The 280,978-nt window shown below is 41.0% G+C and overlaps 26 protein-coding genes, 1 long non-coding RNA gene and 1 other non-coding gene across 37 annotated transcripts in view; 12 read left to right on the top strand and 16 right to left on the bottom strand.

The window, feature by feature from the left end:
- lsamp (limbic system associated membrane protein) overlaps positions 1-3,415 on the top strand; it is a 485,855-nt gene extending 482,440 nt beyond the window's left edge. For both annotated transcript variants that reach the window (XM_086143485.1, XM_086143486.1), the window contains one exon: positions 2,138-3,415. In XM_086143485.1, coding sequence (XP_085999611.1) covers positions 2,138-2,235 — 98 coding nt within the window. In that variant the 3' untranslated portion in view covers positions 2,236-3,415. The remainder of the gene's footprint in view (positions 1-2,137) is intronic.
- An 18,482-nt stretch (positions 3,416-21,897) lies between these two features.
- Positions 21,898-34,379, bottom strand: gap43 (growth associated protein 43). The gene is made up of 3 exons (XM_086143484.1): positions 33,914-34,379; positions 26,845-27,496; positions 21,898-23,248 (listed from the first exon to the last, which is right to left on the bottom strand). Exons 1-3 carry the CDS (start codon positions 33,941-33,943, stop codon positions 23,169-23,171), a joined length of 762 nt encoding a protein of 253 aa, XP_085999610.1. The 5' UTR covers positions 33,944-34,379; the 3' UTR covers positions 21,898-23,168.
- A 5,953-nt stretch (positions 34,380-40,332) lies between these two features.
- mpzl3 (myelin protein zero-like 3) lies at positions 40,333-52,358 on the bottom strand. Its single transcript, XM_086143481.1, has 6 exons — positions 52,100-52,358; positions 49,375-49,541; positions 44,181-44,394; positions 42,994-43,150; positions 41,685-41,754; positions 40,333-41,449 (listed from the first exon to the last, which is right to left on the bottom strand). The coding sequence occupies exons 1-6, from the start codon at positions 52,167-52,169 to the stop codon at positions 41,363-41,365; spliced, it is 765 nt and encodes a 254-aa protein (XP_085999607.1). The 5' UTR covers positions 52,170-52,358; the 3' UTR covers positions 40,333-41,362.
- A 4,015-nt stretch (positions 52,359-56,373) lies between these two features.
- On the bottom strand, positions 56,374-74,835 carry LOC147235392 (myelin protein zero-like protein 2). Its single transcript, XM_086143483.1, has 5 exons — positions 74,336-74,835; positions 60,803-60,972; positions 60,320-60,530; positions 58,954-59,128; positions 56,374-57,553 (listed from the first exon to the last, which is right to left on the bottom strand). Exons 1-5 carry the CDS (start codon positions 74,388-74,390, stop codon positions 57,394-57,396), a joined length of 771 nt encoding a protein of 256 aa, XP_085999609.1. The 5' UTR covers positions 74,391-74,835; the 3' UTR covers positions 56,374-57,393.
- Positions 74,836-77,458: 2,623 nt separating this feature from the next.
- Positions 77,459-80,010, top strand: LOC147235391 (T-cell surface glycoprotein CD3 epsilon chain-like). Its single transcript, XM_086178668.1, has 5 exons — positions 77,459-77,716; positions 78,114-78,296; positions 78,399-78,539; positions 78,700-78,758; positions 79,376-80,010. Exons 1-5 carry the CDS (start codon positions 77,653-77,655, stop codon positions 79,427-79,429), a joined length of 501 nt encoding a protein of 166 aa, XP_086034794.1. The 5' UTR covers positions 77,459-77,652; the 3' UTR covers positions 79,430-80,010.
- Positions 80,011-82,637: 2,627 nt separating this feature from the next.
- LOC147235390 (uncharacterized) lies at positions 82,638-86,756 on the bottom strand. Its single transcript, XM_086178656.1, has 6 exons — positions 86,745-86,756; positions 86,338-86,421; positions 85,888-86,058; positions 85,492-85,635; positions 83,947-84,011; positions 82,638-83,827 (listed from the first exon to the last, which is right to left on the bottom strand). Exons 2-6 carry the CDS (start codon positions 86,393-86,395, stop codon positions 83,783-83,785), a joined length of 483 nt encoding a protein of 160 aa, XP_086034782.1. The 5' UTR covers positions 86,396-86,421; positions 86,745-86,756; the 3' UTR covers positions 82,638-83,782.
- A 2,516-nt stretch (positions 86,757-89,272) lies between these two features.
- tmem25 (transmembrane protein 25) lies at positions 89,273-97,329 on the bottom strand. The gene is made up of 9 exons (XM_086178643.1): positions 97,035-97,329; positions 95,615-95,737; positions 94,370-94,714; positions 93,978-94,268; positions 93,743-93,874; positions 93,609-93,642; positions 93,017-93,126; positions 90,117-90,197; positions 89,273-89,990 (listed from the first exon to the last, which is right to left on the bottom strand). The coding sequence occupies exons 2-9, from the start codon at positions 95,691-95,693 to the stop codon at positions 89,917-89,919; spliced, it is 1,146 nt and encodes a 381-aa protein (XP_086034769.1). The 5' UTR covers positions 95,694-95,737; positions 97,035-97,329; the 3' UTR covers positions 89,273-89,916.
- Positions 97,330-106,131: 8,802 nt separating this feature from the next.
- Positions 106,132-134,139, bottom strand: sik3 (SIK family kinase 3). Of its 3 annotated transcripts, XM_086143479.1 has the most exons (26): positions 133,777-134,139; positions 121,654-121,770; positions 120,721-120,784; positions 120,326-120,487; positions 120,050-120,174; positions 119,757-119,880; positions 118,849-118,967; positions 118,434-118,544; positions 118,191-118,325; positions 117,779-117,856; positions 116,857-116,966; positions 115,497-115,653; positions 115,182-115,331; positions 115,007-115,080; positions 113,934-114,068; positions 112,666-112,807; positions 111,149-111,268; positions 110,774-110,832; positions 110,527-110,636; positions 110,076-110,242; positions 109,822-109,949; positions 108,291-109,054; positions 108,040-108,194; positions 107,277-107,406; positions 107,058-107,184; positions 106,132-106,547 (listed from the first exon to the last, which is right to left on the bottom strand). In XM_086143479.1, exons 1-25 carry the CDS (start codon positions 134,065-134,067, stop codon positions 107,063-107,065), a joined length of 3,849 nt encoding a protein of 1,282 aa, XP_085999605.1. In that variant the 5' UTR covers positions 134,068-134,139; the 3' UTR covers positions 106,132-106,547; positions 107,058-107,062. The 3 variants fall into 3 exon arrangements, with proteins under 3 accessions (XP_085999605.1, XP_085999606.1, XP_085999604.1); XM_086143480.1 differs by lacking the exon at positions 113,934-114,068; XM_086143478.1 differs by lacking the exon at positions 106,132-106,547 and having other exon boundaries at positions 106,600-107,184.
- Positions 134,140-138,132: 3,993 nt separating this feature from the next.
- On the top strand, positions 138,133-148,800 carry sidt2 (SID1 transmembrane family, member 2). Of its 2 annotated transcripts, XM_086143468.1 has the most exons (26): positions 138,133-138,611; positions 138,701-138,822; positions 140,352-140,516; positions 140,638-140,683; positions 140,907-141,008; positions 141,414-141,497; positions 141,596-141,761; positions 142,504-142,597; positions 142,773-142,828; positions 143,063-143,089; positions 143,992-144,030; positions 144,167-144,241; positions 144,664-144,779; positions 144,862-144,935; positions 145,093-145,159; positions 145,255-145,328; positions 145,411-145,534; positions 146,078-146,195; positions 146,478-146,614; positions 146,695-146,803; positions 146,891-146,967; positions 147,413-147,459; positions 147,541-147,646; positions 147,750-147,860; positions 147,953-148,066; positions 148,136-148,800. In XM_086143468.1, exons 1-26 carry the CDS (start codon positions 138,363-138,365, stop codon positions 148,196-148,198), a joined length of 2,562 nt encoding a protein of 853 aa, XP_085999594.1. In that variant the 5' UTR covers positions 138,133-138,362; the 3' UTR covers positions 148,199-148,800. The 2 variants fall into 2 exon arrangements, with proteins under 2 accessions (XP_085999594.1, XP_085999595.1); XM_086143469.1 differs by lacking the exons at positions 147,413-147,459; positions 147,953-148,066; positions 148,136-148,800.
- Positions 148,801-149,092: 292 nt separating this feature from the next.
- On the bottom strand, positions 149,093-163,891 carry cep164 (centrosomal protein 164). 3 transcript variants are annotated; one of them, XM_086143475.1, is made up of 27 exons: positions 163,761-163,891; positions 163,244-163,327; positions 162,656-162,767; positions 161,152-161,389; positions 159,656-159,820; positions 159,431-159,547; positions 159,274-159,354; positions 158,508-158,612; positions 156,234-156,287; positions 156,037-156,149; positions 155,149-155,682; positions 154,699-154,830; positions 154,350-154,545; positions 153,688-153,777; positions 153,479-153,601; positions 153,243-153,386; positions 153,080-153,163; positions 152,930-152,998; positions 152,593-152,852; positions 152,331-152,480; positions 151,903-152,083; positions 151,691-151,798; positions 151,023-151,125; positions 150,463-150,837; positions 150,310-150,382; positions 150,092-150,211; positions 149,093-149,987 (listed from the first exon to the last, which is right to left on the bottom strand). In XM_086143475.1, exons 2-27 carry the CDS (start codon positions 163,320-163,322, stop codon positions 149,891-149,893), a joined length of 3,903 nt encoding a protein of 1,300 aa, XP_085999601.1. In that variant the 5' UTR covers positions 163,323-163,327; positions 163,761-163,891; the 3' UTR covers positions 149,093-149,890. The 3 variants fall into 3 exon arrangements, with proteins under 3 accessions (XP_085999601.1, XP_085999603.1, XP_085999602.1); XM_086143477.1 differs by having other exon boundaries at positions 153,703-153,777; XM_086143476.1 differs by having other exon boundaries at positions 161,158-161,389.
- A 7,633-nt stretch (positions 163,892-171,524) lies between these two features.
- LOC147235385 (apolipoprotein A-I-like) lies at positions 171,525-173,709 on the top strand. Its single transcript, XM_086143474.1, has 4 exons — positions 171,525-171,603; positions 172,220-172,265; positions 172,421-172,556; positions 172,714-173,709. The coding sequence occupies exons 2-4, from the start codon at positions 172,229-172,231 to the stop codon at positions 173,315-173,317; spliced, it is 777 nt and encodes a 258-aa protein (XP_085999600.1). The 5' UTR covers positions 171,525-171,603; positions 172,220-172,228; the 3' UTR covers positions 173,318-173,709.
- Positions 173,710-175,265: 1,556 nt separating this feature from the next.
- LOC147235384 (T-box transcription factor TBX1) lies at positions 175,266-176,949 on the top strand. Its single transcript, XM_086178012.1, has 7 exons — positions 175,266-175,272; positions 175,463-175,583; positions 175,704-175,805; positions 175,931-176,102; positions 176,235-176,390; positions 176,477-176,544; positions 176,829-176,949. Exons 1-7 carry the CDS (start codon positions 175,266-175,268, stop codon positions 176,947-176,949), a joined length of 747 nt encoding a protein of 248 aa, XP_086034138.1.
- Positions 176,950-178,432: 1,483 nt separating this feature from the next.
- bace1 (beta-secretase 1) lies at positions 178,433-189,668 on the top strand. The gene is made up of 9 exons (XM_086143467.1): positions 178,433-179,290; positions 183,250-183,338; positions 183,439-183,655; positions 184,432-184,569; positions 184,668-184,802; positions 184,893-184,994; positions 186,000-186,149; positions 187,434-187,605; positions 188,131-189,668. Exons 1-9 carry the CDS (start codon positions 178,973-178,975, stop codon positions 188,367-188,369), a joined length of 1,560 nt encoding a protein of 519 aa, XP_085999593.1. The 5' UTR covers positions 178,433-178,972; the 3' UTR covers positions 188,370-189,668.
- Positions 186,580-186,652, top strand: trnak-uuu (transfer RNA lysine (anticodon UUU)). Its single transcript has one exon. It is a non-coding gene; the product is annotated as a tRNA-Lys (tRNA).
- Positions 189,669-190,673: 1,005 nt separating the features above from the next.
- Positions 190,674-206,733, top strand: pcsk7 (proprotein convertase subtilisin/kexin type 7). The gene is made up of 17 exons (XM_086143470.1): positions 190,674-190,792; positions 193,179-193,483; positions 194,131-194,373; positions 195,447-195,581; positions 195,997-196,162; positions 196,293-196,383; positions 196,580-196,634; positions 197,262-197,400; positions 197,500-197,600; positions 199,519-199,686; positions 201,745-201,849; positions 201,938-202,040; positions 203,852-204,008; positions 204,105-204,196; positions 204,305-204,416; positions 204,547-204,664; positions 205,738-206,733. Exons 2-17 carry the CDS (start codon positions 193,238-193,240, stop codon positions 206,023-206,025), a joined length of 2,319 nt encoding a protein of 772 aa, XP_085999596.1. The 5' UTR covers positions 190,674-190,792; positions 193,179-193,237; the 3' UTR covers positions 206,026-206,733.
- Positions 206,734-207,197: 464 nt separating this feature from the next.
- Positions 207,198-212,879, bottom strand: tagln (transgelin). 2 transcript variants are annotated; one of them, XM_086143471.1, is made up of 6 exons: positions 212,735-212,854; positions 209,486-209,528; positions 208,613-208,801; positions 208,241-208,412; positions 208,069-208,171; positions 207,198-207,965 (listed from the first exon to the last, which is right to left on the bottom strand). In XM_086143471.1, exons 2-6 carry the CDS (start codon positions 209,495-209,497, stop codon positions 207,827-207,829), a joined length of 615 nt encoding a protein of 204 aa, XP_085999597.1. In that variant the 5' UTR covers positions 209,498-209,528; positions 212,735-212,854; the 3' UTR covers positions 207,198-207,826. The 2 variants fall into 2 exon arrangements, with proteins under 2 accessions (XP_085999597.1, XP_085999598.1); XM_086143472.1 differs by lacking the exon at positions 209,486-209,528 and having other exon boundaries at positions 212,735-212,879.
- Positions 212,880-214,899: 2,020 nt separating this feature from the next.
- On the bottom strand, positions 214,900-217,820 carry cbln18 (cerebellin 18). The gene is made up of 7 exons (XM_086143463.1): positions 217,591-217,820; positions 216,625-216,721; positions 216,292-216,471; positions 216,051-216,209; positions 215,712-215,800; positions 215,543-215,623; positions 214,900-215,470 (listed from the first exon to the last, which is right to left on the bottom strand). Exons 2-7 carry the CDS (start codon positions 216,719-216,721, stop codon positions 215,345-215,347), a joined length of 732 nt encoding a protein of 243 aa, XP_085999589.1. The 5' UTR covers positions 217,591-217,820; the 3' UTR covers positions 214,900-215,344.
- Positions 217,821-219,650: 1,830 nt separating this feature from the next.
- Positions 219,651-221,142, bottom strand: LOC147235378 (complement C1q-like protein 4). Its single transcript, XM_086143464.1, has 4 exons — positions 221,019-221,142; positions 220,826-220,930; positions 220,607-220,747; positions 219,651-220,527 (listed from the first exon to the last, which is right to left on the bottom strand). Exons 1-4 carry the CDS (start codon positions 221,023-221,025, stop codon positions 220,094-220,096), a joined length of 687 nt encoding a protein of 228 aa, XP_085999590.1. The 5' UTR covers positions 221,026-221,142; the 3' UTR covers positions 219,651-220,093.
- A 620-nt stretch (positions 221,143-221,762) lies between these two features.
- Positions 221,763-223,610, bottom strand: LOC147235377 (complement C1q-like protein 4). Its single transcript, XM_086143466.1, has 4 exons — positions 223,584-223,610; positions 223,114-223,218; positions 222,900-223,040; positions 221,763-222,813 (listed from the first exon to the last, which is right to left on the bottom strand). Exons 1-4 carry the CDS (start codon positions 223,588-223,590, stop codon positions 222,383-222,385), a joined length of 684 nt encoding a protein of 227 aa, XP_085999592.1. The 5' UTR covers positions 223,591-223,610; the 3' UTR covers positions 221,763-222,382.
- A 3,492-nt stretch (positions 223,611-227,102) lies between these two features.
- Positions 227,103-228,409, bottom strand: LOC147235376 (caprin-2-like). Its single transcript, XM_086178000.1, has 4 exons — positions 228,400-228,409; positions 228,130-228,237; positions 227,903-228,043; positions 227,103-227,816 (listed from the first exon to the last, which is right to left on the bottom strand). Exons 1-4 carry the CDS (start codon positions 228,407-228,409, stop codon positions 227,383-227,385), a joined length of 693 nt encoding a protein of 230 aa, XP_086034126.1. The 3' UTR covers positions 227,103-227,382.
- Positions 228,410-229,438: 1,029 nt separating this feature from the next.
- On the bottom strand, positions 229,439-232,907 carry ftr86 (finTRIM family, member 86). The gene is made up of 11 exons (XM_086143460.1): positions 232,347-232,907; positions 232,145-232,240; positions 231,821-232,054; positions 231,545-231,707; positions 231,391-231,468; positions 231,215-231,262; positions 231,025-231,072; positions 230,587-230,616; positions 230,396-230,464; positions 230,102-230,304; positions 229,439-229,922 (listed from the first exon to the last, which is right to left on the bottom strand). The coding sequence occupies exons 1-11, from the start codon at positions 232,839-232,841 to the stop codon at positions 229,590-229,592; spliced, it is 1,797 nt and encodes a 598-aa protein (XP_085999586.1). The 5' UTR covers positions 232,842-232,907; the 3' UTR covers positions 229,439-229,589.
- Positions 232,908-234,419: 1,512 nt separating this feature from the next.
- On the top strand, positions 234,420-237,200 carry nudt8 (nudix hydrolase 8; the record flags this gene model as incomplete). Its single annotated transcript, XM_086143462.1, has 5 exons — positions 234,420-234,550; positions 234,657-234,938; positions 235,022-235,154; positions 235,388-235,465; positions 236,317-237,200. Coding segments are annotated over 5 exons (810 nt in total), but the record flags the coding sequence as incomplete, so codon positions are not given.
- A 147-nt stretch (positions 237,201-237,347) lies between these two features.
- On the bottom strand, positions 237,348-243,616 carry mfrp (membrane frizzled-related protein). The gene is made up of 13 exons (XM_086143461.1): positions 243,499-243,616; positions 243,270-243,378; positions 242,855-242,992; positions 242,571-242,735; positions 242,277-242,496; positions 240,908-241,038; positions 240,176-240,301; positions 240,012-240,088; positions 239,790-239,938; positions 239,323-239,453; positions 238,690-238,824; positions 238,358-238,485; positions 237,348-238,283 (listed from the first exon to the last, which is right to left on the bottom strand). The coding sequence occupies exons 1-13, from the start codon at positions 243,550-243,552 to the stop codon at positions 238,059-238,061; spliced, it is 1,788 nt and encodes a 595-aa protein (XP_085999587.1). The 5' UTR covers positions 243,553-243,616; the 3' UTR covers positions 237,348-238,058.
- LOC147235373 (uncharacterized) lies at positions 238,397-241,934 on the top strand. The gene is made up of 4 exons (XR_015104560.1): positions 238,397-238,887; positions 239,772-240,053; positions 240,162-240,324; positions 240,882-241,934. It is a non-coding gene; the product is annotated as an uncharacterized LOC147235373 (long non-coding RNA).
- A 780-nt stretch (positions 243,617-244,396) lies between the features above and the next one.
- LOC147235371 (complement C2) lies at positions 244,397-250,997 on the top strand. The gene is made up of 19 exons (XM_086143457.1): positions 244,397-244,613; positions 244,691-244,803; positions 244,949-245,096; positions 245,208-245,393; positions 246,264-246,437; positions 246,542-246,640; positions 246,782-246,918; positions 247,011-247,152; positions 247,246-247,380; positions 247,495-247,599; positions 247,730-247,870; positions 248,173-248,258; positions 248,333-248,444; positions 248,591-248,738; positions 248,828-248,901; positions 249,293-249,384; positions 249,469-249,601; positions 249,680-249,729; positions 250,526-250,997. The coding sequence occupies exons 1-19, from the start codon at positions 244,562-244,564 to the stop codon at positions 250,706-250,708; spliced, it is 2,310 nt and encodes a 769-aa protein (XP_085999583.1). The 5' UTR covers positions 244,397-244,561; the 3' UTR covers positions 250,709-250,997.
- pnkp (polynucleotide kinase 3'-phosphatase) lies at positions 250,390-258,012 on the bottom strand. The gene is made up of 18 exons (XM_086143459.1): positions 257,984-258,012; positions 257,754-257,899; positions 256,990-257,036; positions 256,465-256,743; positions 256,063-256,335; positions 255,562-255,641; positions 255,404-255,461; positions 255,207-255,314; positions 254,972-255,043; positions 254,784-254,832; positions 254,524-254,594; positions 253,916-254,008; positions 253,399-253,495; positions 253,258-253,319; positions 253,032-253,141; positions 251,659-251,746; positions 251,476-251,543; positions 250,390-251,314 (listed from the first exon to the last, which is right to left on the bottom strand). The coding sequence occupies exons 2-18, from the start codon at positions 257,872-257,874 to the stop codon at positions 251,194-251,196; spliced, it is 1,797 nt and encodes a 598-aa protein (XP_085999585.1). The 5' UTR covers positions 257,875-257,899; positions 257,984-258,012; the 3' UTR covers positions 250,390-251,193.
- Positions 258,013-258,122: 110 nt separating this feature from the next.
- LOC147235369 (TRPM8 channel-associated factor homolog) lies at positions 258,123-265,949 on the top strand. 2 transcript variants are annotated; one of them, XM_086178621.1, is made up of 12 exons: positions 258,123-258,249; positions 258,877-259,583; positions 259,832-260,048; positions 260,256-260,547; positions 261,202-261,503; positions 261,641-261,815; positions 261,942-262,036; positions 262,494-262,704; positions 262,809-263,045; positions 263,530-263,753; positions 263,936-264,049; positions 264,759-265,949. In XM_086178621.1, the coding sequence occupies exons 2-12, from the start codon at positions 258,943-258,945 to the stop codon at positions 264,999-265,001; spliced, it is 2,751 nt and encodes a 916-aa protein (XP_086034747.1). In that variant the 5' UTR covers positions 258,123-258,249; positions 258,877-258,942; the 3' UTR covers positions 265,002-265,949. The 2 variants fall into 2 exon arrangements, with proteins under 2 accessions (XP_086034747.1, XP_086034756.1); XM_086178630.1 differs by lacking the exon at positions 258,123-258,249 and having other exon boundaries at positions 258,833-259,583.
- A 1,786-nt stretch (positions 265,950-267,735) lies between these two features.
- LOC147235368 (endonuclease domain-containing 1 protein) lies at positions 267,736-279,408 on the bottom strand. Of its 2 annotated transcripts, XM_086178602.1 has the most exons (7): positions 278,984-279,408; positions 278,049-278,167; positions 271,964-272,074; positions 271,771-271,871; positions 271,567-271,681; positions 269,786-269,942; positions 267,736-269,247 (listed from the first exon to the last, which is right to left on the bottom strand). In XM_086178602.1, exons 3-7 carry the CDS (start codon positions 272,048-272,050, stop codon positions 268,856-268,858), a joined length of 852 nt encoding a protein of 283 aa, XP_086034728.1. In that variant the 5' UTR covers positions 272,051-272,074; positions 278,049-278,167; positions 278,984-279,408; the 3' UTR covers positions 267,736-268,855. The 2 variants fall into 2 exon arrangements, with proteins under 2 accessions (XP_086034728.1, XP_086034735.1); XM_086178609.1 differs by lacking the exon at positions 278,984-279,408 and having other exon boundaries at positions 278,049-278,185.
- Positions 279,409-280,978: the final 1,570 nt, after the last annotated feature.

Here is a 280,978-nt window from a genome sequence, read left to right as displayed (position 1 = left end):
CACCTCTGATTGAATATAAGGTCAAGTGTCAAATCTAATTACTTCACACCTGACAACACATCCTGGGAAAGCGTTCAGCAGGCGGGTTAAACCAAAGCCGTGTTCCACGGAAACCGACCTCAGAATCAACGTGTGTTTCAAGGTGAGCCTCAGTGACCGTGAAGCGGTAATTGTATTAACCCGGTTTAGCTGCAGACCGCTCCTCATTCTGGTAATTTTCAAAGTCAGGGGCTTTTTTTTTTTTTTTTCAATTTTTTTTAGGGTCTGTATGACAAGAACAGGGCAGTGCGGAGGAGGTTTGAGAACTAAAAATCCTCCTGTGCAGTTATTGTCTGTCATTTTAATAAGGGCGCAGGCGTTTCTGCATGAGATTAACTTTACTGAGCCTCTTGAAAAATGCAGCCTCTCAAGGGAGAGTGACATTTCGCAGTATGAGAAAGCTAACTTTTATGTTTTTTTTTTCAGACAAATCCTCTCTCAACTCCAATACATAATGAAATCTCATCAGCCGTCAATCAAAAATATAGTAATAATAAAATTACATCGCTTTCCGGATCGCAATTTCATGTAGTGTGTTAGGTAATAATAAAAAAAGACAGCACTTTTCAGGCAAATTTTTCCACAAGTTTAAGCTGTTTCCTAAAATCACTCAATCTTGTCTCCTCCATCGATCTCACAAATCTTTATAATCACCATGGATACAAGCATTTTTTAAACATTCATTCATTCATCTTCTATTACACATATCCGTCAGTCAGGATGAACCTCTTGCACGTTTTTGGGTTGTGTGAAGAAACCATGGAACGAGGAGTAAACACACGCAGACACGGGGGGAAGAACATACAAATATCACTCGAAAAGGCCTATAGTGGGCATCGAACTGGCAACCTACTTGCTGTGAGGCAGTGGTTGGATTCAAACCAACCTTTTATTCGTAGTATATTATTCGAGGATTAATTCCGAAAAAAATCCACTTACTTTATTTTTTGCTTCCATCAGTGAAATGCTATTTCATCAAATGACCACAAGATGACAGCAAATCCATTTTTCTCTTGCATTTTTTTTTAATGATTTCTGGCTCTTTCAGGGAGCAACCTTTCAAAATGAAGTTCCCAGACTCACTTGGGAGATGTGGGATCTACACACAGAATTTTGAACTTTATGAACATACCCATTTTTCATTGTGATTTTTTTGAATCCATACTTTTAAGTCATGTTGACATATTTGTAAGTGGCGTTTTTTTGCCTCTCAACATGGCATTCCCTCTAGAGCAGGGTTGTCAAACTCATCTAGGTCCGGGGGCCACATACGGCCTAATCTGATGTCAAGGGGGCCGGACCAGTAAAATCATTACCTAAAAGTAACATTAAGTCCAAATTTTTCCTTTGTTTTAGTGTATAGGAGGTAAACAGGTAAATTATAAAAATCTTTATCTGTAATGAATTTTTCCTCTAAAGGATACATGACAAATTACTATTAAAAATGAATATTAAAAAAGAATTGACAAAATTAAAACCCGTAAAAATGTTGGTGAGTTAAAAGAGAAAATGTTTGCCACGAGAACTTAATAGAAAATTGATTTGTAGCATGTATAAGAAAAGGTTCCAAGTTTGCTAGACTAATGGTGGCTATTCTGGTTATTAAATCAATCTTTTTAATTTTCCCCATTTTATTTGCTATTGTTTTTGTGTTTTTTATAGAAATAAGGAAAGAAAAGATCGTTTAACAATGTCACTAGACATTTTTTTTCATCCCAAAAATTATATATTGTTTTCAAATTTTGAAGCAAAAAACACATTGCAAAGTTACTTTTTCATTTTTTCCTCACCTGTTTCTTTTTTAACCCGCTGTATAAACCCCCCAGATGCATGTGAGAAAAAAACGCGCGGGCCGTACTAACACAAAGATTTGATTTCAGGCAGGGGGCCACAAAATATTGTCCCCGAGGGCCGCGAGTCTGACACCCCTGCTCTAGAGGAACTGAGGGAATTAAATCGACATTAAATGGACATCATGCATGCCGTTGTCAATTAGTTAGTCAATCTTAAACCCCTCTCTCTCTCTCTCTCTCTCTCTCTCTCTCTCTCTCTCTTTCTCTCTCTATTTCTTTCTCTCTCCCTTTCTTCCGCCCTACAGGACCTGGGACTGGGCGGGACATCAATGGCTCTGCCTCTGTATCTCAGTCACTGTGGCTCCTGCTGGCCTGCTTTGCCTGCCTTTTCTTCAAATGTTAATACCACTGTTCTCCTCCTCCTCCCCAAAGCACCCCTTCCTACCCCTCCTAGCCGTCCCTCCTCCCCCCCACCCGCCCCTCTGTCCGACTCACCGACATCCTTATTGCTACCTTATGACCAACTCTACCACCCCCAGACTGTTTGCATCATGATACGAAAACCTTACGTGCTCCCGAGCACTGCTTACCGATGTTACGAGTTGTGGGTTATGAATAAATTGTTATAGAAACGACGACAACGACGATGATGACGACGACGACGACGAAAAAAAAATGAAACGAAGGACATAAAAAGCAAACAGTGCTCTTTTAAAAGAATTGTGTTGCTCTTTTTAATATGTATGCACTTCTTTGTTTCTGCTATATCTTGTTTTCGGGGTCTGAATGGGGTTGGGGATTTGTTGTATTTTGTCTTCATGGGAATGAAAGCAGAGGCTCACAGTGACGCCAACAATCATTTGTCTGTAGGAGGTATAAAAATACATCTCTTCTTACTTCTGTACTTGCTTTATATTGACTTAAAGATCTAGATTTAACCAACTGTTAACCCGTGCATTAATAAGTAGCAAGCGAACACTCTGCCAAATATTGTGAAACTGTATGGAATTGAGCGGAACATGCAGGAATCAAAGGGAACTTATTGCAGCTGCCGTTCTTTAATGAGACTAGGCTTTCAAGAAAAAAAAGAAAAAAAAACATCCGCGACGCCGGCGTACCGTGTTCTCCCTCCGATCCAAGGCGTCCGTTTAGATGCAGCCGTCACTTCAGTTCTTGCTACGAAAAGCCCCAAAATCCTAAAATGATCGGTGTCGAGTGAAACAGAACGCAAACCGGGAGACGGGCGGCGACGTCCTCATCCAGTGGCTTTTTCGGACACCGGCCTTGATTCTGTTCCTTGGTTTTGTTTATTTTGCAGAAGTCCCCGCCCTCACATAGACTAGTAGGTAATGTGTACTGTACATAATAACATTTTGTATTTCTCTATAAGGCAACTTGTTCTACTGCTTTAACAACACTGGGAACACGGAAACAGCGTGCGGCTTGTTCCACGACCACCCGAGCGCACGGCTCCATGTCCGACTGCGTGACATTCAGCTACATACTGTGTTTGCTTTTAGTTGATGAGTTCTAGAGTCCTTCTTCTTTACTGCTGGAGTTTGGATAAAGATTTATGACACCAATGAATGACTTACTTTACTTTCTCTCTCTCTCTCTCTCTCTCTTTCAAAGAAGTGTGCGTGTTTTAATATGAAATTATAAAGAACATTCATGATATATATGGTATTGAGGTTATTTTTTTTTTCAGTTTTTACCTCATTAATTTTAGTTGTGTGAGTGCCTGTGTGTGTGTGTGTGTGTGTGCGTGTGTGTGTATATATATATATTCATATATATATTTACTTGAATCCAATGTCCTTACATATGAAAGGCAGATTTTATGCGTTCATGTTTCCAAATAAGGTGACAATTTATTGAAGATGGATAACGTTGCTCTGTCGTTTGAACCGAAGCCTTTGGACATTTTTCTTTTAAAAGGTCGACGCAAACAGAAATAATGGTGTGGAACAGTTGTTCGTCAGTGAGACGATAAAAACAGCATGTCACGCAAGTCATAGGGAAGGGAGCCAATCAGAATGCGGCAAAATAGAATAGGGAATGCCTATTCCCCTCAAATCGTACTATGTAAGCCATGGACCTTTTTTTCACAAAAAAAAAATCAAAATGGCTCTGTAAGCACTTAATTTTTCTTTAGGGATAAAATAACGGTTAAAAAAAAAAAAGGGTTTGTTCTTTGTTAGACAGCAACAGGACCTTCAACCCACCGTGATTCAGCCAGAGTAGCTCAGATATCGTCGCCATTGAGTCGAGGGTGTTGAAGTGACTTTTTTTTTGTTAGCATAGGAACTCCAGCGGCCCGCTGAGAGCACTGGACGTGAAGTACTGTAAAAACACCGAAAGGATGTCCGCCTATGTTCTCACCACCCTAAGGGCAGCGGTATCTGTCTCATTTTAGTGGTCTGGTAAAAAGTAGAGGCAGGTTCACGTGGACTGAAAAGCCAGACCCCTATAGTGAAGTATTTCCACAGAAAAGAAAAAAAAACTGCTATTGCATAACAATATGTGATTTTAGATTGTGCGGTGAAACACATGATAAGAGAATTTTCTCTTTTTTTTTTTTTTTTTGATTGATTGTTTGATTGTTTTTCCAGCTTTAGTGTTTATTGGCAGTTAAGTTTACTCCTGACATTTTTTTTTTCCAACTTCATTGGTACAACGCCAGACTCTGAAGACGTTTTTAGCCTCAAGGATGCTCGACTGCAGCAAGTTTTCCTCCCGACTTGCTTCAAGCGGGGGGGGGGGGGGGGGGGGGGGGCGAGATCTGAAGGCTTTGGTGGATGCGATAAGTTTGCGTGAGAGTGCTCCGTGCTGCATGTCTAGTCCAGGGAGTCGGTCCATCTCACCCAGTGTCATATTGTAAACCTCAGGGCAGAGCGAGGCCGGCCTTGAGCACTCTCAGACAAACTTAAATGTGTTTTTTGTCATGTTTCTTTTTTGTTTTTTTTTTTTTAGCTGGAAAAAAATCTTGGTCAACTATCTACATATGGGGCTTAGATTTTTTTTTTTTTTTAATTGGGATAACGGCACGTTAGAGCAAATACAGGATGGATTTTTTTTTTTTTTTTTTAATTTGAAGGACAGCTGCAGTAAATTGACATTGCCGAAACAACATGGACATCCAAGTAAGTCTATGCTGGTCAAAGCCGGCCCCAGAACGCCAACCAATGTACTGGAATCACTGATAAAAGCCATGGAGCTCTGTCTTATCCATAATACAGAAAAGGAATGAGGAACATCATCTTTCCATTTCTCATAGAGACCAGCAGCCAGCCTATAGACAAAGCAACAACCCCCTGCTGACAGACCTGGATATCTACTGAAGACTGTAGATACAGCTACCAAGTTTACTATTGAGCGTCGTCTCAAAGATCACCACCGCTTCACTGTATAAAAATGGCTTATGTGTGCACATGTGTAGTCATCCAATTTTCTTTATTATTATTATTATTATTATTATTATTATTATTATTATTAACCTACCCAAAAAGTACATGTGGCATGAGGTACGTGAGAAGTTGGCCAGAGCGCTAACTTTTGACTTTCTGTTGACGTTCGGTTAGATTGGTAAACCCTCCATGAGTTTTTTCGATTATTTTGACTTTCCCTTCTGCCATGTGTGTATATACAGTAAGATGTTTCTACAGTAGAATGTTGTCAAATCAGCAGAACCATGCAATTGTGTTACTACAACATTTAAAATTGAAAGAATAAATGTAATAACTACAGCATCAGAACTGGTTTTCTTTCATCATGGGGAAATTAAGCTTCAATCAGACATTACGACTGGGCAATGTTTCGTTCCTTTAATTCTAATTTACTTTACTTCGTTACGGCATAAGGTAATTGCATTCATTTTCTGAAACAATGGTATGTTATAAAAGGTATATGTGAAAATGTTCATAATACAAAGAAAAAAAACAACTGAATTCAATGTTCTGTATTTGAATGTGACAAGCGATGTCGGCGCAAGTAGCCTCTTTTTGGAGAACGCTTAAAACACACGGAATCTCAGTGGTACTGCTGTGTTTATCACCATGTAACATGCTAATAAAATAATGTATGTATTGTTACACCTCCTCTGGATGATACTTTTGTCCTCAAAACAAGTTTTTTCCACCGAAAGACGTGTTTCTCTTCCTGGTCTGAAATTAACTTAGGACTGTCACATTCACACAGCGCAGACTGTTATATTGCACTATTGAACTAGCTGTGCAATACAGTCGCTCCACAAGATGTCAGGGCACAGCAGAGCATCTCTGCGAACGGCTTATTTTTAGGGAGCGGTATGCAAATAGCAAGCAGGGTGGCACATTATTGTAATTACTGGCTTCCAGATTTGAAGATAAATAGCAGGTGTCACCGGTCAGAGGCAAGGTGAACTCGCACAAACAATTGGACTGTGTAGTGGAAATGAGGAATGGGCACAAATTTTGTCTAACAGACGATCGAATGTCAATGACGCCATTGTAATCGAGAGGCTGATTAAAAGCGCTGTGTTTATATACTTTCCATCGGTTTTCCTATAAACACAGATGATTTATGGTGGTACAAAAAAAGTGTACGCTTAGTCGTAAAAATAACATCAATGGAGAGAAAATCTAATGGCAGACCGGAGTCGGACTTTCTCCTTAGAATGCTTGCAGGTGGATACCCAGTATAAGAGGAAGAATATGTGAAGGTGCACATCTAGCTGCATTTCAGAATAATTATCCTCATTCCTGGATTGTGTGTTCAGCAAAACCACCTCATTAGCGTGAAGGCCACGCTACATCTGCAAAACTCTGATGTGGTATTTAAATTAACCGCGCACTATTAATTATTCCATCTTTTTTTTCACTGAGCCTTCTATCTCGGCAAAAGTCACACAGGTCCCATTTGATGGCCTGATATTTGTAATGTGTCATATAAGGCAGCCAACCATTTCATTGGGGCCTTTTATACAATCAGATGCTCAATTCTGGTTTCTGGTGATTTCTGAAGCACACAGTTCACACATTACATATCTTTTTCATATTCAAATGTGCACCAGAGGAGCAGGAAGTCCAAACAACCCCAAGTTTTTCTTTTTCACCTTCAACCAAATGTTGTAGTTTTTAGGCTAGTGAATGAAAGGTGGAATTAAAAAAGTATACATTTAACAAAACGTCTTTGGAAGTAAAACATGCCTGTACATATGTTTGTACATCCATGCTGACATAATAACACAAACATATTCATAAAGGGGGATAGGTAGGTAGGTACAGTATGTGGACCGGTAGGTATTTATGTGAGTGAGTGAGTGAGTGAGTGAGTGAGTGAGTATTAATGTTTGGGTTTTATTGTGTGTGTGTGTGTGTGTGTGTGTGTGTGTGTGTGTGTGTGTGTGTGTGTGTGTGTGTGTGAAGAATAAAGAAATGTTTGTTTGTCTGAATTTTAGTGCTTATGAATGCATTATTCTGTGTCTGTCTGCCTGTGTGCCTGGCTATCTGTATGTATGTATGTATGAATTTTATTGGTATGAATGTATGTAGGATTTGAAGACATGTATATAAGAATTAATGCACACATTTATGTTGGCATGAATTAATATTACATTTCATATATATGTTTGGTAGGTTGTATGTTTTATAATTGTATGTATTCATGAAAGTATGTTGCAGTATATATTTTTTGCATATATTTATCTAGAAAAATATATGAATATAAATGTCACTGTATGTGTGTATGTATATAATTATGTATGTATAATTGATTTTTTAATTTATGTATATGTATGTGTGATTGAGAAAACATTTTAAATCAAAAATTATTATTATGCATGTATGAATGTTTTATATGTGCTGTGTTTATGTTTGTTTGGATGATGAATGGATTTATTTATGAATGTATCTATGTTGGTAAGTATGTATGAAAGTTTGCGTGTGTATGTTTGTGTAATATATCAATATGTGTGCATGAATGCTAAGGTAGGTATGTATGACTGTTAGTCACACATATATTGATGTTTGTATGGAATAAGACCAGTGACGTGCAGTGAGGTTCATGGCTGGTGAGACACACACGTCATTAGTCAGATTTACAAACAGATGAACCCTACGGAGTAGCTTATTCACCATTTTATTGACAGTAGTTAAAGTGTTTGTTTAAAATATCATATCAGCATTCTTTACATATACAAACTGTAGCATAGAAAAAAACACCTAAAAAAAAAACGTCATTATCTCTTACTTTTACTTATAAATGAAGTCCATGTGGCGCTGAGTGGTTTTCCTTTACCTTAGCATTGTGGATACTGATGTTGAGTCTTTGCTGTTCATTCAAAGCCAAATCTATCTTGGACATCCCACATGTTTTTAGCGCAATTTGACTTTGAATGTGAGTGGCCGACCGCTCATGTTTGATTGTCAGAATTTGAGAAAAGAATGCAGGAAAAGCAGAAAAGGCGCTCTCTTACTGGACATCCGCACAGCCAGCCTTTTCGTATGTACCACTCCGTTTGAAAAGACCGAGTCTTCCATCTCCTAGTCTGAAGCAAATTTGTTAGCACCGGAGTCGGTCTTCCCTTACTTATTATCTCCTGCTTCGACTGAAAGTCCAGTTTAGAAAATTCTTTCAGTTTAGCTATGTAATCCTCCATCTTGGAAATAAAGCCAAGCAAGAGGAAAAAATACCTGGATGGCTGCTTGCTATTGCAAATTCTATTATTCTTCAGACGAGTAGTGAAAAGGATCCCTGGTATCACCAGTGCCCCCTACCATGAGGCACTGTCACTGCGTGCCTCACTTAGTGTGTCTTCACTGCTGCTTTACGATCGCTCGGCATGAGAAACACGTTACAGTTGTTGACAAAAAAAAAATCATCACATCAGCTTAAGTATTGAAATTTAGTTCATATATTAGTGCTTGAAGTGTTTGACAATTTTAATAGTGACATCCACAGAGACAGCAATACGGTCTTAGCCGCATAGCATGGCAGCGCAGTGATTAAGCAATCCATGGTGTGTTCCGCTGGCTGCCCCATCACCGCACGGCTCTTCTTCATATTAAAAGGCTAAATGTGATGTTGAAAAAACATGTTTTTTTTCAGCAATTTTGAAAAAAAACAACTAAAAATGGTGAAGTAAGGTGTAAAATAACTTGTAGTTTAACTCTATAGTGCAAATCACTGAATAAATTGAACCATTCAACTTATTCTTTCATTTTCCTTTTTTTCTTCCCATGAAAACCGTCCTCCCCTGCCTCTACTGACTGCACGTCACTGAATAAGACATATATACACGTATATGTAAATGTGTGAATTAAAAAGTAAACATAAAAACTATTCATGTATAACTGAATAAATGTTACTATATATATGCATGTATAAATTTATGTATGGACAGATATATATACACATATGTAATTGTATGCACACATGTGCACACATATATTCATATACATCTATATATGTAAATTTATGTGTGTATAGATATATACATATACATATAGGTATATATATTTATATATACAACTGTCGATACATATGTATACAGACAAAATGTATATGTATCTACACTCGTAAGTACATTTATGCACACGTGAACAAATATAAAAATATTGCTATATAAGCTAGATACATATGTACATAAAAATATATGTATAAATGTTTATATACATATGTGTAAATATATAGATATAAATAAGTTTACATTAATATGACTAATTGTACACATATATATATACACATACTAGAGATACGTATATATACATATAAATGTATATGTGATTATATGTACACATGTGCAGTCATGTACACACATATATACATTTAGATAAATATATATACATGTATATACATATACATGTATACATGTATAAATGTTTATGCATATGAATATGTGTGCACATGCGTGTATAGCGTGTGTATCCATATATGTATATGTGTGTGTATATTTGTATATATATAAAAAAAATACTATATATGTATATATATATATGTGTGTGTGTGTGTGTATTTTTTTTTAAATATATGTTAACCTAAATTTTATGATGCATATATTAAATTAGATGTGTGTGTGTGTGTGTGTGTGTGTGTGTGTATATATATAAATATATATATTTCAATAAAGAGTGTGGGTGTTTTCTGAATTCAGTAGTATAATAAGTAATATATATACATATACATATATATATATATATATTTCTATATATACTGCTCAAAAAAATAAATGGAACACTTAAAAAAACACATCCTAGATCTAAATGAATGAAATATTCTTGTGAAATACTTTGCTCTTTACACAGTTGAATGTGCTGACAACAAAATCACACAAAAATGATCAATGGAAATCAAATGTATTAACCCATGGAGGTCTGGATTAGGAATCACACTCAAAATTAAAGTGTAAAAACAAACTCCAGGCTGATCCAACTTTGATGTAATGTCCTTAAAACAAGTCAAAATGAATCTGTGTTGCTTCCTGAGTGGACACTATGATTTCACACAAGTGTGATTGACTTGGAGTTACATTGTGTTGTTCAAGTGTTCCCTTTATTTTTTTGAGCAGTATATATAAGCACATATAAAAGTTTGTACAAATATGCACACATATGCACAAATATGTCTACTTAAAATCATACATATACAAATATGTAAATATGTGTGCATATGTGTGCAAATATGTACAAACGTATCATATGTGTCAATATGAAATATACATATATATTCAGATTGTATGCAAATAACAGAGGTGTGTATATAAATGTATATATGCAGATATATATACATATAAACATACATTGTATATATTGATATATATAAATATATATGTATTACCAAAAAATATATAGATATATAAGTATACATATAAACGTATATGTATTTATAAGTTCATATGTGTGCATATGTATATATTATCATATGTATACATAAACACATAAACACACATTTACATAAAGTCTGTGTGTATAGACTTGTCTTCATATGTAAATATACCTTTACATATATATGTATAGGTGTATCCACATATGTATATCAATGTAAACATATAAACATCAATATATACATATGAATATACATACATACATATTAGAATGTGTTTATATAAAAAACATTTATACATATAAACATATATATACATATATGCATTTATACATGCATATGTAAACCTATACAGTGATTATGTGTATATATATACATGTATACACATATGTGTATATATATGTATTGGTGTACATGTATATTTGTATATATATATGAATATATAGTATGTGTTTATATATATATGTATATATATATACATATATATATGTTTGTGTGAATGTTTGTGTGTGTATGTATATACACACAAATGGGTATATACCTATTTCCATATATACAAATATTTGTACCTATACATATATACATATATACCAAAATTGACATTTCACAATTCAAGTATTGATGCAAATGTATACACATGTTTATATATACTAATATATACAAATATATATGTATATATTTATATATTATTAATATGTATATGCACACATGCATATGTTTATGTCTATGTGTTTATATATTTACATATATATATATATATATATATATATATATATATATATATATAAGGGTGAGGGTGTTTTTGTGGTCAGTATGTGTAGAATTAACATATATGTATCTATACATATGAGTATAGATACACATATGTACACATATGCACACATATGTCTATATATACATTATATGTATATATATGTTTAAAAAATATGTGAATATTTACGCACATGTGTGCATATATTTGCATATATACATATATAGGTATACAAATATATAAATATATGAATATATAAATACATGTTGAATATAAATGCACATACAGTGTATGTGTATATACATGTATATATACAGGTATATATGTATCGATATGTGGGCATATGTAAACATATGTTAACCTATATCATATGTTTATATACACATATAAACATATAGAAATATGTGTATCATATATACATTTATGTGTTTATATATATATATACACTTATATATATGTATGTATTTTATGTATATATATATTTACTTAAAGAGTTTGTTTTTTTCTATTCAGTATGTTTAAAAATGGGAATTATGAATGTTTTTTCTTTAAATGTGAGGGTGTGAAATATCTTATCAAAAAGGGGTGTGGGTGTTTTTTATATTCAGTATGTTTTGAAGTGATATATATACATAAATACTTAGACTTAAACATGTATGTATAAGTTTAAATATTTATACATACATATGAATATATGTATATGTATATTTACATATATACAAAAATTTTTATCTGTGAATATATACATATATTTTTACATATATGTATACATGCATGTATATATATTCACATGTTTTAATTAGAGTACATATTTTTATATATAAATACGTATATTAACACATATATACAATTATGAAAGCGTATCCTTTTATACATAGATATTCGTATTTATTCATGTGTGCATATGTGAGTGCACGTGTGTGTATATATATATATATATATGTGAATACACATATATATATGTATGTTTAGTATGTATATATAGATGTTTTTTTCTTTAAATTTAAGGGTGTGAAAACTCTTATCAAATATATATGTGCACTAAGGAGTGTGGGTGTTTTGTTATATTCAGTATATTTCAAAGTACTATATATACATATATATCTATATATATATAAGTATATGCACATATAAATTCACATAATAACACATAGGTTATATAATTGAATAAAAATGTGAATTTGTGTACACAAATATACAATTATGAATACTTATAAGTGTACATGTATCTTCAAGTGAGAATGTAGAAGTGAAAAAATTAGGCACTTTGTGTACATATGTGTATATATACATATGTATATCTATATACATATATATATATTTACATATGTACACATGTGTATATATACGCATATTTATTTGTACATATTTATTTTATACACACATGTCTTTACATACATGGAGATAGGTATTTTTATACAGTTTATACAGAGTTTATACATTTGATATTTTTTGAAGTAATCTATATATAAATTTGTCAATATATATATATAAGTTTAAACACATGCAACTAAATATCTACATAATTACATATATGTACAAATATTCAAATATGTTTGCTCATGTGTGCAATTAAGTGCATATTTGTCGATATACATATATGTAAAAATCTATCCATCTTGTATGCCCAGACAGTGTATATGTTTATATGTATATGAACAGATATATATACATATGTATACATATACTTATATGTACAGATACATATATACAAACAAAAACATGCATGCATACATACAAAAAATAAATACACATATGTATATATATACATACATACAAAAAAATACAAACATACATACACACATACACACATACACATATACATACGTACATACCTAAATAGATATATACTTATATAAACATATATGTCCATAAAACATACATACATACATACACACATACATACATACATATATAAACACATACGTACATACATACATACATACATACATAAGTACATATACATACATACATAAGAACATACATATAAATGATACATACATACATACATGAATACATACGTACAAAACACATACATACATACATAAACAAACACATACATACATACATACATACTAACATACATACATACATAAATACATACATGGATACATACATACATAAACATATGCGTACATACAATCATACATACATACATAATTTCACATATACATGCATGCATGTATATATACATACATATTTACATACACATATACATATATACACACATACATACATACACATTTATACGCACATACATATATACATACATACACACATACATACATACATCTGTACAAAAAACATACGTACATATTTTCACATATACATGAATACATACATAATTACATAAATACATACATGCAAACACAAATATTTACTCATGTATGTACAGACATACATAAATACATCCAAACATACAAACATACAAACTTACATGCATACATCTATATATACATTTATACATATATACACATTTATATACATACATACATACAAACACACATACATACATACATATATTCGTACAAAAAACATACGTACGTACATTTGATCACATATACATACATAATTACATACATACATACATACATACACAAATATTTGCATACATATATACAAACATACATAAATACATCCGAACATACAAATATACATACATACATACAAACGTACAAACATACATGCATACATACATACATATATACATACATACACATTTATGTACATACATACATACATACACATTTGCATACATACATATTTTCACATATACATACATACAAACACACATATTTGCATACATATATACAAACATACATAAATAGATACAAAAATACAAACATACAAACATACAAACATACACATATACATAGATACATACATACATACATGCATACAAACATACAAACGTACATACATACATACATACATGCATACGAACATACATACATTCATACATACATAAACACATAGGAGCATACAATCATACATACATACTTTCACACATATGTACATACACGTATACATACATATATACATACATGTATACATACAAACATACATACAAAAATTCATACATACATACCTTCACACATACATACATATGTACGTACATATATGCATACATACACATATACATACCTACATACACACATACATACATACAAAAACATACGTACATATTTTAACATACATACATACATACACACATATTTGCATACATATATACAAACATACATAAATACATACAAAAATACAAACATGCAACCATACATACACATATACATACATACATACATACATGCATGCATACAAACATACAAACGTACATACATACATACACACATACATACATACATACAAACATACAATCATTCATACATACATAAACACGTACGAACATACAATCATACATACATACATACATACTTTCACACATATATACATACATATATACATACGCCTATAAATACCTATATACCTACAAACATACATACAAAAATACACACATACAAACCTTCACACATACATACATACATGTATGCATACATACATACATACATATATACATACTTACAGAAAATATACGTACATATTTTCACATATACATGTATACATACATACATAAAATACATACATACATACATATGTGTGTATGTATGTTTGTATGCATGTATGTAGGTATGTATTTATGTATCTGTGAAGGTATGTAAGTATGTATTTTTGTATGTATGTTTGTATGTATATATGTATATATGTATGTAGACAATTATGTTTGTATATATTTTTGTATGTTTTTCAATATGTATGCAAATATGTGTGTATGTATGTATGTATCTATGTATGTATGTTTGTAATTATGTATGTATGTATGTATATGTGAAAATATGTAAGTATATTTTTATTTATGTATATATATATAGGCATATGAGTATGTATGTATGTATGTATATATGTATATTTGTATATATATATGTGTGTATGTATGTCTATATGTATGCAGGTATATTAGTGTGTATGTGTGTATATATGTATGTATGTATATATGTATGTATGTATGTTTGGATGAATGTATGTGGGTATGTTTGTATGTATGTTTTATATGTATGTAAATATGTATGAATGTTTGTATGTACATATGTGTTTATGTATGTATGTTTGTATGTATGTATATAGGTATGTATATATATGTGTATATATGTATGTATGTATGTATGTAATTATGTATGTATGTATATGTGAAAATATGTACATATGTTTTTTGTATGATTTTATATATGTATGTATATGTGTATGTATATGTGTATGTATGTATGTATTTATTTGTGTATGTATGTATGTATTTATGTATATATATGCGTGTATGTGTGTCTATATGTATGTAGGTATATTAGTGTGTATATGTGTATATATGTATGTATGTATATATTTATGTATGTATGTTTGAATGAATGTATTTGGGTATGTTTGTATGTATGTTTTGTTATGTATGCAAATATGTATGAATGTTTGTATGTACATATGTGTTTAAGTATGTATGTATGTATATATGTATGTATGTATATATGTGAAAATATATACATATATTTTTGCACGTATATATATATGTATGCATATGTGTATGTATGTATGTATGAATGTCTGTATGCATTTATGTATGTATGTATGTTTGAATTTATGTATGTAATATTTATATATGTATGTACATATGTGTATGTATGTGTGTATGTATGTATGTGTATATGTTTTTAATGTTTTTATGTATGTATGTATGTATGTATGTGTGTATATATGTTTGTATATATGTATGTATTTGTGAAGGTATGTAAGGATGTATTTTGTATGTACGTTTGTTTGTATATATTTATTTAAAAATGTATATATGTATACTTGTATGCATGTGTGAAAGTATGTATGTATGTAAGTATGTATTTATGTATGTATGTTCGTATGTACGTATGTGTTTATGTATGTATGTATGTATGTATGTATGTATATGTGAAAATATGCATGTATGTTTTTTGTGTGTATGTATGTTTGCATGTATATATGTGTCTATGTATGAATGTGTGTATTTATGTATATATGTATGAATGTATGTATGTATAACAGTGTATATGTATGTATGGATATATGTATGTATGCATGTAAGTATGTATGTATATATGTTTGTATATATGTATTCATTATGTTTGTATTTATTCATTTTATGTATGTATGTATGTATGTATGTATGTGTGTGTGTATGTATGTGTGTTTTTGTATATATGTAAATATGTATGTAGGTTTGTATGTATATTTGTGTGTATGTTTGTATGTATGTTTGTATGTATGTATGTGTGTATGTATGAATGTGTGTATGTATGTATGTATGTATGTTTGAATTTATGTATGTAATTTTTATGTATGTAAATATGTATGAATGTTTGTATGTACATATGTTTATGCATGTGTATGTATGTATATATATGTGTATGTATGTATGTATATATGTATGTTTGTACATATATTTGAAAATATGTACATATGTTTTTGCATGTATGTATATGTGTATGTATGTATGTATGTTAGTATGTATGTATGTATGTATTTATATACGTATGTATTTTTGTTTGTAAGTATGTATGTATGTAGGTATGTATATATGTATTTATGTATGTAGGTTTGTATGTATGTATGTATGTATGTATGTATGTAAGAAATCATGTATGTATTTTTGTAAATGTGAAAAAATGTATGTATATTTTTGTACGGATGTATGAATGTATGTATGTAGATATGTATGTTTGTATGGATGTGTGAAGGTATGTAGGCATGTATTTTTGGATTTATCTTTAAATATATATATGTATATATATAAGTATCTGTGTGTATGTATGTATGTTTGTATGTATGTTTGTATGTATGTATGTGTGTATGTATGAACGTGTATATATGTATATATGTATGTATGTATGTATATCAGTATGTATAATTATATGTATGTATTTATGTATGTATGTATGTATGTATTTATGTATGTATGTATGTATATATGCTTGTATGTATGTATTCATGTATGTTTGTATTTATTTATGTTTTTTTGATGTATGTATGTATGTTTGAATGAAAGTTTGTGTGTATGTATGTGTGTTCTTGTATATGTGAATAAAATGTATGTATTTTTGTATGTACGTATGTATTTATGTATGTATGTATGTATATATGTTTGTGTTTATGTATGTATGTATGTATGTATGTAATTATGAATATATGTATGTATGTATGTTTGAATGAATGTATTTGTGTATGTATGTGTTTTTTTGTATATGTGTATATATGTATGTATGTTTGTATGCATGTACGTATATTCATATGTATATACGTATATTTGTATGTATGTTTGTATGTACGTATGTGTTTATGTATGTATGTATGTATGTATGTGTATGTGAAAATATGCACATATGTTTTTTGTATGTATGTATTTTTCTATGTATGTATGTGTGTATCTATGAATGTGTGTATGTATATATATTTATGTATTTATGTATTTATTTATGTTTTTTGTATGTATGTATGTATGTTTGGATGAATGTATATGTGTATGTATTTATGTTTTTTGTATATATGTATATGTGTATGTATGTTTGTATGTACATATGTGTTCATGTATGTATGTATGTATGTATGTATGTATGTATGTATATATGTAAGTATGTAATATTTTTCTATGTATGTTTATATGTTTTTGTGTATGTATGTATGTATTTATGTATGTATGTAAGTACGTATGTAATTTGTATGTAAATACGTATGTTTGTATGATTGTATGTATGTATTTATATATATTTGTATATATGAATGCAAATATATGGGTATGTATGTAGGTATGTATGTACGTATTTATGTATTTATGTAATTATGTATGTATTTTTGTATATTTGTAAATATACGTAAAATATGTACATATGTTATTTATACTTATGTATGTATGTAATTATGTATGTTTATATGTAAATATGAAAATATGCCAATATGTTTTTTGTATGTATGTATGTTTCTATGTATGTATGTGTGTATCTATGTATGTTTGTATGTATATAGTTATTCATGTATGTATGTATTTATTTATGTTTTTTGTATATATGTATGTATGTATGTTTGAATGAATGTATATGTGTATGTATGTATGTTTTTTGTATATATGTAAATATGTATGTATGTTTGTATGTACGTATGTGTTTATGTGTGTATGTATATATGTATGTATGTAAGTATTTTTTCTATTAATGTTTGTATGTACGTATGTGTTTATGTATATATGTATATATGTATGTTTATATGTGTGTATGTAGGCATGTATGTATTTATGTATGTATGTATATACGTATGTATTTTTGTTTGTAAGTATGTATGTATGTAGGTATGTATATATGTATTTATGTATGTAGGTTTGTATGTTTGTATGTATGTATTTATATATATTTTTATATATGTATACAAATATGTGGGTATGTATGTATGTATGTACGTATGTATGTATGTATGTATGTATGTATGTATGTATGTAAGAAATTGTGTATGTATTTTTGTATATGTAGCAAAATGTATGTATATTTTTGTACGGATGTATGAATGTATGTATGTAGATATGTATGTTTGTATGGATGTGTGAAGGTATGTAGGCATGTATTTTTGGATTTATCTTTAAATATATATATGTATATATATAAGTATCTGTGTGTATATATGTATGTTTGTATGTATGTTTGTATGTATGTATGTGTGTATGTATGAACGTGTATATATGTATATATGTATGTATGTATGTATATCAGTATGTATAATTATATGTATGTATTTATGTATGTATGTATGTATGTATTTATGTATGTATGTATGTATGTATATATGCTTGTATGTATGTATTCATGTATGTTTGTATTTATTTATGTTTTTTTGATGTATGTATGTATGTTTGAATGAAAGTTTGTGTGTATGTATGTGTGTTTTTTGTATATGTGAATAAAATGTATGTATTTTTCTATGTACGTATGTATTTATGTATGTATGTATGTATATATGTTTGTGTTTATGTATGTATGTATGTATGTATGTAATTATGAATATATGTATGTATGTATGTTTGAATGAATGTATTTGTGTATGTATGTGTTTTTTTGTATATGTGTATATATGTATGTATGTTTGTATGCATGTATGTATGTATATGTGAAAATATGCACATATGTTTTTTGTATATATGTTTGTTTGTATGTATGTATGTATATATGTATGTATGTATGTATGTATGAATGTGTGTATATATGTATATATGTATGTATGTATGTATGTATGTATATCAGTATGTGTATGTATATAAGTGTATAAGTGTATGTATGTATGTATACATCTATGTGTGTATGTATGTATGTATTTATAAATGTATGTATGTTTTTTATATGTATATAAATATGTATGTGTGTTTTATATGTACGTATGTGTTCATATATGTATGTATGTTTGTATGTGTGTATGTATGTATTTATATATATTTGTATATATGTATGCATATATGTGTGCATGTATATACGTACGTATGTATGTATGTATGTAATTATGTATGTATTTATGTATATGTGAAAATATGTACGTATTTCTATTTACGTGTATATATATATGTGTGTGTGTGTATATATAGAGGTATATATACACATATTTACGGATATGAACACCTATTTATGGACATACAGTGTATATATGTATATTTGTATATATATTTATATGTATTATATAAATATATATAGTTAATGAGTTATATATGTATATACGTTTGTTTATTCAATACTCTGTTGAAAGTCTTTAAATTAAATGTATATATACATTGAAGATTGTGGGTGTTTTTATATTCAGTATGTTTAGACGTAATACATATGCACATAAAGCTATACATATAGGTATAAATACATGTAAATTCACATATGCACACATAGGTCTAGATATATACATAAGTTTACAAATATGTAAATATATGTGCACCTGTGTGGATTTCCATACAAAAATGTATATATACATAGAGATATCCATATTGTATCTATATATATATATATATATATATATATATATATACATTGTATATGGAAATATATAAATGTATTTACGCATCTACACACATACCTATATGTATGTAAATACACATATGTATACATATATACACCTATAGAGATGTATATGTATTTACAAGTGTGCATAAGTTTACAAATGTTTATATATACATATGTATATTATATACATTCATATATGTGTTGCCATTTATACAAAAATATGTATATATGCACATATGTGCATATTTATACAAATATGTATAGATAAGTATAATATGTATGAATGTATATGTACATTCATATACAGTGTGCGTATATTTGTACACATATATGTACACATATATGGTTACATATATGTGTACAAATATATGTTTACAAATATATATACAATTATGCGTACATATATATATAAACATATACATGTATATGTATATACATATACATGTATATGCATATATTTGTACACATTAGTTCATATTATTTGTATATAAAAATATATGCGTACATACACATATGTGTATGCAAGTGCATGACATATATTTTACAAAGACACATACATGGGTGCTTGAATTTCATATTGAAGCACCCATACATTTATACACAAACACACGCACACACACATACATGCAAAAGATACTTACATAAGGAAAAGATACCTACTTAATGCAAACATACAAGTTTCTTAAGTTTTACATTCACTATTTTACATTTACACAATTTCACATACATACACACATACACACACAATCGGTGAAATTGTAAACATATGTGTGTGTGTTTGTGTGTGTGTGTGTGTGTCTGTGTGTGTCTTTTCATACATTAAAGTTATCAGCAATCAACACTTGAGATAAAGACAATTTTACATTTTGATAGAAATTCAATTAGTCACTTCCTCTGAACAAAACTATCATATTTCTAAAAACCACTAGATGGCGCCTGTTACTTCATTTTCATTCGTTGTGTTCTCAATCAAATCTCGCCATTTAGTCCCCCGGTAAACAACTTATTTAAGAAAGTGGTCCACAAATAACACGTTTTTAATTCATGTTTTGCTTTCCTCCTCTTTTTCTCACAATAAATGTAAAAAATATGTATCTAGTAATGCTTGAAATATTCAGTCACAAGAGTGTTATGATTACAAAGACCACAAGGTGGCAATCGAGACTTAAATATGATTGCCGGGCCGCTCAGTCACGTCTCATAATTAATATCCGGTCCTGTGGTTATAATATAGTTATAACATATAACTATATTGTAGTTATATGAATAGTTAGTAATATGAATATAATTCATTTAGCATTTGTCACCCAATGTCCAAAACATAATAGTGAAAAAAATAACATGTCAGGCGGGGGGGGGTCAACATATATCCTATTTAGAATCACCCCTGTGGTGTAATGGTGCTTGAATCAAACTCAACAATATATGGTGGTAATTGGCACATTTGCTTTATTTTGAAAACAGACATTGAAACCATTTGTATTTTTCATTTTTTTCTCACAAGTTTGAACTCCTCGATAGGTTGAAACTGGACATTGCACTCACTGGAACATAGGAAAAGTTTTTTTGTTTTTTTGTTTTTTGTATTTGCTCGTTTGTTGGACTTTTCTTTTTATGTTTTTATTTATTTTTCCATAACATCTGTGCAAGAGTATTATTCCAATTCATATAAACTGTCATAACAACACCAAAGACATCAAAAAGAAGCCGCCACACCTGGTAAGATTTTGTGACTGCGAAAAAGTTCCTTTCGGGGGGAGAGTTCCCATCATGCATCTGGTTCGATGGTTCATGCTACTGTTCTCATGTTTGTTTGGAAGAACATAAATCGTTATGTTATAGCCAGTTACATAAATACTATAGCAGATTTCTACAGTTCATTATATTATCATGTAATTAAAATGGCAACAGGTCCTTTACTGTAAATGTGAGTTAACAGACAGTTTGTTAAAGGGGTGTAAACCAAGCTTGAAAGACTCAAGCAGAATAGAGAGAGAGAGTAATTATCTGGTCGTAGGATAAAACAGTCCAACTGGAAGTGTTACACATTTAATTATACATTCTATTCATGTTACATGACATTATTACCTATTTACTATGTTCTCATTACACCTTTCGCGTGCTGAAAACTTGAGTTGCATTTTTAAAAACCAGTGTTTATCCTGTTTGTTTTTGTTTGTTTCGTTTTTTGCTTTTTGTGTTTTTTTTTTTTCTTTTTGTATTTTCTGGGTAGGAGGGGGGTTATGTGCGTGCGTTGGCAGAAATACAGACTTAAGTTTTGCAAAATGTGTTTTGAAGGAAGTGCATTGCAATGCAAATGAAGAGTAAATGCAATTACAATGCATTTTAAATGTGTAAGTATCCAGTTGGGAGCTTTCCTGCTTTTAATGATTCACTTACATTAAAAGGTAAAGATGGTCCAAATCAAATCCACATCTTCAAGGTGACAATCATTTTTCAGAATCTTCATCTGCGACGACAACCCCATCATCCACGCCACTTTGTCGTCATATTAGCTTGAGCCAAAAAACTCCACACTGGAAACTCCCCCAACATGAGAAAATCATTGCCACACAAAAAATGACAAACAAATAAAAACGGACTGCCCTCACATTGGGAAGGCAAAGAGCAACCTTTCTAGATTTTTGTGTTATTCTTCATACTCTTAATTCTGCTTTCTTAAGGTTAGACTTTGCCCTAGTCGTCCTTGGACTCGGTGGCCTCCACCGCTGCATCGGCCGGGGCGTCCTCCTCTTCTTTAGACTCCTCTGCAGCATCTGGTTGGTAGGAGGAAAAGGAAGGGTTGACATGAGATAATAAGAAGCATCAGTATGAGGGCAAAACAAGGACGGAACAAGGTTTGCAGTCTATAAAAGGCAGCGAGAAGGGGGGGAAAATTTGCAAGTTGGTGAGGAATTCACATTCCAAGCCTGTATTTACTGAGGGTCAGATAATTTGACAGATATGCAATGTCTTTTGTTGCAATTTTCAATGTCAAAAAAAACAAAACAACTACAGAGCATTACTGAGAGATCACATAACATATTCTGGAACAACACAAAGTACACTGAAGGCACGATGGAGCTCCATTTTGCTCCCAGCACATCCTCTTTACTAAACCTCAGCAGGCGAAAGCAAATGATGTCGGAAACATCGTATTGACTGTGTGAATAATAAACGAAGACCGCGCTCCTAATGGGCCCGTGAAACATTTGAACTGACATCACAACACCAAACAGCACCACTTCAACCTGTCACATCTAATGCTGCGTGATGGCTAGCGTGCTGAAAAATTATGTGAAAAAAAAATATATTAAAAAAAAAAAAACACAAAACATCCAGCAGTGGTCTCCAAAGAAATTAACACCCCCGGACAATTATCAGTTGTGCAACGTGGAAACAATGCAATCCTAGTTAGTACTTATGTCCTACATTTCTTCTAAATCCTCTCTCCTTTGTACTCATTTTACCAACAGATATTGGCCTCTGATAAAATAAATATTAAATGAATCGGCACGGTGCATGTGAAAAAAAAAAATTGCTGCAAGCTATTGCATTAGTATTTCAGAGGCTTTGTGTCATAATTCCCGATTTAAATATGTACTCCTCAGGCACGCCTGGTGATGTCATCCACCAGGGTGAGCTCATGCTCTTTTAAAAGTGGGAGGAGTCATCGCCGAATGACATCATTGCACTGGAGACTGGGGGTGATGGAGTGCAGTTGTGTGTATCTCCCTAAAGGTTTTAAGAAAGCGGGAATCTGATAGAAGGGTGGGGGGGATTGGTGCAAGGATATCTGCATGTGCTTGGAATGATGTGTGACTTGTATCTGACACAAGACGGCGTGAGTCATCGCAGGGCTTACAGGTAGTAAAAGTAGGTGAAAACCTCGAGAATGTCTTCTACGCTCATTGTGTGATGCAGATGCACCTCCATTCACAAAAGAAAAAACAATTTCTAATTTCTTTGTATTCATACACCGGCAGTCACTTTGTTGTCGGCAACCACTGAGATGCAGCTTTCGCCTTGTTGAACCAGCGATCGAGAGTAAAATTTAAAAAAAATAAATTAAAAAAAACAGATTGTCTCCATTAATTTACATTTTTGAATGTTTTTTAAGAAAATCTGAATACTAAAAATCTGAATTTCTGTAGCCCCCAAAGTGTCATTTGTAATCTGTAATTTTGTTTTGAATGCAGCTCATTACCTGAATTGATCCAAGGGCTTCCTTTTAAAAAGGATGGATGGATGGATGGATGGATGGATGGATGGATGGATGGATAGATGGATAGATGGATAGATGGATAGATGGATAGATAGATGGATAGATAGATAGATAGATAGATAGATAGATAGATAGATAGATAGATAGATAGATAGATAGATAGATCTTTAAGACTCTTTCCTTGGCCCACTAAACTTTAATACATAATATAAATTTTCACCTGTATGCAGATGATATTAGTCCCTGCTTTGCACTTTTATTGTATCAGCTTCAATTCATGACTTTCATTTATGTCCTGAAACTAAACGTCATCAACACAGGTCTTTAGCCCTTTGCTTCCACCTGCCGTAGAAAAAGTTAAAGAGAAAATGTGCTGTGAGTCTCGCCGCACATGAGTTATTCTTTGTTCCTCAGACTCGGATAATATTTTCTGGGGAAAGTAGGTTGGATTAGTGCGACAGCGCCGTTCTCATGTCAGTTATAGCCCGTGGAAAGATTACAGGATGCCATTTGATGCAAACCGTGAAATTCTTTTAACTCTTAATCTGACTGCGAGAAGATGCTCTCGGGTTACACTCTAAGTCCTACACCGAACAATGTTTTTGTTGTTTTCCTTTTTTTTATATATTTTACTAACCACCTCTTTTTAAATATATTTTATAATTAACCTATGGAAGTTTAATTTAGGTGTGAAAAGGCTATCAGTCTTTATATTTATAAATCAATATTTATCTTTATTTTATGATATTTCTAATTATTAGTATTATTCTATTGGACCTATATTGATAGAGATTGTGGATCATACAGAGGATAAACCATAATTTATTAAATCCCATCAGACAACCTGTTGCCTTGTAACCGCAATTGTTGATGTGTTTTTATTCTCTCGGTCGCTTGCTTCGGGTAGATTGTGACCAGCGGTTGTTCACCCGGCGCCGCTTGTTTGTGGCGGACGGCCGCTGTGCGCATCGTGACCAGCAGGGATCATTAATCATTCATTTAAACCAGAACACCTGTTATCCCTGCTCTCTTCAATGCAGGCCAACTATCCCATCGAGGTGGTAACTATGACAACACAGAGACAGTGCTGCCTAGGTGACCTACTTTCAGTGTGGTTCTGCAGTCAACGTGTGTGTGTGTGTGTGTGCGTGCGTGTGTGTGTGTGTGTGTGTGTGCTCCCACCTCACACCTTCCCACTAACTCCACACAGAGCATGCTCCATTAACTACCTGTCTGACCCAGTCTTAGCGTCCTTGGACCAGATATATCAGTTCATGCGAATTTTATAATCCTGGAAATTGAAAGAATTAGTTGTGTCACCTTCGGAATTGATTTAATTTAATCTAATTTAATTTACCATAATTTGATTTAATTTAATCACTTGACAGATTTCATGTTGGCTTCTTCACCATCATTTGTGTTTGGGCCTAATTAATTTTAATTATGGTGAACACGGTCCTCATCAGGGTGGCGCAGTGGTTAGCGTTTCGGCCTCATAGAACGAAAGACCCCGGTTTGATTCTGACAAGGGGTCCTTTCTGTGTGGAGATTTGCATGTTGCCTGCATGGGTTTCCCCAGGGTTTTCCAGTTTCCTCCCACGGTCCAAAAGCCTGTAGCAGGTTAATTGGTAAAATTGCTTCGAATGAGTGAGTGAATGGTTGTCTGTCCGTATATGGCGCCGTGCGATGGGGTGGCGACCAATTCAGGGTGTATCTCGCCCGACGACAGCAAGGATAGGCTCCAGCATCCCCCCGCAACCATGAGTGCAGGATAAGCGTCAAACGATGGATGGGTGGATGCAGACGCCGGGATACGAACAGCCTTATTTGGTCCTGAGCTACGTCTCTAAGTTCAGAATGGTGGACTCCTGCCAAAGATCTTTATATTCCTATGATATGACAATCACTTACTTCCTGCTGTGCTTGCCAAGCACACAATGGGACGGCTGACCTATTCGACTTCATTTATTTTGGAAGCGATTGATTCTTATTTAATGAAAGCGTCTCGAATTCTGTTTTTATTGCTTTTGAACTCAGTGCTCTCACAAATATTTACGCGGGGTTTTCATTCTTGGAGTCTCCAGAACTCGCTCGCAGATTGCAATTCACGATTATCAATTGCAAGCTTCTCGCGAACGTTGTGCATACCTTGTTTATCTTTTGTTTGGTTTGGCTCCTCCTTCTCAACTGTCGGGCTAACAGCAGCAGGCACATCGGCTTGTCTGGCCTCCTCCTTTTTCCCTTCACTCTTGTCTTCCTCCTTTTTCTCCTCGGCCGTGGCCACGGTGGGACTCTTGTCTGCCACAGCCGGGGCCTCCGCCTCTTTGGGCTTCTCTTCAGCTTTCTCCTCCACCTTTGGCTCCTCTTTCGGGGGCTCAGAGGGCGCTGTGGCCGCTGTGGGAGAGGCCGCAGCGGGTGCTGCTACGGGGGATTTGGCCGCGCCCACGGGGGAACCGGCGGCGGCGGCCACTGGAGAGTTAGCCGGCTTTTCCGCCGCTGGGCTTTTGGTTTGGCTCGTTTCGTCCTCCTTTTGGCCCTCCTCTGCTGCGGCTTCCTCCTCTTTCACGGGCGCCTCCTCTCCCTCAGCTTTCTTTACCTCCTCGCCCTCTTCTTGCCCCTCTTCTGCCGCCGCCGGACTGTCCCCGTCCTTCTCCTCCTCTCCATCTTTCATCTTTTTCCGAGTTATGTGTCCACGGAAGCTGGCCTGTATTTTGGTGGCAGCCTTGTGGGCCTTGTCCTCGGGTTTGTTGGTGGTGCCATCCTGCTCAATCTTCTGGTCCGCCTCCTCATTCTTCTCCACCTAGTAGCCAGAAGACACAAGTGTGTTAGCATCTGCTTCACACCCCTTGATATGAAGAACTGGTAGCCACAATGGAACTGTTCTATTGTAGTGCTTAACTGTATCAAAAATGTTCCTCTACTGTGGTTTCACCCAAGATCTCATGCTGTGATTCTTTCTTAGAGCCTACGATCGTAAAGAAGATAGAAGTACGGTGTGTGATGAGCTGAAAGGTCAGATATGAGAAAAGAGACAAGTGGTCTGTGCTAGGAAAGGGAGACAGTCGGCTAAAACGTGTTTATTGCTGCAGAAACGTCTGCTTGGGTAAACTGGGTTAAGGTCTCGGGTTGAAAGAGGTGCAGGTAGGTATGAGGAAAAGGATTAGGAAAAGGAGAGAACACAAATCATCATTGAAAAGGGGTCCGTTGTATTACCTTCGGCAACTGGATCCAAAGCTGTCCATCAAATAGTGGGCTGTGCTATGAGTCATATAAATCTAATGAAAAGAAATCAAATCAAATAAAAGAATGAATGGAGAACACTGAAAAGTGCAAACAAAATGATTCAGTACATTCAAAATGAATAGGCAAAGTAATCAAGGTAAAAAACATCGCCACACATTAAACGTGCACCTGAAATAAATGTGATATAAGCAACGTGGAGAAAAAACAGAAAATTTGTCAAAGGGCATGCAGGCAGTGCAGCGGCAGCAGCGGTTAGCTCCGATGATAAAGAAATAAGAAAGCCGCAGAATCTGAACGCCGGTTGCAACCCCCTCAGGTATCAAGGCGTGGCGGGGGAGCGACCGGTTTGACAGTAAAATTAATGTATGGAATTTTATCAGTGCGAGAGAGGCGAGGATTTAGTGCCAATGTGGGCCGTTTAATAAAAAAAAAAAAAAACTGAAAAATCAGATACCCCTGTGTCTACTGGCTCATCATCGTAAACTGAATGCATTAGCTGCACATTATATTACTCTACGGTTATTGTTTGCCTTTTGTCAAAAATGAAAATGATAAAACCTCAACATAAAGCCCCCTGTACCTGATGAATTGTCATGGCAACCCCCCCCCCCGAAACACTCCACCCCAAAAAAAAAGAGGTAATCACAGATCTTTATGAAGGATCGTGGAGAGTACAGTAGCCTTCCACGGCTCCATCCCCGGCTGCTAGGGAACACGCCGGCTGCAAGAAGCTCTTCAGCATTCACCGCGATACCCCTCCCAACCATCAAAGGTTACCTTGACAACCAGAGTGCTAACTCATCACAGCCCTGTCTACTGGTTGGTGCTATGAAAGACTATGTGTCGCCCTGATTGGCAGTGCACCTGACCCCTTGAGGGGTGGGAGGAGGGGGCGGTAGCCAATAGGAACTCGTAAATCAAGCGAAGCAATCAGCATGGTTAAGGAGGGGTTGTATATGGCGTAGCAGAAGGGTGTGGTTGGGAGCCATGGGCCAGAGCGGGGGTCACATGGGTGATGAATTTGTCCGCGTATCAATTCTATGTCACAGAGCACACCGACTTGCAAATCTAGATGCGGCTGAATTGGAATCGAATCGGTCCGGATCGGTTTCAACCCAATCACCTGCCGCTATGAGGTGTTGAGGTGCCGCATCTGCACGACGTGACTGAGGAGCGGGAGGCTCTAAACCAACATGTCATTCTCAGGGTCAGTGTGTCAGTCCAATATTGTGGCAATGAAGCCAAGGTGCAGCTGCGTTGCTTGTACTCACCTACTCCGCATTGATTCGCATGCTATCCCCCATGGACTGGGGGGGGGGTCGGGGTGTGATCGGGGTTGTGGGGCTTCAGGGTGTAAATCCTGCCCCGGGCTTTCCAGCTTTTATGTAATATATACCCTTCTCTCAAGCAATTTGGTGCCAGGTGGTTTTGAAAAAAAAAAAAAAAAGAAATAAAATGCATGGATGCGTTGACTGCCTGCAGAGATATGTGACTTCACACCGCACATCCTAATATTGGGATCTGTCCGCTCAGTTTCAGCTAAAGATGTTTGCTTGTAAGAAATTTTTTTAAAATGACACATGGAATTTAACCTTAGCCGTCTAACAAATCCCCTCCCCCCCACCGTCAGGCCACTACGCTCTTAAATACATGCAGCGTCTCCTGTGACTTACCAGGATTTTTATTGTCTGATCTCATCGGTGCTTACAATCATCCAAAAATTGGCCCGTGCACTTGACTCTAAATAGAATTACTTACTGGCTGCACACAATGAGTCAGACAGCAATGGATGGCAGAGTCTGGGAATACGGGGGTATGACATCATGATTAGAGTGAAAGGGATGTCATTTACTTTAGAGATTAGTGTGTGTGTGTGTGTGTGTGTGTGTGTGTGTGTGTGTGTGAGAGTGCAAATGTAATAAAATACTAACAGAGTGCCAAGTGATCTCATATCAGCGGGTAAAAGAAGGAGCAGAAATCCCCATCACAGTTTGACCGCAATTGTAGCATCATCATTTGCATTATTGACATTCTTTGTGTCCACGCCTTTGAAAAATGCTTCATTTTCTATTACCTTTTCACCCGAGGATTCATTTTATATCACGATAAAACATATTGTTGCATGAAGTAAATTGCATTGGCTCAAAATGACTGGCTGGGCAGCTTTGATACATTGATAGATTTGGTGACAAATTTGCCACAAATCCTTCAAGGAACATGTTTAATGAATCCCTGGTCACGCAAAACCTCTTTGCAGGCATTATTCCACCCGGTAGCTGCACAGCACACATTTTCATTCATAAATACAGCGACGCTCCCCAAAGGTGCAGCAGCAAAGCACATCCACGCTCACTTTGCAGGCATCACATCCATCTATTAAACACTCCCTCCATTCAAATGAATGGAGGGACTGTATTTGCATTTGCCAGTTCATGAAATTGCATTCTTGCAGCGTTTTCTCTTTGAAAGACTCCTCTTTCACATTTGCCAATAAATAAACGACGTCAACCAATAAACCCCATAAAATTGCCGTGTGAATGGATTTTGTGAATGTGAAGCAATTTTGCCTTAATCCCCGCCAAATGCAATGGAGGGAGGGGCGAAATAACACACATCTGACATCAGCTTTCATCACAACATCATTCACCGTGCTGGCGATAAATCCTAGATGGACGACAGCGTCATTGATCCGTTTATTAAAACACGGGAGCGCCTGTGAACGAACCTCTCGGTCAAACCTGTCTGTTGAGTTCATAAACCAAAGCGAAAATATATCTGGGCCTCATTATCTGACAGCTGGATGTGTGTATTACAGCCGCTGCCTGAGCCCACTCCCTGTCTGACTCAGTCCTTGGGTGGGCACTGGCGGCCTTGAGAGAACCACACCCCAGAGTCAATGGCTGTACCGATAGATCCATAACCATACACTCCCTCTCCCTCTCTCACACACACACACGATTCCACACACACCATCCCCCCCCATTGGTGACACAGAGAAGCAATCTGCCACCTTCTTACTGCCTCGTTGCCAGTGTCATTATGGACTTGTTTCAGGATGGGGGGCGGGTAGAGGGGTGGAGGGGGGGGGGGGGGGGCTCCTCAGAAGTGGTGGGATTAATGCCAGTTGGTTTAACGCATAAGGAGATATATAATTTATTTTTCAAATTCCAAACCCATCCAGCTCGCAGCCCCTGGGATGGAAAACCAGATCCAGGACTGCGTGTGTGTGTGTGTTAAATATTAAAGGTGATATCTCCATTTTGCAGGGACACGCGGATGAAATCCAACAGGTGCAGCTTCTTGATCCGATCGTTTTAGAGGTCAATTCAATTTCCAATTACATATGATCCGACCACGCCGTGGCAGCAGCAACATATCACAATGCTGATTTAAATTCAAATTCAGGAGTGTTACACTCCCCAACTCGTCTTCCACTCTGTTTCACGGAGCAACCTGCTACCCACTCCTTCCCTCTCTCTCCCTCGCTCACACACACACACACACATATATACACACACACAGCAGGGCACCACACCCTTTTAGCCGGCTATCTCCTGCGGATGAGGAGAGGGAGGCTCAGGTGGTGACTACCACACTACCACAGCACCCCTCGACACACACACTCGCCATCTCCCTCTTTACGACAACGATTAAATGATGCACGTTTTGTCTTTCTTTTTTGGGCGGCTTGGAAAGACCGTCCAGTATAGGCCGGTAATAAGCCTGTAATAAGACAGTTATAAGCCAGTAATAAGCGTCTGTGCGCCGTGGAGCAGCCCTTTAATTCAATGACACTGAAACAAAGGCTCCGCAATCGCCACTGATCTCATAGGAGGCAGAGCATGGAGTATGGGGGGGGCATTGAGGGAAGGGGTTGGGGGGGCGTGGAATTTATTTGTAAAAGTAGTGGGAGAGTTAAGACGTGACTGGCAGACACGGTCCCAGCGTGGGGATGATCCGTGGGGCTGTGGAGTGGGGGAGCTGGGAGGGGGGAGTTGTCGGGGCGGAGCTGGAGGAGAGCAGATATGGGTGGGATTTGATTTGGAAGTTCTTTATGAAGAAAAATGGGCACCTTTAGTTTGAATGCTGTGAATTCTAATGCAAATATGAACGGAAGAGCATCTTCTTGCTTTTTTTTTCTAATTTCTTCCACAAAAGCCCTCGGACAAAGGGGATGTCCGGAAAAAAAAGCGGTGACCGCTCCACGGAGAAGGAACCCGGCAGAGGGATTTTTTTTTTTTAAATCAGAAAATCGTGCTCCCCACCACACCTCATCCATCCATCCATCCATCCACTTGATCCGCCCCAGAAAGGCTGCAGGGGAGCGGCGGCTCCCGAGCGCGAAGCCCCGGTGCCTCACCCACATGGCCGCAGTGTGCAGCACGCCGGCATCTCCTCCTTCGTGCATCCCCCCCTACCCCCACTCCCACTCCCACTCCCACTCCCATTCCCCCTCCACCCAATTTGATTCTTTTCGCCTTCGCGCCGACGCACCTCCTCCGACCATCACCCCCCCCCCCTCCCCCCTCATGGTTTTCTTCCACCACCCCGGCCATTTGTGCTTCCCCATCATGCCTCCGGCCATAAGTTACGACCCTTTTCTCCAACCTTCACCCCCCACCCACCCCTCACACACACACACACACACCGCCCCCAATCGCTCTCTTTCCATCCCCTCACGTCCGTAATGGTGCATCACCACGTCCATGTGCACCACCGGCGATCCCCACCCTTCCCTTCTCCCGCCTCTCTCTGCAGCCCCGCTCTTCTCGCGTGGCTTCCAGGTGGCAGAACCCGGTACCCCCCCCACCACCACCACACACACACACACACACCCAACCACCTCCACCCCCCCTTCTTTTCCTTCACCTCCGCGGCTTATGTGACTCATCCCCCCCACACACACACCCCACTCCCACCCCATCTCTTCCTGTGACATCCGTGCAGAACAATCGAGTGGCATTCGGCGTCCGTGGGGTTACAATCCCCACCAACCTGATCAGTGTGGGGGGGGAAAGAGGGGGGGTCGCTGATCGCGCATCGAAACACCGCGATAGCTGCAGGGATACAAAAGCGCGATTCAGGAGAGGAGTGCCACTTCCTCTGCCCACCCTCCCATCCTTCCCTCCATCCCTCCATCCCTCCCTTTACCCCCCCCTTTTTTTTTTTACTATCCAGACCCACCCGCTTCCATGCACACCCCCACACCCCTTTTTTTTAAATAAAATCTCTGCAACTATGAGCAACCGTGGGTTATCACAAAACTACCTCCATCACCCTTTCACACCCTTTAAAACGAGTGCACACTCCAACCCCCCCCTCCATTGACAGCATCCACTTAGAAGACTGGAGGGTTGTGATAATCTATTTAGAGTCATTTATTCCCATTGTATCCCCTCGAGGCCGCTGACATGATGGTGCCGCTCAGTCAGTCCCTACCCCACCCTTTTTTTCTTCTTCTCCTCCTCCTCCTCACTGTAGAAATGTAGTTTTCTGTGTCACCGATTTCAGTTACATCAGTGACACACGCACACATTTTAGACGAGGTGTCAGTCGACCGCACTCCTAACTTTACCCTAATTGCCGGGGCGATCAAGTGGTTTTGAATAATTCTCCACTTTTTTTTTTTCTTTCATCGATCAATAGGAGGTGGATGCCCAACCGCCCCGGATTTAGTCACCCTCTCCTCCTCCTCGTCCCCCCCAAGGTTCAGTAACAGTGTGAAGTGTGAGGTCTGAGAAGCATTGTGGCAACATCCATTCATGCAGGATAATCACATTAACTAGGCGTGTCTGGGCCCTCCGAAGACAAGCCGGGGCCCCGAGTCAAAGTAAATAACCCCGGCATTTGATTTTCTCTCTAATCTCTCCTCGAAACCCTCTAATCTCTCTAGGAGAAGAAGAAGGAGGGGGAAAAAAAAGAAAGAATCCCCCCAACAAGCAATAAAAGTTGAGAGCAAATCAGAGCAGTTTACCGGTTTGGTTCTTCTTATGCAGCACAGCATAGTTGTAGTCGTAGTATCCTCCCTTTTTCTTCTCTGCTTCTTTCTTTCCCTTTTACTCCCTTCTTCTTCTTCTTCTCTCTCTCCCACTCTCTCACTCACTCACCTCCTTGCACACACACACACTCTCCCTCTCTCTCTCACTCTCTCTCTCTCTCTCTCACTCTCTGGCTGTATCAACAGCTAAGCTGCCCGGTGCATTTACTCATCCCAGTTTGCACACACACGCTCTTCTCTCGGTCTGCCCGGCTGCACCTCTCTCCCTCTTTTCCCTCCCTCTCTCGCTCTCTCTCTCTTACTCTCTCCCTGACAATGACTACAAGCCCATCCTTTAAACCCCTCCCTTCCTCTTGCCTCCCTCCATCCTTTTCTCCTCCCCTCCTCCCTCCTTCATAGTGATGCCCCCACCCTCTCTCTCTCTTTCTCTCTCCCTCCCCACTTATTTTAGACCAGCACTCCTCTCTTCCACATCTTCTCACCCTCCTCCTACTCTTGTCTCTTCCAGCTTGGCTCAAGTCGCGGCCCCACCCTAAAAGACTCCCCTTTAATGACTGAGGCCAACTACAGGCCCATTTATTTATGCTGACAGATATGTTCATGACTGTTTTGGGTTTTAACCCCCACCAGAAGCAGTAGCCAAGTATTATTTCCCCACCCTCACACACACACACACACACACAAGGGTGTATTCAAAAGAAAGAAGCTCACGAATGGATGTCGCCTCTTCATCTTGCCTCTCAGACTGTGTGTTATACACCCAGATCTGTGTTAAGAGCCTGTGAGCTCTGCATCCAAATCGCCACGGTGGTGCCAAAAGCATGTTTTCTGGCACGGCCAGAAGCGGCGCCTGCCAGGAGGTATGTGTGAAAGGGAGTGGGGGGGGGGGGGGGGTATGCATGCATGCATGCATACACACACACGAATACACACACATACATACACGGCACTCTTAGGACACATCATCCCCCCAACAACCCCCCCCCAGTACCCAGCACTCTCTGTTCTCATGGAAACACCAGCAGATAGACTAGAGGAGCAGAGGAGGAGGAGGAGTATATTGAGAGAGAGAGGGAGAGAGATATGGAGGGATGAAGGTAGGAGAAAGAAAAAAAAAAAAGGGCCGGGTGTGGCAGACTGTCTGGCTTTCTCCCTCCCCCAATTTTTTTCTTGCTCTGTGCCCACATTTGCTCACAGTCTGGTTTAATGAGTGCATTATGCCCACAACGGTAATAGCTACAGTACTGAGAAACAAGGCAGCCGCACACTCATGCAAACACCCACACTCTGTATTTGTCTTCTATAACACACAAACACACACACACATATCATGGTGTCAGAAGACTCCCCACCCCCGCTTCGAGTCTGGGGAGCACCAGCAGATGCTACAGACACAATGAAGATGGCAGGAGAGATGGAGAAGAAAAAAGAGAGAAGTGGAGAGGAGAGAGGGATGAGAAGAAAAACTCCTTCTATTACAGGATTATTGCACATCCAGCTCGCCCAGGAGAAACGGTGAACCTGCACCGCTGAGCCACAGCCTTCCCGGTGGCTGCTGATGCCACACGGCGGAAATCCAACACTCTGGTTTGGCCGCACTACATCATCACCGCGTGTCGTAAAAGCAGACCGTATGACACAGACTCCGTAATGCCTCGGCTCTGCTGAGTTTGCATGATCTTCCTCTGCCTCGCTTTAAAACCATGCACATTCATACAGTCCCGCAGCCAGTTCGCAATCCCCCTAATGGGACACTCCAGGGAAATAACTAGCTGGTAAGTGCCTTGCTTGAGGGAACTGACGGGAGTTTTTCTTAGCCCAGATCATATTTCTCACACGTTCGTGCCAACAAGGATTTTCACATTCAGAAGTGACGCACATTCAAAATATGTTTAACACATATTTTCTAAATTGAAAAAAATTAAGTGAGGCAGCTGCGAGATTTCAGCTTTTTGCAGATCTAATTTCCTTAACTAGCAAAGTCACAAAAAAAAAAAAACATTTATGCTATTTTTGTGAACTGCTACTTCTGTCATACATGTTGGTGAATGAAGTTAAGGGTAAATGATCATACCTAATATCAATATCATAATATCATAACTTGCTTCTCATATATATTTTTTTACTTTAATGGTTTTGACCACTGATTCCATTAATGCGGGTTTCAAGCTGAACATGTATTTTTACATCTGCACAAAATGTAAATTTAATATTTTTCATCTAATAGTTGAATAGAGACAGTTATTTGACACTATAATAAGTGGTAGTTTAATTTATTTTAAATGACATTGCATTTGTTTACTTTTGTACTGTTAATTTGGCCCTTCGAGGGCCACCATCATGCTCGGTAAACATTATCCTAGCAACCTTGATTTAGAGAATTCAGAATTCTGCAAATGTAGCATTATTGGGGTGTTTATCTATTGAAAATTTGTCACATCAAGACAGGAAAAAAAATGATGAAAATTGCAAGGGGCTGCCCACTGTGCATATTTCAGCACCACAAATAGGCGAACAGCTCCGAAACACTGTTCACTCGGGGATAAACACGTCAAGATCACGATTTCGTCATTCACTGCACACGGACGAAAACACTTTCAGGCATCAGTGTCTCAACATCAAGTGGCAAATCACTCCAAACCTCAAGTAGAATTTTGAGCACCGCAATTAATTTGGAGGAACATAAACAGGCAAAGGGAAAACAAATGGAATATAATGAGCTTTCTTTTACAAATGATCAGGGTCGTCCTCAATCATTCGAATCCCCAAGAGCCAAATCTAGTTGAGGCCGAGCTGCTGGAAGAAGCAGTGTGTGGGATGATCTTTGGAAACGGTCCATCTGATGCATTTGCAGCAAGTTGTTCCGTAGCTGAATGCAAACTGACCAAACCTGAAGCGTCTGTTCGATAGCCTATCGTCTAACTTTGCAAAACCATGGCCAAATTCCACTTTTTGCTCAAGGCTGCTATTTCTCAATGGCATTTTACAGTTATCTATACATGGTTTATTGTTGAACTGTAGTTTTCAACAGAAAAAAATAGGACGCAAGTGCAAATTCCACCCTGAAGACTTCATCGCATCACCGAGATAAATCTTTTTCTGACTGAGTGTGAGCTGTGTTATGTGTCCTACTTTTCTTTTTTTTTTTCTTTAAACCAAGTAATTCAAAAAAATCTGTGGCTGCTTTATGAATTCCATGTCAAATTAACACACTGGAACCGCACCTTCCTTATGGTGGTAAAGAACGCTCCGGGGACCAAGGTGTGGTGCAAACTACATTTACATGTTGCACTCTGCCGCTCAGGGGACTCATATTGTACCTTGTGTATCTCAGCAGTCACAAAATGACCGGGAAGTCTGTTTCTCTGCTAAATATGAAACCACACATGTTTTTTCAGACACCGCCATGCACCGAATGCTGGTTTTGCGCCATCATGCATCGCCAATACAGAATCTGTCCTTTCAGACGGGCACCGCGGCCCCTCATTTGCAGCATAAAAGGTCACTGTATGTGTGAAAGTCAATGAGATTCACACGCAGTCGGCTGAGCACCAGTGACAGGGGGACGTGCAATTAAAAGTCAAAAGCACTGCAGTCCGTTATTTATTACAATAAATGTTTTCAGTACAAAATATCAATAGTATCTGAAATTGCTGAAGAATTAAAAAAAAAACTGCTTACTTGATCATTTTAAAATCTTCCTAGTAACACTACTGATACAGTAATGACTGCCTCGGGAAAGCAATTAAAAAGCCTGATGTATATATAACATCTAAGCGGTAAAATGTAAAGTAAACGTGTATTATTTTTTTCATTCCTTCATTATCTATACTGCGTATTTTTCAGACAGGGTTCGGAGCGCAGCCTGTGAGCCTATCTCCGCTGTGATTGGGCGAGAGGCAGGGTTCACCCTAAACCGGTCACCAATCCATTACAGGGCCACATATGGAGACATACAGCGCGAAAAGACAGGAGGCAGAGCTAGAGGTCGCAGAGATGAAGATGCTAAGGTTCTCTTTAGAAGTGGGCAGGATGGATAGGATCAGGAATGAGTCTATCAGAGGAACAGCACGTTAGATGTTTTGGAGAGAAGGTCAGAGAAGCCAGACTGAGATGGTTCAGTCATGTACAAAGGAGGGATAGTGAATATATTGGTAGATGGATGCTGGAATTGGAGGTGCCAGGCAGGAGGTCACAAGGAAGACCAAAGAGAAGATTTATGGACGTAGTGAGAGAGGATATGAATGTAGTTGGTGTGAGAGAGGAGAATACAGAGAGTAGGGTTAGATGGAGAAAGTTGATTCGCTGTGGCGACCCCTGAAGAGAAGACCCGAACAAACATTCACTCTCTCATTCACACGTCTGGGCAATTTAGGGTCTCCAATGAATTTCATGTGTGTTTTTTGGCTGTGGGAGGAAACCAGAGAAGACACGCAGATACTGTGGCGACTCCCCAGAGACGGGGTCCCCTGTTTGAATCTAACCAGAGACCTCCTTGGGATGAGGCAAAAGCGCCTTTGTATAGTTTAAAACAGTGAATTGGCCCAGTTTTCCCTGATGGAAACACTTTTTGTGCATATGGAAACATAAAAGTTCCACAGGGAACACTTTAGTGAGGATGGGAAGACTCAGTGAATGCATCGCGGGGTCCGAGGCTTAATACATAAAAATAAATAAGAACCTAGACTTCATAACGTGCCTTCATCCGACCCGAAAACCCGAAGCAATTAAAAAACTGCAGGTGAATCACGGATTAATTAAGGCAGCACTCGCCGATGCATCTCAGTGTGATGCAAACACATATTAAAGAGCCGCCATCGTGCCTCTCCCTCACCCCCCTGCATCACAGCTGAACAAGCACAGCGACACAGTGGTAGTTTTTTGTAAGCACCATAAACCTCTGGTGAAGAAAAGTACTTATATGATTGACACTGAGTATTAGAAAAAAAAAAGGGGAAATCAAATGTAAACTGTCAGTAGTTTGTAAGTGGAGACTGGTGGTGCAGTGGTAAGAGTTTCGACAACAGCACTGTAAGAGTCCTCAGGTGTAGTACAATTCTCAGTTGTTATGTAACACAAAGTACATCTAAAACGCTCTTTCTCCTTTCTTATGGCAGTTTTGAGGGACATTTTAGGTTTTCCCTTTGCCTAACAAGGTAAAAACACCCCTGGGACTAATTACGCATATATTTGACTTCGTAATACGGCATTAAAAAGAAAAATAAACATAAAAACACAAGCATTTTTAAAACAAGATAAAGGATGGAAATTCATGCAAACAAGCAAAATGCCGACATAAGGACACCTGTATGAATACTTCCACTGTAAATAGAACAGGCCAGGGAGCAGCCTCTGCCAGGGTTCACAGTATTAGCAAAGGCAATTTTTTGCAATAAAAATGTGGAAATATAACCTGTTCCTGGACAGTGTGTGTGTGTGTGTGTGTGTGTGTGTGTGTGTGTGTGAGGGGGGGGGATGCAGGTAAGATTGCCCCAATTGCCTTTGCAAAATAGAAAAAGCTTCTTTGCCAGTGACTCAACAACTAAGAGGTGTTTCTTAAGGAGAGTCATCCCAACCCTGCCCCATGCTTAGATAGCTTTTTAGTGCAAACAAAATAATATCAAATTCCATGTTAAATGGAGTATTATCAAAAAGGCCTAAATAATCATAAGAAGTACAGTTGTTTTTCTAATACACAATTGGCATTATTTCTTAATCTGACTTGAAAGGGATTTGCATGAATTACTTTTTGCACTATCTTTGCACACATACAGACACACAGGTATACATAAAAAATAAGCTCAGTTATAGCCGGCAGTTTTGGCTTCCTTCACATGCCGCCATTTAAGAGTTTTTGCGTACCGCATTTAATATTCAATCAAACGCTTTCCCCGGTGCCAAGGTTTGCTACCGCCGATGCATAAAGCGGAGACACATGTTGGTAAACTGGGCAATTTTACAGGACGTCTCTCCGGAGGAATGAATCCTCCTTGCTGCCTGGCCCGCAGACATAATTTAAGATGATAAAACACATTTTATTACAGCATCTGCCTTAATGATACTGAGTAACTCTACATTGGGAGGATAAATCCCTAAGTGCGATAGTTTGCTGCGGCAAATTGCATTGTATCCTCGGGACTCAAAAATATGAATAAGCTTTTCCCAAACATACATCCAGAAAATTGAGGCCAGGCATTTCACAGAATATTTTCTTCAATCATTTTTTTCTAATACTTTTTTTTCTCCTCTATCTAGCATGAGTAAGCTGTTGCCATGGCACTTCAGACGAAGCAGGAATGATAATTGTTCCAAGGTAGCAGAGAGTGAATTATTAAAACCTAAAGGGTGAGAAAGATCTGAATGACAAATGAAAAAAGAAATGAGACACAATAAGGACTTATTGCTTTCTGTTTAATTGGTGGGCTTTTATTAGGGCCTTTTTATCACACTCGAATTCCACGACTGAGTAGATAGAACAGATGCCGCTGTGTTGTGTGAGTGAAGCTCAAAGACACATTCTTAGTTTTCTTTTTTAAAGGAATATTCAAGAGCATTCATGAATAGTGGAAGACTCATTCATGAATAGTTCAGCAGACCTAACAACAAGAAGGCACAAGTGGAAATGGCGGTCACATGCTATCAGCTTTACCAACAAACCGCCTGCATGCGCTTACTTAAGATGCACATATTCATCAACACAATACTTTGCTATTTACTCTCTACAAGGAACCCAGTACCAAGCACATGCCACAAAAGCAAAAAGAACTTCATTTTGGAATCAACCAAAGTTTTCAGAGCGTCTAAAATCATATGAAATGATGATGAATCGCAGCATTGTTTGGACTCGCGTACAATACAGTATATGTATATATACATATACGCCAACACCCACACACAGTTGTGTGTACACACAGAGAAAAAATCTGAATGATCAGAAGTGAACTTCATGGCGAAACCTTTTATTTTCTCTCTGAATACAACAGAAATGTTCAACTGCAGCTCAAAATAAAAAAAAAAAAGCAATAAATTAGGCAAAATGTAGCTCCTTCACAACAACGCATTGAAACGTGACATAAATATACATGTAGTGCTCGTGCATAAGTACAGCGGCAGCACCAGCTCTGGACCTGTCCAGACAGAGGAAACGAACATCTCACTCACACCGAGCCATGGATCGCTCTTTAATAAAAGGCTTCAAACAAAAGGGGGGACACTTTGTAAAGCCCGAAAAAAAAATTAAGGGCCGAGCGACTTTGGTGTTGTGAAGTGGTCGTCACACAGAGCGAATTCGATTCACCGATGTGAGCGGCTGACCGTGACCGAGGGAATATGAATCCAACTTTGGGTTCCCCTTCTGTACCTCTGATTTCACAAGGACCGGCAGGCTTGAAAGCTGCAGTTACACATTCTGGTCACCAGATTTCTCTAGCACTGAGACTCGGCGTAGAGGTAGTCGTCGGGCCCTGGCGGATTCTTCTTCAGGTGGTAATACTCGTCGTCCTCTTCCGAGTCCTGGAAAGAGAGTGGGGGAAGGGGGTCAGAAAGCAAGACGGCGGGATGAGACAACGCAAAGACGCTTTTTCACGAGTACGTCGGGCCAATCAATATTTCATACATTCCTCGGTCCTGTCGTCAGACATAGAGGACATGTAAAATTAAACATATGAAATATAGCTGGCAGACATGCCTCATTAGGATTTTATGAGCTGTGAGACTTGGTGGCATAATGAAACATTATGTATTTTACCATCAAATACAGGTCACAGCATGTAGCCCTCTTTGCTCGGTCGTCCGGTGGCTCCATGCCATACTCCTCCCTGATGGATGCAGACCAGACATCACTAGTGAGTAATAACACCCAGCATCGTCGTCACCTGTAAAAACAACCTGCCTGAACATGCTTTTAGGCGCTCCCTTATTTGGGCAGTTAATTCACGTAAGATCCAGTAATAATCCGTCTGGCCTGGCTTGGAGTGATGTGATTCCAACCCCCCACCAGAGTGTCAGTTTTGGTGTGGTGGTTGCCCGTTTATTTAAAACCTGCGATGGCTCCCAGAGGAGGCGAGCCTAAACACTGCGGCTGCATTAATTATATAAGAACTGGACCAGGAGACTCTCAAGGGAAAAAAAAGGGACGTTTTCTGTCTTCTGGCCAACTTGTTAGCGTTTGGCCCCGATAAAGAGCTGATCGTCTGGAACTTTCTCAAGTGCAATTCTTACACAACCAGTTTAAACGAGGAAAATATCAGTTAACGTTGCCCAATAAACAGATCTTGATGTAATTCTGGTGCCCTGCAGACAAATACCTGAATTTATTAAAGAACTAATTTAAAGTTTTTTGTTTTTTTTATCCCATATAGTGACTTTTTTCCATTATTATTATTCATTCATTTATTTTTATATAAAAAAAGATTATTGTTTGTCAATAATCAGGGTTGTTACTTTTGACAATTTCTTGCTAATTCTTTATTTTGATATTTTGACAGAACTATTTTTTCCTTTTACATTTTTCTTAAGGACTTAACAGAAATGAAACTTAAGTTGAGCATATAAGCATAACATACAAAATTTGAAAAAAAAAAAATCTGAACGTTAGCAACACATTTGAAAAAAAATCTCCTAAAAGTGTCCATATTATATTAAAAAAAAAAAAAAAACAGTTTATAATTAGGAGGTATCAAAAATGTAGGGAAGTTATTAGAAAATATTTTTAGATAGATTATCAGTAAAAGGGCTCTTGGTTACACTACCTTAGATTGCGTTGGCTTTATATTGCTGTAGGGATTTCATTCATGAAAAAACACAAACCTGATTCAGAGGCAAAGACAGAGAGACTGATTCACTTGAATCCGTCCAAGACATCAGTTGATCATGATGACCTTAAACAGCGATCTGCACGTTTAACAACAAGCAGTCTCACTAAAATCAAAACCCTTGACTCAAAGCCTCTCTTAACCTTCATAAAATTAGGAATCGAGATGCACGGCGACAACTTCAGGCCTCCGTATTACTCCTCGGAGACTCACTAAATGGATTGGTTGAACAAATCTTCTCACCCCTCGTTGACCTCTATGGGTGATCTTAGGGCTTTGGATTGGCTACGCTCTTTCTTTGGACAGAGCATCCTTCCAATCAGGATGAGGGTGATGACGGCCGAGGGGAGGAGGATGAAGGCGAGGAGGACTGCCACATCCGAGAAGCGAACGCTGGGCGCTGTGGGGATGCAAGTGAGGTAACAAGACACTCATTGACGGGCAGTTAATGACCGCATATGATGGCATCATACCTTGTCGCACTAGACTGCTAATTATTCCAAAAGCATTTACTGTACAGGTCATAGGGTGCACTGGTTCCGTCACACCACACGCATCAATATTCACTCACATACAGGAACCAATGATTACTGTTTAAATAAAAACATTGGATTTAGTTTTCCCTAAAAAATAAGAAAACACGATGCAGCAGCAGTGAAATCAGCTTGTCTATCGTGGTTTCGGTCTAATTATTTCATCTTTACTTCTGTTAGGACAAACAGGTGGATTACGTAGGTTGATAAAAGCAAGATCATGGATTCTGATAAGTATCTACCCTTAGAAGCCAATTTTTCATTAAGTGAAATCAATTCGATAAAAGCATGTTTTATGCAGGAAGAAGCAGGGGCCATTTTAACAATTAAGATTATCATCAATGTGAATATTAGATCTGGATGTTGATTGCCGATGGAAGGCTGAAATGTAGTCATCAATAAATAGATGTGAGAAACCAGGAAAAAAAAGGTTGTTTTCGAGACCATCCCTTGGCTGCTCTCATAGCATTCACATGCTATGCCTTTGAATTATGAACATAAAAAAAAAAGACAGGGATGACACTCTTGTGAATCAGCTGATCCTTTCTGATCTCCAAATCTGACACGGAATCGGTCTGTGTGTGTATTGTTTTTTTCTTTTGCCGCTTATTGTTTTTTTGCATTGTGAATGACTTATTGCAACTGTCATTCAAGAAGACGGCGAGATGACACTGTTGTATCTCAAGTGGTGACAGACCGCTGGGAAACAGCGAGTGCACCAATCAGCCAATACCAATAATGGAGCTAATGGAGCAGGATATTGAACAAAATGCATTTTGGATGAAAGGTCACATAACATATTTTTTAAACTGTGTATTTTGGGTTTATTGATAGCTGCTGCATTTAAGTGAACCTGATACTGTGATGCGGTTGTTGTGGATATGAGCACCAGCTTACCCTTTGGTGTCACAGTCAGCACTGTGTGTGAATTCGGGGACCCATGGACATCGGGGGGATTTCGAACAGAGCAGGTGAAGGTTCCGTTGTCCTTCAGCGTGGCATTGATGAGGGAGATGGACACGTCCCCCTTGGCTGGCACTCCCTGCCACTTAATGCGACCGGAGAATTGACCCTCGAGCGGGGGGAACGCATATGAGGAGAAGTGGAAGAACTGAAGATGGAGAGGAAGAAGCGTTGTTTTGTTTCGCTAAATATCATTTCTTTATTGGGTGAAAGAGATGCACATGGAAGTCCATTGTAGACGGGGCGTTCACAAATTTTGGCTCGCCCCTACCATCAGGAAAAGTGGTGGCAGAGAGTCAGGATGCACAAATCTGCCAGAGGAAGTTTAGGCAGTCATACAAACAAAGGTAGCCACATGATGAGACGATACAGCAATTAACAGCGGATCGCATATGAAAGCATTCACGCTCTCAATCAGGCTTACAGATCATTTAGAATTTTGAAACGGAATCCTCCGAGAACCAACACAGGTGGTGGGAGAACATGCAAACTCCGGGACTTTCTCGCTGCGAGGCAACTGTGTTCAGGTTTTTCAACAATGTGACTGCATATTGCTATGCTTTCTCACACTTACCAATTCTAACCTACCAAAAAAATTGGGTATAGCCATGACAGCAGCATCCACTGTCCGCAGAACATTTGACTACTTGTGTAAGATCAACGATCAACAGGATAAAAGTGTCTCCCATAAATATGTCAAATGTCTAAAGTGCAGTCCAAGTAAAGAATAATATGATTCCCATGGCTTGACCTACAGCAGTGGCCTTACCAGGCGTTTACCACTGTTATTTCTTTTGGGAATATTTAAGCTATTAACGTATCGTTTCAGCTGTTACCATGTAACCGACAGTGCTATGATTATTGAGAGATCATTTGTGCCTGTCCCTCCCAACCCTCGTCCCGTCTTCTGATTCCGTCACTCTTGACTTTGTCTTTCTCACTCGATTTCTAGCCAATGGGTCGAGACAGAAGGCCTCCCATATTGAGCTAGGATCTTCCTGAGGTTTCTGCTCTGGTAAAAAGTAGTTGTTTTCTCACCGCTGTCGCTGAACGCTTGCATATGCTGTAATGTTGGGTTTCTGGGAATCATTTTAAAGAGTGTGGTCAAGATCTGCTCAACACAGAAAGTGTCAGGAGACAACTCGAATGTGACTCGGCTTTATATTGATAAAATTGGACTTGAGGATAATATTGTCATAGCAGACTGGTCAAAGCAGGGCTAAAACTTTGAGAGAATAGAATAACAAAAATCCAGGATTTCACTGAAAGAATAAAATTACAATGAACTGCATCTCGGACAGAGCAACTCGCGTAAGATGAGAAACTTGAAAACATCAAGATGGTCTCGGATAAGACTGGATCCCCGGGGCAATCATCTGTACTCTCAGACCAGACTCAATAGGAGTTACTGATGTCTTCAATGTGCATCTTGGTCCCAATAACTCATGTGGCTGCGTCACATTTAAAAAAAAACAATAAACAGAGCTAAACCAAAACTGAATAATTAAATAAAAAAAGATAAAGGCACAAAGCATCAATAGTGTGCACTGGACGTAAGGGCGGAGTCCAGGAACTTATTGTTCCACGTCAAAACCATTCGTGATACACAAATATCATCAGCGTAAATCAATGCCTTTGCAGGATGTCACAATGTGACCACAGTATATGAAAAAAAAACAGGTTTTCAAATGCATTCAGTGAGAATATATTAGGGCAGAGGGCAGGATGAGGGCCGGATTGATGCAGGGAAAACATCGGCAGTCCGGAAGTGACAAACCTCAGACTTAATGCTGAACAAAAACAAAAGACAGGAGCATGTTACAGATGATTACTCTGCAAGGTAACCCTGAAGTACAGGGAAACAATTCCCAGAAGCCAGGCAATAACAATGGGATATGAAGGGAAAAAAAAAAAAAAAAAAACTAATGAGGATAGAGGATCGTTAAAACAACTTACAGCACAACTGACATTGAGGTAAATAGCAGCAGCAAGTAGCGAAGCGGCTTGCTGATTGGATGGGAGGCAGGGAGCAGAGAGTAACCGGCATGGGTTACTGAATAAGAAGGCACGAGTGATCACAAAGAAATGGAGAGCGGGAAGCTGAACAATGACAGGAAATGCAGCAGAATGTGGACGACAGGAAGAGGCTATCATGGTAAAATAGCAAAACTAGACTGACCCTGAACACAATAGGGTTAAGGATAATAGCAAATGGTCCCCCGAAAAAGATCACAGCGTCACCTAAAGGAGACGTGGTTAGCTTCCTGACAGCCAATTAAAAAAGCAAAAATTTAACTTGAACTCGGGACGTTGTAAATGAATGTCGCTTCCAAAGTATATACCTAGAAGAACAGAACAACTCGGAGGGTATTGGGCCACCATGACATATGTAAAGAAAAACCCTTGGCAAGGTGTGGTAAGGTAATAAAGTTCTCCTAACAGCTAAGTAATTAAATAAAGTTTCTTTTATATAGGATCTGCAGACACCTGGGTTAGCACAATGCTTTACATAACTCATATACATGTGGGTGTACAATACTGTTTGCAAATTCATGAAAAATAGAATAATATATTTGAATAATCGGGTCAGCAGTAAAACTGTTTCCAGAATAACACTTTGTTCTTGCCATGAGTTATTATTTTACTGCCTCTAGGTTCACACATAAGCGACAATGTCAATAAGACTAACTGCACAGCCTTCCTTTAAACGCAAGCAGAAGAATAAATGCAAACACAGACCTGTCTGAGCAATAATTGACAGTGATAAAGTGTTATGATTTTACAACCACGTGCCTATGAGCTGCATTTTTGGGAGACTGATTGCAGGCTCGGTGGCGATAAATATCATCCCTCCGTGCACTGTTTTTCATCCGCGGCTGATCATTTGAGGACTTGGCAGGGCTGAGCCTGCGTGACAGCAGCTCGACTAACAAAGATTAAACTCAGTGGTGCTTTAAAACTCCTGAGATATACAGTGTGGCACCACTGCCAAAACCCAGGAACGGCCACAGACACTCAAACTGGTTATTGCGAATAAGCTCAACTTGGAGTCCAAATACGTTTTGACATCATCATAATAGTGCCTTTTAACATTATTCAGCAGAAATCAAGAGCCAAGCCTCGGTATTGAGTCGCTGCTATTGATTGAATAGCAGCCTCTGTTCTTTAATCTCCAAAATGAACTCGCGTCCAGGCTGAGGTAACAACGGAAGCCTCCGAAGCACTGCAGCAATTCAGATCAACGCTTTAGCTAGGAAAATTATATTTCTGCTTTCCCTGCGTGATGTATGACCGGAAACATGCGGGTCATCAATAAACCAGCTGAAACTGCTAATGAATCTGGAAGAAGAGTAAAAACAGGGCTTGGAAATACAAATTAAAACTCCCTGTGGGCTTTCATGTAGTAAGACAGGAATGTATGCACAGGTTTGTCCTCAGATAGCAACAAGACACACCTTTTTACTGATACCTTTGAGGATTGCGAAATAAATAAAGCTGATTGTAACGCACATGCGTGCACACATTATCATCCCGTCCATGTTGCAATAATATTCCTCAGGTCCTTTTTTCCCCCCTTGTCTTTCTACGCACTTCGTAGCTCGACATCTACATCTAAATGACTAAACCGACAGCACTCCATATCAGGGAACCACAAAACATTAGCCTTCACTTAACTCTGAGTGCTCCTATAGGAAATTATGACGTATAAGGTTGCACCACCGCACTATGGATTCCGGAGGTCCAAATACAATTACGTGCAACCACATTTGATGGCTATTTTCGAGTCCAAATGGAACTCCTTGATTTATGTGGTGGGTTCTTAGTGGACTTGCCCCTGAAAACAAACCCTGATGGTTCGGGGTTGGAGGACTGAGTGCAGTTACGGTTTGAACTGACACATCCGAGGGCATTTGAAACGAGACCGCAGTGTTGCCACAGAGGAAAGGGGATGCTCTTTCTAGGGTTTCTGGGGGAAGCTTCTGATTTAAGTCTAAAGTATGACCATCGAGAGTTAAGGGTGAATGCAGTGCAAATCTTATCAAACTTACTTAGTAACAATGCAAATAAAGCAACCAGATGTTGAATTGCATCATGTTTGTACTGTGGGCACAATGAAAGTTACCAACCTGTTAACAAATATGGCCGGTGTGGTGTATATGCAGTTACGTAGAAAGAATTCAATGATGATAATATTTCTCGGACCAGGAGTTGCCACATCCGTCGGTTGAAAATATTTGAGACGGTATCATAAATTTAATCAATCTTCAAAGTGGTTCTGTGGTCCGCTGGCTGTCTTAATTCCTGTGATGTTCAGTTTATTATCATAAAGAAAATACCTGTCAGGGACTCTATCTGAGAGGCTGATATTTCCCACTCTGCTGCTAAAAAAACAAAACAAAAAACAAAAAAAAGACAACAACTGATGACCAGCTTCGCTATTCCAAATATCTGTCAAAGAAATAATGATTTATCCTAATCTTCTACAAAGAGTAACACAAAGGGGGAACAATTTCACACAGGAACCTATGTTCTTGTAATTCACGTGTCCACATTTTACATTGATCTCTCCAACACAGGTTTCTCCTGCAAAAGTATACAACTCTGCCGGGCTCTTCTAAAATTCAGATATAAAAGCGTGACCATAACTCAGTATCAGAGTCAGTGCACAGACGACCAGTGTAGGTTTAGTCCTGATTGATTTTATCCTCTAGCGGGTCCACTATGGAGCTTTTAGGGACCTGATATAAAACCTAAGGAGATGGGTCCCTCACTGTTCAAGCACCCATCATTCACCAGAATGATGGGCAAGTAGTATCACTATGCTTCTGCAAATTTCTTTAAAATGTTTTTAAAGGGGCCTCAACATAATTCTTTGTGTAGATCTAATGATAAATTCTATTGTGTGTTTTTGAAGTCTGATTATATTTTAATAATTGCTGTGCAATACGGCCATATATATATATATATATATATATATATATATATATATATATATATACATGGCTTACTTTTTTACTTTGATCACAAGCTAATCGAAAGGATCACAATTCATATACCGTTTGGAACAAACATTTCTGAGCCTCAAATGTCCAAACACCAAGATTCGTATTACTCTATTCTTACTCACAGTTTGAGGCGGCCCTCCTGTCTGTGGCCTGTAAGACCAGTCGACTAACATCTTGCTGGTTGGCCTGCTCTTGGAAGTAAAGGTGCAGGACATTGTAATTGTATCCCCATTCGAAGCATGGAGCTCAGCCGGGGAAGTAACCGTGATAGGGGAGACGAGGAAGGGGCCTGGGGATGGAGGGGAGAAATAAACAATTAGATCATGAACAGGTTCACGTGGTTGATATCCAGAAGCAGAGACTGGTATATGGGGGGGTGGGGGGGGGGGGGGTGGATGTCTTCAACACATCAAGCTCATCTTGGTAAAAATGAGACCAGAGATGGGACTATCTAGTTCTACATGAGATGTCTGGTCTCCACAACTGTTGTTCCAGACTCTTTCCTGGTTGGATTATGAGGTTTGCAGATGATATTGTGAAAGTTTGGAGAAGTAGAGGTATGCCTTGAAAAGGAAAGGAATGGAGGTTACCTGCAGCAAGACAGGATGTTTGTGAATGAGAGGGACCAAAGTATAACGTTGAAGCTGCATGGAGTAGAAATAGAGAGGGTGGAGGATTTTAAGTGCTTGGGGTCAACAGTCAATAGCAACGGAAAGTGTGGAGAAGAGGTGAAGAAACATGAGCACACAGCTTGGACCATCTGAGAAAAGAGACCTCAAGCAAAAGACGGGAAGCAGAACTGGAAATAGCAGAGATGAAGATGTTAAGGTTCTATTTGGGACATGAGGAAAATGGATTGGATCAGCAACCAGTCCATCAAAGGGACAGCGTGTTAGCTATTTTGGAGATAAGGTCAGACTGAGATGATCTGGACATGTACAGAGGAAGGATAGTGAGGATCCAGAACATAAGGATGCTGAGGTTGGAACTGCCAGGCAGAAGGCCAGAGAGGAAATTTATGGATGTAAGGAAGGAGGACATGACATTAGTCGTTGTGAGAGGAGAGAATTATTAGATGGAGACTGTGGTGACCCCTGAAGGGAGCAGCTGAAAGGAAAAGAAGACATTTTTCTATTTTTTTTTTCAATTTTCACCCCACAGAAAAAAATGTGTTTGCTGCAATGCCTGACATAACTGGAATTTATTTGCAAAAACTGCCTCATACAGGGATTCATTTATTTACTTGACAATTTTAGCGGTACCGCATTCAACCAAGTCTGAGCTGAGAAAATGTTTACTGCCAAAATAACAAAAACTCTCAGAGGAATTCATGCTCTTTTTATCTTTAATCCTGCAAGGTTGGATAGAGAGAAATCAGTCACTCCATCCGTTGTGAATGATGTCACGTGAGCAGGATTCAGATGTTTCATTACAAGGGGGTGGACGAGCAACACGTCCTCTTCTCAACATCAGGAGTGCTTTGAGCGTGAAACTAGCATGACCTTTGGTGGGGTGTTCAGGTGTGGGTAAACCAAGTAAAACCTTGGGAAGTAGCTAAACAAGTGATGAGAAAGATGTAAAACTCCATCAGACCTTGACCTGATTTGGCAAACTGCTAGATATAAATATGATGAAATCAGTTTGGTTTTTCTACAAAAAAAAGAGGGGTGTGTTACAACCCTCTAAAATGTGTGGACGTGACAGACGCTCTACATTTAGCAGTAAGCAGTGGGATAGGAAACGAAGTGGTGATATTGACACCGCTTTGCATAGTGGGTAGAGTGTGTAGGTACGCGCATGTGTGTTTGGCTATATAATAGAGGAAAGACTTGAAGGAAGACGACCAATTCTGATGGTCATCACTGCAGCTGATCTGCAGCTGTTAACATGACATAGGGTGGGTTTCTTAAAACGGCAACCAAGAACCAGACTTTTATTTTTTTGTCTCCATCAATGAGAGGCCTAGTCAAAACACACTGCTGACCCCAGGGGGTTCTGAGATGTGCTTATACTGGAACCAGTAAAAAGAAGCTGGTTCATTTCTATGCATGCACACAGTTGAGCTGTGACTCAGCGGAAGGTTGGCAGTTCAATTCCTGGTTCATCCTATCTGCGTGCCGAAGTGTGCTGCGGATGGCCCTGTTAGCGCCCTGTATTGGTTTGTGAATGCAATCCAGTGTCAAGCACTTTGAAATTGCAAGGTACTGAAAGCCCTGCATATGTATGCTGACACCATTTTTAAGAATCTCTAAGTGTTTATTTTTCATCTTCATGAACTTAGACCTGTTTTACCATTAAGCAAAAGCTCCCATCCACAAAAGGATTCAGACTTACGCAACGTGTTGAAATAATATGCCCATTATTTGTTTTGTTTTCTTTGCTATGAAAACTGGCCTTACTGTGGACAAAAAAATAAGAAACCCATTGTGCAGGGAAACACGTTTCAAGACTGCAGATATAAGACCAAATACTTTGAATCTTGAATATTTCACTTATTATATGGTCAGTCATTTAATCACAGGTGTTTTTCTGATCTGTACAGCCCAGCTGTTTTCTTATGTGTAGTTAACAAATGTTTGGTGGTGGTGGTGGGGGGGCTATTTTGTGTTTTTCTTGTAAAAACAATGACATTGTTAATGTTAATAATTAGGTTTGATTTACAGAGTTTGTTCACGGTTTGGGGTGTTAACAGGCGACTTCAATGTGATTACATTCGAGTAATCGGAATTTCAAAGTTATTGTACGACAAGTGGGTAATGATCATAAAAGTTTGTCCGGAGAGGCAAAAGTGAGGTTAAAGTGAAGCGAAAGCCGAAATGTGATTAGTAAAGCGGCCTGTTTACTCACCGAGACAGCCGAGCAGGTACAGCGAGAGGGAGGCATTCAGGGCGCCGCGTCTCCGGTCCGGTCCCCGCATTTCACACCCGAAGTGACTTAAAAAAAAAAAAAAAAAGATTTCCAAAGAAAAACAGCAACAATGAACGGAGGGAATTATAAAGAGGACTAGTTCAAATCGCGTCCGTGGAAATGTCCTCCATTGTCTATTTCGCAATGATTTTTGCGTCCCTCCGTCACGCTCACCGGATACCTGACCTGACAAACGAGTGGATCAGGAAGTGGAGCCGCCGGGTCAACCGGCGTAGAAGTACTAAGTTGTCAGCCGAGAGTAGTACACACCGAAAAATATGGGTTCACCAACCAGTTAGAATATGAAATCAACGATAATAACATGTTTTACCAGTTAGTTAGTCCGCTGGTTAGCTAGTTGGTTAGTCAGTGTGCGAGTTGATTTATCAGTTAGCTAGTTAGCCAGGTGCGTCACTAGAGGCCGCTAAAGCAACAAGCCCGGATGCTAAAATTGGTGTAACTACACTCAAAGTTCTTTAAAAATAATAACGCCACCAAATACGATTCACATGAGACCAAAGCCGTTTACATAATATACCTGATTAAAAAAAAAAAAAAAAAAAAAAAACATGAATTGATCGATTAACAAAAGAAAGGTGAGTGCAGTGAAAACACTGTAAATGTGATTTATGGCGATGGAGATCATTGAAGTGGTCACAGGGTGAATGGCAGATTGTCATTTTTCAGTTGAATTTTTTTATTGTGCATCATTTACATGAAATGTGCTCATTTGAGGATATTTTAACAGCAAAGGATGGAATATCAATTTGAAATGCTCAAAATTGTAGGAATAAAACCAGGTTTTCGTTTCACAAATGAGCAACTAACTAAGGACATTGTGATTGGATACTCGGAGACTTCCAGAATAGAAGCGGCATTGTTGTTTTTAGAGAGTGCTTTTATTTTAACTCAAATAACAAGTCGAAGTATCTCCCGTGAGACCCAGATCCCACACAACTCCGCTCGATGGGGACTTTGGGCCCCAACTTATCTCCCCAGCTGCGGATGCTCTGGGACTTGCTATTTCCAGCTGTGTCCTGCAGTAGCCCCTTCCCCTCTCATTGCTTCACTGCAGCAATCATCTCTAATGGCAGTGTTTGTTTGTCTAACGTTAAAGTCATTCTTTATCTTCCCCACTACGGATCAAGAGTACGTTTGAAGTTGTTGTTTTTGTTTGAGTTTTTTTTTGTCTTTTATAATGCCTATATACATTTGGCTTGGATTCTCAGCGGGGTTTTGCCAGCAGTGTTTCTTGTCTAACCTCATGGTCTCGTTCCATCAAGAAAACAAGTGAGAAATGAGTTAAAAACAATAAAAATCACATTAAGTATGATGAGTGCTTCAGACCTGTGTTATTTTCTCAGGAAAAGAAAAAAACTCATACAAAACAACTTATTGTTTTTTACACTGTTTCCTGTGATTTTAGAAGTCTTCTGGAAGAAAAAAATAATTCTTGAATTAAATCAGCATTTTTGACCAACCAGTGAGAAGTTAATGAGGTTGAAAAAAACAGCTATGTATTGTACTCCCTGATTAATATCTAAAAGTCAAAATACCCGGTGGTTCCACAACAATGGAGTGGGGTTTCAATTAACAAAATGAAAATTAACAAATTCTAAATTTATTTCAGGACCCATTAAAATGATTATTGGAGAGGATTATTTATTGAAAAAAATGGATGTTTTACTAAAACAAGACTGGAATTTCTGTGCTCTCTCACCTGCAGTCATTTATTTGCAGGCACTGTAGATGTTTGAAGATGTAGTGTCCTGCTCTGTGCGTCCATGCACAGGCAATGTATTGTATCTTTTAATACAATCACGTTAGTTATCACACAGGGTTACATTGTGTTATTATATACTGTAACCTGCTTGTGCCTCTTATCCTGGCACATTCACACACTCAGCGCTCAATTGTGTTACACACACACAGATACACACACATCTGCGTATACAGAGGTAGCCTGTCTGGTGACTGCAGCTCGGTCTCAGTTTCAGGTGAAATCTTCGAGTCGCGGTGAAAGACCTTTGTTTTCTGGCGACTCGGGTCAACAAGAGACCCGATCTTCTGTTGTCAACACCGGTGGGGACTAATAAAGGTGATTTAAATCATCAGGGGCCAGAGCGGTGTAATGTAACCATTCTCCTTGAGCCAAAAAAAAATAAAACTCCTCGGGTCTTTTCTTCAGGTTATACATACCCTGCTTTTGTGGAGGTGTATCGCTGATGAATGTTGCCTCTTTTACCCTCCAGGACACTCTTTAAGTCTAAATACAGAGAGATGTTTCTCAGGGCTGCACTACAGGCAGTCATGACAGCATGCAAAGACTATAATCCCTTACCTTCTCAACGCCTGGATTAATGGATGCAGACTCTCGGTGGATGTGTTCATGTGAGAACTGTAGCTGTCAGCGAAACATTATTCTCATTCCCGTAATTTTTATGTGTTTGTGTGTGTGAGAGCAAGTCTGTGTGATGGAATTCACAACTGTGCCAGGTACGACGTAGTCTAAGGCGTGGGATGCAGAGTGCAGTGAAAGATTAAGACAGAGCACGAAAGAGAGAGGCATTAAAATACGAGGGGAGGATTTCCACCCATCTGCTTAGCTTATTGTTTAAAGAAATGCGTTGTATGATTTGTATGCTCAACATGATAAAGCCCACAATGCCTGTTAAATGAGTCACCCTCGAGGAATGGCTGACACACAGATTTCCGAGTTTCTTTAAGTAGCTGGGTCACAATAGCGTGTACTTTTGGAGAAACAAAGAAAAATATTCAACCAGTCCTTTCAATATCCAGATGAAGAGGGAGGGCCGTGTTATAGCGACAGCTGATATTTTTCCTGTATTCCAGTTGAATATTAAAATTGTTTGGTAACAGACGGAGTGTGTGCTACAGATGTTATCTCCGTCTATTGGGCGCGCCATCAGCTGGTATCACTACCACTGGAGTGCCGCAGGGTCAAACTCTATGGACCGGTATGCGTGACGCACGATTATTTCTGACAGTCTGGTTTGGGAGCTCTCTCGATTTGAGTTTGGTTCCAGCCTCGCCTCCCAGAGGGCCTGTGCTGGGATGTCCTTGTGAAAGACATTGGACGATTCTCCGTACAAAGGACACCGTGTATCACTGTGCATATTAATTAACTGTTTCACTGATAAACACAAAGATATCATCACATTTAGTCATGTACTATGCTCATAATTACCCATAACTCATATGCCGTGCTCATTTTTCACTTAAACTATATGATTAGCATATAAACAGCCGGTTAATTTTCTTGATATAATCTGAGCTCTGATAAAACAGCATCCCTGCTTTTCTCTTCTTTACATTATATGAGGATATCTGGATATTTTTGACAGCTGACAACTGCCCTTAAGCATCTCGACTCTAGCAAGACATAGAATGTCACTTGCCGTTTCGAACTGCTAATACCACCACGAGGGGTTTCGTGTGCCCTTGTAATCTCTATTAAACCGAGTCCCGAAAATGTTAATTTCCATTAGAAAGACGTATTTATAGAACAATGTCTGAGCTCCACAGAAGTAATTAAGGGAAGCTTTAGTGATACAAACAAGATTATCTGGAGGCGCCTCTTTTTGTGTCATCTGTTTAACTGTAGTGGCCTTTTCTCCGGAGCAAAACAGTTATTTAGCTTGAATAAACACACTTGTTCCCTCTCGTCCGATCCACTCCTCTATTTTTGTTCCTCAATCCTCTCCTGCCCCTCAACCACCTCTCCTGTCTCCCTAGATTTGTCAGTCAGTAACTAAAGCTGCGCCCACGAGGGCAGACTTTGATCCGTGAGTACAAATAAATCAACTAAAGAAGTGCATGCACACACACACAGACTCACAGACATACACGCTAAAAGATATAGAGTAATGTATTCATAGTCATGAACAGTCATTCAAGCACCAGGCACACAACATCTGCAGTCAAACCTTGCAGGCTGGATGTATCACTACATTTAGTAACTCTGCAACAATTAACAAAGGCTCATAGATAAACAAGGAATGTGCGTGGAAGCTCCAGCCATATGCGTGCGAGAATGGCGGTGAAATAAAGATAATGATGCATAATAAATGGTGGATACAAAGATCCCCCATCTTACATAATAGATGAGTGGTATCGAACCATGCCGCGTCACCTGCCCGGATTCCCAATTGCTCCGGCGTCAAGTTAATGTGCAACACAACAAGACCTACAAGTTTGTTTGTTTTTTAAGAAAATCATATTCTTTAATAAAAAGTTCTATTACAAACATATCCAGTGGCACTTTAAAAAAGGGGGAAAATAAACAGAATACAATACTTCTGGTGTCTTCTAAAAACTGAAAATCGACAAATCTATAAACATTGCTCAATACGATATAAAAAGTAAAAATTCTGGTACTACAGTGTTAGTTGGGGCGACACGTTCACAGAAGCACAGAGAGAGAGAACAGGCTTGAGAGGACATTTTGATATTCAAAAGTGGGGAAGGGGGTTTCAGATCTGACTCTGCACTCCTACGGTCACCTCGCTTGCTGAGGTTGAATTTGAACTCCAAAAACTCACTGGCAACGGTGCATTTATTCCTTTTTTCCCCTGAGTAATCTAATTTGACATAAGGCCCTCTTCACAGTTGGACGGTAGAACCGCTTTCAGAGACTGACAGACAGTTATTAAATTGCTCATAACCAACCGAAATGCAGGACTTTCAATCTCCCTAATGACTCGCCGTGAGAGACGTGGCGACCGGTTCTGCTGACATTGCCTCGGCCGGAGAACGATTTTGTAGAACGCAACCATCTCGTCACACGGCGATCGTCCCATCGGCTCAGATCACCCGTGAAGCCAGCTCTCAAAGACGTCTGTCGGCTCTCGCGTCTTGGAAACATTCGGTATTTCTTGCACCTGAACTGATGGATTTTGAATTCAGAAAGAAACCCGGGCCGTTCTTTCCCTTCCTAATGCTACAAGTTTCAGTCTCCCTTACTGGGCTGTTTCTCAAACACCCTTTATTCAGTGTCATCGACGTCAGCTAAAGCATAGCTCTGGTCTTTCTGCCCAAATCTTTTCTTTTCTGTTAACCCTCTGTGTTCCCGTAACATTCTTGAAGCAGCAGCTCTTCCTTCCCGTTTGCTCAGTAGCACTGCAAGGGTTTGTGATGATCACCGGAGGATCCCCGAGAGAGCTTTCTTGCTGATCTCCAATCACTTTTTTTTCCCGTTTACCGACCCGACGTCTTCAGTCAGAGTCATCATCGTCGCCGTCGTCATCTGAGCTCGGGCCCTCCTCTTCCGAAGAGCTCGAATCTTTGGTGCTGGCTTCTGAGATCATGCCGTCTGAACTGTCAATCTCAAATGATGTGTCTGCTAAGTACAGGTGGACGGCCTTTGATGGATGACTGGGACACACAACACACACACACACACACACACACACCACACACAACACGCACAGACGAGACAGGAAGACAGGCACCAGGGGAGAGGTAAGGGCAACATAGGACACACGCATACAGTGAAATGCGTTCACGCGCGTAACATTCATGAATTATCGATGATTATCGTGTGTGTGTGAAAAGTACCTCACGCACAATGTGGAAAAGGACAAAGACACGCAGATGAAACAAACACAGCAGCCGGCGCAAAGAGCTCTGTTCGGTCGCTGTTCAGCCTTCCAAATCTGGTAAAGTAAAATTCTTTCCGTCCTCCAGTGAGGAAGAATGATGGGAATTTTCAAATTGTCTGAAGATATTAAATGAGACAGCAGCGAGTTGTTTACATTTCCAACAAGGGGCTTGGTTTCCTTTCGGCAGAACAGTGTCCGCTAGTTAAGGTGACCGTTGCAGAGAGATCTGAAAACCCAAGAGAAAAGTCCCCAAGAGAATATGACCCAGTTGTTCAAAACAGACACATGTTACAGAAATGTATACATACATTATATAAATTTAAACATTATTCATCAATGTATTTAAAAGATCAAGTGCTGGTTTAGAAGTAAAGATTAAATCTGTCTGTTTTCAACAAGTGCTTTTTTTTTCCAGGTCTCACAATCAAGCGACTAACCCCCAAAGTAAAATACAGTGAAAAAAAAACACATCAGCAGTGAAACACAAAAACATCAGCATCCTGCAAAACCAGAGGAGCGGCGGTCAGGTGGACGGCACTCTGTACGCTCCCTCTGCCAGTCAGAATGAGACGATAAGAGCTCTTTGTGGGGTTTTGTATTTCCCATGACGTAATTATTAAAAACAAACCTTGAATCAAAGCTATGAAACCCCTCCTTCATTGTTGCCACTGTTTTCCATTGTTTGATAAAATAATATATAAAACAGTGGCCTGTACTTTACTATGTCTTACAGTTTTGAAACATATCAATAGGGAAGTAAACAACAGGAATATGCCATTGTTTTATGTTAACATCATCAAAACATGAACTCTAAACAGGAAACTTGTTTTGGAAGCTCATTCGACCGAACAGGGAAAAAGATGAGCTGATAAAACGATTCTTGAAAAAATGAAAGGCACATTGTGATATGAAAGCGAGGCACGTCGTCTGGACGTTCGGGTTAACAGCTGCCCCGTCGACCGGTTCCGCGTTCGGTGTGAAATGCTTTACGAGAAGGAAGAAAGAAATGAAATGTCCAGCGAGGAAAAGAATCCCAGGCCCCCCCAAAAAAAGGGGAGCACCACATGCCCCTCCCCTTTCCCCCGAGTCAGATGAAAAGCCAGAGAAGCGTGACCTTCTTGTTTTCCTCTCTCTATCCCCCCGCTTCTTCTTTTCTCTGTTTTTTGGCCTTACCACGCGGTGGGATCTTTCCTCTCTTTGCGAGGAACCTGCTCCTCCCCCTCCTCCTCCTTCCTCTGCCTCCTATTCCTGCACCTCCTGCAGGACAAAATGATGACAAGAAGGAGGACCACACCCGCTATGCCACCTCCGATGGCCAGCGCCAGGAGGAGGAGCTCAGAGAAGGAGGCTGCAGGGAGACACGAATGGAGAAATTAAATAGGCCATCATTGTTTCAGGCTACTTTCTTGGATCCGCTTCCTGTTTAATGTGATTGACACAATGAGGCTTTAAATATGTAAACAGCGGGATCCATCAGTGTGATCCTTTGTCTTGTATGACCTCGAATTATCGTCAACTATAAATATAAAACCAGTGATTTGTTTACTTTGTGAAATATTTCAACTCCTCAACTTAAAAAGAAAAGTACATCATAGCCTATATTAATTCTATGATAGCTGCATGGTAGCGCAGTGTCAAGCGCCTCTGTGTGGAGTTCGCATGTTATCCCTTGCAGGTTTTTCCCCTGGGTTCTCAAAAAGAAGATGCAGGAGGTTTGAGTGAATGATTATATGTCCTTTTCTGCAACGTGAACAAGAGAGTGAATAGTTGTATGGCTCGATATGATGTGTGAATGAGCGAGTGAATAATAGTTTGTCTCTATATGCGTACGTGCAGAGACAGCTGGGATAAGCTCCTGCGCCTCCACGTCCCGAGTGTAGGATTCTATGATGTGGATTTATTGTTAATACTAATGAGATTTTAATTCACTAAAACACAGGGAAGGAAGATGAGAGTAAATCGTCTACGGCCATATCAAAAAGAGGTCAGATCTAGTTTGTTAGTTCCCAAAAGCCTCCTGGACTTTAAAAAGGAAAACGGCTTTTGCAATTTACCGCAAATAAAAACTGAAGCAAGGAGCAGGAATGTCCACCGTAGTATCTCAGCTGAATACATGCGGAGATCGGGAGAACCATGGCTGATCTTGTCTTCGGATGCACCGTCTCTGCTATTTTTTTGGTGATCTATAGAAACTTCATCTGACCTTCCCTTTGTACGGTGGTGAGTACAGACAGGGAGCTTTTTGGACTTGCAACCAACTAAGTATAAATCCGATTGCCCGGCTCCAACCCGAGGTCTTAAGCCAAGGCTGGGATTGCCTTTCAGGCTGAGAACCGGGGAAACACTGGGCTTCTCTGTTGCGGCCGCCACTCTCTGGCGCAACTTCCCAGAGGTGATCAAAGGGAGCTCAGGATCCTCCATTAAATCCCTGGTAAACCCTTTGGGTGGTTCTCTACAAATTATGTACTACAGTACGCTTACTCTGTACGACGCAGTAACTGTGCCGTCTTTGGTTATCTGACGCCTTCAAAAGCCTGACCTGTAGTGACGACCCGGAGCCGAATCTCTCCGACGCTGCCGTGGACATCGGGCGGGTTCTTGACTTGGCAGATGTATGTCCCGTTGTAGGTGAACTTGACTTGCCGTAGTGTTATGGAAGCGTCGCTGGCCATGATGTCGCCGGCCCAGAGGACTCGGTTCCTGAAGATGCCTTCTAAGGGCATATATGGGCGCTGCTGGTAGTGGAAAACCTACAGGCATCATTAGAAATGTGTTTGATAAGAGCAGCATAGAGTTGTGAAGTTAGATTGGAAGTTTTTTCTGTTTTTCTTTTCCCCAGTCTCAAGATGTACGTGTGCGCACACACACACATACACACCACACACACAGACTGTTTCAGTTGCTCCATAGGGAGCCTGATTACTCACCAGCCCCTTTCTCACTTGGCTGAGGGGGTGGATGCTCCCTGACACCGAGGGAAGTTCAATCTCACTGCTTTACCGACACACAAGCGGCCACTCACCGATTCCTCCCGGCCCGGTTTGAGGGGCCTGAAGCTCCACAAGATGACGATGGTGTTGGGGTTGATGCTGGCGGAGCTACGGAAGCTACATTTCAGACGAACGTCAGTCCCGTTGACCGCCTCCACGTCCCCAGACGTGTATACACGCATCCCGCTGACCTGCAGCATGCCTGCAGCGAACAAACAGCAGAACCGACTTTCTAACTCCACAATGCACAGAGCAAAATCAATATATACATAGACAAATGTTTTTATGAAAAAAAAAAAAAGCGCGAACGCGGTGCAACAGACAGTCTGTGAATTCAATCCCTCAGCAAACGTCTGCCTGGCGAGTGCACAGAGTGTACCCATTGACCCTCCTCCTGCCTACACAGAGCTGCAGCAAGAAAAGGAAAGAAAAAATCACTAACTCCATGTTGTCACAGTAACCATACTATATAGGAAATACACGGGTGCGGCGTTTCAACCACATCCGAGGCGGGTGTGGTGACACGCGGTGACACGTGTCACCGCGTTGATCGATTTTCAGATCGGCAGGAGAAGATCTGTGTCATACTTATAAATTATCGCCACGTTGTATATTACATAGATGTGGACTTTATCAATCTTTAGAGTGTGTGGTTGACTCAGCCTATTAGATGGGAAATTAATGTGCTGCACGCAGGCAGGGGTGGCGGAGCGGAGGAGAGCGGCATTGGCACACTACTTGGTTCTTGCACGTTGTGATAGATAGGGGGTCCGAGGAATGGACTCAGCACTAATACGCTAACTCGCTCTCCTTCTCGCAAAACACACATACACGGTTGTGAGAAGACACATGGTTTATGATCTGTTTCTGTCGAGGTGCCGGGCGAAAAAAAAAACAACCTGCAAACAATGCATCAATCTCTTTCTGCCTTATTTCGATAAAGCTGTAGTGAGCGCATGCGTGACTCCGTGGAAGTTCCTCTGCAGGCAGTCTGGTCTAAATCATCTGAGCTATTCTTAGGGGGGAGAGGAGGCACAATACACCTAACAATGTGATGAGCCATGCCCAGCCTTGTTAAAGCAGACACTTTACAACCTAGAAGAGCCACAGCCGAAACATGTCCCGTTGACAGCGGATTGAGGACGCTGTAAAAAGCTTGACAGCGGTTCCTTTTTTTCCCGTTCCATTTTTTTTTTTTAATCATTGGCTGTATAAATGATCATTTTTAAATGACTGGATGGTTCGGTGAACTCCAGAAGCACGCGCGGAATCAGATCTGACAATCTGAGTCACAAATGAGCAAGAAAGGGCGTCCCGATCGGGACCAGTTTTCCTGCAGCGGGAACAACATCTTGGGCATTTCAGTCTTCAGTCTGACAGAAGGGCTGCTCGTGACTTAGTGACCCCCCCCTCCGCCCCTCGAGAACGGGCTCCAGCACCAGTTTTGCTTTATATATTGCATTGTTCGTTCTTCCCCTCAACTGGCATCGCCGGGCTTTATTATTCTTGTTAAAGTCCAAACAAAATCTAGGAGCCTGCAGCTCTCACCATGATGACTTTTTATGACCTTAACAAATAGTGCGGCAATAAAGGCAAGTGTGCAATTTTCTTCGAAAGGAAATGTATACTGAAGTACTAGAGGAAGGTGTTTCGATGGCAAATTGAGTAGGTTATTTATCCCTCATTATAATAATGGCGAGCATTAAAGTAGGAGGTCTGGGAGAAAATGCCAGCATGAAGCCGAACCCATGGGGCACCGTGTTCAACCGGGTTTTCCTGTAGGTTAAGATGAGAGAGCCAGGCAACCACACACTTAACACACATGGAAAAAGCATTAAAATGCCAGGGATCTCTCTCATCACCATGACCTGATTGGGCTTTCACAACCTAATGTGTTTTAAATGAGCTCGATGAAACCTGGAGGTGGATGGTGCAAGGCGGCGATGCCGGCAGGGTGAACGGGAAAAACGCGTCTATCTTCCTGGACTCAAGATGCAAAACCGCAGCATCAGGGTGTTATTTAAACTATCGGGTGGATGGGTTTCGAAATAAAAGTGGAATTTTTAGTCATTGCCGTTGAAAAAGATGCTTTTATATTCCATGACGTTTCACCTTCTGACTAATTTTTCTCATTCAGGTTTCCTTTTAAGGATCTGTAATGCAAGAAACCGAAGATTATAGTGATAAGAGAAAAAAAAAGTATTTGGAGCAAAAACTAAAAGAGCCGAATGATTCCAACAGGTAGCCCTGGGGCTTTGCAATCCAAAAAAAAATCACACGTTTATACTTAATATTCCAATTCGACATAAGGTACAGTCACATCGTGCATACTATATGTAGGTTATTTTCAAAAAGTCAAAGATCATCATTCATCTGCCCCGCCTTCACCCGTCAACCGTTACACTAATCACGGCAATCACGACCAGTTATCTCAGGCGGGGTTGCTTTATAAATGAGGCTTAGCAGCTATGGAGGAGCACAAACTTCTGATGTGGCACTGGGGGTTGCAAAAAAGTCTTATTTTTCCATTAAACAAAAGATGGCGACCGCTGGCTCTCTGCTTACATTATGTCTTCTCTTCCCCGAATATTGCTGCTTTTCATTGCTACGTCTGGTAAATAATGGACACAAGAAGGTCTGTGGTTCTATTCCCACCGCATTTCTCTGCGTGGAGTCTCCGGGTTCTCCAAGTGCCTGGTTGGGGGGTCCATGTGTTCTCCAGCTCCTTCCTTTCACACCAAAGAAGTGCAAAGGATTATTAAATAACTGCAGTAAATCCCCCTATTTTGTGCCCTTTGATTGACACGTGCCTGGTCCCACCTCTTTCAAATGCCAGCCCAGATGGTGTTTTTTTGAATAAATGTTTCATAAATTTTTCGTATATATATATATGTATATATACATATATACATATATATATATATATATATATATATATGTATATATAAATTACGTCTTGTTGTTTTCATGCAATTTAAATTGAATTTTTAGATCCTATGCCGTTTAAGGTTTGATTTGAATTCAACCACATGTGCATGAATAAGAAATTGAGACTCAACTGAATTAAACTAATTCAATTTAAATATCAATAATATTAATTGGAAAATGAATGAATTAAGAGAGTTTTCCCAAACCAAACTGGAGGAATAAAAATCTATTTCTTGTGGTCTCCTGGCCTCCTGCACGGTGGGGTTTGCCACGACTAAAGATTTTTCATGTCAGTGATAACGCCACTTAGCTCGCCAAGCAAATGGGACTGATAACACTTGCGACAGATTTAATTGTTTTTTTTCTGCATCTTCCTATTGTTTAATGCAAACGGAAGGATTTAATCAGATGCGTTTCCTCAGTAACGATGCTATGCATTTCACCTTACATTCTGAGTCTTTGCATCAGTGAATGAGTACATTGAATACTTGAAAGATGATGGACTTCCCAATTTACTTTCTTCCACTCAGTGATCTCATGAAGAATTAAGGTTAATTGAATAAAGGAAAATTGCTTCGGATGTTCTGCATACAGTCCCGCCATTACTGTAGTCATTTTTCCTAAAAGTACATGATCACTAAAGAATTGGTCATTAGCAGGCACTTTCCTGTGCACGATGCTTCCCGTTACTTAAGAGAAAGCAAGAAGGGGGGTGTAGGAGGGGGCAGAAAGAAAATTAGCTGAAATGAGAGGAAGGTCCTAAACGATGCACAAGCAGCTGGTTGGATGCAGAGACCGGCTGACAACATGATGAAGAACCTTTTTTTTTCAACATAAATACAGCTCGTGAGCCAGAGTTTAGATAAAGCTGTTTATTTACTTGTTTCTGTCGGGCCAGTTATTTTATTCCTGCATATCTCTGGGCCCGGTCCGGGTCTTTAACTTGTTTAAGTCTGAACATCCTGCCTGGGCCTACGCGGACCACACCCGGCTGCCAGAGTCACGGAGGGCTTTCAGACTTTATTAAGATGGAGTTATGTGCCCTACATACGAGGTTAAAAGTGCAGACAAATTAAATTGGTTTTGCAGACACTTGTCGAGTGATGTCATAAAACACTATTCTTGGATCTAATTGAATTGCGACAGGGTTTTGGCACAAAGTCTTTTCACAGCTTCCTCCCACACCCTTTAAGTCAGACAGACACGGACCGGACCTTCAAGTCACGCCAACATATAGTAATGAAATCGACGTGCACTTTCCTCCACCTGCCGATGCCGCGTCGGCCCGCCTGAGGCCCAAACGCTTTCATCTGCTTTAAAATAATCAAAACTCTGGGCCAACTGGAAAGGGCGATCGGTTTCGCTTGGTTTGGCGGCGGGCCGACAATTGTATAAAGGCCCCTCCGAAGAGGCAGTGAAAACATCAGGCGGTGTTTGACCTGCCCGTGTAATATATCACCCTGGGTGTAAAAAAAAAAAAAAAGTTTTCAAGTTCCACACGTGCTTTACAATTTCTCTAGAATCGCTTTGCTCAAGCTCAAAGTATGTGTTATGCAAAGATGAGTTCTGGGAGAAAGCTTTATTTCCTCTATGGCAGAAAAAATATTTGCACATATTTGGGGCCTGCCTTATTGATATCTTCATCTTTTGCACTGAGTAGACCTGTGTAAAGTTTTGCACTGTTCCTTTATTCCATCCATTTGGATTTTTTTTTTCAAATGCCTCGCAAAACAACCGGACACACAAGGTAGATTTTTTTTTTTTTCTTTCTTTCTGTGAGCACTTTTCGAAGCAATGTGGGTGTGTGTTTCACACACTGGCGAGGCATGCTTGGTATATGGAGCTCTTGTCATAACTGCCCGGCAAACACATTAATCGTCTTGGGTGTTTTCTTCGACTATTTTCAAAACACTCCAGAGTGGCCAACGTAACGCAATATAAGTTTGATCGGCAAACCGGCGAATGCAGTATCGCCGGCTGAGATTTAAACAAAAGTAATTGAATATTTGATTACCAATGTGATCGGTTTGTCCTGATGTTCTGAGAGACTTAAGAAGACCAGAAACACAGCCGGGTAAATCCAAGCGTCCGCTAGACGGTGTGTTTGTGCCTTCCCTCGTTCCATTATATCCCCAATCAGGACGGGAACGCCGGCGGGAAACCCGAATCTCTGCTGCGTCGGTTTTGGAGGAAACACTTAGGACGGGACTGAACACACAAACAACTCCGAGGACTACAAAGAGCTTCTTCTCTCCTTTGTGAGAGGTTTCACGGGTACGGGCTACATTTTTTTTTTTTACTCCTCCTCCTCCTATCTCTTTAGACAAGGGCTTTCTTTCATAAGACGGTCGCAGGCTGGGAATGGTCGGTTCAGGTGACTGCGTGTTCGCAGGAACAGTGTTTAGCGCTGACTGATGTACGGACATGAGATGTTTAAACGACGCAATACTGTGTTCTCGAATACACCTCAGAGTTCAGACTGAAAGAAATCAAGATTCGTTTCTATCTACACTTCATCGGGGTGCTGACAGGGAAGAAAGTGATGTTTTTCCTGATGTTTTTGGACCCTAGGTCCAACAGGAAGAACCCTAGGGTCCAACAGGAAGACAGTGTTGCAGCTTCCTCCTAAACAACCATGGTGAACTTTGACCAACTTTAATAAAATACATAAAATACCAGTTGTTAGAATGTCTAAAAGAAATGAAAAAACAAAGCAGACCAAATGGATGACACAGAATTCCACTGAACACGCTCTCTTGTGTGAATGTGAACGTCTGTGAATCAAATAAGTAGAAATGGACATATAATCTCCTTTCAGAAGATCAAAACACATACTTATAATATATAACATTGTCATTGTATTGGGTTACATATATAAACTAACCTGGTAACTCGCTTAGTGCAATACTTGTGAAATTTATATAATTTAAGATGTTTCCTCCAACTATTCTGTTACAGTAATAGAAACAATGGTTGAACGTATGCCAGGATCCCTCCTGACGTGTCAAAGCATCACAGTAAAATAAACACTGCGATGTGTTTCTATAGATTTATATAAATGAAACAGATTGCAGAGTGATCAGGGTAGAACATGGATAACAGCTGGATTTTTCCAACAAAATATTCTGTGACTTGGTTAATTTTGCTGGCAAGATTCCATTTCAAGGGTTAAAAACTTCATTTTTTTGGTAAAAGGGAAAGAGAATATCTATAATTTGTCTATGCCTCTTACCCGGCCCAAAGGGTCTCACAGAACAAGAGCCAATCCCTGCTGACGTTGGACCAGCGGTGGGGTTTAAGCTGGACAAATCACAGCGCCACAAAACAACCACACCTTCTCCAAACACAACAAAAACGATCGACAATTAGGTGCTCTGTGTGTTTTTCGACTGGTTGGAGAACCTGGTAAGAACCCACCCAAGAAAACATGCAAAGGCCTCACAGAACAGTGAGGAAATACGTCCATATTTCTTTAGAATGGGAAAATGAGAAGCAAAACAAAATTAAAAATTAAAAATTAAAAAACAGTGTCTCGCCACATCTCAGATATCAAGGAAATACTTGCAGAACCCCAAGCAAACAGCCTTGGACGAGTGAGTCGGGGAGGAGCTTGCACGGGCTGACCAACCACAGGCGCGTAGAGCCACCCTGCTCACTCGAGAGGAAAAACCGAATCATATCGAACAGATATGAAGGATTTAAATATATAATACTGTAACAACTGTAAGTCACTGATTGATGGACTCTTTACCATGGCTGCCTTATCATGAAAGCACAGGGAGGATAATCACGGCTGTGTATTCTTGTGAATACAAGAGATGCATCCTAATGTTGTGTAAATCCATATTAGCATAATCCTTTCTGGTGTTCCTCTTTCTCTGCTGCTGAAGAAGGAAGTTTTTTAAAAAAATCACTTAAAATGGTAATTTTTTTTATTTTTTTTTGGCCTGCGAAATCTCCCAGATGTAATAAGCGCGAGGTGTTGGAGTTGCGATAGCTCTCTACAGGGCTTAAATCCTTATAAAGATACCTAAAATACAACCAAATGGAAGGAGAATAAAAAAAAAAATGTAGGGGCTCATAATAATAGATTTTTCATTTAAGGATAAACCATTTCCCTTAACAGAGAAAAGCATCAATCTTTTGTTTTTCGCATTACACCGCTAATTCTTTTTTCTGCAGACATCCACTGTCCGGACAACCTCTAAAAACCACTCATGCCAATTTAAGATAATGAATAAGACTGTGCTTTTCCTTTTAAACCCAAAAATAAAACTTCAAATACCAGGAATTGGCCTTAATAAGATACTTTTATTTGGATGTCAAACCCTATATACTGATTTTCTACCCATTAATATGGTTTAATGCCTTTAAAAAAGCACAAGAATAAAATCCATTTGACGATCTGCAGTCTATAATTTCAGCTAATATCATTGACTTTGGCACTAAATAAGAGCAGTGATGCCCTACACACCATCATTACCCCTCAGAAACTGAATAAAACGATTTGGCTGTTGATTAATAGAAAAAAAAAAAAATACAATTAATGGTATTTCAAGGGTGATTAAAAATTTAAAGGCATTGCTTCATTCAATTGTCAATGTGAGATGCTAAATTTGAATAGTTCCATGTTCTGGTGTCATCCTAATACACGTGCACAATATACAACATACAATATACAATACACATTATGCATACAAGTGCATAATATACTGTATTAAACATTTTTTTCGCTAGCGATAGAAGTAGGGGGTGAAAACTATCAAAATGTTTGTTTTGTTTCTAAGAATATAGAGATTGTTTCTTGAGAGACATTAAGTCCCAAACAAAACTGAATATCGCATGAAGATTGTACGGATCAAATTTTAATCTGAGATTAGGTTTAATCTGAGTGTGAGACCCCTCCCACAAAGCTCGAGGTAGAATTCAGACGGATTTCTGAAGATATGGTGTGTGCTGTCTTTGACCCGTGGCTCCCCTTCCCTGCTGCTTTCAGGCCATCGTGATTCCTCAGGCATCCAGAAGGAAACATGCAGTCGGAGAAAGAGGATAAGAGTTTAATCCATCAAACCTCTTCCACTCCCACTTCCCAGCTGACTCAACATATTCTCCCCAGGATTACAAGCTCCTCGGGGTGGAGGGGAGGGGGGGGTCGGCTGATAATGCTTCGATTCCCACTCACCCTCCGCTCACGGGTCTCCGATGGACCGACCGTCCAACCTCCCGAAGAGCTTTGGTGTTACGAGGCTAGAGGAGCCATCTGTTAGCAGGCTCGGCGCTGACCCTAAGTGGTTCTAATCCCACCTTGTACTCACTTCTTCCCCCAAGAAAGAAAGTAAACCAGCGAACAATAATACAATAATTCAGAAACTCCCCGGGGGAGAGGGCTGGGACCTCTGCTCTGGTTTCACCTTCAAGAACAGAACAGTTTATGAATCAAGACTCAGCATGAAGAAAGAATAAGACTACTACTGTGACTTGCAATGATAACAACAATAACAATAATAAGAATAAGAATAAGAATAAAAATAAGAACAACTTTATTCATCCCGAAGGAAATTGTTGTGCCAGAGTTTCAAGTAAAACATAACAATAATAGATAATGGTGGGAAGGAGGGAGAATAAGAAATCCGAATAAAAATATTAAGTGTCAAAGTCAAGGCTATAAAGTGTTTTAAGGTCTTAATAATAATAATAATAATTATTATTATTATTATTGTCATTATTATCATTATTATTATTATTAAGACCTTAAAACCACTATAATAATAATAATAATAATTATTATTATTATTATTATTATTATTATTATTATAATGATGATAAGAATAAGAATAAGAATAAGAATAAGAATAAGAATACGAATACGAATACGAATAAGAATAAGAATAAGAATAAGAATAAGAATAAGAATAAGAATAAAAATAAGAACAACTTTATTCATCCCGAAGGAAATTGTTGTGCCAGAGTTTCAAGTAAAACATAACAATAATAGATAATAGTAGGAAGGAGGGAGAATAAGGAATACAAATAAAAATATAAAGTGTCAAGGTCAAGGCTATAAAGTATTTTACGGTCTTGATAATAATAATAATAATAATAATAATAATAATAATAATAATAATAATAATAATAATAATAATAATAATAATAATGAAAGACCATCACCACCACCACTACTATCAATAATGATGATAAAAATAATTATCAATATAATAATAATATATTTATTATATTCAATTATGATAATAATAAGTATTATTATTATTTTCATTATTACTATTATTGTTGTTGCTATTGTTGCTGCTGTTGCTGTTGCCATGGGGCAAATGAGAGAGTGGATGGTCTGTATTTATTAGTGGCCTTGCATTTGACTGGCGTTTGACTGGCAGTCCAGGGTGAACCCGCCAGCGGCAGCTGGGAGAGGCTCAGCTGATTCCTCTGACGTTTCTAAAGACATAGAACACATTGCTGAAGATCTGTCGGCGCATTGGAAGATCTCTTTGTTTACTGTCGCCCTAAACAGTCCAAGGAAAGAGTAATCAGAAGCTTCTTCTCCCAAATATGGCAGTATTTGCATTTGGCTCTGTGACTTTTAAATGTGGGCGGCCAAACAACACACGCAAATGCTTCCTATTGTCAAGTACAAGTCTTTCAAATCCCAGGTAACACCTTGGTGTAACGCTCAAACACTTCACGGATCACATTCATTGAAATCCCGACACGGGCGATCCTATCCGACTTGACCAAACCCGACATGTCACAGGATCAAGAACACGGCGTTTGCAATCCGGTGAATTACGTATGTCCGACGATCGGGGCCAGAACAGTGTGAGCTCAATGGAATTGCTGGAAGTGCTGGAATGTCGCCCTTGCCATTTGTTCAAAGGAGTACACGTCAAACCTGTAAGTCAGGACAGGCCGGCACACGTGAACGGTTCATCCGGAAGAAGAGAAAAAGTTAATGGAAGAAGTTAATGGAAAAAAAACAACAACTCCAGATCACTTTTCAAGAATGAAGACAAGTGAGACGAAAGCCCCCCGTCTGGCGCTTCGCTTGAGTCAATTTCCGTTTCCCCGCTAAGTGCGCTCGCTGCCGGTTTTAAATCCCGGCTATCAGGCGCGGAGAGCGAGGCGTGTTTACACATTAAGTGGAACAGCGATACAAGCTGTACTGGGTTTGCTTAGGTGAGCGAGTGAAGAAAAGTAAATCTGGAAACCGGCTGTGGTGATTTTTTCCAGGAACTGTGACGCTGTTTCTTGGAATAATCCCGAAAGTCTTACACGCTTCCCCCTAGTTTTGATTTTTAACGTGTGAGATCCCTTTTTATTTAAATTTCGAGGAGCCTGTTTATCTAAAAGCAGGCAAATAGCCAAGAAACACAGGACCCCCCCGAGGGGTATCAGTTTATGTCGAGACTGAGTCTCACACACAGAAAACCAAGAAATCTTCTCCCAGGCAGAGAATAAAATCTGTTTTAAGTCTGATATTAACAAAATCGGTTAGCAAGACAACAGAAGACTTTTGCTGCCGCTTTGTCGCCAGATTATTTCTCTTGTCGTCACAAAACTTCTCAGGAAAATCAACTTGTGCAGCAACAGAAATCCCAAAGGCTCTGTGCAGATTCAGTCCTCATTTCCGTTGTTTATCTTGTTTTTTTTTTAGCGCAATGCCAGCGGAGGCGCGCCGTAACCTCCGCGATTCCATAGAGCCTCGCCATCGGACTTTCTTTCTGCAAACACATTTGCTTTATTAAACACAACAAGGTGTTTCCATGCTTTTTCACTGACGTTTCCTATTCGCCTCGCTAATGCTGAGCTCACACCTGAAGATTTTCACCGTCGCAGACAAAAAACTGAGTCGGAAGGAAATTTTCAGGAGTCACAGCGCACTCGCATCATCTCGATTGTTAAGTACAAGGTCGTAATCTGAGCTGTTTTAAATTAGTCTTTTCTTAATCTCTTCCTAGTCTGCGACAATATCAAACGCGTTTGATATCATCGCAAGTATTTCAGTCTTTATGGTGACATAACACAATCAACAACCGATAGATGAGCTACAACAACACAAGAAACAGGAAACCTGGTCGACAAAGAATATGCCAGAGCAGTGTTGGCGGCAGAGACGGTATGGATGAACAGGAACGGTGAAGAACGTCCTGATTAGTATTTATTAATCTTTTTACTTATGTGTCTTGATCAACAACAACTTCGACACATTAGGAGGAGCTGGAAATCGAACCAAGAATGTTCATCCAGAGAGACGAGATGAAGCTTTCGGCAGAACGGCCGGCTTGTATTATGTAGTGGAACATGACATTTCAGTCCCACCTATAATCCACATCTATTGAAATAGATGTAGATTATAGACATAGATTACATCTAAATCTATTGTAATATATGTATAGATGTAGATTATAGGCAGATCATTCTCTTTAATGTTTTCTTGTTTTTATAGACGTTCCTGCTTTCTTATGTCATACAAATGACACATTTCAATGACCATGTAAGAACCTTTTTTTTTTTTTCTTTAAAGAGGGTATCAAGCTTTGAAGTGAATGGGGGGATATTCTTGTACGTTTATAAGTAACGATAACGGTTACAAAACCGTTATCAGGGCTCTTTTACTCACTCTCTCCTTAGACGTAGTGGGCGGCAGAAACCCCGTAGCTTTGTGATAAAACTAATTGAAAGACAATTCATTTCACCATTCATTTCCACAGGACAGACCTAACCGAAATTTCCACCGAAATGTCAACTCTCCGACATATCACGACCCAGTGGAGAAGGAAAACGATCGAGTGAAATAGAAGAAGCTCTGCAAATACTCGTTTAACACATTGCATGGTGAGGAAAAAAATTGCTGAAAAAATCTAATTGTAGTCTTGCAGAAAGCTTGTCTTTAAATGTGAGCAAGGGTGATATGATAGTTTTCAAAGAGCCTTAAGGCCGATCAATTTTGGAAGAGGGAGGTTTTAAGGTTTCAGAGCAGGTTAGAACATTCGGAAAAAGGCATCAGGGGTAACCAGTCATAAACGTATCAGCCAAAATGACAGGAAAAGGTGTAGAAGACGGAGACCAGTCAAGGTGTCTGGTTTGGAGACAGGAAGCAGAGCTGGAAGATGCAGAGATGAAGATGTGGTGGTTCTCTTTGGAGAAATGAGGTTGGACGGATCGGGAATGAGTCCATCAGAGGGACGGCACGTGTTAGATGAGGGCCAAAACAGAAGAAATTTGGGGAGTGAAAGATAATGTGGAGTTGGTTGGCGTAACAGCAGAGGGTTAGACGGAGGAAGATGATTGGCTGTGGCGACAGCCCAAAGAAGATGAAAGGTTTCAACTGTCAAAAACAACATGCTCGGTGGTGAACAAACACGGAGACCCTTCATCTAATCGTGAAGTACGCTGTTGAAATTCAGGTGATGTTCTCTAAAAATAACCCCTTTAACTAAACGTGTTCGTGCACAAGTCCGCTGCGTGTTTACCTGAAAAAGGAAAGACGCCGAAAGGTAATTTCGTACCGAACTGTGAGCGCGCAGCTTGTTTCTTCATGAGCTGCTGTTTGGCCCCTAAACCCTCCTCCCCCTTCCCCCCCGTCCCCCGAGGGCGAGGAACACAACCGCTGTAAAAATTAAAAACAAACGTCGGGAGGAGAGGCGATCCGAGCCCGGGTCGGTTCTGACGTGCCTTCTCCCCTCCACCCAGCTCCTATTCGATTATCCTTTCTATCTACTCCGACCCGTCTTTGGGAAGCGGCTGATGTGAGGCCGCGCGCTCCTTGTAAACAAGCAGTTTGCCTCTCCAGAGAATCCCCGCATCGCTGCTTTGCCAGTGGATAGACACGTACGATCAATATAATCCTTTTAACTTGGATGGACGCGGATTACTTCAAGGTTAAAACAGCCTGAATGAATTGCCGCCGCCGCCGCTGATGATGATGACGATGATGATAACAATCCCACTGGTCCACCTCTGGGTGAGTGGGATTTGAAAACAATGGAGATGTGGCCCGACTGGTTGTTTATTTTCATAGTCGTGTTTTAAGTTGTTGAGATCCTGAACGCCAGGAAGTTGGTGGATTTGTGCACATCCACTCTCTCTCTCTCGCTCTCTGAGAGCCTGATGTGAATGGATGTGGAGGAAATGAGTGATATCGCGCGAAACCCAAACACAATGGGATGGGATGCTGAAAAAGTCATTCAGTTGCCGGAAGTGTATGGAGCCCCCCCAACACCACCAACACCGCCACCGCCGCCGCCACCGCCACCCGCCCTGGGCTTTCACAGGAAAGTCCACCCTTCGCCACTGATCCAAGTTCGCCACTTCCCCTATGACGCATGGCATATATTTAAAAGTGTGCCCCCCTGAGGGGGTTGTGGGGGGCCCCAATCAAACATTTTGGTTTGAAAGTGTGTGTGTGTGTGTGTGTGTGTGTGTGTGTGTGTGTGTGTGTGTGTGTGTGTCCAGATCAGTTTGACGCACAAAAATACACATTTCCTTTGTTACTGGGTAATAACACAGGGATATCAATGTGTCATATGGATTATTACTTATTATAGTTTTATTTTTTTTTTAATGTAGAGTAATATTGCATTAAACTGACTGTGGTTACGAATCGCAGGGGGTGGGGGTCTCACCTGAAGCCAGAAGTCCGCAGAGGACGGCGAGGATACGGAGCCCCTTTGCGCACATCGGTGCCGCCACCGGGGAACCGGAGGAGTCAATCAACCGAAGAGAGAGGCGCCGGTTCCCGGTAAAAGAATTTGAAAAAAATCAAAAAAAAAAAATGAAAAAATTAACAAAAAACAAAAACACCAATCTAACCCCCACCGGTGGAATCGGGACTCTTCTGCGGTATTTAAAAAATAAATAAAATAAACAAAACCTGAAGTTTACCGGCTGCGCCCACACCTCCGCGTCAATCCAAAAAGGCGAGCCGTGACACGCCGCCGTCCCAATACATAGGATTCCAGCTCCCCCCCTCCATCCCTCCACCCCCCCATCACTTTTTCGGGCGGAGTAACGAAGCCTCTTTCTCCCCCCAAACCCACCCCTCCTCTCCACCCTCCCCCTTTCCACGCGAGTTTGAAACCCCCTCCGATTCCCACGGAACCTGTTCTGCCGAAACGTTAAAAAAAAAAAAGGAAAATTTTAAAAAGGCGTTATTTGCACGGGGGTTGTGCCAACGACTCGCCCGCCGTTGTGCAAGAAACAAAAAAAAAATGGAAATAATAAGATGTTGTGATGCAACCTTGCGGCGCACGGTGCATCACGATGCTGTGAGTCGAATACCTTGAGTTATGTATAATATATCACATGACTGAGGGATATATTTCTAAAAAAAAAAAAAAAAAAAAAAGAGACAGAGAAAGACTTATCCCCTTTTCAATTCCACTTTAAATCCACGTTATTTCGTTTTTCCAAAGTTTGAGTCATTTTTTTTTTCATCTGCCTTTTTTAAAAATCATAAACTAATTCCATGCATCCGTAAAAAGGTTATTTTTATTGTGGATCCTGCGAGGGACCCGGGACTTCTTCCTCATTTGCACCACAAGGGGGCAGAGCTGCACTTGTGTCTCTGAACTTCTTCACCCACCCACCCACACACCCCCTAGTAAACACACAAAAAGAAGCTGAAAGTTGAATTTGTGTTTGTTTGTTGTTTTATATCTTCAACCTTCAACATATAGGATAAGAACTGCAGTTTGCAGTACAGTGGTGCCGCTCCGTTGACATGGATGTGCAAAGCACCTTATCATGTCAATGATATTCATCACCTCGGCTCTTTTGTATTATTTGCTGTATATTTGTTCGGAGTTTTGTTATATTCTTCAAAACAAATTTCGTCCCATTCTCTCAGAGAGGAACGACAATAAAAAAAATCCTTGAATCCTTGAAGAAGAAGGGAATTGATATCATCCGTCATTCCAGGTCTCGTTAACATGTCTGATACCAGAAATAACTGGTGTTAAACACAGCAGGTTGTACTAAAATATCCGGGTACCTGCAAGAATGTTAAATTCCACAGAGCAAAAACAACGTGCAGTAGGTTAACTGGAGACCTTGAGTTTCCCAGACGTGCAAACGTGAGCAAATGGTTGTTTGTCTCTGTACAAATCAGGAATAAGAGCGTGAATGAGAGGGTGAGTGATACGTTTCTATATGGCGTGCAAAGGAATGTCTCTATATTACTTGTGCATGAGAGGGTGAACTATTGTATGTCTCCATATGACGTGCAAATGATAGTGAATATTTCAATGTCTATAGAAAATATGAATGGTTTGTCTATAAATGATGCACGAATGAGAGAGTGAATGGTTGCACGTCTCTCGGTGGCCCTGTGATGGACTGGCGCCCTGTCTAGGTTGAAGCGATAAAAGTCGTGATTAAAAGTCGATGAGGTTTGGTAAAAAAAAATGTAAAAAAATCACATAAGTCAGCAGTTTGTTAACATGAAAAATACACCTCATTTTATTATGATTTATACATCTAGCTGACGCCGTAATAACACTATGATATGTGAATTTATTTCTGTACGACGACAATTTTGGTTTATTAATCCGGCAACTTTGAGGGCACTGGGGTGAGTTTATTTGATTGTAAACTTTTGTCGGAATAAGAGATTCCACAACCGTCGTCTTAACCCACGAAGACTTTCATAATGATTTTAGGAAATAAATAAAATACAGATCATTTGCGTTTTCCGTAAGAGTGCTACTATTGTGACACCGGCAATTGACAATGTTATGTAATTATTCTTAATAACATATTTTCTTGGGCAGCAAAAGCAGCACTAGATGGACTGTATTTAAATTATTCATCAGCAACGCTTGAATTAACTCCCAAATGTATATTTGTAAATACTTTATAAAGTACTTAGTAACGATCCAGCAAGATCCATCTGTAAAAATCTATAACATCAACCAGATTAAATTTATTGAGTCTATAAAGCATTTGACATTAAACGTCTATTAAGAGGTTATCATTTCATTTATGAACTGGAAATAATTTAGTGATCGATGACTAGTTGATAAAGTATAAAATTTCTTAACATCAATCAAGGTGTAAATCTGTAGGCACCACATTTTGATTGTTATTTATTCAAAATAGATTGACATGTCACACTTAACTTTGTGATTATAGAATAAACTAGATAAATACATGTCTCAAGGTTAGGATGATGCAACAATTAATGAAACATTTCTTACAAAGGGTTATAATAAAATACCGCCAAATTTTGATAGTGGTTGTTATGGTGAGATAATGTATATAATGGTTGATATTTGACACTCGCGACATTGTCAAACCCCAGAAATTGCCGTAAACCTACACAATGTAAAAGTAGTAGTCACAGGTTATTACCAGGTTATTACCAGGCAGTGAAATATGATTGTACATCATGCAGGAAATGACTTAAGTATTCAAAATGTGAAGTATCACATTGGATTTGGTTGTACGCAAACACCGAGTGCCGTGTCTCATCTGAATGTGTTGTTAATCGTTTAATTCACCGGAATAAGACAACCGGTCCTCATGCATGTCCGAAGTGTACTAACTATCCGCCAGAATCAAATCCGACCATTATTCTGCGTTTTCCAGTGCAACAGTAACTCGAACTAGAGTTAATGAACCACCCCGTTCGATGTGACTGTCTTGTGGTTTCACCGAAACCTTCTTAAAAAAAAAAAAATTGCTTCCGTCGCGGGCGCGCATGCGCGTGTGTGTGCGCGTGCATGTATGTGTGTGCACATAGAAAGAGCGATTTGGTTCAAGAGCGAGAACTGCCATGTTCAGTCTATTTACCCCGCTGAACTAAAAGCCTCGAAGTTGCGCGTATTTCTCCGTCACCTTCACTAAACTGGCTCTCCAGATCTTGAAAGTTGTGACGGAGAATATTCTAGGATAACTAGAATAGTCCTTCTTCGTAAAAAACAAAACAAAAAAAAAGCTCAGCATGGAGGTTAAGCCTTTACTTGTTGGCCTCTTTCTGCTCATCGGTATCGTGAAAGCTCATCAAGGTAAGTACGCACAGTTTACATTGCACTTCGTACAATTCCGATCTTTTCGATATTCAAGAAACATGCCTAAAAATCAACGGAGGCGGAGGGTTCAGGGGCATCTCCGAAAAGGAAAATTCTTTTACGCTCATGTGTGTGGTCCAAATATGTCATTTGTTTTTTTTGTTTTATTTTGACCCAAAGGCCATCGTATTCGCTCGCAAGACCAATACAGTTCATCGTTCGATTGATAATTTCCGTTTTCCGACACAAATTCGTGCAGCCGCGATGAGACCCAGGAAGCAGCTTTCCGTGACAGATCACCCCAAATGTCTTCCCCAAAATGGAGGTGGTGGTGGGGGTTGGGGTGCATCATAAATGATCATGGATCTGTGTCTGTGTGTGTGTGTGTGTGTAGTTACGTTCTGGAAGGACAGATTCACCCTGACCTGTAAACATAATGGGAAATGGTTCCATAATGCAAAACCTGTCGGAGATAACCACACTGAAACTTACGAAGCTGAATATAACAGCCAGACCAGAGGCCTTTACCACTGTGTTTACGATACAACCAAGGAATATTTCTTTGTAGAAGCTAAGGGTGAGTAAAATCCTCCTTGTATTCAGCACATACACACACACACACACACACACACACACACACAAAACTTACTTGCTCCCTCTGCTGGTCCGTGTCCCCCAGTCTGCAAAAACTGCTTTGAGCTGGACGCGTCGCTGTTTGCAATGGTCATCATTTTGGACGTCTCGGGGACGGTGTTGATGATGATACTGATCTACAGGTGCACCAAGAGGAAAGTCGCGGAAGGACACCAGTCTTTCAAAGGTAACTGAGGAAACAAAGAAATGAATACATCGTCAATGCTCGACAGCCCTTGGAGCGGCTGTTGTCGGCGGTGCCTCGGAGTGTGTCGAATTTATTAAGATTATAAATTTTCCCGTTTGCAAGTTGTTTGGGGTAACCCGTATTTGTCATTGCCTTGCAGCCCCTGTGAATCCCGGCGGGTCGGCTCAAAAGGCCTCAACCTCGTCGCCTCATTACGAGGTAACAGAAACACCCCAACTTTTTCTCGAGCAAAAGCACTGTCGCTTCTGGTATAATTCCCTTAAATCCGCTCTAATGTGAAATCTCGAGTTTTTTTTTCTCCTCCCTGAGAATGTAAAAAATATACAGGCATGGTTTGGTCAAAGCTCCCATCCAGCCAAATAAGTCTCACAGAAATACCGTAAAGCCCTTCTAAAGTGGCTCTGATTAGCAGTATTGGCAGTAGAAGTAGTAATGTTACATTAAGGCTGTTTAAACTTATAGGACTTGTATATAGATACATTTCCTTCATTCATTCAAGCCCAAATAATGCTGCACACCCCACAGCGATTTGCTATCATTTTTATAGGCGCATGCAACAGAAATATACACACCCCAGTGGGTCAAATGGAGACAAAATGGCATTTTGTTGTACTCAAAATAATATCGCTCTGCCGCTGCAGTTAGTTTTTGGATTTTTTTTTTAAATTATTTATAAATCAGGACAGTTTTGAAGTAAATGACAAACAGACAGTTGTATAGTTGCTTTTTTTTTTCAGTTTGTTTTTTCTCCCCGTCTGTCTGAGGCTGCCGTCCGACCCCGTACCCTAACAACAATCCACCTTCTGTTTCCACAGGCACTGAAAACTCACAAGCAGGATCCTTACGCTGTCCTCAGCAAGAACAGATAGAATGGACTTTGCTGGATCATAAAAATATACATATATATATATATACACATGTGTATATACGCTTCATTGAAAAAGATGAACAATCACAGAAGACCGACAAGAACATGGGCAGCGCACAAACACACACACACACACACACACACACAGAACCCCCCCCCCCGAAAAAAACAGTCACATTGTGGTAAATGGGATGTGTTTATACCCTGGTATTAACATGCTACAAATTAACCAACCCAATGCCTAAAAACATTAGTAAAACATTAGTAAACAAAGTATTTTTATTCTACTCTAATTTCAAATGGTGCTTTTGAGCATTGCGATCTTGTAACAACATTTTGAATGCCTGCTCATCCCTTTTCCCTGCAACAATCCTTTTTTTTTCCATGTAACATGGATTCTGCATATTGTGAAGTCGTTCCATTAACTTAAAGTGATCCCCATTTCATCGGTCGTCAACGAGGCAACAGATACTTATCTGACATTGTGTTGTATTAATATAATTTTCTTTCCGTCAAAACAGCAGCTTCTGTTTCCACTAGTATTGATTTTGTCATTGATAAATAAACCGCAGCTGCCGAGCCTCCCATGACTTTTTTGTTGTTTTTTTTTTTTTGTTTTTTTTTTTTCACAGCCCGAAGCAGCACAGTTAGCCGAGAGAGCTTCTCGGAGCTCACAACTGTAAACCGCCTACACATGCAGGTTCAAAATGTCTTCACCCTGCCTCCAGAGCAGGTGACTGCTTTTCACCGCCAGTAAGAACATTGTCTCGTCTTCGGAAAAAACAACATTTGGCTCGTTTCGGTCGTTTGCGGTTCATAGAGAGTGTTGTTATCGAGGGTATTTCTTTTTCACTCGAACACCATCGCATGACACTTCTTTTCCACGCAGACGATCGACGGACGATGAATCTGTGGCTGAGTCTGGGCCTTTAAGAGGAAACACTCAATGCTGTATCTTCGTATTGATCTGCCTTGTCTGCGCGGCGGGGAAAGGGTGGAGGCGCATCGTGGTCTACAACCTGACTTTCTCGTGTCTAACTGCTCCAAAACGTGGGCCTTTATCTGCTTGATGCATCTTTGTGGGAAAGTGTGAGTGGTTGTGTGTTTGCCTGAGCCCCAACCGTCTCCTCCTTTTCTTCACCTCCGTCACAAGACAGATCTTCGCAGCGGTTTTCGAAAGAATGGTAGCTGTTCGTTGGGAGCGATCAAATTTTACAACTTTTTAGATCACTTCCGGGATGTTGAGACTTTCCCCACAAATCACCCCCTGGTCCTCCCAGGACCTCCAAGGCGGCTTTTTCAGCAAACCCTGTCTTGGTTATATCTATCTCTCTTTTCTCTCCATCCATTTTTACACTACATGTAAATATGTATCTTACAAACGCAGGGTGTCGCATAATAGTTTTGACTAGATTTGAAAAAAAAACATCAAACAAAAAAAACAAAAAGTGATAATGGCAGTTATATATAGATAGGGCACACAGCCAGAACAAGAGCGCACATCCGTTAGTAATGATATGATGATGAACACGTAAAAAAAAATGATTTAGGTACAAAAATAAAGCGTATCCATCACAGTAAAGACCACTGATGAAGAAAAAATTGCTACAGCACAAGGTAAACATAGTGCGAAATACACCTGGCGTATTTGTATACATATTTTGACATAAATATTGTCTAACAAGAAAAAAATCAACATGTTTAATTGACTCAAGATATGTTTTAATGTTAAGACTGAGCTCTTATGCGGGAGAGACATTATGCTATGAATTGATAGCTATAGAGAGAATTAGTAGGTTTGCAAAAAAGAATTCAATAAAAATTACATCCATTTTATTTTTGGTCTATAACTACAATATGAAATTATTCAACATCTTTTGAATGATGAGGGACATTCTGAGTGGAAAAATCTGTTTGATGGAAATATGAAGAACCTGTGCAGTCATATGAAACCATGACAACTGTTTTTGCGCAACTGAAAGCTTTTTCTCACAAGAAGTCTTTCACCCTTTTGCATGACCTCATTTCCCAAAAGACGAGAGGTGGATTCGCCGGTCACAAGAAATGACAATTAATGAATCATTTGAGCAACCAGAAACATGAACAACAATCTCCAGCACGAAAGTGATAAAGTGAAAATCAGTTTCCAGTGAAGCGGTTAAACTTCAAAAAATTCAGAATAATGTTTTGATCAAATGTGCCATGTAACTAACAGATAAATTAACCCCGGTCAGCTCAACTTTTCAAATTCAATGGACTCATCTCTTACAACAGGGGCGTGCAAACTTTTTGGTTCAAGGGCCACATTGACTTTTGACATTTGACAGACGGGCCGGGTCACCACAGGATATGATAAAATAAAAAAAAAAAGCATTCGTTAACAGTACACATCAGAATTGTCTGACATTTGGTTTGAAAATAAAACCAGCTTGGTATTGAAGGCTCAGATGTTTACTCGCATTTCATGCACAAACCAGTTTTTCCCTCACAGCTTCACGCCCAGCTCATTCATGTGTGTCAGTATGTCCACAGTAAGGCTAAATCACAAAGCCAATCTGTGTCATTCAGCTCAGGAAAAATCTCAAGTAGCTCCAAAAATGAAATAATCTGTTTGAGCTCCCACATTTATTGATCCAATCATTCAATCATTCACATCACGAATGAATTCTGTACCAATCTTTGGCAGGCCGGATTAAAAAGACCAACAGGCCGGACGTGGCCCGCGGGCCGTAGTTTCCCCACCCCTGTCTTACAAGAAATATTTCAAATGTTGGTGAAATGGTCAAATTACCCTTCATGTGACCTGGGCCGTCTTATCCATATTTGACATGAGACGAGCACCACGGGTTGCTTTCAAGGAAAGGACTCCATGGCACTGATGTTGCTTGTAATTTTCATTCATTCATTCAGTCATTCATTCATTCATTGTCTATGCCGCCTATCTTGATGGCAGGTAAACATTTGAACGGGAACTATTGCAAAGAATCATTGACAAGATGAGACACAAACAAGTGTTGGGTTGACAGATGACCAGGTGCAGATTAAGAGTGAATTTCGACCCCGTGGCCAAAATGGTTGAATGTCATTCATTCATTCTTTATATCCTGCACTCGGGGGTCACAGGGGTGCTGAAAGCTATCCCAGCTGTGATCGGGCAAGAGGTGAGGTGCATCGGAGACTGGTCGATAGCAATCACAGGGCCACATATAGAGACAAACAACCATTTACTTTGTCATGCACATGTATATGGAGAATTATCAAAAACATTTACCGTCATATAGAGACACACAAGCATTCACTCATCTGTGCAATTTAAGGTCTCCTGTGAACTTCATGCATTTTTTGTGTCTGAGGGAAGAAACACCAGAACATGCGGAAAACATGCAAACTCTACAAAGAAAGGCCAACCTTATCAGCGTCAAACCGGGAACCTTCTTGCGGTGATGTAGAAGCGCTAATGGCTGCGACACCATTTAATATCTACTTTACATGAATCTGAATTTCTACATTGGTGGGGCAGGGATATGAAAGAAAACAGGCTACCCCATACCCAAAAGTCAGTCAAAATACATATACAAAAAAAAGAAACATTGTGTGAGTTTCTTCAAACCTTTTGTCAAAATCACAATAAAATAAAGAGCCTTTTTATAAATTACTAAACTGTATCTATCCAGCTATCTAAAGGAGGAGGATGATGTGTCTCTTTGCATTTTGACTCCAGTGAGGGCGGACGTCACATCGCATTCGTCTGGACATGCTTTGACAGCAATCGATTAGGTGTCATCACCGAGCTGACGAGATGAGTCACTTTTGACAAACATGCGTGGCCGGGGTTGTTTTAACCGCAGTGATGAGAAGTTGTGGTTTCACAAATGGAAATGGGATGCCAACAAGTAAAGTTCTTGACTTACGCTTTGGCTTGATGAAACTTAAAAGAAAACTACATAAGCCCATTTATAATTGGTACAAAATAATGTTTTAGGCGGGCAACTGTATCTCAACAGCATTTACAGCTCAATTGGTCCCAGGAAAATATGTAGAAGATTCATCTGACAATAAATATTTACATGAGAAAAAAAAAGTACCGTTTGACTCCATCTGTAAAAGCCGATAGCTATTCCCAACGAATATTCAGTTATATCGTAAAGCAAAAGTTGGCGAGCTACACTGAGACCGCTGTCCTCCAGAGAAAAATGATGAGTTGGTCCAAGAACCGATTAAATGCTGCGCTGGTATTTCTACGACCTTTTTCAAACCCCCAGGGACAAAAAGGTGACTGTCTTCAGGCAGATTTAGAGGGATTTTTTTACTGCCTGAATGATCACGTCGCCATCAGCCCACCGCCCTTCGGTCCTCAGGAAAGCTCGTCATATTCTTTATTGCGGTTGTTTTTCATAAGCTGGAAAAGGAGCAAGGTGGAAAAAGGAGAGAGACAAGGGGATAGAGTTTGTCATTTAACTCCAGAATGTTTAATTGTCTTGCAGTAATAGAAATCTATCATTTCATAATGTAGCCTACCTCCTGGTACCCGCCGTCTGTATCCCTGGCTTTAACTCTCGGGGCATTGTGTGGTGCGCTGGAGCCTGCGGATTATTTTGAGATAAAAATCATGACAGAGAAAGACAACTAGAGAAATGACAGTAGAACATACAAGGCAGAAAAAAAAATTATATACTATCCCTAACTAATAATGCAATAATAAAACTACAAAAATGATTATTACGTGTTTTGGTAGGCCGAGCGGTTGCGATTGAGGATGGAGGATTTCTGTTATCAGGCCCCAAATATCATTAATTCTCTATCTATATGGCTACATACAGGATCGTGGGGGATATTTGTATTATTTCCTAAAATTACCGCTAAGTCTTTACACTTCTTTGTTGCATTACTTTAATTGGTCTGGGTTTCAGCACGATTGATTTATTACTTTATTTGTATCTACCAGAAAAAAATGGGATACACTTTCATACAGAACAAACAAATAAATAAATGAATATGAGGCTCTGAAGTGCGCAATTAACCAGTAATTAATCAAACAAAACGCATTAATGAATTGGATTATAGCAACGGGTGAATAATTTAAAGGCTTGAAATATTGGGAAATTGATTGTTAATTGCTTAAAAACATTTTTTTCAACACTGATAAATACGTTTTAGCATTAACTGGCACCACCTTAAAATCCTGATTACATATAATTTGATTTGTTTCCATTCTATTCCACCTGACGCCAGCTGTTGTCACTTTTAGTAATATATATGTGTGATATATATTTTATAAATGTATATGTATGTGCATGAGTTTTTTTTGGTTTGTGAACTGCATCGTCACTTCTATTGTTTTATGTGAACTGTTTCTTTGGATCTGTATTTTGTAAATATGTATTCAAATTCAAACACTTTCATTGTTGTTCCACAAAGGGCAACAAAAGTGGGAGAAAACAGTTCCATTGGGAGATAACAATTCCAGTGTTGTCGCAAAAACAAAAATAAAAAGGCAGAACATATCAATAGCAATAAGACATAGCATATGAGACAAAAATATCGGTCAACAGCTAAAAGAATACAAAAACATAGATAAATAAAAAAAAATCTAGTTGGCATTTGCAGTGGAGTCGCTTAGGGTTTATTGCACAGTATTGTATTTAATGATCAAGTCTTACGGGTTGTGCGGAATTCAATGCAACGACAGCTCTGGCATAAAAAATTGTTTTTCAATTAGTTTGTTTTTGCTTTGATAGTCCTAAAAATGTGTTTATGTCTGGGTACTGTCCTTGAGTGTTTAGTAAGCGACTTGAATCAAATCTATTATTATTATTATTTTTATTATTATTATTATCATCATTATTATTATTATTGTTATTTTAAAGCACCTTAATAGAAATTCACGTATTTCTCTGACATCAGTTATTTTACTTTGATCGAGTTACACAAAACCTATCAAATATCCATAACTCTGTCCTTTATAGTGTGTTTTTACCCAATGTGGAGGTGTATTTTGGTAGGTACGATAGCTAAGCGGGCAGGTAGGTAGCAAGGAGGGGAGGTAGGTAGGAGGGCATTTACTTTTTCTCTGAGGGGCAACGGGACCAATCGGACCATGAGACGCGATGAGATAAACAGCCACTCCGATTGCAACGGTGGCCACCACATCTCCCAAGGCCAGTCCTGTCACCCAAATTTCATCCAGATCCACACAGTTTTCACAGGCTGGGGAAACACATACACACACACACACGCACACACACACGCACACACACACACACACACACACACACACACACACACACACACGCACACACACACACACACACACACACACACACACACACACACACACACACACACACACACACACACACACACATACACATACAAATACACACACACACACACACACACACACGTCAATATAGGAATCATATAGGAAAAGTAATGCTTTTGATTGGTTGCACAACTTACTCCGAAATTTAACATGGATCAAAGTGTTTTTTGAGTCTTCACATGGGTACGTTCCAGAGTTCTCATCTATGTAACTCAACGAAAGTTCTCTTGTTGTGGCTCTTTCCACACAGCTGATATTAAACCCCCCGTCAACAGGAATCACTATCACTTCAGTGTCTTCTGTTCTTGCTGTGGAGGGAATTGAAAAAGAATGCAAGTTACAGTTTTTACTGACCTGCTTTCTACGAGCATATATATCTGTGTACACGAGGTCCAAACACACAGATAATCAATACAGCTGAATGATTTGCAAAGAAGGAAAATCACCATATTTCCTTCAAGCTAAAGTGAAATTCAATTTGCTTCTCTTCAAAGTAATTAAATGGGGATGGACTTTTTGGCCCTGACCCTTACTTACATAAGATAAACACTTTTTTTTTTCCAAAACACAAAGTCACAGCATCTTACCAGTAGGCATCCAAAGCAGCAGCAGCAGAAGGGAAGGCAGAAGTATCAGGACTTTCATCGTGCTTTCAGTCCCTGTGGCTCGTGCTGATGAAAGATGGCGACTTTGGTGTCACTGAAAGAGCAAGGAGCGAACCGTTTTCTACTTGCAAGGCAACCATTTTATTTTCTACTTTTTCTTAATGGAACTCAGAGGCTGTAGATCTCATTGTGGCTGCTCGTGCAATATAATAGTACCAGTATATAAGCATTAAATAAGTATTAAATGTAATTAATAAACTTTTTCTAATCGCCATCTTTTTACATTTTTTTTTTTCTAAATTGGCCTTAGTCAAAATACAGCAGAATGATTTTAAAATCGAAAAACACAAAAATAGATGTAAATAAATGACCTTGAAAAGAATACTGACCTGGAACAACAGTTCAGCGTCCTGGCTGCCGTTGTATGCTTCATATATCACTATGTGTCTGTGTTTCTGTGTGTGTGCGTTTTTGTGTGTCAGCAGGAAGTGAATGTCATTGGTTTGTTTTCTCTGGCAGCAGAAGGCTGTAAAGGAACACGGCAAAACAAATTTCATGAACATTTTGCGACACGCATTTACTGAAGTACAAATCCTCTCCCTGTTCAGAAGGCTTCATACTTCAATTCTATTATATTTTACTGTACGTTAGATATTTGAGAATTTCCATTCAGCATGTAAAGATCCATTATCAACAACTACTACAAGAGTTGACTACTGAAGACCCAAAAGTAGCAGATATTAGTAAAAGAGAGGAAGTCTTGTATGTATTGTAAGAGGAAGTCTGGAGTAGTAGAGAAGTACGTTAGACAGGTGCAGGACATGTATGCTAGCTGTGAGACAGCAGTTCAAGGTGGAGGTGGGACCCCATCACGGATCAGCTCTGAGCCCCTTTTTGTTTGCAGTGGTGATGGACAGGCTGACAGATGAGGTTAGACAGGAATCTCGATGGACCATGATGTTTGCAGATGACATTGTGATATTTAGTGAGAGCAGAGAACAGCTTGAGGAAAATTTAGAGAAGTGGAGGTATGCACTAGAAAGGAGAGGAATGAAGGTTAGTTGCAGCAAGACAGAGTATATGTGTGTGAATAAGAGGAACTCAGGTGGAACAGTGAGGCTACAGGGAGAGGAGATCAAGAAGTTTGAGGATTTCAGGTACTTGGGATCAGTGCAGTCCAGAGCAACGGAGAGTGTGGAAAACCGGGGTAGAGACGGGGTCAAGCGGGCTGGAATGGGTGGAGACAAGTGTCAGGGGTACTATGGGATAGAAGGCAATCAGCCAGAATGAAAGGAGAGGTGTACAAGACAGTGGTGTGACCAGCGATGCTGTATGGCCTTGCAACAGTTACAATGCCGAAAAGACTGGAGGCAGAGCTAGAGGTCGAAGATATGAAGACGCTAAGGTTCTCTTTGGGAGTGACCAGGATGGATAGGATCAGGAATTAGTCTATCAGAGGAACAGCACATGTTCGATGGTTTGAAGAGAAGATCAGAGAAGCCAGACTGAGGTGGTTGGGTCATATACAGAGGAGGGATAGTGAATATATTGGTATACGGATGCTGGAATTGGAGCTGCCAGGCAGGAGGTCAAGAGGAAGACCAAAGAGAAGACTTATGGACGCAGTGCGAGAATATGAAGGTAGTTGGTGTGAGAGAGGAAGATACAGACAATAGGGAAGAAGAAGATCTTATTACTTATGGTGAAACTGGTGGACTCGTGGCTTCAATAAAACACAGTTTTTACTTTCATTATAACATATAACATAATACATAAACTAGACAACTGACCCTTGATTACAAAGCCGGAAAATGTTTATCCCCAGCAACAGTTCATAATTACTAAACACTGCCAGATCAGCAGAAATGAAACCAAAAATGTGTGAGTCCAAGCCAAATCTTAAAGCGATCAATTTACAGGTTGACAGTTGTTGTTACAGTACTTATTTGTGTTATACTGCTAACTGTTACCACTTCCTGTATAGCTCACTAAAATTGGCTAGGAAAAAAATTCTCTAGTAAATGATAGATTATCTTCTGGTGTACCACCTTTTATTTCATTTTACATTAGTCAGAACAGATTCGACACTCTCCAAAGGCTATGAAAAGTCACATGACCAACCTGAACAGGAAAATATTGAGTAAGTCGCTTTGTATTTATTTGAAATTAATGATTCTGTGACACAAATTACTATACTGTTTTGTCTCTTTGGGAAATGTGAAAGCGGCTCCGTCTGGTAAACTCACACACATACAATCATGAACACAACCATGTATGTTCATATGAATATTTTAATTCCTTTTGTCTTGTAAATGTTACTCCAACTGTGTGTGACAGCCTGCATTCCCTCTTTAGCGAAACTCAGAAGCAGCAGAGACATGAAGGATCGCTCCCACAACACAAGACTGTTTCCTGTCAGATGAGAAGCCACAATTCATGACCTGAAGCACCTGGTGTGCAGCTTCCCCAACACACACACACACACACACACACACACACACACACACACACACACACACACACACAGAGAGAGAGAGAGAGAGAGAGAGAGAGAGAGAGAGAGAGAGAGAGAGAGAGAGAGAGAGAGAGAGAGAGAGAGAGAGAGAGAGAGAGAGAGAGAGAGAGAGAGAGAGAGAGAGAAAGAGATAGTGCACCCACAAGATAAAATATTCAGTTAATGCACTTAGTATTTTGTTATTCTTGGTGATAGAATTTATATGTACATAGACGAACGAGTGATGCAACAGTTCATTCACCATTATTCAGACAGAAAACCAACCTCTCTCTTGCACTGTGAGAAAAACACACATCACCGCTGGAGACTGACGCAGTGTCTCAACCAATGTGGGACCTTAGAGCACCCTCTAGTGGGTACCAATAATTCCACTGCAGATAAAGGCATTTAGTTTATCCATTTTCAATATCATCTTTATTATATGTCTTCTTTATACACATATACATATGCATACAAATATACAGTACATTGAATGTTACATGTCCATATACAAATACATACTCTATACTTGTGTGCCTTTTTATTTGAGTACTATCAGTCAAAATTTAGAATTTCATACACAATTACACTATCTCTGGTGTTAGCTTCAAACAATGGATGCATTCCAGCAATGTGACAGGGAGGAAGACAATTTGAGCATGTGCTTAAGGGGAAGAGGGAGGGGGGAGTCTTGTCAAGACATACAGAGTTCGAGTTCCTATTTGCTTTGTGCTGACAACATGTCATTGCCGTGAATACCAGAGCACTAATTTGAGAGAAAAACAGTCTCCCCCTTGTTGTTTAGTTTCTTGATTTGCTTTTTGTTCACATACATTTATGCAACAGTTGCAGAAACCTGGTGATCCTGCACGTAGCCTGGGGTTTCCCGGCTTAGCTTACATGACATTTCATAGTCAGCCTGAACCAGCTCCAGGGTTACTAATGATCATTTGAATATCTGACTGGCAGTTGGTCTGGAAGTCTGTTTTGCAGCTGCACTTTTAGAAGTAAGTATGTCTGCATGCATAGTGTGTGTATGTGTGTGTTGTGTGTTACTTCAAGGTCATTCAGAGCCAGATCTCCTCACTGCTTGTGCTATTGACCTTATAGATGTAGCCAACCATCGGATATCTGGCAAAACCTGAAAAGAAATTCAGGAGGAGAGAGAACATTAAGTACATCAGTCCGTCCTCTCTGCGGTTTCTTAAGCACTAAACTAAAACTATCAGTAATGAGAAAAGCTACAGCACTGGAGTGTTTCCCTAACCTCTGGCGGCGTAGGCTAAAGACAGATCTTCATCCTCCTCCTCATCTTTCTTCTTCTCTCCCACACTGTTCTGCTGGACGGCTTCTCGGGCAGCCAAAAATGATGCAGGAGAAATTGGAGGGTACACCACAATGTAAACAATAATGCAGCAATGCTTTTCAAGGAACAAGTCCTAGCAATAATATGTTTATATTTACTTAATGGTGTTCTATTGGTATTTAGAGAAATCAATGGAGTTTCTACGACATCTTCTTAATCCTTCATCAGATGTAATTTCCGTTGACCTTTATATTTCTACTATGAATTTTTTGTTTTTATCTACAATGAATCATATAAACTTTATGATAATGATATCCCAAAGCCATAAGGTCAACACTCTAAACTAGTTCAGCAGCTCTTATTTTGTGTCAGTTGAGTTTGTGGGCTATTAATTATAATTTAAAAAAAAAAGAAATGGCAAACCAGTAATTGAAAGCGGTTGTCCAATCTATGGAATTATATATATGTATATAGCAGGGCAAAATGATTTATTTAGCCACCAATTCTGCAAGTTTTCCCACGTAAAAAGATGATAGAGGCCTGTCATTTTCATCATAGGTACAATTCAACTATGAGACAGAATGCAAAAAAAAATCCAGAAAATCACATTTTCTGAATTTTAAAGAATTTATTTGCAGATTGTGGTGAAAGACACGTATTTGGCCAGCAACAAAAGTTCGTCACAATACTTTGTTGTATACCCTTTGCTGGCAATGACAGAGGTCAAATGTTTTCTGTAAGTCTTCACAAGGTTTTCACACACAATTGCTGGTATTTTGGCCCACTCCTCCATGCAGATCTCCTCTTGAGCAGTGACGTTTTGGGGCTGTCGCTGGGCAACACAAAGTTTCAACTCCCTCCAAAGATTTTCTATGGGGTTGAAATCTGGAGACTGGCAAAGCCACTCCAGGACCTTGAAATGCTTCTTACGAAGCCACTCCTTCGTTGCCCTGGCGGTGTGTTTGGGATCATTGTGATGCTTAAAGGCCCAGCTGAGATTCATTTTTGATGCCTTTGCAGATGGAAGGAGGTTTTCATTCAGAATCTCACGATTCATGGCCCCATTCATTCTTTCCTTTACACGGATCAATCGTCCTGGTCCCTTTGCAGAAAAACAGCCCGAAAGCATGATGTTTCCACACCCATGTTTCAAGGTAGATATGGTGTTATTTGGATACAATGCAGCATCCCTTCTCCTCCAAACACAAGAAGTTGAGTTTTTACCAAAAACTTCTATTTTGTGTTCATCTGACCGCAGGACATTCTCCTAATTGTCTTCGGGGTTATCCAAATGCTCTCTAGAAAAGTTCAGATGGGCCTGGACATGTACTGGCTTCAGCAGGGGAACACGTCTGGCACTGCAGGATTTGAGTCCCTGGCGGCGTAGTGTGTTACTGATGGTAGCCTTTGCTACTTCGTTCCCAGCTCTCTGCAGGTCATTCACTAGGTCCCCCTGTGTGGTTCTGGGATTTTTGCTCACCATTCTTGTGATCTTTTGACCTCCAGGGAGTGTGATCTTGCGTGGAGCCCCAGATCGAAGGAGATTATCAGTGGTCTTGTATGTCTTCCATTTTCTAATATTTGCTCCCACAGTTGATTTCTTCACACCAAGCTGCTTACCTATTGCAGATTCAGTCTTCCCAGCCTGGTGCAGGTCTACAATTTTGTTTCTGGTGTCCTTTGACAGCTCTTTGGTCTTGGCCATAGTGGAGTATGGAATGTGACTGTTTGAGGTTGTGGACAAGTGTCTTTTATTCTGATAACCAGTTCAAACAGGTGCCATTAATACAGGTAATGTATGTAGGACTAAGGCGCCCCTTACAAAAGAAGTTACACGTCAGACATCTTGCTTGTTTGTAGGTAACCAAATACTTATTTTCCTCCATAATTTTCAAATAAATTCTTTAAAAATCAGATCATGTGATTTTCTGTTGTTTTTTTTTTCACATTCTGTCTCATAGTTGCAGTGTACCTATGATTCTCTCACCTTTTTAAGTGGGAGAACTTGAACAATTGGTGGCTGACTAAATACTTTTTTGCCCCACTGTGTGCATACTGTAAATATATATGTATATATATATATATATATCAAATTTCATAAGGTTTGCTATTCCTTTTTTTTCAAAATTAATAAATGACCCACAAACTCAACTGAAACAAAGAACTTTCTTGAACTGTTTACAGTGTTTACAGTGTCGTCAGAAAGGTATTGGGGTATCCCTATCATAAATTTCCATCGTTATACAGTTCACAGTAGATAAGAACAAAGGATTTATGCAAGAAATATAGGTTCGAAGAAATTAGATCAAATAGAGGATTGAAGAACAGCTGAAATGAGTCGAGGCTCAAATTGTTACATCTAGTATAATATAAATAGGTTTATATTATATCAGAATGCCTTTTTGAATTAAAATCACAGCCGGAATAGTGAATTAATTACTTCCTGTATTTGTAAAAAACAAAAAATTACAGGTACCATGGAGGACAGAGAGGAAGTTTCAATAGTTGCAGTAGTTTAAATCCCAACAGTTAATGAACTTGCATCTTCGCAGAATCATCTCTACGACAAGCTGCAAACCCAATTTGCTGACGAAAACCACAATAGGATTCAATTCCGCAAATGTATGGTGCGTGGGGACATTTCTCCCTATGTGATACCACACATAGTAGAACAGACTAGTAGAAAATTTGTGTGTGCGAAAATTATTTAATTGGGGGTTTTGCATTTTGGTACATTTACTTAAAAGATAGCCATAGTGAAATTGTGAATATTTATTGAGCCGAGCCGAGAATCATATCAAAGGCATGTTCGTCCCGTCCCCCAAGGTGAAAGTGTTTGCCCTCTTATAAATGTGTTTTACCTTTTTTCAAAGTGCTTAGGTCATTGAGCTGCATGTTGGAAGGCAGAGACATGTTTTCCCTGGGGATGTAAGTCTTATCAGCTTTCTCCACCTTAAGATTTGCTGAGTCACTGCAGACGACAAGAGACATCAGAGGTGCATGAGACATGTTATGGTCTTTTAGAGGAACTCAATGCACTAAGAGAGGAACAAAATATACATTGACTCAGTAACGAGATGACATGATAAGTGCATGTTTTGAAATACGAAATAATGAATCTTAAGGACACTGATCACATGAGATTTTGATAGGAAATAAACAGATGAGTTCAAATGAAAAGAGGTGGCATAATATGATTTAATGAGACAAAATTATGATTTTGTATCATGAGATGAGGAATGTGATGAGATACAAAGTCTCTATGTGTGATGATGATGATCAGTAAGGTATGTGAATGAGCCAGAATTGCTACAATATACAACCAGAATTAACCAAAATTCAGCTTGAAACAAGTAGCTTAAGACTAAAACTTTTGATTTAGTATTGAATCTGGTATTTTTCTATCCCGGTTTATTTATTGTCTTACTGGTGAGGAGATTAAATGTGATTTACCTTTTCTTTGTCATCAAGATCTCCACTGGTTCGTCTGCAAGACAAAAGATCAAGATTCATGTTTTATTTGTATGCTACATTTATTAGCAGTTTGCCAGCTGCCAGATACACACACTAACCACTTCTATTCTCACCAATGGTCTTGTTCTTGTTTTGTTGCATGAGGCAGAGAACAATGAGACTGAGAATGAGGAGGGCCACGAAAGCCATCGCTCCTCCGGTCACGATCCCCAGCATCGGCACCTCCACACGAGACTGTAGGAATTCTGGAGGAAAGATTGATTGATTTTCCTAAGCGTCCATGATTGATAATGTTCTTAATTTATTTCTTCATTAATCCCCTCAACCCTCCACCCCTTTTGCACTAACCTGCCAATTTGAGGTTGCTATGCGCTGTCCCAACACTATTGCTGGCGTTCACGGCAACGTCCCCTGAAATGGTGCTCAGTGTGACCCTCAGCGTGTGATTGGTCAGCCAGGGATAAATTCGGGAATCTAGAATGAGGAAGTCTGAGGTGTTGGCTAACAGCTGGCCAGACTGGTCCACAAAGCTTATGGTGGCAGGTGGATTCGACCGGACCAAAGCAAAGAGGATCAGAGAAAGGTCAGGGTCTGAGGTTTCACTTAAGTGGGCGCTGACCCTGACGATCTCCGGCTTGACTACAAGACAGCGGGGAAGAACAACGTCACACTTTGTCGACTGTCTAGATTTAACTTTCCATGTAAATCTATAAATTGTACCAAATAAACTGAAAACTCACACTGTACATTGAGCATCATTGTGGCGTTATAGCTCTCTCCTGAGCCGGGATATGACGCAACACACACCAGTTCTTTGTCCCATTTCCTTGCCCGAAGAGCGATGGTACTATTGCGAATTGCCCCTGGCGTCCTGAAGTTGGAGTCTTCCTGCGGTATCATTACCAAGCGCCCACGTTCTGGCGACAGCCTCCTCTGCTGCTCCCCATTCAGGTACCAGGTCAGTGATGGCGGTGCATGAGAATCCCAGCCATCTGACTGACACTTGAACCTGTGAGTCACGTTCTCCTGCAGTGTCACGGCTGCCTGGTGCCATCCATCAATCTTGGGGGTGGGTCCGACTGCACCTACGTGTGCATCATTAAGTTTGCTACTCCAGAAAATGTGGGGTTCTAACTAAATATTATATGTTTTTTAATGTTGTTAATGTAGAAGTTGCACCCTATTTAGAGGACATTCTTCCATTACAGCCATGAGTTTGAGCCTTTTTTTTATTTTGTGATCTGATAATGGAGAAGACTACAATGGAAGAAGACTCCTTGACAAAACTTTAAAACCTAAATTTAAAACCCCGGAAAATGTTTTTTTATGGCAAAATCTCACACTAATGGTCACTAATATTCCAAAAATGCACACCATTAATGCTGCGTTCTCTGCAAGACTATCCCAGCAAAATAATACAAACAAAAATACTTCCACATTATTTAGCCAGATTTGAAACTTTGAGATATTTTTTTTTTTCACTAACAGTTATATAGGTTTTTAAATTGTAAACAGATCCCTAATAAAGATGTAGCTTGTGAAGCAAAAATTGTGTTTCCTGATTTTGTAACGTTTCAAAGCTTCATTCAGGTTCTTGTTTTCATACTTAATATATTTAGAAGCTAATTCTAATAAAACTGCTGATTTGGGAAAAAAAACAACAAAATTAGATGTTGTTAAGCTAAAAGGGAAGGTAACTGGAGGTCAGCCAAAGGAAACAAAACACATTATGCCTGAATAATACACTATAATCGACATGAAACACATTTATTTTTAGATTTTTGCCTGGGTTCCTCAAATATGTAGCTGGCTATGGTTTACAGGATACTAAAAAAAATTACATTTTTTACTAGAGTAACTAGTGTGCTAACATCTACTGTATGTTATTTCTCAGTATAATTACAAGGGACAGAGCAACAATCAATCAACAATCAATCAAAAGGATGGGCAATATTGTGTATTTCTGTAGAGCGAGTTGACAGTACCAGTCCAGGATAACGCCAGTGTGTGGAGAAACACAACAGCAGAGCCGGACGCCCACTTTCTCCGACTCACACCGTCCATTCTGGCTCGACAGAGCTCCGCACCTTACGCACACATACATCTACCTGCTCAGACAGGATAAACAGAAAAATGAAAATGAAAAATTAATCATAGCAAAATTTGAAAAACATGAACATTATGTGTGGACTAATTTTAGTCTGTTTTGGTTTTGATGAAAATACCTAGTTAATAGAAGCTAATAAAATGTTTTAAAAGTTATAATATTGATATTATCGTAGACATCGACTAACAGTAACAGTATAGTGAATGACTGACTATAATTAATGGGTAGTAATTCCCTGATATTTTGTCAGTGCTTCCTTCTCTTTAACAGGTTAAGGTAAAGCTTCAACATTATAATGCAACTCTAACACTATTTGCCTTTTCCAAATGTCAACATATTGACTTGACATGTCGGTAAGTCACAAGTTGGCCCCGTTCTGTTCAGAGTCTCATGAGAGAACCCTAAAGCCCAATTTTTTGCTTTTGCAAAAAGCATTGAAAACCTATCTTCATAAAATAAGTTGCTAATTTCGTAGCTAATTCACCATCCAAGTACTATATTATGGGTTGGTGTAATGTTATGTCTTTGTGGTCAGCAAAAGCATCCCAACAAACAGGGCATGTTTTTCTCCCCAAGTAATCTCTATTCACTTCATTGTCTGTCTGAACTATAGGTCTTTTTATCTGAAAGATGTCAGCAAGGCCAACGGGAACCATGAGTAGTTCCTGCTTCTCGCTGCTTAAAAAATGCTTAGGTTAGTGTTCTTTGTTTAGTTATTTTTATTGTTGTTGTTGTTGTTGTGTTGTGGTGGTGATGGTGAACAATTATATCCCCATTGAAGCCACAGGGTAACGCTGTGCTTCAGGCCTGAATATTCCAAACGTGTGTTTTGAAAGCTTCGCGATACAGTAAAATCGCACAGATAAAAATGCTATTTGCAAACTGATGATTGCAGCTCCATTATAAAACATTCAAAGCAAGGTTTGGCTTGAAGGGGTATGAGGTGAGAGAGGGAAACAGTAATGTCACTTGTTTACTTGCTATGAGGGGCCATTTGATCTGTGAGTATGTGCAGTACGAACACAGAAACTGAGAGGTAAACAGACAGAGAAAAACAAGGAAATTCCATTAATTCTACTAACATGCAAACATGGTAGAGGGCGTCAGAGCAACTGGGCCGCAGGCTGAGGATGCTTGGTTTTGCATTGACAATAAAGGCAATTTGAGAGGAAGCAAAGGGCTACAGAGCAGATTCAGACACACATGCTGCGATTGTAACGATGCATTTCTGCATGTCAGCACAGATGTGTGCACTTCACAACTGAAGCAAAGCCCTTAATAACACACACAGTTATTACCTCAGCCCTTTCTGAAGACAGTGATGTGATTCAGCCTGCTGGAACTCCATGGCTGCAGAGGAGGAAAGGAAGGATGATAACACCAGAGAGATGAGAGGCAGCTCTCCCTGACTCAGTTGCTTTCCCATTTGCGTACACACACACACGCACTCACACACACACACATGCACGTACGCACGCACACACACACACACACAAACAGCTCTGCAGGGTATGGCAGCTACAGTCGCTGCATTCACTTGCTGGCAGGCTGGCAGGGACGGCTGACGCAGGCAGTCACGCTGTCGCCACTTCGAGGAGGAGAGAGTGGGAGGGAGGAGAGGAAAAGCAAGTGAGAAAAGGAGCTAGCAGCACAGGAGATGGAGAGGGAGAGAGTGGGATGGGTGCAAGGAGAAAAGGAGAGGATGCATTCAGGTGAGTGGGGTTGAAAACAGCAAAGAGCTGATGTTGTAGAGAGGAGGGGGCAAACATCAATCTTCAATTGAGGTTTTGACCACAGGATTGTGGTGGAGGAGAGATTGTTGAAAGGGGATTACCAGATCCTTCTCTCCCATCTGTCATGCCTGTCCATCAATGGACTTGTGCAAGTACCCTGCAATGCCCAGACAGAAAAAGCACTACACAGCTCCCACGGTCTGAGCTCAATTATTTCCGACTGAGAAGTCTTTGCAGCACAGCCGTGCAGACCGGAGCAGCAGCACACAGAGCACTGAAGCCAAGAGGAAGAGAAATTGAAACTAATTCGGAGCAGGATGCGGGGTGAACACAGATTTTGACTTGTTTTCAAAGTGTTGTCAAAAAAACATTGTTAAGATGTTGACAGATTTTTTTTTTTCCAGGTATCTCACAGGTGTAGTTTAAGATAAATCAATCCTGTCTTCGCCTCAATTTCTAGTTAAATGCCATGCACTTATGGGAAATAAATTGTCAATCTGGAACGCTGAAATTATACCATTATCTGAATGTATATTCAGTGAATTCAGACAAGCAATGCTTCACGGCAACCATAAATTTGGAGTGCAAACTACCAAACAACACCAAGCATGGCACACAAACATACCAACAAAATAGAAACACTTCAACCCACTGTTAGCAATTGTGTGACAATTGTGAGCATGTTTGCACCTGTACATCACCCATGAGTATTTTTAACATATATTTTAGTGTGTTAGTACACAGAAGCATCCCTTCATTTATTCATTATTCATATCACTTACCCAGTAGTTAGTGTTGTGGTGAGAGGTGAATCCATTGGACTGAATTCACTGGATTAAGTCACTGATGGGTTGCAAGAGAAAAAATGGAGTCTAAATCATAAAAAGTAGAATTTTGTACAGCCATGCAAGAGTTGGATTGTCCTCGCCGGTGAGTCAGCCGAAGCAGGCGGAGAGAACTGAAAAAACTTGAAAGTCTTACAGAGGCATGGAGAGGCCGATGAAGAAAAAATACTCTTCCCCCAAAGGCAATGCCAAGAACCGTTGTCAGAGAGATCTTTTAGCTACCAGATTTGTATGTGAGGATGCCTTGCTAAAAGTGAGGCTGGAGCCGGATGTCAAACAAAACACTGCAGCAGTGGAGGTTAAGAGGGAGCAAATCCTCACATCAAGTTTCATGTGGAGCAGGAGAAACATTCAACGACCACCTCACTTGTGAGACAGGAGAAGTTGAATACCAGAGAGAGATGAAGAAAAAAAAATTAACTAATGAGGGTAAAGAACAACAAGGTGAATTAATTGAAGAAACCTACTCTTTCGGACAGAAGAAAGATCGCAGTGTGAGTGAACAAGGACAATCTAGAGAATTAAACTGGATTCGGTATTTTGGATTAAAACAAAAAATAAATAAATGAGGACAGGAGAGAATTGATCTAGCTATAAAAGGGCAAGCAGCTAAAAAATTTAGTAACAGACAAAATGAAGACAATACTGATATATTACGACAAACAAAGAAAGTTTATAGCTTCATGTTTTATCTTTTCTGGAACTGAAAAACGTCGTTCAGACACCGGCGCAGCTGCCGCGATGAAAAGATGCTAATGAAGGTGGAATCAGATGTCAAACAACACAGCTTTGCACAGGAGACTTTGAAGGAGGAGACGCTTCAGCTCAAGCCTATTTCGGAGCAGCGCAACTGCTTCAAAGCCAAGAAAGAATAGAGCAGACAACTTCTTAAATCTCTTCCGAGCAATGTGACGCTAGCTGCTCTTGTTGAGGAAAATCAGGCACTCAGACGGGGGAGACATGCAGTGGGGGAGGGGAGGGCAAAAGTCAAAGATCTGGAACAGGAGATGAGCAGTCGGGTAAAATAAAGACAAAATGCTCATTCTGTTAAAAATGTCTTGGCTTCCTGAAGTGTGGTTGTGGAAAAGACTCAAGGGGCGACTAGTTACTGCATCAAACTACTTGTCTGGTCTTGTCTTGTTAGAGCTCGACGTTGAATGGGACTATTCATAATCACACCCTATAAAATGCGCTGACATGTTTCACTGGAATTTTGGGGTTTCACAAACCTTGGGCTTGACCTGTTCAAAAAAACCACTGCGTTCCTTGCATGTACTTTCACAGGGCGACTGGTTACTTTACTTCAAAGTGCCTTGCTTCATTGTACAAAAAAAAAGTCAGACCCAATTTTGTGTTTTTCTTTGAAGTCTTGGGAGATGAATTCTTCATCATGGAATTTCACGGTAACCACAGGATTGCCACACTAGTCCGTGATGATTACAGATGATGAATGCAGCTATGCAGCTGTAGGATCTCGAACAAGTCGTGAAAGTTTCCAAAACTGGTGTCTTCTTCTTCTTCTTCTTCTTCTTCTTCTTCTTCTTCTTCGATGGGGATTTGTGTTTGGTGGCACTCAGGCAGTGTTGGGCTGTTAGGGCTGGCAAGGCCTTCTCTGCTGGCCTAGAAAATATCTGAATCACAGACTGATTTTAATTATATTTTGTCCATGAATACTTGTTGAATCATTCCAAATGGTCTGCCCACTTCCATTCATCACTTTTTCCCTGGCTGTGCTGCTTCCAGTCATGTATTTTCATATTAAAGCATTTAACCAATCACATTTCAGCCATTATTTGTTGCCAGGCAGGGTCAAAGTCAAAGAAATATGCCTGAAGGCATATAGAATCAGATTCACAGGTGCTCTAGCAAAAAATAAGAAGCGGTTACTTCAATCAATCAGGCCTTCTAGAAGGGTAGTTACATCAGTGTGTCACACACCCTTTGATTGGATAGTCAGGGAGTGCACTAGCAAGAGCGAGCAGGCTACATCTGTAGCGAGCTGCACAAACATAAATATATTTATGTTGATATAATAGCTTATTAGTCGACCCATGATGGCTGAAGGAAGGGAAGAAATTGATGTGGTTGCAGATTTACTGTCAAAGCCATTTTCAAGGCAGATTTTTCAAGAAAGGCTCGACATTGTTAAGAAAGGTCGGGCAATTCTGAAGCTAGCAGGCCTGTTACAGCGAGGAGAAGGATTTGATTGTCACTTTCAGTCCTCTAACTATGAGCGATGCCCCTGGCTCACAGGCTCCAAGGAACATTGCAAATTGTATTGCTCGGAGTGCTTTTTATTTGCCACTGATTGACATGGTGTTTGGTGCCACACTGGGTTTGTAAATTTGACTTGCCTAACCAAGGCAGCAACAAGACACCAGAGCACTGCCAGACATTTAAAACCAACGGTGCTGTCCAAAACTTTTGGGGAAACCAGAGTGGATCTACAGCCGAGTGAGCAAGTGCACAATGAGTAATGCAGCTCAGCTCACACTGGTCTTGCGTTATGCAATGGGCACAGGCATCAAGAAGCGATTTATCAAATTTGAAGATGATACCAGGGGGAAACGAGCCGATGACATTGCAGGTCTTATTATCAAATTTTGGGCGGAAACTGGATGTCTGGGAAAAGTTGTGGCGCAGTGTTTTGACAGTGCAATGGCCATGTCTTCTGGATTAAATGGAGTGCAAGGTAAAGTTAAGGGGAGTGCAGCTGTTCACATTTGTGTGTTTGGCGCTGACCATCCCTGTGTCCACTGCTTCTGTCGAGCGAACATTTTCAGCCCTGAAGCGAATTAAAACTTATGCAAGAAATAAGACAAGAAGGCAAGAATATACCGATAGAAAAGGACTTTTTGATGGAGCTGAAGCGCACGCATAATCTATACGACAGAGTATTTGAACTCTTTTAGAGGAAAGAAAGTACGATGGATTTGGTGTACAAATAATTTTACAAAATAATATTGCAATTTTATGAGGGTATTATTGTTGCTTGTTTATGTGTGTCAGACTTGTAGCTGCAGTAGAAGGAGTCTTGTGCACTCCATGTTTGTTTCTTCAGTGACAGCATCTATTGTGGCATAAGTTATCTCTGTGATGTAACAGCTTCTTCTATTGCATTTCTGCATAAAAATATGCTTTTTACAGTCATAAAACAGTTATTTTGGGGTGGATAATTGATATATGTAGCACTACTGAAGATCTAGGCATGAAATGTTCAGCCCTCCACCGCATTCAGGGTGAAGATTCATCTGAAGATGAATTGAGAAATCGTTGTGGGGATGGGACATCACAAAAGGTTATCTGAGAAAGTGTCTTCATCCATATATTTCCATTTTTCATCTTAATTAACGGTTAGAAAAGTGATGAATAATGGCACAAAATGGCCATGTTTGAGCTTTTCAGTTTGACCATGAGTTATGCTCACAATTGAGGTGTGTTACGTTCCGTTAACATGTGTTTCCGATCACGGAGTAGCATTTATTAACCTGAATTTAGGGAATGTGATCATTTTAAGATTAAGGTATGCTCACACCATGTGTGCCCAAAGTAACCCCCACACCACCAACACACCCATCTTGTGTTTCTCACCCAGAGGCATTACAGCTGAAGAGCCATCCTGGCTGAAGAACCTGTTCAGAGTGATTTTTGCAGATGTTAGAATTTGTTACAACCTGCAGAATTTGTAATGCAACAAACAAATGACTTGATTATGTTACAAAGGTAATTCCTCATAGTCTGTCTTATCTAATGAAGAGACATTTTCAATTTCAAGAGGTTCCAAGGATATGACCATTTCTGCGGATAAATGATCTCTAAAATTTCGAATACTAAATGCTGTCATATCTGTGAAGAGAGGGCAAAATGAAGGGAAAGATTTAGGGAAGGGAAATTTTTTGCAAGTACTGTTAACTGTACAAACTCACATCCTATTTGGAACATGATGAAGTGTGTTTGTAATGGAAAAATCCCATTACATATGGTGAACATGGTGGATACAAAGTTGAAATCTTCTGAAAAAAATAATTTCTGACAAAATTGATAAAATATATTACTCTGAAAGAGATGGAATTTAATACAGCGATATAACGGCTCAGGAGTTGTAAAGGTGCATTTACGTTTTCGCGCTGCTTCTTACCTATTAGCAGAAACGTACTCTAACTAGCTTAATTCCTACTTTTAAATGTATTCTCTTGTATCTATTAATTTAAGTTTGGGAGTTAAAAGGATGGTTATGTTACTTTTGGAATAAACTTGTGTTGTTTGCACATGAATGTGCTTTTTACATTTGTTAATCACTATATCAATGTCAGTTTGGCAATGATCATCGTTGGTTAGCCTGTTAGCTAAGTATTAGCATTCCTTGTCTACTTGCTTTTGATGAGCCAAGTCTACCTTTCCTCATTTAAATATAAAACATAACCACAATAAACAACTTTTTAAGACTATAGTGTCTGAACAGCAAAAAAGCAGATTTTTGACGAGACAGTCTTCGAGGTACAGGTAAACATTTGAGGTCATTACCACAGGAATTCTGGGAGTGGTTGTATTTCCTTTCTGTGGCCACTTCCCATCCCCTTTAACTATTTGTGGCATTTCTGAAACGATTGCTCAAAATTATTTTATTCAATAAATATCATGGGAGATAGTGGATGCTACCAATTTTAAATTGTTTCATTTATTGTTTAAGATCAAATATTGAACACTTATTGAATTACTGCAATGGTGTAAGAGACTGTGTAATCCAAAATATTCATGTTTCGTGAGCTCTCAATAAGAAAACTAATGGCTAATTGTAAGGCGGAAAAAAGAAAGTTGCAAAAATTATTTACTTTTTCTAAAAATCCCTTTGCCAGTAGGATTGTGATATGGTACCAGTGCATTCACTTAACAATAAGGGTCTGTACCAGTTATGACTACATGACAAGTAAGTTAAAAATTAATGAAGCCACCAGGGACAGACAAGTTATGAGCGTTTAAATTATTTCTTTATTTATATATATATTTATTTATTCATCTCAGTTTGGTTGATATTCTTTTTAATCATTGTTGCACTTTAGAATTTTTGTAGTCAGAACAGAAATGAACATACCAAAAAGGCGAAAAAAAAAAAAAAGCTGATAAGGAGGGGAGGGATTAAGAGATCAAGAGCAGAGCTGGCTTACTGAGAGGGGAGGCTGGGATGGAGAGAGAGGGGACAAGGAAGCGCAGGAGGGGGAGAAAAAAAATAACAGAACAGAGTGAGAAGGGTCAATCAATCAGGCAGTGAAGCAGCTCTCCTCCCTACTTTGCCTGAAAAATATGCAGTGCTTTCCATTCACTGATGTCCCTTCCTGTATGCCCTTTAAAAAAAAAAAGTCTCATATCCTACTTTCCAAACTGACATGCAGCATCCTCCATTCCAGTAATTTCCCATCGTCGACCAAGCTTCTCCTTACAGATCGGTTCAGGCTCAGACGGACCTGAAAGCGGGCTGCGAATGAGAACTCGGAAGCTATACAAATGGAATGGAGGCAAAGGAGGAAAGAAAATAGATATGAAATCAAATTTAATTTTATAAGTCAATCAGACTTCAAGCGCTTAACCCTTTCTGCACATCAGAGGTTTTCAGAGTTGATGTGGGAAATCAAGAAGTAGCATGGCGCAAATGGAAAGCACAGGTGCTGCATGACAATGACAGCTCTGTTAGAGACCAGGTCAGCAGTCAATTTACACACAGACCCGGGACTCTATTTTCACCAGGCTTTGGCTGGTCTGAAAGATTGAATATTAGGGAGTATTTTATAGGGAATGACAAATGCAGAACAAATTCTAACCAAAAAAATGGAGGAAAAGTAAAATCGGGGCGTTTAGAATTCCTGTATGTTTTTAATCCTCTGCTGTGGTCCCCAGTGTGTTGTGGCCTCCATCTGGCAGAGATTTATTCAGTTTTCACTCGGCATTTTTGAGCTGGGCGCACGTATCGGCCGGCCTAAGGAGCATGAAAACAATGGCTGTGGAAGTCCAACAACCAGTCATCCTTTGAAATGTTTCCCTTTTCCGGTTTGGAGGGGATTCAAGGTGCATCCAACTTCAGGATCCATTAAACTTTCGTGAAATGCTGCTATCCCCTCCTCTGATTGTCCCTTTAGAGGCTCAGGGGGACCAAAGAAAGGTGGAAGGCTGCTGTTGTGACAAGGGTAAGTTGAGAGGAGGGGCCATGTCCGCAATGTGTCATCCATTCCCAAGACTGTGATAAAAGTTGGTGGAGGATCACAGCAAATAGGCAGGGCAGCGAGAGAAAGAAGTAGGTTATGTCCACCTCCACACTTGTGATGCTGTGGATGATATGTCAGCTATTTTACAAATTATTCCCTTTTTTTAACCCAAGTATTGAGTTTTTGTAGCACCCAAACTGACCCAGACAAATCCCGAAGCCTAACCCTGTATAGCCTGCCACAACTACCCCAAGAACAAAAACAGGCCCAACATCAACGAGAATGACAGTTACACCATCAACAAATGAGCCGATACTTTGAAAATGCAACATAAAATAATTACTCTCCTCTTATTCAAGTCTCTCAATACAATAATATTAAAACAAATGAGAACAATCTTTACGACATAGAAAGAGCCCTGTTTCTCTTCTCTCTATCCCATTTTGGCTGGAAATCTCAAGATTCAGAAAACAAAAAGCAAATGTTTTAAAGACATCCAAAATTAAAAATGATAAACAATATAAAAAAAAAGCCTCCTCGATGACATCTAAAACAACCAATAAAACATTAAAAAAAGAAAAAAAGATTTGATACAGAATCTGCAAAAGCTTTCTATACATGGCATCACTGTACAAGGAAAGGAGCGAATGTCTGGTAAAACTACCCACAATGCAATACACTGTCATTGACTTGGGAGAGAAGGTTGGAGAGATAGGAGGAACACAAGGCAGGGAACGACAGAGCAGTAGGTGTTGGGGAAGGTGGCTTCAAAAAGCAGTCTGATAGCATGAGGAGAGGCAAGGAGGGGTCAGAAACAGAGAGGGAGGATATCTTGAACGAAAGTGCAGAATTACTCATGTAATAAAAAAAAAGTATTCCTTGCAACAAAGAACAGTTTTTACTTTAATAATAATAATAATAATAATAATAGTCATATTCATTATAATAAAATCTATTTTACAGAAAACAGTAATAACAATAAGAGTAACAATATTGACCATAATGCCAACATGGGACATTAAAAATGATTTAAAAAATAAAATAAAAAGAAAATGAGTGCCAGAACAGCAGAACCGAGGAGAAAGAAAAAAAAAGAAAAAAACACAAAGAAAAAAAAAATTACACAGAGCTGGTTTGTCTTGTGCGATGACACAGAGCTCCATCTTTGGAGAGAGCAGCTTGGTTGCCCAGCTGGAGCCTGACCCACACCAGCCGCCGCTGCTGAGATTACAGCCCACTCCGGAATGATCTGCCGCGAGCCAGCAGGAGGGGTCGAGAGCGGGAGTGGACTAAACATCACAGACCCCTTTCCCCCACTGCTCATCCGTTCATCTCACTCGTCCATTCTTTATCTCTCTCGCTCGCTCTCTCTCTCACTCTTTCTTTCTCTCTCTCTCTCTCACACACACACACAGGCAGACACATGCATGCGCACACACACACACACACACACGCACACGCACACGCACACGCACGCACACCTCGAGTGAATACTTTGGATTTGTGGCACCAATGTGCGTGTTTCTTTGTATTGTTGGACTTCATGTTCTCAAGTATGACTGGATCGATCTGTTGGCCATGAGGCACGTAATGAAGAAACTTAGCAGAGCAAGAAGGGTAAGAGGGAAGGTTTAGTTTGGTGCAGCATGTTGGTGTAGGGTGGGCCAGGTTTACAGGGGAGATGGTGGCCCGAGTCAGAAGAGGGAGGGGGTCCGGAAGCGCAACCACAATCTATCCACGACGGGAGGTGAAAAGAAGAGGCAGTCTGCAGGAACAAACACTGGATGTCTGTGCAGAAAATGCTGGCACTGTGACCTTTGAACCACGAGGCCCCTCCACTCCTGTGTCTACACACACCCAAAATCCCCTTTCTCTTAATGCAGACTGCCCTTAACCAGACAGATGGAAACATACAGATGGACATAATGTGCCCCCGCTTGGGCACACAACGGTGGTTTGGCGTGATGCTGCTCAACTTAAGTCAACACAATTCAGGATGCTTGATATGGACCGCTGTACACAGGATACACCACTTCCTGCAGGACAAAACATGGGGGGATGGAAAATAAGACAGGTATACTTCTTTAATTTTTGCTTCTTTTTTTTTTACTGCTATTTCACAATAATTTTTTCCATTGTAAAGCAAACTGTCTCGTTTCCTAATTTGAGATAAAATTAATCAACAATTACGGTTTTTGACAGCTCTTTACATTCTGTAGAGATACAAATCTTCACTATACTGGGGCAATCCGAAAATATTGCAAAATTGAATGTATAATTCGGTAAGACAAGACTATGGGGAATAGTAGCATTATGAACACATTCCCAACTATTTGATTTAGTTCGGAACTACTGTCATGATTGCATCTGGATGACATCACACTCATTGATACAAAATCAAAGATAGCCTAAATTCAACGAAGGGTCATCAATTGCACAACAAATTCAGAAACCTCAGTAGGGGAGACCGCAACCAAACAGAAATGAAAAAAAATTGCTTGAGGCTCAAATACAAACTGTCCAAAATTAGTTTACAGAATAATAACCTGTGCTAGACCCCAGCCTGTTCCATGCTGTACTGGAGGTCAGGGGGTTTGTAGCTGAGGAGCATGTCAGTGGTGCAGGAGGAAGGGTAGCAGGCGGCAGCATGGATCTCGCCTTCAACATCACAAGCTGATTGAGAAAGACATGACAGGTATGGATTTTAGGAAAGGAAAAAAAAAAACCTTCACATAATATTTTAGATAATCATGTCACCTACTGACCTGACTCTTCTCGCTGATGCAGCTGCTGGCTTCCTGTCAGTGATGTCTGGCTGAGGATATCTGACATGCGAGCAGAGCTTAGTGCCTTCCCAGCTAACAGGCTCATCCCAGACATGGGCTCTGTCTGATCCTGGAAAGACAATTAACCAATTTACTCTCAGAAAATAAAGTGATACTTGCATCAAGCATTTCTTTTGAGTAAAGAACTCTATCTGCAAGACTGGGGGTGCTTACAGTGGATCTGTGTCCCAAAGAAAAAACAAGAATTCACTCAGAAGTTATTTTGATCAAGCATTTCATTTCAACTTTCCTTCAAGTCTTGTTCTTGTGAATGACATCCATCCAGTGGGATGGACAACATTGCTGAACTTAATTCCTTCCACCCCCATACTAGCTTATCAGTCACTTATGACTTAAAGGTACCACTTTAAGTATAGTGCAACTGCCTGACTCCTGGTCAGGCAGGAGTCTAGGTTTCTTTCATCATTGAGGGTCCAGCATGTAAAGGAAATGCTTCATTCTTTTAAACCTACTTCATGTTGGCATATCCATGGAACAGAATATATTTCAGATCTTCAAAAATCAGTTATGTCAAAAATGCAGGCAGGGGCTGGCAAGTTACATAAAATAAGCTGGCAGCAAAAGAAAACAACTTTTCCTGCCTAGGGTTGCAGGTTTTATACTTACAATCCAATTGTATAAAAGACCAATGGCATTCATTATTTGGAAAATTTCTAACGACAGGGTGTGTAGTTTGTCTCACATAGGCATCATCACAGGTCTGGATAGTGTGGTGGCGCTGTAGCTGTCCACGGGACCTGTAAGTGTCACCCTGTGGACCTCTTGAATAGCCCACACCGTTAAGATCAGGCATCTCCATGGCCTGCCCTGGGGGTCTGCACTCCACATGTTCAGAGTCTAGAAGATAATATTTTAGAAATACATGAACAGATGTTACTTCTATTGTAAGTTTATACAGGTACTACAACTGATGCCGAAGTCACCTGGCATTACCTCGAGTTGTCGGAGGACTCCTTATGTAACCGTGCCTGTGTGTAGGGGAGCTATATGGCGAGGTTCCTCCCCGCGGGGGTCCAAGGAGCTCATGAGCTTCCCCAGCTTTGGCCAGTAGGCCCTCGTGTGAGTGAAAACCAGCAGGCATCTCATCCTCCTCCATGCTCTCTGAGTGGGGCAGGCTGGGACAAGGCGCCTGTGGTGAGTGTTGTTGCGGCTGGACCTCTTGAGGTCGGATCTGGAGGATGTGGTGGTAGTGTTGGCCTGCTGAGGCACCTTGTGGCGCTGGTGGATCTAAGCTTTCACCTTGGCTTCGCTGGCGCAGAAGCAGCATTTCACCATACTCTTGGGGTGAACCACTGGGTTGTGCGGGTGGGGCAGCGCATGCCCTGGGGCTCTGCCTTTTTAGCAATGCAGCTAGGTCCTGGGGTGGCAGTCTTGGATCAGCGTGTCCTGTTAAAGAGTGGCGGGGGGACAGGAGGCCTTGCAAAGTCGGGGTTACATGTTGTTGCGGGGGGCGATAGTCCAATGGAGTGGGAGACAGCAGAGCCTGTTGTAGTGTAGATGGGGTGCCATAGCTGCCGGCCCCAACTGCCCCGCTTTGGTAACCATCAAGGCCAGGTACTTTGAGTGAGGCTCCTTGGAGGTAGGGGCTGTAGGAGCCAACCACACCTGAAGTGCCCCGAGAGGCTGAATCGCGAGAGAAAAGGTGGGGATTGAACTGGGCCTGGTCGTAGCCCGATGTAAATCGGCCAAGGCTTCGACTGGAAAGGAAGGAAGGAATGCAACTTTTTAGCAACTTGTTTTTAAGCATGAACATCATCTGTCCTGTTTACTGACTTTTCTTCCCCTATGTTCCAACAAACTATTACAAACTTAAGTGATATCACTTGACAAGGGGTTACCAAACACTCTGGGTCCTGTCCTAATGGAAGTATTCACTGAGAGCTGTCAGGAAAATCTCAAACAGCAAATTGTTAATTTTAAGACGATGTGAAAATTTGGAAAGTTTCTCTCAGTGAAGACAGACCTGTTACATGAAGTCAATTATGCGAGGGGATACAGCACCAACATGACTGATCTCCTAAGGGTCTCAACATGTAATTCCATGACGTATGCTCCCAGTCACTCACCGAAATAACATGAGATGAAGGTGGGGTGCAGAATGGGTTGATGTTGTTTCAGCAATATCCCAGAAGTATTTTCACTAACTTTTTTTTTATGAATGTAAATAAATTGCCTGAGTCTTTAATGCTACAAGCTTGAACAACAGCATTAGTCCAAGAGATTTTTCTAGAACCTCGTGAACGCGGTAGCAATGGCGAAAGACAAGTGAAACGGAAACAAAATGTTAATATCTATTATTGAAAGAACAGGAGGTAATTTTCTTTGAGCCATTAGCTTAAGCAGGGAGGCCAAGTATGACTAACTAAAAGACAAAAAAAAAAAAAAATGAACAAAGACACTCCATTGCACTTTGGGGATATTTGGCAACCATCACTGGACATGATGACCGGATGGATGGGGTCACCTGTGTGTCTCTGCGTTGTCTGCACTCAGCTGCTTCCCAAGGACTCTGTGTCCACATGGAGTAGATAAAAAGCCGCTCTGTCTCGGAGGCCCACCTTCCAGCTCTACTTCCTGCACTTGAATGGTCACCTAAAAAAAGGTGAAATTCCATGAACCTCAAAGGAAGTTTGTGTTTACCTTCAGATTAAAGAAAATGTATTCAGAAAAATGTGTGTGCGGTGTGTAGCAACAAACCACTGAAGAACCGTCTCCTACCTGCTGCTGCTGAGGCACACCCTGTGCTAATGGGACAGCGGGCCGAACAGATGCTGCCGGCTGGTTGGTTGATAAAGGAACTCTCGGAAGGCCTGTGGGAGGGGGGCTGCCACTCTGGGCCTGGTATAGAGATGGAGCACCATGCTGGTATGGTACTGATGATGGACCTATGAGGTGAAGAACCAAATATTTCAGTTCATTACCTGTCCTTATTTATTTGCCTCACTGAAATTCCTCAAACAAAGAAAAGCCTTAATCAGAGGAAGTTGGCTAAACACAGTGCCTCCAATTCCCTTCTTTTCAGCTTTCTTTCCACGATAGCTTTCAGCAACATGAGTAAAAACGGTAAGGCTTTAAGATGACTGGCATCCAAAAACAACTGGAGCTCCAGTTGCACCTACACTGGTGAAAGCAACCAGCATTTAAACCCCCTCACGGAGGCATTACTAACCATGCCCTTGCATTATGCCAGCAGAGCCAGGAGGAGGGCTCTGATTGGGCTGTCTGAAGAGATGGTTGCTGGGATGTGTTGGCGGAGGGCTGGATGGCTGAATACGCAACCTGAGGGAGGACAGAGTAGGAGAGGAGAAGAGCGAGAGACACGACAGTGATATAACACTTATGTCGATAACACTGCACCAAAACATCGAGTTTGATATGCAACGTTCAGCAGATGGTGAGTAACCAGTGTGTTTCACCTCTGGAGCTGGTGGGTTATGTGGCTGGGGTGGCTCTCTCCATGGCCTAGAGACAGACCCTGAATATTGAGATGAGAAATTAAACTTACAGCGCAATTTAAATTGAGGACAGTTGGAAGCAGACTACAATTGCTAAAACGGGAAATATAAACTGATGTGCATGCCCCAGACCCATCATTTAACACCTGTCTTTCAGTCATATCAACATGGGGAAAAAATGACAGAAAATAACCCAAGAGTCCTTCTGGTGCTGGCAGGCATGCAAAAATCCTCCTGGCAGGGTATGTATGCAGTATGTATATACATATTGCTGATTTATTTATATTTAAATCTACAGTTATTACTCCATTGTAATGGAAACATCCATGCCCATACTTGGATTTGCTGGTGGAGGATTTGTTGCTCTTGCTGGTAGAGTACATGCTGTTGCTGGGTGTGTTCCAGGAATCGCTCATCATGCTGAGTAGCATACATTTTTTGGAGCTGTTCACACTCCTGTTGAAATATAGACATTAAAATCATTATACATACTTTCAGTTGGGAGGGATATAGTAATTCAAAGCAAAAGGAAATGGGAAGGCCAATTAAACCCCACATTTTCCTTACGATACTCATAGTAGTTTGCTTACTTCAGCGTCCTTACTACAACCAAGACTCTTAGGTAGTAAAACTTTGTGACTATGAACAACTGCAGCAGATAACTCATATTTTAATTTACTTAAAAGCCACAAAAATTATTCAGACATTTCTAGTTTCAAGATAACCAACCACAGGCAACAGCCAGTAATTCGGTGCTGTTCCATGTTACTGTTATAGTGCTCATACTGTTACGTTATGTTTTGATATTGCTATGTGTTCAAAGATCGAATGAGGTAGAGATGTTTCAATTCATCTGCCTTGATATTTCCCCATTTTGGGATGATTAAATGTGCATTCTATTTTAAATAAATTGAGCACAGGTCAACAAGCTGGCCCAGTTAAATAAGTAATTCTGAAGTCATAATGCCACACAAACTTGACTGTCCATATTATTCCTGAATTTTGATGCACTGTGATTTTAAAGCACTCTCCAGGTTAAAGGTTGCGTGTGATCGTAATCTCTTCTTGTCCATTATAACCCTCTTAACACTTGAGGGTGCTGATAATCCCTGCCCAAAATGAAACACCCACTGCGAACATGATGATTATCCTCCCTACCTACACATCCTACTGGGTAAGGTAATCTCATTGCTGTGTCACTGCAAATAAAGTGATGTCTCAAAGGGTATCTTCAGGTTCTCAGGTCAAATGGTGATGAATAATAATTATGATTCCATGACTTCACGAAAGAATTGACATGCTGCGCGATTACAGACCAAGGGGTCTTTAGTTAAGCAAGTTCATCGTTAAGTGAAACACCGTTTCTACCGTACTAACGTACAGTATTTGCTATTTATTATAATATTCTACATTATGATATTCACTATTTTCTGTTGTCAGACAATAGAATAAGTGTGGAAAGCTGAGTGAAACACGGCCCAATTAAGACCATCCGTTAACTGGTTATCTCGAAGTTGCCACTCTTCTGCAAATCAGAGAATGTTTCATCCTTTTCATTGAGTCCAAGAAAACAGTGATGAGGCTGTAAACAAGAAAGCACATCAGGAGTGCCTTACCTGTTGTGGTGTCCATAACATCTGCAACAAAACTTGTTAGAAATTCTGAAACTACGTCTCAAGAACCACTATGTATAGAGGGTTTCTTCTATACATAAAGAATCCAGTAGTATGTAACGTATGCTACTGCTTTTCTTGTGCCAATTTTATGCTAATAATGGGGCATGTGCTGTTTGTTGAAATACCAGCCTGTAATTTTGTTAAACTATCCCTGTGGTATTTGAAAAGGTGAGTTACCTGTCTGAGTTGCTTAATGAGGCTGCTGTTCTCTAGATGGGCCTTAAAGGCTTGAATGGTGGCAGCGCCGTCAGAGAACCTTCTGACAGGGGAGAAGCGTTCCATGGGGAGATGAAGGGTGTTACAGTCTTTGTAGCTGGATCTGGGGAGGGGGACAATGAGAAATGGACACATGCACACCAACAAAAAGACGAAGTGACGGGTAACACAGACAAAAAAATGACGCAGACACATTCAGTCACACGGACAGAGATGACAAACAGAAACAGACGCCAAGGAATGAGCGCTCAAAAAAAATGCTACAACATTATCAAAACGTATAATTCTGGTGTTTTGGAAGATATAAGGCCGCCGAAATGCATTCATTTGAAACAAATAGAAAATCCAGAATACATCCTGAAGATGATCGAATAATCTGCTATTACTCATGATAGAACAAAAACAGGTCGTACAGCTGATTCTAATGCAATTGCAATCATGCAAATAGGGATAAACTTCAATCATAAACTTCAAGTGTCACGTGAGATCACAAGACTGCTTGGGTCGCATACATACAATCCAAGATTGTAAACCTTAATTAAGTACCGCCAGTTTTCAACATTAAACAGAGACATTTAAAGATGTTCTTTTCCAAATAAACCCATTCCTTCACTTACCATCATGGACAGGTGTTTCTTAATTTCAAGGCCAGTTTTCATGGTAAAGAACACATGAATACTGATGTACTTCTGACTTAAGATACAGAAACATACTGCACGAAATGGACGCATTTAGTGCTTGTCATGTTCATCAAGAACTCCAGATCAGTGTTGGCTTGTCATGAACAATGATACAGCTTGTAGTTCTCAAAAAAAAAACCCTTCACAGAAAAAGCTTTGACAAGCACAAATTAACATATCTCAAGAACGATCCTTCTTCTGAGGCAAAATTCCAACATTTACAGTGGACCCAGTATCATCCGGTATGACACTTGCTTGAATCCAATACATTCACAACACCATTAAAAAATCTCAAATACCCGACCTCTGCCGCAGAGAAGAAAACAATCAACTTAGGAGAATATGTCGTTTAACTCCCCCTTCAGAATTGAGGGGAAAAATTCATCACCATGTGAGAACAGCAGGGAGTGCAGTGAGTGCAAGTACGTCTGTGAATGTGAGTGCATGTGAGGGATTGAAAGAAGAGAGCTAGCCCTAAGAAGCCCCCTTTTCAATGTTTGAGTCTGTGTGATAGTGCATATACAGCTCAGAGCGGGCGTATCCCCTCACCGGGTGTGTGTGTCAGGGGCCCAGGCCACCCTCTGGCGGGGGCCCTGGGGCCGCTGGGACTCTGCTGAGGGCTCGCCATGCGATGTGCTCATGAGCGCGTGCGTCGTGTGCCGCTTGCAGCGGTTCGCCAGGTACCTGGGCCGCAGGGAGGGGGAGGACGGGGTGAGGGTGGGAGACAGGAAGCAGCGCTGGTCAGCTCTCTGTCCTCATTGGCAACTGGAGATGGGGGGACCCTCCCCTTCCCACCTCTGCCAATGGGTGCCATCATTCATATCATCTTTGCCAATCAGAAAAAATGAAAAATAAGATTACACCACAGATTGAGGTTATAGATTATGGGTACCCCCTCAACCCCCCAGTTTCCAATTTAAGGATTGGACTGGTTGCTTTTTTATTAATTGGTTTGCAAGCTTAAGAGTTAGCAAAGCTTTGTAAGAAAGGGTGAAAACCAAGAGACTAATTTGGCTCATATGGATAGGGCTGAAGAAGCGCTTGGCTAATGAGTTGGAGTGATAAGATTTGGTGGCAGATTCAGTTGAGAGCTGGAGAAGAATGCACTTGCATGACGGTGGGAAAAAAAAAGACATGGGGAAAGAACGGCAACAAAGGGGGCAACCTCCCATGGCAAAAAGCAGAGCAGCCTATTGGCACTCACTCCCAGCAACCCAGGATACCAGCGAAGTCTACAGACGGTGCTGTCTAAAGAGGCAAACCTGGTAACCCTTTACCTGGAGTTCTGAGTTCAAAATTACAACTGCATTTATAAAACCTGTGACTGCCGTTAGTGAGCAATATCTGTCGCCATCGTTTCAATTCTTTGGCTTGCAATTTCCAGTGCAAAGTTCTGGAACCTCTTCATCCTCTCCAGTTTTCTTCAGTGTCAGATGGGTGTAATCTCCAGAATTTGCTCAGTCAATACAAAGATGAAATTTGTGATGAGAAAATGCTTAATGTCTAGTGGGACTAGCATTGTCCTGAACTTTATCACAGGCAACAGGTATTTCAGAGTATTCACTTTTGACAGCACCTCTGCGCATTATATCCTTTCACCAAAAGCCATCACCGTGGGTTACCTCTGCACTGCTTCTTGGTCTGGTTCTCCGTCTGAACCCTCCTCATCCACTGGAGCTACAGCAGGAATAGGGTGCTGAGGGAGGCAGAGGGTTCAGAGGTCATGAATCTGGCAAGTCAGAAATAGACAAATAGTGCTCTGCCAACAATCCACGCTCAAGGGAACATTTAACTCACTGGACTAGCAACAAGTGGCGAGGGCCCCCGAGGTCGCTTTAAAAGCTGAGCGTGTAGCTGAATGTTGGCCCCGCCATCGGAAGCTCGTCTGCCAAGGGGTCCCATGCCATTGAGTAACTGCAGAGTGGGAGGCTGCAGCAATGACTGCTCCTGAAGGATCATCAAATACAAAAAAAGTTACATTTGAGGGCAAAAAGCGAACGAGATGGATATTTAGTCATGCAAAAATATGCTAAATTTGCAGGTTTCTGCACATTTAGAAATGAGATGTCTAATATCAGCTGAAAAAACCCAGGCCTAGTCTAATGACCGTACCTTGTATTCAAGCTGCTGTGTTGGCTGTAAGCTCTGTGTTGGCATGAGAGTGTGCATTTGGCCCATAGTAGGGGTCAATGGAGGAAACTGGGGCTGTGGCACTGCACCTCGAGGGAAACCCGGCGGTAGCTTCTGGAGGTCTTCCTGCATCTCTGTCCTACAATAATTAAAAAGGAAGGCATGCTAGTCTGTTGCTAACTGTGGATTTTCAACATAGCAGAACATTGTTCTTATAAGTTTATGTCTGATTGATGACAAGCACATTCAAAGTTTTCCTCTGGTAATTAAGTTTTAGCATGATGAAAAAAAAGAGAAAATATATGAATAAATCCCAAATCCCATTTTCACATAAAGTTTTACCCATTATACAAAATCAGTGACCGGTTACCGTTGTTGGCATGCCCTCATCGAACATGGGGACTTAAAGAATTGTATGAGAACTATTAATACAAGCAACGCTTCTTGGATAAGGGTTATCCCTCTGAATTTGGGGATATAGGTTACCATTCTCTCAGTTTTACAATACTTACTGTGTATCAATAAAAATCAGACAAACATTGAAGATCTGACAAGCCTTTCTGTAAAAACTGACTTCAAGTAACATCAGTCCTTGTATGTATGACTAGGCCAATACATACAATGCAGCACCTATACCAAGCCACCAAGTGACTAGTATTGTAATTACGCCGGCAGTCAAGGGGGGAGCTATAGTCACACTCAGTCTCCTGACTGCATCAGAGACATACCACTGGAGTATACCTGATACATTCTTCACGAAAAAGAATTCCAGCAGCAATCTCCAAAAACAATATTTCACGCTCACTACTCATAATCATAAAGGTTACTGTCTTTCACTTGTCTGAGTAAACTCTAGGGTAGAATTGTAATTGCCACAAGTGAGTCATTGTTGGAGCCACTATTAAGTGTTGGGGATTTTCACAGTGAACCAGATGTTCAGAGGCTTTCTCCACGTTTAAGATTCTGCTGAACTACTCGACAAAATCTCTGAAATGAAACACCACCCACCCGTGATGTCTTTTTGGCCACTATCCATATGGAACGATGTATCTACCAGTATTTCTCATGAGAGATCATCCATACTACAATTCTTAATTTGAGAATATTACAGTGATACAAACTGTATTCGGAGCTAAAATCGTTGCCGTTATTTGAATGGAAGAAACTTCAATGGATCCAAGTACTCAAGAGCCATATAGTTTTATGTTTAACAATCAGTGAACAAAACACACCCAGTTGAAAAAAAATGTATATATACTGTTCAAATGATGCTACCTGTAATGCTCCAATAGCAACAGAAATGACACTTTATTGTACAGATAAGATTTTGTCTCAATTTTACCTTTGGTCTGGAACCCCCACAGTGTGCCTCCTCATGGAAAGGTAGCGAGCCATGGCTTCAGGAGATGGCTCTTCCCCTTCATCGCTGTCCAGTGCCATGGTGCCATCCGGCTAAACAATAAAGGCACGCATTTTAGTTGTGAGTGATGCCATTTGGGAGTGATCTATCGTTTTCCTTCTTGTGTGGAAATGAATTAAAAATAGAATATCTCCAAGTGGAAATGTATTTCAGTTCCAAAGTGCATGCTTCAAAGTTAAGACACTGTTTGAGTTGTTGCTGGAGTGCACTGATCCAGTGAATTGTTGTATTCAACGGAATACATAAGTCAGCTCTACAGCTCTGTTGGCAGTTTATATGTGTGATTAACTGTCTTATGATTGTTTTTGAGACTGATCTCAGGCTACTTGAATTGTAGCAAATTAAAGTGAATTCTTGTCTGGAGCCAAAGAGTAAGAGTAGACTCCTGTCAGCTTACATATGACAAATTAAAACTGCTGCTCTGGGTCTGCATTTAATTAATTAATGCTCAGTGTTTATTACAGATTAATTTGTCTCTTTTTTTAACACAACTTTGAATGCAAATATAACTTTTTGTCAGAATAGGATGTCACACCACTGATTGCTCCAACTTAATCGTCATAATTGTTAAGAAAGCTGTGCAATACTATTTCTAATAATCTACAACAGTTATTAAATATGAATTGAAGAAACTAATCCAAAAAAGATAATGCATAGTTGAAACGTTTAAATAATGTTTTTTTTTATCGTAACAGAATTAGAACAATTCAAGATAGAACATGTTTACGTTAGCATATAAAAGCTATGAAAGCTTATCAGTCTGCTATATATTCCCCATGTAAAGGGCATCTGCTGTCAGGGAGGGAAAGTGATGACCAAAATACCAACACTATCTTGAACTCACCTCAACAATCTGGTTCTCTGGGTTAATGAGCTGGACATGGGGAACTGTCATGCTAACTGGATTACCCTGCGGATCCGTCTGTACATGCATGCATACACAAAGACACACGCACATCATGTGAGGATTGCACTAATATTCAAACAATCTTCTTAAGAGATGGGGATTAAAGCCAATCAACTGCAGTCGGTCTATAGAAAGACATGGCTACTGATGAAAGACTGATATGGAACACTGCTGCTGTCTCTTGGAATTTAAAAATAAAAGCTCTGTGTTTATTTTTGGAATAAGTCAGTACAACAGTGCCTTCAGCATACCCACTTTTTTGTGCTTATAAACTTTGGCAAGAATATCATCAAGGCCTGTGAGGCTGGACATATTTCTGTGAAAGTGTAGTATCAACAAGATAAATTACCTGTACAGTGCTGATGGGGTAGCTAATGGATTGGGTGGTTGGTGGAGCGACACGTAAAGTCTTGTGTTTCTTGAGGCGGTCAGCCAGAAGACTGTAGATGGCACTGTAGTGATCATATGCATCGGTTCGTAGGGACTAAAAAGGAAAAGGAACAGTCAGTCAAGACATTTTCCACTGATTCTTTCAGTGTTATATTGCACCATAACTGTACCTCTGCAATTCAGCTTTGACTTCATGTCCTACCTGAATTGTGCGTTCCTGGTCAAGGTCCATCTCAGACATGGCTATTAGCACCTGCTCATTTATGAGCTCTGTCTCTCGCTCAGTCTTAACCTGCTCACACTCAGCTATCAACTGATTCAGGAAGAGGAGAAAAATGCAAAAGAGAAGTGGGAAGTAGATGGTTAACAATAATGACTCACACATAAAAGCGAGAAGTGACAAACTTCAAATGTAATTTTCCAGAATTACCGGTAGATTAACAAAAAGAGTGAATCTACTGTAGTAAACTTTGATCACATTGGGATTGACTTTCTGCTATCAACACAGACAAATATAGACATGCACATAATGGCAAATGCATGAGCACAAAAACATGGAAAATCGTCAATTTCGGGAAACCAGGTGTACACTGGTGTTTAACATCATAATGTCTCACCCTGTCAAAGTCTGGGTCTGGGTCTCCTTGCCTCATCCATTTGTTTTTACAGATCTGCTCCATGGACAACCGTCTACTGGGCTCCAGCACTAACATGTGTCTGATCAAGTGCTCACAGTCTTAAAAAAAAAAAACACATTTGCATTATCCTTTGTGACAACAAGGGCAGTCAGGGAAAGGCAACAGACTTTAAATATGATGGTATTTAATGGGATAAAATACAATCTAAACACTTGTTTTTGGCTCGCCACTGGCAACTACTTTGTGATTAAATTCAGAGATAACCTGCGACCTGCTGAATGTAGGATTCTTCTTGGAGAGGCATAGAAGCTCTCTCAAACTACAGGGCTCCATGATGGGCAAATAAAAGCAGCGTATACAAACCAATAGTGCAACAGTAACAGTGATTTGTGACATTCCAACTTTTTTTTTTCCATTTGGACACTTTAATATGGAAGCCCATGGGGTAACCATGGCAATATAACACTATTGGTCAACTGTCAAGTTAGCTGAGGTGGCTCACTCTACTATCTACCTCGAAATAGCAGTTAAATGTCTCAAACGGCCTTTGGCCAAGAATGTGGAAGTACACCCACTCAAAGTCCTTCTTGGACAGAATGTGTGCACACCAAACTATGTCACAAAAGGGTTTCCTGCTCATGGACAGTGTAATGTTTTTTTATTATTGAAGGTTCAATCCAAGAATAAAATCTTCGGTAATTTGATTGAGTGCAGCCAGCACATCGCATCTTTCACAACAACTGTAAAGCAAATTCCATATCCCCTGCTCGTTAAAGCACTACCACCAACTTGAGTCTTTTGGGGATTATGTGTTGCTTTTCTTTTAGAGCTGAGGTGCTACACCACTAGTTGACCTGTTGAGTAATTCAAGCTTAGTTGAATCCTACCTGTGGACATGAAGAAGGGGATGCGGAACTTGCCACTGAGGACACGGGCCCGCAAATTCTGTAGCGTGCTGCCATCAAATGGTAAGGCGCCACACACCAATACATATAACACCACACCTAAGCTCTATAAAGATGAAAGAAACAATTGACAAAGCTCAATACATGATAAAACAGTGTTTTATACATAGAAGAGGTGAAAAGGCCCACAAGTGATTTCATTGTCCAATTGCAAACCAAACAAATAGCCTTCCAAAGTCAAAGCAGGTCTTACATATAAATGATCTTTTACTCACCCATATATCTACTTTGGGTCCGTCATACTCTTTGCCCTCAAACAGTTCTGGTGCAGCATAAGGAGGGCTGCCACACCATGTCTTTAACAGCTGGCCTCGAGAGAACAGGTTACTGAAGCCAAAGTCTGGTGGGAGATAGACCGGAGGGTTGATGAATTTCATCATGTTTCATGAAAGATAAAGTTCAATCAACCCAGGGAAGGGTTCAAAAACCCTTGCCTCTACCAACTCAAACCAAAGATGCTTATTTCAACATTTTAATGTGTAAACACACACCTGCAATTTTGATATTCAAGTTGTGGTCCAACAGCAGATTTTCAGCCTTTAAGTCTCGGTGAACAATGTTGCGGCAGTGACAGAAGTGGACCGCTGCAACAATCTGCTTGAACTTCTTCCTGGCATCCTTTTCCGCCATACGACCATGAGCAACAAGATGATCTGCACAACCAGAGGACAGTTACGATCTTTAGAGAACCCCTGTAAACCTCTGTGCTTCACTTAAGTTAACCGTAGCGCATACAAAAAACAAAGCCCCACTTGGTGTATGGACTCATTCATAATTTCACTATCAACATGAACATGCTTAGACCGCCGAAAATGAATGAAATCTTTCAAATAGGAACAGACGGATGACGAAGGATCCCAAACAAACGCGGTGTTCCAAGACTCACCAAATATTTCTCCGCCACTCGCATATTCTGTAACCAAATAGATCATTCTCTCTGTCTCCATCACCTAAAGAGACAAAATTGAAAACAAGAACCAGACAGGACATAGCTCAGTGAAAGATATTTCACCCGGCACACAACTAGATGAGTAAGTTGCATTTGAACAGAACCAATGCTAGCATTTGTTTGGTGACGTTGCACGAGTAAGAATTCCAACATATGGTGTCTCTGTTTTAAAGATTGCATAAGTCTTTATTAAATTACAACAAGCGGGGGCATGGAGAAACCAGGGTGGTCAAGTTGACCTTACATAAATATCACAATTAACTAAAACTTTTACCTCAACTACGATATGTGAGCAGTTATCAGTCTTATGCCTTTTTAGTTTATCACCAATATTTATAGGTGACTTCTTTTTTGTCCTGTTATCCTTACAGAGGCCAAACTGACTCAATTCAGACTTGGTGTGTTATCGTTGTAGAGGCTGCTTGGCTTAAGGTCTATTTGCTGACTCCTTGTTTAAACTTCTTTGATTCTCATCAGTTCTTTTTGAGAAATAAGGCAAAAATTATTTTGGAGGCATGAGACAATATGAGGATAGGCTTGCTAGAGGTTCCAAATACTGAATCACTTTCATTATATTTTCACCACATTACCCGAAAATTGTGTTAACTACAAGGAGCTGCTGGAGAAGAGGTTAGGAAAATGTGTATCATTTTTCCATCGACATTTAACCTGGGTAAGTTTAGCTTCCTTCCTCCTCTTCAACAGTGTTCCAAGAGTCAAGTTTTTCCATTTTAAAATGTAACCTCTTACACAAAACTAAAACAGGTAACACCAGTTTCTGGAAAACCAGCCTATTTTACTTCCGGGTCAAGGATGTTAGATATAAGAATTGAGCAGAGAGCATTCTCAGCTTTGTATGATAATTTGTACCTGGTAGAGGCGGATGATGTGGGGGTGCTTCAGCAACTTCATGATTTGCACCTCTCTGAAGATCTTTTTCAAGTTCTCATCGTCCAGCTGGGTCTTATCCACTATTTTTATGGCCACCTGCAGGCAGTGAGACAAGAGATGGAAGGTGGGGGAGACAGGGGTGAATGAAGAAGAAATCAGTGAGATGTGGTGGAGAGAATTGATGAGGAAAAAGTAAGACAAAGACAGAGTGGGGTAACAGAGGGGTCATGAGGCGATAGAAAAAAAACGACGTGTTAAATATGAAATATGTTTTCCACATCTGCAGAATTTGAAATATATATAAAAGTTTCACATAAACTGTTTCTTTTGGGTGATGAGCATTTTAATATGGCCAAGCATTTGAGGACAAATTCACAGTTCTTTTGCATTATTACTCTCATGGGACAACAGTCATCGACTATCCAGAAGGACCTGACAAAGCAAGTCGTCTGACAAAAGCACAATAATATACACCATTGTTTAAAAGAAAATTCATCTGTATAAAAAAATAATTTACCGCTTCCTGACAAAGGAACAGAATAAAGACAACACAATAAGGGAAATATTGGCGTATCCAAATTCACAGTGTATGTCAACTGTATGTTGTCATATAGAGTGCCTTCCTCTGGATTCTAGCTTGTTTGGGTAACCTGACCTAAGCAATGACCTTCGACTGCAAATAAGACTCTTGCGTAACAACTGAGCCCTCAACAATGGACCAAGTAGCGGGGATGATGATGCTGTGTGACAGCAGCTTTGCTCTGCCACTTAGGAATGGCTGGATGCCTTTATAAAGTTAATCAAGCACAACTAATAGAGCTGCCCAAAAACTTAACTTCTGACAAAAATAGACGAGCATCTGTGTGTGTGTGTGTGTATGTGTGTGTGTGTGTGTGTGTATGTGTATGTGTGTGTGTGTAAGAAAAACAGAAAGAGAGAAAGAGATTGAGAGTATCTGTATTATCTGTAAAGTTGTGTTTTGTACAATCCATAGCTTTTTTTCCAGATAAACATGACCAAGAAGTCTGACAAGGCTGGTTTCCTGTTGCAGTCAGGAAAGGAAAGAAAGGAAGAGCAAAAAGGGGGCTCCTGAGAGATGGAACTGCATCATCTATGATGGAATCAAATCAGTGCGTTTGTTTTGTTTTTGTTGGACTCCGAAGCTTCTTTTCAAGGATGTGGGACAATAATAGAATAGGTGCATTTGAAGAGTTTATATATTGCCAAATTTGCAAAGGTTGACTTCAGTTGACAATTCATCTCCCTAATGATTTCATATCTATGAACCTGGATTAATTATTTTCAGATGTCAAATTCTTTTTGGTGATTCAAACTAACACTTTCCTCTTGAGTCACTTTAGGACAAGCGGGTATATGAAATACCAATGCCAGTATAAAGGTTGTCCAAACTTTCACTTTGTTTCCATACAGACGTATTTAAATCTAAAATGTCGTCAATACAAATATTTCCATCTATCGACATTACCTATAACAGCTGGGCTTATTTGTTCTCTGCTCTCCGACAGCAGCTTCACTCACACACACTGCTGCAGTGCTGTGCCCACACAGCCCCACCTCCTCTCACTCGGTGCGGTGTGTTTTTCCTCTGGTTGGAGCCTGGTAAAGATGGTAAGTGCAGAGTCCTCGTGACAGGATTTGGAGGACAAAGACAACAGCAGGATGCCGTTTGGAAATACACTGTATTTAAGGCAACTAACCAAAGGGAGGACAGATGGCACAACCATTAATTTAACTTAACCAAGACCCCAAAGTACTGACACCTAAAGTGCATGCCAACCTGTGGAGATGCTGGTGACAGTGTCAATGACAGTGCCCCGCTGTATACAGTTACTACACTACGCAGATATGGCGGGACACTGGCATCAACGTCCTGTTGACAAAACAAATGCACAGAGCAAAATATTGCATCATTTTGTTTACATAGCAGACAGTCTAGGTAGGTCTACAGACACCACAGAGTCTGTCTGTAAAATATGCTAGTGGAATGAGGGAGTCAGTTGCCGGGGTTGATATCAATTAAATAAATTTTGTTATTTGAAACAGATCTCGCAGAAGTAGAATCTAGGTGATTTCATTTTGTAGCAAGCTTTATCATCACAAATACTTATGGGAATCAATGATTGGAACTGCATTGAAATTATATGCAGGGAATGTTTTGGAGGAGAGTTTAATGTAAAGCAAGATACGTTTCTGCAATAAAATTTATTGGGGAATACCTTGGCCAGGAAGACTGAGCATCATCACTGACAAATTAAGGGCAATGATAACTGGGAAAGTTGTCGATAAATTATTCTTTTTACAACAACATTTATCTGGAAGACATGTGTTGAGGTAAAACGGGGTTTTAGTGAGTGATTTATTTGCTAATAGAAAGTCAAAAAGGCAATAATGGAACACAAGGTCAAAAATCACAGTAATCAGAATACAGCATTTCATCAATGCTATATAGATTTATTAAGCATTAAAGTTACATTGACCAAGGTAGAATTAATGATGATTCATTATAATTAGCATTCTAGAAGAGGCTCCTTCAAAATAGTCATTGGTAAGATTAAAAAAATGTAACAGATTTTTTTCATTAAAGAAAAGTAAGTCACTCATTTGTTTTCAACAAGAAGCCCATTTAACCTTTCCTAATTTCAGAGCTTAATCAATTCAACTAAATAATTTAGTTGCTTTAGAAGACTGAAAAGAAGAAAAGGGATTTTTCGGAGTCTGTGATATTTCTGTTGTTAAGGTAGAATAATCATTATGAGTTTTTTTTCTTTGACTATAAAAGAAAGGGCATACTTTAATAGCATGTAATAGCATTACTATATTTAATCTTTTAAGGAAAAAGGAAGATCATAGGTTATGTCGGAGGTTTTTTTCCAGTGATACTAAAAAGGGAATTAACTTTTGTTTTTCAAGGAATCACATCCAATGGAAATATTCCAGTGTCATATGAAACACTTGTATGTATGTATGTACTCTATGTGTGCATGTATGTACATATGTTCGTCTATCTGGAATGTGTGCCCATCTCTTGAAATCTATTCTGGGCATGGGCGGTCATCCAATTTTTTTTGACATCACTTCCTCCTGCATCTCCTTGAGGATAATAATAGGAAATTTATATCATGTTAAGTCTCACACTTGGGCGAATGCAGACATTTAACACCACACAAGGGGACAGTAACTTCATTTAAATAGGATCGAAGAATTGGCCTATAAATTTCACAATGCCAGAAATAAATTCCCCCATTGAGTGTTTACATGCCTGACAAATCATTAAGCAAATTGCTTCAGATGTAAAGGAGGATCTGGAAATGTGTGGTGCTTATCAAGAGAGACCTAGCTGGGCCTGTGCTACTGATGGCTGATAAGCAGTACTGTTGGGTTTCCAGCTTAAGCTCTACTCAATGTACAGTAAATGTGTTGTGACTGAGAGTGTGTACCAAAGCAGCCTCAGGGTTTTCAGTCTGCCTTGCACTCCCTACCACAACTCTGGAATTTTCCGTCAAAAGATCTGGCATCACGCACACACACATGCACACACACGCGCACACACACACACACACACACACGCACACCAATGGACCCTCTCACTCCCTAACCCACTACTGACAGGTTTGTAGCAATGAGATGTGAAGTGTCACATAGTCCTTTCAATCACAAGACCATGACCTTAACAAAGCACCATTCCAGAGCAGCTGGTACCCAGCTCAACTATGGACGATGCAGTGTAAAAGCTGCACATCAAATATTGTTTCAAAGTGTAATAAGAAATAATATATTTCTAATGTCACCAGAGTATAATTAAAACTGACATTAATAAATTAGGGAGTAAAAGGCTAAGTGACATGTAAATAAGCGCATATAAAATTATTCATGTAAGTTTCCCTTTTTATCAAAATTAATATTGAGTTCTTTCAATTTAAGGGCTATTTTGTACTTTATGTAGATATTGTAAAGGTCAAATGGTTCTTACAACACATAGGCCTTCTTAAAAGCCAGGCAGAATATTCACTCTAAATTAGGACATGTTTCAAATCTGAGGTACAACTTTCAACCTTGAAAAAAGTGACTGTTACATTTTCATAAATCAAAATATCCTTGAGCACTTCCTTTCTGTAGTTGTTGTCGAGAATCTGGCCAGCTGGACCTTCACCTCACTAAAAACACCTGAATAAGGGTTACTGGTAGACTGCACAGAGAGAAGTTTTGAAATCCTAGCGTCTCATATACACAAGATGAAGTCAAAGCAGATTGCCATAATCCTCCGTTTTGTGAGTATTGCACATGGGTAATCACACAAATTAAAAGCACCAGCAATGTTAGTCAGCACAAAGCCTGTGCTCTACTTGTGTGTTTTGCACTTGCATGAGTTTATGTGTGGAAATGACTCAGCGGAGTGTGTCAAGAGAGTATAACACCAGGGACATGTAGCTGTCCTGATCATCACACGTTCACATGCATTATGGCTAGTGTCACAGATTCAACACATGGTGAACTTTGTTCATACTAATGTGATGAAGACACACATACATTCGACCTAGGTTTTTCCTGGATAGGGAGCTATAAGGTAGAATCCCTCCATCAAATTTTATGCCAACTCCAGGATGTTTTTTGGATGTTTTTTATGAAAATCGACATTATGGCCTTGCTGTCACAACAAGCTGACCTTAAGGATTTAGCATTACTCATTACTCTCACTATTTCTTTCTCAAAAAAAATAGCATTCAGTTATAGGCAGTCATGCAGTAGGCTGGATTTGGTTAGATTAGGACCATTGGCCTGGAGGGCTTATATGCTAAAATCATAGAGCCAATTTTGCTAGGTGCCCCCGAAGGAAATATCTTACTGACAGACGAGTTTTAATTTCTACATCTGATTTTAACATGGTGTTTAATTACAGTTAATTGTTGACTGGAAAACAGAATCTACAGACTGACTGGGATCTTTGGTGCCACTGAATTGATTCTTCTGTACTACTTCAGAAACTGTTTATTAGGTGCTTGCTAGTGCCCAACATACACAAAAATGCAATAACAAAATGGTGGCTGATAAAATTTAGAATGCACTGGCCACAAAGAAAATTTTTATTTCCCCACACTGTAACCACAAACACCGGAATTACGCTGACATAGTGGAAGTGTGGCAGTGTAGCCAATCATAACTGGCACGATGTCCTGGTAAATACAGGATAATGATGGACTGGAAGAGATAAGTGGAGGCTTCCGATTCACCCTGCGAGGCACTGTCCAAACTGTGGGGTGGTTTGAGTAAATGATAGTAAAAATTATTCATGTCTCCGCTTGAATAATGCAAACTTTAATATATGGATTTGTGGCCATGGTTTGTAGCTGGGTGTGCATCAAGCGCGGATCTCGGGTTCTTGTTCACAACTATGGGTAGGATTGGACATGAACTGGACCGGCATATCAGTGCAACATCTGCAATGATGCAGGTGCTGCAACTATCTGTTGTGGTGAAGTAGGAGCTGAGCTAGAAGCCTGGGGTCCCCCAGGAAGGGGGAGAGGGAGAATCGATGAGGACGGGGACACCAGGATAAACCTGCTCAATCTGCTGCCAAGGATATTGCCAAGAAGGCCCCTGACTAGTGATGGGGGTCAATTGCAGTTGGTATACATGTACATATGTACACATAATCCCAAACACTGTACAATCTCCATCTCCTTGTAACCTAGGAAAACAAAAGCCTTTTGATAAATTATATAAATATAATTAAACAGACTTGTGATGTGGAAGTCCTGAGAATAATTGGGGCCAATTTCGAGTCAATCTGCCATGTATGTATTTATATCTGTTGGGCTGAATTATATCACACATTTGAAGTTTTCCCAAATAAATTAAATGTTTGTCATTCGTGTCCTTATTAAGTAAAGGTTCAATAAGGGATTTCTGTCACAAATATTTAGACAGTAATATTTTGTTAAAGTGCCAGAAAAACCATCCTATCTAATACTTATTTTAAGGAGGCAACATAAACAATCATTTAAGGTTGAGTAAGTTTTATCTAAATCACAATTCCTATCATATTAAAGCATTACATTTTTGTATACACAGACTCTAAAAATTCTAACATGCCCAGCATCACTAACAACGTAGTGATGTTGGCAAACATGGTTTCAGAAAGAAACAAAAAAAAGACTGCCTCATCTACCACATTAAGGTACACGACGGATGGCAATATGGATCTCTCCACTTAACGGTGTGAGAACGCACCCAAGCAGAGGAACCATTGGCTTGGGTGAGGGGGATGACTGAGAAAGAAGGCACTGTAGCTGAGAGATCAAGCTAATATTATGCAATTTAATCAAGACAATAAGTGAGCCAATATTTAAAAAATGAAGTTAACAGGTTCAACATCTTCAAAAGGTGAAGAGTAAAATGATAGATGTCTTTTTTTTTTTTTTTACAATACATAATTTCAATGACCACACTCATTATCAATCATGATTGATTTATCTTATCAAATAACATGCAAGGTAATTAATTATTACAATGCAGTACCAAGAAATCAAAAAAGGTGCAGCAAGCTGAAAAGAGAAAGTTTGGCTGCCAAGCAAAATGGTGTCCATTGAATCCCAATTGCAGAATTGGATGTTGAAATTTTAAATCACAAAAATAATGAAATATACCCTGCAAAGATAAATTAATTGCTTTGTGATATTGTGCGATCAATATACTGAATGAATATCAAACAAATGCATGTCCTTTAAAGGCCTTGTGCTCTCTACAACTGTTTTAATCCTACAACATGTAATTGAAATGTTATTTTTGAACAAACCCCTTGACACTCTGTCCAGCGTGCTCTTAAGTGAAATCAAATAGTACCGTCCTGCTTGGGATCAATCTGCCAAATTAAAAGGTTTGCCACTTTTTTTATTCGGTGCAATTATAAATTCTTTTTCTTTCGTTTCAGGAAATTAATGATTGATAATATGAATAATATCATACAACAGAGCAGGATGGATAAGCAGTACTGTTTATAGTACTAGTGGTGTTATCTTTAAACCTTAAAATCGATCCCTCATTTCAGGGGTTCTTTAGTATCGGTTTACTATACCAAATCTTACTGCAAGCAATAACCACATAATGACAGGGAACACAAAGGAAAGAACACATTCGGAATCAGAAATTGTTATGAGGAATGGATACGCGGCGTAAAAGGTGAGGAGTATGTGCAACAGTACATATTTTTTGGATCCATATACTGCTAGATTAGTATAGGTCATTTCTTCCATTGGATTTGGCTCACAAGAAAACGGCACCAAAAAAAACAGAAACATACAAGAGCAAATTGATATACAAGATTCAATTATATAATCAAATGAGAACATTGGAGAGGTGAAGCAAATTGAGAATGGAATTGGGGGAAATCATATGGATTCTCAACATTGCCTACTAATAAATATATAAAATAAATTCTGGACATACACTTGCAAAATCCAAAGCTGCTGCTTCATTAGTAATGGTCTGGCAGTCCATAGAGCCAACGCCTACAAATATAAATGTCCATTATTAAAATTCAAGCACAATAAATGTTTCTGAATCCAAAGGCAAGATGAGTTATCAGAGTACCAGCTCATCAACCCAAAAAGGTAGAAAAGCATGCATTTTAATGATTTTTTTGTGGAAATATGGAAACGCTGGCATGAAAGCTGCATGTACTTTTCTACCTTAGAGGGCTAACAATGCTGAGAATGACAGGAGGGCAGTCAGGCAGTAGTCTTTTGTCAGATTATTCAGCCAAATTAAATTCTATTTGAATGTATGTTTGAGAAGCAGAGAGGAGATCATGTAGGTTGTGGGTGCCCTGTGTGCAAGTGTGTGTGTGTGTGTGTGTGTGTGTGTGTGTGTGTGTGTGTGTGTGTGTGTGCATTTTCAACTGAAGATGTGTGTAAAATAGTTATACAGTACATTAGGTCTGTTACCTAATGCTTGTGCCACCCTGTGCATTCTCTTACTCATGGGCATTTTTCTGTAGCTAAAATACTTAAATGGAAAAGACAGGGAAAGAAATGAAAACGAAGAGAGAAAGTTCTGATATCTAATAAGTCAGACAAGTCTGGCCTTAGGCTGTCAAATTGGTAAAGTTTTACCAATTAAAACAAAAAAAGACAATGCAATCAATTGCAAATTGTAGATCATACTTCCGAGCTCGGAAGAACAAGGAAGTTGTATCATTCATCTTCCATTGGCTTCGCTCAATCCCAACCATATAAAAAAATCCACGGTGAAACCCACACAAACAAGGGAACTGTAGAGCATATTGTAAGAGGAAACAGAAACGGGGGGAAAACAGGAGGCTTCTGAGCTACAGTAGCCCAGGGGGCGGAAGGCGGGCAATTTGCCTCCCTTGTCAGGTGAAGGAAAGCCGTGGGGAAACAGGGTCCACCTGTTCACAAAACAGAACGGGTGGTTTGCTGCTCACATGTGGGAGTAACAACACTCCACGGCTGGCCATCAGTTACCCTGAGCCTGCTGGATACATGCGTCTGCTGTTGCAGACGGGACTGCGGGACTGCAGTGAACTAAAATTTTGGACTTTCTGTAAGAGTAAAACCTGTTACATGGACAATGAAATTGTTACTCATGCAATTAGGAAATTCTGGTGCAAGTGCTCATACAATGTAAAAGGATTTACTTTTTTTTATTTAAACTCCTCCAATACTCCTACAATAATATCATTACAGTCCTGCAGGTTACAAATTAAAGTCAACTGACTGAATTACTTTTAGATATTGATATTGCATATACAAAACTATGTATTCAACAGATAGCCACAGAGGACGGTATTTCTTAGGTACTTCTTGCTGGTGCTGATTTAGACCCCCCTTTTCCTTTCAGAACCACATTGTTCAAGTGGTTGCCACTTGAACACAGTGATCCCATTGTCATATTTAAATAACCAGCTTGAGGTGATTTGAGCTATGTGACATGCTGTGTTATTATGCTTGAAGTAGCTATGAGAGGATGGGTACATTGCAGTCATAAAGGAATGGACAGGGTCAGCAAAAATACTCACATGTTGCCCGTGGTGGTCTAATGCTCAGCTGGCACTAACAGGGTAAAAATGTGCAAACAAAAATTCAAACATAGCCGTAGAACAGCAAGAGGCCTTAACCTTTGATGTGGAGAATGGATCTAGTCTTTTCATGTTAATGGCAAAAAATTCTGACCCTACCATCCGAATGCCACTGCAGAAATGGAAACTCATCAGGCCAGGCAAAGTTTTTCCAGTCGTCTATAGGCTGATTTGTGTGAGTCCATTTGAACTGACTCAGTTTTCTGTTCTTCATGGAGAGGACTGGAACCCAGTGTAGTCTTCTGCTACTAAAGCATATCAGCCTTGAGGTCTAAAGAGTTGTCCAATTAGAGGTCCTCTTTGCAAATATTGGTTGTAACAAGTTGTTATTTTTGTTGTTACCTTTCTGTCATTTCCTACCAGTCTGGAAATGGTCTACTCTGACCTCTGGCAGCTACAAAGCATTTTTGACCCAAGAACTGCTGCTCACTAGATCTTTTCTCTTTTACAGACCATTCTTTAAACCACTAGAGGTGGTGCTACATAAAAATCCCAGCAGACGAGTTGTTTCAGACCAGACAATCTGGTACCAAGTACCATGCATGCCCCATTCAAATTCATTTAAAACCCCTTTCTTTGTCAACCAAACTTGGTGTGAACTTTGGAAGATGACTTGAACATATCCCCCTGACAAAATGTCTTATGTTTGTCCATATCAAAAACCCTTCATTCAAAGCATGTGTGCATTCTTCATACTGTCTCAGTCAAAAGGTTCATCCTCAAAAATTGAAGTGCTTAAACCATTATCTCAATTTCTCCAACAAATATCAGGCTGGTAGCAGTATATAAACCTGTTGCTGTTTTCAACGAAAATAAAACAAATGAGGCATATAAAAGTACATCTCTCCTCTGGCTTTCAAATCAAGTGTGAATATGCAGGTCCTCTGCACTGCAGGGTATTGTCCAGCAACATCTGACAGAAGAGAGTGGATAGCTAGCTTTTTTTAACAATGAGCATTGCTAATTGGAAATACAGCATGGCTCTAAAAGTTAATGTGGTGACTGTTTTCATTTATGGCACCTCAAGGCATATAAAAGCTTACATCTATTCTTCTCATTTTCATGTGAAACTGGGCATGTCGACCCCTCCATTTCTATGTTAGAAATCTTGAATTGCTTGGTTTGTCAGTGACCACCATAAACAGAAATCAAACAAGGCATGCCTTTCATTGTGTCAGTCATTGCCCCACTGTCATTAAGTCCTTTGCCTGACTCACACTAACAGACGGGCAGACACACAAAGAATAAAATGCCGTGACCAACAGAACGTAAAGCCGGCTACTTCTGCTCAGATAACTCATTGAGCGTACAATTCCATATGAACTAATCTATAAATCTACGACAGTCACGTTTAAACTGTAATTCTCTCAAAGCGTCTTTCACTGGGTTGAATCACAGACCATGAAATTGTCACAAGTTTATGTTGGCTCCACTGGCTAGTAGACTCCTTGGGATACATGACGCAAAGCAGCCACATGACCCCCATCAGCCTATCTGTGTACATGTCAACAAGGGCATGGAGGTAAAAGCTGCACACTCAGCAAACTTAATTTGTATCATTAAATTGAAGGCTCGTCATCAGGGAAAAAGGGATACACAACATGACTCGTAAGTGAAGGCTTTCAGGTCGTATAATATAAATCACCAAAAGTGATATTGCGGAAGACATCAGATGTTGCCATAGCTTAAAGATGGGGGGGGGGGGTTATAAACACAAGCAAAGGCACCTACTGAAGCTGGACCTGTACTGCTAGCCCTGCCCAGAAAACATAAGTAACGTATGAGAACAGACAAATATTCTTCAAAAAGTAAAGCTTTGAAAAAACGAGGTCTGTCTGATGGGCCTGGTCCTAATTGTGATAGTTACCTATCATTTATTGCAAATATTTTAAGTGAAGAGATGACTAAAGACAAAAAGAAATGCACGCATCTTCTGATAGAGATGGAAAATAATTCCCTCATAGTAAGTACTTAATTCTCCCAGTATTCATGGTGTTTGCACTGATTTGAGCAGCGGGCATTCCAAAACCATTGACGGTTAATTTATGTTCTATTTCACATACTGTGTCAGACACCCCAAAACAACTGATATTGTAACGTACAGTTACTACCTGGACAGAGTGCACTGAACTATTTTGAGAGCGATGGCTAAACAGAAACAGCTGTCCATAGGAGGATTTTAAAAACAATAATTTCAACTTTTCTAAGTTGACCACGAATAGAATAGTTAGCTTTGACATAAAAGTTGAGCTACACATTTAAAGTGTCTGTGTCTTGCGAGAAAACCAAACTTTCTCCAACACGAAGGTGCTAATTGTGCTAATTTAAAATCACCTTCTGTTCAACTGCCCCCGTCAGTGAATTTGAAAAGGTAACATAACGGTCTCTGGCCGGGCCGAACTTAGTTTTTAACATCTTACGTTTAATTGGACGTGAACGCTCACGATACTGTTAGGGAAATACGAGCCGTACTTATAGTTTGAAGTGTGACATTTCAAAAACATTGTAGGGTAAATTTACCCGGAAGACTGCAAACTTTCGATCTGATGCGCTGGCAACAGTGAAATGTGCATCTAGCCAAACAGCTAATTAGCCATTAAGCTAAGCTAGCTACTGGAGACGGAACGCTCTCCGTGTCCCCCCTTTTCATCTTCGTCAATACCCTTCTCTCCGTCCTCTGCGCCTTGCCATAGATTAACCCCGGCCCTCTCTTGTCAGTCGTCAAGGATACCGCTTTATTAAATGTGTTTTATGGCATTTATTTTTGCCAGACACGGCTGACTCCTATAGACCCGCGGAAATGCCCTATGTTGAACGGACCCCCCCGTCCATAACAAGCAGCGGTGTCACTAAAGCGGGCTGGCCGTTGTGTCTCCGGAGCCCGAAGGCCCGAGCCTCATCCTGGATTTACGGTGGAAAAGACTGAATGTTTAACAATGACAGCTTGTAATTATTCACCTCTAGCGTCCGGCCTCCGGTCCCCTTACCTTTGCTTTGGTAATGCTGTGTGTGGCTAGTTTAACAACCGCGAAATTCCCCTTGCCGATGGTCCGCTCGATTTCATAGTGGCCCACTCGGGCTGGGGGGGGCCTGGTGGCCGAAGTGTGGACAGGATTGGGGATGCAGCCGGTGGCCGTGCCGGTACGACCGGGGTGGCTGATCCCGGAGGCCGGCTGGGCTCGGTTCTGGGAGCCCATGCCTGCGTGGGTCGTTCGGGCAGAGTGCGTAATCCCGGCCGCAGCGGACCCAGCAGCACCTCCGCTTGACACGGCCGCCATCTTCTCGCTTCTCTGCGGGAACAACAAGCAGCCTTGCGCAGCGCGCTTCGCGGGCACGCCCCCGCCCTGCGTCATTTTACGTGGAACGCGCCTCCGCAGCGCCCTCTCTAGGTTGTAACCATGGAAACGATGAGCGTAACAAATGACTTCATCCACAGAAACGTATTGTGGTTGCCGTGGTGACGGAGAGTGGCGCATGACTCTGGTTCCCATGATTCAGTGATTCCTGCTGCACACTCGTGTGTGATCGGACGTGTTCATGTCCTCGAAGGTATACACTGATGAAAGATACCGGTCTGAACAGAAAATACATCTTCGCGTTTAGTTTACATCGAACGTTATTAAGAAGTGCGCACAGCTCAATTCTGCACATTTCTCAGTCAGTCGCCGTAATGCAAAAACGTATATTGCTATAATGGCAAAATGCACTGGAAATCCAAAATATCCAATATCCAGCAATTTACCGTGATTTTTTTCTAAAAAAGAATCACTAGTTAAAACAAAAATAATAGCATCTTTCCCCCCCTGAAATACTATGAAGCAGACTGTTTTACAGGCCTCCATCCATCCATCCATCATCTGCCGCTTATCCTGCACGCAGGGTCGTGGAGGATGCTGGATGCAGGGTGTACCCCATGAGAAGCGGGGTGCACCCTGGACTGGTTGTCACTCAATCACAGGGCCAAATATTTGGACATACAACCACTCACTCGATCGGGAAAATTTTTCCCATTTTTGCCTACTTAACCTGATGCATGTTTTGGACTATGGGAGGAAAACAGAGAACCCAGAGGAAACCCATGCAGATATTAGATCCAGCACCTCATCATGATTGTATTAATTACAGCATCCTTTCACTGTAATGTTACCCATCCATTGCCTGGAAATCCTACATGGTCTGTGCTATTGTTTTTTTTTCTGGTTATTTACAAAAATTGACCTTAAATATTGACAATAAAATTATATTTTTATATCAGCTGAAATCTGATATGTGTAAAAGTAACTTTGTTTGATTATGAAAAGACTAATTTGTAAAATGATTAAAAGATATGTTTCTTGATTATAATTAAGTTTTTATTCAGTGGATTAGGTTTCTTAACAATAGCAATTGAGCCGTTTGTGGCCCTCGAGTACCCTCTACTGGTATTTTGACGGTGCATTCTCAATTGAAGGGATAAGAGTGCAGCAGTGTTAACACCTGTGCCGTCCTGTTGAACCAAGATATGTCCATGCTTTTATGTACATTCTGAGAATGTGGTTCTGCAGAAATCAGCTGTTTATTGCGTTTTCATACAACCCTGGGTACATCTCCTTCCACGTTGAATCACTTTGCAAAATAATTGTAGCTGACAGAACATTAACATTGACTGCTATCTGGTGGATGGAAGGATCACATTCACCTATCACTGCGTCCCCATTTCTTTAGAAATTAACTCTACATGCACATTATCACACAGTTTCCAAACAACAGTCTAACAATACCCACTGCAGGAAAATATCTGACATGAATAACCTACTCCTATGGAAACAGTATTGACTCAAGAAAAAGCATGTCTTTGCTTTAAGGTTAAGTCTATGAGGGTCATTGGCTCTGTTTGCAGATCTTCTCAGCATAGGTAACGTGTCTCTGTGCTCAATTGATACATTGCTATCTCCTGCAGGTGATAGTTGGTCAGCTGCTGCGCTGCTGCTGTGTCTCTTGAATTTTCAGCAAACTCCTGTGATTCCCTCTCAGGATCTGTTCATCCTTTGTTTTGGCTGTGCAGGATCTTGGTCTAACATCCTCCAGCACAGTAGTTTTTCTGCTCCATATTTTGAAATCTGCCACACTCAATGTGTCATATCTAGCCAATGGAGTTAGACTTCTCGAGGACTTGTCATCATTCGCTTTTTTGTCTCTTTTGAGGACGTCTCTTTTTCTGCCTGACCTCTCTGGGCTTCTTCCGTTGAGGTGTCTGCTGCCACCCGGTGGATGGAAGGATCCCCAACCCCCATCACCACACGCTAATGCTGTTGCAGTCTCCCATTACCCTGTATTTAAAATTATAATTTTGAATTAATAAATAAAATAATTGGGGCAGCAGATGATGATGTGAGATCTGATTTCCTTTGTGAGCCAGTAATAACTCTAATTAAGCTTGTCCCTGAGCTCATGAGGCCAACAGTAACTTATTATGATTTTATCCTTTGATTAGATAAAAGACAAACTTTGCCGAGCCTCTGAATGTTAAGTCTGAAATTTGATCACATGGAGTGAAGATAATCTATATAGTGCAGAATGTTAAATGGGTCGACGCAAACTTAAAGGGTCTCTGTAACACCACTATAATAAAATACTCTTCCTTTTGGCTGCTCCCTTCAGGGGTCACCACAGCGAATCATCAATGAAGAATGGAAAATGGACAGAGGTGATGTTGTTCTGTTCTCATCTACTGACCATGCTATGGCTTTCAGTACCATTACATTCACGTGCTATTGGCAATTAAACTTAAAAGTAACCTCTAAATGTTCATCTTTCTGTCTTGAGGCAAGGCTCTTAGGCTACGTTGCCCTCTTTACAATTTTGCTAGAAAGTTCAGAGGCCAGTTCATGATACAAATCACATTTTGACTCTTCAGCCCTCACAAATTAGGCTTAAATTTTGAGCATGACCAAACTCAAATGACATGAAACAAAACATTCATATATAACAGCATTAATATATGTATATCTTTAATTATTTCTGACTAGAACCAATTTATTGTGCAAAAGAATCTGGGGGGAGGGGGAGGGCGGACTGTATGTCACTACACATAGATACAGAGGCTGCCTCAAGTAAAATCTGCACTAGAAATAAAAATCAAAGAAGAGTCAAAAATCAAACACATCACAACGATGCAACCAAAGTTTGAAAGCTTCATAGTTTGGAGATCACTCTTCACTTATTCTGCTTGTCAAAACCATAGTGGCAAGCAGTGCAAATCGACCAAGTTGTCTGTACCAAGTGTCACAGTCTAGATTTTCCTGGTACACCCCAAGGCCTCCAAAGCTTAGATGGAACAGATGAATCTTTGAGAAATAATGCAATAAATGAGATGGAACTATAAGATTAAAAAAATGCCCACCTTACATCTGTTTCTGCTCCTGAGGAGACAAGTCGGAAATATTTTGCAACCCTCCATTCTGTCCTTGTGAGTATTTCCAATATTGTGTACTTCAGACTTTGAAGACATATGTATATACTTGGAAGCTAATTTTAAAGTCACAGTCAAACCATTTTAAACCAAAAGAGGTTTATATGTGCAATGGTAGTTGGGAGGATTATCTACACAAAGCATACTGTGTTAGACTGCTGCAGGACTGCTCTATACCATCCATCATATAATAGCTGTAAATCCCCGGCATGATGATTTTCAAGTCTATAGCGTATCGAGACATCACGTGTGCGCAAAAATCTGCTAACTATCCATTTATTTATGCATTTCATTATATATTATAGATAAAATTAACAGATAGTTGATCCGGTAATCTCAGTGGTGCAATATACACAATACGACACGTGTTATCCTAATATCGAATTATTGTTTAATTTTCAGCGATCGATAAAAATATAACAATAATAATGATGATGACAATAAATAACAGAAATCATAATCATAGTCTTTTTTTAAATTCATTTAAGTGAACGGGAGGGCGGGGGGGGAGTGTGACACTGATGTAAACATACGGATCTCTTAACATCAACAGGAAGCGTCCAGAGAAGAAGTCCGTCTGACAGAGACTGCGACATACAAACCAACTTATATCAGCTTGCAGGACATTGTTTTGGACCCCCTCTCTATTTCTTATATTCTCTTTCCCACTATCGGTCTTTTTGAAACGGGCACCGAATCTGAAACCTAACTCTTGAGATGAAAACATGGAGTTGCCTCGGCAGCATCTCAGCTAGCAATGCTAACGGTAGCACAGGAAGCTAGCAGCCCTTCGGGCTCCGGCGTCTCAGGTAGAGAATATTTGGACATTTTCGTATATTCGTTTTGAAACGGCCATTAGTTGCCGAATTACTGATAGTTTCGTGGCGGTTTCGGACGTCTGCGGGTCGAAGGACAACTCCCGAGGATAATGTAAACAACGCACTGTCACTAGCTTAACTGTTAACAGCTGCTGTTGTTATTAGTGGAAGCGAAATATTTCCTTTTCCTATTGCCGCCGTCTTTTGCTGAGTAATCACTTTAATTGATGGGGTGGAGTTTCCCTATGAGAGACCGGAGTTAGGTGTCAACACACACTGGGTTCTGAAGACGTCCAGGGACAAAATGGTCTTGAGGAGTCGCTGGAAATCTCGACATAAAAGCACCACGGAATCTGATTACCGCCGGCTGCAGCTGGTATCGGCGGCGCTGCTCTGGTTGTGTGTGACCCACATTGGGTGCGGTAGTGCGGCGTGGGAGGATACCCAAAACGTTATCCAGAAGGATGGGGAATTCGAAGTTACCTACAATGACACGGTTACAAGTGACAACCAGACCATGTACGCTTTCAATCACACTGTCTCCAGGAATAAGGTGAGTCATCCTCATGTCACTAGATGTAGCACACTGTATAAAGAATTGTACAATTTATTGGCTTCTGTCTTGCCTTGTTTGGGTTTCAGACAGAGGGAGTGCGTGTGTCCGTGGATGTGTTGTCACAGGATCTGAAGAGCACCATCCTTTTCGTGGTCCGACAGAAGCAAGCCGTGCTCTCTTTCCAAGTCCCTCTCATTCTCAGAGGCCTGTGAGTTGCCCTGTTGGACGTTGAGTGTAAATCCTCTCAGTTCTGTGTTTCTGCAAGAATCGGATTTCAGAATTGTATAATAGATTGGTTTGAGAAGAGCTATGAGGGATAGTTTCTGAATCACTTAACAAGAAAGACATGTATTGGTTTACCTCTCCTTGCAAGAGTCGAAGTTTGCAAATCAATCATTTTTTTGAATCCTCATAAAAAACGAAGAAACAGTTTGCACAGTTGTACTGCATGCACAGCCTGACCAAAGTTCATTCCATTTATCGATATGATAACTTTGTGGTCATACGTCATATCTATGCTAAATATACATGATGTGTCATTCCTCCTGTTTATGGATTTAACAGTCATGTGAACTCATGGAATTGATCTTGAAGGAGAGCCAACTCACTACAGTAAAGCCAGTGGTGCAGAAATGCATCAGTTTTAAAGCATAATCGATTCTGTTGCCTGTTACCCGTAAGAGTATGTCATAAGTTTGTGTCAGTTCAACGTCGATTTTCAGTTTTTTTATTTATGTCAAGTGAAAGTGACTGTGACACATATTTGTATTAGTTTGAAATGTCTCACATATGATTAAACGAGGTAGTGATATTCAGTTTTAATTTCCATTACTATTTTTGGTTCAGTTGGTTCCCTATAGTTCATCGTATAATGAATTAGCGAAATCTGCAGCCATTGAGGGGCTCTTATTGTATCTCAGGGGTCATAGAGCCTACAGCTTTTGTACTCAGTACTCATCATAATCAGAGGGGATTTCATAAGAGGTGTTGGCCAACAGTGTGCCGGTAATGTGAATCATTTCCTGCACTGGAGACATCCCTGGGGTTGGGGATTATGAACCATGCTTGCGAGCAATATCTTGAGTCACTTACAACACTTCCTCCTTCTGACGTTCCCCCATTTCCAATCTGAGTGGCCAAGTTCCTTTATCATGGTGTTTTTCCCCCATGCTTTTCAACTGTCTTATTTTTCCAGTCATTTTTTTATCCATGATTTTACATTGATTTTCCTCAGGGGTTATGGAGGCATCATTTTGTCAACCATAATTGACAATGCGTTAGAAGATTGCAGCTTTCTGATTTCCTTTGAGATCCTGTAAAAAGAGCCTTTTTTTTCATGAAAAAAAAAATCTATTTGCCACTGCTAATTCAGTGTAATTCTGGTGAGATCAAAAATTCCTCTTCCCCTAAGTGGTCCTTTACTCTCATCATTGCAACTTTCAAGTGTGCAATCTATATCTTACTCTAATTGATGGTGTGCGCATGTGTGTGTGTGTGTGTTTCTCCCATGTTTGCACTATTTCCCTATTTAAAGGTCTTGCTCACACTCTCTTCCACTTAGTTTAGGTAGTGAGACCTTCTTGTAGAACACTTCATCATCTTTGCACATCCAATACAAAACTACCCCACGAGTACGCACGGTGTTTGCTAATGACAAATAAAACTTTTATATAAACTACTTTTATCATTTTCCATCTTCCATACTCTCTCAATGTCTCCCCATCTCCCTCTCCTCAGCTACCAGAGGAAGTACCCTTACAATCATTTGGGACGGACACTATGCCAGCCTCCCACGCGGGCTGCCTCGGAGACCCAGTACTTCTTTGTGGACGTGTCTACTCTCTCCAGCCATGCCACAAACTACCAGCTCAGGGTCAGCCGCATAGAAAGCTTCACCCTGCAGTAAGTGATTCTGATCTAATTGCAAGCACGATGTACCAAACTGAAGCAGGTTTTATGTCAGCCATCAGTCAAATGCTCGTGACGCTAACAGCAGTATTTTTTTTTCTTACGCTGATAACAGAACAGACAAGAAATTCAGCTTCACTGCCTCCCCATCCCAACCGCAGGTATGCTTCTTGGTAGCATTGCTCTGTGTCTGTTAGAAAGCTGTCACAATACCGACTGACTATAGAAACCACAAGAATGTAAAGAAAATCAGTAGTTTAGTTTAACAGGAAATTGTGCATGTAAGAATTGACAACCATGGAATTAAATTAATTTACTGCTTTACAAATGATGCAAAAGTGGACTTTCCCAGTTTTCCGTTAACTTTTCTGGCACATGTCCCAGTACTTCAAGTACATCTTTCCAGATGGGGTCGATACTGTGATTGTCAAGGTCAGCTCAGAAATGACGTTTCCCTGCACCGTCATGTCCATCCAGGACATCCAGGTACTATGAATTCCCTTACTCTCTTTATTCATGTTCAAAGAATTATTATCAATGACATAAAACTCTCATAACATCAGCTAGAAATAGTTAAAAATCTCCATCCGCCTTTGAACAAAACAACAAACATTTTACATTTATTGGTGGGCTTGTCCACATTTGTACATCTAAACCTTTGTTGACTGAGCCAGTGGTCCACACGCCGTCATTCGGCTAAAATCTGCAATCTGGACTGGCAGGTCACCTGATCCTTTTGTTTTAGTGTAAACAATCCCAGTGTCACAGTAATGGGGTCATGTTTCATTTAAAAATTGTTTGTCAAGAAATATATATATTTTTTTGGCAATACATAAACACATTTTTTTATACGTATAATCCCCCTATCTCTGTTCATTTTTCTGTTTTTAGTGCCCTGTCTATGACCTTGACAACAACGTAGCTTTCATCGGCATGTATCAGACTATGACAATGAAAGGCGCCATCACGGTTCAGGTAGGGTTTTCAACCAAAAAGTCTGAGGCCTTAGATTAAACTAAATTAATGTTATCCATTACCAACCCAAGACTTATTGTCTCTTTTCTGTCATATAGAGGAAAGATTTCCCCAGCAATAGTTTTTACGTGGTGGTGGTGGTCAAAACAGAGGACGAGGCATGTGGGGGTCCACTGCGCTTCTACCCCTTGCGTCCTGATGAGCTGATAGACGCTGGAAACCGAACCAAGATTCTTGATGTTGTCGTCTCCCCTGCTATAAAGTGTAAGTGCACAGCCTGACTCATCCGGAGCAGACTATACGTTTGTTCAATTTGCCACCTGATTGTGTCCTATCACACCTTTTCCCATTTAATGTCATTGGAAACTTATCAGTAAATAAAGTCCAGGATTCTAAAGTAATGGAATAAAGTTAGGATTTCTGTGACAGTGAAAAGAAATAATTCGCTGTTAAAGATACATCCTGCAATCATGATGGGTGATTCTAAGTAATCAGGATCGTTAATTTGTCAAGGGACTTAATCGCTAAATAAATCTAAGATAAAATTATAAAATATAAACATAAATCTGATAGTGTTTGGCCAAGGGATGATAACATCATGGATTTTTAAGTATTCGTTCTTTGTTTATTTTGTTGCTTTGCTATTTGTTTATTTTGCTCCTGTAAATTCACATGAGGGATCACAGTTAAAGGGCATGAGTTAACTGGCAATCTGGCACATTAAAATAAACTACAGATAAATTGTAATTCAAGAACTTTCCACAAAAATCACTAACAATTACCACAAAAATGAAAAGCAAATACACTTGGATCCTTCCCTGTGATGGAGAACTAGCCTGTTCTCAGATAAACATGTTGCAAGGAAGTGAAAGACTCGTGATGCTGTGGCGGTGATTGATTAGTTGTAGTGACTGAAGGCTACGATTACACGCCGTTGGGCACAACTAGGGCAGATGGCTGAATGCCGGCATTGTAAGGGTTGATCATCTGTTTCCTTACTCCACAGCCAATGTGTATGTGATGGGCATGCTCTTCTGCCTTGGCATTTTCCTCTCATTCTACCTTCTCACCTTGCTAGTGGCCTGTCTGGAGAACAAGCGGTAAGATTTCTATGTCGTCCCTGTGAACAAGACCACTTAAATACCCTCAGGAGTTTGCAGGTCATATTAACTTTGTCAGCTTTATTCCTCACACCTCTTTGGGTCTGTAGCCAAAGCGTGCCGATCCACCAGAATACAAATCGTGCTAATTTGCATTTTCTCTCTGTTTGTGCAGAATGAAAAAGAAAGAAGTGTTTGAGAATCCTGCTGACATGTCACCTGCAGAGACAGGTAACCCAGCAACCATCTTTGGCAGACTGGTTTATTTTTGACCTTCTATGGCGGCGTTTTGGGTATACCTTTTTTTTTTTCATAGAAATTACTATATCTGCTCAGCAGATTACGTTAAATTTATGATTACATACACTGCTCCAAGAAAAGAAATTACCTAGCACTGCAGACTTTCAAGTTGAATCTAACATTTGTTACTCTTTCTCTCCCCCCACTCACTTACGTGTGATTCAGCTTCTCTGCTTGGAAAAAACACAGATGGTAAAAAGAAACCCTTGCCTCCTACTGTCTCACACCATGTTGCTTGTCTGCAGAGACTGCATACATTAGCTCTTGTTCTGACACATTTTTAGCTTACGCATAAAGATTTTTTTTTACACCATTTTTGCATGCTGAATTTTCAGGGTTCCTTTTGAAAATGTTTGATTTGGATCAACAAATCCTTTTACAATAACTGATCCCTTCCATTTTTATTTTGTTTGAAATTTAGTTACCAGTAAGTCATTATGACTATTAAGTTAATATATATGCAATCTCAATTTTCTCTCTCCTCAATATTGCACATAGTAACAGGTTATACATGGCTATAAAAGCCTTAAATGTCTGGAATCTTGGTTATTCACTTATATTAAATTCAATTTCATACGCAATACAATGTTTTGGCATCCAAAGAGCTGAAGTACTTTGAGCTATTCTAGCCAATACACCTATTATCAAGGAAAAACTACAATTTTGAGTCGCAGCCCCATGTCACAAAAGGGTCACAAATATTTGAGTCACTGCTGACGTGTATTTTTTCCTATCGAAGTCTCTGTCACACTTGCACACAAAATCCAATTTTGAAACCATTTACTCTTCCTAAATCATACACAGCTATGCATTATGCATATAAGAAGCCATGATGCATATTAGAAGGGTTTATGCATGCTCAAAGTGGTATCAGTACTTTTCTCCACCATGTCCAGGTCTTTTGATAATTTTTGTTTTTCGGGCACCTTGAGGGAAAAAAAAACCTGTATGTCACATATTTTCTAATTGGAATCACCACATGTTCTAATGCCTCTCTACTAACTAAACATGACCTGTGGTCATAACGTGGTGTTTGTGCTGTCATCCAAATACCATTGTCGTAAACCTGACAGAAACTGTTTGTGCGTCTACAGGCAAGACGCCAGGCTCGTCCTACGAGTATAGCTCCATTGGTGAGTTGTGGGAAATTTATATATATATATATATATATATATATATATATATATATATATGTTTTTGTTAATTTGTTTTTGATATGTCACATTTATGATGCTGGACTTTAAGTGAAATCACCATCTGTCACTCCAGGTGACAACTGCAGCACACTGAGCTCAGAGGCCGTCACTGATAGTGCAACATCAACTGACAACTATGGATACATGGGTATGTCAGTATTATCGGTACCATCACTTGACCTGGACACTGGCCTCCAGCCCAGGATTTGACCCGTGTGCGTGCGTGCGTGCCTTATGATGGGCCAAATTAACTTCGGGCCTATATAATCAACATGTCAGTTACCCATTAATAAGTTTCATCTCCAGACCCATCGGGGTTTAGATCAAGAGTGATTCCCGATTTAAAATCAGTGGGGTCACAAAACCACCACATCCATTACATTCAAAAACAGCTAAGCTAGTCATGGTGCAAAGAAGGATCCTTTTAGTTTAGCTTACATTTTTGACAACCATTATATCACAAAGAAACTCGAGAGTCCCAGTATCTCATCAAATAAATCAATCAAAATTATATTGAGCAGAAAGGCAGTGATTTGTCCTTTAATCCAAATGTCTTTCCTGCCACATCAGAGCGATCGCTGGACACTGTGGGATGCAGCAGGCAGGAGTCTCTCAGCTCAGTGGAGGAGGACGACTATGACACACTGGACGACATTAACTCCGACAAAAACATTGTCCGCACCAAGGTAAGTCTGATCAGTGCAGGTTGTGTGTTTATCATTCGGTAATCGGATACCGATGTTGCAATGTTTCTCTTGCTTGTTTTAGAAATATCTGTGCGTCTCTGACCTGGCACGCAAAGACAAGAGAGTACTCAGCAAGAAATATCAGATTTACTTCTGGTAAGGGCACAGCTCCCACCACAGCTCTGTGAGGTTTTCACAAAATCCCTGTCCTTTAATATTTTATGCCACTGTGTAGTTTAGGGAGTAACGATAACACTATAATGAACATGTACCATCGATATGCCCAAACGGTATCCAATTTTGCCCCTGCCAGGAACATTGCTACCATTGCTGTGTTCTACGCCCTGCCTGTGGTCCAGCTGGTGATCACCTATCAGACGGTACGTTGCCAGGAGTAAGCTGTGATTCCACCGGGAATAGCCTGATAACAGTAAAACAACACAGATATTTAACTGGCCTTCCCTGTCTTTGTCAGGTCGTCAATGTAACCGGAAACCAGGACATCTGCTACTATAACTTCCTGTGCGCCCACCCGCTGGGCGCTCTGAGGTGAGTGTGACGAGTGTGCATGTGCGAGCATGTGACCTAGCCATGTCTGCAGCAAACTTGACTCCCACCTGTTCTCCTGCAGCGCTTTCAACAACATCCTCAGCAACCTCGGCTACGTGATGCTGGGGCTCCTCTTTCTCCTCATCGTCCTGAAGAGGGACATTGTCCACAACCGGGCCCTAGTCCGCAATGACCCCAATGCACTGGTGAGGCATCAGACAAACACAGCAATAAACAAAAGAAATACCCTGACACAAGCTAATCATATGGGGGAGTTGGACAAAAACATTGCTTACATCTTAATGATTTTGTGAAGTCAACCATTGATAAAAACTTCAGCTTATGGCAAATTCATTCTCTTACACATGTTAATGTACCGGTAGTTGTTTTTCTGAACTCCTGGATTTTTAGACTAAGGGGAATTGTTTGGATGTCAAATTAAATGCAGCTAGTACCACAAACATATGCTGTTATACTGTACCAATATGAAAACATTCTGTGAATCCAAATTCTGCTCATTTATCATTATCCCAATCGTTTTTAACAAATTTGGGATGTTTGCTCAGAAACACATTCAAAAAGATTCATTAATGATTCAGCTGCAATAAACTGATGGATATGACGCTTAAGAAACATCATCATTTGGCATCTGGATTTTGGGGAAATTCAGAATGAATAGACCGATTTTTATCAACAACCAAAAAGAAGGCTAACCTCCTTGTTGTTGGTACTTTCCTCTGCTCCACCAGGAATGTGGCATCCCAAAGCACTTTGGTCTGTTCTACGCCATGGGAACGGCTCTCATGATGGAGGGCTTACTAAGTGCCTGCTACCACGTCTGCCCCAACTACACCAACTTCCAGTTTGGTGAGTCCAGATAAGGAGCGATTTGGTTGTATCATGTCAGCAGAAGCACCTGTAAAAGCAGCAAACACTGAATGAGAACAGAACTCAAAGTGTATAGCATACTGCTAAATGCTAAAGCTCATTGTAGAAGAAAAAAAATGGCATCTCACTTCAAATACAAATAGAGTATACAAACCGCTGATGACCAAAGTTTTAGTTCCTTTGTTACAGACAAGAACTTTTTTTTTCTTTGCAAAGTAGCAAGTTGTGTGTGTATCAAGACATTTATCTCCATCTCTGCAGACACCTCCTTCATGTATATGATCGCCGGACTGTGTATGTTAAAGCTTTATCAGAAGAGGCACCCGGACATCAACGCAAGCGCCTATACTGCCTATGCCTGCCTGGCCGCCGTCATCTTCTTCTCCGTGCTCGGAGTGGTACGTGCTCGCGCGTATGAGATCCGATGCCGTGTGCAGTGCGTGACCCTCCTCAGTCACTGCTTATTGTTTGTCTGTAGGTATTCGGGAGAGGGAATATGGTGTTTTGGATTGTTTTCTCAGTGATCCACATCTTGGCCACGCTTCTCTTGAGCACACAGCTTTACTACATGGGCCGGTGGAGGCTTGGTAAGGACCTGGCAATGATCTAGATCCAATAATCTCCCAGCATGGAAGAGTTTGACGGCAGCTTTCTGTTTGTATTGTCGGGGTCAGACTCTGGAGTCCTGCGCAGGATTGTTCACATCGTCTACACAGACAGCATCAGACAGTGCAGTGGACCCATGTACATAGTGAGTAAAGCCACGTCAGCTGACCAAAATCCTCACAAAATGTATGAATTTATGGCTTTTTACATACAGAGTTTTGACTTTGTGGACATTTCAGGCAGCCTTTTAAACTTTTTAAAGTTGAGCAAAAATGTCTATCCATCACACCGCTGAAGGCAAAAAAAAACGTTCGAAATGAAACACCAATATGAATCGTGTGGATTTTAACTCTGTAAGACAAGATGTCAAATATTTGCTCGTCAACAGCCCAGTAGCAGTCAGATGATAACACTGTCTACAAACACTGACATCTGAGCAAAAACAGTCTCCAGCTGGTTGCCGATTGTGTATTTTCCATTGTGTATACCATCTTGAAAATTGTTGTCAGCCAGATACGCTGTCACAAGAGTGTGTATATTAATGTCTTAAATTCTTATAGCTGCAATGTTTTTTTTTATTCAAATATTAGGACCGCATGGTTCTGCTGGTAATGGGGAACATAGTCAACTGGTCTTTGTGAGTAAACTGGTCTGGGTTCACCTAATGCTGTAAAAATGGAGCCGGTATGAAATCATACTGGCCCTCCTCTGTTTGCAGGGCAGCCTATGGCCTCATCGAAAGGCCCAACGATTTTGCCTCCTACTTGCTGGCCATAGCCATCTGTAACCTGCTGCTTTACTTTGCCTTCTACATCATTATGAAGGTTGGTCTTCGGTAACAGAAAATTCAAGATGATTTGAAGGAGTTTTTTCTTGTATGTAAAGCTTGGTGTGTGTGTGTGTGTGTGTGTGTGTGTGTGTGTAAAGCTGCGGAGTGGAGAGAGAATCCAGTGTCTGGCACTGGTGTGCATTCTCTTCACGGCGGTCGTGTGGGGCTTCGCGCTGTATTTCTTCTTTCAGGGTCTCAGCACCTGGCAGGTCAGTATCAGTTTTTACGACAAATGTCGTGTTTCCTGTTTTAGTCTAGAATGACCTTTTTAAGCTAGCGGTCTGCGTCTCCCCTGCAACAGAAAACACCGGCTGAGTCACGTGAACACAACAGGGACTGCATCCTCCTTTCATTCTTTGACGACCACGACATTTGGCACTTTCTCTCCTCCATCGCCATGTTTGGATCCTTCCTGGTGAGCCCCCCCTCCCCCCCAAAAATGCTGGATTCAGATGCAGCGCACTGACCACTGTGCCCCGTCTAGGTGCTTCTGACCATGGATGACGATCTCGATGCAATCCGGAGAGACAAGATCTACGTCTTCTAGATCCAAACAGCCCTCTGTGATGAGCTTCTGCTCCTCCCTGCCTTATCGTCCATTTTTGTCTCCTCAGTGTTTGCAAAAAAAGCACAGCCAGTAGCCTTTTTTCAGGCCATCAACGGGCATGTTTCTGCTTCCTGCAGCCAATCGGGGAAGGATCGCGGCCTCTCCCCTACGCTTCACAGACACTCGCGTGCCAATCAAGTCTGATTCTCTGCCATCATCAGTTTAACTGTGGTAATTAATGTTTACGGAGCGCTGACGACAAAAATGCACAGTCTTGCTAAAAGTACATTTAAGATTAACTTATTTTATATTCTCCATAATACATTTTACCAACAGCGTATTTTGGGAGGGCCGTTTTTATGCTGTATGGGCGTGTGTTTATAAACCGTCCTGTCTGTCAGTGGCCTTCATTGTTCTAATCATGTTAGTTGCATACTGTGCGCTGATTGGTCAGATCATGAGGCTCACCCACCTTCTCATCAGAGAGTATTGATGATTGTATTCTACTGCCCTGAAGTCTGACAGTGAAGATATTTTTTTTGTATTGTTCTGTCTGTTGTCATGAAATGAGCGGTTATTGAATAATAAAGAATTTTCTAGATAATCTTTTTTTTTCCCTGCTTTCTGATTTAGTCTTCATGTCACAAATTGTTGCTCACTGCTACAATTGCCCATTTCATGCCAAAAGGAGCCATTCTCCCAGTTTTGGGCTTACCGTTCCAAGACTATCCTTGTAAATATTTTTTTTTCCCAGTCCTGCATAACACTTACTACAGATTCAGTGGATTTCTGAAAATCTTCCCATCTCTGGCTTGGAACTCCTGCCATAGTTTTTGAACTTGAGCAGTGATACAGCTCCTCTGTGCCGAAAACAAACACAAAAAGCTAAAATTATAATGCATGTACAAAACTACATTTATTAAAATACTTGGTAAAAAAAAATACAGCATCTATTTACACAAATCTAGCACTTAATCAGAACTGATACACAAGCAGAGAGGAATGTGTTCAGTGTGTTTAAAAAAGCATAGAGATAATAACTTCAAAAGACAAGCGGCAATATAATATAACAAAGATATTCACAAAACCGCTAGTTTAAACATAGGGACGGAATAAGTGACATTCACAGCATTGTGACCTGGCAAACAAATAACCTATGAACGTTCAGGAAGGGAATGTTGAATGAAAATACTGCACAAACTCACCCCGCTTGGATGTAACTGTACAAAACTCTGCCACTGTGATCGAAATTCAAGGTGCACGCAAGAGACTCACAACACGGTGGTGGAGAGTGAGTATTTTTCGTATTTGTTGTAAACTTTAACACTCATTCCCGTGATTGTCTAAACTGAGAACATCCATTACTGACGGTCAACTCCTGATAAATATCGAAACCCCCTGAAAAACAAAGGTTGTTAACACTGGAGTGGAACTACTTTCTGTAAACAGTCAAGTGCTATGAAAACTTTTTCTCCTGCCTGAAAGGGGAGAAAAGTTAACTCCCTGATTTGCCGTAGCCCCTCTAGGCACAGCGAAGGGTTACTCTGGAAAACCTCTGCGCTTGAAATTTTAAAAAATGAAAACAGAGGGCGCAGGTTCTCGAGCTTTGGCCGTGGGGTGTAAAAGTCGCGACACTGGTTTCTGCTGTTGATCAGCCGATTGGTCCCAGTGCTGTGAGCCTCCTCACCATCCTTAGTAATGATACACTCTGATCTGGTTGTTGTCCTCCAGGCCCAGCTGGACCAGTCCGCTCTTGGTGGTAGGAGCTCTATAACGGGTGAAAAGAGGACTGACAGGTGGAGTTAAGGACCCCGCGACAATATTGTGATATTTAGAGGACATGATGAAGTTCGCCAGCTCCAGTCAGGTAAGACTCATGTGAGAAAAGGATACATGCTAGTATCTTTCTTGCGAATCTCCAGCCACCTCTTATTGCCGTCGATCAGCCCCTGCAGCTGCTTGCCGTCCATCTCAGTCGATGTCTGCATGGACCGGACGCCGCAACGACCATCTCTAAGCAAAAGCACGCATTCACACACATACATTTTGACTTTTTTTGAGGCAGATTTTTCACAAAGCCATAATGAAAGGTGCTCTCCAAATGCCGGTACCCAACAGGAGCGTATGACGAGAACGCTGAGGAGGACCTCATTGTGCTGGAGGCGAGCGGCTCCAAAGGTGCTCCTGGAGGACAACAGTTCAGAGTGAGCAAGGGTTCAGGGTGAAAACCACCAACAGGCGGAGGGTCTGGGAGTGGGGCCTACCGGGGAAGATCTGACTCCATCGGCTGCCGATGATATCGTCGGTGGTCCTAAGCCCGCTGCTGAGGGGGGTGCTGAAGAGGGGTCCGCCCAGGGAGCTGCCTTGAGGAGCCCAGTTCCAGGGAGGCTCCGTGTGCCTCACCGGGGAGGGCGGTGTCAGAGAGGCGGTCCCCAGAGGGTGGATGTGTGACAAGTCCGGGGCGGAAGGGGGAGCAGGGGCGGGGCGAGGGGGAGGGGGCGGGAAGGCGGCGAGAGGCGTGGCGCTCGGCCCCTGGGCCAGTGAGCTCAGGGCGGTCAGAACTGTGTTGAGCTGGCCCGAGATCTGCTGCAGGGATTCTGCCAGCTCCTGAACTTTGTCTGGGATGGCAGGATGTGCTCCTGGTTACACAGTGAAGAAGAGCAGGCGACACCGTGCTGCTGTTATCCAATGTTCCAAATCCCCGACCCAAATATAAATGGTCTTTCACATCATTTGGAAACGCGAGTATCCCCTTTGTCATTTTGTCCTGGTGGTGAGAATAAAAGCAATGATATTATTCGGAAGAAAAGCATGTGTCTCTTACCTGTTCCATCTGGTGGATCCAGGATGCTGCTGAGGTCGGAGTCTGTCACTTCGAAGGTCACTTTCCTCTCTCCAGCCAGCCGAGAGAGACCCTGGAACAGCGGCTGTTGGAGGAAAACATCCGCTCTTAGATTACGACGAAAAACCTGAAAACCACTTGGTTTTTGACATTTTATCTTTGGCATTCTCTCCACATAGCCGAGATGATTTCACATAAAAGTGAAAAGTTTGCATCCAGAGTGTTTCTAAAAACCACTGATAGCCGCAAGGGTCTTTTTCTTTGAGGACTTCATTCATTCATTATCAATACCGCTTATCCTGAAGCTTATTCCTGCTGTGATTAGGTGGGACGCAGGGTTCACCCGGCACTAGTCACCAATAGATTATAGGGATACATACATACCACCATTCACTCATTCAGGAACATGTCTGGGCAATTTAGGGTCTCCGATAAACCTCCTGCTCCACGACCTCACACAGACACAGGGAGAGCCTGGAGATTCCACATAGAGAGACCTCCTTGCTGTGAGGTGGAACCGCAACCTGATTTTCTTTCATGACTCCAATCGTTATCGTTTTGACGGGGGATGCTGGTTTTTGCTGCATGTCAACAAACACCCCAGCCCAGTCAAGCACTCCTGTGTGATGTAGACGGTGTTTTTGGCTGACCTCCTCGGCTACCGAGCTCTCCAGCTGATGCAGTTGCTCCTCTTTCCTCTGCAGGAGAGCGTTTCCTTTCTGCACCGTCTGCTGCAGCTCCGCCACATTTCGGGCTTCCTGACGGAGACGGGGGGGGGGAAGAGGAGGATGAGGATGGGGTTGCCGGGGTTGAGCTTCTCACAAACAAGAGGGAAGAACGCCGTCGCTCTTCATCCCCATACCTGCTGCAGCTTTCGTATCATCTCCTCCGCCGCAGCGCCTTCCTGGTTTGGTCGCTGAGCAGAGCCGTTCTGGGCGGCTCGCAGGGCCGCCTGCCTCTCTATTAGTCGGCCGCTCTCCCTCTCCAGGAAGAGCTTGGTCTTCTGGATGGAGGCGCCGTGCGATGAGATGTACCTCCGGACCCTGGAGACGCAGGGATTGGATACCGCTCGGAGTCTCACTTGGATGAATCTTGTCATAGATACTCTGATAAAGTATTATTTATTTGTATCTTTTTTCATAAAGATACATAACATAAGCAAGTCGTTTACTTAATATTTTTCAGTTTAAATTGCAGATTCCGGGAAGGCATGATTGGACCTCGATGGGAAGTTAAAACTTAAGATCAATGAAATTTTATTGAAAATGTTAATGAAAACTCTCTCCTTACTCGTCCATGCTGCTCTGGCTGTCAGGCAGGGGGGACAGAGGCGGGCCTTCCATCCGGCTGCTGATATGCGACGTGCCATCTGCTTTCAGCTCGTCCTGTCTCGGTTCTTTTGTGCCCGAGCCGCTTCGTCCCTCGCCGGCTTCCAGCTCGCTGATAGAGAGCGAACAGGACGGTAAACGCCGCAAGCGAGGGGGAGGGTGCACGGAAAAAAGAAGTGCACGCTGTTACACGTGCGAAGAAAAAAAAAAAAAAGACATTGTACCCAAGTCTGCGAGTTAGGCAGTCCAATCTCTTCTGCAGCAGAGCCATCTTGCTCTCCAGTCGCTCCTTGTCTTCCTTCGCCCTCCTGCTCTCCTCTTGGGCTTCGTCTCTTTCCTCCCGCAGCTTCTCCTCCGCCTGCCTGGCCTCGCTGCGCTCCTCCCTGGACTTGTGGAGGAGCTCTCGGGCCTGCAACCTCTCCTCCCTCATCCTCTCCAGCTCATCCCTCAGCTGGTCTCGCTCCCGGATGAGCCGGGGCAAAGCCTGGTGAAGTACAGGCATGCGTATGAAGGGCTGGTTCCTGTCACCTTTGGCCCCTGTAGGAAATCTCGAGCATTTACCTCTATTTGTCGGTCCAGGTCCTCTTCATCATCCCCGAGCTTCTTTCTCCTCCTCTTCAGATCCCCCGCCTGAGAAGACAGATATATAGACAGAATATAGAATCTGTGTAAAAAGGCCTGGAGACATTATGGATATCGGATGGGAGAGACCTTGGTCTGTAAAACTGCCTCCTGGCTCTGCAGCTCTTTGGCTCTCAGTTCTAACTGGTCGGCCAGGTCCTGCAGCTCCGTCTCCTGCGGGGGAAATGAAATATGGACAATGTCCGACTGTGTCCAAAGGCACTGCGATGAGTGTGTGTCTTTCCTGCCTCACCCGACGCGAGTGTGTCAGCTGCATCTTTTGTATCTGCGTGTCGAGCTGCAAGCGAAGTTTCTCGAGGTGAAGAGCGTGCGAGGCCTGCAGGCGCTCCTGGTCCTCCCGCAGAGTAGACAGCAGCCGCTCGGCCTGAATGGTTTCCTGTGAAAACACACACACACACACACACACATGCATAAGTGATGCGGCTGTAAGGAGCGGTTTGTCGGTTTTAGGGCCCGTAACTCTCTGACCTCATCTGCGTGTTTCTCTCGGATGAATTTCATCTCCCTCCTGTGGTCCTCCTTTAGCTGCTCCAGCTTCCGCCTGTGATCGCTCTCAAGTTCCTCCCGCACCTTCTGAAGGACGTCGGACAGCTAGATAGCGACAGGGAGGATTAATGTCTGTTTGCGTCCCACCAAAGATAGTGACTCTAAAAAAAAATGAAAGTCATTCTACAAACATGCATTTGCCTGACCTCCTGGTGGTATTCTGCCAACTGCTGTCCAGGTCGTGGACTCATTAGCTCCATCCTTCGCTCCATGCTTTTGACCTTTATATAGGGAAATAGAGCAAACATGGGCATACACATGCACACACGCACACACAAACACGTCGTTAATCTGACTCCCTCATTTCCTGCACACGGCCTATCAATAAACATACCTTAATACATGTTGATAAATAGGTCAGAAGTGAAATAAATAGGGAAAAAATGGGAAAAAATGCTGTCTCTTGCTCCATGTAAACAAAAATACAATCAACTGAAAAAATACATATAATGTATAAATAAAATTAACAGTCAATCATCACGGTAATTATTATAATGAGTTGTGATTTTTGTCAATGACAATAATTGTCATCTAAAGTGGAAATAAAAATTCATTTTTGTATAAATTAAGTTTTGCTCTTTTATGTGTGTTTGGACAGACCCACAACCTAGTATTATCATATTGTTGTCTAACCTCATACACATATTAGGGCGCACTTTTGTTTTGGTGGTATATTTTAGGAATATACCACCAAAAAAATAAGGTAAAAATAAGTGGAAATAGACTGCGCTTAACCAACTTAAAATATCTTGGGTTTGAGATTTATTTCCAGGTAATCATCATCTGTAGCTACCTCCTGTTTTAAAGAGCTCAGCTTCTCCTCCCTGCCTTCATGGAGCCTCCTCCTCTCAGTCTGCAGCTCCTCTTCTGATTCTGCCTTCAGGTTCTCCAGGTCGCGCCTCCTCTGAGCCTCCAGCCTGTCGCTCTCCGCCACGCGTTCCTCATCCAGCGTAACCCGCAAATCTCTCAGCATGGCTTCGCTCTCCTCCCTGGTCACGCACACACACACACACACACTCTGTAAAAGATCTGAATTCCAGCTGAGCTGCTATTTGAAGAAATTTCAATATCATTATTACAGGTGATTTTCTGGAATAGTTCCAGTTTGTAAATGACAATTGCTATAGGGAAGGTGATCGGACCTGATCTTGTGTTGCTGCCTCTCCCTGTGCTTCAGCGCAGACTCCCTGAGCTCCTCTAGCATCCTGCCGGACTCTTCACTCAGCCGGTCCTCCTCCTCTCTCCTCTCGGACAGGAGATGCTGTCGCAGAGCCCTGAGTGTGAGAGTGCACATGTAAGGATCGTATCACTTTTCAAGCGGTCATCAAGCCAATTTGCAATAAAAACAAAAAAAACGAAAAAAGAACCCTGATAAAATACAATAATTAACATAGAAATTAGCCACTGATCTACCATGTTGTTGCAATGAATGGCGCATGTGTAATATCAAGCTGATCCTCAGTTTTTTATGCAAAATATACGATATATAATATTAAACATCTAACATAACAATAAAATACAATTTTTATGGGGATTTAAATATTCAAGATTGATGACTGTTACTACTTTTTTGTGTGGACAATTACAGATACCTCAGCCTTTCTTCGCTCTCTTCTTTCAGCTTCTCCTCCTCCTCCTCTTCCTCTCTCTTCAGCCTCTCCTTGAGGAGAAGCATCCTCTTCTCTTTCTCCCTCATCAATCGCTCCTCCTCCACCTCCTCTTCCACTTGCGCATCTGGATCATCCTTCCTCCTACCGGTCTCTCCGTCCTCTTTGAGGCGCTTTTTGCTTTCCTCTTCCCTCTGCCTCTTCCCAGCTTCCCTGTCTGTGATGATCCTCCCATTTGGCTCTTCCGTCGGACTCACGGCATTTTGCTTGCGAGTTTCGGCTGGTTCCTTCTGCACGGAGGCGACGGTGGTGGTGGTGGCCTGGGCCGGACGGCCTCGCGACGTTTCAGGCCTCGGAAGACTACGGGACGCCCCGAGGGCTCTGGCCGGCTGCGGAAGCCCTGCATCGGGCTCTGAGGAGGACGGAGTGGACGGAGAGGGAGACGGGCTCGACTGGTGGAGAACGAGGTGGTCAAACTTCTGAGACGGAGGTTTGTCTTTATCTGCAGGCAGTGGACTCCTGAACAGTGGGCGAGAATGTGAAAGCTGTTTCTATGTGACAAACTTTTTGACACCATAGAAAAACCCAAAACTTTTTAAAAACATCTTTTACTCCACAACTGCAAAGGGGAAGCTAATTTCAATGGCACAATATTGTGTCCTCCTATTGTACTTCATGCTACATTTTACAGCGATACAAATAAAGAAAACTGGCACTATTTATTTTTTCATGTCAGAATATTATCTATAGCTATAAGGCCGATTTTGCAACATAGCTTAGAGTGGCATAGCATGTTGGCATCAATGCAGAAAATAAATGGGACAGAAAATGCCGCTTTCCCGCAGGAAAAACAGAAAGGATATGACCACAAACCTCCTCGGGAGCCTCTTTGTCTTTTCTTCATCATCCACCCCTTTGGTTCCATCTCCCCCCACCGGACTTACAGAGCTAGATGAATCAGCGAGGTCCAAAACCTTCTCTGACAACTTTTTTACGGGGCAAAAAAACAGGTTGTTAATCACTAGTCCAGTGAATGAACAGGCTGTGGATGAGATGTGCGATCCCACTACCTTGACATCCACGGAGGATGATGCCTCCTCGATGCAGTTGCTGGCCTCGGACTCCTGCGAGAATACACAAACAAATGCAAACGCACTCATCCAGTGGCAGGGAACCAGCTGACATGTGATATGCGTGCATGCCATTTTGCATCAACATGTGCGGGGCATTAAAGTTTTGCCAAAACACAAACGTCACAACGGCCGTACATGCTGACTGCACAATCCACAGATGGGAGAAGCGAATAGACCAAAGAGTCGGGGAGGTGGCAAACCCGCGTCTTTTGTAAAACGTCTAAAAAAGGAAAATCAACCATGGATCTAAACACTAACAGCCTGCTCCGCCAAAAGGAAAGGAAAAGGAGCGCATGGGGGATCTAGAGCTTTCCAATCCAGTCCTCAGGGGCTTCAAATTGACTGTCCTGAAGACAATTTATATTCTAATGAGGGGATAGTGATATCCAGCCTGGGAATCTTGAACAGCCCCTAAGGTAGTGGAGAGGAATTACTGGTTCAGCATGTACCCATGCATGCTTGCAGCGGATTGGTGGGTGCGAGTGCGACAGCAAACCCTACCTCCGCCGGAAGGTGGCACTTATTTGTCTCGGTCGTCATCTCATCACTGAGACATTTTCTCTCATGGTCACGCGTTTGCGGGTCGGTCAGCGTCATCCTGCCGCCCCGCCCGGCACAACTGACCCGACCAAAAACCTCGACAACTTCTTCGTCGCTGTCAGACATTCCTGGGGGTTTCGGGGCGTCCAGTTCGTCCTCCACCTCGACTGCTCCACTTTGTGTTTCCCCCGTGTCGCTCGGAGCAAATCTCTCCAGAGCCTCCTCATCGCTTTCTGGCAGATTCTGCACGCTGAGCGAGCACCTCTGCAAACCATCGTCGCTGTCCTCATCCTTTTCCTTCTCTTGCCCATCTTCACTCTTTGCCTCCTCTTCCTTGCTGTCACTCTGCCTTCCTTCATACTCTACACTCCTTTCTTTGGAACTTCCATCTCCTGCGTCTGTGTCACTCTTTAAGGATTTCTCCTCATCTCTATTGCTAAGCCGTTTGTCCTCCACGGAGAGCACATTGTCCTCCTCCTCATCCTCTGGAGCATCCTCACAGTCCACACGTCCGTCTGCGAACTCGCTGTCTTGCCTTTCAGCCTCCTCCTCGCTGTCGCCTTCCCCTCCTGCGTCGCTCCCGGTGTGATCTTCCTCCTGCCTCACCACTTCTTTCCCACCGCCATCGGCTTCATCTTCTCCAGGGCGGTGCTCCTCCGCGACCTCTTCGCTCTCATCTTCCGTCCTGCTCTGTCGCGCTTCACCTCCCTCCTGCTCGCTCTCAAGTTTTTCACTTTGTCCACCCGTCTCATCTGCCACCTCTCCCTCTGCCTCGTTTCCCACCTCATCCCTTGCTTCCCTCTCGTGTTCGGCTCCCCTCTCCCCCTCTTCCAGCCGAAAACTGTCATCTTCTAACTCTTCCTCCTGCTCAATTGACCCCGCCGCTCCCTCCAGCTCTGCCGAGTTCTCCGGCTCGGGGTTGGCCGCGCGGGCCCCCCCTAGGCTGAGGTGGCGGCCCCTCAAAGAGTCCTTGGAGGGGAAAAGGAAGAACAGTCCGGCCCGTTCCAAAGGAGAGACACAAGGGAGAGAGAAAGGTGGGAGGGAGGCAGGTGAGGGACTCCGGCAGACAAAATGGTTATGCAGAGGAAGGTGCTGGGCAACAATCCGTGACAAACACGTGCACCACAAAGTGATAGATGATGCGAAATCAAAAGTTTTAATCTGGCCTCTTCTTTTTGTCTCTTTGAATTGAATCCCGGTATAAAAGACAAAAATGCACGTTTTAGTTCCTCCCTCTTTATACAGACCAGTCAACTACTGTTGCTTTTTTTGTGTAATTTCTTTTATGTTTTTTTTTTCCCTCCACATTTACATGCAATCGTAAGTTATATTTCAGTTATTCGCTTGGCAGGACCAACTTTTTGCTTCCCAAGGATTGAAAATTAAGTGACCTGAAATTGATCCATTTCTGCTTCATAATGCAGACAGTTTCAAAGGACAGATAAATAATCAGATAATCATGGCATGGCAGTTTTGTGCTTTTAAGGTGACTTGAAATTTTGTAAAAATAATCTCCCGTTGTTTATTTGTCAAATCACAGAACAAAATGGCAAAAAGTACAAAATACAAAAAGTATTTTTATATACAGGAGTAGAGTTAAGGCAGCTAGGGTTACAAAACATTATTCATTATGGAGGACACGTGTGCGCGTATGTGTATGTGTTGGTGTACCTGTTGGGATGGCGGCTCTGGGCTATGTTCTGCGGATAGAGCCAGGTCCTGCAGTTCTGGCTCGGTCCTCTCCTCTGGTGGGGCGAGACCGCTAGTCTCACTGTCCTGAGGTTCATATGCGGGACAATAAAATGATAAAATGGACATAGAGAGGTATCCAGTACATGTACTTGGAGGAGCTAAAACCAAAGACACTTACACATGTTTATTTTTCCCATTCATTCATTGTCAAATAGCCGATTCCATTCTCAATTACTTTCATGCATCACATATTTATACAAGTGTATATGTATATTTTTTCCTTTCATGTTTGTATATAGCATGTGTATTTTTCAAGTTTAAATGCAGCACTCATTAAAACTCATTATGAAAAGACTATTCGATGCTTGAAATTTACTGGATTTGCCAATCCATTTTAAAATAAAAAAATTATACCCTTCAATCCTTTCTAGTCTTTTCGAGCTGATATTCAGCTATGAATCTGAGAACCAGAACAAAACGCAAAAAAGGCAAATCGGGATAGCTCAGAAAAAAAATCAACGTCGAGAAATGACCAAAACAGTGACAATTTATGAAACAAAAGCCGACCCATGCTGCATTTCAGGTTAACATCAATCTTCCTTTAAAGTCATTCACTATTTCTTGCAGATAATCACCTCTTTAATCCGTGAGTAAAGACCTTCTGATGCAAACGTAATGGAGTAACCTTGGCAAAACTTTATCTTATTATAAGACAATGTGGCATTGTCAAGTTGTCAACAGTTACCTCGTATTGGAGGCCTTCACCGAGGGCATCCAGGTTCAGATGGAGGTTTTTAAACAGCCTCTCTGATCCACGAGGACTTGGCTGAAAAAAAAAAAAACATCATATTTGAAAAGGACATACAGTGAGAGCCATGAGAGCATTCCCAGCTGCTTCCTACCTCACTTTCTGACAGTTTCTGATCATTGTCGTCTTCATCGAAGCCAGGCAGAGTGAGCGACACCCGCTCCTCTTGTTTGCTGCCAAAAACACTAGGCGTGCCACTGCTCCGGGCAGTCTGATGATAATAGAAATTGAATCCCTTTAAATTCTTCTTACAGATTCCACAGGGATTAATACCTTAAAAAGAACAATCATATAGTCCTTCGCAGCCAAAGGGCATTACCCCGAGAGATGACTTAAGGGGTTCCAGCCCCCCGGAGCTGCCGAGAGACCTTCGCAGAGCAGGGGTGGGTCCCGGGAGCGAGCCCAGAACAGGCGTGTCCAGGCTTCTCAGAGGAGCAAGGCCACCTAGTGGGGATGGCAGAGCTCCCAGGGTTGAGCTCAGTGCCTGAAAGACATGAATAATGTGGATATTAAATGACTCAAACACAGTACGGCTGCTGTAGAAGTTTGATATACATATGCAGTTTCTTAAATGCAAATTGCAAGTCCTACTAGGTTAAATTTGCAACTGGATGCAAACCACCACCCCTGATTCTGCTCAGAAGAACCCACTTGGGGATTGATAACTTTGTATGACAAGGGCTTAGGAAAGCATGCAGGGACATTATAGATGTAACTGTGTTGCTGCTTCACAGCATTTGAGCCAGGCGTTGGCTTTTAGCTGTGATATCTGCATGCCTTTCCAGGGCTTATGCTGCTCGAGAGGCTATGGTGTCACCAAGCACCCTTGTGGAATTGCGGTCCAGTCGGCGTTTGCAGAAGGTGTGAGACATGAGACAAAATCGCAGTTTGGAGTTTCATGAAAAGATCTCCGAAGACACGTGGGTACGATACACCCTTGGACCTCAGACACAAAAAGGAAAGGGCAAGGGATATCGATTACGATTGGAACTCGGGGTACAACAATGATAATGTGATGTAAATAACATCTGCTGGAAGGGAGACAGAAAGACCCTCTGGTGAAGGTCAGACGACCTTCAAAAAACATTCGCTTTAAAAAAACTTTGGCAAAACCTATCACGATCAAAAAGCACATTTTTAATGGCAATATTGCATCATCTGCCTAAAAATCTGAGACATTGTCAATAAATTCATTTAATTATTACAATAGTTCCTTTTTTCTGACAGCTTCCTTAGTCACTTTTCGGAGCCACTATTTCATTTTAAGTCATTTTAAAGCTGGTCCTGACTCAAAGGAGACTTAAGTTCGAATACAATCAGGGTAGGAACATTTTTTTGATGATCTTACATATTTGTTGATATGTTAAATTCATGATTTGTTGATTTGCAGCGTGCTGCAGGTGGTTAAGAGTGGTCATCCTTGGAACCTTGGAACATTCCTGGCTGATTCCTGGTTGCTCCTGGCCTGTCAAAGTGTTGTTGAGCAAGACACTGCTCCCCATTGCGCTGCCTTCTGCTCATGGTACATCCATGAGTAAATACAATGGTCAAATTTCACTAATCTTGTGATCTATGTATAACTACGTTAACTATGTGACAATAAGGCATTTCTACTAAATTCATGATGTAATACCACAGCTATGGGATATTCAATACATATTATGACACTGGGTTGCCCCTCTGTTTATAACTTGATAAATAAGGCAAATATTTTCTAAATGTGCGCTCATATTTATCTTTGATTTAAAAATGTATTCAGGGTGTCTCAACATTTCTACATTTTTCGAGTTTTGGACAATGTCAAATATAACGCACACTCACTGCAGTAGTTTTGACAGGTTCTTTCTTCTTTTTCTCTTTCTTCTCTTTCTTTTCTTTCTTTTCTTTCTTCTTCTTTTTGTCCTTGTCTTTCTTCGCCCCCGAGCTGCCCGCAGTAGCAGTGCGCTCGCGCTCCTGGGCCACAAGGCGGCGGTAGTGCTCGTCACATGGATGATCCCAGGTGGACTGGCCGTTGGAGAAGTTGAAGTAATAGATGTCACCGGTCACATCTTGACTGTGGTGAGGAGCAAAGATGCAGATGAGTATTCACATATTTAGAAATGTTATAGTTCAAAACTACAGAATAGAGAAAAAATATCATGATCATGTAACACTGTTATCGTTAACCTTTTGTTTAGACTTAAACCAAAATATTTTCATTCAAATGCAAAAGTTGAATGCTCAGCATCAGCATTCATATTTTTAAAATCAAAATTAAAATTGAAAGCATATAAAAACTGACAAACTTTCCCTCACCAGGCCCTTTTAAATGCATATTTTCAATGGTTACAAATGAAAACAAAAGAAATGTTCCTGGTTTTGAAATGTTTCGATCCGTTCTTCTTATTATATCTTGCAGTATTTTCAGGAAGAGCCATATTTATATAGATAAAATATATAAATATAAATGTGGTTTAACAAGAATTGAATTTCTCTGGAAAAAGACAGGAAAATTATCAATAAAAAAGGTTTGATATATTAAAAAACACAACAATGACCAAAAAAAAAAAAAAAAAATCACACTAACATAAATATAGAATTTTCTCGATAGGCTGATTAGCTGCTTAGGTCCATAACAGAAAATGACAGATAATGACAGAAAATGTGTTTTCTGAAGCCTACTCAGTTTTCTTTTAGGAAATAACTTTATCTAATAGATGTTAATGATTTGATTAGTCTGGCGGCATGGTGGCGCAGCAGTTATTGCATCCCTCCCACAGGCCAAGAACATGCAGCAGGTTAATTGGAAAAAAAAATTGGGAAAAATTGTCCCAAATGAGTGAGTCTTTCTGTATATGTGGCCCTTCGATTGCCTGGCAACCAGTCCAGGGTGTATCTCGCCCGATGACAGTTGCGACAGGCTCCAGCATCCCCCCGCGACCCTGAGTGCAGGATAAGCGGCAGACGATGGATGGATGGATGGATTTGATAAGTCGTTTCAGCTCTAAAAGTCATCTGTAAGAGCGTCTTATTCTGAGTCTTGCCTGAAGGAGGCCAACTGCCACAGAGATTGACACCTCTGATTTTTAGACCAATCTTTGTTGTCGACATCTCCCTGGAGATGTAGGCTGCCCTGCAACCTGTGCTGTTGAAGCTGTACAAAAGCATATACAGAATAAAGCATTCTCTTTAAATCACATTTTTCAAAAAACACAAACTATTTCAATAAATGTACACGTTTCAACTAATAGGATGAGTGGTGCGTTTAAGCATACTTTCTACCAACTATCTGTGTTCTCCTTCCAGCCACAGTCTCAAGGTAGATGTTGAGTTTACTAACCAAGGCTTCCACTCGGGAGGAAGAGGCGCCACGATGCCCTCCCTGGCCAGCCACAGGAGATCCGGCTCCGTGTCGGGATCGATGCCAATCTCTCTTGCATACTCTCTGATCTCTGACAATGTGGAAGACAACAGCGGGTAGAATAAGGTGAGCGTGACACTTGCATTGGAAAAATTAATGATACTTATAAGTACACAGAACCACTTAATGTATGGATCCAATAGGAGAGAATAATCAATCTGTCTTTTCAGACGGGTTACAGCGGTAGGCAGGAAACAGAACCTTAACAACAAAGTACTATGGTAAAATGAAATCTTAAACATAAGTCTCAGGGTATTGCGGAAAATTTTGTACTTTAATTTACTTATTAATTATACATTTCACAGAATTCTAGTAAACATTTCGATTTGGAGGCAGTATTGTTTTTGGAGTTTGCTACACCTCCAAAAGATTTTAATCTACATCACCTGAAAATGAGCTCTCGGCCTCCTCTGTACTGTGAAAAAACAGCACTTACGAGAGAAAAAACTACAACTTTTCACCTTTAAACTCCTTAACTAGATAGCATGAAGTGCGACTCCCGTGTACCTTGTTCAGAAGGTATGTAATTTTCATCATAGTCTTCCTCAAGGATCAGCTGGTCCCCTATGAGCGCAGCTGTGGTCATGGTAACTGCAGGCACGCAACAATGCAATCGAAGATACAAACAAAATAAAGGGGGTATATAAATATTGCGCACATTATTAAACAAGAAAAAGAACACTGGTGGGTATAATAAGCTTTGCTGCTTACGCACACGGGTATTCAACTGAGGGAAAATAACCTCTTGAACAGTGTGTTCACAAAAGAAACGGGGTGAACTCGACCACAGGATCGTCACGTTACATTGCCAGAGTGCATTAGCAAAAGCGCACGGCTAACATCATACCGATACTGATATAACGACATAAAGTGTACAGAAATAAGACAAGGAGAGGTGAGAGCTAATTTTGCTAGCGTCTGAGCTACACTAATTTTTACGTGGGCGCCATCTGGCTACTTAACGTTAGCACATATATTTCGGCAGCTTAAAACAGGTAGTTTTGTGAATTGCTGAGTAATTTACCTTGGTCACTTACAAACTCGCCTTTGCGATAAAATGGTTTATATTTCACTTGTCTAAAGCACACATTGTGAACGGAGAGAGGATAAAAATATAAAACTTTATTCTATAGATAGAGCAGCTCCAAGGACGCTTCATCAGTTTCCTGTTGACGATGAGTACGAAGCTCTGATTGGCTGAGCCAATTGAGGCGTTCAAAGCGTCATCGAAAAATTGGAGTTTCTTGTACTCTTGTAATCCTTCAAATCCCTTCGTATAAATCATTCTTTTTCAAAATGTATGTCTGTTGAACTCATTTTCAGGGAATATCTCAAAGCCTAGTTACCTGACCATAAGCATTAAGAAATCATTAAAAACAATTTAATCAACCTTTAACCGATTGATGATAGTCCCTTATCCATGGTCAAAAAATTAATTTATCATTTTTCATGGCAATTTTTTCCAGCTAAAATGGTCTTCTGTCGCCTGGAAAAATTCAAGCTGATGAATCAAATCATAATTATCCAGTGTCATCAACATTTTTACTGTTAATGTCAGTGCATCTGCTTTTTCTTTTATATTTGCCAGAACATGGTGATTTTTCATGTTCATTTGTCGCGTCAAATGTGTCTTATCCTTTACTGATAGCTCCCTTTAATGCAGCACATAGTTAAAGATGATGATATTAACTTAGTAAATATACAGTACTCCTCAGTGCAAGCTGGGAAAGGAGAGGTCAAAGACGTTCACCTCTGTATATTTTTCTTCAGCTAGCACCCAGCTGTTTAGATCAATTTTTGAATCTCATTATTCAAGAGTCAAACACTGGTGCATGGTGATTTGTGTTGTGCATGAATGACATTTAATCACCAGGACTTTTCTCCCCTTTTTCATCTTACACCCTTTCCTTTCCCTTTTTGTTTGCTTAGTCGCTTTTTTTCATTCTTTGGCCTATTCCATTGAGGGTTGCGCAGTTGTAGACAAGACTGCTGCAACAACTTCAAATAATTTTAAATTGCTATATCGATTTGTAATAGATCTCTCTTTGTATCACAACCTTCAACACTACAGACGACCCTTGTTTAATAGTCCTATTTTCATTGAGTTGGATCACTTACTCTGCTGGCCAAGTAAAATCACTTTCAGTCTAATTCACTCCTTTCAAACAAAAGTTTGGGGCTTTCTATTCAGTCAAGGCGTGATGGGGTTATTCTGTTTTGCGATTATTCTATTTTATTCTGTTTCTGTTGGCTTTACCAATTATGTGCATTTGGCCCCAAAGTCCTAAAGGACAGTCAACAAATTTCGAGCACAGCCTGATGACTTCCCATTTGACTTAAAACACAAAAAATAATCAGACAAAGATGAAATATGTTTTTTCCATGTGAGGTGAGGAGGTTGAAAAGGGAGATCCCTGTGGTGAGGCCAGCAGCACTATCTCACCAGACCTCTCCTCACAGCTGGAAGCTTCATTAGCACCATGTTGCTGAATGTCCTTTTGTCGTTCCATGTGGTGATTTTAACACATTTAACAGTGACAACACACTCTATTTAAACCATTTTGCAGATGTCCGGAATCCTGGACAATGACACACAGGGAACAAAAATTTCTACCAGACATTTCATGATTGCCGCAACACCGGGGGGAGGGGAGTCCAGGGAGATAAGATCTCTTTTTTTTATTGTTTACAGAAAGATGCATGATGTTTAAAATGGAAAGTAAAACTTGTTTTCAATTCGTATTTTACAGTAACAAAAATGTCATTAGCTGTTATTTATCATCAGGATTATACTCTTCACCACTGGATTATAGTTTCAACAGAAGGAATTGTCTTCGTTCTCCCAAATCAAATGCCGGTCCACTTTTGTTTCACAATGCTTGTCAAGAGAACGTAACGAAGCATTTTGATGATGCCACAGTAACAATGCGTGGAGCAGAAAGATAGACCCATTTGGTTAACACCTAAATTAACAGATAAAAATTAGTTTTGAAATGTTTAAACAACACGGATTAACTCAAACTCATCCATCATTTTCAAAATTTGCAATGCTGTGTTATATAATGTCCGCCGATTACAGTCTTTGACACTGTGCTTAGGTGAAATGTCTCTCCTTCCTGTCCTTTGTTTGTTTTATCCACATTGTGGGACATTGTATTTTAGTGAAAGGGTGAATAACCTCGAGATCTTGGGCAATGATAGCTTTAGAATTACAAACAGGCCTTGAAACCGGGATTGTGTACTCCAACTCCTACGCGCCAGTCTGCATATTACACGAAACTCATCATAGGTTCATCTTTTAACACGCTTATAACCGATTTGAAATAAAAGTTTTCATCATCATTAGCCTTTCTAGTCACAGTAATCAGAAGACCATTTTTTCATCAGTCGGTCAGTTTATATCACATTATTCGTTATAGAAAATAAGGTACATGATACACGACAGAACTTAACTATCTACTTTTCTCATGTAAAACCTACATGTAATTGTATGTATTTTAAGGTAATTATTTGCTCCTGTTTAGGTAAGAATTTGGTTATTTTCAGAGGGGATTATTTGCAGATTTACTAAAGGTGTTGTCCCATAGTAAGGAGGAAAAAAAAGGGAATTTACTGACTGAAAAATGTTATATAATCTACTTAAGTGTGAGGCAAAAAAGTATTTAGTCAGCCACCAATTGTACAAGCTCTCTCACTTAAAAAGAAAGAAGATCATCATAGGTACACTTCAACTGTGAGAAATCAACTGTGAGAGCAATTATTAGAAAATGGAAGACATACAAGACCACCGATAATCTCCCTCGATCTGAGGCTCCACGCAAGAGCTCACCCCGTGTGGTCATAATGATCACAAGAACAGTGGGCAAGAATCCCAGAACTATGCGGGGGGACCAAGTGAACCTAGAGCTAAACATTTTACCTCTGTCATTGCCAGCAAAGGGTATAAAACACAAAGTATTGTGATGAACTTTTGCTCTTGACCAAATACTTATTTTCCATCATAATTTGAGAGTGAATTCTTTAAATGTCAGACAATGAGATTTTCTGTGTTTTTTTTTTTTTGCACTTTGCCTCAGAGTTGAAGTGTACCAATGATGAAAATTACAGGCCTTTCTCATCTTTTTTGAGTGGAAGAACTTGCACAATTGGTGGCTGAATAAATATTTTTTTACCCAATACTTACTTTTACACAATAAACGTAATAAAATGTGTTTCAAAGTTTTTGACCGTCCAAAGTATGGACATTATAGTTGGATTGTGATCAATGGTTACTGATATATTCCCATGCCCAAATAATCCATTTTGACAGGGTAAGCACAGACCTGAGTCTGTGGCAGCCAGCATTTTGATTCCATGTTGAAAAATGACAACATTTTATATCAAGTTTCATTTAAGAGGGCATGGTGTACATATTTTGCCCCACAATGTAGAGAATCGACAAGATGAGCTCACATGGTGTTGTGTACCCATTGGCCTATTTGTTTCTACTTTGATCCAACAGGTCCAACATTGTTACATTATCTTTGGACCCAAAGCAGCACAGTCCCATAAACAATGCAGATAGTGTTTCCTATCACTAGCAGGACAACTTGACAACTCACTACTTTTTGGTTGCCCTTTTGTGCCATCATTCTCCAGCTACACGAGGACACGCCAGTACGCACTGTATGATTCAGACATAATTATAAATTGTCTGTCATTCTCTTCTAATGTGTCTAATGATTTAGGTTATCCGAGTTCACGGTTTGATTTCTTGCTTTGCTGTCAAACTGTGCAACCTGCTGTGCAACACAACCTACAGTGACACTGCTCGACCAGGGCTTTGGACCAAATGTATTAAAACGACCTCAACAGATGTGACATTGCAAAAACACATGCCTACAAACTTGAGCAGGTTTGGGTAAAACCATCTGAAATGTTTTTGTGTATGCGTGTGTGTATGTGTGTGTATGTGTGTGTGTGTGTGTGCGTGTGTGCGTGTGTGTAAGTGTAAGTGTTGTCTGCTTCTAACAGCTGAGATAACCTCCCCTGCTGCTTGCAGAACAGTGCTCCATCAAGGAGTCAGCTGGAACAATGACACGACCTTTGAACCTTAGCCAGAGCCTGATCAAATAGTGGATTTGCTGATGAAATATTTATCAACTCTAGACAATTACTCTTCATCTGTCTGGCTGTTTGAGGGTCCCTCCAAAACTAGTTGCTGATTATGTATAAAGAAGGTCCTTTTCCATTAATATCATCACTTGTGTTTGTCTGTATATCAGGTGGGCTGACAAATGTTCAAATTGGTGATTTGACTGTGTTCGTTCCATGTCCGGTGTTTAGTGGCCATTGCAGTGTTGTGAAATTCCAACAGTCTTGCCATGTTCTTCTGAGCTCTGATTGATAACAATTATGACGGTAATCAAGATAGATGGTATGGATACTTAATCAACATGGTGTAGTTTCAAAGGTTGCTGTTCCAGATAAGACTCATTTGTCATTTTATTCCTTTACATACGCCCTGAACTCAGCGCAGCTGATATGTAGAGTGCTCTTATCGCTCATGCTAGAGTACAAACCATGAGGACATCTGTACAATGAGTGCATGCGACCCAGACAGAGGATCCATGTGCTCTGACTGTGTTCAGCCTCCTTATGCTCTTTCGGGGTATTGAGGAGGTTTAGCAAAGGACAAATTTGTTTTAACAGGGCCAAATGTTCTCCACAACTTCTGAGATGGCGTCTTCAAATGTCTTATTTTATTCACAAAAAGCTTTATTTTGAGGAACTCAAAAACAAAACAAAGAGCAGCTTAAAAGCATTCAAATGTTGGAACCAGCAAGTGTTGTTCAACGTTACCGGGAACCATTTTGTTGATGACTTAATCTATTTAAAGTTTAATAGCTCAGAAGAAGTGGGAACCCAAGCAATAGCACATTTCTCATGATATTTGGAGATTCAACTAGTCACCAATGGATAAATGTGGTGATTTGCCAGCTGTATTTATATGTTGCCATTGTAAAAGCTTATTTCAACACATTGTGGCAAGTTTCACTCAAAAAATGACAACAATTCACCAGCAAAGACACATCAATCATCAATCCAGTGTTAGAAAGACGTCACATAAGAGCTACATTTCATCAGAGGGGAAATTCAAGTTGACATTAAAATTGCCCAATACTGAGGATGTGAAAATATAGATTTTTAGTTGGATTGGGTTTTGGTTACTCAAAAAAAAAAAAAAAAAACTAACACACAACTAGAATGCTTCCTTTCATCACTATTATTGACAAAGACTGGAAGTAGAAACTTCTTATGTTATGGCCCCAAAACAGATTTAATCAGGTATCGTCCAGCTGAATGACTGTCGGCAACAAACTGAGAACTGAGAGCAAAAACCAAAAGGATGATGCCGATACATCCGTCAAAGAGTGATATCGATTTAAAATAATTGAATGGAATGCATTGCCCTTTGTTTATTTGATTAAATCAGAAACCTCCTCATCTAAAAATGCAGACATACACATGCTTCTGTGTCTCATTGCTTCACTTTCCCTTCTGTGATGTGTTTGACCAGTTGGTGTTAGGCAAATGGCTAGAGCTGATGATATCAGTGAAGCTTGTATAGATAATGGCTCCTGCCGGTCCTCTGTCTTCACAGGGTCATCAAGCTGGTTGTAAAAACATAAACTCAGTGAGGGTGTAGTCTGCAGATACTGGAATAAATGTCAACTATTGTACATGACAACTAACAAAGGAAGACAGAAATACTCAAAGACAAGAGTAAGATGAACAAGAAGAGGACATCACAAATAGAAGAATAATTAAAACAGGGACACATTGGGCTCAGCCTCAAAGGAAAATGAAAATAAAAATCCAGATTATTAGTTTTTTATTTTGTTTTCTTAAATAGAGCAGGACTTTGACTTGGGAAATCGTGACAGTCAAGTTACATAATACTGCAAATATATTCAAATTCTTTTCAAGTTAAGACAGCGGGATATTTTGAAGCAGTGGTGACCGTTTGCTTCATTCTATTAGTTCAACTTCTTGCTTTGAAAATGCTGTATATGGAAAACCTTACATATCCTACTATAATTGAGAGCAACAATTTTGAGCTAAATATTATTCAGAGAAATTTGATTGATCATATAGATTACAGAAACTTGTCTATGCTAAAAAGTGGGTACTCTTTGCCGCTGATTGTAACTGTGAGATAAAATTAGTTTACCATAGATATGATAATATTCCTCATGGGTTCACCTTTGACACATTATTCCTGAAGGATGTTCATACAAAGGATTAGTGTTTTTTTTTTTCTGTGTTCCTTGAAAGCCAAGTCAGTCTTTGCATTTTTTCTTTTAGCACAGATTCTAGAGATATATAACCACTTTATTTTAAGATAGTTGTTTCATTGAGTTATACAAAGTTTTAAACAAAAAGTTTTTATAATCATTTAAAAGTATTTTATATTGCTTTTTATTTGGTGAGAAATTACATATTACAGAATTTTATGATAAATATAGTGATTTAGTGATTAAATTATGCATGGCACACTGTAAAAAACTTCTTTATACAACAATCCTATCTATTCCTAAAATTCCATGAACCCACAGAGACAAAGTCCAGTGGTGACGGGACAACAAATAGCCACATGGCACACACAACTCTTTTACCTATTAATCATTGCACACACACACACACCACACACAAATTTTGATATTTGTGGCCCAAGATAAGTCCCTTGATGCAAACATACCACAAGTCTGTGATTCATCTGAAGATTCATAATGGTTGCATTTTAAAATGGTAATAGCATTTATCTCAGTCCAAGTAACAGCCATTTGCTTCATCTTGGTTATTCTTGGCAAACCAAATGCATGAATTGTTTTGTTTTCTTGTTTTACATATCATATGACAAAAAAAACAACATAAGTGTATTCAGACACAAGTACTGTTAAGTGCGTCCAATGTTGAAACTTCTATATGGCACAGCCAAATCTCCATGGAAGTACAATTAAAATCACATGCACTTTAACATACTCATTTGTAGCTACCCAATGAGCCTTCAATTGTACTCCTTTTCCACTGTACTCTTTGTGATCACCTTCTGTTCCTGTTTCTCACTCATTTTACAGCAATACCTGACTTGATCTTCACAGTTGGCTGTCTTTTGCCTTAGTCTACCAATGATCTCCTCTAAATAACATTGGTCCTAAGGAACCAAGGACAACAATCTTTACCACCTAGCCAAAATTTTAATAACTACAAAATCAAAAATGGAATATCATTTATTTGAGATGGTAAAATTCTCAAAATCACAGGTTACAAAGTTTTATTACTATTACAAGATAATTTGAAGATAGGAGACGTGTTGTTTATCAATATGCAGCATATATGTATGTGAAAAAAAAAAAAATTTAAAGCATTTAGAAATATGGCCTATATATGAGCTAAGTAAAACATGAAGCGACCCATCTCCACTTGACGGCAACTTCAAAAAGATGGGGTTTTATTACAAAAAACTGTTGAAAAGGTGAAAAAGTGAATGGCTGTCATAGATGTTTGGCAAAAATGTTTTTACTTCTGTGAAAGTTGTCTTTCAACAGTTAATGCACAAGATTAGTATGTGTGTGTCTGTGTGAGTGTGTGTTCACCCACTCGTGCATGTGTCTGTGTGTGTAAACTGATTTCCCAGCAGGTGACCATTGAACCCTCAACCCAGGTCCCCGTGGAGGAAGATGGCAGGGGGTGAGGTCCACCTCCACGGCAACACACAGTCGTTGCACCTTCCCCCTCCTCCACACAGACAGTCATCCCTGGCTGGGACACTATAAAAAGTTTGCTCCTGCCCAAGTCTTTCAGTCTCCTGCCGGCTCCACCAGGTAAGACAAACAGCTGCTGCTGTACGATTTGGCTTGTAGCATTGTGGTGACTATGTTACAGCTCTGACTTTTTTGATCCTTCAGAGTGAGGGACCTTGATGAAGTTGTGTATATGATTACATACTTGCTTTCCCTGGGGGGCAGAATACTTTCATATTATGTTGCTGATTTTAAAGAAAGTCATCTTATTGCGTATAAAGCCAGGGGGATGCTGTTGAATATTTAAAAATGGATTGAGTGGTAATATTTCAGAAGTAAGCTTATTTTCAAACAGGGAAAAAACAGTTACACCACCAGTGCCTCTGGGTAGAGAATGTGTTTGAGACCAAAGGGCTCATATGCTAATTTTATAATTGGGTTTTATTGCAAAACCCAGATTAGGATTAGGTAATCCAAAGGCAGTCTGCTGCTACTGTTTCTACACATTGGTAGCCAACCTTCATTAAATACAGATTACTGGTTCTTCTAAATAAACAGGCATCAGCCTGTGGCATACTTACACGTGTATACTTTTAGGAATAGGTTTTAACTCATTGTATTTGTTTCAGGAAGTTTTAACACTATTTTTAACCATGACATAGAAAATACTTAAAAATTGTCAATATTTTTTCTTCAGACCTCCATCATGAAATTCCTGGCTCTCACTCTGCTTTTGGCCGTTGGTGAGTACCTCAGTCACAGCATACGTTTAACCCCCCTTAATCCATTTTGTAAATCCATATGCCAGCCTCGTTACTGATTATTTTTACTACCCTCCTTTGTATTGCTTTTTTATGTTTGGCTCAACCCTCACTTAAGCCATCTTCCTTCTCTTTAGGGTCTCAGGCTGCTTCCCTGCAAGCCGATGCACCCTCCGATCTGGAAAGTGCAGGACAGGCTTTTAATATGTACTTGGACAACTTCCAGGCCGCTGCCAAGAAAGTTCTTGGACAGGTGAACCAGCCCGAATTAAGGTAGGACATTGTCATTCTTTAGTAAGTTCCACCCTATTTGTTACATCCACCTCCTCTTAACTGTTCGTCTGTCATATTATCAGCTATTTAGTCACTTGTCGAATGTATTTATTCAATCATAAAAATTGCATTGTGTTCCCTTATTTTTCTCTCCTAGCGACCAAATGATCACTTTCCTGGACACTGGCATCAATGCCATGCGGAGTGCACACGGCAGTGCCTTCCCTGTCCTTAAAGGTGTTGTAAGTACTGTTGATGAGGCCACCGGGAGTCTGCGTGCCAGCATTCAGGCAGACTTAGACAGCCTGAAAGCTGAGTTGGAGCCCAAACGTGTCCAGCTTAAAGACATCGTTGACAAACACATGGCAGAATACCACACCTTGTTGGATCCCATCATCGAAGACTATCAAGCCAGGCACACAGCTGAGATGGAGAGTCTGAGGGTCAAGCTGGAGCCCGTCTTATCGGATTTGCGCCAAAAGATGGGGGTCAACATTGAAGAAACCAAGAGTGTCCTTCTGCCCATGCTGGAGACCGTGCGTGCTAAGGCTAATGAGCGTTTGGAGGGTATTAAGGAAATAGTTAGGCCCTACGTGGAGGAGTACAAAACACAGATGAAACAGGCTTATGACCAGGCAAAAAGCTTGACCTCGGAGGACTTGACTGCACTGAGGGAGAAAATTGCACCAAGTGCTGAAATTATCAGGGAGAATTTACAGATTATCTTTGAGGCCATTGCTTCTACCTACAATAAGAGCTAAAATGTCTCTACACTGCTCCTGTAACTAACTCCTTCCATTTGTCTGGCAAACATCCATTCCACATTTTTCTCCATTCCTTGTTTCCTCAGAATGAAGCCAATGCCCAACTCAGGCATTTCTTTGTGACACCATGGCAGGGCTCTTGCTCTCTCTCTTGCTCTCTCTCTTGTAAGGCAACACCTCATTTCACATGCACACACAAGCAAAGACATTCACAGAGCGCTACATGTTTGGCTTTAACATGCTTTACTCTTCACAGGCAACAGCTACCTGCTTTTTGTGTAGATGTTGTATGTGATTACCACAAATGCTTGAACCTCTGTGTAATGATGCTTGTCTGATTTCAACTGTGCTTTGTTGAATTACAAATAAACATCTGAATGTTTCTACTAGTCTGCCCTATCTGACTATAATTCTATAGGTACATGACAATGTTCCTCTTTTTTATCACAAGAACACAGCGTGATGAAGCTGGTTAGATCTATTCGATTCTTTTTAGATATATTTTTCAGACAGTCATGTCTGACTGAAAATTAATAAAACACAATGTTAAAGTAAAATTCAATAGTAAAAATAATAATGATGGCGGTGGTAATAATCAAGCATAATCACAATTGCAATCACAACCATAATCATAATCATGATTTTAAAAATATAACACTAATAAAAATAACAACAATAATGATGATGGTGGCCTAGCCATTTAGACTAGAGGGGATCTTTGAGCTTCACTGTAATGTATGAAGACAGTTTTTTGCGAGGTCATCATTGATCACAGAGTTCAAAGCAAAGGGTTAAACATAAAATGTCATCTAATGACACGCAGATATTGCAAATCTGAAACCTGTGATGAATGCATGAAGGATTCAAACTGCCTAATTATAGTCTTGTGCCTTATTATAGAAAAAGAAGACTCTTGTCTCAGACCTCGACCCTCAGGAGGAAACCTTTCCACACCATTCTATCACGGAGCCACAATAGGCCACGCATGACACACACACACACACACGCGCACACACACACACACACAGACATACACACATGCATACACACGCACACACACACACACACACACACACAGACATACACATATGCATACACACACACACGCGCACGCACACACACACACACAAACACCAGGATAGTATTAAACACGATTGCTGAAGAACATGTGCTGGTGTGTGCGGTACACACACCAGTCATTATTCCACAGTCATTCCACAGTCATTATTCCACACAGCCAGTGATACAATTTATATAACTGAATTATAATCTTAATTTTGACTCAAATTATTTTTTTCAGAACTCTTAACACCCTGGTATTATAGATTAAACAAGGACTGACATATTGCATTATCTAAATATATTTCAATATTATGTCAATTCACTTTTAGACATCACATTTGTTTCTAATTAGTGTGGTGTTGAAACTGTGCTCCAAGAAAATGTGCCCATGAATAATGAAAGCTGTCTAAAAGCTGTACCTGTTCACACCCAGTAACTATGGGCTGATTAGAGTGTTAGTGGTTCATCATGACAAATCCAGATTTAGGCTTTAGGCTATAAGAATTAACCAATGTAAGCAGATGTGCACACTCCTCAAGCCAAGGGTCCTGCAGGCCGGGTGCTTGTGTGTGTGTGGTAAGTACTGATCGCTGCATGTCATCTGCACTATGAGTATTGTAATGGATGAGGCAGGCATGGTCGTCCCTGGTGATATGCTTACTGGTATATAAAACCCTCAGTTTCTGGACAAAAAAGGGTACTCCTAACTGTTGGATGTACATCTACTGCTGTCGGAAGCCCTGGACTACCTTAACAGTGAAGCACAATTGCACATGGCTATTTGTGAAAAGAGGTGAATAATAGAGTGAAACACAAACATTCCTGCAGCATATACAATATTTTTATCTTGCAGCTTCTTTTTACAGGAAGGCCCATTCAGACGATGGATGGTAAGTGATTGTTTTTGTCTACAATAATCTGGAATACATTCGACAAATGTAGATTATATAATAACGTTCTTTGCCTTATCTGTAATCAAAACACGGTAGAAACTTATCATTACATACTTTTACTAATTTCTCATCACTTTGGGTATTCACCTGTCTCAGAACCTTATACAGTCTCTGTTTTGTTTTGCAGATGGGGTGTTAAGCATTAAGGTCCCCCAAGTCTGTGGAGTCAGAGTTCAGCTCGAGACGCTCTCACTTTGGCAGCAGTTTGACCAGCTCGGCACGGAGATGATTGTGACCAAAGCTGGAAGGTAACGTTAGAACAATGGCACTCCTTTTTCTATTCTTCGCTGCTTTATGTTAAACTGCAATTCCCCATCATTTCATGTTTCAAACCATACTTATTAATTTATATACTTGCTACCTTGCAGGCGGATGTTTCCTACATTTCAGGTGCGGATCTCAGGGATGGATCCTGCTGCAGAATATGTGCTACTCATGGACTTCATCCCTGTTGATGATAAAAGATACAGGTAAGATGCACACAAAGCTCTAACAGTATCTCTTTGACTTTAATTATCTGAATTCAAATTCCTTTCCCCTTTTCTTGAATGTTCTGTACCATTCCTACCTAAACAATTTTACATATACATTTCAGATATTCATTTCACGGCTCCTCATGGTTGGTGGCAGGGAGAGCAGATGTTGCGGCTCCAAGCAGAATGCATTTCCACCCGGATTCTCCAGCCCGTGGAGCTCAGTGGATGAAGCAGACCGTGTCCTTTGACACTCTCAAGCTCACCAACAACCTGCTAGATGACAATGGACATGTAGGTTTTTTTGTGGCTTTATTCCATGTTTTCATTTTTTATTAGAAAAAAAAGACTGTAAAGAACTACAGAACTTAGACATGTACTTATTTTTTACCTGCACGTGTTGTGTTTTCTTCCCTCTTTTGCCAGATGATATTGAACTCAATGCATCGCTACCAGCCACGTTTCCATGTGGTTTACGTGGATCCAGCACCTGACAGCCACTTAAACGCATACAGGAACTTCTTCTCCTTCTCCTTCCCTGAAACCCGGTTCATGGCAGTCACTGCCTATCAGAACCACAGGGTAGGAAATTAAATCAAGTTTTTAAAAACGCTTTTGTATTCGTGGAGTGCGCTAATTGATTTTTTTATATGTATTATTATCAACAGATTACCCATCTTAAGATTGCCAGCAACCCATTTGCTAAAGGCTTTAGAACTACAGAGCTGCAGGATTGGTGAGTGACAGTACGTCATATATAAGAAAAGTCTGCTTGGTTGAGAAACACATTGTGAAGGCTCATTGGGAACATCTCTATCATTTAAATTAGCTGGTAATGGATGATAAGGCAAAGGTCTGACCAATAGCTAATCTTTGACCTTTGTAAAAGATTATGTTTTTTTTATTGAAACTTTGATGGTTATGACAAGTTATATGTGTGATATGTGTCTACACATGGATATGTCTCTAATATGTGCAGTGGATATAGCCTATATAATTCTCGGTGATGAATATGTTTAGGGTGGATAATTCCAGATCTCTAGTACCAATGTGTCCACCAGAGGACAGAAACGAGCCAGAGGCTACGAAACCTGGACCGGAAAGAGACTGGGGCTCAATGCCTTCACCCAGTGAGTACTGACAAAAAATATTCTACTATGGCAAATGATAATAATAAAAATAATGTTATACAAAATAATAAAGATGAGATTATTATAGTGATAGGCCCTACGATTGACTGGCGACCTGAGCAGAATTAGCGGAAGATAAGTAATGTATAATGATAATGGGAACCTTTGATGTTCACTTTTACACTGTAAGACTGTACAAAATAGGACAAAAAAATCACAATAATCAGATAATTTGTATGACTACAAAGCCTAATATCTTTTTGAGAAAAAAAAATTATTAAGATAATCAGCCCAGCATGAGTATGTGTGAAGAAATTATAATTTCTTCAATTATAATTGTTTCGCAGTGTCCTCATCCTCATGGTCAGTTTGCTCAAGGTTTTTTTTCGTTATAAAAAGGATACATTCTTGTCTCTGTCACTTCACCTTCTAACGTCAAACATAGTACCCAAGGTCTTCAAATTGTTCAGAATGCCACGGCCCAGGTTCTAACTGGAGCATATAAATGTGAACATGCTTGTTTTCCAAAAGAAAAACCAAAAAATTAGTATAACTTAAAAGTACTGAGACCCCATTCAATCATTAAAGTTACTAAAGTGGATATCTAAGAGAAAATCTTCTAATCTCTGAGCAAATTGAGGTTTGACAGAGTGGATGTGACAAATCTGGATGTTTTCACATTTCCTAGGACGAGAGAACTCAGCCCTGCTTTTGCCGGAGCAGTGTGGACTTTTTCACCACTGTAAAAATTCAGTTGGACTCAACAAGGAGAAGAAAGATGCAGCACCCCTGTCATATGTCCCTCCTCTCCCTTCCTTCTGGAACTGTCCTGCACCTTCCTTTAACAGCGATAATCTGTAATCTGGGAAGCGATACATGGTTACAGTAGCTGCTTGCTCACTGGTCCAATGCTGCACATTTCTGTTTCATGTCTTGCATTCATGCACAATGTCTGAGGTCTGACTAGGGATTAATTTTCAACGAGAAAGCTATTCTGCAGTTCCACTGACTAAACCATGTGCATGCAAAGATGACAGATATTAAGATACAATGTGATAAAAAATTCGGTTGTGAAAAAAAATAGACAAGGGATGCTTAGTTTGGGATTAATACTGCTGACTTAAATGTTATGGTAATTTCAAGTTAATTTTCCATTTTCTTTGACTTAATTAAAAAGTGCATCGTACAATCGACGTCTCTGAGTCTTCTCTATACGAATTGTAATAACTGATTTACAAAAACGTCATCTATCAGGATAGCATGAAGACGGATACGGCCTTCAAATGCAAATCTAAACGGCATATGATGTTAAAACTTAATTACCCGAAATGCCAGATCAGGTATTATTTACATTTTTAATTTTGACTCCACTTTTGTTCGGTCGGGTTCCGTACCGTATATCCTGCCAGATATGACAATGAAGAATTATAATGATTCTATCATCGTTTATTTTGAAAATCCAAACCGGAAGTGGTGGTCGTGTGCACTGCGCACCTTGACGGAATTGATGCTGGGGTTCTCCTAGCTCGGAAAAGGATGCGGCGGGTTGAATGGAGGAGGAGCGGGAGGTGAAAGATTGGCAGGCGGGGAACAGAATGAGCGGTTTGGGGGAAAGGGAAGGATGCGGACCGCGGGAGTCCACCGGAAAGCCTGCCTAGAGACGATGGCTTCGGTCTTTCTACGTGAGAATACGTGGAGAAAATGACAAAGGCCTGCGGTTGTCGATCACCTGTCTGACAGCGGGGGTAGCCCGGAATATTAGCGAGTGTGATTTTGGTTTTTCCGTTGAGGGTTTCCTTTTTTTTTTAATTCAAACTACGTTGGTAGACACGCCTTGAAACAGATTCCCCGTTTTAATTTACAACAAAACTCCAAAACAATTCCACCTGCCATCATGGTTTTAGCCGCGGTCATTTTAGCATCCTCGCCGCCTTATCTGCTCCGCGCCGCGTCCGTTCGGATGACAAATTGACCGTAGAGCCGTCAGGTGCACGCCGAGCGACGGGCCAACCGACGCCGTTACCTCCGCCGAACATGAAGCCGTCGACGTTACGACCTCGCTGGTTGTCGGTTTTATTTACATTGACGGCGTTTTGTCCGCTCGTCGTTGGCGGCGGAGGGCGAACCGCGCCGGACGCCTCGGGCCTGCCGTTAGCCATCCGCGTGCCACTGCGGCAAGGGGCTCGCGCCGAGCCCGCGCCGACGACGCCGTCGACCGCCGCGACGCGCGAACGCAGGCGGAGAGGAGCGACGGCGGGCGGCGTCAGCTTCGTGGACATGATCGATAACCTGCGTGGGAAATCCGGCCAGGGCTATTACGTGGAGATGGCCGTGGGGTCCCCGCCGCAGAAGGTAAAACCCTCACCTGTGTTGAGGATGACACTGGCTCTGTTATCATTCAGGTCAGACTGGACACCGCTCGACTTTTCCATAGACTCTGACTCTTATCTCATGAGTGCTACGTCGGACAGTGATGGACCGGTCCTTTGAGCTTAGTTTGAACTTGTAAAACTGTCGTAATACAAGATTCACTATTTTTCAAAGTGTTTAGTGTCATTTGGCGATTCAGGCAATGCAATAACTTTTGTGTACACTCTCTGCACACAATAGCAATAGACATTAAGTGACAATAACGCTAAACAATTCGACAACACATAACAGGATGTTAGGAAGCTTACAGAGAAATACAAAAACAGTACAGGCAGTAAGTAAATTCTTGCACAATTGTGATTTAAGTAAGTAATAAATACCAAGTAAAAAAGAAATACTCAACATCACGAATTAAGGAGGGGGAGTAAAGTTGCTCTTACGCATTGTTAGCAGCCTGTTGGGATTGTTTGTGTTGGGTGGAATTCAGAAGTCTAACAGCCTGTGGGGAAAAAAATGTTTGTATGTTTGAAGTTGGGATGGTTTATGAATTTGTTAAAATTCAATATTTCTACGTTAAAGTTTTTGATGTCATATATGTTGTTAGAATATGGTGATTCAGGCAATGTAATGAAATTCTTACTTTGTACCCTCCCTTCACATCATACGAAGAGCAACAGAGACAATAACACTAGACAATACGACGGTACACAACAGTATGGCAAAATGGCCCGAAAGGTCATATGCGCCTGACGCTCGCAACCGTCACACCAACGCTGTCTATCACACTTTTGCTTTTCATCTGTCCTTCTCTCTCTTTCCCCTTCAATTGGTTGAGGCAGAAGACTGCCAGCGTTGAGTTCAGATCCGTCCAAGATTTCCCGGTAAAAAGCAGTGTTTTCCTAACACTTGCTGATGGGGGAATGGAGGGTTTCCACAAATCATTTTAGAGTGTGGTCCAGACCTGCTCTACATGTCTAGTGTTGTGATATGTTGTGATTTGGCACCATATAGATAAAATCTGACTTGACTTGTTACTTTTGCGCAAGTGCATCCCAAAGCCTTTGTATGCATTTGAATTAAAACATAAATCTGACGATTCCACATGTAATTTTAATGAGAGAAAGATATCTTGGGAGTTTAAAAAAAAAATCCACATTGTCAGTTATTGACATGATGAACACCTCACTTTTTATAAAAGTGACCAAAGGGGAAAGTGTCTGTACAGATTTGTGAAACACCGACATGTCAGAGGACCCCGAAGCATGCACAATCTGAAACAAAGGGGAAAAAGGGCTGAATGGTTTGCGGCAGATAATGGAGCCATTAATTCTGCCGGGTGAGGACTGCCAGCCGGGTGCAGCTGGGCTGTACAGGCTGGCACGCAGAGGGAGACGGGCAAAGACGGCGATGAGGTGGCAGGAGAGGAGGAGATGGGAAGCGTGGTGAAGCATAGTAACAAAAAGTTGTTATATGAGAGATGGAAATGCTGAGGGAGAGGACAGCATTGGGGAGGCATACAGAAAAATTGAGGGAGAGATTTCCAGTGTGTGGCATGGAGGAAGAATGTGGGTGGGAGGCTGGTGGCTTAAAAGAAGACTTTGTAGAGATGATGAAGAAGATGGTGTGCCCCCAGGTGCTAAGCAGAGGTGTTTCTGAGCCAAAGGAAGACGACAAAACAAAGTGATATGCCTTGTTGGGGAATTCTCTTTTCTTCGACAGTGACAAACAGCCAGCCAGAGACAGTCAAAGAAATACAATACTCCATTCTGGCCGTGATGTGAGTGTTTCCTTGTCCGGTCATTCATCATTGGTTGCAGTCAGGTTCCGAGTTGGATTCCAGTGGCCGGCTGTGGCCTCTGTGTGTGTGTGTGCATGTCCTCGTTTCTGTGCCTCTAAATTGTCTGTTGGTGCGAATGAGGGGTACATAGAAAAATCTATACAAGAATTGATGAGCAGCGGCTGAAAGCCTGTTTGGAGCCTTGCAATATCATTTGGTCTCAGTAAAACAACCCCTTGAATTGTGTATAATTTATTACCTTGGAAAATGAGTGTAGACCACAGGTCACTGTTCAGTTCCTACTTTAGAGTAGAAAGGCCGGAAAATCATGTCCATATTGCTGCATGTACTTTGCAGGCCCTTAAAAATTGAAAACGATAACAAGCCATTACGTCCGGATAACTGTGGATACATGGAAGGTTCAAAATCACGTCATTGACCTCAAGTCATTGACAGACATTTTTAAATATTGTGGTATTATGGTCTTTGAAAGAGAGGAAGAGAGTGAGAGAGAGTAGGGAAACATGCAGCCCTGTGTGTTATGCACACGTGCGCATGCGCATGCGTGTGTGTGTGTGTGTGTGTGTGTGTGTGTGTGCATGCAGGGAGGAGGATGTGCGTGAAGGAAGCATATCAGTCCTGAGCACTCAGCACATTTCTGTCCAATGGAATATGTACAGCCGATGGCGGTGATGATTTTAAAGATAGTAAATGGAGATGTGTGCCTTTGTGCTGCCGTGTGTGTGTGTGTGTGTGTGTGTGTGTGTGTGTGTGTGTGTCTGTGTCTGTGTCTGTGTGTGTGTGTGTCTGTGTGTGTGTGTGTTTGATAGAAAAAGAGGAATGAGAGACACTGTCTAGATATGCCGGACCTTCAAACCCAACCCTTCTCTGGATATTTAAAGAGCCGCTCCATTATTGAACATATTGCTGTGGTTGCACAGTTGCCCTCATGTTTGTAGCAGTAGCCTGCTTAGATGCTTCTCGACGTAAGATATCGGTTTCTTCGTGTATCAATTTAATTTGGTCATCAGTAATGAAAGAGTAACCAGGGTTAGACAGAGACTCATTTCAATTAGTACATTAAAATTGTACAAATCTGAGTTTATGTGTATGAGTGTATGTGCATAATAGATGAAACAGCAGTAATACACAGCAATACTTAATTATTTAATGAACACTGCCTAGTTTTATCTTTGAAATATTGAAATTACTGACTCTACGCACTTTGAGAGGTACTTTTATTAATAATGTTAAAAAAGAAATGCTGAAAATCAATTATTCACATGGGCCCTTCGCTTCATTCAGACATCCACCAAACTGTATTTTAGTGCAAAATATGATACCACGTAGACACTGAGACTAGAGAGCTGGAGAGTGGAGAGTTGGGAAAGTGAATGGGCAACCTGAGAGGAGTGGAGTATTGGAAAGGAGACGGACAGGGGACAGCAGAGGACAAGTAGGGTAACAGGAAACAGTGCAGGACTTTGCCGGGATAGGATATGGAGGAGGTTAGGATATGGAGAGCCATGAAAGATGACAATCGGTCATTGGAAAGGAAGGCTGCTTACTGGTTGTAATTGAGAGTATTTTTATTCTCCAGCTTGTTGGGCCAGCAGTGTTTGAACAATCATGTGTGAACCGAAGACATTTAAAAAAAACCACTGCTCTGGCCAGGAATTTCTTTCAACAAAACATCTGTTTCTATAGAGAAAATGTCCAAGTGAATTCAGCAAATTACCGAACCCTGACTTATTCTGTATAAATCAACATAACTATATAAATCTGTATGATTGCTTTGGCGGTAGATACTATGGAAAAAGGATTTTCTGTGCCAACACAAGTATTTAGGGGTAAGTGCTCCCAAGCTGATATCTGAGTCATGTTTAAATGGTAACGAGTTATTGTTGCATAGATTTTTAATGATGAGCCTCACTGGACATCAGTATAACATCAGAAAGCTCTTGGGGATAGCATTGACATCTGATGTCAAGAATTTAAGAAATCAACAAAATAGCGACATCAAAAGATGCAAGACTAAGTGCACATTTGAAAGACTTTCCAATTTGTTAGTTAATAAAACATCACAGTGTTATTTATGAAGCCTTTGTTTTGTAAACTCAGCATATGTTCAATAAATGTCTCTCTGTCTCCCTGAAATTGTTAGCTGAACATCCTGGTGGATACAGGAAGTAGTAACTTTGCTGTAGGAGCAGCTGCTCATCCGTTCCTTCGCAGATACTACCATCGTTCTCTGTGAGTAAAGACTAAATCAATCTAGTCAATCGGGTCTTTCGCTGATTAAAAACATTACAGTGATGTTGGAAATTAAAGTTCCTGCTCTGTCTGTCCACAGCTCCACATCTTACCGTGACCTTGGTAGGAGTGTTTATGTCCCTTACACCCAGGGTCGCTGGGAGGGTGAGCTGGGGACAGACTTGGTCTCTGTTCCACATGGCCCCAATGCCTCCCTGCGTGCCAACATTGCTGCAATTACTCAATCCGATCGCTTCTTCATCAATGGATCCAACTGGGAGGGAATCCTGGGTCTTGCCTATGCTGATATAGCTCGGGTAAGTCACAGCTTCTCTTCTCTTCTCTTCTCTTCTCTTCTCTTCTCTTCTCTTCTCTTCTCTTCTCTTCTCTTCTCTTCTCTTCTCTTCTCTTCTCTTCTCTTCTCTTCTCTTCTCTTCTCTTCTCTTCTCTTCTCTTCTCTTCTCTTCTCTTCTCTTGCCAGAAAGCACTGTCACAGAGTGGGAAATTCATGTGATGCCAGTTTTCAGAAACTGTTTTTTTAATTTAACACCTTCTACTGGAAACCAAATGTTACCTCATCTTTACGGCATTTGAGAGACCCTATGAGTGACCCATAAAAGTCTTTCATCCTTTGGGAAATACATAATTTTGTGCCATACATTTACAGCAAAGACTAACTCTTGAAGGAGGAAATCTCTCCTTGTGTGAGTTCCTTTAGCACAAATTTTAAGACTGAAATGTTTGTGAGACTGAATGTTTGTGTGGCCCTATGACTGCCCTGATGGAGAGTCCAGGTTAAACCCCGGTTGCTGCCCAGTGACAGTGGCGATTGTTCCCCAGCAACCCTAAAAAATGCTGGCAATGTTTGAATTCACAAAAAACATCTGAACTCATCTGTTCCATCTATCTGTTGTTTTTTTCAGGGGCACACAAATTTGAATTTCACAGCTAAAACTCTAATACTGTCAAGGCTCTTGTACATTATATACATTGATGAAAATTTTAAAGTAGCAAGTGGTACGGATTTGTGTGGTTCAGTGTCATCTGATGGAAAAAACACAGTTGGCAGTCATTTCTTTCTGTCTCTCTCCAGCCCGACGAGACACTGGAACCCTTTTTCGACTCCCTGGTCCGTCAGACCCCTGTCCCCAACCTCTTTTCACTCCAGTTGTGTGGAGCCGGCTTTACCCAAAACTATTCCCTTGGTGGTGCCACCGTTGGAGGCAGTATGGTTAGACAAACAACAAGGCATGAATTCTTAGTTTCGATTTCAGCAGTGCAGTAAATATTTGCTTCTTTTATTTCTTTTTTGTTTGTTTGCACCTTTAGATCATTGGAGGAGTGGATCCATCACTGTACGTTGGAGAGCTCTGGTATACTCCCATACGCAGGGAGTGGTACTATGAGGTCATTATTGTGCGTATTGAGGTGAATGGACAAGACCTCAACATGGATTGCAAGGAGGTGACATTAGACAAAGTATTTCCAAGCTGCCAAACCACTGATCGTAAAATATGAGTTTTGTAATCTGTTATCATCCGTCTGTCTTTGCAGTACAACTATGATAAGAGTATTGTGGACAGTGGCACCACCAACCTTCGACTGCCGAGAAAAGTTTTCCAGGCAGCAGTCAAGGCCATTGAAGCAGCTTCTTCTGTAAGTCTCTAAGGATGTTCTGTTTTCGGTTCTCAAGTAGACTTCTTTCACACAATTTGAACAATCTCCAATTCTCTCAGTTCAATGAGACAAGATAGGAGATAATATAAAATAGGTTAAAAGAGGAATAATATAAAAGAGCTTAAGATTGAGGTGTACTGGAGAATGTATAACTATAATATAGATATAAATTTTATATTTCTATAATTAATTATAAAATTATAAAATATAAAAATATTAAATAATTTCAAAATTATAATTACAAAAAATCTAAATGTGTATACGTTCCTTTTAATTGTATACATTTTGACAACTTCTGTTTTATTGCTAAGTAATAAGTTATTTTTTTCTTTTCTTGTCACTTATTTTTCTCATTTTTAAATCTACTGTTAAAGAGCACTTGTCCATTTTACATTTGGCGGATACAGCTTGTTTTACCGATAGTATGTTATTTAATTAAGTAGTTAAAAAAAGTGGTTGTGATGATTTTGGTGCCAGATTTCTGAGAACATCCAGTTCAGTTTTCGTGAACTAGCATTTAGAGGTAACATCTGAAGGGTGCAGGAAAAGCCAAAAATAAATCAATAAAAAAATAACAAAACCGAGGTAGCCATAAATGAAAGGCAGTTTACATATTTAGTTAAAAATCACCCAAAAATAAGCGATTAGTAATTGATTAGTAATTGATGGACATGAAAATACCTCAATGTGGGTGTTCCCTAAAAATTTAGAAAGGAAAGTATTGTGTTTTAGGTTGAAATGACGTGGAAATAAGTGAGAATCTATCTGGAAATAAGGGAGAAAAGAAGTGATTCATGACAAGAGGAGTAGTAAGATGGGAACACACTATCTATTATTAATTTTTATAACCGTGTCTCCTCAAAATGATTATATAGCTCCGCCTCATTCCCAGTCCAAGTCTACATGAAGACCCCAGCCTCCAATCATGCCCTATTGTTCAATGGTAAGAAGGATGGATAAACACTATCCTAACTCCTTTTACAGACACAACAGTTTCCCCCTGGCTTCTGGCTCGGGGAGCAACTAGTATGCTGGCAGGCCGGCATGACACCCTGGAACATCTTCCCAGTCGTCACCCTGTACCTGATGAGTGAAAATCGTAACCAGTCTTTCAGAATCTCGATCCTGCCCCAGGTAATTATTATATCATGGTATTACTCTGCCTGAATGATCAGAGATTATTGGGTTTGCCCTGCCCCATAATCCCCCATTTCTGGCCCCTGATACTATGAAGATTGAATGGCATTTATCTTACCTCTAACCCAGGATTTGGGCAATTATTTTGGCAGGTGGGCCACATTTCTTATTAAATTTTTATGTGTAGGCTAACTAGGTGAACAAAATAAAAATTGAAATTGAAATATTTATCAATTTTATCAATTTTGAATTCATTAATAATAATACAAACGTACTGACTGACATTATTGTGTATGTGATCACACATACTAAATTAAACAAAGAAAAAAACAAGTTTCTAAATTCAATATTGATTGAAAATACTGAAAGAAAACGGTGTAGCTGGCCACAACGTGAGAATATGTGTAGGAGCCTCTCACCTGGCAGAGCCCGGATAGCTCAGTCGGTAGAGCATCAGACTTTTAATCTGAGGGTCCAGGGTTCAAGTCCCTGTTCGGGCGAAAATGTTTTGAAATGCTGTCACAAGATTTACTTAATGGAGATGTGATTCTCTTCATTACAAGTTACCAATGTGTTTTGCTTTGTGTCCATTTGTGGGAGAGTAAGTGATGAATGAGACACATCTTATGAATCTTCACTTTGTCTTCTATATCCTGGCAAGTATGCCCTCTAGTGACAACAAAGCAAATGGCTTACCTTAAAATTAGAATGGAGTTGGAGTGCTGACATGGACATTCTATTGACAAAAGGGTTTACAGAACTGAGTTTCTGTAAACCCTGTGACTGAGTTTATGGTTTTTTTTAAAGCAAGCTGAACACACCCAGCTTATCGGTGTGAATCATGTTGGTGACAGGGTCCTTTCCCATGTGGAGCTTGCATTTCCTCCTTATGCCCGCATGGGATTTCCAACCCCCAGTCCGATGACATGCAGTAAGTTTACTGAGGAATAAATACTAAATGGTTTTGTATATGTCAATATGAAGATGAATGGTTGTATGTCGCTATTTGTTGCCTTTTGATGACCACCGGGACTGGCTCTAGCCTCCACTGTGGTCCATAATGCCTGATAAGCATTATAGGAAATGAAAAGTAAAAGAATGAACAACAGCTTGTCGTTCTGCTACTCAGTGACCGTCTAACTGACACAGGTTTTATTTTGGATGAAAATTTAGGTTCTGGTATATATTGAGAGTGTAGTCTCCCATCGAATCCATGGACGGTGCTGTTTTAGGTTGTATGAGGTTTTGGAGATTGATCCCCGGCTTTCTGTTTTTCCACAGCAATACCTGCGGCCAGTGGAAGAAGTGGCTTCAGACCAAGAGGACTGCTACAAGTTTGCCGTATCCCAGTCCAGCACTGGGACAGTCATGGGGGCTGTCATTATGGAAGGCTTCTATGTGGTCTTCGACCGTGAGAGGAAACGTATCGGCTTTGCTGTCAGCATGTGCCACGGTGAGAAATAAAAGCCGGAGAAGGTCTGATGAGCCCCGTTGCTGATTTGCCCAGCGTGTTGGTTCTAGTTGGGCACCCTGCTGGCTACTTTTTGACCGAATCAATGTGACAATATCAACGAAGAAGACATCATGCTGCTCCAGTGCCAAAATACAAGCTGATTTAAACACTTCCTGCAAAATCCAAGCAATTTTCCAATCTCAAACAATAATACGTACACTTAAAAAACTGATGTTCTTCTAAATAAATCAAAAATCTTTTGCTAGCTTTCCTGATTCAAAGAAGACCATTTCTTCATCATGAGTTAAGCTTGAAAAATGGTTGCTTCTTTTTTCTTCTGAAGTCTTAGCAATATCAAGTCTTATCAGGCGTCTCATCAAACATTTTTCCATTAGAAACAGTCTGTGGTGACACCCAAATGTGAAAATGAAGAATTTTTTTTTTCCACCATTGTTGACATTATTTTTAACTTCTCTTGGCTTGAGACCTAACCTCTTAAGAACCACGGCTTCTCTCTTTTCCCAGTTCACGATGAGTTCCGAACAGCCTCCGTGGAAGGCCCATTCCACGGTATCGACTTGGAGGACTGCGGCTACAACATCCCTCAGACAGACGAATCCACTCTCATGACCATCGCATACATTATGGCGGGAATCTGTGCTCTTTTTATGCTGCCGCTGTGTCTCATGGTGTGCCAGTGGCGCTTCGTCCGCTGCCTCCACCCAAACGGGGACTTTGCCGATGACATATCGCTCCTGAAGTGAAGCGGGAGAACGAGGGGGAGAGTCAAACTTTAAAAACAGAATTTTGGTAAAAGGGATGAACAATGTGACAAAATGTTGCTGTTGAAAGAGAGACTCTAAAAGGGTTTTTAGGTATGTCATATGGAAAATTAAGGGAATGCGGGTACGTAGTGAATACACTGCTCTGAAATGGGAGAGGATCTGGTATTCATGAAGCCTTCCCTGACACAGATGTGTAACAAGAGGAGGGTGTTTACACCAGACACTGCTGTTCCTTTATCTTGTAATATATCTATGCAGTTCGGCAATGCTGTAGGACCAGAACTGGGAAAATAAGGTAAAACACACAGAAATGCGTTTGAAGTACTGAGAGCTGCTTAGCGTTTAAAACCACTTCATAGCTCCAAACGATGATTTTACTCTAGTGGAAAATTAATACTCACAAATAATTTTAAGATATCGCTAAGCAAAGAAAATTCTAACCTGGGTGTTAACAGATGATGTGAACCCATCATGGAAAAGTTTTGCTGGTATGATTTTGAGCATATGAATGTCTGGTTATGTGTCTATAAATCAGCTGTTTGTTGCTTATGAGTGTATGAGAGGAATTAGGTATATTGGAGCATGTCTGTATGTGTGCATAGCTTTGACAAGTATACAGAAAGATCTAATTAAATGAAACTTATGAAAATTAACTTCTGATTATATATAGCATCTATGAAATTAAACTATTTTGCAAATACCACCAAAGAATCCTGCAATGCAAACTAAGACATGTGAAGAGGCTGATTTGATGAGAAATCAAATTTAACAGCATTTATTGTACGAAATCAGTTTTGCTTGATGCGAAACTGAAACTACTGACCACAGTATCAGATGTCAATTTTTCTCTGCTATTAATAGCTTCATTGTATTTATTGTACATAATACTTGAGCGTTCCAGATCTTCTATTTGTGCAGTGTGCGTGCACACCCACACCTGCACCTGCTAATCATTGAAAACTTCAGCTGCAACTAACTTATTATTTACGCATCCATCAATATGACCCATAACTACCCAAGGCTTGAGGGCTTCTTTACAGACTCTGAAAAAGCCCCAGCACCCTACTTGTTTTTATGGAAACGATTTGCGGTTGGCCAAGAAACCAACCCACACTCTTATCAAATTCACACACACACACACACACACACACACACACACACACACACACAACGTGGCAGTTGTGGGGAAAATTTCTATTGTCTTTGAGCAAATTGTAGATAGAAACACTCAAACTTGTACTGTTGCAGCACTGTCAATCTAATAAAGTATTTGTTGCACATGTGACATCTTTCTTTTTTTTCTCAATCTAACCACTTTTAGAATGTTGTGACAAACTTAACAGCCCGTGACATAACTCAGTAAGATGATGATAAAATGATAATAGATAATATGTTTGGTATTTGAAAAAGAAAGTATAAGGGGCTAATATTAACATATAAAATAGGCTGCATGACCTTTTGAGGTACTGGTGACACCCTAATACACCAATATGTCATTCCAAAGACCCTGTAATCCTGTGTGTATAAACATGTATTTATGTGTGGATATATGTATATATGTTGTGCATATGTGTGTGTGTGTGTGTTTAAACACACATACATACTGTGATACGATGATAAGAATGTTTGTGTGTGAAGCTCAATTATGGTATAACAATTTTAATACAATAATGAACAAACAGTGGGATAAGGTAAAAAAAAAAGTATGATCCCAGAATACAAGAAACTAAAATAATGATTCTCTGGATTTACCACAGAGAGGAGATACAGTTGAAAAAAAATTGAGGACAGTTGATGATTCCTAAGGAAACGTGCACATTGAGATAATTTAAAAAGCCATATAGGTATCAATGAAAATTCATAGACTGAGGTAATTAATGTGACACCAAAGTGTGCTGGTAATATCTAAGTATATATAATATATGTTTTGTACTTGGTTCACGATTAGTGTTCTGTCACATGTATTTTTCCATTCGAGTGCTAAAGTAAAAGATCCGATGGCAGTGCTATTCTCCATTTTCATATTCGGCATTTTTTACATTTGTTTTATTTTCCTAAAAGGGTTTATAAAGGTAACCTTGTTAAATTATTAGGTTTGTTCGTGTAATTATTTCAAACCATTGACTTTATTGAATATAAAATGAGTCGAAATGTCTGAGCTGATGTTTAGACAGCTTTTAAAGTATGTGCTGTCATCATACGGCATAAACTGTCACTTCCCACGCCGGACTATGGCTTAAGTTCTGTCAGCCAATCACGGAGCACGTATGACGTTAGCGTAAACACTGTATGACGTCAGACGTACGTGTTGAGACTCGTATATTACGGAAATGAGATGACAAAGTCAACATTACTCACAAAAAGCGTTGGGATTAGTACGTTGTGACACTTTCATCGAGAAGGTAAGTTACCATATAACTGAATAATTGTGATTTTTTTTAAATTGCTTCACAATATTTTTTGTTTTTATCGTTATAACAATCATGCCACTGGTTAGCGCCAGAACAGTTGCTAACTTAACTTACAATAACAATACGGGTTCAAACTAACGTCTCAGTCCCGAGTTGTGAATTTGTGCCGTTGTTTTAATTGATTATTAATTGATTCCTGTCTGTCAATAGGGAGCGAGCTGTCTTGCGAGGTAAATAGTCCCTTTGCTATCGGCAAACTGACAGCTAGGTGCACCCTCTGAATTAGTTCTCATCGTTAGCAGCATTACGGCTTGACAGCACTTTGTAGTAGCAGCGTGGAGTATTTTAAACCGTGCCCGTTTGCCAGGAGAAAACCCCGTTTAACAGTGTACACATCTGATGTAGTTAAATGTAAAGATATTGTGGTGTTGCTCATGTTTGATGGACATTTAACGTCACCCATCTCTCATGTGTATGAGCAGTTGTAAAACTTTACCAAGTGGTAAGACGTTTGACTTCACTGTCGATTCATTCAAACGATGTGTGTCATTACTTGTTCCTACCCATACGTATCCCGATGTAAGCGAAGTTTGTCTATATTTTTTGAAAGTTTAAGACAAAATGTTAATGCTATATTGAATTAGTGAGGATTGGAATTGGTGCTAAATTTGATCTGTATTTTTTGCAACAATGATTTGACCACAACGAAGTCCAGTATCTTAAGTACTATATATAAATAATGATATCTTTTATTAAAGGAACCTTATTTGACACTCAAGGACATAGTACAGACATATACACAACATACAGATTTAAAAGAAACAATGAAAGCGAATGATAGAAACAGTAAAATAAAACTAGACTTGACAAAGTAGTAAAAACAGGGATGGAGCAGTTGGCGTCAGATGGAATAAGCCGCTTTAAACAGGTGTGTTTTGAGTTGCGATTAAAGATGTAGATGTAGAGAATTGTTTGCAACTATGCATGACTCAGCCGTTAAAATGATAAATTCTACAACTTTCTGCTTTGTTCCGAGTCAAATTTAGATTCTATCAACCAAGTGAGGCTCACATTTTACCAGATATCCATCAATCTGTTTCCGCGTATCCTGCACTCGGGGTCGAGGGAGATGCTGGAGCCTATCTCAGCTGTCATCGAGCTTGTCTGTACATTGGACAATCGCAAACAAACAACCATTCATTCACTCATTTATTGAGGCCAATTTTCCCTAATTAACCTGCATGTTTTTGGACCGTGGGAAGAAACCGGAGAAAACCCACGCAGACACAGGGAGAACATGCAAACTCCACACAGAAAGGTCCGCTTGTTGGAATCAAACCAGGGTACTTCGTGCTGTGAGGCCGAAGCGCTAGCCACTGTGCCACCCTCCCTTAACACGATTAACATAGAACACATGTATATGTCTGCAATCGAAATAGGTTACGAATGGCACGATATCTTTCTTTTTGTAAAGACATATTTTATCGGGGAACTATTGAAAGAAAAACACAACTTAAAATCCTTTCCTTTTGGCTGGTCCCCTGAGGGTTTGGCACAGCAAATCCACCTCCTCCAGCCAACCTTTTTCTCTGTATCCTCTTCTCTCGCACCAAGTCAATTCATGTCCTCTGAAAGAACGAGGTAAAATATAATGGTTAAATTATAATTATTGTAAATAATATTGGCCAATTGAATAATATTTATTAAGTTTTCTCTAACTTTTACATGGTAACAAAAAGAACAGGTCTAACAAGAGTAACAGGAAAACATTGTTTCATCATTGCTTTCAGAGGGGGAGAGCATTTGTCACATTGAATTATCTTTAAATTTACCTCCTCCAAAATAGCTACAGTTTGCAATACAGATTGTCCAACATCCCTTTCTTGTGACTTCAGTCATGCACTTTTGTGTTGCAATGGACTTTGCGGTGATGGTACAAGGTTCGACATAAGAATAATATTACAATAGTAAGTTTATATTATGTCGTAAGATTGATATGTATTACTGTCAAAACATTGTGTAACATATTGGTTGATGTTTAAAATTGTATCTAAACAGGATCCATTTATCTAAAAAAGGTGAAGTTGACCATTCTTCCCGAGCAAAATTACATAACCAGTAACTTTTTGTTTATGCAGACATCTGACACATTGATTCATCTTGGGCTGAAAAACAAACAAGTCAAGTTATTCCTATGAAAATAGAAGAGAGTAAAAGTGTACACGGTCTATCAGTGGAACAGACTATGGCCATCGTCCTGTGAACTACTGTCTTTCCATCATTAGCTGCACAATGTATAGGCTCACCATCAACGTCACAATTTTTTAAAAGATTAACTGGCATGTTCTTTTTTTTTTTTCCTTTGTCTCACATCCAGGTTGATGTTCTAATGAGGAAGGCTTACCTGGTTGACTCTGTGTACTGCCCTTGGTTGCTATGGCAACATCCTATTATCCCCCATTCCTTCTTCTCCTTTGCCTGTCCTTGGTGTCCCTGTTGCTACTGACTCGTCTTCCCTCCGTTACCACATCTTTCCCCTTTTCCTCCTCTTCTCTTTTACCTTGGCCGTCTCACTCCTGCGGCCCTGGTCAGTCCTGGGCCATTCGCATTCATGCTAACCCACCTAGTGAGGAAAACTTCATTGAAAAGAGTTCTGTGGATTTAGCTGTGATAGCCAATCAGGTAAGTGCTTGATTTGGATAAGCTTTTGTCCTGTTTTATGTTAGATTGCTGTTAAGTGACATGGATGGATTTTGTATTTTCCCTCCATGCTGATCTGTTTTCCTTATCAACACATATCACATCTTGATATCCATCAATACCGAGTTGGAATCTTTCTGTGAAAGAAAAATTGTTTTTTTTTTGTTTTGTTTTTTAATTGTCTACACTTTGCTCATCACATCAAGTGGCTAATGTGGTAACATGTTAATATCCGTTTAAGGTATGACACCCTTACCACAATTTGCTAGTAAGAACTACCTCTAAGGTAAAGTGACCATGGGGTCTCTGCCCCCTAATGGTGATACATCTACCCTCAAGCATTGATTTTTCATTTTCATGACTAAACCAAAAAGTTTCTATAACAGTTGTGGTCTCAGCAGTGACGACTCTGCTTAATATGCAGAAGATATACTGTATGTTCAGTGCCGCTAATAATTTCAGACTGCTTAATCTTTGATTAATAAAAGATCGGAAAATTCTAGTATGGCAGAGGCCGCTTCTTGGATTTTTATCCTCTTCAAAATGTGTCTGTGTGTTTTTCCTGCTCCTATTTAACTTCATGTGTAAATTCTGAAGAAATAATTTGCAACTAATACCCTCTCTTCCAGATTGCAGAGCAGGCTGGGCTACAGAACCAGGGCCAAATAGGGGAGCTGGAGGGCCATTACATGTTGTGTTCTCCTAAGCCCGGCAGCGGGTCTTTCGATAGAATTTACGAAAGCCGCCTCGATCCGGAGTATGTCCTGAGAGTCAACCCTCATGTGCTGTGGTATTCCAAAGAGAAAGTACTCAGCCGCTCCAAGAGATCATTGGCCTTCAATGATCCGCGATACCCTCAGCAGTGGCATCTGGTGAGGAAACGGATATCTGTGGATATCGTTCTATGTTACTCTAACAGCTGGGAAGGAAGTCGCATATGTCCTGACATTCATATCTTTGTATTATTATAATTATTATTGCATCCTGCATGAAATGAATGCCTTGCTATGTTACGTTGACTGCATTTGCCTCTTCAATATTGTCAAAACACAAGGGGCCACATTGCGTGTGAGCACAGGTCACACCCAATGTGAGTGTTGAGAGGGGACCGTACTAAAAAAAAAATATGGCAGGAATGCTTAAAATAACTTAAACTTTGAAAAACTAAGTCACTCCAGTTTGACATGTGCATTTGAATCATAAACATGAAACTGCAAATTATGGCCAATCAGGGTGATGACTAAGAGAAAAAGTCTAAAAATCTTATGTAGATTTGTTGAATTCTACATTTTTAAACATATGCCCAATATACTTACACATTTTTCTTTTCTTCCGAACTCCTCAAAATGGAATCTGTTTTCAGTCACAGAATGCCATTTTAATATCCTGCAGGCCCTAATTTTGATCTAATATCTTAAGATTTTACATCAAAGGTATGTATATGAAAAAATGTACGTCTGGCATAATAATACCACAGTTTGTATTATTTTTTCTTTAGTCTGTGATTTCAAAGATGCGCTGTTTTAATGTGATACCAAAAAAAAGAGAAGTGACGAGCTATGGGACCAATGAGTGGGAAAACCCTGGTTTTCTTCAACAACTCAGCCATAGTTTATATTGTCTCTATTGGTCAGTTAGTCACGAGTGACCACATTCTCTTTTCAGATTTGTTTTACATATTGGTTAATCATTTATGACGCAAATATGTCACTCAGCTGTGCTGAGGTATTGGATGAAATCAGCTTATATTTGCTTAAGATGTGATTTCCCCTGTGTGAATACTGGCCTTTACCGATCAGTTTATTTAACGTTGAACGACAGTGAGTCCTGAATTTGTCTTTTTACCGCATTTAAACACCTCTTTTCACATTTCCTTTGTTCTGTTTTTTTAGTAAACCATCTTGCCATTGAATATTTTTCCCTTTTTTTTTTTTGCTTTTTGCAGCACAATGATCTTAATCAGGGGATGGACATCAATGTGACAGGTGTGTGGGAACACAATATTACCGGCCAGGGTGTCACTGTAGTGGTGGTAGACGATGGAGTGGAGCACACACATCAGGATCTTCAACCAAACTATGTAAGTCAAAACACACAGCTATTCTATGTCTCATCTTCAAAGTAGATAAGATATCTTTTAGTTCCCAGTGGATCTTTGTGTGTGCTCCTGACAATTTTCAATCTTTTTTTTGGTTTGAATGATCAAATGACTAAAAAAGTATGTTGATGCTAAGTCTCATTTTAAGCATGACTCGGCACACAGAGCAAAGATTGGTTTTACATGAAAAGAGTATCATCCCTAGCAAAGACAATTCAAGGTTACATAAAACTTGCTACGTATCGCAGCCCCAACATAAATACTGCCGCCAAGAAAAATGTTGCAGTGAAAGAAGAAAGAAAAGAGGCAGGTTTCTTATCATAGCAGTTGTCAGGCAAAATGCTACTTGATGTTCAAATAAGCCAGCACAAAAATGCAGTTGTGTCAAAATCAATAGAGTCCAGAGGGCAGCTATGACCTCAATTCCAACGACCCGGATCCCATGCCGCACCCGGACATCCAAGGCGACAACCACCACGGGACGCGATGTGCTGGAGAGATCGCCGCTGTTCCCAACAACAGCATTTGCGCTGTGGGCGTGGCATATGGCAGTAAAGTGGCAGGTACAAAACAGGAGCGGTATTTGGCAAAGCTGCTATAACACAACTGTCATATTTCTGGGGGGAAAAAAACATATCGGCTCCAGTAAGTGTTTTCTGGCAAAGCAGATCACCTTTTTTGTGTATTTGCCAGGTATCAGGGTTTTGGATGGCCCATTGACAGACAGCCTGGAGGCCATAGCTTTCAACAAACACTACCAAGTCAATGATATCTACAGCTGCAGGTATGAAACATGCTCGTGTTGTTCATGTTTTGTCATAAAGGAAACAGGATTTGTACTCTTGAACATGTGCAACTGTTCTCCCGATCAAGTTTTCCTGAACGGTATATGTATATCGGTATTCCAGTTTTAGTTTAATTACTTCACCATATGGAATTCTGATTTTTTTTTTTTTTTTTTTTTTGGTTGTTCTGTCCAGTTGGGGTCCCGATGATGATGGACACACTGTGGATGGACCTCATCCCTTGGGCATGGTGAGAGAGACTCTCCTTTGTGTCTTTAACCCAAACTAAACTGAAAAAATCAAAACAAAAGATTGTTTCTGCCTTACTATTATGTCAAGCAAGCAATGCAAGGCAAATTTCCCACCTTTCCATTTTTTCAAGTTTCCTGTATTTTCCATGATTGAAGACTTTTTTTGTCTTCACATCTATCATTCAACAGCTCAACCCAGAATGGACTTGATGCATAAATAGCCGATCAGCAAGTAGCTTTTAAAACTAACATTAGCCAATTACTTTGCAGAATTTGACCCTTCTTAAGGTCACAATAGTGACATTTTCCTGTGTTATCATATGAAGGCTGTGTAGTTGCTCTGAAATGGCATTTGCAGACGTCAATCATATCTGGAATGCAGACTTTCTTGTTAAGTTAGCTAGTCTCAGCTAGTCACTTGTGGTGAATTGTGCACTTCACTCTGCAACTATATGTGCAGCGCCACCTTCTGTCCTGCTGGGGGCAGTACATTGCTTCACATGACTTCATACATTTCTTACACTCCCTTACACTTGATTCGTTATTGTACAAAGCATCGTCCCCTTTATTTTTTTTCCACAGAATGTAGTCTTAGCAACTGTCTAACTCATGTCCTCCCCCTGCAGGCCGCACTGCAGCATGGAGTGATCGCAGGCAGGCGAGGCTTCGGCAGCATCTTTGTGGTCGCCAGTGGCAACGGAGGTCAGTTCAACGACAACTGCAACTACGACGGCTACGCCAACTCAATCTACACGGTCACGATCGGTAAGACGGAGGGTTTGTTCGTATTTTCCTAAAGTTAAAGGTGTTTATGCTTTGACACAAGGCTTTTGTAAAATACGTCACAATATCTATTTGTCGTAGGAGCGGTTGATGAAAATGGGAAAATGCCCTTCTACGCCGAGGAGTGCGCATCCATGCTGGCTGTAACTTTCAGCAGCGGGGCGAACAGGCTGAGGAGCATTGTAGGTCTAAGTTGAACTTGCACTCACAAAGACTAACCACACCAGAGTACATTAGAATTGAGCCGTGCCGGTCTTGAAATTTGAACGTGTTAACCGCTTTGTGCTAGATGGGTTCACCTTCTGTGCGTGAGGTCAGACATTGAGACTGCCACGGCCGGGAGGGAGAAGAAGCAAGGATTTCATTCTGACCAGGGTGATTTGACACGGTGGAATATTTTGAATTGGAGGGCAAAAGCGGCGGTTTTGGAAAAGTAACTTTATATTTCTCTCGAGCAACAAGCAAAATGTCCAAGTCATGATTCAGACAGTAAACTTGGTTGCCGGCTTCGGTTTGAATCAGAGTGAGGATGAAACAGCCTTTTAACAGGAGGAAGGAGAGAGAAAAACTCAAGTCTTGTCTCAGGCAATAAACCTCTAATAATCCAAAGAAAACGGACATAAATTCTTGTTCAAAAACACAAGCGTCCAACTGGGATCTCCTCGTGTTTCAACATGATTTTAACTCATGAGCTACTTTTGTCCACATCTTGTTTAGTGTAAACAGTACATGAAACATCCTCCCACAGTAGTTTTGGCTGATGTCATTGTTTTTCGTTGGCCATTGCACAGCTGAATTCCAACAGGCACATATGTTTTAGGAATGATGACGATTGATTGAAAACATTTGAAAGAGCAGCTCCCAGAAGAGCAGTGACCGTTCTCATTCGTCTTGACACCCAATGATGACAGGAGCAGTGGCCCGCTGCAGCCACCGACCTTTATTTGCTGCTGTTTTCTGGTGTCACTATAGAAACACAGTTTGGACATGGAACGTCATTGCCTGGGTTAAAATGAGCTTACCCAGAATTGCGTCTCTGGAGAAGCCCTCATCCAGCGTTGACCACAGTGCAGTCATTGGCCAAGTGCTCACCACACACTGCTCATTAGTTTATTACACTGTTGAACCCGCTTAGAGTTGAATGCTCAAAACAGTATTCCAAAACAGTCCCAGACTGGAGAACAAGAAGATGAAAAATTCTTATAAAAGACCATTCGGGAAATTTGACAATGGATGTTGCATGTTCTTCATAGCTTTTTTGCTTCGACGTGTTGCACTGAGATATCTGCCTGGGACCGACAGGTCAGAGAGACCTGATTTATAGAAGTTTAAAAGGACGCCCTCGTCTTATGCAGAACCCTCTAGTTGCCGTTGTTAGACCACAGAGGTTCTCTGATATCGCTTTTACTGTAGCAGTGCTATAACTACAAAGACAGCTGGGCTTGATGAAGACGACTTGCCCTGTTGGGGGAAATTTAAAACAGTCAGAACATTTCGTCTGAGCTCAAAAACCTTCAACACGACCCACGCAGCTGCTCAAAAACAGCCCACCTGTCTTCTGAACGTAGACTGCTGGGAATTCCCTCACACTAACTGCTCTCCTTCTGCCAGACAGGCCGTTACGTGGGTGCGTGTTTGTATGTACACACGCCACCTGGTTGTGAAGAGGGACGTTTTCATATGATTATCCATCATGCCCGCCCAAATTTTCTTCTCCTACTCCTTGGCAGGATTCTAAAGTCTCTAGTATTTCCCCTCTCTTGTTTATATACTTTTGTACTTTCCGACTTTTTGCTTTTACTGCGATGAATGGCTCCTCACGACGTGCTTTCACTCTCTTAAAAGCTGAGTCTCTCCGGGTCTTAAATCCCTGTAACTGCACATAAACGGTGTCAAACTTTATTGGACGGTGCCGACAAGGGCACTTCAGTGAAGAATTAGTCTCTTTTTAGTTTACATTCTTCCTCAAGATTTAAGTAAGTCATTGCTGCACATACGATGCTTGCATATAGATGTTTAATGGCCTGTTTGCTGGAGTTGAACTTGTCCTGCAGAGCCGCGGTTGGCAGCCATCCCACCTCAACCCACATGTCTCCACAGGTGACGTCAGACTGGTCCATGCAGGAGGGCACAGGCTGCACGGAAGGCCACACCGGGACCTCCGCCGCGGCGCCCTTGGCGGCGGGAATGGTGGCCCTCATGCTGCAGGTGCGACCCTGCCTCAGCTGGCGGGACGTTCAGCACATCATCACCTTCACTGCCACCAAAGTAAGCCTTACCCAGAGCCGCCCTTTTTCCACCTCATGCTGGGCTCACACTAAAAGATTTTCATGGTCATAGACAAAAAAATGAAAATTTTACCGGAGTCACTCGTGTCATCTAGATAATTAAGCATAAGCTGGTAATCTGACAGGGTTTACAACCATATCAAATGTTTGATATTATCGCAAGTTTTTATGATGTGTAACACAATCAACAACATATAGATGAGCTCAAACAAAAACCAGAAACAGGAAACCTGGTAGACAATCCATCACCAGAGTGCTGTTGTGGCAGAAACTGTATTTTTTGGCGTAATGGATGAACGGCGAAGAAGGTACTGATCAGTGTGGCCGTCCAGAAAGAGGAGCTTGTGGGCAGAACTCCCTGGCTTGTAGGACGTCGACTCTTCAGCGTGTCAAGAGCAAGTAAAGAAGGAAAACCGATGGACTGAAATAGCAGAGGCTCCTCTACTAAAAGCTTGTCTTTAGATGTGAGCAGTTGGGAGATGATAGTTTTCCAAGGACCTTTTTCAAATCTTTTCGAAGTTTTCTGATGTGCGGGTAGCATTAGAAACATTGCTGAGATCAAATCTGCTTTGTGAATGGAAGCAGAAATCCTAATCCATGTATTTGTGACATCGGGATCAGATTATTTTAATGCCCCTTTTTTGCCCCAGAAGAGTCTCCGGAGCATGTAAATCACTCAGAATGCAGAAGCCAGTGGTCTGATCGGAGCAAGTAAACTTGAACATATCACTCCGGCCTTGGCCCTGTTCCACACACTTCCTGTTGAGCAGGAAGGGTGAGAGCACACCTAACAGTGTTGCTCCACGCCTGCACAATAATCAGTGACACTCTTATACTTGCCTCGACATACACTGCGCTCCCAGGGTTTTTAGCCTTTTGTGGGTTTCTAAGGTCCGGGGAAAAAAAAAAAAAAGACTGTTTGAGAGATGGCCTTTTTCTTTTTGTGCACCAACACTGTGGAACAAACGGTCTGCCTGTGGATGTGAGGCAGTCCCGCTTTGTTGTCTTTCAAACAAAGCTACAGACTCCCTTGTGTACTGTTGCTTAAAGGTCGCGAGTTGTGTCATTGAGTTTTATGTTGAGTTTTTATTGGGTTAAGGTTAAAACCCCCCCCGGACAGTGGCATAGCTGTTAGTGTTTAGAGTTCCTGACTCAGTCCCGATGAGGGGGGGAAGGGGGGTTACTAAGCGGTAAGAATGAATGAATAAATAAATAAATGATTAGTCATAATTACTCATTGCCAACCATATATTCTGATAAACATGTGTGAAAAGTGCAAAGTAAGAAAATTAGCGCGTTGATTATTTAATTCACTTCCAACGAAAAGGTAATTTCACTTGCGTGGCCATTGCTCCGTTTGACTCACGAAAAACGCGCGTTTAAATGTACAAAAACCAAACGCGCTTACCACCTACCCACAAGAATTAGTCAGCATGATAGATCCCCCGGCCTCGCAATAAACCTTTTTTTTCTTATTTGAGAAGCTGTGTTCCGAGATCGTGTGGACCCAGCAGGCATCATAAATCAGTTGACAATAGCCTGTTTCAGTGCCACTGATATCATCAGGCTGCGCTGAGCGATGCTTCGCAGAAGGTCACCAGCCCTCTTCGTTTGCTTGATGTCATCCTTCCTCTGCATTCGAGCCATATAAGAGAATAATACATCTTACTTATCGATCTATCTACCTATTTCTATGTCTCTGTCTGTCTGTGATATCAGATTGCAGCTTTTTGTTTTTCTTATTGAAAAATGTCATTCACAGTTTTGCCGTCTCGTCCCAGTCTGCCTTCTCTTAGTGAATTTTGATTTATTGTTTTACAACCACAGAAAAATGACCTTTGTCAGTAGGCAGTTAATTCTCTAAAAAAAAGTCATATTTGAAGTATGTGAAAGATCCTGAAAGTGTAAAAAATGTGAACCAACCTTGTACATTATGTATTTATGTTTTTTAGAAAGAGACATATTGTGCATATCGCCTAGACTTTGTTTTGCCTTCTCAGTTATTCCCCCATTTTGTAATTGTCTGTATTCGAAACAGTGCGACAAAAGTGCGGACTGGGGGATGAACGGAGCCGGGTTCCATCACAGCCATCAGCACGGCTTCGGTCTGCTCAACGCGTGGAGACTCGTCAATGCTGCCAAGGTAAATGGATGTTATTTGCTATGCGGACAAGAATTTTCTTTTAACTGTGGATATTTTTAAAAACTGTTTTAACTCAACTTATCCGCAGGTCTGGGAGTCCGTACCATTCCTCGTGTCTTACCAGAGCCCGGTGATGAAAGAGAAATCTCCCATCCTTATCTATCCCAAAGAGCTGGTTCACACCTGGACAGGTAACCTGGCGTGTGCCTGCTCTCTCCCTCCCCCTCCCTTGCTCTGCAGCCCTGTATTTGATGGTTTACTGTCGAGTCAAAACACACTGCGCCGCCTCCTTCCCTCCCTCCGTCTCTCCGTCCCCTCCCTGCTCCCGAGGCAGTCTCCCTGCCCATATTAGGTAAAGATCTCATGTTTGTGTGTTCTTGCATCTCCATTGAAATACCAACTGAGATTTTTCCAGATTGCCTCAATTCCATTTTTTCCCCCTTGCTTTTTTTCACTTTTTTTCCTCCCTCCAACATTGTCAGTGTTCTACAACTCTATTCTGTTCAATGTCTTTCTCCATTTTGGTTCTTATTCAGCCTCTCACAAGTCTTACACAATCGTGTTTGAGGCAGAAAGAGACAGATCGCTCGCTCTCTCGCACAGTACTTTCACCATGACCTCATTCCAGCGACGCCAGCTTCTGGTGTCTTTTCCTCCCCGCCCTTAAACTCTATCTTCCACTTTTATGGCCACCTTGCAATCGAGGGGACAGCGTAAGATTCGTTCCTATGCGCGTGCCTGGATGTTCCCAATGACGTCAGAGGTAATTTAAAAAGTGTATTAATTAGACAATATGACATTATGGCATCGTTCCACATCAGCCACTCCTCAGTGAGTTGTTGTAGTTTGTGCACGTGATACTGTGCAGACGAAGCTTTTGGTGAAAATGATCATACTGTAAATAAGGGAGATGATGTTTTAGCCAGAAAGCATAGCCGGTATATTTATTTTTACAGACATAAAAAGGGTAAAATGTTGTACCTGCCGCAAGAAGCTAATATTATCACCGATATGTGATCGCCCTTTACATAACAAACACAGCCTGTCGTTGTCTTACCGTCACACTTTGTCCACCCCTCTAGTTTCTTATCTCCTCCTTAATCCTCCGCCTCATCTTTCGCACCCATGTTTACACTCGTCCCTCCGTGTCCCTCTCTGCCCCGAGGATGTGTGCAGCCCTACATGGTCAGGGAGCGCCGCGGCTCATTAGCAGTCAAAACCCCGGAAATGCCGAGAACTCACCAGGCAGTCCTAAACTGGTTGAAGTGGTTGAACACTGACTTGGGGATTGTTATAAAGAAGACCTGTTTTTGGTTTTTTGTTTTTCCACCTTTGATATTTCTCATCGAGCAGTTTCTTCTTCTCTCCCTATGCAGGCATATAAAAGCCAATCCAGATTATCGTTTTAGGTTTTTTCCGTAATTTGGCAATTTTCTAATCCATTTGGGGGTTTTGTAATATATGTTTATATATCTAGCAGATTTTGAGGGTCATTTTTTTTTCTATTTTTTTTCCATTTGATTGCTTTATTTTTTTTAAACTGAATCTAAGACTTAAAGTGAAAGCGCACAACTGAAAAATCAGCAAGAAATTCTTCCAAAATGAAATGTCTACACTGCTGTTTCTGCATGCAGGGTCATAGGAGGCTGGGGCCGAGGGCAGGGGGTTTAACCTGCGTGTCAATCATCAGGCCATACACCTATAGACTTTCTACAATCTTCCATTGGCCTACTGACTATTTTTTGGACTGTGGGAAGAAACCAGAGAGAGAGAGAGAGAGAATGAGCCCATGCAGGCATAGAAAGGCCACAAGTCAGCCACCGCAAATTGAACCAGGAAATGTCTTAATGTGAAGCCAGAGTGCAAAGCTCTTCACGAATATCGTGATGTAATAAATACACGAGGAAAAAAGAAAAAGAAAATATCTATCTTTTTGTCTGTCAGGCGCTGCTCACAGCGGCAATTAAAGAGATGAGATTTTAATGTTTCGTCTCGTTTCCAGTATCGGCCGAGGCCCTGGAAGAGTCCGGGATGCAGACGCTGGAGCACGTGGCCGTTACGCTGACAATCACCCACCCTTGCCGCGGCAAAGTGGAAATCGTGTTGGTCTGCCCCAGCGGGATCAAGTCAATCATCGGGGCGCGCCGCGCCAACGACAGGTGCGAACACTTCACATCCGTCGCAAAATACACATGGTGATTTATCATCCATGTCGGGGCATGGTCTAAAACCGCAGCGTTTTTTGGAATATGCAGAGATGATGCAGGTTACGACTGGACGTTCTCCACGGTGCGCTGCTGGGGGGAGAAAGCCAGCGGCGTGTACCAACTGAAAATATCCGATCACAGTAAGACTCTGCCACGTGCACTGATGGTCTGCCCACTGAACAGGAGGTTTAATGTAAAGTGGAATTCGGCTGCTTCTCAATTTCCTCCCATCACTTTGCCCTTCACAGAGGAGCCCTTGCCTTTGCCTCAGCGCTGCGCTGAGGTGGGAGTGTTGGAGCAGTGGAAGCTGACCTTGTATGGCTCCTCCATGACCTTCCTGGAAGTCAAGGAAAGACAAAGGCAAGACGCTTTTCTAAAATGTGTCGACCGAGTCGAGTTTGCTGAAAAGTCTCTCCGAGTTTGCGCTGATCGATTAACCGACGAATCAGCATTCACCCTGCATTGTGACCGATCAGTCCCTGATTGACAGGTTGGTGAGGGATGCTATGAGTGGCAAATATCTGGACAGCAACTTTTCACTTCCCTGTCCTCCCGGCCTGGACGTCCCACCAGAGATCATCAGCCCTTTCACCTCCGACAGCCTCAAGGTCAGCACACCCGTACCAGAGCCATACGTGTTATTATTGTTTTTTTATTCATTTGTTTCTGATTTCTGAGTTTGTTTAATTAGGAGTTGATTTCTCTGGATGGACAGCATTGACTTTGATAAAGTCGGGAGACAGAAAAAAACTTTGCTCTATCTATTCAGTATATTTGATGTAAAAAGAATAAATGAATATTTATTATTTTTTAAAAATGGACATTGCACCCTAAAAGGAAAAAGAAACTTATTTGAAATCAACTTGGTCTGTTTTTTTTTAAGTCAGTAAGACAAACAGTCTTTATTTACATTGTTAAGAATTCATGGAATGTAGACAATTATCTCCATTTTAAAAATATTTGTAGAATTACTATTGTAATTATGCAAGAGCAGTTAGAATAATAATTATTATTACTAAATGTAAGAGGAAAAAAATCTTTCCTCCTGTTCAAATCTACTAATTTTTTACAATATTTTCACTCGGTTCATTATCCTAATTAAATTACCAATATTGAAAGAAGCAACACTGTTTGTTCTGAAGTCAACGGAAAAAACGATTATATTGTACATTAAAAAAAAAAACAAGAAAACAAAAAGAAACAGAAGTTGCACCATTAAGTTCCTTTTCAAGCTGCTCTGAGCAGCATTGTCTTATTTCTGCCCCAACCGGTCGAGACAGAAGGTCGTCCAGCATTCAGCTTGGATCCGTCTTCTGCCTGGTAAAGGGCAGCTTTTTTCCTCGCCTCAGGCACCATGTCCTTGCTAATGGGAGGGTGGCCGGGTTTCTGCAAATCATTTTCATGTGTGTGTGTGTGTGTGTGTGTGTGTGTATGGACCCACTGAACATGGCAAGTGTCATGAGACTGTGATGTTTTGATTCGGTGATCTGTCTGTCTGTCTGTATATATATATTAAATATGGAGGGGGGGATAAAGCACGTGGCTTGACTTGATAGCATCCATCTTTTTCCATATTGAATAGTCAGGGAAGTTCTCCCAACATCCAGTTTAATAAAACTGAATGCCTCTGTCGTCTTCTACCGTGGGCCACATGTTTCTGTCCTGTCCTCCTCTCCTCCAGTGTCTGCTGTTGCTGGGCTGCTTCGCTCTGTTCTGGTCCCTGTATTACACTCTGGAGGTCTTGCTGGCCAACATGGACATCAGCGGGCGTCTGTGTCTGCGCCGGTCTCGGCGAGGTCACTGGGCCAGGTGGGGCCACAGGGGCCGACCCGAGGAGGAATCACTGGTGGAGTTGGAAGGGGGGGAGGAGGAGGATGAGGATGAGGAGGACTCGGGCGTGGAGCTGCACGCCGTGCTGGACTCCGAGGCCAAAGTGCCTCTCATGAACGGGGAGAGGGAGCTTACATAGCGCTGATCTAGGCGGCGGGCGTGTGCGCGCCGATGGGACTGCTCAGGAATCCACCCACTCCTCCTCCTCCTCGCCCACCCCCTCCCCCCACCTGGTGAGCTTTTGTGAATGCGGCGGGAGGTTCCAGAGTGAACCGCAGAAGAGTGAAGAGCGACCGCAGTCTCTGCGTTCCTCAGTCACGTGGCCTTTTTACGAAAAACCTGTCTTGCACCCCGACTGGACGGTGCGCGAATGTGTGTTATATCTCGTCCCGCTGAATGTGAACTGGAGAGGGACTCGTTAATATTTTTTTTTTACGACAGCACGTTTGTGCTACAGATGGAAACGCAGCGGACAGCCCTTTGTGATTGAATAGGAAAGATGAAAATGTGATATATGCACTTTAGAAAGGTATGCATTTGGTGTGTGTGTGTGTGTGTGTGTGTGTGTGTGTGTGTGTGTGTGTGTGTGTGTGTGTGCGTGTGTGTGTGTGTGTGTGCGCGCGCGTGCGTGTGTGTAAGGTCTTCCGTGAAAGTGTCCTATATTTAAGATTCCAGTTGGGTAATAATGTATTTTGAGAACAGGTCTTTTCTTAAGGAAAAAATAAATCAAGTAATACTTTTGAATTTTCTTAAATGTGGGTTATCAAGTGACTACTGAAACATACTTGAAGTGGGCTTTTTCTGATGTGGGATTTACATTTTTTAAAATAAAATTTAATATATTCAGAATGTTTGCCATCTATATTGTGCGCGTGTGTGTGTGTGTGCGCTTTTTTTTTTACAAAATGTTTTTAGGGACGCATCATAGAACTCACAGGGTGACCTGGTTTAAAATGAAAGTTTTGGTGGACATAGCTGACAAATTGTTGATGCGGCTTCTTAAAATCCCCATAAATACACATCATTATAACCCATGAATATTTTGTCATAATCAAAGGATTTTTTTTTTTATTGCACCCCGGGAGGTGTGTGTGTAATGCATCCTATTATAGCCTGTTAACAGACAAATATTGTCAATTAGCGCTAATTAAAGCAAATATCATTAGCTTTGCATGTATTTTATCTTAAATGAACAATGTGTACATTTTTGTTTTTAAAAAAGATCCAGTTACACAGAGCGGTGATATTTGCCATTCCTTTAGTTGAGTGGATAAAGCTTTTCATTCACACAAGCACATTATTCAGAGATGTACTTCAATGTCATTATTTAATATGAAAATGTACAAAAATATTGGCGCCGATACAGCAGGCGTAGCATGTGGGAAGTGTCATTGATGGTTCTAGAATTGAGAATCAGGCTCCCCAATGTGTTGTATCGCCATTCAAATTGGATGGAAAAATTGAAGAATGTCCCTTCTGAATTTTTTTTTTCATGTAAACATACACTTGTAATTTTGTTAAAAATCCAGAAAAATTTGTAAAATCTAGGAAAACACCATAGTTCCGCTGCCGAAAGGCTGGTCAGACACAGATTCTAGAGAAGTGTGAAACAACCAGGAGCTTCTCCTCTGAGTCGATTATGGTGGTATTTTTGATGGTCACTATTTCTTAAGACTAAAAAAAAAAAAAAACAAATGTAACAGGACAAAAAGAAGAAAAAAAAAAAAGCAAGATGAAGCTCTGTGATGGCCACCACTGTGAGCCTTAAGGGGGTTCAGAGCAAGGACTGGGAGTAAAGGGGGGGATAGTTGTTGGAATTGAGCCACTTTCAGAAGCTGGAAGGGGTTGTTGGATGCTAACAGACTCTCGGGAGTGTCTACATGGGCGTCGTGATAAGAAAGGGATGGAAGAGGTTTCAGGGTGTTTGTGGCTCAGTTGTTTTACATGATCTGTCTGGGTCTTCCGTAGCTCATGCCCTCCTGGCTGGCCCCCTTGTTGGAGCCCATCTGTAGGCCGATCACGTTTTTGCCCGCCTTCAGTTGGTCGTCGGAGAAGTCTCGCTTGTTCTCCTGTGCCTTCCTGCAAAACATAAGAGGGAAAATTTTAGCAAAAAAAAAAAAAGAGTCGTCAACCCTGTCATTAAATAGGTCTGATTACAACGCTGATTACAATCAAGACTCACTTAAAGAACCAGCTGGGGTCTCCCTGATATGTGCCCTCATCCTTGGTGACAGCCAAGCTGCCGAGTGCTGACAGGGTTCTCTGCACTGCAGCCATGTCCTTACCTATGCAGACATAACTGTTAGTCAATGTTGTCATGGCACCCTTCGCTTCGCCCCGCAAACCCATCTCACCTTCCCACAGGTCCACGGTCTGGAACATATCGGTCTTGACCACGCCGTACTTCTCAGCACCACTGAGGAACTGGGCGATTTGCTCCATCTGCTTGAAGGCCATGGTGGAGCTCTGGATCTTCTTCACGGGTTTATCGCCGGGGAACAGAGTGTTAATCAGCTCGCTCAAAACCTGGGAAGGGGAATCGAAGGTTGATGGAAAAACTTTTTAGATGACCCGAAACCATTTGGGGTACTCTTATTAACAGTCGAGAAACAGGCTTGACATGCTGTCCAATCACAACGCTGAAGAGATACTTTTGAATTTGACACTTTCCCATCATGTCAGTCATTGACCTTTAAATAAGAGTCAAATACGCTCAATGGACTCACACATCCGTCTTTGAGCCAGGCCTGGAAGCCCGTCTTGCCCGCCTCCGGTCTGCCCACACCGGAGCCGCACTGACGGTGGATCCACTCTACGAGGATCTGCTCCAGCTCCGGGTCATACTTGCTGTCGATTTTATCCTGAACCTGCCGGCTCATGCCGTAGGATGGACCCTTGTTAGCCATGTTCGCTCCCTGGAGTCGGCAACGGACAAAGAAGGGGAGAGAGGGGAGATCAGCAAGAGTTTTTTTTTTTGCGTATGAAAGCATGGAACAAATTCAAAAGGGGATGAAAAAGTGTTTGTAATATTTCTTTATGGTACTTGCGAACGTGACTCTCAGTGGTCGGCCACTACTTTTGCAATCCTTACCTGCCTCCATGAAACCGGGCAAAACTGGGCAAAACAAGCATGTAGCTAACATTTCCCAGATTTGAATCTCAATGGGAAAAACATGCAAAAGTGTGAACGTGGTCCAAAAAAAAAAAAAAATTTTTCGTCTCGACCCCGATATAGACAATTACGGCATGCATGTCAGAAGCGTGTGGAAAAGCGTAGATGCTCAGCTCTCAAAGAGGGATCCCCTCTCAAGGACGGTGGCATGAGCAGTGTGGTGTCTCCGACTGCACTCCACCTCAGCCCCTCCAGGACTTCTCTGGAGTGCAGTGGGATCTCCATGTCAGCCGGCCGATTCCCACACATCTCCCTCAGTTCACACGCACACAAAAACACATTCCTTCTCGGACATTGACGATACATTCACAAGTCATTGCCAGCACGTTTTTTTTTTTTTTTTTGCCCCTGTTTTTTTTTGCTTTTTTGGGCCAGCAGCCAAGAGCCAAACCCATATCCAAGTGCTATCTGATCTGAACCATCCAACCTTTGCTGCCATCTCGATGTCAGGTCACTTCAACTCCCTGTTCCTGGGAAAGGTTCAAAGTTCAAACGTTACAAGTTAAACATTTCGGCCGTCCTTCGGAGAGGGGCTCATCGTGACGGGAGATTCTGCGAAACTGTGTCAGAGCATCGCTTTCTGCATATCAGTCACTCATGGTGATTTCAGGCATGTGAGAATGACCCGGAGAGCCCGTACGCATCGCGAGGTTCGATAAAACACTCAGTCGATTGACACCTGAGCGCAGTAACACGAGAGCATGCAGTAGGTTTCACATGTCGTCGGGCCTCAGGTTCAGAAGCACCTGAAATCCTGAAAGCAAGACAGTTAGACATGAATGGAAAAGGAAAGCGTTTAATGCAAAAAAATTAGAAAAAGGAAAGGCGTTTGATTATAATCAGCGGTAAATATTGCATATCGGTCATCTTTCAGTGTCATGTAGTTTAGACAAGCTGCCAAGAACGAGATCGTGCTGCATCATTGGAAAGAGATACGCGTTCTCTGCTCAAAAGCAGACCAGGCGGGAGATTCAAGCGAGTTTATTTCACTGGAAAATGAACGTAAAAGCGCACGGAGCTTGGATGCAGCGGAGTAAAGGTAGTGAGTAAAAAGGGCGAGGGCCTCTTGGGCTGCACACGCGTCTGCGCGCCAGCAGATTTAATAGACTCATGCCCAGAGTTACCGCAAGCTCCGTTTAATATTCTCCTGCATTCCTGTCCCTCTTCACCAAAACCACCGGGAACCAAACACACATGCCAGGCAACACGCTCACTTACATGCAACCGCAAGCTCAGATGCTATATTTTACCACTGTCTGTTTTTTTTCTGACTGGAACACATGCACATTATATAATCATTATTACAGACCGCCTGTGCAATTGGGCTTTTTTTTTTTTCCGTTGGACCGTAGTCCTTATCGTCATACGCATTTTTTCTTCTCCGGTTCACAATTTGCAAAAACACATACATTGCACTATTTGTACAGGGGAGAGGGGGGGAAAAAAAGGAAAAAATAAAAATCAAAGTAACATTCAGCACATTGTGCACCCGATGCCTTCATGGTAAAAGAGAGGAGAGGAGAAACAGAATTTCTTCGATTTCTTGCCACATCCTTATCTGCATCGCTGTCTGGAGTGCGATAACCTCGGTTGATCGCAGAATATTTTGGGATGTCAGATAGGTCCATAACGTCCCGTTCTCTATTTCTGCTATTTCTGCTCCTCTGGGGATCGGTTGTTATTGTTATGCGTTGGAATCCGCCCAGGTCTAATAACTCAAGATTATATGCTAAACAAGCTCCTGTGCCATCTGGCTGGTCCTCCGAATATCGAATGCGCTGCTCATTTGGCACGATGTTAAAAAATAAATCACAGTATGTCCTGGAACCCCCCCCCCCCCTCCCAACGCTACAAGTAGTACTGCGTGTACTACTGCTGGAAACATCTGCAATGAAATCAGCCTTTCTCGATAATGCTGATGTACAATGAAGTGCAGGGGTTATTTTTCTAAAATGATAGTGTAGAGGCAACAGTATCTACCAGTATTTGGAGTTTTAAACTAATTTACCGTCAGTTAGTAAAAAAAGCTGAATTCATTGTGTAAAGTTTAATGAAAAGTCTAGCCATCCTTCTCAGCTGGGTGGTGCTCTGGGTTTTCTTTCCTCTCTATGCAAGGGCGGAAAGCCGGCATCGGGGCCTCATCATCCAGAGGGGATGTGGCGTCACGCGGCTTCTTGCCATCAGAGCGCAAACCGCCGCGTAATGACTTTATTTGACCAATCTGAAGGTATGAAAAATAGCGACTGCGAGAATTACATCCCACGATCGCTCGATCATCCTCGGAGGCACGGGACGGCCTCTCGCCTTTCCTCCCGCTGTGTTGTTTAAACAGGCCGCAGACCAAACTGCAGCTCCGCTTCCATTCACCAGACTTTTTATTAGAGCCGGGCGTAACATCTCCCTGCCAAGACACTTCACGGTTCCAATCGTCTGACAACCTTTATTGCCCCATGTGCACGTCTGTCTGACTCGGATGCCGTGCTAGAGCTCTGGTGCACTGCGTGGTTCTAGTTCCTGCAGTTCATAAAGCCAGTGGGTGGGGAAAGGGCTCAGCGTGCGTCGCACTCTGTCGAGCGGAGAAAACTGTTGTGTTGTCGTTGCTGTGGTTGCCAAACACGGCCTCTTTTCCTCCCGTTATCTTTAATGACTCACTTCCCGTCTCCGTCGCCGGTACCCGCTTGTGCTCCAAAACGATTAAATTCAAAGACGTATAAATAGAAACGGTAATGCGAATTTAAAGAGCTCCAAGTTTGTTGTACATTCATCCATTACCAGCTGTATTTGTTTTTCCCCAGTATGAGGATCACAAATATTTTCCACAACTCTCCTTTTAAAGGTCCTCCTTATCTTGAAAATTTCCTCTGACTCTCACTGTCCAAAACAGCATTTCCCTGAAAATGTTTTTTCTCCAAGTCGCGTTTACACCGACAGCAAAGTTAATATGAATCGAAGTCTGTAATAAACAAATTTGCTATCGCCTGTGGCGAAAAGTCTGAGGGTGGAGTGAGAATTGCATCCGGGGGGGGGGACCTTGTCGTCCTCCGCGTGTGATGTCAGACGGATCCGCCTCACAATGTTCCCTCCATAGTTATTTTTTTTTTATTTTTATCTAAAGATTTTGTATTAAAGCGCAATACAATTGAATGGGTTTGTCTACTTCAGCTGTAGCTGTCAACACCCCGACCCCGCTGAGCGCTGGTCCAAAACCAACTTGTGGTCTTCGGCCGTGATGAGGAAAGGTATTTAACAGGGCTCACACACACACACACACACACACACACACACACACACACACACACACACACCAGACTGAACAGTCACCCAGACATATGAGGTAATCAACAAAAATACACAAGAAATATGAGTAATGGTTCAGCTCGATCAAATATACTGCTCAAAAAAATAAAGGGAACACTTTGTGTTGTTTAACTGCTCCCTTTATTTTTTTTGCACACTGTATTTTGTGCCTTCTTTGACCTTTGATTTGATTGATGAAAACTATACTGTCTTATTAAAAACAGCGAAACTGTTAAGATTTCAGCGTTTAACCTCCAGCCAAAGATGCCACCCAGTGATTGCTCAGGTGACCTTTGGTCAAACTGAGGGAATACACCTAGTTATTTAAAGTTTAGGAAGTGCATCCCCGTATAGTGGAATAGAAATGAAGTATACTCACTGTATGAAAGAATGGCTGAGCTCTCTGCCTGCTGTCAGTGCACTGTGGTGGTTTGACTGAATGATTGCTTCGCAAGGACCTCGCTCTCAAAAATGCCGGTTTAAAAGGAGCAGATGAGGTGAGATGACTTCATTAGTCCGACTACTGAGAGGGAGGGAGAGAAGGAGGGAGCCTGAGCGAGAAATAGGAGGCAGAGAGTGGAAGGAAAAAAAGGAAACTTCATCCTTAAAAGGGAATGGCCTTTAGGCAGCTCCCTCTGATGTCTCTGCATCCCTTTCTGAAGCCCAGCCTTATTTGGGTAGAGCTCCTCCATGTTGAGGGGAGACGGCGGCCGGGCAGCGCTGCCTGCCTCGGTCAGCGGGAATTCTCTGAATAGTTTCACCGCATCCCTCCTCATTCAGAGTCACAGTGAGACGGTGACACGGGGAATACAGGCTGGAGGAAAAGAACGGAGGGAGAAAAAAAAAAGGAAATATCTAAAGCGACACACTAATTTTGTGGCCTTGGGTGCTACAGCTCTGACTAGCCAAAAATTATTTTTTCTTATAGTTTCTGCTTCATAATAAAACTTCAGTCACTGTCTCTGATCCAGGAGTGTAAACATGTGCGTGCATGTATGTGTGTGTGTGTGTGTGTGTGTGTGTGTGTGTGTGTGTGTGTACGTGAGTATTTGTTTGTTACATCACAAATACTTTTGAGGACATATCCTAACGGAATATTCAGATTAAGCTAGTGTTTAATTGCATCTTTGATTTTTGTATTTAGTTTTTTATGAAATTAGTTACCTGCCCGAAAAAATAACAGTCAATTATAACTGACATAAGCAAAAAAGTAAAATGTAAAATGTATATATAAAATATAAAATATTGCTATAAAAAATAACAATAATAACATATCACAGATCACAGTGGTGCTGATTTCAGAGGCACATGGTAATGCTTATTAATATATTTGTGTTTAAGACATGTGGAGGGAGGAGGTTGTGGAGCAGTTATTCATAGTCATCATCACAAAATTCCATGTAAGTCCTGGGTCTGTTCATGAGCTTGTCTATGCTTGTCTATGTGCGTGCACGCTCGTGTGTGTGATGGTGATGATGCTGTTACTGATGATGATGGCAATGACGATAACGATGATGATGATGATGATGATGAAATTGGAAAAAAATCTCCATTGGGTCACAGCACTTCCGAGCTCACTTTGGAGACTAGGTTGTTTTACATTTGCTATCGATTGTAATTTTGTTCAAGCTTCCTGTAAAAGGCGGCATAAGTTACTTATCAAAAACCATAATGTAACATGCCATGATTATTGAGAGCTTTATTATTGATTATGACGCATCGACAAACACTTGCTGCCATTTTCTATCCAGTTTATACATGTAATTAGTTTATTTTCCATTTACAATCTATTTTTGGCAGCCAACAACAACAACTGTACACATCATAATTTCCTTGATTTTTCTAGTGACTTTTGATAAGTTACTCATAATACCACAATCCAGCGATGCAACAAATAAATAAAAAAAGAGGGCAAAAATAACAGAGCGACGAAGAAAATCAGTGTATCTATGTGAACCACACATGCTCATATAGAAAGTGAAAAGTGATGTTTGAATAAAATAGATCGACTGCTCTCTAGGATAAGATTAGAGACATAATCGATGGAAACAGAATCTGATCATTTCAATGTATTCATATGTTTTTAAGCCTCGAAGTAGTTCGGAGCACTGTTTCCTCTCATCTTTTCTGTATATGCGTGCATGCGTGCTCATGCATGTCTATGTTTATACATGAATTCTTGTCTGCATACACTGAAAGTTGCTGTCGACACTGGTGTTTATTCACCTGGAGGTATTTGCTCCCGGTGCGGCTTCACGCTTACGTATGAAGCTCCATGAAAGGCAGTAGTTGACACTGTTTGACTTTCAGAGGCCGAACGATGTCGCGACGTGTCACTGAAACCCTTTTCCATTGACGGTCTGTGCGTGTGTGTATGTGTGTGTATGTGTGTGTATGTGTGTGTATGTGTGTGTATGTGTGTGTATGTGTGTTTATGTGTGTTTATGTATATATGTGTGTGTGTGTGTGTTTTCATGTATGTGAACAACCGAAAATACAGTCCCATCAGCTGTCAAATAAACTTTTATTGGCTCTATATTGAAAGAAATATACTCAGTGTTTTATATATATATATAATATATATATGTGTGTGTGTGTGTGTGTATGTACATATAATACATATACATAATGTATTCATGATATTTATCATTTTTATGGCTTCCCAAAAAATATTGCCATATCATAAAATTTTTAACTTTTAATTTATAAATGATCCTCACTTGCCAATGCATTGGGCTTGTAGCTTTTCCAAGGCACACACACACACACACACACACAGTTTTTTTCATCATAATTATTAATAACTTCATCATTTGAATCAATTATTTAAAATTCTTTGTTGTTTTTAATGGCTCAGTTACAATCAGTACATATGACTTGTATTGGTGTTCAGGACTGATTAAATATAAAGAGCACTCATTTGTTTCCAGCTGATTCTAGAATTTCCTGAGTGGGAAATGTTAGAGCTGCCTGGGCATCTGCCGTTGAGCTACTCGTCCGTTGGATACAGCATATAACCAGAAAATATATTGTACTGCAGCTGCTGGCAAAGCTGCCTCCCGGACATCAGCTCTAAGAACACCTGATCGCCTCTCTGCATCTCCAGAGTCACCACCTGAAAACACACGTGTCGAAAAGGTTACTGGGTTTGGACTCCTCGCACCTCATGGGTTTCCTTCGTTTTTACCTGGCTGGCACTGTCCTCCCCGTCCTCCCGATTATTCTCCCACACGCTTACTACCCCCCTTCCATTTTTCATCAACTGGACCTGGAGATGCACCAAAAAAACAAAATAAGTCACCCACCCAGTTTGACGTGATCGCGTGTTGAAGGTACAGTAGACAAGTAGGATTTACTTTATGGTACAGGCGCCCGTTCTCCTCCACCGATGAGTAGACCGTGAAGGAGAAGACGTAAACTCCGGCCCGCGGGGCGGTAAAGATGCCTGTTGGAGGGGGGGGGCATAATCATAAAGAAAAGAAAAAAAAAAAAAAACTAAATTCAATATTCTAATGATTTTTGATCAGCACATATTAAGGCAAATGAAATGTATTTACTTTGTGACATCAGTGATTGTGCATTATATACAAATAATGAATTTACAGTAATGGGATGTGGGGAGTGACAAAAAAAAAAAATCAGTTTTTCAGTTTTCTCTCTTCATTTATTTATTTTCTGTGTGTGTGTTTCCCTACCCATGGAAGGGTTGTAACCACTGCCGTGGTTCAGAGTGACAGTAGAGTAGGGGATCGGCACGTTCGTGTTGAAAGGCCCGAAGCAACGCCTTGCCAATCCCGGAATCGCAGTGGCGATGCCAGGATCCATCATGGCTTTGAAAGCAACCTTAGTGCCGCCTGAGACCAGCAGACGAAGAGGATCGTTTCAAATTATAAGTCGTTTATCTACGGGATGTGAACTTTCAATCCTTCCGATTACCCGTGTAGGCCCCGACTTCTTGGTTTAGCGTGCCGATGCCATCCCATAAGTAGATCATCCTCATCAAGGCCTCATCCTCCAACTGGAACATGTCGTTGGCCGCGCAGCAGCAGCCTCGCTGGCGAGTGAAAGTGCAGTTGCAGTCCCACTCATTGCAAGTCAGAGGCCCCTGTAATTGGACTGACACCGAACGGAGAGACGATCAGCGAGACAAAGGGGATTTGAGGTTAGGAGGTCAGAAATTCGGTGTCAGGCGGAGGGGGACGCTTCGAATTGGTAAAAAATATATGATATTCGTGCTAAAAAGATGGAAAAGGTGTTCTTTTGTCTCACGGGCAGCATGTTTCAGCATGTTATTGGCGGACTGGGCCTCCACGCCGCTGCAGAGACACAGCGCCCCCACCAGGAACAAAGCTGAAGATGCGTCCATCTGAAAGGGAGAAGTGGTCAGTTTGAATAGAATAGGATAGAATTGTAATCAGATAAGGACAGATTAACATTCAAACGAATGCCAATGAAGTCGTGCACAGAGATGTTCATGGCAATTTGTAATTTTCAACTCTTGACCTTGGATGGTCTGTTACATGAGGCTAAAACACAACACGACTGAATAAAATTAAACAATCGACATGTTAATAGTACGCCCAACCACACAATAGAAAAACACATAAATAAACAATCATCATAATAAATCACAACACCTTTCATTGACAAACATGCTTAAACAACATAACACTCCATTTCACTGAGTTCAATAAAATTAGACAAGAATTAGTTTTTTTGCTTGTGGCCCGCTATGGGATCAGTCCTGAAGAAGACTGATTCTAATAATGACGGTAAAAAGGCCTGACTGTCAGACTCGCCGTCGGAAAATCTCAGTTAAAGGAAAATATTTACTGGTTATGTAAATGCGGAGGAGTCTGACGGGGGGGGGGCTTCGATTTCTCGAAGTATAGTATTGTTTCAATGAGGTTGTCACGGCCCGCAGGCGAAAAACAAAAAATACCATTCCATAGATATTCAGGTACATTGTTCCAACAGCTTTCCTTGTCACCTATTTTAATTCACTAATTACAATAAAAGGCAATAGTCTGAAAATAGATACATCTAGTTAATTCTTGACTGTAACCATGAAATAGTAAAAAAGATAGTACCTTCTACCTAATTTTATTTCCTTTTTTTTCATTTAAAACCCAAAGCATGAGCATGATGTGGAATACTTAGCAGAAATGCTTTTAAAAAAAAAACAAGTACATGTTGAAAAAATAAAATTTATTATAGGAGTATCAGGAAACTTACTGTGTTCCTCCCTCTTCGAGGTCTGCAAGCGTGAATGAATAACGTCTTTATGAACGTCGGCAGGAGTTTTGTGCAGGTGAAGGTGTTATTCTGTTCTCCGTGACCTTCATCCAAGCCTCCCAGGTGAACAGATGAAGCTCCACCTCCAGGTGCACGCAGGTGTCAGCGCCTACAGCTTCTTCCCAAGAGAGGGACCGTGAAGATCAAGTGGGGACTCTCGAGTTGCCTTTCAGCTCCCTTTTGTTGAAGTCAGAACAGTTCTGGGGTGGGGGGGCTTTTTTTTTTTCCACAGACAAAACCACAATGAGAAAAGCAATAGGAAAGTTTTATCAGTGCATCGGTGGAGACCCAGATCCGACAACAATACACAGCCTTGAGGGAAAATGTGTCACTTCGTGTTCCCACAAATATGCTGTCACATACTGATGGATAACAAGTATTAATTGTCGTTTGTGATGGATTGAGAGAGATGACAGCTACTTGCTCACAGCAGTATTACTGTTGCGGTGTAACTGACTTTTTTGGAGAAATTTGCAAAAAGTAATTTTTTGCAATTTCAAACCCAGCTCTATAACAAGCAGTGTTCGGCTAGATTTAGATTAGACTCCACTTAATTGTCGTTTTGTCCTTTTAGCATCCCACCAGAGGTGCAATTAAGCACCAGGTGCAGACCCAATAAATAAATCAACAATATACACTTGGTATATTATGTCAATAATATTTACAGATAGGGTACTATGAGCATATTATCCAGATTCATGTACACATTAAATGCTGTAGATTACAGACAGGGACAATGGACAGTGTTGGATGGATTCCTGCTGGTGATATATAATGTTTACATTTATAATATTGATTTGGAGATTGTTCTTATCAGGTAGCATATAAAAACGTATTTCCATATTTGCTATTTCAAATATCAGTAGAACAGCTGAGTAGTATAAAAAGGTCTCATCATTTAGGTTTTTTGATGAAAAATTATCTTATCATTAAATCAGTTTTTTTTTTTTTTTTTCAAATTCACTGAACATTCATTTATTGGTTGCATTGATTTCTTTCAGTGTCTTTGTTATGCTGGGAGCATCTTTGTGATAAAATTTTTCAGTGCTCCCTGTGATTCTTGCATTAGAAACAATGCGATGAGTTACAATAAGGTGGGTTGTCTATGTTGTTTTGATATCCACCTGTGTGCACGGCGTCCCAAGTCAGCTAACCTGGTTCTTCTCGCCCATCTGTTAGATGGAGGCCAGGGTATATCAGGTGTTTTTTTTTTTTTTTATGCCGGGAGGGAAATGTCACCTGTTGAAAACAAACCTGTCATTGAGTCAACTGAGACTGAGGGGTTGCAGTGTTGTGTTGTGCACTGGGTCCTGACCTCAGATGTGATTTCACACCACAGGTTTGAAATACAATGGGACCGTTAAAACCAAAAATGATAAGGAATAATAATAAAAATAATACAATTAATAATAATAGGGAGATTAGGGAGATTAAGGGTCTCCAATGAACTATATGTTCATTGGTTCCTTCATATGTTCTCCAACTATGTTTTTGGACCAGGGCAAGAAACCGCAGAACCCATATATATATGAATATATAAATCTGTATGAAATCTGTATATGTGTGTTTGTATATGTGTGGGTATGTATATATATATGTGTGTGTGTGTGTGTGTGTGTGTGTGTGTGTGTCTGTGTGTATACTTACAAGTGTCATATCAATTAAGGTGTCTATTTATAGACATCTATAAACCTATCTATATCGTATTCATTTGTTTTAGATTCATGTGGAAGCGATATACTGTAGTTCATCTTTGTGCAGGGAAAACATGTTTCATAAAAACAAACAATCTATTTTCTTAATACACAAGATTCCAGACCTTGTCATTTTGGGATATTTCTCTTGAAAAGGAGCCACTCCTATTATTGTGCCCACAGGAAATCTGTAAGGCTTCTCTTTATCTGATGGGAATTTATACCCCTCCCGTTATAAGACATTACTGTAATGTTAGTCATGAACATTAAATAAACCAAAATATTCACAATAGAACAATATAGCTCTTCAATGAAAGAACAATATAGCTCTTTAATGAAGAGAAATAAGATCATTTTACAACATGAACCTATGATATAATGATATTAGTACATATCAAACATCAATAAAATAATTTACAGGACACACGTTTGAGAAGTTGTGTTGGATGAAGTCCAAAGTTGGGCAGCTTCATCTCAGCTGCGTATCACATCATATCATCACATTTTACATGAAAAGTAAACAATCCAGCGTGGGCACACTTCGGCGGAGCTTCAGGTTACATCGGTGAAATTTGGAAAATGTCTAAGAAGTCACATTCTACTGCTTTTTAAAGCTTTTGTATTTGCATGAAATGAAAATCCTTTTCAAGGTCTGCATTTTTCTGAGTTACACAATGATAGTTTAATGACCAATTATACTCATTATACTCATGACTGACAGTTAAATTAAAATGTATTTTCTTATTAAGCTACTCAGTAACATACAGAAGAAAAGCACTGAATGTGTTGTAGTGGTTGCTATCGTCGCACAGGAAGCAGCCTTTAGGAAGGCTGACAACCACCTGGTCCCCGGTCTGCAGGTGCGTGGCCACGATCACATTATCGCTGTCCTCGGGGTCGTTTGCGCCTCTGTCTTTGGACCCGGCGATCACCCGGCCGTTGACCTGTAGACCGGCGCAGGCCGCCAGTTTGCTCCCGGGTGCACCGGCGTCGCTGTAGACAGTGAGAGCCAGGCTGTAAACGCCGGAGTGGGGTACGGTGAAGATACCCGTTGCTGTGTCATACGCGCCGCCCATGTTGAGGAAGACGTGGCGGTAGACGAGGGGTCTGTCCTCGTCAAACGGGCCGAAGCACTTCAACAGGTTGTAATTGTGGAGAGCAGCAGAGAAGGCGGTGCGGCTGGCTGGGAAGAGAGGTATGAAGAGTAAGTGGAGTCAAATTAACATTACAAAAATAATGTTTTCTCAAGGATGCTTCCCCACCTTGAACAGTCCTGAAACTATTTATTGTTTTTAAGTAGTCCTGCTCCAGCTTATTCAGGCTGGCGTTGACGTACGTCCTCATCCTGTTTACCTCCTGCAGCATCAGACAGCAGCTGCAAGTCCGCTGGTCAATCCGACACACTGTTGACGCACGGACAAAACGCACAAACTGTACCGATCGGACGATATATCGCGTTCGGACATGCACGTGCTACGCACCGCTCTCCGCGTCAGGGTCGGCGACCAGGGTGTCGCGGCCGAGTCCGTTCCAGTTGAACAGCATTCCAGCGAAGGCGGCGTCCAGCAGACACAGCAGCACAAAGGCTAGAAGTCAAAAAAACAAAGGAGATCGGTGCTAAATCCCAATAAGCACTTTGGGTTAGATGCTTTAATCGAAAGTATTAATTCTCACCTCTCATCTCGACACAAATTGAAAAACCACCTCAGACTGAGGTTAATAACAGATTATCCTAAAAACTATCATGGATATATATTATTCCGTGGGCTCCTCCCTTGCTTCATTGTAGCTTTGCTTGTCCTCTGAATGCGCCTCCTTGTTTTTTTTTGTTATTGTAAAGCATTTTTGCCTTTATAGGGTTTTTTAATGGGTGGTATCTCATTCCCTATTATTCCGCTTTCACCAAGAGCTAAACACACACACACAGATGCGCGCGCACACACACACACACACACACACACACACACACACACACCTGACATGCCTTTGTGCAGAGGATATCTACGAGGTGTCACCTCGCACTCCAGGTGACTCAGCAACAGACAAGAATGGAATTTGCATGACTTTTAAACTCTTAAACTTTTATTTACTTTGCTTTTTTCTATCTTTTTCTTGTCATTGCCATTTCTTTCTGCTATTCGACATCATGTGGCACCCGTGCGCACTGAGAACGATTCTTATTATTCAAAATTGACCGTAGGATTCCATTGTCCAGGTTCGTGAATGACAAAGTTAATGTGTTTGTGTGTGTGTGTTCATGTTTGTGTATGTCTTTATATGTGACCTTGGGATTGACAGGCGACAGGTCAAAGGTGAACCCCGCCACTCGGCCAAAAATAGGCCAAAAATAGTCGGTATGAATGACTGAACGAATGATTCTATCATTTATTTATTGAGGCTCAAACAGAATACAGCAACCAAACGGGTTTTTCCAAAGTCTTATTCATTTATTTGAGATACACAGATGCTCATCCAATGGATGAAGTGACAGACCGTGTTTGCATTCATAAGGTTCAAAGAGAATAGTGTTGCCATTTTCCTTCAGGTATAGCGCCATATCAGGATTTGTTACATTAACTCGTTAGTTATATTGTGACTGACAGATTTATTTACGTTATTTCTTGTCAATTAACAGACGTAATAAATAAGATCAATGACTGGATTTGATTGACACACCATTTCACACACTGTCATTACATTCTACACTTTTTTCAATGAAGACATACATACAAAAAAAAGAAATTAGCTTTACATTTTGAAGGTATTGGACATATGAAAAAGTATTATACATTTTCATTGTTTAACTTCCTTATTTGTAGATTTGTTCCTAAAAAAAAATCAAAAATACTCAACATTTCCTTCTCTTCAAAATTCCATTCATTCCAAACAAGACAGCTTTTATACAGAATTTTTGAAAAAGATCTCAATTTTTTTTAAAGTAATTATACATGCAATATAATCAATAGATCGTTGAAGAGAGGATAAGCAGAAGAATGAGAAGTTTATATATTAGTTGGTGATTTTCCGCACTTTCCTGCCTAGTCGGTCGCATACAGCAAGAAGCCGGTGAACGTGTTGTAATGGTGGTTGTGGTCACAGATGAACGATCCCTGCTGGATGCTGACGGCGACCTTGTCGCCGGCCTTCAGCTCCAGAGGCATGACTACGGTGGCGCTGTCTTCCGGGTCCTTTTTGCTCTGCTCAAGCAGCCTGGCTACTCTTCGCCCGTTGACCAGCAGACTGGCGGCGGCGGCCAAGCTCCTCTCAGTACCGGTCACGCTGTAGATGGTGACGGCGAGGCTGTAGACGCCGGTGCGAGGAACAGTGAAAGTGCCGGTGTCCACGTCGTAGCCTCCTCCCAGGTTGATGAAGACGTGCTTGTAGACGATGATGTTTTCGTCGCTGAAGGGCCCGTAGCAATTGATCCTGTTGTCGTTGTTGAGAGCCACGGAGAATACGCTGCGGTCGGCTGGGAACGCAACACAAATCGGATTAGAGGTTCTGCGGATATTGTGCCTGGGCGGCTGATTTATTTTTATTTTTTTCCTGTCTCACATCTCATATTATTGAGGGACGTTTTCGCTTGCGTCAACTCCACCTCCATTCCCTCAAGGCTCATGTTGAAGAACATCTCCATCCTCTGCAGCTGTCTCTGGATCAGACAGCAGCCACAGGACGCCTGATCCATAAAACACACTGTACACGCACGTATGAGCGCAGGGACATAGATCGACACCGTCAACAGAAAATACAGGCTTAACTATCTCACCATCAAGTGTGCTGTAGTCTTCGGTGGGCTCCTGCCATCTGTAATGTTTTTCAGGGGTCACATTTTCACCAAAAGCTGCGTGCAGCAGATACAGCACCACGATTGCTAACATTGGTGGAGAAAAGTGTATATATGTATAATAGAACAAAAAATTCATATCTTGCATGCACAGGTGCAGTGAGTCTTAAAATAAATGAGAAAAATAGCGAGAATTAAAATGACCGCAAAAGAGAAACATATTATATCTTTTAAACTGTTTGACTGCTTGACACTTTACTCTTTGCCAGTTTTTATATTTGAACTATTTAACTTAATGTTGATTTTTTTCAAGACAATCACATATCAGCCTATTGCAGTCATTTAAAAACAAAACTACTTCAGCTGTGATGAAATTTTTTTTTTCTGAATCTCTGATCACCTGTTCTATTAAATGCATTCTTTTGTATGTTATATTTTAAAACTCCTCTCACCTCTCATCTCGATCCGGCCTTGAGATATCAGATGGTTTGTGGAGTGATCAAAATCTTACAGTCATGAGTACATCATTTCTTTCTCAGAGCCCCTCCCACATTTTTATTCCTTCTTTTTTCAACATTGCTCCTCCTCGTTCTGCTTTTTCATTGTCTACCATCTTTGCCTTTATAATCTAAAAAAGAAGAAGCGGTTCTTCATCACAAGGGGTTCTCTTTTTCCAAAAAATTCACACACAACCAGACGCGCCCATCGGGTCTTTGTCGGCGATGCCAGCTGGGTGTCACGTATCACAGAAGATAAGCAAGGCGTGATTTTCTAAACAGTGGTCAAAAAAAATTGACACTTTCACAGCTGTGGTGGTTTTCTCCAGCCGTGACTCTGCTGTGTATGCCCGGGACATAAAGAACAAGGGATAAAGGCGAGAATGGCTCGGAGGACGAGGATGAATATTGGTTTAAGATACCTTTCCGGTGCTAATAAACCATTGAGACAGTTTCATGGTGGGTTTAATAAAGGACACCCATAGGATTTATTACCGTCTTGTCTTCCCATTGTAGACACATTATTGTGTCAAGCAGCAGTTCATAAAGTAGAGTAGCCTACAGCTGAGGTTACTTTAGGTCAATATGAGCCTTTAACCTACAAGTGTATGCTCTTGTGTGAATAGAATAGAATAGAATAGAATAGAATAGAATAGAATAGAATAGAATAGAATAGAAATACTTTCATGATCCTGGGCTGCAAAATGATTGAACTATGTGCCGATGTGACCTTCTTGAGGTGTGGTTAGGCTTTACAACAAACCCTTATGTCAATAGACACTTTCAAAGGTATCTTCAGTCAGTTTGAGCCATCTTGGTCAAACCCAAAAGCTGAGCAATCAGGAACGAGAACTGGCCCCTGGTGTGGACACACACTTCTTCTCAGGTCACTGAAGCCAGTGGTGTCGACATATTTATTTCTGTAGGATTGTGTCCTCTGTTCCAGATTTTTCCAAAGGCATCCCAATAATGACTCAGATTGGTGTTCTCCGTTTTCTTCCGCATTGCCCCTCAGTTTGTGATGAATTTTGACCTCCTTTTCATTCCTGTGTGCCACAGCAATGTGTAGAACTTTACCACCTTCATTTTCACAATCCGCTCCCCGGTTCCAAAACCAGCTGTGATATTCAAAAAACACATGCTTCCCATTGTAAGAGCTTTTTCCTGTGCTATTTTTGATGGATGAGGACCAGCCCCCTTATTGTCCGGGTCTTTGACTTCTTCATGTTTTCGGTAGTATTGGCCTCCTATACCACGTCTACTAAAACTATTGCCTAACTGTTGATGTTGTATCTTCATTTTGCAAATGACTTGCATGATCTTTCCAGTCTTCAACATGGTCCTGCAATTCCATGTTGCGATCTGCAGGTTTGAAGAATGGAAGGAGTTTCAAGCCTAAATCACGCAGGGTCACACTATATCCGAATTTGAGGTCTAGCATTAGAAAGGCTGAAGTCTGTTTTGCTTTTGCAAATATATCTGCAACAGAATGGGTGGTTGATTATTGATCCAACGCCTTATTTCCTAGGTTTAGAAACCATAAATTGTCAGCACCCAGGAAGCAGCCAAAGTGAAGATCAATGTCATGAGCAGCTTTGATATTTGCTATAGTCTATTTTTTTGAGGTATTACATTTAATCCTATCTCGCTTGATTACAAATTAGCTAGCCGATCATGCTCAATGTCTCCCAATAATCTCTCAGTTCAGTACATATGGCGCTCCTAACACTCAGAGATTACCGTTGTTATGCCCTCCCTATGTAAGCTCATTTTCAGCTTTGGAAGGACTTAATGCCGAATACTCCATGAAGTCTTATGATTATTTAGCATTCCTGAGGATTCAGTTGCGACGCCTCCAATTTAAAGAAAAACTGCATGCGAAAAGATTGTCATTTATCACCGTTAAACTATCGAAACTTTCAATTCAAACTTTTCAATTCAAGCAAGTGATCATCTTTGTTAGAAGTGGTTGAAGTGATTTATAAGGGGGTTTCATCCCACCCAGGATACTCCTGTGAGTACAAATGACTGGATTTACAACAAATCAGAGGCAGAATGCTTTCCAGAACGTCCGGGCAGAATGGCAAATGCACTGCCTTGTGGAAGGACTCGAACAACACACCGCTCAGCAAATACTATCGGATGTCCAGCAAAATTATTATTATTACTATTATCATTATTATTCATTCATGGGGGAGCTGGAGTCCATCCCAGTTGTCATCAGTTGTCATCAGCCAAGAGGCAGGGTCATGCCCTGGATTTGTTGTAAAATTAGTGCCACATATTGTGCTTTACAACCATTCACCCTCTCATTTGCACGTCATATTGAGATAAATATGCATTTGCTCTCTAATTCGCATGTCTGGCCAATTTAGGGCTCCAATGAACCTACTATTTTATACTCAATTATTATCATTATTTTTATTTTTACTATTCATTACTATCATTAATTTTCATTATTATTCATTATGATCATACTATCATTATTAGTAACAGTGTTAGTTATAGCAGTAGTAGTAGTAGAAGCATTTCTGAATCACACAGAGATTTTTTTCTAATAATGTGTCCTCTGTGTGGGAACCAAGCAACTAGTTCCCTTGGGGTGACGTATCCACAGTCGCATTCTTGACTTCAGGGGTTTCGGTGAGGTGTTATTGAGGCCATCCCATTTTATACACATCTATATGGTAACGTGACCTGCTGCTGTGTCAGGGATGGATCACTTCTCCTTTGACGACATCTAATAGCAATACAATGTCTGGCTGAATAAGCAGTATGGCTTTTACATAAGAGTCTGACACTCGTCACCGGTATGACTCAAAAAGCACTTTTGAAAACAGTAAAAGTCAGTGGGGAGTAGTTGGGACATTATGAAATCTATTTATTACATCACAAAAGTAACCTTTTGTGACATTTAAATCTACAAAGATGTTGACCCAAAAGCGTTGACCCAGATTCACTGGGGCATAGTTATTTAAGAATATGAAAACATTCATTAAATATTGCCTAATATTATCAAGTGACATAAAACCAATGGATGTGATACACTGGTTGACTACCCCATTACCTTTCATATCATTGGCAAGGTAAATTGGTAAGTGTTTGTTGATCTGATAAAAATAAGTGACTGATGCACTGATGGTGTTATGTCCGGAAATTCAAATTTTCTTTAATGCTGACACAAAAGAGACAGTAAGAGGGCAAAGAAACACGTATTCTTGGATTCAGCGCTACAGCAAACAAATACAATTTATTCCATCAGCCCTGTTTTTGCTCACATTGAAATAAAGAAAAGGAAAATATAAACTATTACAAGAGATGTCTGCCGATATGGCCAGCAGGCGATGAGCAATATTGATTTTAATTCTGATATTATTGAATGTAGACATCCTGAGTCAATCTTACACCCTGAGCACAATAACGTCATATTTCATTGAACAAGCATTTGCTTTTTTTTCCAAAATCCTGATTTATTCTCATGCAAAGTCCTTCCACATCGTACACTTCAGTGACAATTGCCATCTTGTTAACTCAGAAGGTAAAAGTTGCCAGTCACAAGAGCGAAGGCGTGAGGCAGAGCAGAAGTTGAACCGCAGTCCCAAAGGCAATTAACATTTTTAAAAATCCCAAAGCTTGATTGGATAACACTGAGTGGGATCATAGAGGGGATCAAAATGAAAATGACTTCATGGAACAAAAGATAAGACATTAAGGGCTACTGCGGCATTCGTTAAAGATCCTAAATTTCCCCAATTTAATCAGTAGCATAGAGAAGGAAGCCGGTGAAAGTGTTATAGTGGCTTTTGTCATCACAGAGGAAGCACCCAATGGGCAGATTGACGGACACCGTGTCCCCGGCTTGCAGCTGAAGGGCCAAGACAATGGTGGCGCTGTCTTCCTGGTCTTGCATGTTCTTTTCTCTCGGGCCGGCCACCACCTGGCCGTTGATCTGGAGGCTGGCGCAGGCGGCCAGGCTGTTACCGGGAGAACCAGCGTCGCTGTAGACGGTGAGGGCGAGACTGTAGACGCCTGACCGGGGAACGGTGAAGATTCCGGTCGTCGCGTCATAGCCATCGCCCAAATTGATGAAGACGTGCTTGTAGTCGATGACGGTATCGTCCCGGAAGGGTCCAAAACAGGTGAGATCATCATCGTTGGTCAAAGCGACAGAAAACGCGCTGCGGCTGGCTGGAGGTACGAATGAGGCAAACACACGTTAGAAGTCGATTTTGGGGAGCATGAAGTTTTAAAAGCCGTCACGCGGCGGATCTTACATCTGATATTGTTGAGGATGTTTCTTGTTTTTAGAAGTTCCTGCTCCATCCCACTGAGGCTCATGTTAAAAAACTTCTTCATTCTGTGTATCTGTTGATGCATCAGGCAGCAGCCACATGATGACTTGTCGGTAAGACACACTGAGCAGACACACACACACACACACACACACTGATCAGCGGGTTTTCTCGCAGAGTACCTTTAATTTATTTTCTTAATCTCTCACTGTCTTCCGGGGAGGGGTTGATGTCTTCAGTCTCACTGCCAGGACCGCCCCAGGAGAAGTCATGGGAGTCGCCGAGGGCAGCTCCCAGAAGGCACAACAACACTAAATCTGGGCCGATAAGAAGATACCAGTTTGTTATGCTAAAGAGATTGATATCCTTTTTACAGAATATGTTAAATTTCCCTCCAAGCAGGAGGAAGCTAATTTCCAGAGAAACCATTTTAAGTGTTTCAAAGTAATGTAAGCAGCACATATATAGTCAACTCTTACCTCTCATCATGATGATGGCGACGAACGATTGCTCCAGAACAACCGGGTGCGTGAGTGTGGTAAAGGATCGACAGTTGCAGCTGTACATATATATAGTTTCCCATGAATACGATTCTTTCGACATTCATTGCTCCACCCTTTTCGCACTTTTGTCCAACCTGTACTCCTATATACCTGTATAACATTTCCATGCGTAGGGACATCACACACGGTCCTTGTGTTGCATATCTAGGTCAGGTATCGTCCTATGCAATGAACTGTTTCCATTAATCCAAACAAATCCTTCTTCTGTGGAATATCAAAACATGGCAACCTTTTAACAGCTTTTCTGTGAAGTTTATTTATTTGAATGTGTAATATAGGAAAACAGGGCCGGACCATCAGCACTGAGGTTTTAGTTGGTGATAAACGGGTGAACTGAGCACTGGTGCACAATTTTTCCTCATCTATTCCATCAAGTTGCCCCCAATTTGTGGAGTTTAGTGCACTGAATCTTTTGGGAATATCTCATCATATGTGTTCCCTAACTCTGAAATATGTCTAGGTTTTTCTAGTCAGGTCAGGCCACAAACTGGTGACCCCTGTAAGTAAAATGAGAGTCCCATTGTCTTGCTGTGAATGGTGTTCGATTTCTAGCATTAAACACAAGGGCCAAAAATATAAAAAGTTTACTATTCCGTAGACATGCTAAGTGAGAATGTGGGCAGTTGAGAGAAGAGTCCAAAATGGATGATTTGTCTAAATAAACATTCAACTTTACCTAGAGGGTATGGCGATAACTTGGCTATGAGCAGGGAAAAACACTCCGGTGAACAAAAGACCAATGAAGGTCAAATAGCCCATTCGCAATCCAGGTGGGAATATGAAAGATATGGCAGATACCTTTAGAATAGAAAGAGGAGCTTAGCGGATATGTTATACTGTAGCTTCTGTCACATAACAAGGATACGTAAACTCACAAAACCTCCATTACCCTGGTTATCAAACAACATGACCCTTATTTATCAATGTAGAGTATCTTTGTATTGACTCAAAGAACTTTTTAATGATTCAGACTTATTTTATTAAATCGCTTTTTTTTTTTTTACTTTTCACTGTACAGATGGCAGCCTGTGTAACAGTATATTAAAAAAAGACACTTTGAAATTACAGTCATGAGGAGACAAAACACACTTTCGAAAAAACGCAATTTACAATGAGCAAATAGTCACTGTGGCACCAGCTCCCGCCCAGAATCTGAATCCTGGATACAGCGGGCCTGAAAACTGCGTCTGGTGCCGGTGAATGAGTCCAGCTTGGTTGTTGGTGATGCGGTAAAAGGCCAGAGTCCCCGTGTGCTGGTCCAGGTAGACGCCGATCCGTTGAGCCTTGGGTGACCCGAGCAGTATTTCTTGCCCATTGTGCCAGAATGAGAAGCCAGTCCCAGACCAGTACAAAGTCCATGACATGGGATTGTGTCCTAAACGGCTTTTGTCGTCAGAGCCCTTCCGTTCTATCTCCTTGTATGCCACTCCGATGGTGACCTATGTGATGGGACATGATGGACTCCATTAGAAAGCCTGTGCAACCAAGAGCCTGTAGCTTATTTTTGTTTTTACTCATTTTATCACCATCATAATTAGATTAATAACGATGCAAATGTAGAAGTAATGTCAGTATGAATGTGTCTCTAGCTACTCTCATATCTTTCACCTATATTCACCTTCTGGCCCGTCCACTTCACCTCCCAGTAGTATGGGCTCCCCGCCAGCGGCTCTCTGCACAAAACCTGTCTCCAGTACTGAAAACGTTCCGGATGGTCCTGCAGGTTCAGGTTCTCTGTGCGCATTGTGGCCTTATGATCACCTTCTGACAGTTGCACATGGCGATATGCTGTGTTGGGGTCCATGGTGGGCTGGAAGAAAACTAGAGAGAGGTGATGTATTTTAGTGAAGGTCTGACATACTGGACATCAACGCTGTAGCTTCTTAAACAGTATGGAGAATTAGAAACTCACATTTCAGGAATTCATCTCTGGTCTTTGGGTCTAGATTCACAGGTGCTGCTGTTAAGGGAGGAGCAGTTGCTAAGAGCAAAGAAAAATAAGTATTTTACACCTCTTAGTGCACAAAAAAAACTGAACTGTCTGTGTGTTTTTGTCATGTATCAGGGTATTTTGTTTTTGTTTGTTTTCAATTCTGCATTTACCTTGACGACGAGGTGGTGGCAAAGGAGGTGCTGAAAGAAATCAACGAAATGGCATAAGCAAGAGGATTGGAGATAAGTTTAACAATCAGGTCTCAGACTAACACAGGATGGTGACCCATGCTCAAAGATCACTTAGAAAAAGTTACAACTATTTTGTTGAACGTAATCTAATATCTTAAACAAAACTGATATACTTACATCATTTGACAGAGGATTGATATGACTAAATACGTATAAATACACACACACACACACACACACACACACACACACACACACACACACACACACACACACACACACTGGGTTATTTATACTTATCTTGGAATAATACCTATTTTTAAAATGTAAGAACTGAGACCAAAATCTCACGCATATGCTTAAACTGAAACCTAACTGAACAGTTCAGGCCTTTGTTTGTGTGTCAGTCCATCTCACCTGAAGGATATGCTGAAAGATGACATGAACCGGAGAACACATCTTGCCCTTGGGGAGAAGAAATTAACTACTTAAGTGAACGTAGGACCGTTGTGTCTCCCGACAGGGAGCACCGTCAAACTTTATAAGTCCAGCAGCAGTTTGCTTTTTAGCTACAAAACCTGCAGTGAACTCTTGCAGGGTTGCTTACCCTGCCGTCGAGGTGGAGGCAAAGATGGAGGGCTCCGAATGTCATGGACTTAAAAGAAAAAAAAAGGGGGTAGCAGATGAGAGACAACAACAACTAAACTTTTTTTTAACGCCAGCATCACAGTTGTAAGTTCTGAAACCATTTTGTACTGCATTTTGATTTTGAAATGACTGAACCTGTGTATTGTGTGGAGGCCTGAGCACTACAATTGGCTGCTGCACCATTGGGTGTTGAGGCCACCGTGTCATCCTTCACTATAAAAAGAGGAGGTGGTTTTATTTGGGTGTAACGGTGGAAGAAATAATGAGAAAAAAAAGAATAAATACTGACCGACTGTGGTGATCTTAGTCAGACTTGCTCTGCAGAGTTCCCCTACCGATTCCTGTAGTTCTTTCATTGCCGATCGGATGGTGCAAACCACCTGAGCCTCTTTGGTCAGTAGTGATTCAGCTGTGGCATCAGCTGGGCTCAGTGGCTCAACGGTGTGGAAATTCTTAAACGCAGAAGATTTTTCAAGTTGTGGTTCAAGCGGGTTTTTCTTTTGGGGTCGGGGTGGGGAGGTGGAATTAAATTGAATGGGATTTTCTAGAGCATCCTATTTAATACCTTTAAGAAGCAAATGTCATCCTGCATGTCAGCCAGTCTGCTCAGCTCCTCACTCTTCCAATGCAGTTGAGCTACTTCCTGCTGCAGCCTGTTGATCTGCTCCTCTGCCTGGTTGCTCAGAGAAGTATCATGGCCGCCCAGAAGCTCGCCCACCTGAGTGCTGGTGAGTTTAACGGTCTTGAGAAGCTCGGAAAATATATCATCTCTTTCCTGCAGCAGAGTCTGGACCAAAGCCTGTAAAGAAACATTGGAAAATTAAGTAAATTCATCTTTTAATTGTTTTTCCACAAAGTTGCATGCTTGAGGCATTGGACTATTCTCCACCTTGTTCTGCTGAGCAACACGTGGGAGAGCATTCAGCGTTTTCTCTGCCTCCCGGATCCTCCTTTGTACCTCTTCCTGCATCCCGGTCAGTTCTTTCTGGACACACACACGTACATAAAACAAAATGCTTAAAACTGGAGACATGAGCCTTAGATAGATGGCATACAAAGGGCAAATGTGACGAATACATGCCATTACGCACCTGTCCCTCTTTCCTTGCTTCTTCTGATTTGAGCACTCGGTGCTCTCTGTGCCCATGCTGACAACACACATCGCATACACATTCCTTGTCATCGTGGCAGAAAAGGTCCAGTGGACGGTTGTGTTGAGGGCAGGGCCTCGGAGCCACCGACGGAAGCGGAGGGTAGATGCCGCCCCGGTTTGGTTTGGTGTCTGGTAGGACCTCAAGGTAGATAGGCATGGTTGGTGGGTTGGAGGAACCCGCCTTGAGGCTGTTGCTCCTTAGTTTCTCTATGGCTTCGGCCAGCAAAGTACTCTTGGCCAGCGAGGGCCGAGGGTTGAATACACGCCTGCACTGGGGGCAGCTGTACTGTCCGCCATGCTTGGCCTTGTCCCAGTGGCTCTTGATACAATCCAAGCAGTACGAGTGCCCACATGGTAGGGTGGCAGGGTCTTTCAGGGTTTCCAGGCACACCGAGCAAGTGAAAGTCTCTTCTTCAGGCCAGGCTGAGGCCATGTCTTGCGTTCGCTCTTCAGCACAGAAACACCAAGTGCAGGCAGTGACGGAAAGACAGGAACACCAGGTGACTTGAAGGAAACACTCCTTAAGAACTGGTGCAACCTGGGTTCTAGGCGGGGCTGGTAGAACAAGTTGTGGGGAGTTTCCAACACTAGCTACACAATAGGTATTTATCAAATTAAAAATAGATGGGCCGCTTAAACAACTTTGGTACTGTTGGGGTAAAAGATTATAAAGTTAACCAGACACTTAATTGAATGCTGTTTGGAATTTGATGTACGTATGAGAAAAAAAAATGGCTATTAACATAGCCAAGAAAACAGGCCTTGCTTTCACTGTGCCTATTGTTGAGTTTCTTTTTGTAAAAAAAAAAAAAAAAAAGGAAAAGAAAAAGGGAAATGATAACCCAGACATTTAATTGAATACTATTTGGAATTAGATGTATGTATGAGGGTAAATGGCTGATAACGTCGCCAAGGAAACAGGGTTAGCTTATTTTGTGTCCGAAGAAGACTGGCCAGTTTTTCCACCTGTGACGGAAATAGAAACAACAGAAAGGGGTTTTCGTCTTAGCCTTGAGTCGTTAAGAATATAAAGCACAATCCCATCCACCTTTTGTTCATTTATACTTCACAATTTACTAAAAAAAAAAAGAGAGAGAAAAAATAAAACACAACTCTGACGTGTTTGCGTCATAACGGCGCAGTGAGTGCAACTGTGATTCGCACGAAGCTTCTCTGCCTCTGATTGACCGATGGCGGGGGGGGCTATTTGATGCTGCTGTGGATCCAACTTTCAAGGTGAATTGTGGTTCGGTTATTAACTTAAAAGTCTGTTTAATAAAAAATGATGAATATATTTTTCCAGATTCGGTTTTAGCCATCTCTGTTTCACTTAAGACTCATTCACTTATCCCACCGTTTAAGTGGGAATGGTAGCTACGTGTTAGTTTATGGTAGCTTGCTAGCATGCTCCGCTAGCGGACGCAATGTTTAACCTCAACAGTTGGACAAATTAAAAAAAAATGAACGAGAGACTGCTTTTGGTAAGGGGGGACCACAAAACGTCACTCCTCATGTTGACTATTCTGGGTGTTTTGAAGTTTTAGGGAAAATCGTGAACAAGAACGCCGCAAGTATATAACTACTACTACTGCCCAGCAAATTACACTTGACAGTGATGTTTTTGAATGGGCAACGTCTCCTGTATTCAACGTGCACTAATGTGTTTGTGTTGTAAGCTGATAAGCACAGTGAACGTTATTAACCGATGATTTCGCATATTATCATTTTGCAGGATGTTCAGAGGTCCTCAAATTCTAACCTGGCCTTGTCACGTGAGGCCAGTTTTTGGACTGAGGGAGTCCATACTGAGCGCTACCTCAGATTACACCGGGGTTTGGTGGCCTGGTGCAGCAGACCCGAAGGAAAGGAGATATGGGGGGATCCGTCTGTGCAAGGAGGGGTCACCACTGCTCCCAGAGACTGCGCCATCTTCATTGGACTGTGGAATTCTTCAGCTCAGAGATGCCTCTTTTCAAGTTCCAACATCCAAAGTTGAAGCATCAGCGTCTAATCCCGGGTGCAGTTCGGTGGAAGATTTAGCTCAAAACCCCAAAGCTGTGAACACTTACTGGGACTGTTTATCCAACACAGTTTGGAGGAGGCTTCGGGACATGTGCCAACACAGTTCACACAGTTTTGCCAGTAAGACTCGATGTACTTATCTTCAAAGCTATTTGTATAACAGACAGCGCTTTGTAAGATCTCTCAGCTTGTCGAAACGTAACCACAGTAAACTGCTGCCTCATAGCCACACCGTTCACCAAACCAGAGCTGTTCATCAGGCTGCCCCTCAGGTTGCGGATACCTGGAGAGACTGTCTGTCTGTGATGAATGAAAATAGGTGTCGCCAAAGACTGGGGCCGAATTTGAAACTTTATGAGGTGGAGAGGTTCAGAAAAGGGAGCCAAAGCAAGAACCAAGGCAGATGGGCAGCTGTCCTGGTTTGTCTTTGCTGTGTTCGAGGTGAGCCAGCATTTCTCTTCACCCTGCGTTCCAGCACACTTAAAGGCCGGCACAAAGGAGACGTCAGGTTAGCAGCAGGCCTAAAGCATTATATATTAGCATAAGTTGTTGATAGTACTTGTGCCTGTACTTATTTCCGATGATGTTTAGTTTTGCTGGAGGGAAGAGCGATCCATCAGACAGAGATGTGGTGGCAACTGCACTTAGGGAAGCCCGTGAGGAGCTGGGTATTACCGTGGCAACAGATAGTGTCTGGGGTGTTCTGAAACCCCTCAGGGATATGGTGAGTAGAAAGAAGAAATTGTATATTTTCGTGCTTTGACCAAAGGTTTTTTTATCAGGCCAGTTTCTGACATAAAGGACACTGTTACTTAAAACCAAATTTCTTTTTTCATTTCTACTATTTTAAAAACAATTTTGGGAATTGTTATTATGTAATTGATAATGATTGTAATTAATATTCTATGATTATTTTGATGTTTAATATGCTTGTGCATTTGACTTGTCTGTTTGCAGTCAGGATTGATGGTTGCCCCTGTGCTGGCCAATGTTGGTCCTCTTGAGGAGCTATCCTTCAAACCAAACCCCGGAGAGGTATATCATCCTGAATTTTACATTTACTCAGCCCAAATTTCCTTTTGATGAATAACTTGACAATTTCTTTCCACTTAGTGTAACATTACCTGTAAAAAAATTTTTTTTCACAGATTTGAAATGTCTGTGCTTTTTCACATCCATAATAAAGCACAGCTGATAGCGAATCATAATATGAAATAATATTTGGGACTGAAAACTTAATATTGCCAATATTCATAAATCTTTGCACTAGATTTACATTTTGTCATATTTGAGCATACTTCAACTCAAATTTCTGTTGGCTTTAAATCCTATATTAAATGCATATCAAAGAATTTGGATCTTATGTCCCATTTACTCTCAGATAAATGTACATTTTGTGTACAGAGGTCAAACAGAATGAATGAAAATGTGGTTGTTATTTATCTAAAATTTTACTGAAACCCATAAAATACAAGGGGGTCTTAACTGTATGTTCTACATGTCGAATTGTGTGTGCTAATGTTTGGTTGCTAACAAGGTGATGGAGATTAGTCTGTTAATTTAATATATGAACATATAATATACATACATAATAATATATAAACAGCATTAACGTCCGTTAGTATTAATGAGATGCATTAGCACTGGATTGAAATCCCGTCCTGTCGCAAGCCACCTCAACTCAAACAGAACAGTGGTCATTCTGCAGAGAATGAGTATACCACAAATTGATAACATTATTCAAAATGTTAACCAAACTTCTATCATCTACCTTAACACAAAAGGCCAAATCAAACTCCAACTGTCATGCATGATTTTATTTTTTCCTTCAAGCTGATATCTGTTTCAACCCAGCTCATAATATGTCCTCTCTATGTGTTCCTCAGGTGGAGGAGATTTTCACTTTGTCTTTGTCCCACCTGTGCAACCCTCACAACCGCGGCTACACACACTTTCGCACTGGTGACAAATACGGATACACACTCCCGGTGTTTCGCAATGGGAAGCACCGAGTGTGGGGTCTGACAGCGGTCGCCTTAGATCACAGCCTTAAACTTATCGTCCCATCATAGCACCTGGTCAGTCACAGCACTTTGGTCATGTGACCCTATGACTAAGCTCACCAATGTGCAATCAGAAAAACCTTGGATTTACAAAACAGAATTTTATACACCTATTCCTCCAGATATTTATTTATTCCCATGGGACTGTTTCCACTGATGAATTTTCATAACCTTGTGTATTCAGAAGAATATCAAATGTTTCAATCATGAATGCCCTGTTATATCAAATGTTTCAATCATGAATGCCCTGTTATCACTGTAAATACCGATGGTCTTGATTTGACAGTCTTCTTTGAAATGATTTAAACCTGCTTAAACACTTCTAGGTTTGATATCAGCAAATTGTTAAAAGTTATAAATTGTGTGTTGGATTTCCCATACCATAAGGTTATACACACTGCACTGAGTTACTGAAGTTCCTTGAATCCTTATGAGTTTGCTCGTGGGGCTCATGAAATCTTGTGGTGATTCAGTGGAGAAGTCATTATTTCAAGTCTGATTGCATGCTATGTAAAATTTAGTCTCAAACCACATCAAATAGTGAGTGGGCTCCACGGCATGGTTAGGCCACCGTTCAGTCGCACAGGGACACAGGTGTACCAACATTTACCCTCAAATTCACTGTTATTGGCAATACTGAAATCATTTAAAGCCATCATGGTGGTTTTTGTTGAAGAAAAGCTTAATAAAACTGGTTTTAAATCGTATCCTGATCGATTAATTTTCATGGAACAATGACAATTGCTTCTCCTTTTATGACATCCAAATTCTTTACATAGTATGATTGTTTGATTCTTCTTGATCACCTTTTTAAGCTATGGAATATCTATATCAGATCTAAGACTGCTTTTGAAAGCAAACTTAAGATTGTGTTCTCTTAAGAAACTTGTGTGCCTTTTTCTTACCGTTGCCTTGGAGGGAGAACACTTGTTGTTAATTGATGACAGAATTGCTCTATTTGCTCTGAAAATGTTTTTTCAAGGCTGGGAGGGAGAGGAATAGTTGTATATTCAAATAGTCATAGTCCTTGACCTTTTACTTTAAGAGAAAGGATTACAATTTGACTATTGACACATCAATAGCAATTACTTAACAGTTTTTTTTCCTGCTCACATGTGATATAAATCTGTAACTAAGATATTTAGCCATTTTTAATTATGTTGACATTTCAATTAATTTGGGCGAAAAACAAAAAAACACCACAACAAACATGACCGGTTTGAAGTGATGCAGTATGTGTTGGTTTGTTAGCAACACTGTTGAATCCATAGACACAGTAACAAAATGCCAGAAGTGGTTAAAAAAACGCCTTTGTGATAATTGTCCCCTGTAGCAACTTTGCCTAAAATGCTACTATTACATTAATATACACAATACATCCTTAACAATCAGCACCTGAGCGGTGCCTGCAGACCTGCTGGAAAATGAGTCCGATCTTGATTTTATTATTTCTTCTTGCTTTCATTTCTCAATTTAGACATCAGTAGTCCATTCCAGAGCAGGCTGAAAATGACCTCCTGTTAACAGCACAATGCTAATTGTCATGCAGTGACCATGTTAAGGCATCAGGGCAGCGAACACTCCATGGGGTCCCGGGAGTCGGGCAGAAGGTGGCAGTTGAAAGGCCAGCTGAAGGAGAAGTGGTCCAGGGCCTGGCTGCACTGCTGCTCAGCTGAGGAACAGACAGAACGGCACGGCTGAAGGACGCCTCCCTGGTGGCTGCACTGGGGCAGGAACATCCCACACACCAGCCTCCGGAGGGGCTCAAAACACGCCAGATCCATCAGCACCTTTGGCAAGAGAGAGTTGCTTTGGGGTGACATTCGTTTTCTGAAGGTATATGGGTGGTAAGGCTGAATCTTACCCGGTACTGTCTCAGAAGCATGGTAGCTTCTCTCTGATCAGCAATGGACAGCCAGATGTTGGGGAAAGAGGTGAGGTTGTAGCTGAGAGCCTGACACATTTCAACCTCTATAACCTCGCAAGATGAAGCTGATGGCATAGAGAATGAGATTAATTTCTGTCATTGATTTACATGTATCTAAAGAAAGAAACAGTGTTTTCTAGTTACAAAAAATTATCCTGCAGAATGTCTTCCCTGATTTTCAAAATGGATTTTAAACAACTTAACATGCTGCATTGGCTTTGCAGAGTCTAGCAGTCCCATGATCGGGCCCACAGATAACACAGACTCACTAAAGGGAGGGTAGGTGGCATTTCCGCAGGCATGTTCATCTGCTCCATCGGAGCAGTCGTTCCATCCATCGCACAGCCACTGTGGCTGAAGACACTCCCCGCTGCTGCAGGCAAACTGGCCTGGACCGCATGTCCCTTGGGGAAATACAAAACAAAAGATCCTGGTATGAGAAGACTGAGGGGAGCGGAGAAAATAAAGTGAGTTTTAAGATTTTTTTTTTTTTATTCAAAATCTTATCAGACTTATGGGAGAAGAAAATTGCTTAAATGTTTGAACAAAGAGTACCAAGTTACTGAAATTAATAAATATGTGAAAAATTCAAGAACGAGTCCTTCAGAGGTATGGCATGTTAGATGTTTTGGAGGTAAAATCAGAGAGGCCAGACTGAAATGTCTTGGACGTGTACAGAGGGATAGCGAATATATGGGTAGAAGGATGCTGAGGTTGGAACTGCGGGACAGGAGGACCAGAGGATATTTAAAGATGGAGTGAAGAAGGACATGTAGTTAGATGATGAGAGAAAAAAAGGACACAGAGAATTTGGTTAGAGGGAGGAAGTTGATTCGCTGTGGCGACCCCTGCAGCTGAAAGAATAAGATACATGATGACGAATGTCAAGATAAAGTGCTCACTGTCCAGAATGGAAAAGGACTTGTAGGTCGCGTTGAAGCCGCTGTCGGCCACACCCTCATCGGCCACAAACACCACCGTCATGTGGGGGCCAGAGGAGGTCAGGTCCGGTGGGGATGTGGTGCCACAAAACCTGAGGAATAAAAGGGGGCGGATTACAAAAGCTCTTAAATGTCACGATTATATAATTTAGACATTCCTTAAAGAAGATATGAACCACCACCTCCCAGAGGGTTTTTGGGAAAGGAAAAAAAAAGGTTGAGATGTTTTATGCTTTGCTGAAAAATTTTCCAAATGAAAATAAACCAATTTCATTCAAATTCCTGGAAGAAAAAAAAAAATCAAAAATCCTGATGTTTCTATAATTTGTGGATATCAAAATTGTGCTAAATTGCTGTGAATTATGTAGAACTTTGCAATGTTGAGAAAACGCTCCACATTTACTTTTCAGAACCAGAGCCTGTCTCACCTCCCCAGAACCCTCCCGGCTCCGGTGTCGACGCCATCGTGCACCTCCACATAATCAAACTCACACACATCCTGAGTCTCCAGGCTGAAGTTCTTGAAGCTCAACGTGATGACATGACCCTCCTGGGTAGATATGGACCAGATACACCTCTGATGGCGAACAAGGTGTGATCAGGGAAACATGCAGCTGCACCAGTCGATAACCTGCTGATTGTGAAGGTACCTGCTGGTGAGGATAAGGCCGGGGGTGGTTAGGACTTGCCAGGTACCCGTAGGATTCTGTCTTCTCCCCACCACATTCTATAAAGGCCGAACAACAACAACAACAATATTTCATAATACATCGAGTTCTTTTGTTATTTTATCCCCACAGGCCTCTGCCCGCACCTTTGTGTTTGTGGCTGCAGTTCGCCTCGTCCGTCTGGTCCTGGCAGTTAGGATGGCCGTCACACACGGACACGGGGAGCAGGCAGCGGCCGCCGTCGCACATGAACTCTTCCCTGGAGCAGCTCTCTTTGAGGAAAATGCAAACAAAGGTACATGGAGTGTGCAACTTGATACTTTTCCAAAGGTAAAGTTTTGTTTTCTCAAATCAAGTCTTAAATTAATTTGATACACCTCTAGTTACATCACTGGTTACAACTTCCCCTATATCCACATTGCACCAAAACAGTTGTTTCTTGGATATTCTTTAGTAAAATAAAAACACAAATCATATTCAAGTTTTTGAAAATATCACCCCAGGTAAAATGTACTATAATTATGAACATGTTGTATTGGCTGAATACTATATGTAAATATGTATTGATAATTTTATAGATTTAAAAAATAAACATTAAAAACCTAAACATGTAGATATTTCTGGTCATGGTTAAGAGCACGTGAAAAAGGCCAGCTTGATGATTTTGATCTGCTTATCTTCCTAATGGTATGTTGTAATCTGATTACTTTGCCTTGGTTAATCACCTGTGGTGTTACTGTTATGAATATAATGCATCTTCACTGTGATTTAAAACTTTCCAACACTGTTAAGCAAAAAATGCACATGAATGTGCAGTGTTTATTGTCTATTATGTCACGTGTGTGTGTTTAGGATGGAAACACATGGGGATGACTGACTGTGTGCCGGCAGAATGGCCTTGTACTGTGCGGTGAAACCACTTCCTGCGATGCTGCCATCTGAGCGGAAGGTAACCCATACAGTGCTGCTGTTGGTGTTGGCAGTTGGCGGTGGGACTTTACCGCAGACCCTACAGAAAATAAATAGAAAGCCCTTTATTGGAACAGAATAAATAGCGTTATCATGTCTGAACTTTAAACTGAACACTTTCTGAACACTGCGCGTCCTGTAACATGTCACAACACCAGCGCTAGTAAACAAAAAGGTCAAAGTGCCTGTGTCCTTTCCTGGAGCCTCCTGTACCAAGAAACTCTCTTCCGCCACACAAAGATCTTCAGCGCCATCTACCAACTTTTTTAAAAAGTGACTTCATTCCTAATCACAGAACACTGAAGAGAACATTTTCCCAATTGTTATTTTTATACACATTTTTTTTCTATTTGATCTGGACAAGCACAAGGGACTATATGAAAGGCTGTTTCTAAAAAATATATGTATTATTTGAACGCTTTGGGTCATTGTCGATGTTTTTTTGCAAACAAAAAAACGTTAAATACATTGCCACATACCGACTCAAATCTTCAAAACCCCTATCTTTAAACTAGAGAAATGATAATGAAAAATAATTACATAAATGCATTCCTCCACAAGGGCAATATTATCTTTTTTATCATCTTTTTTAATTTTTTTTTTTTTTCGGTATAGAGCCTCTTTTTCTGCATTTAAGTTCTGGATATCTTCCCACATTCTTTTCTCCTTGTGGTTCCTACACTGCTACAATTTAGCTTTGACATTTACTTTTGTTTGTACTCACTGACAGATGCGTTATCTGTACTGTATTCCTGCACTGTATGACACACAAGGAACAAGTTTTGAAATTTTGGACTCCTCTTAATGTACTGTTTGACTCATTCGTAGATACATACATTATAATGTTTGGATATTCTTGTACCAGTGTGAGATATTTCACCATATATGCTCTACATGGATCGCCAAACAATTTTGGCATATATTCATATATATGCGTGTGCGTCTGTGTATATGCAATTCAAGGATGTGTAAATCTGAGATACAAAAACATATTTGTGTATTCATGTCTTGGAATTGATACGCTTATCTCTATTTATGGATTTGAATAGTAATGGTTTTGTAAAAAAAGAAAAGATGCTTCACCATGCAGTATGGTACGAAATTAGGGTCTTTCTGTCACACACTTGTGCAGAGTGGTTGCTGCTTGTTCTGCTGGGTTAGGGTTTAATCAAAGGGGTGCAAAGGTCAAGTTCTTGAAGCATTTTAAAGGGATAGGTTGTAATGTGAATGACCTTCAGAAGGGAAAACGGTGGCCTGAAATGGCGATGAGTGACCGACCTGGTGACCACCGATCCGTGCTCTTTGTGCTCCTGCACCTCCAGCCAGTCGAACAGACAGGGAGAAGGTCCCTCCACGTTCAGAGAGGTGACGTGGATCTGTATCAAGTAAGGTGGCTGGGCTCGAATTACCCACACGCACAGGGAGTTGGGGGGGTAGGAGCCGGGGTGGTTGGGTGAGCTGAAGCTGCCCTCGGAGTCGGTCAAAATGCCCCCACAGTCTGAGGCAGAGAAGGAAGTCTCTGTTACATGAAAATGAAAGGAAGACGAGAAGGGAGATGTTAGCGTATCCTACCTGTTGTAGATGAAGGCATGCGAGCTGGGTGAGGTGTCACCGCACCACCCTGATGGATTCTGTTGGCGGGCATTGCGGGTAAAGTATTGGAATCTCCATTTTCATTTGTTAATCCTGGAGGGGTGCTGGACAGCAACTGCTCCTCCACTGCTTGACCCTTCATCTCTGTTTTCAAGGCACAAAGTAAAGGACTGTGAACAACAGTTATTATTTCAGAATAATTGCGGGAACGTTTTTTGGTTTTGTTTTTTGATTTTTGTTAAGGATGCTTATCTTTAACTCACGGGTAAGGATGAGGGCCACCGCCAGTCCGATCGCTGCCACCAAGAGCAGAGCGGCGGCCGAGACCACCACCTTCACCCAGTCACAACCCGGGCTCCGCAGCCTTTTGACACACAGACCGAATAAACCCCAACTCAAACCTGAACGGCACAAAAAAGCAGCACAAAAGAAAACCCTGATTTTTATTCCGTCACATTATGTCATCTGATATTCAAAATACTGTTTTAGGTGCACCTTCAAGTGACTCATACAAATTTCTATTCCTGTTTCATTCATTTCCAGGAGATTTAACAGGATTGTAACCAAAATATAATGGTTTGCTTGTCTAAGAGTTTTTTTTTTGTTTTTTTAATGCCCCGACAGGAGGAACCCAAGAAGCAAATGGCAAAATATATCTTTTCACAAGCACAATCTCACCAACAGATGCCGGTTTGATTGGTTCTGGGGTGGACGAGGAAGTTCGGAAGCCCTCCACCTTCTCCTCTCGCTCCCCCTCCAGCTCGAAGGCAGGATTGCAGAACACATTCTGAGTACAACATATGCACTGATGTTTTCGTAAAAGCGATTTATGGCAAAGAAATTCGTTTCATATCAATGGCATTGATGCTTGATTGTGTCCTCCTCATCAACGCCTCATCCCACTTACCTTATAGATATCTGAGGAGTCCGAGTAAACCGCTACCTGGCTGAGATCGGTCATCTTTGGTCAAATCTTATCAAAATCCACCTCTTTTTCTCATAGAATTGGAGTTGGTGGGAAATATACCGACGGCGACATCCTGCCTGAACCTACTTCGGCGAGAGAGCGTTAAAGGAAATTGCGCACACATCGTTCGCTTCTTGCTCCAAACGTGCACGTCCGGCAACGTGAAGAATGCCCTCGGCCTCTGCTCCGCCGGCGAGATGGCACAGCAGTCCTCTGCTGGACGTCCATCAGACGTCCAAAAAGACGAGAAACAAAAGAGAAAACACTCAACTCTCAAATCTTCTGTTTCTTTTTTTTGGCCTTTCCTTCTGCCTAGTTTTGGCCGCCGCGACACTGACCTGTATTTCTCGTGGTTTCAAGATGTGTGAGCAGTTACAAAAGAGCTTTAGAACCTCTTTCACAGAACTCAACAAATCCGAGTCAGCTGAGGGGACTGAGCCCCGATGAGGGGGAGGGCAGGGAAAGGTGGGGGTGAGGGTCCCTGTTAAAACTCTATAATCCCTATTAATGATCTTTTAAGCTCTCGAAATGCTTTACTCATACACAGGCTCGCATTTTGTAATTCGCAATCAACCAGGTGGAAACACACAAACACACAAGCGGTTTTAAACCACACCAAAATACACCGGCGTATTCTGAATCTGAACTCTTTGGGTGAGAATTGGCGAGGGGAATTTGTTAAAGAGTGAAAAGAGATTTGAAAGTATGGTTTGCTGGCCCTCGAAAGAATTTCACTCCAAACCATTTTCATTTCTGTTTTCATTGGTGCGTCTACGATGAACTCAGCACTAGTGCGGGAGGCAAAATCAGCACAATTCAGAACCGAAAGTTGAAACCTAAAACGCGTGTTTTCCCGTAAATTGCTCAATCTGCCTCTCTGTCGCTGCTGCCGGCCAATGTCTATTCAATCAACAAATAAAAACAGCGCCGGCCGCCTGACGCAGATACTCCGCCGTAGTTCCTGACACTCAAAGACAAACAAAAGTTGATTCAAACCCCGGTTATGGAGACTAGGACTGCACTATGGATCCTGCTCCTCATCGCCATCCGGGAGGGTGAGCATTTAGCATCTGTAACGACATTTTACAGCAAATTGTGGTGTATTGTGACGTATTTGTTGCCTGTGGTGTAGTGTGCATGCAGGATGAGGAGTATGTTTACGACTATGACATATACGGGGAGTTTTTGCCTCTGAACTGTTCAACTGCAGAAAGCATCAGAGAGGGAAGTGTCACCTACTCGAAGGTAAAATTGATTCTCTTTACCCTCATATTCACTCTGATGAGGTCAAAAGGTCACCCCCTCCCCATTACAGAATTCGCTTATTCAGCATTCTACCTTTGGATTTCTGTTATCGTCGGATTACCTCATGTAGCTGTTCCCTCCGCAGGGAGGGGTTGAGGGCAGCGTGCTGACGTATCACTGCGGACCCGGACGATACCCTTCACCTGTCAGTCAAAGGATTTGCGGCGATGACGGGGAGTGGTCACCTATGAGACTAGCCAACGGTAGATTGGTGTCACAGGCCACATGCAGAGGTGGGTTTCGATTACAATAAAATTCAATTTCACAACAAGCTCAGCATGTCAGCGCACCAATCTTCTCCTCTCCATGGTCTTCCCTCTGTGCAATAAAAATCCTTCTCCCAGATATCTTGTGTCCGGCTCAGCTGCAGCTGGACAATGGAGACTTCTGGCCAAGAGAGCAGTGGTTTCGCATAGGGACCACGCAGGAATTCTCCTGCCAGGAGGGTTTCACTCTGCACGGGTCAGCCCACAGGAACTGCACCATCTCCGGGGCTTGGACGGGAAGCACTCCGATCTGCGACAGCCATGGTGAGAAGTGCGGTAACTCTTCAAACACAATGATTTGCTTTGAGCCTGGATCACAGAAGAATACAAGGTTCTGCCGCATCCTGCCGCAACAAGAAAAAAAATCTAGACAATATATAGCAAAGAGTGAAAACAAATTTCTGACATTTGTAGCCCGAATATAGACTACCATTCATGTGTTTCTTCCATAGAAAGCAAGAATGCAGAATTTCTTGTTTGCCACAGAAAAGTTCCTTGAAAATTATTAAAAAAAAATTAAATCAAATTTTCACCAATTCTAAAAATATATGTATGAACATTTGGTGTGTCTCTGAATGCAGCTAGTGGTCTGTTTTTTTATTAACTTATTTTCTATTTGATCTGGACAAGCTATTTTTTAAAAAATACATATATTATTTGAGTGTTTTGTAATCACTTAAAATATTGTATAGCAAATAAAACAAACAAAAAAATGTAATACATACTGACACAAAGCTTCATCACTGTTTCTTCATCACAGCTATTTCAAACTAAATGCATGACACTAAAAACAACTAAACAAATGCATTCATCCACAGGGACAATATCACTGTATTTGAGACAGAAGTTCTTCTTTTTCTTGATATACACTCTGGACTTATTCCATTATTCATTTCTTCTAGATACTGAGATGTAATTTGTTCCTAAGTTGTTGCCATTTAGCTTTTATATTTGCATTTGTTTAGTACCCACTGACAGAGGCGTCATCTATACTGTATTCCTGCTCTTGATGAGACCCAAGGAACAAGTTTTGTACTCTTATTAATGTTTTTGTACTCCTATTAATGTGCCATTACACTTTTTTGTCCAGATATTGTTGATTTGTTCCTGTTGTCGATTTGTTTGTGTATTCAGCTGGCGACTGCGACGACCCGGGGGTCCCGCCAGGGGCCCAGAGGTTCGGGGGTCGGTTCCAAGCGGGAGACAAGTTCATTTATGAGTGCCAGACCGGTCTCAACCTGCTGGGATCAGCTGAAAGGGTCTGCCTGGAGACCAAGGAGTGGAGCGGTGCCACGCCGAGATGCCAGGGTACAGAGCAACAGCTCATTTCTAGTTTTTCTGTCCTTTTAATGAAGGATTTTAAAAAGACATATCAATACTCTGACACTGGCTATCTACCTGGTTTACTGCAGCCCCAAACACTTTTGACTCCCCCAGCGATGTGGCAGCTGCCATGTCAGGGTCACTTGCGGGAATCATGGATTTCCTCACACCGGACTCCAAAAGGAAAGGTGGGTTTCACGTGAGCATGACTTGCAGTTGTAAAAACTCTTCGAAAGTTTCTACAGGATGACTTCCAGCACAGAAGAAAAAACTGTAACAAGTAGACCAGGTTGTAATTTTCCTTTTTATTTCCTTTTTTTTCCTCCAAGCTGCGAGCTTCGGCCGAACCTTTAACATGGCCACGGGCAGCCGCATGAATGTCTTTTTCTTGCTGGATGCGTCAGGTAGCATCACAAAGGAGGAGTTTGAGAAATCCAAGGATGCTGCCATCGCCCTCATCTTGAAAGTCAGAGCCGAATGAATGCGATTTCACTCGACAAATATGCGCCCTGCATTCGCGGAGCATTTTGTCAACCACTGTCACTATCTTTCCTCTAGTTGGACAGCTATGAGGTACAGATAAAGTTCCACGTGTTGTCTTTTGCCAGCGAGGTTAAAGACATTGTGAACATCACGGACACGTATATGAGTGGGGAAGCCGAGTACGTCGTCTTGGACCTGAAACATTTCAACTACAACAGTAAGAGTTTGTTTTTGTATTCGGTATTCCCTACCATGTACCTCCTCAATCCTTTCAGTCCGATATATCTTTTCACCCTTTGCTGGCTTTCAGGCCACGGCCGCAAGACGGGCACAAACATTTACGCAGCTTTGTACCGCGTCTCTGAGATGATCGCCCTGTTAAAGAAAGACAAGCAAAATAACCATTTTAACGAGACCCAGAACATCATCGTCATACAAACAGATGGTAAGAAACTGGATCGCCGACTGGTACGCTCACCTTTTTCTCTACGACCGTTTGTTTCTTTAATTGGTGATATTGAAATATAATTGTGGCTTATTTTACTCTCTTGCCCTGCAGGTTACAGCAACACAGGCAAGAATCCTAAGATCGCCCTGGCCAAGATTCGACACCTGCTGGGCTACGGCAGCTCTCTCCATGACCACACAAAGGAGACAAATCTGGGTATTGTGGGAACTTAAATATAATCAGACCATTCAATTTCACATTGGTGCAGCAGCAATTATAAGTAATCCTGGATTTCGACGTTTAGCGTGTTACTCACTCTTTTAAATGGATCCCTGTGTGTTTTCAGACATCTACGTATTTGGGATCGGGAACCAAGCGGAAAAAAAAGAGGGATTGAATGCCCTGGCCTCCAATAAGCGTAATGAGGAACACATCTTTATTCTGAAAGACTATGATTCGCTGGGAGCTGTCTTCAACCGCATCATTAGTAAGTATAGCCGTTTCAGCAAAGCGTTCAAAGGCTGCCTGGCCTTTTTTTAATGACTATTATAAAAGAAAAAATCACAGCATGTGGTTTAATATGGAGTTCTATTTTTTGTGCAATGTGGGAGAAGAGACTAATAGTTGAAAATAAATCCAGTCAACACACATACGCAGCCTGATAGTTGAATGCATATGAGCTACAAACATTTATTGATCAACGCATTTTGATATAAATTTCAGTCCAGCCAGCAGAGATAGAAGTTGAAAAGTATTAAATTTTTTAAATGGTCTTGCATCGTGATGCAGGTGACCAGAGCGTGACGATGTGTGGTGTTGCCCAAGAAGAGACTGACACCGACGCTTACTCCAGACCCTGGCATGTCACGATACCAGTGAGACCCCCGCTCCAAAAATTCACCACTGTTTTTTTTCCAGTTTGAATGTTCTCTCTCTGTTGCCCTTGCAGAGCACTCACTGCAGTGGATCCATTGTGAGCCAGCACTGGGTACTGACGGCCGCGCACTGCTTCGCAAGGTCGAGCAAAGAAAATTTCAATCAGGTCGTGGATATACAATACGGTCGGTGACTTTGAGGTTTATGGAAGTGAAAACGTGCCAAGATTGATTTCACATATTCAACAATCACGTGTTTTAGAGCTACGGTGATTTATCTCAGTGACTCGGTGCTCCTTGAAAACAAAAGAAGTCACTGCTGTGCTTCACAGGTGGAGGTATTTTAACCTCCAGCAAGGTAATCCTGCATCCCAAGTACAATATCAAAGCGCTCAGGCACAAAAATGTGGCCGAGTTCTATGACTACGACGTCGCTCTGATCCAAGTGAGCGGCAGCATCCCTCTGTCCTGGAAGGCCCGGTAAGACTGTGCAGCGCCAATCTGTAATATCTATCGTAAAGAACATACGCCTTACACATCCTTGTACTCTTGCCTGTATGTCAAAACAGGCCAATTTGCATGCCTTGTACTGTTCCAGCCAGTCGGGCCATGAAGAAAATCAACTCCACCTGCCAGGAGCATGGTACGTTAAATAAACGTTACGTTAAATATCCGGCAATATAGCTGAGATGGATGGATGGATGGATGGATGGATGGAGTAGGTTGATCGGAGCCCCTAATGCCAAGCTATTTAAATGATAGCGTGAACGGTTATATGTCTCTATCTGTGGCCCTGTAATTGACTAGCATGACTCCTGCGTAACTCCAGCAACCCCCAAACCCCGAGTGTGGGATAGGTGGTATGGATAATAAATGAAAGATAGATAGACAAATAAGATATCATTATTTATCATGGAATTTTATGACTGGGACAGTATGGGTACAGTGTTTTTATACGTCCTCTGTATGAACTTCTGAATGGGATATTGAAGTCACTGATGATGGAAAATGTTTTTGTGTCTGTGTGCATACAGAAAAGGAATTACTATCACACTTGATGACCCCTGCCTCATTTGTCCATAAGCATTCCTTGCGTAAAGAAACCCACATTCAGCTGGGTAGTCTGGTGAGTGGCGTGCTTTTGGGCGGCAGTTTTCCCCGCCGATGACTGATTAAAAGCGTTTCTGGTGTCTTTGTTTGCCACGTTTAGAGGTCAGGGTGTGTGGAGAAGGCCAACCTAACGCTCTCGGGGCCCACCAATGTGACCATGGAGGAATATGTTCCACGCAGGCTCCTCTGTTCTGGAGGGAGCCCGAGGTTTAAGGACGCTGTCAGCTGCAAAGGTTTGGAATATGCGTGGATTTCTTGCTTTGCGTAGCAATATTTATTTCCTCTGTTACATGTCGCCTTTCTCTGGACAGGGGATTCGGGCGGCTCGCTGTTTCTGCAAAAAAGAAATCGCTACTTTCAGGTCAGCGCATCCCTCCGCTAGAATGGTTTTTCATGTTTACACTTTGTATTAAAAAAAAAAATTGTGTACATATAATATTAATAATGGGCAAACAAATTGTTATTAGGGTTTTGATCATTTGATCAAGGGCTTTAAGTGTATTTGTTTTATGATTAAAAAAAAGACAATACAAAACAGAATGGGTTGGTGTGTAGCATCTTGCTCATTGAATAGACAAATTATGAATTTGCTTTACATGTATGCATGTAATATATTGTATTCTGCCCCTCTGTCACAGAAACACTGCTTGTTATTGGATAATCCTATACTGAACAGTAATTACATTTATCAACTAGACATGAGAAAAAACACCTTGGAAAGGCTTTGTTTTTTTGCGCAATGGTAGTTAAAAAGCTGACTCATAAGAAGAGCCTTATCAGTTCATAACTGAGGAACAGCAAAAAACTTGGACCTCATCAGGTTTTAATTATGTGATTTTTAGCAGCAGGGATAACGCAGCTCTATGGTGCTTCACACAACATTACCCATTACAATTCTATGGAAATGAATCCCCCGTAGTTGTACTCATTACATCTAGATTTATTGAACCCCCGCCCCCCCCAAAAAAAACTGTGGTTGCAACTCCGCAAAGTAGTTAAAAAAATGAGGAGAAAAAAAAGCTGAGATGTAGAAAATTGTTACAACTTTAATTTGATTTAACTATTCGAGGATTGGGAGGTGAAAATAACAGAAAATTGAAAAAACATGTTAGCAATTAACTGTTGTTGCATCTTTCTTTCTCCAATACCCCACCCAGGTGGGAGTCGTGTCCTGGGGCACCATAAACGTCTGCGACATTACTCAGGTGGTCCTGGGACGGCACAGCGTTGACAGCCCGCCCCCGGATGCCCGGGACTTCCACATCAATCTTTTTGAGATAATGCCATGGCTGAGAGAGCACCTGGGAGAGGAGATCCAGTTCCTGCCAGAGCACAACTGAGAGGACCCGAGAGAATCGTCTGCTTCACGTATGCCGTGCAAAGCTGCACTCATTAATGGCTTTCAATTTTAATCGACATCAGATAATACTCACTGATCAAACATAGCCTGTTTGTCATGCAGCTTCACTGCCGGCAGTAAAAACCTATTATTCTAAAGGTGAGGGTGGAGCGTGCCTACTTAACTAGCTTTATACACGAGATAAAAAAAAAAAACAAAACAAACTCTAATTGCCTACCCTCTTCCTTCCTACACAGAAATAGACAAATTAAAATGAAATTATATACGCAGATGAACAACTGTAAGATCTGACTATTTCAGTAAAAAGTCTAATGAGTGTCATGTTAAGGTCACGAGCGACACAGAATGGATGTAAACTTTCCATTAAGAACCACAAAGCACGAGACTGGCGTTCTCTTCTTAAGCGGCATCGGTAGTGAGCTGTGGTTCTTGATCAAATCTGAATTCAGGCGAGAAAAGTCCTGATCAGCCTTCGGAGAACTGTCTGAATAAGGTTTCTGATTTGCCGTCCGCAAATTTCGGGACAAAGTGGATGTGGAGGATCTCGGAGAATCCCTCAGAAAGAGCTGGAGCCAAAAAGTTTTTCCTGCAAAAAGGACAAGAGGTGGTTTCAGTGCTGCTGCTCCTTTTTACGCGGCTGAACTTTTTAATTTTGTTTTAAGCAGATCAAAATATCAACCCTTATAATTGACCTTCCGATGGAAAGACAGCATTAAAGTAGGGTGGGGGTATTTTTGTGTTACTCACTTATAGCTATGAAAAACCATATCGTTGACTTTGGCGTGTTTGCTGTCTGAGGGAGACATGTCACGGAACTGGAGGAAGCAATAATAATGAAAAAAAAAAAAAATTCACATAATGATCTGTCGTTACAACCCCCCCGAAACAACAAAACGGGAACATGTGACAGTGTGGAGGGGCGCGGCTTACCCTGTTGTTGTGTTTGGCCTGTTCGAAAGTGGCTGAGAAGAGGAAACAGCGACAAGGCACTCCCGCTGCCTTGGCAATATCCACATACCTGGAAAAATCAAACAGTTTCCGACGTCACAATTAAAGGAAAATCTCACAAAAAAACAAAACAGTATTAAGTCATTAAAATACACCTACAGAACCTTTAAATTTACCTTTTTACTGAATTAAATAGCATCCCAAGTGTCAGGAGAGTAGCTCATGTTTAACAATATCTGGGAAAATGTTCACTGAGTACATAAATGCATTTGGTGCGTACCGTCTTGTTATGAAAGGGTTTATCTTGTTGACAATGTTGAACGCATATGTTGTTTTAGCGACATTTATATCCTGACGTTCCCCCACCCATCAGTCACACTCATCCTGTCTGGCTGAATGGGTTCCAAAGGTGTGTTTAATTTAGCGAGCAGTCTGTTGCTGTTTTTTTCATTTTCGCTTTAACTGAATGTGAATTAAAGCTCGTAGAAGAGGACAAGACAACAACCTTAATAAATACATTACTACTGAACCCATGAGTGACGTTGAACAACTGGCTATAATGGCATCTTATTTCAACTTAAAGGTGTTCCAGTCTTGGTGCTTTGGGATCGTGTTTTAGGTAAATTAGAGCATATACTGGTAGTGTGTACTCAGAGGGCAAATGTGTGTCCTCTGGACAATCTTTGTATATAACCATCTCCCCGCTGAGCTGATTCCTTTATGTTGCGTTTACCTGCCTCGACGGCACCGACCATCACCGAGACATAGGCTCTCAGTTTATTTTTTTAAAAAACAAGTTTCCGAACCTCACGAACTGATGTGAACCATTGACCGTTGAATGCGTCACATAAAATTCCTCAGGGAGCTGTGCGGATGTCATCACGCAATGACAAAGAACTAGTTTCTTCCTTTTTTGAGAACCTCTTTTTTTTGTAACACTGGTCTCCTACAAAATAATTGAAGATGTGCCCATAGATCTGCAAAGGATTTGAAAATGTCACAAGCTGTGCGCGCGCCAGAAACTCTTGGTACCTTTGGTGTTGATAGAGGCCTGGGCCAGAAACGTCTCTAAATAAGCTTTTTCCAGAGGACACAGCAAAATGCTTTAAGGAATATCAAGCTAATGATTTGGAGGATTTTGGGATTGAAAAAAAAAAAATCTGGCATCTCAAGACGTGAGGAAAGAATATCTTGCCTTGTCGGGAGGATTAAGGCGTGTGATTGTTAAATTTCCGCATTTCGGAAAATCCCTCAAATACCTGACAGGTCATTTATGTTTGCAGCACAGAGTTAGGCAGGACAAACATGTAACCTTCTTCGTTAAAGAGAAAGGCCTGCTTTATGAGGGAGGTTACCGTTTGCGGGATTCGGGATCCGGGTTGGTGTTGTCAACGACGACGCTGCGGCCCTCCTTCAAAGCGCGCTGACATGCCGCCACGCAGGACTGCCAAGAGCCAAGTGTGTCCTGAGCACATCCGGAGAAGATGTTGAGATCACGTTTATTCTTAACATCATCGCCGACGGTCACAAACCTGCGTGGCGGATGAGGAGCCAAATGGTGTTTCGGCAGAATCCACTCACCCGGTTGACGTACGCGTAGCCCTCGGGGATGATGTGAGTGTGGAAGAAGGTGGACTTGCCCGCTGCGGAGTGATAAGGGAGATCCAGGGGGTTTATGGGATGTGGCAAACACACATTTACACATAGTCCGCTCTCACATACATGCGGGGTAACCCACGGCGACCACCACTTCGGTACTGCTGGAAGTCAGAGAGGCAGATGGCGGGTCGTACAGCCTGCCAGCAGGGTCCAGCTTCCTCTAGAAAATTGAACGAGGGAAGAAAAAAAAAAAAAAAAAACACACACACACACACATATATTTATACATATATATATATATATATATATATATGTACACACACACATGTATGTATAGGCCCAATCTCAAGTCAGCTGTATCAAAACCAAATACTTAGACTCTTCACTTCACTTTTTGGCAACACTTTTTTTTTACTACACACATACATGGTGTTAATTTGTTGCTTATTTGCATATATTTTACTTTAAAATTGTAGTAGTCGTTATTAAGCTCCTATTAATTACTTACTCTGCAGACTAGCATTAGGCCTTTAACTATGAGGCCGCCCTAAACAGTGAGGCAATTATAAAGGCTTGTTACCAAGTGCTAACGATCGCAAAATATGTGTATAATATGATTTACCCTCGTTTTTGTACTTACAGGGTCAAACTCAGGTAGTTTGTAGGGGGCACTCTTCCAGCCCAGGAAGTACTCCTCGGGAGTATAGAACTGCAGGCCGATATTCAGAGCAAACTACAAAAAGACGGACACGGTAAAGATCCACAATCCTCTGGTCTATTGAGAAAAACAATCAGGAAGCTCCATTGGTAGTGATTGGAGGATTGGCAAAGTAACTTGAGGTTACCGTGGCAACTTATGCTGTAACCTTGAATGCTCTGGAGCGAAGGCAAGGCTGAGATAAGACCACAAAATGTAAATCATAATCATATCCCACGTAAAACTGCAATGTAATTCCTGGAAGGTCTCGGGGCTCATGCATTGCCAATGCTGTATTTCACTTTATTATAACATTGTTGACGTTTACGGATTTTTAAGCCTCACGGGTACAACACTAGCGCATTTACCAACCTCCACTCGCACAGATGCCCGTTTTAGTGCGTTGGGATCTCCTAGAGAGATGTCAGACGCGGTGAGCTCTTGAGACAGGGCCCTGACTCGCGAGGTTTAGGCAAGTGCACGTGAACGATATATACATATCAGTACGTCCGACAAGTTGCGGCAGGAGGGCGACAAAGGTGAACCCTTACAAGTCGATCGCTGCAGGAGAAATCTTTCTTCTTCTTCCCAGGAGCCCAGTTTTCTGGCCGGCCTGCGGCATCTGTCAGAGCAGACGTTATGTCAGACGACTGTATTGCGCAGGGGTTAGGCCAGGTGAATGCTCAAGATCATCATGCGGTTGAGTGTGACAACCGTTTTGCACAAGGATTCTTCTAAAAATATCAACAAGAATGCCATAAAGCCATCTGTCTTTGTGTGGTATTGAAATCAGGCATCCAAAGTCACGCACCTCCAACATAAAAGCTCTGCTTCTTGTCAATAGCGACGCCATCATTAGCCTGTTGGAACAATATGACAATCTTATCCTTGTCAAACATGTAAAAACAACACAGTACCATGTTTTAGCGGAGTCAGATCATTATTGTCACGGTGTGTTATGACTCTCTCATAACAAGGGAGTCTGTTCAAACAACTTACCGTCTCGCATAAGTGATCCCACATTCCAACAACTGGTTTTCTAAAGACGCCAGGGCCCGCCGCGACCAAAACCTGAGACAGATGACAAATAAATTAGATATTAATTAAATCATAAATGTTTCATCATGGCCATCATATTGTATGGGTGGGTGCCCAGGCAGAGCTGATCCATTACGCAAAGATTTGAGTTACATCTCCGAGGTCGGCAGCCATCTGGCCCTCCGCCTGCACCCACCTGCACAGGTAGCTTCAGCGTGTTGAGAATGTCCTCCACTTTAGACTTGAAGACTTCTGGCCTCAGTTTACCCCGAGCGATGCCTAACTGGTTGGTGAAAAACACTACCTGGGGAAGTGGGGAAATGTAAAGGATCCGTGAAAACAGGAGTCGTAAAAATGACTAATCTTCCCAGCAGCTCCCTGCCATCCACGCACCTTGTATCCTTTCCTGAGCAGGCCAGCCAGCCGAGGTTGAATCTCAGTGTACAGAATCCTGTCGATGAAAAACATGGGGATGGGGGTTCAACAAAAACATCTAGAAAAATGGATTATTCGGTATACTGAACAAGGGTTTCAGGGGTATGCTGACGTACTTCCAGTCGTCCGGGGCGGTTGGGAAGACCTTGCCAGATTTGGTCGTGATGATGCAGCCGTCCATGTCAAATCCAGCGATCTGGGGCGAATCAAGAACAGACTATACTGGTCACGTTCACTGTTACTGTTCACGATACTTTCTGCCTCTTAAATGACAAACATCATTATATGGAAATTTAACAAGGGACCATTCAGGCATTCAGGAGGATCCTGAACACCTGGATCTTCCTCGTATGTGTACATTGATTTATTTATTTTATTTATTTAAATTTATTCTACTTATTAAATATATTTATTCTTTAAAATTTTCGTAATAGTTAGTGACGGAAGTCAACTTGCTCAGTCAGCTGTAATGCATGTATACTGTAAAATTCATGCGCTGTAAGCAGTGATTTTATGAGGCAGAAAATCACGATGGCATCCTTGAGGCTGTTGTTCTGTGGACTCAAATCAACGAAAAAGCCAATCATATGTTCTTTGGCGTATGTAAACGTTCCCACCTTGTTACTGCCCTTCACGCCAGCGGCGGTGTAGCACATCAGGTTGCCAGTCTGCTGCCAGATGCTTTTGACACAGGCCTTTGACGATGAGGACGACGACTCGGGAAGGGACGGAGACTGAGAGCTGGTCATGGATTTCTCTGCCAGCTCCTGCAGCTGCCTGAGCTTCTCCTCTGCCAGTCGCTCCTCCTCATCCTCGTCCTCCTCAACTTCTCTTTTTGGGCGCTTCATGTCAGAGGGTCCCCCATCTGGGCTAAGTGGCCTCTTTGTGGACTAAAGAAAGTAGGATGTAACCGTAAAGCTGCTTTATTCTTGTTATATTTTGGATGAATCAAACAAGATGCTAGAAACTATAATCAAAAAAAGGTTTTACTTGATTAATCAAATGCCTGAATGAATTACCTTCAGGGGAGAGGATGAGAAGAAATCTTTTATATTACGTTTGGGAGTCGGACTCAGCTGTGCTTGTGCCTCTCTCCCATTCCGCGGGCTTTTCTTCTTGGCTGAAGCTTTCGCTTCTTTTGGTGGCAGACTAGATGCCGTCCCGTTCGTGCTCGAGGAGAAGTGCAACTTAAATGGGTGCTGCTGGTTGACGAGGTAAAGGGTGCCTCCGTGGACGAGTTTACCAGAGTTGCCACGACCCAGCTTCTCGCTGTCGAGGAAACTGGGATTGGGACCCAGCTGCAGCGAGGACAAAACACACACACACATCCACAAGCGTCTCTGGGCTGCACAAGTTTTACAGTGAACTTACTTTGTGAGTGTTACAAAGGTCATTTAGGTACTTTGATGGGACAGGTGTGTGGAAAAAAAGCCAGACAATGGCTGAACCTATGTTTTTGTTTGTGTTTCTCGCCAACGCTTCTGTCAGAAGGATCGGGGTGTGAACTGAGAGGGGGAGGGACGAAGCCCGGGCTGTTTTCTTACCTGAGTGACAACCGCATCTTGGTCTGCAAAGCAAGGCACCACCTTCACTGGGAAGAAAGACAAGGGTCATTATAACAACAATACAAAAGGTAGCACCACACAACAGCAGATAGGTGCCGTTTTTAGTTTCTGTGTTTTTTTAACTGTTTTCTCCACTAGTCTCAGTCGTAAGTGTGCACCTATTGAAGTAAACTTGGTGAGAATAGGCATTTTGGTCTTTCTTTTTCTGGGACTGATTAAATATCTTATTTTACTGTTCAACACCACAAATGCAAAAGACAAAAAAAATGAACATAGTCAGGTGTTGATGCTGCTTACAGGACCTCATAATGAAAATACTTATTTTGCACCACCCAACTGCCTCCATCTCTCACTACCACTTTCATCTGTGCAATATTTATATTATATTCATACATTCTGCAGGACACTTATTTCAATTTTACTCCTACTGTATACCTGTCATTTCCATAACCATTCATGCCTTTTTATAACTGTTCCCTGCACAATATGTACTCTATATGTTGTGCATAGTCTTTGTTTATTTGTATCTATATGCACATAATCTTTCAGTTACTACTATTAGCACACTTTTCTCTCAGAATATGACTGTACTGTGACATAAATCTCGAACTTTCCGTTATACTTCTTGGGCCACCTTTAAAACTTGACAATACCATCGTGAAAAAGTGACCAAATTTTCTTTTACGAATAAGACAGATGCCCTGTATTTCATCCACCGGGGTCCCGCAGCGCTCCTTCCTCACCCTGGTGTCTGGAGCACTTCTTGTCGGTGACCCCGGTCTCGGGACCCCGGCCCAGCATCGCGGCTCGGCCGTCCTCCAGGGGAATCCGGGCTCCGGAGGAGCTAAGCAGCACACAAGACATCCGATTGGTCACGGCGATGCTGACGCTTGAGGAAAATAAAAACCGTAAGTTCTTCAAAGGACGGGACGTTGCGTTTATTTTATTTTTTTGCAAAACGGAACATGCGTACTTTTTAAAACACGGAAGAATGCAAGAGGGGCTTTTTGCAGTGGCGTACCTAATTGTCCGTCACATAAATACATCCGACTAGCAACATCGTCCCTCTCCAAAGGTTCCGCTGTTGATTTTCCCTTCAGCGTCTTCTTCGTGTAATCTGGACGACGTGAACATTTCGAGTTTCATCCTTAAACTTTGCGAGGAACGACACTTTAACAGGCGTATTTCTCTACGACCAGCGTGTCTATAATTAGACTTAATTGTTTTGACGAAGAGCCGGTGAGCTAACATTTACCTGATTTTTTCGCAGTGTTTATTTACGCACAACAGAAGACGTGTCTGCTTCTTTGGAAGTCGTTTGCGTGCGTGTGCTTGTGTGTGCGCGCATTTCGAAAGTGCATATTAAACGCCAACTCATATTTTTACCCCCCCTCAAAAAAAAAAAAAAAAAAAATGGTGCATTTTTAATCCTCGTCTATTTTCTAATCTGTGTAAAAAATATGTTTACATATGAATATAAGCCACTCAAAATGATCCTTAGTGTGACTGGACCACAGCACACATTACATATCCTTAAACAACATTAAGAAAAGGCATTTTAAGTGTTGTATTTTGCGGGTTGTGCTCTTCAGATCCATTATAGTAAGCAACATTAAACCTTAAGTTGACATTTGCACCCGGAGGTGGGAGTGTTTACCAACCGTATCGCCGTCTGTCCAATGGTGTTTGCTCCTGCAAAGATCCTGTCCCACCTGTCGTTTAACCGCGCCCTCTACATCCCTCCAGTATAAGTTGAGGAGTCGAGAGCCTCTGGCCGAAACCTTAACTCTGCTCAGGAGGAGTTTTTACACATCTGCTGTAAACTGTAGCTTATATTTGATTTTCCTTTTGCTCCCTCCCCCGCAGGTCGCTCTTCGACATCGATCGCTCCGTTGTCCGCTTCAACTCCGAGGAGAGCCGGCTCTTGTCACAATGTCCACATTATCCATCAAGAGTCCTCACGAGGAGGCCTACAAGTCCCTGATGAAAGGCCTCGAAGCGCTGGATCTCCCTTCCGCCTTCGTCCCCAGCGACCTGGTCTTGATTGGAGACGATGCCTTTCCTTTAGCGATGAATAGCGGAGGCCAGGTCGTGATGGCGGCCTCGCTGTACGGACATGGAAGGATCGTGGTCCTGGGCCACGAGGGCTACCTGCAGGCGTTCCCGGCTCTGGTAGAGAATGCAGTGAGCTGGCTGAGAGGCGAGGGCTCCGACGGCACGGTGGGGGTCCACGAGGGTTCCAAGGCCGTTGCCGATAATCTCCACAAATCTGGCTTCCAAACTAAATTGTTGGGAGCATTCGGAAAGGACCTTAAGGTCAGCGCGTATGTGACGGACGCGTACAGCGTGGGTAATGATGTGAAGGCCCTCGTGGCATTTCTGAAAGCAGGAGGAGGAGTGCTGATAGCGGGCCAGGCGTGGGAATGGGCCAAAGAGCATCCCAGGGAGAATACGCTCCTTAAGTTCGAGGGGAATAAAGTCTCCAGTGTGGGAGGGATCTATTTCTCTATGACTCAGGCCAGTGTTGAGAAAATCCCCATCAGTCCTGAAATCCCTCAGTCGATGGCCACAGCGTGAGTCCAGGCCACAATTCTGTCATTGCACTCTACTTCTCATTTTATCCTTCCTGATAACAAATTGATTCTATTTTTTCTTATTTTTTACTTTATTGTTGAGTACATTTAAATTTCATTTTGATCATTTGATTTTTTTTTTTTTATTGAAAATTTTATGACGTTTTCACTGACATAAAAGTTCTTTTCTCGGTCGCTATTCATTATAATTCATTACACTGTCTCTCTTTCCACACATTTCCTTTCAGTATTGGTAGCGATTTTGAGGACGACTTGGAGTTCTTACTCCAAGGGGTGCCCGAGTTTGACCTGCAGGGAGGAGCACTCGCGTCTGAGATCATGGTCCACAGCTCACTGGCCTTTCCCATCGGCACAACAAAGAAGGGACGGGCATTCCTGGCTGGAGCTTACTACGGGCAGGGCCGTGTCATTGTAGTGTCTCACGAAGGATTCCTGGCTCATAAGGTATAGTTCACACTAAAGTTAAATTATTTGTCACTGGCCAACTCCTTCACTCAATGATACTTCATGGTCGCAAATTTTTTGCAGGGATAAAAGGTACATTTTCGTGCATTGCTAAGCGAGATATATTGATATCTCCTGCACTGACAACTTTCCAACGGTGCTTGTTATTATTCCTGTGATTAATAGACTCCATCTACTCCTTTGCAGACGCTGGCTCCGTTTTGGCGAAATGCCCTCCACTGGTTGGACGAAGGCCGAAACGGCACTGTCGGGATCTATTACAATTCCGCCTTTGAGAATCTCCAAAAATCTGGGCTCAACTGCGTGGAGACGGGCCTCAGGGAAGACCTGAGCGTGTTTGTATGCAAACTGTCCTATAACCAGGATCTAGAGAAAATCCAGAAGTTTGTGGCAGAGGGAGGCAGCCTGCTGATTGGTGGACACTGCTGGTACTGGGCACTCGTGAACCCAAAGAAGAACGCCTTGACTGATTTCATGGGTATGTGACGTGTTTAATTCCTGATCCTGTCCTTCCTCTTCGCCTCACCATTCCATTGAATGAGCACGTTACTGACACAAGAATAAGAATAAGAACAACTTTATTTATCCCGAAGGAAATTGTTGTGCCAGAGTTACAAGAAAAATATAACAATAATAAATAATAGTAGAAAATTGTATAAACGGTTAAGAAAAAAGGGGGGGAGAATAAGAATAAGAATAAGAATAACTTTATTTATACCGAAGAAAATTGTGCCAGAGTTACAAGAAAAACATTACAATAATAAATAATAGTAGAAAATTGTATAAACAGTAAAGAAAAAAAAATACGAATAAACTTTAAAGTGTCTTAAGTAACAAGTGAAGACTATAAAGTGTCTTAAGGTTTTAAGTACCAAGTGAAAGATAAGGAGTGCACAAGAGTATGAAAAAATATTGTACATGTAGCTGTTATGAGATTAAGTAATGAACATATATACTGACAAATTATTACAATTTATAGTAAATGAGTGAGATTTTTTTTTTTTTTTTTAAGGTTTAAGATTTTGAGATTCCCTGCGGCTGAAGGGAGAGAAATTAAAAAGTCTGATAGCCTCAGGTAGGAAAGACCTCCTGTGGCGTTCATGTTCGGGTGGTTTTGTTTTTATCTTGATAGGGAACCAGCTCCTGAATAAAATGGGTCTGACCGTGTTGCCCTCTATAATTCGGGGAGGTCTTTACAAGGCCATGCTGCCGAGCCAGGCCGCCAAAGATATGTACCACTTCCGCAATCTTCTACGACGCTTCACCGCTCACGTTACCACGGGAGAAGAGCTCTGCCAAAGCGATGTGGCTCACTTCAAAAGGCTGAGCAAGGACTCTGCCAACTTTTTGGCTATGGAAGCTCATGGCCGCCCCTTCTATACAAACATCCTGTCCACCCTCGACAGGATCATGAGGACATGTGGCTTACCTCAAGTGAGTCCGCTCAACAGAGTGATACAACTGATACCGATGATATCGTCCAGTCGTCGAACCCCTATCTACTACTCCTGCTGTTAACGGCAGCATCATTTGAAATAACTGCCTTTCGTTAATTTTTTTTCTTTTTTGAGATGAGCGAGAAATGCCCCGCAAAGACGGCCAAAGACCACCTCCTGCTGAGAATGGCGCCAAAATTATACAAATTCACTCAAGATCCCGATGGCCTCTTCCCTTACCTCATCAAATACAATCCCACGCTGCCCGTAGTTCACAACAGCAAGATTAAGATTAACGCCAATACAAAAGGTGAGGGATCGATGCGAATATCTTTCTTTATATGTAGTTTTGAGTGTATTATTCACAATTGCCTTATATGTTGGGTCTATCATTGACAATGATACACATGTCATCCCTTGTTTGATTGTGTCTCAGACTTGGAAGACTGGATCAGTACAGGCCTCTACCTCTCTCCCGGAATGAAGACCAATATTTCTGTACCCAAAGAGATTGTGGACAGGGGCTGGCAGGTGCTGGAATCTTAAGCTTCACGCGGTTTTACCATGCGGGATGAAAACTATTTGTTTCTTCTGGAATTTTTATTTCTGATGGAGGAGGAGGGTCAGATATCACTCTTGAATTTTGATCATTTCTGTCGTACTGAAATGTGATATTTTGTTTTTCATTACTATACATGTGAAGGAAATTGGTGATTTCAGGTGATCTCTTGATAGTCTGTATGATAATTATTTGGATGCAAAATTGAATTTTTTAGATATCAAAGGTGAACTAGATGTAACACACTTCATTCACTGACAAGCCCGGCCTCCAGATGCATCACTGTGCCTGGACTTGACATGGTTTTCAATACTTTGTTGATTTACTTCACTTGGATGATGAGTTTTTTGTAAATAAGTGCGTTGCTGAGCGCTGGCTTCTAAGGTAGCATCTTCAGCAAACTTGCCCGTTCCTCCTTTTCTTCTGCAGATCCAAATTGGCTGTCACACGGACCACCTGAAGCACGCTGAGCTGCTGAGGGCAAACTGCGTTCACGAGCATTTTCCCGTCAACGCCGAGATGATCCGGGTGTGCAACCTGTGGGGGGGGCTCATCTACATGATCCCACCGCCTCATACCCGAGTGGAAGACCTCGAGTTGACAGTGGAGATGGCGGTGGCTGCGCCGTATTATATATCAGGTGCTCCGATCCTAAATCCGTTTTTAACCCAACAATTCAAGTGACAGTCAATGAAAAAGAACTTTATTATGTGGCGTTAAAGCCTCGTGCCGTGAATTATTCAGGTGTGACGACGCTGTCGGACTGGGAGACCCTTCGCAATGCTCCCGCGCCCTGGGCCGAGCTGGAGTTCGAAAACATCATCCTCACTGTCCAGTCCAACGTCATTCGAGACCTCGATCGTCCAGATGAGCTGGGAGCAATGTGGGACCGCATCATGAGAGGAGTGGCCGAGCTCGCCGCACTACCCAAAAAGTTCGCCCGCAAAGAGCGCTTTGTGACGGATGTGCAGATTTCCTACGGTCGGTGCTTGGTTTTGCTCCTGTTTTAACAGTGTCAACCTTTCTCTGTTGGAGATAAAATCAGAAAAGTTGAATTGGAAAGCAAAGAGGACTTTCTTACTCCTCTGGTTGCTGTGAATCTGTGCAATTATGAGAAAATCATGGGAAATTATAATGTAATTTATAATAACATAATAACACCGCTTATTCTGTTTCTTGACACACTGAACAAATGTGCATTCAAGGCTGTATTGGATGCGTTTTGTCTGGGCTTACGTGCAAAGTAGGCGGGCAGCTTTTGTCATTGTACAGTTGGACACCAGCCGCACCAAGGAGGACTTAAGTAAAGGGTGTATTGCAACCGTATAAATAATTATAAGTTATTCTCGCCACAATTGCAGGAATGAAACAGGTGGAATGTGCTTGCTCTCATTACCTTAATATACAATGCAGGTTTTAAAAAAAAAATCATTGAAAAATGCCACTAATTCCAATGACCCCTCAGGTTGGATGCACGCTGGCTATCCCATCATGGCCCACAACGTGTGCGGGGTGGACTTGGTCAACATTCAGTTCATCAAGGAGAAAGGCTTCTGGGGTCCCGTCCATGAGCTTGGACACAACCAGCAGAGATCCTGCTGGGAGTTCCCATCCCACACCACCGAGTGCACCTGCAACCTTTGGTCCATGTACGTGCACGAAGAGGTCCTGGGAATGGAGAGGGAAAAGGTGACTTAAAAAAAAAAGGCTAAATAAAATGCCGAGCCCTTACTCTGCACTCAGTCACACGTTCCCGATCGAGCTGAGTTTTCCCTGTTCAATGATGTAGAAAACACTACCAATAGCAGAGCTGATATTTTGATGTCTGTGTGTGTGTGTATATGTGTGTGTGTGTGGGTCATGAAACACAGGCTCATCCATGCTTGATCCCAGAAAATAGGAACACCCGCAAAAAGCAGTACGTTGAAGAAGGCAGGAATCTGGAGTGCTGGAATATGTGGGTGGCCCTGGAGACGTACATTCAGGTGAGGAGGGGTTATTTTATATTTGCCATGTTGGAGTCACGTTTAATGCTGGGCTTACAACTGAATGATGTTGACATGATATGGAAAAGACTCGTGTAAAACTATCATCACACGCCAGCTCACATTTAAAGACTAGTTTTTCGAGTTGTAGGTCTCGGCCAAAGACTGTGGATCTCACATCTAAAGATTTTGAAAAGACTTGTGGAAAACTACAATTAGATTCTTTCAGGAATTGTTTTTTTTTCCACCAATGTTTTCACCGGGTATTAGCAGACCCTCTGCTATTTCAGTCCACTCTGTCATGATACGTTGACATCGTCCAAGCCGGGATGATCTGCCCACAGCTCCACCATCCGCTTCCTGTTCATCCATACGACAAAGAAATGCCGTCTCTTCTGGTGATTTTTTTTTTTTTTAGGCCAGATTTCCTTTTCCGGTTTTGTTTGAGCTCAACTTTTGGTTGCTGATTGTCTTAAGCTAAGCTTAGGCTAAGCTCCAATTGCACTAAGACTCAATATTACCACTTTAGACTTAACGGCCGCAAAACTCCAATGAAACTTTTAAGATTTCCGTCCGACTTTAACTTTTAAGTCTGCGACTGCAAAAATCTTAAGATGTAAGCCCAGCATGAAGCGGAGTTCTGTTTATTCATCGGACGAAGCTCATTCCATGCAAAAATGACAATTACCTGTCATGCGTCTCCGTACAGCTCCAGGAAATGTTCGGCTGGGACGCCTTTAAGAAGGTGTTCGCCATGTACCATCAGATGAGCAACTTTCCCACAGACAACAAAGCAAAGATGAACCTGTACGTTGAGACCTTCTCCCAGGCCGTGGGGAAGAACCTGTCGGCGTTCTTCAAGAGCTGGGGTTGGCCCGTGGAGGCCGCCACCGAGGAGAAACTCTCAAAACTGCCCCCCTGGAGTGACCATCCGATGGTCCAGTTTGATTGAACGTCACAATGTAGCCGCTACGGATTCAAGCAAATCGAGATGAGTTCAGTGACACCATTTAATCTTCTAATCAGCTATTTCTTGCATTTATTTTTTCAAATAAGCGGGAATTAGAGAAGCTTAGAAAGCTTATTTGTTGGTTTACTCATTGCCATGGTTGTTTCCAATGCAACTGTATTTATGCTTTCATTCACAGTTAATGGAAAAGGGACTTATACGCACTTTGAAAGCTCTTACTTTGTTTCACCCTGAAAGATTGAGCAGCCTCTCCTTTCAATGCGACTGTATTTCAACATCGAAACGCAATCTTCATTTCAGCCCATCTCTAAATGTCTCAAACAGCTCCCTCGTGTCTCTTAAAGTTTCACCTTTATTTTGTTCTCTCGGTTTCAGAGTGAGCATCCGAGAGGTAAATGGGAGTTTACATAAATAAACTAATCAAAACTCACGAGTCGTAATAAAAAAACCCTCGTCGGGTAGTTTATTACATGGATATTTAGCTCATCTGAGCCTTGAGCGATCCTTCTTGTGAAATTAGAAGAAAGTTTTGTAACTTTTGGATTAGATTTAATATCCGTTGCAGTCTTAAACATCCGGTTTGGTTCTCTAATGTGTTCAAACGTAGGTCCTTTCAGGTGAAACACTTTTCCAGGCACAGGGAATTGGTGTTTGTTTCAAATGTGTTTTCACGATTTTCTGTCAGCTTGTTCACCGCTTAGCTTCGGGACCTGGATAGCTTAAACTGCTGAAACTGTCGTGAGCGATGAGATGAAATGTGTTTTGACGCTTTTGAAGAAATGTAAAGAACCCAAAGAATACATGAATCATGAGAAATGGGAGCCTTTGAGGTTCGGGGTGTTTTGCACTTTGTGCGGTGGCTTATTGGCCTTTCATATTGCTTATGACTTTGAGCTTATTAATTCAATAAAACTAGTTTACCCCTGTGGGTAAACCAACCAAATCTCCAATTTCTCTTCCCTTTTATTTTTCATGAGGTTAGGGCTTTGCAGAGATAATAGAACACATCAGTTAGTAACTTTGGCTCCACATGACCTTTGATTTTAATGGAGGATAAAAGTGGAGTGTGTGGATCAGGTCTGACGTTTTCATGCTTTTCGGCTAATTATTCAGGATACACCGCTGAAATGCTGCAGGCTGCAATTTTGCTCTACAAACAGGAGACGGAACGGCGGCTATAACGGCACAGGTTGGATTGTAGGAAACTCGGGAATTGAGACCTCAGGATCTGGAGACACAAGTAGATGATTTTGTGTTGCAACAGCATTGGTAGGCTGGTGGGTTTTCCAAGGTATGAGGAAAGGGCGTGATGGCACGGGTGGCGCACCAGGGGATGCATTTTCAGCAGCTGCTCAGCTACACGAGGAGGTTGTAGACCTTCAGGATGGAATGTATGTTCACTCCGTGGCTTCACAGGATCTCCCCCTCCCCACGAAGACCCCAACCGCCTGCCCAAATGACTAAATGGCCTGTAGCGCTCAACTCCGATCATTATGAAGTGTTTTAAGAGAGTGGTGCCGGCCCACATTCGGGACAACATTCCAGATATCCTCGACCCCATGCAATTTGCATAGCGGCAGGTCCACAGGTAGCTGCCACCCTCCACTACTCCCTCTCCCACCTTGAAAACAAAGACTCCTACATCAGGATGCTCTTTGTGGCCGACAGCTCTGCATCAAACTCACACACAAAATATCCACTCTTGGGTTGCACCCCTCCCTCTGTGACCGGCTCCTGGACTTCCTGGCTGGCAGACCCCAGTCTGTCAGGGTAGGTAATCAGACCTCAGCCAGCATCTCGACGAATAAGGGCGCTCCTCAGGGATGTGTCCTCAGCCCCATCCACTGCACCAGACCTGGGCATTTTACAGCCACATCAGGCCCATTTTGCTTTTTTGTCCGGCCTGTCAATCTATTTTCTTTGAATGGCTTACTGTTAATAAGTATTTTCAATCAGTTTGAATTTAAAAAAAAATCCTTATTTTTCTCCTTTTGTTTAATTTTGTATGGATGATTACATACAAAATTATGTTGTTACATTTTTATGATCATTAATACTTTTAAAATTGAAATAAAATGCCCTAAAATTTGAATATTTAAATTGGAATTTACATGATAACTAATTGGCCCACGCATAAAAATGTGGCCCGCCAGCTCAAATAATAGCCCATCCCTGCTCTACACCCTGTTCACCCAGGACTGTGCTGCCTCCCGCATGGACAACATCATCCTGAAGTTCGCGGACGATACCGCTGTGAAAGGACGCGTTACCAGCGGAGACGCCTACAGGATGGAGGTGGCCAGTCTGGAGAAGTGGTGTGAGGACAACAACCTCACACCTCAACACAGACAAGACAAGGAGACGATAGCGGACATGACCTCATCAGCCACTGTTCCACCGAGGTCTCACCGAGGTCTTCCACCGAGGGTGAGCAGCTTCAAATACCTGGGTGTCCACATAAGCGAGGACCTCACCTGGTCCTTCAGCACCACGCAGACGGTCAAGAGGGAAGGACATGCAATGCACTTTTTAACTGCTTCTTCCGTTTCCTCCGTTCTCCCTGTCTGCATAGCATGCTGGGTTTTCAAAATACTGCATGTACTGCACATTAAAATAATATACTTCACTATTTCAGCCACAGTTGAATGGTCACAAAGACCTGTCGGATAATTTGTTTTAATGAACAGTGTCCTGTTCCCAGCCGGCTCATCAATTTCTTCGTCTTAGGCTTTTTCACTCTGTCTCTCACACCTCCTGCGCTGTCCTTGGCTGAATGACAATATCTCCCTTTCACTGCATGATCACCTTGCTGTTGCCGCTAATGATCTACTTTTCTCTGCATTTTTGTTTCCCCCTCAGAGTTTATCTTGGCTGGAAGCTTGTATTGGTCAGTCCGCACAGGTAAACATTCATTGTTGCCATGACAACCCTAATGTGGTTGAAACCATCAAGGTGACCATGCTCAGACGTCCGTGACGATAACAAACACACCGCGAGTCCAAATTTAATACGTTGTTTAAACACTCTTTGAGCAAAAAAGCTCGGTTAATCATCAGAAATGATGTGAGAGAAGTTACAGCTGCTCAAACATTTGAAATTCAAGTAAAAATTGAAAAATAAAAAGTAAGGTGACAGCTCATTAAATTATCCAAAATGTATTGCTTTGACTGATCTCTCTGGAAAAGGTAAAAAGGTAAAAATAACAAAAACTCCCAATAACAGCCGGGATAGGCTCTGGCACCCCCTGCAACCCTGAGTGCAGAATAAGATGGATGGATGGACGGATGGATGGATGGATTGAAAAAATTTTAAACAGACAAAAAAAAAACTACCCCCCCCCCAAAAAAAAAGCTGCGAAGAGATAAAGCAGTGACCTCTGCTGGTTAAAAGGGAGCACATTCAGATATTAAAATGCCTGCACTGTGCAGCAAGCGGGTTTTGTGAGCAAAAATTAGATTAAATTAAGAAAATCTAAAATTAGTGAATAAATTGGCATCATTATTCCAAAATAAGTGCTCTGAACCCCAAGCTGAGGAGTGACTGTCATATTTCTGTCCCATGTTTGGGTGAGAAAACAAAACTACTTGTAAAGAATCTATCACTTGAAAAGAAGTCATCCCACTGTTAACCATTTTTTACAGAAGGCACTGCTGTAATGAGATACACCTTGTTTACACTCTTATTTAACAATTTTTGGGTTTATAGTTGAATGTGATGTGTTTTATTTGATGAAAAATTCCCCAAACTGTGAAAGGGCCAGATATACTCTTTGGGACATTTATCATGAATCATCAAATAAATATGTGTTCGATATTTTATGTTCTTATGCAACTTCTTCAGGCCCTGCAATCATTGTAAAACAGGCTCCCCGACGGTCGATCGGAAAACCCTTGCAAGAATTTGCCCAGATCATCCAAAGAGATTTTCTCCACCCAGTTGGCCTCGGTGTTCCTGGCCGTGGCAGCGCCGCTCTGGACGGGCCTCTCGTTGTTGTCCACGCAGCAGTAGGCCACCCACAGGTAGTCGGGAATGTTGACACGTTTCACGTTGTTCTTCACTATCCAGTTGTCCAAAGACGGAATGGCACCGACCAGAACGTAGGCCTTGGAGCATTTCTCCAAGAAGAGGTTGGTGAGCTGGGACTCGTGGATCCTCCAGGCATTCTGGTTCAGCTTGGGGTTTTGAGGAACCACGTTGGTGAGGGTGAAAGTGGCGTTGCGTCCAGGGACTGTAAGAAAGTTGGATTAGAAAGATTGCCCTTTAAAATGTTGCAGAGTGAAACACAGTGTAATTTGTTGAATGAGATTGCATTTATCTAATGATTATTCCTGTATTATCTAAAAGTGAGATGTAAAAACATCGGGTCTGCCTATCAGTTCAAGGCCGCCGTGGCAATTTTACTTTCCTAAATACTAGAATCCCGTCATTCACTATTGTTAATTCAGGGACATGAGAAATAAATTGCAGTATTTAGAACCAAGGCTAAACTTTACTCATCAACAGTAGCAATTTCATGATACCCAGATCAATTATTATCACTTAATTCACTTGTGCATTTTTGTTTTTTGTGTGAAATTGAATTGTGGTCCAACAGCAATGAGGAGTTCATGGAATGTATAGCTGTAAAAATGCCTTTTTTTTCTCCAAAAGCTGAATATTTTACATCCACATCCCCCTGGTGAGAAACAAACAGAAGCATTAGAAAGTGCCAGGGCTGCGTGGAAAATGTTGCCCTTTGCACACATCCTGCGCTGCACGCCCGATACCTGCGTGGTGTCCGTTTGGATTGAGGTGACCGCGGTCGAAGCCCGTGTATTTGTAGTCCTCGTTCAGCGCCTGTCTCTCTCCCAGGTAGATGTCCGGGTGGTCCTTCCCCAGCCAGTACCCGTCCTTCATCTCCGCCTGCCACGATGAGTTCACCAACTACAAGACACATCAGGGACTCTCATAAAGAAAATATTAAAAACCTACAAAGAGAATGCACATGCATTTCCTATATAAACCCCCTTTTAACACACACATTTTCTTTTTTTTTATGTCAGACCAAAAAAAAAAAAACATGTATATATGATCAAATGGAATACATTCAATTATTATCTTCCTGCTTCCTATTCTCTCTATACTCACGTTCTTTCATCCACGCATGATAGTAACCTCATATCTTCTCCCTGGGATCTCTTATTTCACAAAGTTCCCAGCGGGCGTGGTTTGGTCTATTGCAGCATTCCTGCCAGTCGACGCCATTATTTATTATGTATATTAAAGCTGTTGCGTAGTGTGTCAGCTAGAACCGAGTAACTGTTAGGGCCGAACTGTTAGTGGCGAGGAAACACCACCTTTATCAATGCGGAAACCTCGAACCACTCCCAACTCCAAGTGGCCTTCTGCCTCGACCAGTTGTAAAGAGAGATCTCAACCGGTTGTGGTAGAATGACACGAACAAATCTGCCTCGGAATTGAGTTTTCGATCAAATTTGGAATCAAATCAAGTCTCAGCGCACAAAGACACAAATAAACTAACTCACGGGTTTCCCGCAAGGTGGCGTTGTAGCATAACAGCAGTGCTAGCAGCATGCTAGGTACTCCGTGTTGTTTACATTGTTCTTTGTTGTGTTCTCCTGTTATAACACCTTTTTGGTGTTATAACAGGAGAAATCACTCGCACTTGTTTTTTTTCCAAAAAAACAAGTGCGAGTGATAGTGGTGTCAAGAATATGTTAAGAATTACAGTCAATCTGAAGAAGGAAATAATAGCTAAACTTGAGAGTGGTGTTCATGTTACAGATCTTGCCAAGCACTATGACATGGCTAAGTCAACCATTTGTACAATTTTGAAGAGCAAAAATGCACTTAACACAGATGATGTGGCTAAAAAGGTGACTACACTAATGAAGCAGAGGTCTTAAATCTTGCTATTTTGGATTAATGAAAGGCAGCTTGCAGGAAGTAGCATTAGCGTTAGCGAGGGTCTTATATGTGTGAAGGCTTTACTTTTACCAAGTGCTGGCAAGAAGAGAAAGAACAGCAGAAACAGAAATAATTCAGGTAAGCTTAAATTCCTTTCTGTATTTTGGCCACAAAAAAGAAAAACAATAAAAAAAAAAAAACAGTAAAAAAATAATGTTTTTTGGGGCTGTAGGACAGATCAATGGGATTTACATTGACTTCAATGGGAAAAAATGTTTTAGTATGCGAACTGAGTCAAAGAAGTAATTAAATTTGTAAGCCAAGGTTCTACAGTGTGCATTAATATACATTCATATTGCGTTATTGTTAAAAAAGAAACTACAAAAGACAGGAACAACAGTAAAATGGGGAAAACATAACCAACAGGAGTCATTTATCAAGCAAATTAGGCTGATTTTAGCACAAATTGGCCCAAATATAAGAGGATAATCTTCAGCGGCCTTATCCTTGCATGTACACTATGTCCGTTTTCATTACATTACATTACAGTCATTTGACAGACGCTTTTATCCAAAGCGACTTACAAGACCGCTTTCCTGCGACCGCGTCAATCAAATCCAAAACGGTTCTCGATACCGACCTGAGGCTCGACAAACCACCTCCTCTCCCTGCCGCCTCCGCTGCTGGGCTCAAACTGATAAGCGGAGTAGACAGCGATGCGGTGCTTCGTGTCATACAGCGTGGCAAAGTGGTACCTGGCGGTGAAAAGGGGGGGCCTGAGTGTCTTTGGGTTTAATTGGGCAAACACCTGTTTCTCCCGATGTTGGACTTCCTCTTTATTTACCTGTTGACAAAGCGCTGACAGACACGCGCAACACCGGGGGTAGAAGCCCCCCACTCTGGCACTTTGTGCTTATAAAAGAACTCTGTGCATCCCGGCGCGTCCTGGAGCAGAAGGGAAGGAAGGAAAAACACACATTGGTACAAACAAACAGAGCGACCGATGTTCTTTCACTATCTGAAAGAGCGTCACGCACCTCAAAACGTTCCACGACATCTCCAGAAACCAAGACGAGAAATGGAAGAAGAGTGAGGAGAGTTACCAAGGCTTCCATTTTGGACATTTTTGTGTTTCAGGTTAGGATAAGCTGTGGGTGGAGAGAAACGGAGAAAGAAAAGCATGTAAACATGGAGGAGAAAATTGATTGTTAGAACTAGAGGAGGATCAATGGGTTTGCTGGCACATCGGATTCCGTAGGCTTTTTGCTTCATTTAAATATGTGTTTGAAATGTAAATTTTAACTAAATGTCTCAACATTCCTCAAGTGTTTTTTTTTTTTTTTTTTTGTGTCAGTGCTGTGAAATAAATGATTCCCGCTGATATATTAAAAAAAAAAAAAAAATAGCCCGAAGCATCTCCAGTCCGCGGAGTTCGGCGATTTAATTAAAAGAAGGGGGGGAAAAAAAACATCGATCCTGTTTCATGACAAATAAAACAGGCCTTGAGTTTTATCATTTCACATTCTCATCGTAGTGAAATAAGAATCTGAAAGCTGGGAAAACTTCTCTTTCCTGTGTAGCTTTCCACTTGCTACTTAAACCCCCCCATGAGGTGAGAAATGTGTATAATTCACCTGTGAGGGGAAAAAAAAATATATTAACATACTTTCAAACTTGCTAACAACCGCTCTCTCACCTGAAAGTGCCAGAATTTTAATTTTCCAGATCTACGGGTGAGATATGAACCGAGGGTACATCTCGTTCCCCGTAGATCCTCCGTCATCCAGATGTTTTCGTTCCCTGATAAATCTCATCGTGCCGACTGGATTTCGGTTAATTTCTTGAAAAATATATGATAAATATCACAGCCTGATGCTACCTGGCTGAAAGGTGAGCGTGACTTCATGCTGGCCTTTCTTGCGTTTGAGATAAATATCAATTAAAAGTCGTCCGGGAACGCGGTTTAATTTGCACTCACCCGAAGTTGCCGCCCGCCTGCTGCTGCAGTTCACGGCAGAAGGAAAGTAACGCTTTTTAAATGCCACTTTTCCTCACCCTTTCACCTCATTCGCCCCCTACATTTATCTGAGGGCGAGTAAACACACGACAGAGAGCTTTGGAGAAAAGAACCAATCACGTGCGTCCATGTTTGTGTACTTGCATTACTCGTCAAATGATTTATTGATATTGCAGTTATAAATATTAAATATTTAAAGCCATACGTCTAAAAGACGGGAACGGAATAGGTATCTTGCCTAATGTAGTTGGGGGATGGGGGGCCAAGGGTACTAAATAATTCCTTGGAAACAAAAATCACTTTACATAATTAATTCAATACTTTTATAGAACCTATAATGTGATTAAACATTTAAACTCCATGATTGTTTGCATTGCTATGACTTGAATTACAATTCCAGCAGGTTCATCCTTTTGTATTTGAGCTTCAGGTTGGTTTCAAGAACATTTGCATCAGCCTTTCCTGGATTTACTTACAGCTGTGAGTTATGTAACGCCAGCATGTCTCGTCAGGTGGTGTTTTCCCACCGTCACGGCAAAGGCTGTGAGCGAAACTCACAGGTGGACCCAGGTTTTGGACACAAATAAAACGTAGTTACTGTCATAACGTTAAAATATCAGATCAACAGATTTATATGCGTCCAGAGGTCAGAGGTCAGGTTTGGCCACATACTAACTCTCGCTAACTCTCATTTACCGCACCAGAAAAGTACTGATCAAAAAAAAAAAAAAAAAAAAATTTTAACCAGTAAGTATATCAGTAACTTTTAAAATGATATCAATCCTTTTAAAGTAAAAAAAAATGAATTGATGTGTTGATCATGTATTGCATTTTCAAAAAGACAACTCAAGATATTAAGAAACGAATGACCTTTAAAACCTTCAATATCTATCAAAAGGCACAAATGCATTTGCTTATCTATTGATATGATTATATTTACATATTTTACATATATATACATATACTGTATCTATAGAGAAATACACACACACATTTGTGTTTACAGTATACTGTATGACAAGTGCTTAAATTATTTTTTAAGTACTTTTATGTTTAATAACATATATGTTTATATATTATAGTAATTATATATATATATATATATATATTAACACATGGGTACACCATATACATATACAATAAATATATATATGTGTGTGTGTGTGGTATATTTAAATATACATAGATGTATATATTAACTAGAGGTAGATTGTCATTTGCTGTGAGGCAATGAAAGTCTTTTTAACCCTTTCATATATGACAAAAGGCGCAAACTCATTTGCAAATCTGTTTTTTACATTTTGTATATTTACATACATCTTTATGTATGTTTTGTTTATTGTATATATATCTTATGTATATATGTATATTTTCATATGTTCTATATTTACACATTAGTGTTTCATATATATTTTTACGTTACCATTTTTTTATCTTTTGACATTTTGTCATTTTTATTTTTTTAATGTTTATTTTTTCTTTTATATCTGTTTTTTGTGTACCTGTATATGTCTGTACGATGGCCTTAAGTTTTAAGTAAGGGATCTTAAATAAGATGTATTATCATTATATATACATATATGTACACACACACACACGCACACAGTCTAAGATTTATATACAAATATATATTAGAAGTGTTTTCAGAGATCCTGTACCTTTATATCGTTTTCTAGTGTGAAGTAATGAAAGCCATTTAAAGCGTTCTGTCAACAACCTCTCTGTTGTCCAGACAACTGAGCTTGCGGCGCTTCACACAACTCGGTTGTGCTGTTGCTGTCTGGTGACTTCCTGTAATAAAGTCCCACCGCTGATCATCTCATCACACCTGCTGGGACTCTTCCCAGTCCAGGTGCCAGTAAACCGTCTGTAGGATCTTGGGTTCTTTTCCTCCATTTCCTCCCCCCTGGAGCCTCCATCAGTGAGCCTTTCTCTACCTGAAAGACCCTTAGTCCGCCTCACCCCATCCATCCTGCAGTGGCCACTGATAATAAATATTCAAAGGAAAAAAAGAGCCCCTTTTTTGTGTAACGTGCTTTTCTTTTTGAATGTTTAAAGATACTATTCATGCATTTTTTTTCATGATTTATTTTTTTTTAGTTAGGACGAGAAGACAGTTTCACGTCGATCAATCGAACCCTGCACAATTGATTTTTTTTTTTTTTTGGCTTTTATTCACATTATCTTCTTATTATGTTACTAACACCTTGTTGCTCTATCTGGCTCTCACCGCTGATGGCAAAATAAGAATTCCTCACCGTGCGTTGGACAATAAATGCCCCGAATTCTGAAAAGATCTTTTCTCTCAGTCAGTGAAAATGTTCTGATCATCTGCAGAATCTCAGCGTAAGAGGGACAGCTTTTTTTTTTTAACTTCCATCCATGACACACTGTATCTGTGAATTGCGATGCATGCTGTGCTCTGCCTTTCCTCCTCTGGCTATCTCTTACGAGGTGGTTGAATTAAATCTGTCAAGTTAGACTTTCAAAAAACATAGAATTGATTCGTTTTCTCTCAGCGCTTTTACTTGTCCTGTATATCAAACACAGCAACATTGCATTTGTGACAAAAAACATTTAAAAGCTTTACCGGTTCACTTGATCCTTTTTATTCCGAAACAGTTCATTGGACATCTAACATTTAGCCCACAGTTAAAACCCAATCAGCCTGCCATGCTACCCTAAAAGAAATTTCTAGTATATGATTATTGCTGCTGTTGCCATGCAACAAAATTAGATCTCACTATCCTTGCCTTTTACAACTGCAGCTTCTTGATGGATGTGGCTGCATTGTTGCTGCCCCCTGCCCCTCAGCAGCCGGGCTAAAAACACCGATGGTCGATTCTCCAACAGTTATCGTTCGTGTTTAATGTATAATTTATTGCAGTTCGGCTCAAGTGAAACTGTCCTCTGACGGGGTGGAGAAAATTTTGAAGTAAAGCCAGGCTGGGCTGCGGATGCCAGAGAAAACATAGCGAGAACACTGGGGATTAGATAAAGAGAGCGGAGCTTTATTTAATCAGCCCTGTATTTCTCATTACTCTGTTCTACATTCAATTTTCAAATTTACTTCTCGGCATAAACCTGACTGGGAGACGGCGTGCGACGCTGTAACTGTGTTTCCTCAGTGTAATTGTTTTATTATAAAGAAAAGTAAGCGTTGGTGTAATTAAAAATCGTCATTTTTCGGGTCTTCGGCTCATTTCGGATATAAACAGGATTAACGACTGGTGGCGGATCATCTCGTTCTGAGTCATCGGACTCGTCGAACCTTTACTTTTTGATTTAACGCGAAAATAGGAGATGAAATGTGAAGCATCTCAACTGAAATAACTGTTATTTCAGTGCTCAGCAACAGATTCGATTATTATTAATTGTGTTTCCTTTCACTCAGGTCCAATCCCGGTTGAATGAATATTTTGGTGCAGGTATGGAGCTCATGATCGTTGCCTTGGGGGGAAAACAAAATATATATAAGACCTGTTGTAACTAAAGCCTGCCTCTAGGTTGCAGTGTTGAATTATGATTTCAAGTTAACTTTGACGCCCCCAGTGCCCCCACCCCATCCCACCCACCTTTTGAATCCTATTGCACTGCAGATTATTCAAGTGCTCCTCCACCTGGAAAATACTCATTCTGCAAACTGATGATCCGGCGGCTGATGGGCTGTGCCATCAACTCCAAAAACAAATAAATAATACTTTTGTCTCAATTCATGGCCCGCAGAGCAGCTTTAAAAGTGCAGGCTGTGGCAGATAATCATTAAAGGTGACAGTCTGAATGACAAGGCGGTATAATGAACTTCGGCAATGTCGGATTGTAGAAGTATCTCTCGCGTCCGATTCGGACCCGGAAGTACATTTGATTGGACTTCATCTTTAATTGACTTGGTTTTAACCACTTGTCAAGTGACACTAAAAAGTTTCTCTCCCCGGACATGGACAGAGGCTAATCTTGATTTGCGAGCATCCTCCTGCAGCGGCTGTCAGTCAGTGACGGGAATCTTCACGGAGTCAAACATGGTGACGGCAGACAAAGAGAAATGGGGTGGCTCTGCTCGATGAACACCGTCTCTAGACGCCGGACATGCCGGTGTGTCTGGCAACCAACATCCCTGCGGTCATGGGATGGATTTAAAATCCATTTCAACGTATTCGGTGTGGGTAATAATGAATGAACTAACCGAAGTAACTGAATAAGCCTCTCGGCTGAGGGGCGAAATGTCATCAAGTGAAGAAATTCAAGTCCAGGTGCCATGAGAAGAAGATTTTGACAAGAATGATAATGAATGCTTCGGCTCCCAGTTGGATACAATATAATTGTAAAGCTTTTCATAGTTCTATAGTGTTCAATAGGGTCTTGGTGGCATAAATGTGTTCAATGTTCTTGACTTCTTCCAAAGAATATCAGCTACTGCCAGGCAGCAGAAAGGATGAAACCAACAGCGATTATACAGTACGTGCCAAAACATCATCCAAGTTGCACTTTCATTTTCCCTTTGTTTAGAAATATATGTATATATATTTACCTTTTTAATCAATGTAATACCTTAGGATTGTTTTACAATAATCTCTATGGATTTCTTTTATTTCGATCTGAGAACATTTTGTCCTTGTCCGTTTTTCTCAGGGTGTGGTTTTTTTTTTCCGGAACAAAAAGACAACAAACTTGTTCATTCAAGGCCAAAAAAAAAAAAGGAGCACAGCCAAGAGCGGCCCTCAAACGCTGAAAGCACCTCAGATAAAATGCATTTCCACAACTTGTGCTTTCTCAATAGGAAACAGACTAGAAGCCTGTTTTCCAAACCACCCTAATTCATTGGAGATTAAAACTAAAAATCGTGCGGCGCATAATGTTCAGTAAAAACTTTTGCTTGTTTTTATTTGTTGTTTTTTTTTTTTGAAAATGCACACAAAGCCCAAACAGACGGGCTCTGTTAAAGGTGCGACCCCCACCATCCCCCACGTTGGCACTCAAAAACTTCACATTAACACATTTACATTCAAACACCGATTGCGGAAGGTGCAAAGCGAAGCTCAGGATGACTTCGAGAGGATCACTATAATTGTATACTCATTATTGATTCGTCATCTATTATCACTTACCCCGCACTCAGGATCATGGGGGGTCGCCGAGCTATCCCAGCTGCCACTGGACGAGGGTTGGGGTACACCTACGACCGGTCGCTGGGCAGTTCAGGGTCTCCTGTACCTCCTGCATGTTTCTGCATGAAATCCACACATGGAGAACATGGTGACTCCACACACAAAAGCCCTTTTGGAATTGAACCAGGGACCTTCTTACCGCTGAATTGCAAACCAACGCACCATCGTGCCACTTGTTTTCAAACTAATCACTTTTAGACACAAGTCGTTTAAGTTCACGGGTGCCAAAGGACTGACTGCTCACCCAATCAGCTGTTGAGATTTTTAAAAAAGACTCCCCCCTCTCCTGGCTGTTTCTTCTGGGAAGGGGGCTCCTACCCAGATGGTTGCATGTAGCAAACCATCTGATGTGTCGCGTTACTAAATCACAAGACGGATACAATCATTGGGTTTCACATTTGAACATTTTCTTGTCATGAACAAGTGACGGTATCTTAAACTGCTTATTAAAAAAAAAAAAAGTCAGATCAGTTGCCCGATTTGCACGTAACGCAGGTAACGTCTTGTCGGATCATGTAACAACAAACATACCGCATCTTTAGCACAGCCGACACGCCGAAAGTCGAGAGCTGACGTCCAGGGTGCCGATAAATGGTATTTTATAAACTTCAGTTCATTAGATAATCAAATGAAGTATGCATTTTCATTAAATATGGAATTGCTTTTTGTTGTTGAATTAATTACATGGAAATGTTCAGGCTCATCTATGTTGCAGGCCAGGGACTGTCAAACAACCACAGCCTCCCGACTGTTTTGAAAAAGGGGAAATATTAGGATCTGTCCATTTTCTTGAGTGTCTAATATTGCGTTTGTGCAAAGTTTTACATCAACTCTCTTGAGAGGTGTATTTAATTTATTCTTTTTGGAGAATTTACCTGCGAGGCTTCATCGATGGCTCCGCAGGCGAACTCCTGGCCAAGGTCAAGGTCTCTTTTCCCTCTTCACTGTATTGAACCAAAGGTACTTTTAAGAAATCAGTCGTTTTACAGACAGTTATTTCGCATTCAAGATTAAGGATTAAAGAAAAACGGTTATTATTCATTCATTCATTCATTATCTATGCAACTTATCCTGCACCCAGGGTTGGAAGTGGGGGGGGGGGGGCTTGAAACAAAGATGCTCGTTGGAAATTCGGGTGTTATTTCTCTGCGTGGTTCGCATTCCAGCAAGGTCAGGTGATTGATGGGGAGAAACACCGGTCCATTACTGAGGAACACCGAAGGTAATATCCGGTGCAGGACATGGCAAACACTCATCAACTAAAAGTGCTTGTTTTTCACTACTTACATGCTGACTTGGATTGTTTTTATGTTGTTGAAAACATTATGCCAATTCACTTCAAACGAAACGTTTTCCTTTTTTTCATCTGACAGTCTTACAAGTTTCTCCTTCTAGAAATCTAATGGATTTAGCTTTATCCTCCTGACTGCCTGTTGTTTCTGTTGGTTTCCGTAACAGGACGGAGTGGAAGGGAACTATCCTTTGGTCCACTCATCTTCAGGTAGTTTTGATTCTTTCTCAGTGCCCATTGCTGGCAGAGTCCTCGTCCGAATCTTACCGTTCGTCTTCATTGTCTGCAAAATCCATTCTTTCTTTGTGCTCATGTCTATTTGTGCACATAATACTTTCCTATAAGGGGATGTGGTCACCTTGCCCCTGCAAACAGAACATTATTAGAATCAGACCACATGGTGACATATTGTTACCATCATTCAAAACTCAAATGTTGCGTTGCGTAATTCCTTCTCTCCTTGTTGACTGGATTGACACACATATTCGCTAATCTGACACTAAACTTTTAAGGATATGCATACTTGCTTTTAAAGGTCCGTCTGGATCCCGGCAACAGAGAGATCAACTGTAGGTACAACTAGATTTACTTTAACAAGAGAGGAAAAGAGGAATATGCTTTCTTTATTAGGTTTGTTTGGAAACACAGGCACAACATGACAAAGACCGTCCAGATAAACGGTAAGTCTCTCTTACTTAAAAGGACAAGATGGAAATAATGAAGACCAGGCCTGGTCACTGATGTTATATTTCAACATGGGTTATTTATTTTGTTTTTTTGCCTTTGTGTAAATAAATAAAAGAGCCATGCAGGCAAGCAATGGGATGGAACATGATTTTTGCCACAAATACAACAGTCAACACTAAACACAAAGCCAATCCAGAATAAGAGCGCGTGCAAAAAAACTTCCACCCTTGCACCATGGCAGAAAATATTATATATGCTGTTGTCCCATTTCCCTTAGACATTGCAATACCTACATCGTGTAGCTCCATTCTGAGAGACCGCTTTCTTTACAAAGCAGCCCAAAATTAAAGAACCAAAAACTGGGATTAACCTGATAAATCCATCCTATATGGTGTTCTTCTGATCTACCCTGTTACTCTTAGATTCACGGGAATGCGCCTTATATGGTGGATTTCTCCTGAGACCTTCAGAGGGCAGGTCATTCTTGTACGACTTTGAGGTCTTTTCTTTAGCCCCGAGATAGTTCCAAATGTCTTCTTCCTCATTCATCCAGGCTCTGTCTTTCTTTGTTCACCGTCTTTGTTGGAAATGGAAGGTTTTTCTTTTTTTTTTTTTTGGCTCCATAAACTCCTGTTATGCAAGGGGTGATCAGTGTGACCCTTTAAGCCACGAGGGCCCTTTTCTTCTGTCTCTTCCCCATTCTTCAGAGGAGATTTTTCACCCTCTGCGCTGCCCCTTTTAGCTTCACAGTCACCTTGGGGATACCAGGGGCAGCTGTTAACATGGGTAAAGCCGTAGTCTGTGGAGAAGTCTGAAAAACGAGCAGCAGAGATATAGGGCCTGTCGTCATAGAAGAAAAAAAAAAAATCTTTGGGACGTAATGGTGGGCTAA

The sequence above is a fragment of the Fistularia commersonii genome, chromosome 3, assembly GCF_037954325.1.
Source record: "Fistularia commersonii isolate RoL2024-O1a breed Wild chromosome 3, RoL_Fcom_v1.0, whole genome shotgun sequence".
NCBI lineage: Eukaryota > Metazoa > Chordata > Actinopteri > Syngnathiformes > Fistulariidae > Fistularia > Fistularia commersonii.
The sequence above is the reverse complement of the archived record's forward strand: the minus strand, read 5'-3'. Positions and strand labels throughout refer to the sequence as shown.

What these genes read in the sequence shown, in the direction of transcription:
- LOC147235385 (XM_086143474.1), top strand. Translation starts at nt 172,229, where the DNA reads ATGAAATTCCTGGCTCTCACTCTGCTTTTGGCCGTTG. An exon ending in CACTCTGCTTTTGGCCGTTG is followed by an intron (nt 172,266 to 172,420) that starts GTGAGTACCTCA and finishes CCTTCTCTTTAG; the next exon opens with GGTCTCAGGCTGCTTCCCTG. An exon ending in GTGAACCAGCCCGAATTAAG is followed by an intron (nt 172,557 to 172,713) that starts GTAGGACATTGT and finishes TTTCTCTCCTAG; the next exon opens with CGACCAAATGATCACTTTCC.
- LOC147235376 (XM_086178000.1), bottom strand. An exon ending in CAACCCCTCCCCGGAAGACA is followed by an intron (nt 228,044 to 228,129) that starts GTGAGAGATTAA and finishes GTGTCTGCTCAG; the next exon opens with TGTGTCTTACCGACAAGTCA. An exon ending in CATCCTCAACAATATCAGAT is followed by an intron (nt 227,817 to 227,902) that starts GTAAGATCCGCC and finishes TCGTACCTCCAG; the next exon opens with CCAGCCGCAGCGCGTTTTCT.
- sidt2 (XM_086143468.1), top strand. Translation starts at nt 138,363, where the DNA reads ATGGTCTTGAGGAGTCGCTGGAAATCTCGACATAAAAGCACCACGGAA. An exon ending in TGGTGATCACCTATCAGACG is followed by an intron (nt 145,160 to 145,254) that starts GTACGTTGCCAG and finishes TGTCTTTGTCAG; the next exon opens with GTCGTCAATGTAACCGGAAA. An exon ending in CCATGTTTGGATCCTTCCTG is followed by an intron (nt 148,067 to 148,135) that starts GTGAGCCCCCCC and finishes TGCCCCGTCTAG; the next exon opens with GTGCTTCTGACCATGGATGA.
- gap43 (XM_086143484.1), bottom strand. Translation starts at nt 33,943, where the DNA reads ATGCTGTGCTGCATAAGAAGAACCAAACCG. An exon ending in GCATAAGAAGAACCAAACCG is followed by an intron (nt 27,497 to 33,913) that starts GTAAACTGCTCT and finishes TCTGGCTACTAG; the next exon opens with GTGGAGAAGAATGAGGAGGC. An exon ending in CCAAACAAAAGATAAACAAG is followed by an intron (nt 23,249 to 26,844) that starts GTATGCACAACG and finishes CCTACCAACCAG; the next exon opens with ATGCTGCAGAGGAGTCTAAA.
- tmem25 (XM_086178643.1), bottom strand. Translation starts at nt 95,693, where the DNA reads ATGGACGGTGTGAGTCGGAGAAAGTGGGCGTCCGGCTCTGCTGTTGTG. An exon ending in ACTGGCGTTATCCTGGACTG is followed by an intron (nt 94,715 to 95,614) that starts GTACTGTCAACT and finishes ATGCACACGTAG; the next exon opens with GTGCAGTCGGACCCACCCCC. An exon ending in TAGCAACCTCAAATTGGCAG is followed by an intron (nt 93,875 to 93,977) that starts GTTAGTGCAAAA and finishes TCTTTCCTCCAG; the next exon opens with AATTCCTACAGTCTCGTGTG.
- LOC147235371 (XM_086143457.1), top strand. Translation starts at nt 244,562, where the DNA reads ATGGAGACTAGGACTGCACTATGGATCCTGCTCCTCATCGCCATCCGG. An exon ending in TCCGATCTGCGACAGCCATG is followed by an intron (nt 245,394 to 246,263) that starts GTGAGAAGTGCG and finishes TTGTGTATTCAG; the next exon opens with CTGGCGACTGCGACGACCCG. An exon ending in CACAAAGGAGACAAATCTGG is followed by an intron (nt 247,600 to 247,729) that starts GTATTGTGGGAA and finishes GTGTGTTTTCAG; the next exon opens with ACATCTACGTATTTGGGATC.
- bace1 (XM_086143467.1), top strand. Translation starts at nt 178,973, where the DNA reads ATGAAGCCGTCGACGTTACGACCTCGCTGGTTGTCGGTTTTATTTACA. An exon ending in CCTATGCTGATATAGCTCGG is followed by an intron (nt 183,656 to 184,431) that starts GTAAGTCACAGC and finishes GTCTCTCTCCAG; the next exon opens with CCCGACGAGACACTGGAACC. An exon ending in CCATTGAAGCAGCTTCTTCT is followed by an intron (nt 184,995 to 185,999) that starts GTAAGTCTCTAA and finishes CTCCTTTTACAG; the next exon opens with ACACAACAGTTTCCCCCTGG.
- cbln18 (XM_086143463.1), bottom strand. Translation starts at nt 216,721, where the DNA reads ATGGACGCATCTTCAGCTTTGTTCCTGGTGGGGGCGCTGTGTCTCTGC. An exon ending in CATGCTGAAACATGCTGCCC is followed by an intron (nt 216,472 to 216,624) that starts GTGAGACAAAAG and finishes GTTCGGTGTCAG; the next exon opens with TCCAATTACAGGGGCCTCTG. An exon ending in TGGTTACAACCCTTCCATGG is followed by an intron (nt 215,801 to 216,050) that starts GTAGGGAAACAC and finishes CCCCTCCAACAG; the next exon opens with GCATCTTTACCGCCCCGCGG.
- sik3 (XM_086143479.1), bottom strand. Translation starts at nt 134,067, where the DNA reads ATGGCGGCCGTGTCAAGCGGAGGTGCTGCTGGGTCCGCTGCGGCCGGG. An exon ending in ACCCCATCAGCACTGTACAG is followed by an intron (nt 117,857 to 118,190) that starts GTAATTTATCTT and finishes ATGCATGTACAG; the next exon opens with ACGGATCCGCAGGGTAATCC. An exon ending in TGGCATAATGCAAGGGCATG is followed by an intron (nt 110,243 to 110,526) that starts GTTAGTAATGCC and finishes TTCACCTCATAG; the next exon opens with GTCCATCATCAGTACCATAC.
- cep164 (XM_086143475.1), bottom strand. Translation starts at nt 163,322, where the DNA reads ATGACCACAGCTGCGCTCATAGGGGACCAGCTGATCCTTGAGGAAGAC. An exon ending in AGGAGGTCAGGCAAATGCAT is followed by an intron (nt 153,602 to 153,687) that starts GTTTGTAGAATG and finishes GTCGCTATCTAG; the next exon opens with CTGTCCGACGTCCTTCAGAA. An exon ending in ATGGAGTCAGATCTTCCCCG is followed by an intron (nt 150,383 to 150,462) that starts GTAGGCCCCACT and finishes GTTGTCCTCCAG; the next exon opens with GAGCACCTTTGGAGCCGCTC.
- LOC147235378 (XM_086143464.1), bottom strand. An exon ending in CGACCCTGACGCGGAGAGCG is followed by an intron (nt 220,748 to 220,825) that starts GTGCGTAGCACG and finishes GTGCGTCAACAG; the next exon opens with TGTGTCGGATTGACCAGCGG. An exon ending in TAGTTTCAGGACTGTTCAAG is followed by an intron (nt 220,528 to 220,606) that starts GTGGGGAAGCAT and finishes CTCTCTTCCCAG; the next exon opens with CCAGCCGCACCGCCTTCTCT.
- mfrp (XM_086143461.1), bottom strand. Translation starts at nt 243,552, where the DNA reads ATGACCGATCTCAGCCAGGTAGCGGTTTACTCGGACTCCTCAGATATC. An exon ending in ACTCCTCAGATATCTATAAG is followed by an intron (nt 243,379 to 243,498) that starts GTAAGTGGGATG and finishes TGTTGTACTCAG; the next exon opens with AATGTGTTCTGCAATCCTGC. An exon ending in GCCGGGAGGGTTCTGGGGAG is followed by an intron (nt 239,454 to 239,789) that starts GTGAGACAGGCT and finishes TTTATTCCTCAG; the next exon opens with GTTTTGTGGCACCACATCCC.
- LOC147235377 (XM_086143466.1), bottom strand. An exon ending in AGACTACAGCACACTTGATG is followed by an intron (nt 223,041 to 223,113) that starts GTGAGATAGTTA and finishes GTGCGTGTACAG; the next exon opens with TGTGTTTTATGGATCAGGCG. An exon ending in GTCCCTCAATAATATGAGAT is followed by an intron (nt 222,814 to 222,899) that starts GTGAGACAGGAA and finishes TTGCGTTCCCAG; the next exon opens with CCGACCGCAGCGTATTCTCC.
- LOC147235391 (XM_086178668.1), top strand. Translation starts at nt 77,653, where the DNA reads ATGGAGGTTAAGCCTTTACTTGTTGGCCTCTTTCTGCTCATCGGTATC. An exon ending in TATCGTGAAAGCTCATCAAG is followed by an intron (nt 77,717 to 78,113) that starts GTAAGTACGCAC and finishes GTGTGTGTGTAG; the next exon opens with TTACGTTCTGGAAGGACAGA. An exon ending in TTTCTTTGTAGAAGCTAAGG is followed by an intron (nt 78,297 to 78,398) that starts GTGAGTAAAATC and finishes CGTGTCCCCCAG; the next exon opens with TCTGCAAAAACTGCTTTGAG.
- LOC147235390 (XM_086178656.1), bottom strand. Translation starts at nt 86,395, where the DNA reads ATGAAAGTCCTGATACTTCTGCCTTCCCTTCTGCTGCTGCTGCTTTGG. An exon ending in GATCCATGTTAAATTTCGGA is followed by an intron (nt 85,636 to 85,887) that starts GTAAGTTGTGCA and finishes GTGTTTCCCCAG; the next exon opens with CCTGTGAAAACTGTGTGGAT. An exon ending in CAGACGGCGGGTACCAGGAG is followed by an intron (nt 83,828 to 83,946) that starts GTAGGCTACATT and finishes CTCCTTTTCCAG; the next exon opens with CTTATGAAAAACAACCGCAA.
- LOC147235369 (XM_086178621.1), top strand. Translation starts at nt 258,943, where the DNA reads ATGTCCACATTATCCATCAAGAGTCCTCACGAGGAGGCCTACAAGTCC. An exon ending in GGACATGTGGCTTACCTCAA is followed by an intron (nt 261,504 to 261,640) that starts GTGAGTCCGCTC and finishes TTCTTTTTTGAG; the next exon opens with ATGAGCGAGAAATGCCCCGC. An exon ending in TGGGAATGGAGAGGGAAAAG is followed by an intron (nt 263,754 to 263,935) that starts GTGACTTAAAAA and finishes CATGAAACACAG; the next exon opens with GCTCATCCATGCTTGATCCC.
- tagln (XM_086143471.1), bottom strand. An exon ending in GACCGTGGACCTGTGGGAAG is followed by an intron (nt 208,172 to 208,240) that starts GTGAGATGGGTT and finishes ATGTCTGCATAG; the next exon opens with GTAAGGACATGGCTGCAGTG. An exon ending in GACCCCAGCTGGTTCTTTAA is followed by an intron (nt 207,966 to 208,068) that starts GTGAGTCTTGAT and finishes TATGTTTTGCAG; the next exon opens with GAAGGCACAGGAGAACAAGC.
- pcsk7 (XM_086143470.1), top strand. Translation starts at nt 193,238, where the DNA reads ATGGCAACATCCTATTATCCCCCATTCCTTCTTCTCCTTTGCCTGTCC. An exon ending in TAGCTGTGATAGCCAATCAG is followed by an intron (nt 193,484 to 194,130) that starts GTAAGTGCTTGA and finishes CCTCTCTTCCAG; the next exon opens with ATTGCAGAGCAGGCTGGGCT. An exon ending in ATATGGCAGTAAAGTGGCAG is followed by an intron (nt 196,163 to 196,292) that starts GTACAAAACAGG and finishes TGTATTTGCCAG; the next exon opens with GTATCAGGGTTTTGGATGGC.
- LOC147235368 (XM_086178602.1), bottom strand. Translation starts at nt 272,050, where the DNA reads ATGTCCAAAATGGAAGCCTTGGTAACTCTCCTCACTCTTCTTCCATTT. An exon ending in ATGTCGTGGAACGTTTTGAG is followed by an intron (nt 271,872 to 271,963) that starts GTGCGTGACGCT and finishes CTTCTGCTCCAG; the next exon opens with GACGCGCCGGGATGCACAGA. An exon ending in TCCAAACGGACACCACGCAG is followed by an intron (nt 269,248 to 269,785) that starts GTATCGGGCGTG and finishes ACTTTCTTACAG; the next exon opens with TCCCTGGACGCAACGCCACT.
- mpzl3 (XM_086143481.1), bottom strand. Translation starts at nt 52,169, where the DNA reads ATGCGGGGACCGGACCGGAGACGCGGCGCCCTGAATGCCTCCCTCTCG. An exon ending in GTACCTGCTCGGCTGTCTCG is followed by an intron (nt 49,542 to 52,099) that starts GTGAGTAAACAG and finishes CTCCATCCCCAG; the next exon opens with GCCCCTTCCTCGTCTCCCCT. An exon ending in CCCATAGAGGTCAACGAGGG is followed by an intron (nt 41,755 to 42,993) that starts GTGAGAAGATTT and finishes TGCATCCATCAG; the next exon opens with GGAGGAGTATGGCATGGAGC.
- pnkp (XM_086143459.1), bottom strand. Translation starts at nt 257,874, where the DNA reads ATGTCTTGTGTGCTGCTTAGCTCCTCCGGAGCCCGGATTCCCCTGGAG. An exon ending in TGCTCAGGAAAGGATACAAG is followed by an intron (nt 255,315 to 255,403) that starts GTGCGTGGATGG and finishes CCACTTCCCCAG; the next exon opens with GTAGTGTTTTTCACCAACCA. An exon ending in GCAGAGCTTTTATGTTGGAG is followed by an intron (nt 254,595 to 254,783) that starts GTGCGTGACTTT and finishes CTGCTCTGACAG; the next exon opens with ATGCCGCAGGCCGGCCAGAA.
- ftr86 (XM_086143460.1), bottom strand. Translation starts at nt 232,841, where the DNA reads ATGGCCTCAGCCTGGCCTGAAGAAGAGACTTTCACTTGCTCGGTGTGC. An exon ending in ATGACATTTGCTTCTTAAAG is followed by an intron (nt 231,708 to 231,820) that starts GTATTAAATAGG and finishes TCTGCGTTTAAG; the next exon opens with AATTTCCACACCGTTGAGCC. An exon ending in GGCCTCCACACAATACACAG is followed by an intron (nt 231,263 to 231,390) that starts GTTCAGTCATTT and finishes TTTTCTTTTAAG; the next exon opens with TCCATGACATTCGGAGCCCT.
- LOC147235392 (XM_086143483.1), bottom strand. Translation starts at nt 74,390, where the DNA reads ATGTGCGCAAAGGGGCTCCGTATCCTCGCCGTCCTCTGCGGACTTCTG. An exon ending in AACCGGGCCGGGAGGAATCG is followed by an intron (nt 60,531 to 60,802) that starts GTGAGTGGCCGC and finishes TGATGCCTGTAG; the next exon opens with GTTTTCCACTACCAGCAGCG. An exon ending in AGGAAAGATCCCACCGCGTG is followed by an intron (nt 57,554 to 58,953) that starts GTAAGGCCAAAA and finishes TGTGTGTCCCAG; the next exon opens with TCATCCATCAAAGGCCGTCC.
- LOC147235384 (XM_086178012.1), top strand. An exon ending in GTTGATGATAAAAGATACAG is followed by an intron (nt 175,806 to 175,930) that starts GTAAGATGCACA and finishes TATACATTTCAG; the next exon opens with ATATTCATTTCACGGCTCCT. An exon ending in TGCTAGATGACAATGGACAT is followed by an intron (nt 176,103 to 176,234) that starts GTAGGTTTTTTT and finishes CTCTTTTGCCAG; the next exon opens with ATGATATTGAACTCAATGCA.